The sequence below is a fragment of the Mesoplodon mirus genome, assembly GCF_964341445.2.
Source record: "Mesoplodon mirus genome assembly, chromosome: 4".
In the NCBI taxonomy this organism is placed as follows: domain Eukaryota; kingdom Metazoa; phylum Chordata; class Mammalia; order Artiodactyla; family Ziphiidae; genus Mesoplodon; species Mesoplodon mirus.
In genome coordinates this window covers 37081559-37291791 of record NC_138979.1, presented here as the reverse complement: position 1 = coordinate 37291791, position 210233 = coordinate 37081559, and the positions used below count along the sequence as shown (strand labels likewise).

General features: G+C 42.3%; 3 protein-coding genes across 11 annotated transcripts; 1 reads left to right on the top strand and 2 right to left on the bottom strand.

Annotated features, from left to right (window-relative positions):
* Positions 1–16793: 16793 nt before the first annotated feature.
* On the bottom strand, positions 16794–120054 carry IQGAP1 (IQ motif containing GTPase activating protein 1). Its single transcript, XM_082616833.1, has 38 exons — positions 119899–120054; positions 117992–118091; positions 85311–85467; positions 83767–83844; positions 78932–79008; positions 72454–72521; positions 71230–71343; positions 70488–70666; positions 69666–69750; positions 65165–65328; positions 64262–64346; positions 63282–63445; positions 62905–63065; positions 61205–61329; positions 59076–59239; positions 51583–51673; positions 51244–51411; positions 50396–50538; positions 44820–44990; positions 44027–44110; positions 43852–43923; positions 43686–43755; positions 43096–43304; positions 42228–42383; positions 41828–41991; positions 40953–41177; positions 36984–37124; positions 36807–36891; positions 35441–35673; positions 34503–34635; positions 33382–33484; positions 32531–32666; positions 32047–32134; positions 28832–29044; positions 27335–27501; positions 25292–25414; positions 21291–21399; positions 16794–19119 (listed from the first exon to the last, which is right to left on the bottom strand). The coding sequence occupies exons 1-38, from the start codon at positions 119951–119953 to the stop codon at positions 19006–19008; spliced, it is 4974 nt and encodes a 1657-aa protein (XP_082472959.1). The 5' UTR covers positions 119954–120054; the 3' UTR covers positions 16794–19005.
* Positions 120055–121278: 1224 nt separating this feature from the next.
* On the bottom strand, positions 121279–146665 carry ZNF774 (zinc finger protein 774). 4 transcript variants are annotated; one of them, XR_014293656.1, is made up of 4 exons: positions 144003–146665; positions 141426–141532; positions 138734–140954; positions 121279–121338 (listed from the first exon to the last, which is right to left on the bottom strand). XR_014293656.1 is itself a non-coding variant. In XM_082616829.1 (4 exons), exons 2-4 carry the CDS (start codon positions 144107–144109, stop codon positions 139714–139716), a joined length of 1455 nt encoding a protein of 484 aa, XP_082472955.1. In that variant the 5' UTR covers positions 144110–144115; positions 144210–146665; the 3' UTR covers positions 137106–139713. The 4 variants fall into 4 exon arrangements, 3 of the variants coding, with proteins under 3 accessions (XP_082472955.1, XP_082472956.1, XP_082472957.1); XM_082616829.1 differs by lacking the exon at positions 121279–121338 and having other exon boundaries at positions 137106–140954; positions 144003–144115; positions 144210–146665; XM_082616830.1 differs by lacking the exon at positions 121279–121338 and having other exon boundaries at positions 137106–140954; positions 144003–144115; positions 145867–146665.
* A 27989-nt stretch (positions 146666–174654) lies between these two features.
* Positions 174655–205330, top strand: ZSCAN2 (zinc finger and SCAN domain containing 2). 6 transcript variants are annotated; one of them, XR_014293709.1, is made up of 4 exons: positions 174655–174747; positions 176772–177285; positions 192342–194506; positions 205253–205330. XR_014293709.1 is itself a non-coding variant. In XM_082617269.1 (3 exons), the coding sequence occupies exons 2-3, from the start codon at positions 176880–176882 to the stop codon at positions 193781–193783; spliced, it is 1848 nt and encodes a 615-aa protein (XP_082473395.1). In that variant the 5' UTR covers positions 174655–174747; positions 176776–176879; the 3' UTR covers positions 193784–195073. The 6 variants fall into 6 exon arrangements, 5 of the variants coding, with proteins under 5 accessions (XP_082473395.1, XP_082473394.1, XP_082473398.1 ...); XM_082617269.1 differs by lacking the exon at positions 205253–205330 and having other exon boundaries at positions 176776–177285; positions 192342–195073; XM_082617268.1 differs by lacking the exon at positions 205253–205330 and having other exon boundaries at positions 192342–195073.
* Positions 205331–210233: the final 4903 nt, after the last annotated feature.

Below are 210233 nucleotides of genomic sequence, written 5' to 3'. Positions count from 1 at the left end.
GATTAAATGTATCAAAACATTTTGCTTCAGTTACTTGGTATTTATTAAAGAAATAGAAAATTAGACAGAAGTAAAACCCGACCCTTATTCTTTCTCCTTCCTCCCTAGAGATTGTCACCGGGCTCAAGTTGGTACGTATCACTCACATTCATGTTTTTACACTTTTACTACATACGATGTATGGCTCCACCAACTGCATATGAAATACCAAATTTGGCTTTAAACTTTACAAGAACAACATCATGCTGAATAACCTTTTGCAACCTTTTTCATTTACTATTGTTTTTGAAATTCATTTGCATTGATTCATTTGTTTTAATTACTATGTAGTATTGTAGTTTTCATATGTCTCATAGATTTTTTTTTAGAAAATTTAATGAGAACATATCTCTATTAGCTAGAGGTTAGCTTGTTTTATTAAGTATAATTGGATTTATTTCTTCTGTTTTGTTTTGTGCCGTCTACCATGCTTTTTCTTTATATTTTATTTTCTGCTTTCCTGTTACATTGGGTTCAGTTTCAGAGAACAGAATTCATTCTAGATAGTTTAAGTATAAAAGGGTATAGGGTATAAAATGGCTTAAGGACTTGTTTGGAGGGCTGAGGAAGCAGACTCCAGGTTGAACGGTTCAGAAATGACCTTGAGAGACATGCTGCAGAACCAGGCCACCAAAAGAGCCACTGCCTCTTCTAAAATCTGGAAGCCACCTACTGAATTGGAGAGCTGTCACTACACTTGCCACCTCCTGAACCATATGAGAAGAAGCCACTGTAGAAAAATCTGACAGTCCTCACCAATAGAAACAGCACATACACAGACTCAGCTTCACTTCCACCTTACAAATCCAATAAGAGAGAAAATTGGCTTGGAAGTGCCAAAATTGCATCCAGAATTCTAGCTGCAATAACATCTAGGAAATGTAGCCTTTCAGCTTCTGAAATATAGGAAGGCACAGGAGGACACTGGAATGGGTGTTGAGCTAAATCCTCCATTTTCATCCACCAATTCACCAATGCAAGGATCTATCATATCGAATTCTATTGCACTGAATGACTGTTTTTTATTTCCATGTTTCCGTTATCTAATTTGGAAGATAGTCATCCTACTTCTATTCTTATTATGGTTAATCTAATCTTTTTCTATTTAATTTTTTAATCAAATAAATACATGTGGATTTTTTAAACAATTGTTTTACAAGGCATACAATTTTAAAAAGAAGTAATGCCCAATCCCACTCTAATAAGTTTTTACTGCTGTTTTGTGATTATTTTTCAGTTTTAGATGTTGACTATTCATTTTCTATTATGGGAAAGGATGCTTTGGCTCTTTTGTGCCCCCCAACAAAAATATGATTTTCCCTGTTCCCATTCTTTCAATGTAGTTATATGATAATTCTTGGTAAGTCAATATTAAGTGTTTACACAGTGTACTATAGTTCCATTTTTATACAACTTTTCTGAGTTCAAAACTGCCTTTGTTTTTTATTTGCTTAGATTTCTCTCAACTCATTAGAAATGTTTTCCCAAACTCTGATTTATACTATTTGGATTTTCAGCCCTGTCCTTCCCCTCTTCTGGTGCCTCTGGTCTTCTTTCTAAAAAGTTCCCAGAACTGTGAAAGACATTACTGAACCCATGAATGATCAGTTGTGGGGGGAATTTCTCTTCTAGAGCACTTTGCCTTCCTCCTCCATCCTGGACTGGTTGCTCTCCAGGCCTGCTGCACTGCTATCTGCTGGCTGACCTTAACATCATCCTGAGGGTTCCCTTCATCTCCTGTCTTCTGACCTCTGCCTCCTGTGTCCCAAGTTGTCCTCTTGCTCCATGTACTGCTTCATGTTAGTGGAGGACATTCTCCAATAGTTTCCTGAGAAAGAAAGAATACATAAAAGATAAAATCCTTGAGAATTTGTGTGTATGCAGATGTTTTTATTTTTCCCTCAGACTTAATTGATATTTTGGCTAAGAATAGTCTTCTTCATCGGAAATCCCTTTCATTTAGTTCTTTGAATGCATTGCTTCACTGTTTTCTCACGTCCAGTGTTGCTATTGGGAAGGCCACTCACATTCTGCTTCCCTTTCCTTTGTAGATGACCTGGTTTTTTTGGGGTTTTTTTTTTTTTGAGGGCTGTTATTGTTTATTTATTTTCATTCCCCCCGCCCCCCATACTCTGAAGCCTTCGTGTTCTGATATTTTATGATGCTGTGTCTTGGTGTGGGGATTTTGTTGTTTGTTGTTCATTGCACTGGCATTAGGTATGTGTATGGAACCTGGACACTCATGCCCTTTAGTTCTGGGAAATTGTCTTATCTTTTTGATAATTTTCTTCTCTTTATTTTCTTTATGTTCTTTCTTTCTGGAAATTCTGTTGGTCAGTTAATGGATCTCCTAGATTGCTCTTCTAATTTTCTCATCTTTTCTCTCCTATTTTCTATTTCTGTCTTTTGTTGTTCTATTTCCTGATAAATTTTCTCAACTTTGTCTTTCAACCCTTCTGTTAAACTTTTATTTCTGTTAGTGTATTTTTAATTTCTGAATGCTCTTTCCTGATTTCTGAAATTTTTAAAAATAGCATCCTGTACTCATTTCATGGGTGTGCTATTAATTATAGGTTATTTCTGTTTTTACATTTTCTTCTACTCCTTATATTGTCTGTCTCTGTTTTGTCTGAGTTTATTTTTCAGTTTGTTTATTTTGGTCTCCATCTAGAGGCTTTCCTCAAACCTCTGGTGATCCTGACTCCATTCATAATTAAGACAGAGACACTAAATATGTATAGATTCCTTGTTTCTGGAAATTAAAATGTTTTAACATAAGTATTTTATATATTCTGTAGCAGACATTGCTGATTATCTCCCAATATTCATTCTTCCCTCCTTCCTTTATTAAAAGAAATACTGGGGCTTCCCTGGTGGCGCAGTGGTTGAGAGTCCGCCTGCCGATGCAGGGGACACGGGTTCGTGCCCCGGTCTGGGAAGATCCCACACGCCGCGGAGCGGCTGGGCCCGTGAGCCATGGCTGATGAGCCTGCGCGTCCGGAGCCTGTGCTTTGCAACGGGAGAGGCCACAACAATGAGAGGCCCACATACCGCAAAAAAACAACAAAAAAAGAAATACTGAGCTTTAGCTGGGTGCTTCACTGCCCAGCTAAAGTCAGCTAAAGACTACATTTCCCATTCTCCCTTGCAACTAGGTGTGGTCATGTGACTGTGTTCCACCCAACAGATGTTAGCAGAAGAAATATAGGCAACTTTGGGATCATGCCCTTAAATGTAAAGGAGAAGGGCCTTTTTCCTCTTCTTCTCACTGGCTGGAATATGGATGTGGTAACTAGATCAAGAGCAGCTATCTTAGACCATTAGATGAAAACTATGTGTTGAGAATGACAGAACGATGGTAGCAAAGGCACCTGGGTTCCCAGCCCTGGGGAACCACAATGTTAGCTCTAAACTGCTTCTAGACTATAACATCACTGAGAGATAACCATTGGTTTTGTTTAAAGCCCTGTTATTTTGGCCTTTGTTACAGCAACCAAACCAGTACCTGTTATACTTAAATAGAAAAAATTTTGAAAACATATCAAGATATGGTTAACAACAGTTTTCTTTGGGGATGTAGGGACTACTGGGAAACTTACCTTCCACTTTACACATTTCTAAATTATATGCAATTCTAAAGACAAGTATGTATTACTAGTAAAATCAGAAAAAAGAAAGATGGTACAAATATCAATTATTTTTATTTTTTAAAATTTATTTATCTATTTATTTTTGGCTGCGTTGGGTTGCTGCACACGGGCTTCTTCTAGATGCGGCAAGCGGGGGCCACTCTTTATTGCAGTGCGCGGGCTTCTCACTGTGGTGGCTTCTCTTGTTGCGGAGCATGGGCTCCAGGCGTGTGGGCTTCAGTAGTTGTGGCATGTGAGCTCAGAAGTTGTGGCTTGCAGGCTCTAGAGCACAGGCTCAGCAGCTGTGGTGCACGGGCTTGGTTGCTCCGTGGCATGTGGGATCTTCCCAGACCAGGGCATGAACCCATGTCCCCTGCATTGGCAGGCGGATTCTTAACCACTTCACCGCGAGGGAAGTCCCAGGGGAGTTTTTAAAATTTGTTTTGTTTTGTTTTTTCTCTAGGGCAGGTCAGTTTCTCCCGCCTAAATAATCTTCCAGTTGACTATCCAGGAGTATAAATAAACTGCTGGCATTCTGAGAGTCATGTGGGGAACAAAAAGAGCTAAGGGTCTCACTATTTGATGTGTTAACTTGCTGTTACTCTATTTTCAGACAGCACCTCACTCTAGCTTTTTCTTTGCCTCACCCTGAGTCCAGAACATCTCTGGCTCTGCTTCCCCAGAGTTAACCTCCTGTCTACACTCCTGGCAGAAAGGAGTCATCAGGTTGCTTTGAGCAGTTGGGGAGGGGATCTGGGTGTCTAACTGCTCCTCATATACACTTTTGACCAACATTTGTATTTTCAGCTCTATCCCTCCCCTCTTCTGGTGCCTCTAGTCCTCTTTCTGTAGCCCTTTGGTGTAAATCATCTTGCTTCTTATTAGCTTTTCCCCTTTCCCCTGGTTCTCAGGCACTTTGGTTTCAGCTTTTTATGTTCTGCTTTGTCAATTACCATTGGTCCATGGGATGGGGGGAGGGGGGCATGGCTAGGCCTACTACAGGAAAGCCCCTAGCTGGACAAAACTTAAAAGTTATATGTAGAAGTGCTGGGAGGGTTAAAAAAAATAGTTAAAAGTAAAGGCACAGGCAAGGAGAGATCGCATAAGTTGGACACACTAAGAATTTCAGGACCATGAACCTAGACCCAGCATCAGGACCCAAGTGACCTGGCTTGCAGAGTGGCAAAATTATTTCCCTATGTGCTACCGTGACCTAAGTTGTTTCCAAGCACTGATATGGCTGCTCTGGCAGGAGTAGAATTTAAAACTGGGAGCTTTATATTGAAGCTCCTCAGGCCTGTTGACCATTGCTACTGCCATCTGAGCATCCCCTAAGAGGAATAGAAGGGAAACTGGGAATCCACACTCACTGAGATGTATAATTTGTCTAAGTCAGGGGTTGGTAAACTTTTTGCTGTAAAGGGCCAGATAGTAAACATTTTAGGTTTTGCATGTTATCTGGTCTTGTCCCCTTGTAACTACTCACCTTTGCCATTGTATCATGAAAGCAGCCATAGACAACACATAAATAAATGGACATGGCTGAATTCTAATAAAACTTTATTTACAACAGCAGACAGTGGGACAGATTTGGCCCACTGACTATAGTTTTCTGACCCCTTGTTGTCTAAGTTCTTATACCTCTTCATTTTTCATAGAGATCGTAGGACTTCCCTGGTTGCGCAGTGGTTAAGAATCCGCCTGCTGGGCTTCCCTGGTGGCACAGTGGTTGAGAGTCCGCCTGCCGATGCAGGGGACACAGGTTCGTGCCCCGGTCCGGGAAGATCCCACATGCCGCAGAGCGGCTGGGCCCGTGAGCCATGGCCGCTGAGCCTGTGCATCCAGAGCCTATGCTCCGCAACGGGAGAGGCCACAACAGTTAGAGGCCTGCATACGGCAAAAAAAAAAAAGAATCCGCCTGCCAATGCAGGGGACACAGTTTCGATCCCTGGTCTGGGAAGATCCCACATGCCATGGAGCAACTAAGTCTGTGCCACAACTACTGAGCCCACACACCACAACTACTGAAGCCCATGCGCCCTAGGTCCCGCGTGCCGCAACTACTGAGCCTGCGTGCTGCAACTACTGAAGTCCGTGCTTGTAGAGCCCATGCTCCGCAACAAGAGAAACCACTGCAATGAGAAGGCCGCGCACCGCAACAAACAGTAGCCCCCGCTCACCGCAACTAGGGAAAGCCTGTGTGCAGCAACAAAGACCCAACGCAACCAAAAAATAGAATAAAATAAAATAATAAAGATTGTAAGAGAATTGCTCGTTATCTGTGAGTATCAGTTATTTTCAGGTCAAACTCAGAACTTAGAGTTGGTTTTTTTTGGTCTTCTGGTCTGTTTTGTTGCTGTTGCTCTTAGCTTAATTTCTGTTCCTTTGTAGATAATCTGTTACCTCTCCTTGGTTACTTTGCAGTTTTGTAACAATATGTCAAGATATGGATTTTTTGTTTTGTTTATCTTGTTTGGAACTCAGTATATTTCAATCTGAATACCTATATCGTTTAGAATTAGATTTAGCTGTAACAGAAAACCTCCCAAAAAGTAACCTTAAACAATATGAAAATTTATTTCTCTCTTGTGTAAAAGTCAAGGTACTATCCTGTTGCTCTGCCATTCACACACTCACCTTCATGATACAAGATGGTAGTATCTCCACGCTAAGCAGCAATACACAGGAGGGTGAAAAGAAAGGGAGAAGGGCACGTGCATTCTGTATCTTTAAGGAAGGTTCTCGTAAGCTGCTACATGAACTTCCTTCTATATCCATTCCGTTGAACAGAACTTAGTTACATGGCCATACCTAGATACAAGGTAGACGTGTCCAACTAAAAATCAGGATTCTATTATGATGGAACAGTGGTTCTCAAACTTTAGCATTCATCAGAATCACTGGGGAGCTTCTTAAAACACAGATTGCTGAGCACCTTCTGAGGCTCAAATTCTTCTGAGCTCAGAAACCTCTGAGTTTCTGACTCAGTATGTCTTGGATGGTGGGGAGAATTTGCATTTATTTAATATAAATTTATTTATTTTTGGCTGCATTGGGTTTTCGTTGCTGCACGCAGGCTTTCTCTAGTTGCAGCAAGCGGGGGCTACCCTTTGTTGCGGTGTGTGAGCTTCTCACTCTGGTGGCTTCTCTTGTTGCAGAGCACAGGCTCTAGGCGCATGGGCTTCAGTAGTTGCAGCATGTGGGCTCAGTAGTTGTGGCTCACGGGCTCTAGAGCACAGGCTCAGTAGTTGTGGCACACGGGCTTAGTTGCTCCACGGCATGTGGGATCTTCCTGGGCCAGGGATCGAACCCGTGTCCCCTGCATGGGCAGGTGGATTCTCAACCACTGCGCCACCAGGGAAGCCCAGAATTTGCATTTTTAACAAGTTCTCAGGTGATGCTGATGCTGCCTGCTCTGGGACCTCACTTTGAGGACCATAACTTTTAGATGTCAGGAGAAAAGATACTGAAGAACAACTGGAAGACCTTGCTACATGTCTTCCAAGTGTTCCAGAAATTTTTCTAAAATCTCTTTAAATATTGCTTCTTCTCCATATTTGTTCTTTCCCCGTAGAAGTTCAGTTAGATGCATATTAAACATTTCTATTCTATCCTTCATGTCTTTTTACCTCCCTTTTATATTTTTCTACTCTTTTTGTGTGTGTGTGTGCTATATTCTAGGTAATTTCATCAGATCTATCTTTCACTTTACTAACTTCTCTTTTCAGCCATGTCTAATCTGCTGTTTAACCTGTCCATTGAGTTTTTTCTTCCTCAAGAACTGTTTTCCCATCTACAAACTCCATTTAGTTCTTTTTCAAATCTGCCTACTCTTTACTCAGAGTCCTGTTTCTAATCTTTTTATTCCTTCTTTTATGCCTTTAGTTATACTAATTTTATATTTCCTTTCAGCATGTAGTTCTATTATTATTTCAAGTTTGGGGAGCTCTAATCCTGTTTGTTGTATTTGCTGGCTCTTGTTTATGATGGTTTCCTAATGTTTTTAACTATGCTTTCATCTTTAAGAAGGTTCACTTATCTTACCCCATGGGGATCCTGGGTAGTGGAAATATGACTCAAATATTGTTTTGTTTTGTTCCATGAGCTGCATGGGAATCAATTACTAGACCTGAGAATTTTATTACATAGAGACCATAAATTCAGCCCCTAAACCCATGTAGGGCCAAGTTTTTGGCTTTTCAAGGGGCTTCCCACCCCCACTCCCCCAGAGCCCAGCCAGAGATAGTCAAGCTTCCTTATTAACTTTACCTGTGGTAGAGTTTACCCTTTCAGGCTGGGATTTTACCCTACTTACAAACTAGTACATTAACCTGTTACTACTTCATGGATGCTGGCAGGAGGCATGAGATGCCTGGGTCAGAGAAACTGCACAGCAAACAGCATGAGCATCATTTTTGTGTCTATTTCTCTTGCCCACCAAGTCCCACAGGGGTGATGCAGAAGGGCCCAGATGGACGCCTACACATGCAGTGGCTTCTGTCACAAGAGAGGAACCAACCTGCTCTTTGATTCAGAAGAAGGCATTGCCTCATCCCTCAAAGCTGCTTGCTGCAAACACAACCCTGAGAAATGCTCCAGTAAAGAATGATCAGAGCTTTGTATTTGTGGCATTACCAGCCAGAATGTCCAGGAATGCTCAGGGACCATAGAAGATCAAAATCACATAAGGTGATTTTTATATGGGTGGTTTATGGGTCAAACCTTAGGAAATGCTGCCATTAAGAATGAAATCACAGAGTGAATCAAAGAATTACTATGGGCTATGGTTTTCAAATGGAAAGTAATCGACTTCTTGGTATGGCAAACCCTCCCTCCACTCTTCTTTCGCAGAGACCAGAAAGGCAGATGCCACTTCCAGGGCTCCCTCACAGATGGGCCTGGCCACATGACCAGCTTGGTTATTGAGACTTAAGGAAAAGCCAATTGGAAAGCTTCCCAGAAAACTTTGGTTTTCAGATAAAAGGGACATATTTAGCTGTAGCTAGCCCCTTTCTCCTTTATACTTTGAAAACAGACATGCTGCCTGGAGCTATGGAGCTTTCTTGCAACCATGAAAAGAGAAAGCATAAAAATAAATTCAGTATTCAGAAAGATAGAAAACAACCTGATCAGTGTTCGTATTGTGAGTAGCTAAACAAACACTTACAACTGTTTTCTTCTAGACTTATGTGAAACAAAGATAACCCTATTTGTTTAAATCACTGGAAGTCTGTTTTCCATTTCTTGCAGCCAATTCCTGATGCTTCGGTAAAGATCCTCATTTCTTTTTTTCCTTTTTCTTTTTTTAACTTTTAATGTTTTCATAATTTCAGATTCACAGAAAAGTTGCAGATATGTAAAGAAGTCCCATATACTCTTTACCCAGATTCCCAAATATTAACATTTTACTGCACTTGCTTTATTATTTCTCTCTCTATATATATATGTTCATTTTTTCTAAACCATTTGAGAGTAAGTTGATATGATGCCCCTTTATCCCTAAATATTTCAGTGTTTATTTCATAAAAACAAGGGTATTCTCTTACATAACCACAGTATAATTACCAAATCAGGAAATAAGCTTTGATATAGCACTGTTATCTAATCTGCAGATATTATTTAAAAATTTTGCAAACTGTCCCAATATAATATTATGGCAAAAGAAAATCTAGGATCACTCCCAATATTCAGTTGTCATGTCTCTTTAATATCCTTTAATCTGGAACAGTTGTTCAGTTTTTGTATGTCTTTCATGACTTTGAAAAGTTTTGAAGTGACAGGCCAGTTATTTTGTGGAATTTCCCTTAATTAGGGTTTGTCTTGTGTGTCCTCATGATTAGTTTCCCATTATGCATTTTTGGTAGGAATAGCACAGGAGCAATGTTGCATTCATAGTTTATCAGTCAGGAGGCACATGATGTCAACTTGTCCTATTACTGATGTTAAGTTTGGATCATTTAGTTAAGATGCTCTCTGCCAGGTTTCTCCACTGTAAAGTTTCTATTTTTTCCATTAGTAGTCAATACAACTCTTGAAGAGAGACAGTCTGAGACCGCATAAATATTTTGTTACTCAATAAACTTGCACCCAACTAGTTTTAGCACTCATTAATGATTCTTGCCTTTTCCCCATTTATTTGTTTATATTAGAATGGGCTCATGAATTCTTATTTTATCCAATTAGGTTATAATCCATTACTATTACTATTTTTATATTTAAATTATCCCAGCTTTAACCTTTAAGCTGGCTTCTGTGTCCTTTTAATATGCCCCCATCCATTTTTTAGTATTTTTTTCTTTTGGGGCACAAGATATTCTGGCCATCTTGTACTTTTTCTTCCCAGCCCCAGATCCAGACACTTCTCCAAGCAGTCCTGGTTTCTTTTAGTGGAAAAGGGTGTTTGGGCACTGGTTCTTTTTATTTTTGGAAGATAGTCTTTCTGAGTTGGCTTTTTATGAGAGGAATTATCCTTTAATTTCTGTTACATCATCCTTTCAGTGGTGTGCCTTTTCAACCCCTACCTCCAGATTTCCCCTCACCATCCAGATCTCAGTGCCTCTGTACCTATAGGAACTGGGAATGTGTTTCTCCAGGGGCAAAGGCCAGTGGCTGTGAGCAATATAGTGAGTTTAGCAAGCATACATTTTTACATAACCATATCAAATTATTTTCTAGAAAATGGGGCAAATTTTAGAATAAATAACTGCAATTTAAGGCCAAAAGTGTTTCACAAATAATTTCACCAAACTCATATTGTTGAATGGGATCCAAAACTCTTTAGCAAAGGTGATATACAAATACATATTTTTGATTTTTTGTTTCCTAAGTAATATTTAACAGTTACTGAGAGCTTAAAGTCAGGTTCTAGTCTAGCCTCCTCTTTCTCCAGCATTTCACAGAGTGTGTTCCATGGAACATGAGTGTCAGAGATGGCTAAGAGGAGCTTCTTGAAAAGTAGGAGGGGTGGGACATAGTCAAATACATTTGGGGAAAGCTAGGCTACACAAAGTTAAGCTGGTCTCTTGACTGTGGGATTTCTCAAAGCTTTTTTATTTTTATTTATTTTTATTTTTAAAATTTTGGCTGCTCTGGGTCTTCATTGTGGCGTGAGGGCTCTTCGTTGCAACGCGTGGGCTTCTCCAGTTGCGGCGGGCGGGCTCCAGAGCGCAGGAGCTCAGTAGTTGTGGTGTGTGGGCTTAGTTGCCCCGTGACATGTGGGATCTTAGTTTCCTGACCAGGGATCGAACCCACATTCCCTGCATTGGAAGGTGGATTCTTAACCACCGGACCACCAGGGAAGTCCCCTCAAAGCTTTTTAATACACTCATGTGTGTTCTGACTTCTAAGTAGCATGGTGGGATACAGCATTTCCCAAACTTTCTTGATCATAGAATATTTCCTATAGAGCACTAGCTGGCCCAGTGTTCCACAAGGTTCCACTCTTCCAACATCCAGTAAATCAACTCTGCTTCCTAAATATCTCTAGAATTTACCTACCTCTTTTCATCCTAACAACCACCATCCAATTCAGGCCACCAAATCTCTAACTGAGACCTTAATTGGTCCACTTGTGTATCAGTCAGGGTCCCAGCTGGAAACAGATGGCACGCTGAAACTGGTAATTTGAAGAAAAGTTAATAAAGAAACAGGGATGTTTTATGTTTTATGGATAATGCAGTACCTCCCGGGCCTAGTTACAGCAGGAATCATTAGCACTCTGGGCCTGAAGGGAATTGGGGAGGGATTGCTTACTGCAATAGGGAGAAGGTGCTTATTTGGAGAGAGCAGCCTGATAGGAGCTCTGGCCTTTGGTAGGGAGAGGCAGCCAATTCACAGTGACCTGGAGGAATAAATCTTAACCTCACCTTATTTTAGACCTTTATTTTCCTTGTGGTTCCTGTCATTGGCCAAACCCAACCAGAAGCTGGAGGGAGACAGTGATGCAGTCCATGAGGCCAGCTTCCCAGGGCACACAGAGAGTGGAAGGTAGACGGTGGATCTGGGGGGACAAACAGGAGATAGCTAGCACAACCTGTCTTGAGTTTTGACTCCTTATCGCCATCCAGCTCCACATTTCTAAGGCCCAAATCTGATATTTCTTGCTCTTCTTAAAGTCCACCAATTGCTCCCTATTATTCTTGGAATAAAATCAGTAGTTTAGCACCAGCTCATGAGAGCCACTGGTTAGCATCTTTTCCCAACTCTACATTCAGTGACCAATGGCGTCAAGCTTGAAATCAGCTATGGGGAGGTATTTACACCATGGAATTGGCAAATGCTACTAATCATTATTTTTTTCTTTCATAGAGCTGCATATTTTAAGATAAAAGTCTTTTATTAAAAGAAAATAGTTAATTCAGGAAATGTTCTTAAAAAACTAAACTATCTCCATTGAAAACACTCAGAAACAATGACCAACCTAATAGTGATGAGGGCTCCTAGCACCCAGACTATATTCTCTAAATACCCTTTCCCACTAAAAGTAACAAGGGCTCCTTGGAGAAATAGCTGATTCTGGGGTGACGGGGGTGGGAGGAGTTGGGGAGTTGGGACTGACACACATATACTATTGATACTATGTATAAAACAGACAACTAATGAAAACATACTGTACAGCACAGGGAAGTCTACTTAATGCACTGTGGTGACCTAAATGGGAAGGAAATCCAAAACAGAGGGGGTGTATGTATATGTATAGCTAATTCATTTTGCTATATAGCAGAAAGTAACACAACATTGTAAAGCAACTGTACTCCAGTAAAAGTTAATTAAAAAAAAAAGAATTCTGGGGTGAGAAAAGTAACAAGACGTGGCTGGAACACTGGGGTCATGACAAAAGAACTCAAGAGTCACCACTGAAGGTACTTCTACTGGCCCAAGAGGGGACAATTTGAGCATGTAAAAAAATTTTAAAATATATGTATATCTGCCATGAGTGGATTGAAAGACATCAAATATATCAAAAATCTAGGGCTTCCCTGCTGGCGCAGTGGCTGAGAGTCCACCTACCAATGCTTGAACATAGGTTCGAGCCCTGGTCCAGGAAGATCCCACATGCCATGGAGCAACTAAGCCCATGCGCCACAACTACTGAGCCTGCGCTCTGGAGCCCGTGAGCCACAACTACTGAAGCCTGCATGCCTAGAGCCTGCACACCGCAACAAGAGAAGCCACCACAGTGAGAAACCCGTGCACTGCAACGAAGAGTAGCCCCACTCGCAGCCAAAAATAAATAAATAAATAAATAAATAAATTTTTACTTAAAAAAATCTAGGAGCCATGTGATTGAAAGAAACAAAACCTCATTGATCAACTTTAGAAGATGTTAGGGAACAGTCTTATTCTGAAAACTGGTAAATAAAGGGAGAGAAACAGCATTCATCATCTTTCCTGTATAGTCTTCAAGGTAACCAAATAATTGATGACAGGACATTCTTTTTAGAAAAATTCTGATAAATGAAGAAGGAATGATAGAATATCACCATTTTGCAACCCTTAATGAAATAAAAAATCTGGTCAGTCATTATCAGTGGCTGCCGAATCCATGTGATATATGATGAAAAGCTCATGGGAAACTTTATAACAAATGGGTCAAGCTGACATTTGAACCTAATGATCAGACTTTACATCTCAAAAAGATAAATCCCTGATGTGCTATAATAGGAATTCTGAAATATTTTTGCCAAAAGGTTGAAACTGAGTCTGAGCCACAACAATGTAATAAGAAACACCAGAATATAGAAATTCTATAGGATTAATATCAAATACAAGACTTAAAAAAAAGAAAGAATTCATAGATCAAGGGATTTAAGAGACCTATCAACTAATAGATGTAATGTGGGGATCTTGTTTGGCACCTGACTCCCATATATGAAATGTTTAAGCAATTGTTAAGATGTCTGCGGAAATATAAACACTGACTGCATATTCGATATTTCAAATTTATTTTTTAGGTGTGATAATGGTTTGGGGATTTTTTTTTTTTTAAGTGTTAAGAGTGTGATTTCTCACCCTTGGTACTACTGATATTTTGGACTAGATAGTTTTCTGTTGATGGGGCTGTTCTCTACATTGTAAGACATGCATTAGCAGGAACCCTCGCCTCTACCCACTAGATGCCAGTAGCACCCCCTTAGTAAGGACAGCAAAAAATATCTCCAAATATTGCCAAATGTCTCATGGGGGGGACAATTGCTCCCTATTGAGAAACTCTGTTAGAGATACATACCAAAGTATTTGGTATGTATACATACCAAAGTGATTGAAATGATACTGTATCTGATTTGTCAAAATAACCCAAGGGAATGTGGGTGACTGTAGAGATATGAGTTTGACCCTGTATTGGTAATTGTAGAGGCTAGACAGTGGACACGTGGGAGTTCATTACACCATTCCTTCTGTTTGTACTTTAGACGTTTTCTGTAATAAAATTTAAAAAATTGTAGTGCCAAAGGAGTATTAAAATATTTCTATTTTCCCAAAGCATCATTAGCATATTAAGTTAAATAAGTTGTCTCTAAGTCAGAAGGTTTATGAGTATAGTTCATAGTCATTTAATGTCTTAGTAAAGCCCCTGGCCTACTTCCTAAGTCCCAAGTCCTGAAGAAGTGGATGATCTAAAGACTGGATAATAAACTCTTTTCCAAACTAAGTAACTTTTTTTTTTTTTGGCTTTCAACAAAACTAGAGGACCTAATCATGCTAATCATGTGATAACTTTTTATTATAATTCATTGAGATTTGGGAGCTATAACTAAGGAGTCCTAAGAAATGGGTGACATTATCACAAAACACCTTCCATTCCGTATACTTATTATGACAGCAAAGGTTCTCAAAGCTTACATTTATAAAAGTGAAAAATAGGAAGAGAATTGGTCATGAGCCCTATCTCATTATAGCAAGTAATAATACTTATCCATAAGTTTTTTAAACCTTCACTTTAAGAACTTTATTAAGAAATGCATTTCAAATGTCTTAGAATTCTTTGTCAAGATAATATATAAGATTACTTTGATCAAAAATGCATTAACAATAATTATGATGCAAAGTATTTTTCTGGATTGAGTTAACAGCCTTATGGTCACAGGAAATAAAACATTTAAATTTTTATTACACATAATGACAGGATGGTCAAAAGACTTAATACCGCAAAAAAAAAAAAAAAAAAAAGACAAGCTTAAAAATATTACATTGGAATAAAATTCTGAGGTAATTTTTTTTTTTTTTTTTTGCGGTACTAGGGCTTCTCACTGCTGTGGCCTCCAGCTGCGGAGCACAGGCTCTGGACGTGCAGGCTCAGCGGCCATGGCTCACAGGCCTAGCCGCTCCGCGGCACGTGGGATCTTCCCGGACCGGGGCACGAACCCGTGTCCCCTGCATCGGCAGGCGGACTCTCAACCACTGCGGCACCAGGGAAGCCCTAGACACATGAGTTTTAAAGAGAAAAAAGATGTCAAGTTTCCAACTGACGAAGTGCTTTGTTCATGCGCCTTTTAAAATAGGGGGTTCCATTGCAGTGTTCTACTGAGGAGTTTCTCCTTCTCATACACAGTGGGGTGCTATCTGCAATTAATAATAATAACACACAGTATTAAAAAATAAAATAGGGGGTTCCATTGGATACCTTTAAGAGTGAGGTAATTTTTACCTGGAAATTCACAATATGTTGGCAATTACACACTATACAATTTAAACAAAAAATTTGGATGCCTAATTTAAAATGTGTGGAGGGGTGTAGTCTTCTCAGATTCTCTTCGGTTTACACAGGTTTACACGGTGTCTGCAGCACTGCTGAGGCGCCCCAGCTCCTTTCTGCGAGGCCTCACGGTGGCCACTCTCTCCGAGCATCACCCCAGGTGCTATCCACCTTCCTCCTCTTATTTTCCTCTTGTCCTGGTCTCCTTACTTAACATCGTTATACTTGATAAGCAACTTCCTAACTCCCTCGATTTCTTTGCAGGACAATGTAGAGCATGTTGTTAACGTGTATTTCAGGTTTCAGTAACACACGTACTCGATGGCATCTCCCCATTTCGGAATGAGGAAACAGGCTCCGAAGGGGTAACTTCCAGAAGGGCCCACTGCCAGGAAAGCCCAGGTTCTTACCACGTCACTCTTCCTCAGAGGCCTGTGGGATCACCAGCCACCCACACAAACCATCACCTCCAATTTTGCACTTATGTTTACTTTAGAATTATTCCGTTTCCCCCCTTGTTTCATATTGTCACTGATTTTCCAATATAGCCTGGCCACAATTTAAAAACACAACAGGATGGGACTTCCCTGGTGGCGCAGTGGTTAAGAATCCACCTCCCAATGCAGGGGACATGGGTTTGATCCCTGGTCCAGGAAGATCCCACATGCCGCGGAGCAACTAAGCCCACGCACCACAACTACTGAGCCTGCACTCTACAGCCCTCGAGCCACAACTACGGAAGCCCGTGCACCTGGAGCCCGTGCTCCGCAACAAGAGAAGCCCCTGCTCGCTGCAACTAGAGAAAGTCCATGCGTAGCAACGAAGACCCAACGCAGCCAAAAAAATAAAAACAAAACAAGGACTCAACAGGATGCTTCCATATGAATTTGTATGTTAAGTAAGGGTGCCCCCCGGGGCCGTACTTAAAAGGAAACCATTCTTCCTCCCTTTTGCTGCTGTTTACTTTTTCCATATCCAACTTCCCCTAGTCTTTTCTGGTGGCTTGTATGTAACATAGAAGTCCCCTGAGGGACACACTATGACCTAGGGTGTTACTGTCATAAAACAACATTTAATGCTGCTGTAATTTGGAACTTCCAGCCGTTAGCTGACATTGAAGTGCCCACCAATAATGATTAAAAACAATTTTGGATTAAAAAAAAAAGAACTAAGTGACATTATGTTAGTTCTCCACCTCCCCAACCCCCGCCCCAGTTCTTTTTATGTGGAGGCTACTTCAAGCATTTTACATTTAAAAAGGCTAAACTCACGAGTTAAAAATTGCTTTGAGATAGCTGACCTGCGTTTGTTCGTTCAAAAAGACTATGAAGGGGTTGTTTTTGTTGTGGTTTTCAATTATTAAATCTCACTCTAGTTAACACTGTTTTGCAGGAACTGCTAACAATGACACTGAGAAAAAGAAACACAAAAACGAACAAATGCCCTTTTATTTCATACAAAGATACAAAGGCAATTGTGTGCAGCAACAATCTGATGGGCAGTCCAAATTCTTGAGGGAGGAAATTCATGGTAAATGTCACGACGGCTGGTTGAAGAGAACGTCAAAGAAGGAGAGAGTTGAGACAGAGACTGCTATAGCTAATAAATTAAAATTAATAAGAGCTACAAGGTTTCAGTGCCATGACTTGAGCTCATCTGGGCATCCTCAACGCTGGTAACACGGTTAATTCTACACAGTTACCATCAAAATTCTTGAAGTGTATTTTGTGCTATTTTGCATTAGAAGTTGTGTCAAGGGAAGTATATCCTTACAAATAACTGAAACATATTTTGTTAAAGGAGTTGTGAACTTTGCTCATTGTCTGTCATCGATGTGGCCTTTGGGGCATGACATGCATTTGGGATGAGAACCATCTTTTAAGGTAAAAGGGTTGACAGTTTGGTTGGTCCCAGTTTTTGAGACAATGCTACTTATATAATATCTTCTTTTAATCTGAGGAAAATATTTACTAAAAAATTGTTTTGAAAATACAACAAAAAACAAGGTCAAGGTAGTGGAGACTCTTTCCGTGGCACTCCACACCTCACCTCTTCAGCTGCCTGTGGGCTGCCTGGAGTGTGTAGACTCCTACAACTATTACATTTGCACCCGTGGACCTGACTGAGTAAACAGTCTATCATGAAAACCACATTTCCAACACTTACATTTGTAATTGGGACACATCACATGATTTGTTATTAATGAAACAGTTTATTGGCTTTAAATATACATCAGTAAATTTTTAAATGTTAGTTTATGTTTTACGATAAAAGAATACTGAACCAAAACATCAGAGAAAATAGAGGCTCAGTAGCATGATTTCAATATATTTTCCTGAATAAAAAGATTTTTTTAAAAGCATATGACTTAATCTAAGAATGAAAGCTTCTTAAGTTCAATGTTTAGAATTGGATTGTTTGTGACTAAATTAAAAAACTGGAGTTTATGAAATAAAGGCACAGTGTGGGCAGCAAGAGAAAAGAAAAAGAAATAGGGAAAAATAGATTTTAATATCAAGTATAACATCAGTTGGCTGGTTTTGTTTGTTTTTGTTTCTGTCTATTTAAGGCAAGATTATCTCTCTGCAACCCTGCAGATAAATCCTAGTGTTTTAGCTATAAGAAAGTTTTAAGAGTTCAGATATACAGATAAGCCAATTAAAAAAACCCTTTTCTTACAGTATTCTAAAGGCTTTTGAAGCATTATATAAATCTTTAAAATTCCTATTACCCACATTTTAAGAAATAAATCTACACTTTAATAAGACACTCTTAAGATATAAAACAGTTTTGAAAACAATTACATTCTACGCTAGGGCTTACCCATTCCTTTGCCACAGGAACAGAGTGGACTGTCTGCCTGAATCTAGTCAATCTCTGCACCAACACAAATAAGCAGGCGCTCAGACCATTCCGAATTTACCTAAATAGCTTAATTTTATCAGTGGGCCTCTCCCATCCACTGAGGAGAGAGTTACACTAACAGAACTGCCCAAATTTAATGTGAAACTTAAAAAAAAATATCCCCCTCTTTCTAGAAATGCTTCCTTTGAACATAGAACAGTGACTTCTTTTAGCTCCCACCCATAAAGGAAAACAGAATGGAAGAGAACCGATGACTCCCCGTACCCTTCCATTCTACTGATGTAACAGAAATATAAGGAACTTTACTTTTAAATGACAACCTAATAACTATGGTTAACCTGACATTTTAATTATGTGTCTTATATGTATGTATGTTATTGGTGCTAATGGCTTCCACTTCTAAATAACAAGAATTCAAATCCCACCATCCCTATTGCTACTGGAAACAAACATGAAAGCTTACAATATAGTAATGCAACCTCTAAGACTGTAACAACATGAGAGATTTAGGGGAGTTCCCACTCTTTCTTAAGGGACAGAAGAAAATGCAGGAATAAGAAGGGTCAGACTAAGCCTGAAATACAATTTCCCTATGAACAAGGGGCAAAAAATGTCCCATTGAGCAAGAGGGGTTAAACGCGTGGCACTGGGGGTGTATCAGATTGAGGCAATGGTGTGGGCTGGGTGTTTGCTTCCTATGAGTAAAGGAGCACCCCTAGAAAGGTAGCCGAGAGGCACTTCTTTCTTCATCCTTCTGGGCTGGCAGCAAATGATCAATTACTTCCCGTAGAACTTTTTGTTGAGAAGGAAGATCAGGAGGTTGACATTTACCTTCGCTCTATCAAATAATTTCATGACTGCGACACCTTCATACTGTAGTTGCAGCAGGTCCTGTTCAAAAAAACATTCTGACAGTTAATCACGTCTGTGGAACAAGAAAAGGAAGGACACAATGTAGGGAGGGATCCAGAAGGAATGAGGCACGCCTTGTGCGCCAGGTATGAACTGGGGTGAGAAACAAGTCCCCAACTATGGAATTGCCTGCCTGCAGCCTAGTTCATCTAAGTGATGTGTCACCTGGAGAAGGTGATGGCATTTTAATCCATGATGAAATATACTAACAATTGAAAACAAGATAAGGCCAGTAATGTCTCAACACTATCTACTAGAGTCTTAATTTCTATTTCAAATGACAAAGCTTTTATACCCTGAACGCAAGGGGAAAGAGAGGACTAAATGTTTTTTACGTGTTTACTATGTGTTCCACAATGTGGAAGCACGTTAGATAGTGTCTTTTTAAGTCCTGTCAAAAATCCTACCAGGTATGATTATCTCAAATTTAAAGATGAGGCTTCTGAGGCTCAGAGATGTTAAATGACCTGCCCGACAGTACAGAGCTGGATGTGGTGAATCTGGATCTGACTGCAAAGCCCCTGCTTTCCCCACTACCCTCCACTGTCCAGAACAAATTGAGGAAATCTGAGTGGTTGCACCCCTAAACTTTGGAAGAGTGGTGATGAGAAAGCAAGAGTCAAAGGGCTTGAAGGGATCCCAAAAGTTCAACCAATTCATCTTTCGGAAAAATCCTAGCAGCTCTATGAGGACGAGGACCCTGGTGCATCACCTGCACCTCACATAATACCTTGCACCTGGCCGTCATTCTGCACTTAATGAATTTGTGCATGGAGGAATACACTACCTGAGGCAGACTGGGCGGCCTACGTGAACTTGGTGAAACTGAGGGAATAATAGGATCTTTTCTGTGTAAGGACTTGAGTTAGCTATGTGCGTCACAAAATCATTTCACATCTGTACAGTTAACGTGTTTTGAGGGTCTACTGGTCACTGAGAAGGAAACAAAGAAATACTACCTGTCCTTAAGGAGTCTGCAGTTTGGAAGTTAAGAGGAAAATAAGTCAATGCCTGTGGTGAACAGGGGTTGTCTCTACAGGCTATGGAAGTGAAGGAGAAAAAAACTGTGGCTTTGCTGGTGGGGCAAGCTTTAGGGGTTGTAACAACGTGAAAGTCCTCATTAAATGATGGAAGTATAAGGGGTGGGGAGGGAGAGCCCCCATTTAAGGGAGATCAATGTGTGCAAGAGCCCAAATGCACGTTCAGAGAAAGGCCCCTGCCCAGCTTCATGGAGAGCAGCCCTCTGTGGGTACCAACGATGAAGCACTGTGTTCATAAAACTAACAGAGGCTGGACATTACCTAGGAATCCTTCTGATGCCCTGACATTTTTCAATGCAAAAAAAGAGAGAGAGATTTCAAAATAAAAATTAGGGATAGTTATGTTACAAAATGATTCACTGCAGAATTCTTTTTGAATTTGAAATGGGATTCGGGGGAATTGCCTGGTGGTCCAGTGCTTAAGACTCCGCGCTTTAACTGCCAAGGGCCTGGGTTTGATCCCTGGCTGGGGAACTAAGATCCCACAAGCCATGTGGCATGGCAAGAAAAAAAATATTATATTGCATAATAGTTTCAGATTGGAAATCCAGGTCCATCATTTCTTTTTTCATTCTGATGTAGCTCACACTGTTGTTTGTTCTGTGATCCCTATTTATTAAGTCAGATTCCAGTAAAAAGTTGTTTTCTCTTAAAAAAAAATCCTCAAAATATATATAAATAAATAAAATGGGATTCAGTTTACAAAGATGCAATTTACACACATCTTGTCAGAAGTACACCTTTAAGCCCCTATATCAAACCAAAATGAGAGGGAAAAAATAGATATAAGATTTCAAGCTACTGAGAAGGTTTATAATTTTGTACTGTCAAGATATGTACCTAAGCATTTTGTTCAAGTCCAAGGTATAAGCTCAATTTAGTGGCGACCTTAAGTGTAAACTTCAGATATGCTTTCTAAAGATTTACACATCTGCAAAAGCTTTCCAACCTGTACCGCCCAAATCAGACACATAAAACTCCTCAGCTCACTCACTGCTGACTCTGGGCAGCTTTCCCCACATGGGTCTCCTTTTCATCCATTCTCCTACCTTGACAAGAACACAACTACCTCACACCCAGGGCTTTCGGTTTTACCTGGTACAAACCCACCTGATAATGTAACATAAACGTCTCCATCTGAACTCCCATGAATTTGGCTTTCACTTCAAAGTCTCCAACTTCTTCTGTTGGACTGATTTCAAAGATAACATTTTTAAACCTGTTGAAACACAACATCGTAAGGGTATGATTTTCATGTTCTCATGTAAAAATATTCTGTGAAATGCAGAAAGGAGATGAATAAAGTCTTCAAGAGTGAAAAGGCATACAAAATAAAGGTGCAAAGTACTTCTGCAGGTGAAGCAGCCTGGGATTGCTACTCTAAGCACCATCTGCTTTGGGATCTGGAGAGAAGGGTGGCAGCCTCTCCTGGCAGCACTTGCTTTCTACTGGAAGAGGAACCATTGAGGAAGGCCACACATGGCCTCTGAAGGGTTGATGTCAGAAATCCTGTTGGCCTTCCATGTGGCCACTGCTGAAACCTAATGATAAAAGGAGAATCAAGAGGAAATTGGGGGCTTCCCTGGTGGTGCAGTGGTTAAGAATCCGCTTGCAGGGGACATGGGTTCGAGCCCTGGTCCGGGAAGAAATCACGTGTCGCGGAGCAACTAAGCCCGTGCGCCACAACTACTGAGCCTGCGTGCCACAACTACTGAAGCCCACTCACCTAGAGCCCGTGCTCCACAACGAGAAGCCACTGCAATGAGAAGCCCGCGCACCGCAATGAAGAGTAGCCCTGCTCGCCACAACTAGAGAAAGCCCGCGCGCACAGCAACAAAGACCCAATGCAGCCCCCACCCCCAACCCAAAAATTAAATAAATAAATAAGAGAGAACTAATTATGTTCTGCAAGTAAAATGTTTAAAAAAAATAAAGAGGAAATTGGGCTAGAAGGAGGAGGAAAAGATACATGTTTGAATCCATGCGTGTCTGAGGACTGGAAGAGGTAAGTAAACAAAAGGTAGGGGGGTGGGGGGGTGGAGTGGGGATGGTCAGAATGAAAAGAACCAAGAGAGGAGGTTTTCTGAAAGGAGTAGGTGCTACAGATATAAACATACTGAGTACCACCAAATATAAACTGCTATTACTGAAAATATTTAGGGTATCATTCACTCTGGACACCTTACATCCCCAGAAGTTTTAATGCACCAGAAGATGGGAGTATGTTGTTCCCCAGGTGATCAAAGTGTGTCACCCCAGATTTCCAGAACTCAACTACAGAGCAAACTGATATATTGTGAACAGAGCTGAGAACCATGAAGGATGCAAGAGGGCCACTAAGAAGCTAATTAAGAGGTTACAAAATCCATGTACTAAAACACATGCATTTTACTCAATAGGAGACCCTTTATAAAGATGTTTATTTTATGTGATAAATAATTTTACTTAACTGGTTTGGTTTGTCATCTGTTTCCTAAGCCCATGGTAGCAAATTAAAAAGAAGAGTCAAATAACAGTAGGCACTTGAACAGTAGTGGCAGATAATGACAAAAAAGAAGGGAGGAGATAATAAATTATAAAACAGATTTGAAAAATGGCATAAAGTGGTCAACTAAAAAAAAACCCCAAAAGACCAAGGTTCCCAATTGAAAAAATGATCAGAGAAAACATAGATAATAAGCCCTGTTTAAACACACACACACAGGGACTTCCCTGGTGGTCCAGTGGTAAAGAATCCACCTTCCAATGAAGCAGGTTCGATCCCTGGTCAGGGAACTAAGATCTCACATGCTGCAGGGCAACCAAGCCCACATGCCGCAAACTACAGAGCCCACGCGCTCTAGAGCCCCTGCGCCACAACTAGGGAAAGAAAACCCGCATGCCACCACTAGAGACAAGCCCCCACACCGCAACTAGAAAGAAGCCCTCGCGCCGCAACGAAAGATCCCGCGTGCCCCAACTAAGACCCAACACAGCCAAAAATAAATAAATATTAGAAAACAAATAGGGCTTCCCTGGTGGCGCAGTGGTTGAGAGTCCGCCTGCCGATGCAGGGGACACGGGTTCGTGCCCCCGTCTGGGAGGATCCCACATGCCGTGGAGCGGCTGGGCCCGTGCGCCATGAGCCTGCGCGTCCGGAGCCTGTGCTCCGCAACGGGAGAGGCCACAACGGTTAATAGGCTCGCGTACCGCAAAAATAAATAAATAAATAAATAAAATAAACACACACTAAAAAACTCAACCAGAATTCTAAAAAGTGCAAAATTTTAAAATGCTACCTTTTAATCTATTAATTCAAAAATATCAAAAACTGTTTTATTACTCAATGATGGCAAAGAAGTAGTGAGGTAAGTAAGCACTTTTATACACATTTTAGATACTGCTAGAAAATACTTTGCAATATATATGAATTAAAATTTTTTTTCAACTGCTATGGAAAACAGTATGGCAGTTCCTAAAAAATTAAAAATAGAATTATCATATGATCCAGCAATCCCACTTCTGGGTATACATCAGAAAGAATTGAAAGCAGGGTCTCAAAGAGGTACTTATACTTCCATGTTCATTGTAACATTATTCATGATAGCAGAAAGTGGAAGGAACCCAAATGTCCATCAATGGATGAATGAATAAGCAAAATGTAGTACATGTACACAGTGGAAAACTATTCAGCCTTGAAAAGGAAGGAAATCTGTCACAGGTCACAACATGCATGAACCCTGAGGACATCATGCTAAGTGAAGGAAGCCAGACACAAAAAGACAAGTATTATATGATCCCACTTATATAAGGCACCTAGGGAGTCAAATTCATAGAAACAGAGAGGAGAATGTTGGTTGCCTGGGGCTGGGGGGAAGGGGAATGGGGAGTTGTTATTTAATGGGTATAGTTTCAGTTTTGTAAGATGAAAAGGTTCTGGATTGCACAACAATGTGAATATACTTAACACTACTGAACTGTACACTTAAAAAATAGTTAAGATGGTAAATTTTATGTTTTGTGTTTTTTACAATAAAAAAATATTTTTATACTCTGATCAAAAATTACATTTTTAGGCATCTATCATACAAAAAAAAATAATAATCTGAGGTAGAATCAAAGATTTACATATAAAGGTGTTATCACATGTGTAATAATGTAAAAAGTAAAATCAACTTAAAATGTTCTACAATAGGTAAATGGCTAAATTAAAACTACAATATGGAATATTATGTAGTCATTAAAAAGGATACTTTCAAACTGTGAAAAATGCTCACAATGTTATGAGGAAAAAGCTGGATACATGACTATAAACAGTATCATCCCAATTTATGTTAAAAAAAAAGTAGGAAGGTAAGTAAGTAATCATAGATAATCTTTATGTGAATAGAGGCACAGAAGAAAATATACTAAAATGATTTCAGTGGCTATCTTTGGCTTGTTGGATTATAGGTGCTTTTTCTTTTTCTTTATGTTTACCACATTTTCAAAGTTCAACAGTGAATACATATTATTTTAGAATCAGAAAAATATAAAAGTTTTTTTAAGCAAAATTAAAAAAATTTAAACAGACACAGTAACAGAAAGCTCAGCTGCCTGAGATCACAGGGTTGACTGAGCAGGTACTCAATAAAATGCTTCTTAATGGCAGCTGGGCCAGGACCTGAGGGAGGATGGTCAGTCAGGTCAGGTCCATCAACCACATGTAAAGCAAGCTGGTGCTTCCCAGAAAAGAAGATGAGGGTAAGCCCCTGGTTCATGCCTCAAGTGGAATAAAGTACACTCCTCTTCTTGTTATTCTTTATTTATCCTTGGTTTGGGCACAGAAAAAAAAAAATGGAAGGAATGGCTTCCTGCTTTAAAGAGGAAAAGTAGGATGTCCTGAGACAAATGTTCCACAAACAAGGAAAAGAAATACATCCCTTCTATGACAGGCAAATTAACTCTGAGTATTAGGCCAAATTCTGCACATAATTAATTAATTACTTATTTTAATTAATCAATTATAAACACACATAAAATATAAAAATGATTATCCAGATAAGAGAAATAAAGTCAATAAGATAAAGATATGACAAATGCAGAAATAAAAAAATCAATATATAAAACAAAGTTAAAAAGCAAATACTCACTGATTCACTTGCAGGTCCTCAATTTCCAGAAGAACTCCTTTTTCATGTAGTCTTGCTGCCGTGTATTTTAGAGAAATCTTTTTGCTTTTCTTTCCTTTCATTTCCCTAGGCTTTTTGGAGACCCTGTAAAAATCACATTATGTCACTTTCTATAGGTAACTATCTACTATGTATCTTTGTTGGTAACTCAAGGATATGAGGTCAGAAAACAAATCTCCCATACACAAGCATAAGTAACAAATCAATTCTAAAATGGCAAATAAATGCTAGGATTCGCCTAAGCAATATCTCTGCAAAACAGGGAAACATTACTAAATTGCTTTTGTCTTTGATTTAAATTATACATTTGAGAACACACGATGAATTTGACAGTGTCTGAATCCTTCTATGTCCCTCTCAGAACCTAAGCACCTAAAGTAAGTGTGAGGGCTTCTAACGCCAGCCTGAGGGAACTGTACTGAATCTCAAGGGAGTCGCTCTAAGCCCCTTGGCTGTGCAGAGAAAAAATAAAAATATTTTAGAATACGAAATTTTTAAAAGCATTTAAGCCAGCATAGCAATTACAGAGGAATGGGAGCAAGGAAAAAGAAACAGATGTCAGAAGGCTGTTGGGATAATCAAGGCGAGAAATGGTAAGAAGAGTAAGCAAGGGAAGAATACAGATGAATGAGAATGGTATCTGGGACTCTCAAGGGAAGGGTCTCAAGAACTGGGGCAGAAAAGCTGGTAGTTGTGTAAAAGGTAATAATCCCTATAGCTGGCAACTGAAATATCTATCAGAATCACAACTGCACAAAAATCTTAACCCAGCAATTACATTTCTAGAAATTTATCTTCAAAAACATGCCTACATTTGCAAAATGACGTATGTACAAGAGGTTATTTGGGGCAGAACTTTTTATAATAACTGGAAACAATGTAAATGTCTATTAATGGAGAATTGATTAAGCATAGTTATATTTATCTGTACAATGGAATACCATGCAGCCATTAAAAAAGAAATGAGAACCTAGCTCTGTCTGCTTAGAAGGCCTGAAACAAAAATGATTCTGTGGCACTGAGCATAACCAGTGCCTAAATTTTGGTTTCTAAATACCGTTCTTTATTAAAAGGAACCAGGGATGCTTGGAGAAATAGCTAATTCCAAGCCCAGGGAGGGAAAAGTACAAATTGAACCAGAAACATCTTGTGCCACAAAGTCAAGAAGTGCTCAAAGAATGATGGGGACATTTCAAAAGGACACAGGCACCAACTCTGCAAGCTGGGTTAGGTGGACCTGATTTTCACCACTTCACAACAGCCCTGCCTCACTCCATGAAGCCTTCAAGGAGGGAGAGGAAAAGCACAGACAGAAGAGTAAGCAAGCTACAGAGAGGGGAAGCTGATGTGGCAAAATGTTAAGTACAGGTGAATCTAGGTGAAAGGTATATGGGTGTTTATTGTTCTATTCACTGAACCTTTCTGGGGTTTGAAAATTCTCAAAATGAAAAGTCTGGAGTAAATAATAAACTAACCCTTCTAATAAGCAGAACCTGTGCTTAATCACTTCACCTCACTGGATTTTCAATTTCCCTCCCTATAAAATGGTCAGGCTGAATGGTTTGTGGCCAGCAACAAGGAGGCTGCATCAGATCTTCCTTGGCAGCTGTAAAAAAATCATGGTCTGGGAGCCTGTGTCCAGGAGGTGTAGAGGCCAGGGAATCTAATTGACTATGATGTTCCTTAAGTGATTTTTGAGGCACAACCTGGTTTGGGGGCCACTAAATGATCCCTTTCCAAGATTCTTTAATTTCTAGGGCCAAGAAGATATTTTGGAACACAGGATGCTTAGAAATAGGCATCCTTGAAATCCTCCACACATTATTTATTTACATCATACCATAACAAATGGAACTAGGAAATTACACAAACGATTAGAAGAAAAATAAAGGACTATTGCAATAAATAGATCCAGTGTGTTGTAAGTAAAATTCTCCTATGTCACTTCAGTTGTCTCTACTTTTTTTTCCCCTGACATTGATTCTTCAAAAAAAAAATACTCACTTGCCCTTGCTGGCTAAGTTATCCAAGCAGGTTTTGATGTAGCTTTTATAATAGTCCACCTGCTCTCCATAGAAGGTGGCCTTAGAGTTCAGAGCAGCGTACGTCTGCTGCAGTTTCACCAATTCAGCCTTTCTCCTCTGTCGGTATCTCCGCTGATTCCGAATATCCTGAGACATAATTATTAAAATTACAAAAATAATATCATGTGCTTCTTGAATCATTAACACTAGAACCCAGCAGCACTTAACTTTGCCTTGCTTGACCACACATTTTTAATAGACAGCAATTCTTTTTTTCTTACTCATCTCGAAAATTTTTTAAGATTTTTGCCCATATATCTGGAGAAAACCATAATTCAAAAAGACACGTGCACCCCAATGTTCACTGCAGCACCATCTACAATAGACAGGACATGGAAGCAACCCAGATGTCCATCAACAGAGGAATGGATAAAAAAGATGTGGCACATATATACAATGGAACACCACTCACCCATAAAAAAGAACGAAATGATGCCACCTGAAGCAACATGGATGGACTTAAGAGACCATCATACTAAGTGAAGTAAGTCAGACATAGAAAGGCAAACATCATATGATATTGCTTATATGTGGAATCTAAAAATGTTAGCAATTTTATGTTCAAAAATTAACAAAGAAATTCAGATCTCATCAATTTTTTCCCCTTTTCTATTTAATGAGGCAGGGAAATGTGTTTCTTTTACAGACCTCCACATTCTCATAATCGACTTGCAAGCTGGTTTAAACCTCTTAAATATGTTGTCAGGAGAGGGAGAAAAAGATAACTTTAATATAACAATTACCAAGCTTGCAGTTGTGCATGGTGTGATTTTAGGGCGACAGCAGAGGATGCCTAAAGTTCTCAGCCTGCGCCAGAGCCCCTTACTTGAGAAGATTCACACAAATCAAGGATTTGATGATCAACTTGATGTCAATTTATATTTCACAGTAATCATTAAAAAGATCTGGAGGAATTCTTTAAGGCCAAAGACAAACTGAGACATAGGAAGCTCTAATTAAGGTTTTCTCCCTATTAATTTAGGCCATGGAATAAGCCATCAAAGGGCAGGCTAGGACCTCATGTTGGAAGAGTCAGAAACGATTCCCCAGAGGACAGGACTCTAATTTCCTCTCCTGAAGGTATGTTGAACTGAAGGTATGTTGTCACCGGAACAGCTATTGTCTCCTCACAAGCCTCTGAGACAGCTTTTTTTTTTTTTTTTTTTTTTTTTTTGCTGTACGCGGGCCTCTCACTGTTGTGGCCTCTCCCGTTGCGGAGCACAGGCTCCGGACGCACAGGCTCAGCGGCCATGGCTCACGGGCCCAGCCGCTCCGCGGCATATGGGATCCTCCCAGACCGGGGCACGAACCCGTATCCCCTGCATCGGCAGGCGGACTCTCAACCACTGCGCCACCAGGGAGGCCCTGAGACAGCTTTAAACGTGGCCAGGCCATCACTGTCCCCCAAATGCTGTACCCTGGCAATGTCGTTGATCAGTTCCTGGTATCTGTTCTTTGGGTCCACGGTGCCAAGCTCTGTTAGCTTCTTCAAGCCTGACTGGATCTTCTCCTTCTTCTCCTGAAGAGTGAGGTTGCTGTCTTCCTTTGCAGATTTTGACTTTTTCATCTTGTCAGGAGTTTTGGCGTCACGGATAGCACGTCTCTGCATGGCCCTCTGGTGTTCTGCTTCCTATGGTAAGAAAAAGAAGTTCGTGGCAAGGTCTCCACACTGAACCACACTTGAATTTATAAAGCTCTCAAACTCTATCCTGGGGGACTTCCCTGGTGGCACAGTGGTTAAGACGCCACGCTCCCAATGCTGGGGGTCTGGGTTCGATCCCTGGTCAGGGAACTAGACCCCACAGTGCATGCCGCAACTAGGAGTTCACATGCCACAACTGTCTGACTCCAGTTTATGCATGCAGCAAAGGAGCCTGAGAGCCACAACTAAGGAGCCCGCCTGCCACAACTAAGACCCGACGCATGCAAGCAATAAATAAATAAATATTTAAAACAAACAAACAACTCTATTCCGGAAATAGAGGGGAACAAACTTACCCCCACCCCCGACAACTGACAAAGAAACTGCATGAAGCAGAGGCAGCTCTCTTTTCATCTAGAAGAAAAACATCTATGAAGTCAGATGTTGGCTTCTTAGGGCTTCTTTCCTGGACAGGAGATTGGACTCCACTGGGTACAAAACCCCTCATTTTTTCCCTATCACACTGGGGACATGGAAATCATTTAATTTTATTTGAAACCCGGCTTGATGAACGTTATAACCACACCAGTGCAACACCAGTGGTCAGTAAATTCTTGCTAATCCTTTTTGCTACCTCGTCCCAGCTGAATCACACTCAAGCCTTCCCTCTGCTTTCAAACATGCTGCAAACTCCAGTAAAGAGACCCTTCTCATATCTGCTCTCTCTCCTAGTCACAAACCAACATTTGTCTGTTATGTTCCCACCCAACAAATGATCCACACTTGCTGTTGCATTCTTTCAGCACTTTCCTCGCAGTCTGGCTTCTCTCACCACCAATTCTCGCTACCATTCCGCCCATCCCCAATCCAGTGCCTTTTCTTAGTTGTTGCCTTGATCATCTTCTCCACACTTTTTCCTTTCCCTAAGCATGGGCTGGTACCTCCAAGTGGCCCATGGTCATTTCTTTGTAAGTGTTCTCTCTCAAAACTTCAATGATCAGCTCTATGCTGATAGATCCCAGCATATGGCTAAGGCTCTGGTACCATATTTTGAACTGTTTGTACTGGGGATGTTTACATTTGGAAAGGTTTGTAGTTCAGACTTGTAATTTTTCCCGAACTGGAGCAATTCCTTTCCCAATATTCCGTTTCTTCTAATGTCAAAACTACTCTTCAGGGGCTTCCCTGGTGGCGCAGTGGTTGAGAATCTGCCTGCTAATGCAGGGGACACGGGTTCGAGCCCTGGTCTGGGAAGATCCCACATGCCGCAGAGCAACTGGGCCCGTGAGCCACAACTACTGAGCCTGCGCGTCTGGAGCCTGTGCTCCGCAAAAAGAGGGGCCGCGATAGTGAGAGGCCTGCGCACCGCGATGAAGAGTGGCCCCCGCTTGCCACAACTGGAGAAAGCCCTCGCACAGAAACGAAGACCCAACACAGCAAAAATAAATAAATAAATCAATAAACTCCTACCCCCAACATCTTAAAAAAAAAAAAAAAAAACTACTCTTCATCAGATAACGCAAAGAGCATAAACTGGAGTCAGACAGAACCTGATTCAAGTTTGGTTCTGCCACTACAAGTGAATGATCTTGGGTGTTATTTAACCTCTAGGGGTCTTAGTTTTGTCATCTGTGAAAGGAGGATGAAAAGACTCACCTCATAGGGATAGTGCAAGGATTACAGGAAAGAACACAGGTGAAAGCACCTAACTAATAGCAGATTCTCAGTAAAGACCAGTTCCTTCTTCCCTACTTCAAACTTCCTTCCAAGTTAAACCAGTTGCAGTTACTGGTTATGCCTCTTTTCCTGCCCCTCACACATATCTAATGAGTATTTAGTCATAGCATCTAAAAGCTGACAATTCATTTAAAACTGGTTTTCAAATAGTCCTCCGTGCAGCCTTAAGGGTTTCCCAGGGATGCCACGAGTTCTGGAGGGTGGGCTTCCAAGGGCCCATCCCCGGTGCTGCCAGAGTAGCTCTAATTTTACCTCTTTTATATGTTGGGCTTCCAAATACATTGTTACTTAATGAAAAGGATTCCCATGCTCAAAAATTTGAAAACGAATGACTTGACTTACTTTTCTCATTTTATAAACATGAAACAGAAGCCTTAAACGTGACCCATCCGTCCCTCCCCACTGCCGTGCCACCCCTCACCCAATTGGACCTGGAACCCTATCACACACATAGATGACTCAACTACCATCTGCTCTGACAGCACTGCAAAATTAATCAATATCAAATGGTCCCAAAGGTTACAAAGGCCCTTTACTCCTATCTCTCTGGTGCCAAATTCCTAAGTTTGGGGTTCTACATAATTTGTCTTCATGTTTAATTTCTCACTACTCACCCTCACCCACACCTTCATTCCACATATGTAGGTCTGCTCACATCATGCTCTGCCCTCCCTTGTGCCTCTGTTCATGGGGACTCCCTGGTCTAGAACATCCCTCTTGTCGTACATGCATGTTCTTTGTAAGCTTGGTTCAAGTCCCATACCTCCCTGATGCTTTGCTCCTCACTGGCCTCTTGCTTTAATTTCTAGCATTTTTAGGGCCAAAACCACAGTGAATTTTCAATGGTTTTCTAACTGTTTCAGGGGCATATGTCACACATCTCCGACTAAGTTCACAAACTTAGGAGCCACATTCTATTCTTTTCTCCTATCTACCAAGGCACTTAACAAAATTCTAACTATATAGTATTCAATAAATTACCGGGCAGACTCGCTGATTCTGCCTCAGGTTAAATTAAAGCACACACACAGACTGCACGTAAGTGCCAGTGAGCTTTGTGCCCTAGAAACAACCACCTCTGGATTTAGGAACCAACAACTTTCTCAATAAGCCCTAAACGCTACCGCATCCAGGCCCACCTTCCAGTGACCACCTCTCGCCACCTATGTCCCATCTCCTCAGCCCTGTCACGTGCCTATCACAGGAGCACCTATGCATCTTACTGTGGTATATGGTAAACCCCCAAACTTTACCTGTTCACTGGTGGCTGGTGTTTCTAGGATTTCAGTCAAGGTATCTCCCGGCTGGAACCGGATGACATCCACAATCAAATGTTTTGTGCTAAAAGGAGGTGTGGGAAGCATTTAAACGTTAGCAGGTGTTCTACTTCCTTTGAATGGACCTCAACAGGAGCACAACAAACACTACCTCACAGAGTCCCACTGGGCGGCCCTAATGCAGGGTATGCTAAGCCCCAGGCTTACTTACACAGCTATGACAGAGTGGGTACCAAGGTTAGGATTTCCAAGCTACACATTCATTTTAGCATCCTATTAGCAAATAAGGCAAGTAAGCTCTGTGTCAAGTAAAATACATGAGGTGACTGGAAATGTATGAGGCTTAAATGGCTGAGATGATCATTTTAAGGATGAACAAGAGGACTCACTCACCGAGTCCAAGGGACAGAAGGGATCACTGGGTTACACTTACTCCATTCCTCCTCCTTCCAACACTCACTTCAGTAAGATGGTCCGAGCGTCCATTTCTGCATTCTCATCTCCAGGCACATCAAACTTGTTGGTCAGTGTGAGAGACACTTCTGTCTTAGCGAGTGCCTCCTTATTTGGGTCATTTAAACTGCCAGAGCCTTCTCCTAAAGTTTTGGGAGGGTAGAAAGAATCAATACCGTAAACAGAGGAGACACTGGAGAGCAGATAATAATTCAAGTAAAAGATAATGCAAGTTTAAGAAGGTAGTTGAATAAGCCTATATGTACACTGTGGTGAGGACACCTTTTACTGAGAAATAAAATATTATGCCAAATGATAAAGGCAAAGGATACATAATAAAATAACTTCACAAATGTTTGAGAAATCATTTCAACCCTGTAACATTTCTCTCTCAAAATACTCTGTTCAGGGACTTCCCTGGTGGCACAGTGGTTGACATTCCATGCTCCCAACGCAGGGGGCCCAGGTTCGATCCCTGGTCAGGGAACTAGATCCCACATGCATGCTGCAACTGAGAATTCGCATACCATAACTGAGGAGCCCGCCTGCCACAACTGAGGAGCCTGCCTGCCACAAATAAGACCCAGTGCAACCAAATAAATAAATAAATATAAAAAAAATACTCTGTTCATTTCCTTTATAGGACTTATAAATTTCTAGTTACATAATTATATGTATCTATGCATTTAAAATGATCTCTTCCACTGGACTTCAGTTCCTAACAGATAGGGATCACATCTGTTTTCTTCCCTGATGTGTATTCAGAGCTTGAACAGTGTGGAAACAGAGGAGGTGACAATTATAGCACTGCGGCCAAGCTCCCCTCTCAGCTTCTGGGCAGTTAAGTTGGAACTTTACCTATTAGGGACTCGATGGTGGGCACATCGCCAAGGTCATCCAGCAGCTCATGGATTGGATCATTGTGCTCCGGGGCAATGGCATCCTGGTGATCTAACAGGAGCTGCATCCAACATCCAGGGATCAATTCCATTTACACCCTCAACCCACTAGCCCCCATCCCCATCCACAATGCCTAACAACACAAAAGAGGTTAGATAACAAAACTCCTATATTCAAAGAACTGAAAAACCAATCCTCAACAAACTAACCCAAATAAACAATATGATATATAAAGCAACACACTGGCCCGTGATGAATGACATAGGTTACGACATATGAAGAGGAAATACTGGTACTCTCTCAACCTTACAGATATAAAGGATTTAAGTGTACCCTATATAAGAGAGAACAAGGAAACTCACAGACTTCAATATCCAAGTCATCAATATTCCCTATAACCAGTTCAAATGACTCACATTCATACTTTTACTTAAAGTTTCCAATATATAATATCTTTTAATTCAGAAAAAAGTGCATCAGATCAACATTATCGTTATTTTAGGGGTATTCGGCAAAGCCTTAAGAAGCTATTACCCCAGGTGACGGCGTCAGAAATGACAATCCCTGAAATTCATTTTATTTCCTTACTTCCTGTTCTATATGCCCCCAAGGGGGAAAGGAATGAATTATAAAAAATTGGGGGGGGGGAAGGAGTACCCAAGGGAAAATCACTCAAAGGTGACACAGAGGAAAAAGTTGGTATTCTAGATCATGTTAGAAAAGTAAGACAGAGGGCCAGGGTAAAAAGAAGGACCAGTAAAAACAGTATTTTATCAAGTCACTATATCAGGGGTCACAACAGAGATTCTGAAGCCCAGCCATGGGGATTCTGATTCAGCTGGTCTGTGGTGGGGTTCAGGAAACTTCATTTTTAATAACCAGCCCAGATGATTCTGATGCAGGTGGCCTGGGGATCACTTCAAGAAAGTTAATAATAATAAGCAAAGGAAGATAAACAAAAAGGCAGATGTGATGTCAGTAAGATCAAACTGAGATCTCTGGCTTCCAGAGATAGCAGGCAGCAGCCGGAGAAGGCAAGACAGAGCAATGAAATTAAATCATTAAAGAAAAATACTTACAGTGTGGGTGTTGATGATTTCACCAATGGAAATGTAGATCACAGGTTTGGTGAGGGTCACTAAATCAGAGTACTCATCCACATTAAATTTATCCTGAAGCTCTGGGACATCACAAGCAGTTTGGAAAAACCGTCTGAAAATAAACACAGGAGCCAGGCCCCAACAAGTGACACATGTGTGAGAAGTTGACGAAGGACATCCCACAAATCTCTGGGGCAGTGAGTTCAAACAGAAGCCAGTCAAGACAGTTAATTGTAGAGAAATTGCCACACGTTCGTTGTGCTTGACAGCCTCGGGACGTTGGTTCTCTTTCCACTTTGTTTTAGTTCTACCCACAAGAACTGCTCAACCATAATTTAAAACAGTTCTCAAACACCTGTGTTGTTAGCAGAACCAACTTTCTAAGACAACTGTCCCGAACTTGAACTCGCAACTGAATGTTTAATTTACAAATATTAAAAGCACTCTCCAGGGCTTCCCTGGTGGCGCAGTGGTTGAGAGTCTGCCTGCTGATGCAGGGGACACGGGTTCGTGCCTCGGTCCGGGAGGATCCCACATGCCGCGGAGCGGCTGGGCCCGTGAGCCATGGCCGCTGAGCCTGTGCGTCCGGAGCCTGTGCTCCCCAGCGGGAGAGGCCACAACAGTGAGAGGCCCGCATACCGCCAAAAAAAAAAGCACTCTCCAATTCTTTTCTGGTTACAAAGTAACATGTACCTAACATAGACCATTGTTTTTATGTTAAGTACAGTCTATTTCATAAGAATACATTTTAATAGCTCAAACATCCTCTCCATCATCCCCTGGAGCTCTGAGCACATGAGATGTATACAACACTGCAGTCCAGGGAATGCTGGGTGTGGTATTTAATCTTGTCTTTACTTTCAGAGTTAGAAACACGCCCACAGAATCTGTCAAGTACCTTGTCCCTTTCCCCTTACCTGAATTTCTGGTAGGACTGGGAAAGATACTCGTTAATGATGCTTAAGTGAGCATTATCTCCCAGAAACATCTTATTGGAAGCTGCATGCTGAAGCATCTTTGCAATGGAGCCAAGATTTCGGCGCTGGTCTGTGGTAAGCTGGCCTCCTGCTGACAGGTCGATGATGTCAAAGGCATCAGGAGCAACAATGGCTGGATTCATGTATCGATAGTAAAGCAAGTTACCAATAATCTGGGAACAGAGGAAAAAGAAATGGGTGTTAAAAACCATTCCACCAAGTAAGCCATAAATGACTTTGCTAGCAAAGAAAACCAGAAAATGTGGTCCTGTGAGAAAAAATTAACCAACACACACACACAAACACACACACACACACACACACACACACACTTACTTTCTCTCAAGGCCTGAAACTAAAATGACCAAACATCCCTTGGCTGGATGCAGAAAAAAAGAAAATGAGAACAGAATTGAAAATCACGACAATGAAAGAACAGATTCAGAAGGTAAAAATGACAGACTTAAAGTCTGTTATTGAGCATTTTAGGGCATCCTTTGTTCACATACCATGGCAGCAAATAAGGCTGCTGTCAATCACATGCACTTTTCATTTTCAGGTTGATGGGCTTTCATTTTAAGAAGCTAATGAACATAGCTAAAATAAATCCTTAAACACGACCTAATTAGCAGAGCATAACCTGTCCAACCCCCATCATCCTCATGCTGCAGACTTCAAAGGTGCACAAGTTCATGCCTCTGAAATTAAAGTCACTCAACACACATCTCTTCCACAGAAGATTTCAAGGACAGTCACAGCATTTCCCCTAGAGTTTCATTCAGAAAAAAATAAAATTAATTCACCTGAACAGAAAGTCTAGAATCGAGGCCTCACTGTAGGAAAGCACAGAACTAGGAGAGAAGAAAAAAGCGTTCAGATTAAAAAAAAAAAAGAAGAAGAAGGAAAAAAAAAGGGAGGGAGCATAGCTGAGTAAGAAAGAGTTATCAGCAACAGCCTTAGTGGAAACAACTGTGCTTGCTACCATTCACCTGGCCACCAGCAGAGGGAGCAATTCTTCAGCGAAAAGATAGGACTCAAAGAAATGTATCTCAAGACAGGAAAATCCATCTTCTCTACTTGTTTGAGGTCTGTGTGCCATTCAAACAACACAGGAACTATATAGGAACTAAAAGAGGTATCATTTACTATTTAAAAACACTTTCAAAATCTCACAGTCAACGGCGAGCTACTGACAAAATCTAGCTTAAGGTCCTTAATGAAAGTCTAAGGTCAGGCCTAGTCTTAGAACTTTTTCCTCAAAGGGCTATTATTGGTAGGGCAAGAATGTGCCAGCTTTCAGTCTTACCTTCAGCAGCTCATCTTCACCAGCATCAGGGAACTTCTCATGTAAAGAGTCCTTCAGCACTTTGGCAATGAAGCGCATCCCGTAACTGTGGGGTGGACAAAACGTAGTGAGAAGGGCCAGGGAGCAGAAGGCCACTAATTCTGGGCTCGACAGAGGGTCACAGCTGACAGCACTCACGGGATTTTGTCCACAGAGCTGATGATGGCTGACAGGAACTTGTCCGTCACGGCCCGCATGTTCCTGATGGAGTTGTCTAACCGTGTCCTGACTTCTTCATGAGCCAGAGCCTGCTCTGGGGTCACATCATAGGGTAGTTTGCTGGGAAAGCAGAAATTATCCCCATGTATGTTAGACCAACAGCCAGGAACAGCCTGAGGCGAGACTGTGTCTCTCATAAACAGAAAGACCCAGAGAGAGTAGGTAATTTTGTTGTGCTCATAGAGCTGGTAAATGGTGGGGCCAGAATTGGGGCTCAGGTTTTCAACTGTGAATTGGGTGCCTTGAACTATGTGCCAGGCACTTGGGATAAAAGGTATTGGAGACATGAAAGCTTCTTGAGTCTCTCATAGTCTGGTGGAAGAGACACACAAAGAAGTATCTGTAAACACACTGCACTACAAAGAAGAAGCTGACCAGAAGTGCTACAGTGCCGCAAAGAGGCTTCTATTCAGACTGGAGGAATCAAGGAAGACTTCCATAAGGAAGGGACATATGAACTCAGGAAAAAGGGAGAAGAAAGGTCTTCTGGGAAGGAAGATCAAATGCAAAGAAAGGGAAGAGGAAGGAGAAATGAGGGTGGAAGAGTAAACAGGAGCCAGATCATGGAGGGCCCAGTATATGATGCTAAGAAGTCTGGACTTTCCTAGAAGCCATGGAGAGCCATTAAGAGACAGATCTGAATTTTGAGGAGGATTGCTGTGATCCACCATGAGAAATGAACTAAAGATGGACAGTCACAGATGAAAGAGCTAGAAGACTAGTGCTACAGCCTGATCAAGAAATGATGAGAGCATGGGACTTCCCTGATGGTCAGGTGGTTAGGACTCTGTGCTTACACTGCAGGGGGCGTGGGTTCGATCCCTGGTTGGGGAACTAGGATCTTGCATGCCACGCGGCATGGCCCAAAAAAAAAAAAAACGATGAGGGCATGAACGAGGATGAAAGCAGTGGGGACCAAGGAGACAGAACTGAGAGATATCAAGGAGACACAATCAATGGGACATGGTGACCCTTTAGGTACTGGTGAGGGAGCTGACAGTTACATATAGGAACTGAAGCCAGAGGAGCTGACGAGATCATTCAGGAGAAGGCCCTGAGTCAGAAGGAACTGACAAGAGAATAGTAGATGTGCTAGAACACTGGGCCTAGGCTTAATCAGGAAGGAAACAAGGACAGGAGGGAGCTGAAAGACAAAAATGAATTGCAGGAGTCCCAGTGTGGTACTTTCAATGAGGTCAAAAAGCAGTAATGATTATCTTGGTGGCCTAAATCCAATCACAAGCGTCCTAATAAGAGAGAGGCGGGGCTTCCCTGGTGGCGCAGTGGTTGGGAGTCCGCCTGCCGACGCAGGGGACACGGGTTCGTGCCCCAGTCCAGGAAGATCCCACATGCCGCGGAGTGGCTGGGCCTGTGAACAATGGCCACTGAGCCTGCGCGTCCCAAGCCTGTGCTCCGCAACGGGAGAGGCCACAACAGTGTGAGGCCCGTGTACCGCAAAAAAAAAAAAAAAAGAGAGAGGCGGAGGGAGATTTGGTGCACACAGAAGAGGAGGCAATGTGGCGACGGGGGAGGGCAGGCAGAGACTGGAGTGATACAGCCACAAGGCCAGGAATGCCAACAGCCACCAGAAGCTGAAGAGGCAGGGAATGGATTTTCCACTAGAGCCTCTGGAGGGAGCACAGCCCTGCTGACACCCTGATTCCACCCCTTTAATACCAATTTCGGATTTCTGGCCTCCAAAACTGTGAGAAAATAAATTTCTGTTGTTTTAAGTCATCAAGTTTGTGGTAATTCATCACAGGAGCAATAGGAAACTAATACAAGCAAATAAGGACACAACTCCATTTGTCGTATGGTGGCTGAATTACAAACACTGGTAGACTAAGAACACAAGGATTCAGCAAAAATTAACAAAAGCATTCTGTCTGAAACAATTGGCTGTATTGAATTTATAAGGGCATTTATATTTTGTAAGTTATGTACTTTACATCTTTTATATCAGTAAAATATAACTGTATACGTATACGACATTTAAAAAAAGGTAGCAATGAGCAAAGAGAATGAAAGTGTTAAACTAAATGGGTGTAGTCAGAGAACAGAATATTAAATTTCTAAGATTTTAGAGGTGAACACTGCCAAGAGGGACAACGTCCCAGTTTGCTATGAGTTTCGTGGCCGAAGCTCAAGGATCCGTGATGCTTACATGCTGCATGGGCTCCCACCACATACCACTACACCTCCCAGTTATCCATATTAAAAAAAAAGTGTTAAAATCAATTTCCATTTTATGAAAAGCAAAATAAGACACGTTTCTGATAGGCACCTACAAGAAAAAATCTTGAAATACCTACTGGAATTTTGATCTAAAAATGACCGACTCATGGACCGGCAGAGGAAATATCTTAGTACCCTTGAGCCTATGTCCGTGGGGCTCTCATCTAGGGATGCCCTGAGCTTCAGTCAAACCTTCCCAGTCAACTACTGCAGTTGGCTGACCATATTGCAGGATTTGGGCCTGGTGCAGGTCAAAACAAAAATGGATTTTCCATCACACCCAGCAATGATCTGACTCTTGGGTGACAGGCTGACACAAAGCAGAGAACCAAATCAGGGTTGGTTCCCACACGATTCCCAATATGGGATAAGCCCTTTGTAGGAGTGAGCAGAATGTTCTGTTCTCTATCCAGGGTAATGTCCCCCTTTGCCTGGTGTCCAGGTACGTGGAAAGCAGCATTATTCAACATGTAGACCATTCTACCAATCAGTCCAAGACAGGATAAGGAGCTTGAGCCAGAATGTAATCAACTTCAGAATGGATACTTCCTTCATTGAGAAAGTCTTGCTACGGAAAAAAATGTCAGCTGAACTAAACAGTGTGTTTAGCGACACTGATGATCTACAGTTACTGGCCCACAGATCAAACTCTGAGTAGTAATCATATGGAGAGCTACTCCTCTTAAGCTCCAGAGAACTTCATGTATGATCTAACCCTACTCTACACCAAAAAGGAAAAAACCTTCATAGACTAAACTGCTCAGATCTCTATTCCTCACCCACCTGCCCTCACCCAAGCTGGATAAAAATATTTTAAACATTTTGGCTCTCTGAACTGAATTTTCCCAGCATTTCCCATATTCTACTGACACATTTTTCCTTTGGATGTGTTAACGCTGGTGGTGAGAACTACCGCCCCGGCACAGAACTCTCCTGGATTACGTTAATTTAGTTAGTCCAACTCTCAGTATTCCAGGGCAGCTCATCATTTGCCCACACCAGCTCCTCTTCCCTTTAATGAAACACAGTGATCTCACTCAGATCTGTGCGAGTCTTCCCATCCAACTGCATCTCTGCTGATGCCCAGTGTCCTTCCAGGTCCTAGACTCTCGCAAGCTCCTTCCACCTGACAGCATTCAGACATGAAGACTCTGCACCTAGCTCTTAGCAAGGCTGGCCCCACTGTACCCTTCAGGCCTCCACCATGTGACGGTTCACCTTCTCAGGGAGGCTCTCCCTAACCCCTCTAAGTTAGCTCCCTCTTAAATTCTCCATTACAGTTCCCTACAAAACATCACGAAACTCCCCTCAGTTTGCAACTTTATTTCTATGTACCTGTGTGTCATCTCTCCCACACAATAAACTATGAACAGAGGGCAGGGAGCATGTCTTCTTCATTCATTATTGTATGTCTCATTTGTTATCGTATTATTGTAGGTGTATCTAACACAGTGTCTGGCACTTAGTAAGTACTCAATAAATATTTGCTAAATAAGTGAATAAATTACCAGGTCAACTACTTAAAGAAGGGGTTTCTAAAGAAAACCTATTTAAGCAATCACTAATTTATAAATCAAAGAAATGTTAACTGCTTAAAAAAGAGAGAGAGAAAATAATAAAAACATGAAAGAAAAGGTGTTGTGGTTATCATACCTTGCCTCTCCTGTCTGAGACTCCATCTGATTAACCCAAGATTTGTAAATATCCACAGGGTCAGTTTTGATATTGAGAGATTTGTCATCCATAATCTCCTTAACCACCGGGGCCAAGATCTGTCTCAGCGCATTCTGGCCCCTGGCCCCACGGTTGAAACTTACAACCATCTTAATAACTGTAGGATTTCCTGTCACGATTTCTTGAATCTGATCTACTTTTGACCTATAAAACAAAAAATACAAATTCAATTCAAACTAATCACAAATCTACCAACCTAAAGATCCTTCCTACTTAAAGATCCCATCTCCTAAAAACAGAAATATGATAGTTGGAAGGAAAGGGTTACATGCTCTTTCTCTAGAAACACTCCCCAACACTCATCTGAATACCGGACCTTCCTGCTGTTGTTGCAAACTCAATCATAGGAACGTGATCAGGTCCTTTGTTAGCTAAAGATGTGAAATCTTCATGTTTAGACCAGCTTTTAAAAAATTCTATCTTAATACAGAATATTCCTAAAACTAATTTGGCAAATCTCTATCACCTCCCCAGAAACAGCGACATTTTATATTAGTGTTTATTATATTAGCTTATAATTAGCATATTAGTTTATATTGTGTATATATTATTAGTTCATATTGGTGTACAGTATATATATAATTAATATATAATTAATTTGTATTTTTAGTATAATTAGTCTGTGTGAGTGCATAATCTCTATTATTATAAAAGGTAAATGCTTCTTTTAGAGTAAGTATTTCACACATGTCACAGTATTGAGAAAAGGCACAGGCAGGCCTGAATCTCAAACTATGAGCACCTATGACAGTGGGGAGGGGTCCCATGTATGCCCTGCAGAAATCTGTCCGTACTTGATTTCCTCCTGCAGTGCTGTCTTAAAGAGCCGCAGGAGCAGGTACTCCTCTCGCTGGTTGGATGCGTAGTTGTAGAGTGTGAAGATTACAGAGTCCATGAACTTGGTGGACTTGTTCTGGGGCATCTGAAAAATCAGCTTCGCCAGATAGGTGGGGTTGGTCTGAAACGAAAGCAAGGGATAAGTAATTTCTAGATGACATGAAGGCTGGCACAAATATTCAAGATTTTTCAGCTTGAAGGATTAGAAAGTACCTGAGTAATAAAGAAAAACAAGACAGCCCTTTGCTCATCTCTCAGTGGAAACCAGAAGGACTTCCACAGAGATCTATGCATAAGGTTTTCTTGAGAAAAGTAAATTAACTAAATTTTACAATACTAATTCCAGGAGCCACTCACCTGCAGTAAATAAAACAGGTGTTGATATGCTTCCAACTTCTCTCTCTTCTCCTTGCTCAAAGCCTTGAGACCTCCCTTCTGTTTATTTAACATCATCATATCAGACAACTGTTCCTTATTTTTTTTGGTAAGTTTTTTACTGTGGGAAACCACATCCTGTAAACAAACACATATACATAAACCAAAAAGCTTTCAAAGATGAAACTCTGGGCATTACGGAAAGGTCTTTTAGCACCTAAAAACTTTCATGAAGGTCTACTGCACTGGCAGATCCCTTAAATATTTTAGAATCACTACACTGTACCTTATTTTCAGTACATCAATCAAATCTATTCCTACTTCCATCTTCCTATAAAGAACCTCATCTATAAAAATGTCCATTGATTCAGGAAACCAACTTCTAGGAATCTATCTTACAAAGTCTTAAACACAATAAAAGCTACATATACATTGAAACATTAACTGCAGTGTTATTCCATAATAATAAAAGTTGAAAATGTCAAATAGTCTAGAGAAAAAGAGGTAACTCAGATTCTTTCCTGATAAATTATTACACTGCCACTAAAAATAATATTTATGATGACTTTTCATATGGAAAATATCTTATCCTCTATATTAAATAAAAATGTAGGATATAAAATGATTGTTAGGGTGGTAGAATTATGGGATGATTTTTATCTACTTTTCTCTATTTAAAATTTTGTGATTAAATCACTTGATTTCTTATTTAACTTAAAAAAAAAAAATGTATGGCGTTCGCTGAGAAGAAAGCCAGCCTCCTACCCCCTCCCTGCAAGTCACCTAGAGAGAGACAGGGGTACCAAGCAGGACAATGTACCCCAAGGCCCTTACTGGCACTGGACCATACCTGTAGTGTAATTTTATTTTTCACTAGCAGTCCAATTTTGATATCCATGAGATTGAGGTCATTCTCCAGCTGCTGGTTAGAACGGATGAGGGTAATGACCTCTTCCCTCATCTTCATAAGATCAAGCTCCTCCTGAAAATCCTGGTCACTTTGGTCGAGCAGGTGGACAAATTTTCGGACCACAACCATAGGGGGATCCTCAGCATTGACTGACAGAAAGAAAGCATGTGTCAGACGAAGAATGGAACCGTCAATAAAAGTTCTGTGTCTTGGAAGACATCAGCACTGTCTTAAAAAAAAAAAAAGCTCTATTCACACGTAAGATATTTGTTTATTTTTGAGATGTGCAAAGACAACCACCAAGTGCAGTCTTCCCGGTCATGCTACTGCTATGTTGTTACGAGGAAGGCGAATACAGCAAGCAACAAGACATCAAGTCACAGGTGAGCAATGGGGCTTACGTCACAAGCAGCACCCCACCCCCCAAGCCTTGCCTGCAGGACAAGAAAAGAGATCCATGGAGAATACTCAGAACCTGACGGCTCTCAACCACTGCCTCAACTGTCCTCTGCTGAGCCACAGTTACTCACTGAGAGTCTTGTAGTCATCACGAGCTTTGTTTGCCCGAATAAAAGCCTGGATTTTGATAATGTCATTTATCTAAGGAACAAAAAAAGAGAAATTCCTTTGTTCTTCTGTCCACAACAATCACAGCAAAACTAACTCTACCGGTCCTTGTCACCCAAGGGTACTCACATGGTCTCGGAAATACTGTAGGCGATCTCTGTAGCGCTTTCTAGCTTGATGCATCCTTGCCAGGGACTGAATCTGTGGAAAAGGAAAAGGGGGTCCTGGAAATTAGAAGAGCCCTTCATCTCAACACATATCATGCTCACTCCCCACATCGAGAAACCCTGCCTGGGCTACACACCTTTATAACTTCATCTTTATGGGAGCGCAGGTAAGCTAAGCGGTCCTGATACGCCTTCTTCTGCTTGTATCCTCGCCACTGCGACTGAAACCATCAAACATTACATGTGACACATTATTTCCCAAGGGTCAGAGGAAGTTAAAAGATTTTGTCTTGAGATACCATCCAAGTGCAACTCATGATGCAGCTTTAAAAAGGATCACGTCCACCAGTGACAGGGGAAGGGGGGCCTGGGCTGTACCTCCACCAGGAGAGCACACCGGCTAACTTGCACCTCCCTGATGTGAGCACAGCACTTCACACCTTAAAGTGCATCTGCACAGATGCTCTCATAGGCTCCATACAACAAATCAGGTGAGGAAGGTAAGATAAATATTAGTATCCCCATTTATAGATGAGGACACAAACTTAGAGAAGAGGTTTACCACTACCTGGCAGTGCTGGAGCCATAATTCCTAACCCAGAATTCTTTCTGTGACATTGTGCTTCCCTGTCATTGAAGCAAAATCGCAGTTGCTTCTCTCAATATTCAAATCTGACACAAAGGAACAGTCTTAGAAGACAATGAGGTGCCCAAGAAGAACTGCCACTGAGCTGGATAACTCACCACACTAAACAGCAATGAGCACACATTGATTCCAATGGTAGGAGAGGAAGTGCTTGTCAGAAGAAGGACAAGACTAAGAGGTCAGAAGATGGAGGACACACTCAGACATTCGATCGTAGGAGCTGACTGTTTATTACCCCTGCTCTAGAAGCCCACTTGCTGTCTGTATAATAGGCTCTGAAATACCTGAATGCAGGTGATGGCAGGGATTTGTTTCTTCAGGAAATTCATTCTGGATCGGAATTCCTGCCGAACTAAGTATCCCCTGCAGCAAGCCTGCAGCTTGGTGATCAAGCCTTCGTTGGCCAGCCAAAGCTGTTCTCGGTTATACGCGGCAGTCACCCCAGAGATGGAACTCTGAAAAAGCAATGGTCACGTGAGAAGACAAACATAGGTGAGAATGGACACAAATTTTTACACAGTATCACACAAACTAATGCTCAAGGCTTTCCAAGGCTATACTAGATCTTTAGCCAAGACATGGGAATGCAGACTTCAGATCTATTTTTCAAGGCCAAGTTGTCCTCATACCCCCCAAAAAGTCATAAACAAAAACTTCACCTTCTTTTACCTCATATGTTATTACCTTTACTCACCTACCTAACACTAGCTGTGCCAGGAACTGTGCTTGCTGATCTGGGGTCATTGCGGACAAGAAGACAGAGTGACAGGTGACAACACCAAGGCCCAGATGCCCTGGAATGACACAGAGGAGGGCCCTGCAGGGGAGTGGACAGACTACAAATCGTCTTGAGAAGTAGCCCAGAGTGTCTGAAATGTTACTACAAGCACTGGAGAACCAGCAAACTTTCAAACGGGAATAAAGCCATCAGATTTATTTTTAGAAAAGCGGCACCGTTAGCAGAGTAGCTGACAGATTAGCCTGAGTGGGTGAATTAGGATGCTGTTATCGTATAATCCAAGTGGGAGAAGTCCTGGCGTGAATGAGGGCAGGAGTGGTGAGAATGGTTACTGAGAACACCTGGTTACCCACCTAATATCCATGGTATATGGATATACCATATATGACCCTGTCCTTGGTATCAGAGTCTTGATTTTTTTTTTTTCCTGGGCAACAGTGTGTACAGTTAAAGACTGCACTAAATTCTGGAAAGCACTGATCTAGGTTACATATTAGAATAATCCAAAAAATAGAGGAGGTGGAGTATAAGGTCTGCAAGGAACTGGGAGACAATAAAATCAAGAGACAAGATAAATGATAAGTTTGGGAAAAGGGACTTTTCTTTTGGGAAAAGAAAATGATGAAGGATTCAGTGAAAATACAGATTCACTGAAAGGGAGGAAAGTGGAGAGTGGGAGAACCAATTTGATGGTCACTGTTTTTTGTTTTGTTTTGTTTTCAGGGAGGTAGGAGGTTAGGTAACGTGCTGAAGTGAGGTAACATCACTCCTCTGTTTAAAATTCTTAGGTCCAGGAGCCTGACTTCAGACTATACTACAAAGCTACAGTAATCAAGACAGTATGGTACTGGCACAAAAACAGAAATATAGATCAATGGAACAGGAGAGAAAGCCCAGAGACAAACCCACGCACATAGGGTCACCTTATCTTTGATAAAGGAGGCAAGAATATACAGTGGAGAAAAGACAGCCTCTTCAATAAGTGGTGCTGGGAAAACTGGACAGCTACATGTAAAAGTATGAAAGTAGAACACTCCCTAACACCATACACAAAAATAAACTCTAAATAGATTAAAGACCTAAATGTGAGGCCAGACACTATAAAACTCTTACAGGAAAACATAGGCAGAACACTCTATGACATAAATCACAGCAAGATCCTTTTTGACCCACCTCCTAGAGAAATGGAAATAAAAACAAAAATAAACACATGGGACCTAATGAAACTTAAAAGCTTTTGCACAGCAAAGGAAACCATAAACAAGACGAAAAGACAACCCTCAGAATGGGAGAAAATATTTGCAAATGAAGAAACTGACAAAGGATTAATCTCCAAAATTTACAAGCAGCTCATGCAGCTCAATAACAAAAAAACAAACAACCCAATCCAAAAATGGGCAGAAGACCTAAACAGACATTTCTCCAAAGAAGATATACAGATTGCCAACAAACACATGAAAGAATGCTCAACATCATTAATCATTAGAGAAATGCAAATGAAAACTACAATGAGATATCATCTCACACCAGTCAGAATGGTCATCATCAAAAAATCTAGAAACAATAAATGCTGGAGAGGGTATGGAGAAAAGGGAACACTCTTGCACTGTTGGTGGGAATGTAAATTGATACAGCCACTAGGAGGTTCCTTAAAAAACTAAAAATAGAACTACCATACGACCCAGCAATTCCACTACTGGGCATATACCCTGAGAAAACCATAATTCAAAAAGAGTCATGTACCAAAATGTTCATTGCAGCTCTATTTACAATAGCCAGGACATGGAAGCAACCTAAGTATCCATCAACAGATGAATGGATAAAGAAGATGTGGGGGCCTCCCTGGTGGCGCAAGTGGTTGAGAGTCCGCCTGCCGATGCAGGGGATACGGGTTCGTGCCCCGGTCTGGGAGGATCCCATATGCCGCGGAGCGGCTGGGCCCGTGAGCCATGGCCGCTGGGCCTGCGCATCCGGAGCCTGTGCTCCGCAACGGGGGAGGCCACAACAGTGAGAGGCCCGCATACCGCAAAAAGAAAAAAAAAAAAAAAAAAAAAAAAAGAAGATGTGGCACGGGCTTCCCTGGTGGAGCAGTGGTTGAGAGTTCGCCTGCCGATGCAGGGGACACGGGTTTGTGCCCGGGTCCGGGAAGATCCCACATGCCGCGGAGCGGCTGGGCCCGTGAGCCATGGCTGCTGAGCCTGCGCATCCGGAGCCTGTGCTCTGCAACGGGAGAGGCCACAACAGTGACAGGCCCGCATACCGCAAAAGAATAAAAAAAGAAGACGTGGCACATATATACAATGGAATATTACTCAGCCATAAAAAGAAATGAAATTGAGTTATCTGTAGTGAGGTGGATGGACCTAGAGTCTGTCATACAGAGTGAAGTAAGTCAGAAAGAGAAAAACAAATACTGTATGCTAACACGTATATATGGAATCTAAGACACACACACACACACACACACGAAAAAAGAGGTCATGAAGAACCTACGGGTAAGACGGGAATAAAGACACAGACCTACTAGAGCGTGGACTTGAGGATATGGGGAGGGGAAAGGGTAAGCTGTGACAAAGTGAGAGAGTGGCATGGACATATATACACTACCAAACGTAAAATAGATAGCTAGTGGGAAGTAGCCCCATAGCACAGGGAGATCAGCTAGGTGGTTTGTGACCACCTAGAGGGGTGGGATAGGGAGGGTGGGAGGGAGGGAGACGCAAGAGGGAAGAGATATGGGAACATACGTATATGTATAACTGATTCACTTTGTTATAAAGCAGGAACTAACACACCATTGTAAAGCAATTATACTCCAATAAAGATGCTAAAAAAAAAAATTCTTAGGTCCAGGGCTTCCCTGGTGGCGCAGTGGTTAAGAATCCGCCTGCCAATGCAGGGGACACGGGTTCGAGCCCTAGTCCAGGAAGATCCCACATGCTGTTGGAGCAACTAAGCCCGTGCATCACAACTACCGAGCCTGTGCTCTAGAGCTCGTGAGCCACAACTACTGAGCCCACGTGCCTAGAGCCCATGCTCCACAAGAGAAGCCACCGCACAGCAACGAAGAGTAGCCCCCACTCACCGCAACTAGAAAAAGCCTGCGCACAGCAATGAGGAGCCAATGTAGCCAAAAATAAATAAAATAAATTTAAAAAAAAATCTTAGGTCCATACACAAAACATTAAGAAGGAGTGTCTCTGTGGAGGTTAGTAAGATTCTCAAAGGTGTACATGACCCAAAAAGAGTTAAAAATCACTCTGCTGGAAGATCACCCTGGCTTCCTTCACATGGCCCGTCAGGTCCTTGCCTCTCTTCTCTGCCTCCTCCACTTCGTATGCCAGTCAAAGGACCACTCGTCCTCCCTGAAATGGCCCATGTTCCTCCAGTCCTTGATGTCCTTCCCCACTCTGTCCTTTCTGTCAAGAATAGACTTCCCTGTTTCTCATCTGCTAAAATGTTATCTATGCTGTCTTTCTCCAGGATAGAATTAACTGCTTCCTTAACATTTCCTCTATTTTACTGTTATTAGAGCATCTATTTCTCTCTGTCTTACATTGCAGTACTCAGTTCTGTGCCTGCTGTTTTTACCACAATATTGTTAAAAACTGGAAAGTAGAGACTCTGATACATCTTTATAGCCCCTCAACGCCCAACAGAGAGAGTTCAATGAGCTTAGTTAAATTTAATCACCTGTGAAACCATTAGCAGTGAAGATGAAACACGGGGAAGGTACGAGACTATAATTTCCCTCAGAGGAGAACTTTAATAAACACAAGATAGAAACTCATTCCTCTGATAGGTGAGTTCTGAAGAAAGGGACTATTTCAGCTTTTACATACGTGAACATTCCATTTTTTTCTACACAGGATTTGGGAATAACTGCCCAATGGAAGTAGATAACCTTTTAAAAGTCCTTTACTGTCCCTTCTCTCTAGGAATCTTTGTGCGTATTAATCATGTGTCTAATCATGACCCACAGGAGCTTACTGAACAACGTCCCTCAATATATTTCCCTCTCCTTTCATGTACATTAGACAACTCTAGTTTGATAACCACGAGCTTAGCACCAGGTAACGCTGGAAGTGCTCAACAGCCCGTCAAGGACAAAGTAAGTGGTCATTACATACAAGGACTGCAAACTTAGTACCTCACCTTAAAAACTAACAGTGGGCATAAGGTAAGTACACACACGACTGAAACAAATCCAAGTTGGTTAAATTCTAAATGAATACAAAGACTATGGGGGGGTGGCTTGAAATGAAGATGGAGAGGGGAAGGAAAAGGAATTTTAATAAGAGTTGTAGAGGAGGTGACACTTTGAGATGGGTGTGCCTGGAAGGATAAAATTTGACACATGTAGATGGCAGGGGAGGGACATCTCACAACAGCAGGAACTTTGTTTCGTTCATGACTATATCTCCAGTGTCATTCATGACTATACCTCCAATAAGCAAAGACATGGGATAGGAAAGAAGCACTTTAAAAGCTGCTATAAGAAAAAATGCTAACTTTATGTGAAAGTGCAGGTTATATTCTAACACAGTACAGTTGGAATCTGTGGAATAGTCAGAAAAGAGATTAAAAATGTACACCGGGGGCCTCCCTGGTGGCGCAGTGGTTGAGAGTCCGCCTGCCAATGCAGGGGATACGGGTTCGTGCCCCGGTCTGGGAGGATCCCATATGCCGCGGAGCGGCTGGGCCCGTGAGCCATGGCCGCTGGGCCTGCGCATCCGGAGCCTGTGCTCCGCAACGGGAGAGGCCACAACAGTGAGAGGCCCGCATACCGCGAAAAAAAAAAAAAAAAAATGTACACCGGGAAAGATTAAGAGTAGTTGCATTTAATGAGAAGTCACAGCAACTTCTTTTGTTCTTTGCTGGATCATCCAGTTTTCTTTAAAAAGCACACAATTCATCTGACTTAAGTCTATAATCCAGATGTTTTACTAATTTAGGCCTTAAGCACTCTGACTGGAAAAATTACTCCAAAGTAGTTTGTTATGTAGCCTTAATTTTAGTCTAGGGCTTCTGACCATGTGCCCTGTTCCTCCTTAGTAATATTACCTCTAAAATACAGGTACTTTCTCTCAGCTTCTTCTTTTGTGAAGAAATGAGACCTACCTGGATCTCCTCCCGAGAAAGCTGCATAGAATTCTGCACAAAGTCTGGGGGTTCATCCCATCCTCCTTCCAGCGTCTCCAGATTGTGGTAATAATAATAGCCACCTTTCACCCAGTGCTTCACCCACTTGCTGTTATAATCTCCTGGCAGAAAATAAAGGAAAGATGAAAGAAACCCAGAGCCACACTCCCCACATTCACATGTCTGATACCACAGGATTGTTCTGGTAAGGGTTAACAAACTGAATGAAGACCATTCCAAAACCTGTCTCTGGGTCTATGAGAGTAAAGAACGATCCTAAGTCCCTCTTAAATTATGACTTTGTAATGTCTCATTTAGCTCATTCATATCCACAGTATAAAAAGAAAACCCCTATGAAGTCCAAATGGTGAAATCAACCTTGACTGCCTCTGTTCCTTCCGAAGCCTATACCTAAGTAAGACCTTATGTGTCAGAAAACTATTCTGATAAAAGACTTGCAGCCGTTCAGCCTCTCTAGTTAATTTTTTTAAAAGGGCCATGAAACGGGATGAAAAATCTTATCTTTATTCCCCTCTTTTTGCAGATAAACTACTTTTAAATATCTACAGGCTTAGGTGATCAGAACTACTAACACCCTATGAAAGATAAACGTTTTCAGAAAACTGACCTTTTTAATAACATAGCCACCCTCAAGGGGAAGAAAAAGAATATTTTCAAAAATAGGAATATTATCTCCTTGGGTCTTTAAAATAAGCCTAATACTTCTGAAGTACCTTTTCCTATAGCTTGTCCCTTTGCTCTACATCTGCCCTGTGATATTTTCAAGTTCTTACTTTCAGGGCACATATTTATTTACCCAAACTCACCTGCTGTCAGTTTTTTCTTCTTGGCTTCAGCAAGGTCACTCTGGTAAGTTTCACCACATTCGGGGATGACGCCATATAAGCCGACATCAGGGGAACGAAGGGCACTCAGTGTTTTTCCAACATCGCCATTCTCCACTGCTTCATTAATGGCAAAGATTCCTAAGGCAACTATCCCAGAAGAGAACTGTTACTGGAATAGTTTAGAAGGTGTCTAGATTCACCTACTAGCAAACTGTTCCCCCTACATCTTTCTATCTTGGTCAAGCTGAGTTCTAAGATACGGAGCACCTCGCCACCCCCACTTTCCACCAGAGTAGAAATAAAATGACTGATACATACACCTCTGTGCTTCTTGGGTGTCTTTGTTGGACTGCCATATTCCACCTTGAATTTCATCCAACCATAACACAGCTGACTCATCCTGGGTTTCCTACAAACCATTAAAAGCAAAACAATACTTGAGTCATCAAATCAGGGTACATGTCATGATGGCGGCTTCTGAGACTCAATTAGAGATAGAGGAAGAAGTTTCCAACATACAAGACACATGGAATAGTCAACTGGAAGAAGCCAGGCACCAAAAAACCGGTAAAGGGTTACAAGAGAAATATCACAGATGTAGGTGATGGATATAAGAAGATGGATTCAAGTTGTTCAGGAGGACAAGAGCTGCTAGAAGGGGCAAAAGGTCCCAACTGGGAAGGGGCCCAGGGACTTAAATACTGTGACAAGCATCATGACAAGAAGTACTTTTTAGAAAGCCTCCTTTGCCAACAATATTCAGAGGGAGTTACTATTCTCTAGGACTACTGCTTTTAGGACTATCAAGACGTTATCACATGGGAAGCCAGGAGTCACTATAGGCAATTTAATCTTACCACCAGCTTATATTCTAAAACTTGAAAGTTATATCAGTTGTTGGAAACTTAAGAACACATTTTCACACAGAAACATAATAAATGGTGATTAGTTTTCTCAGCATGGCCAACAAAAGCCTCTCTAGTCCATAGTGTAGTTTGAGCTGAATACTAGGGACAGAGGTGAAACAGAAGTGGAGTCTTTTTCTCCTTCTAGACAAGGCACCTCAGGTTTTAAAGTGTCCAGGTTGAGAGTCATGTCTGAGGCAATCTTGACAGACCCAACAAAAGTATCTGTTCCTGAGGCTTGAGCTAATAGCAACTGGGATAAATAGTAGCTCAAAAATCCATCGAGACTGCTTGATGTAAATATAATTTGCCAAGGCACCAATGAGGCGGCTGGGATCAGTAACTATAACTGTGTTGCCAGGTGAGGCAGGGTCTGGGCTGTGGGGCAAAATGGAAAGTTTCACTGCCTTCTGCAGGCCCAGCAGTTGAAGTGCAAAACCTTAGAGGAGGCTTGGTTTTCCTCCTGCATTACTAGGGAGAGATACACAATATTTCACTCAGCAGAGCCAAGCAGTCACAAATCCCTGCAATTTATAAAGCGCCTTGGTGACAGGGTAAGGCCAAAGGAAGGCATCTGAAATCGAAAGATTTCTCTCTAATTCAGAGTTTTAGAAAGATCATTTAACTTACAACCATAAGAGGCACCATCCCAATTTAAGAAGCTCATAGTCTTGGGAAAGGAAAAGAGTAACCCGATAAATAGAATGCAAGAACAAGTCACCTAATAGCTGCAGAACTTAGCACTTTCCTACCACTGGTCAGCTTCTGTTACTGAAAATAGAAAATGGCCACACACAATTCCCTAGAGTCATACGAATAAATACTGGCAATGCTAAGCAATAGTTTCAATACGAAACAATACAATGAGTCAGCAACAACTTAAACTGAGAAGTCATAAGCTAGACGGCTGAACGTGCAGTCTCCAAGAGAAGTGGCATAAAGACCCTTGCACCCCCAAAGCAAGTATTTCCACAGAACCAGGCCACTTCTGGCTCAGTTTTAGGCTAACGCATGCGTCAGCTGGCTCTGAGCAGAGTCTACTGTAAGCAAAGCTTGGGGGCTTGGCACAACCTTCCTTGCATCCAGAGAAAGGCGCAGCTTATCATGATTTCTGACCATTCAGAGTTCCATCTTCTCTGCCTCGGGCAGACTAAAGCAGAAGGATTAAAACAAACACGTCCATACATAATTCCCCCTAAAAAACAAGGTACAGAGCTGTGGGGTGAGAGGAGGAAAAAAAAAAAAACACAATGGAGCAGTGTCTCAGGTACATCAGGGGAAAATGATATATAGAAATACCCCTCACCAGACTGAAGGAGGCAAGATCAGTGACATACACCAACTCATCACAGTGTGAGGAAAGAACAGGCTCTCTCTGCTCCAATTAGATCGAATAAGATGACAAAACCCAACATCCTCCTGTTAAAGTTTGCTCTAAAGATTAACTCAAATCACTCAGTAGAGAGTTAAAACCCTGAACGAGATATTGTGGAGAATACTGAGATAAAATAGATTTAATGCGAAAATGCTATATAAAGTATATGCAAATAACATCCCCGAACAACTCTGACTGACACTTAGAAGCACACTGACTGCATTTTAGAAGAGGTAAAGAGATAGGGACCAGAGATAAGAACCAAATGAGTGGGCAATGACTGGAGGTAAAAGAGGTGGAGAAGCCACAAGATACGGAGAAAAGAAAGGGAAAAGAGATGAAAGAATGGTTACCGTACATATATGTGTGTATATATTCGGAAACCACAAACACACACACTTGCAAAGGGCACTTCTCACCCCTTAAAACCTCCTTAAAAGTCTCTCCTATTATATGTGGCATGGATACATGTGTCATGATTGATAAAATATCACACATATGTATTGATAATATATACGTAACATATTATAGATACATATATGTGTAACATAAATGTAATGTTTTATCTCTCATCACATATGTAAACTATGCTATATATACATATAAACCACTCCATACCTACCATAGACACATGTAAACACACATACATGAATCTATACAACATATATATCAACACAAGCACTGATCAATCAGAGTGGAGCAGAGATCTCATGGTCCTTTGCTGGTTTAGGTGTTAATCCTCTAGTTGCTCATAGCGGAAGTTCAGGGAAAGAGCTAGAACTGGGGGTGGAACACATTTGGGAGGCCTGGGACAGGAGCAATGTACTGAAAAAAAGTATTCGATATTCTAACAACTGGTACAGCCATGTCAGTGCACACCAGCTGATTTTTAGCTACATGCACGTATGCCTGTCTGTGTACACTAAGACTGTGGGGTGCGGGAGGAGAAGCCAGACTTAAAAATCATTCATATTTGTAATTATAAAATGAGTTCCTTGAGAGTTCCTGATATCTGTGTCTTGGCATTCAAATAACACTACAGAGTGACCAGTAATCTACTTTTAGCAAGTATTCCAAAGGCACTAAATTTAAATGAAGAGAGAACTGACAATGGTGAAAACAGTAGAGGAAGGACCTCTGAATATCCCCTCCTACATAAAAGCAACAAAAACACCGACAAAAGTCATCAGAATCAACTTTTTCAAAACTATTGAAATGAACTAAAGGCTTGCAGCAATCAGTTTATTCAAGAACAGTTGACTCTCAGTAAGAACAGTGAGGCCTATGGCACTTAAACTGCCCTATTCCCATTTGTGCTCTGCCCACCCCCCTCCGCCCCTACCCCATACACACCTACCTCCTTCAAAGCCCTATCTATTCCCACAGAACTGTCATTAGTTGACATGTTAGGTAGTTCCCTGGAAGACCACAGCTAGGCTGTCTTTATTTGACCTGACTTAGAGCTTGCCCAGCGCAAACAGCCTTTTCCCCAGGGGTATTTGTCCAAAACAGAGGTAATTGCTTCACACCACAGATGCCTGGGGCAGTGGGTAAAAACTGAGGCAAATAATAGGTTAACCAAAAAGCTGAAAAGGAAAAGCTAGAGAATGAGATGTTCACAGAGAGCTTTGAAAAGCTCTGACAAATTCCTGGGATGGGAATCTAGAAAGTCATAGTGCATTATGGGCTATGCACATGCTCAGAAGAGATCTGATAAGGCTGTAAGCTCTGACCTCTGGCTGACCCTGAGGCTCTGGGCAAGCATGAAGTGAAGGGTAAAGCAAAATTGTAAACTGCCTGGCTGAGAGTCAAGGGCATGCCCCAACACACACAAAGGCCCTCAGCAAAGGCTGGGAGCTTTAGGTTCTAGGCATTTAAGGAAATTTCTGACTAATCATTAGCTGATCACTAGCTAACCAAGCAGAGACTTCAGTGGACACACAAGACAAAGAATACAGACTTGAAAGAATTGAAAATCACCAAACAAACAACAACAGAAACAAACAGGGACAACCATAAACCCTGAGGAGGGGGTAGAATCTGATTTCCAAAGTTGACCCATTATTATTAAAATGTCCAGCTTTCAACCAAAAATTACAAGACATGCAAAGAAACAAGAAAGCATGGTCCAAACAGGAAAAAAACCAGACAACAGAAACTGTCCAAACTGAACTTAGCAGACAAAGACTTAAATCAGCTATCTTAAGTATGTTCAAAGAACTAAAGGAAACCATATCTAAAGAACTAAAGGAAAGTATGAGAACAATGTCTCACCAAATAGAGAATATACATTTTTTAAAAAAGAACCAGATTAAATTATGGAGTTGAAAAATACAATAACTGAAATGAAAAATTCACTAGAGGGATTCAGCAGATTTGAGTAAAGAGAAGATATATGCATAATGGAATTCCCTAAAGGCAAAGAGAAAGAGGCAGTTTTTACTTGAAGAAAATCTGAACAGACCTATAACAAATATAGAGATAGAATCAGTAATCAAAACATATCCCACAAAAACAAAACCAAAAATTCAGGACCATATGGCTTCACTGGTGAATTCTATCAAATGTTTAAAGAACTAATATCAATCCTCTACAAATTCTTCTAAAACATAAAAGAGGAAGGAACACTTCCCAATTCATTCATTCTATGATACCAAAACCAGACAGAAAGATATTTCAAGAAAAACAGATCAAATTTAAATTAAGATCTTTCGTTTGCTAAATTTGGAACTCAGATGATTATTTATTTATTTATTTATTTTTTTTGTGGTACGCGGGCCTCTCACTGCTGTGGCCTCTCCCGTTGTGGAGCACAGGCTCCGGATGCATAGGCTCAGCGGCCATGGCTCACAGGCCTAGCTGCTCCGCAGCATGTGGGATCTTCCCGGACCGGGGCACGAACCCGTGTCCCCTGCATCGGCAGGCGGACTCTCAACCACTGTGCCACCAGGGAAGCCCTCAGACGATTATTTTTAAAACTACTCCCAAGAGGAACTTAAAAGCTGAGCTGAGGCTTAAAAAAAAGACAATTACACCTAAAGTATAGTCTACCCATCTGAGCACGGCAGTGTTAAGCACATTTTCCTCTAACTCTCCCCTTCCTCTGCCTTTGATGAACTCTGAAAATTTATTCCACAGCAAAAGGAAATGCTTCAAACTCTAGTCACATCCTCTAATAAAAGTTTAACTCCTATGACCCGAACAAAAGGAGCAGTAAGGCCCATCACATGAGTGAGAGCTGGTACAAATTATATCCTCAATCTACTTTCCTTTTTTAGACATGGACTCAGACCTAGCTTATTCTTTCAAAGCCCATTCCTCTGTCAGTTGGATCGGATATAAGACTCCTTTTGGACTAATAAGGCAGCAAAAAATAACACTACCACCACTGGCCTAAACAGAATCATTGCAGCCAGGCCCCAGGTTAGAGATTCTGAATTAGCAGAAATAGAATTAAAGCTTAGGAATCTGTATTTTTAAAATGACTTTTCCAGCGTTCTAGTCATCAGTCAAGTTTGGGAAGCTCTGATCCAGTAAACTGATATCAAAGACAGACCTCTATTTACAGCTTCCCTACAGCCAACCGCTTCTCGCTTGAGTAAGTAAAATCAGTTAATGCCTTTGTCTAGATTTCCTCACTACAAAATGGGGGTTGTGATTCAACCTTCACCACAGGATCAACTGACATGCAGAGCAATGACCCTCTTAAAAGGAATCTGGTACTTGATACACTTATATGTTTAGGACACAGTAATGGCAACTACTCTCATGACAATGGAATCAAAGGAGATCTATCAACATTATATTATCCACAGCTCCTCCCCCCACAACCCAAACTTCTAGAGCCCACAGGGCTGTCGGTGTACAATAGCTCCCTTAACACAAAAGCCCTGATCTGTTTTACTACTTTTGGCTTCCCAGAAGGAATGTGACCCCCTGAATTAAGAATTTCTTTTAGGGCTTCCCTGGTGGCGCAGTGGTTGAGAGTCCGCCTGCTGATGCAGGGGACACAGGTTCGTGCCCAGGTCTGGGAAGATCCCACATGCCGCGGAGCGGCTGGGCCTGTGAGCCATGGCCACTGAGCCTGCGCGTCCGGAGCCTGTGCTCTGCAACGGGAGAGGCCACAACGGTGAGAGGCCCGCGTACCGCCAAAAAGAATTTCTTTTAGCTCTTCTGCTTGCTGCAAGAACCTCACCATAGGGATCTTCTAAGTCAGAAAAGAAAGCTGTGGTCCTCCTTATCCAATTGTTGTTAGTTAGGAAGAACTTAAAAGGAGATGAATCACAATTCCGAAAAACAGATGGTCATTATGCTTTCATCACAGAACAAATATCTGTGGGCCTACTAAACACATGGCAACTTCCTATTCAGCAAGAGGACTAAAAAAGGAGTAAATCTCGTCCACTTCCTCAACAAACTAGCTGAGAGGCAAGACAAACTTTTTAAAAGATGGGTTTGTATTACAATTACTTTGGAGAACAGATTCATAGCAGCATTATCCCCAATAGCCACAAAGTGGAAACATGACCATCAACTCATGAATAGATAAATAAAATGTGGTACAGCCATACAATGGAATATTATTCAACAATAAAAATAAAATACTAATACGTACTACAGCTTGGATAAACCAAGCTAAGAGAAAGAAGCCAGTCACAAAGGACCACACATTGTATGATTCCATTCATACAAAATGTCCAGAATAGACAAATCCATAGACAGAAAGTAGACTGATGGTTACCTAGGACTGGAGAGATTGAGAGAAATGAGGAGTGACTACCTACAGGTATCAGGTATCTTTTGGGGGTGATGAAAATGTTCTAAAATTGATTGTGGTGATGGTTGCACAATTCTGTGAATAGATGAAAAACCACTGAATTGTACACTTCAAAACAGTGAGCTGTATGGTATGTGAATTATATCTCAATAAAGCCATTATTTAAATTTTAAAAAAAGAAACTTTATGGCATTACCTACTAAAGCTTAACATATGTATTCCCTATGACCCACAAATTCCACTTCCAAATGTATACCTAATAGAAATGCATACATATATTTACCAAAAGACATGTGCTAGAATAAATCAGGATAGTGGTTACCACTGTGCTGGGGGGCGGGGAGTGGGGAGGTGAATAAGGATGTAAGGGGATATAAGGGGGTTTCTGTTAATGCTTTTTATAATCCAAGCACCAATTACATAGGTATGCTCACTTCTGAACATTTATACAACCGTATACTTAAATAATTGACACATTTTTCTGGATCTTATATTTCAATAGAGAATTTCTTTAAAGAGACATAAGAGATGTGTCTATAACCATAACAACAAAGGACAACAAAAAAACCAAATGTGTAAAATAGCATAAGCTTCTGGAGGGCAGAGTCTATGACTCTTACATCGTGTGTCCCTCCAGTGCTCTGAATCTAAGGGTGCCCAGGAAATAGTCATTGAGAGAACACCCCTACCTCTATCTCCGTTCTAGGAGGGATGAAGTTCTCGGAACAAAAAGGAACAATTTAGTGCCACTCACCTGGGCTTTCTCTCTCTTTGCTCTGATCAGTGTGTCTTGGTAATGTTGGGCCACTTCTGCAAGGACCCCCTCGAGTTTAGCTGCAGGAATCTGCAGGGCCTGCAGAGTCTTTTGGGCATCACCTTCATCCAGGGCTTCATTAATTAAACCAATGGCTAAAATCCCTAAATATGAATGGACAAAAGGTTATTTTTTAGATTAAGAAATTATATAAATAAAACAGTCTTTAAACATGGTAAGTGACCATAAATCCTCTATCCAAGAGTTACCATGATTCAAACTACAATTTGTCATCCATAATATTAAGCAGCATTTAAATCTTTTTCCTTTAAATTTAGTGGGTTTTTTTTCATCTAAGTAAACTTATATCCATATTCCTATTGAAATCTCAAGTCCTTCTGTTTTATTTTTACTTGCTCTAACTTAAGAGTGATGAGGATTTTGATGAAACTGGCTTTATAAAGGATAGCTTTCAAGTATACTCCAATGTGTGATCAAAACCATTCTTGATTCACAAAAAGTCAAGAGTTCAAGGGATCTTAAAAGTCACCTAGTGGGACTTTCCTGGTGGCGCAGTGGTTAAGAATCCGCCTGCCAATGCAGGGGACACGGGTTCAAACCCTGGTCCAGGAAGATCCCACATGCCGCAGAGCAATTAAGCCCCTGCGCCACAACTACTGAGCCCGTGCGCCACAAATACTGAAGCCCATGCCCCTAGAGCCCACGCTCTGCAATAAGAGAAGCCACTGCAGTGAGAAGCCCACGCACCACAACGAAGAGTAGGCCCCGCTCGCTGCAACTAGAGAAAGCCCGCACACAGCAACGAAGACCCAACACAGCCAAAAAAAGAAATAAATTAAAAAAAAAAGTCACCTAGTTCAACATTTTTATAGAAAAAAAAAGATGAGCCTTAGGAATCTCCTCTCCAACACAACACAGCAAACAAGTAAGAGACGGAGAATCAAAGCTCAGGGCCTCCTACTCCAAGGCAAGGCTCTTCCCACTAAATCACTGAATATTTCTCATAGGAAACACTAATTAAAACTAGAAATAGTCACTCCTCAGGTATCTCAGCCAGCTGGACTACTTTTGTAAAGACTCTGTTGTATAATAAAAAATTTGGCTGGTCTTTGTCCCTGGTTTCTGGAAAGGAGGCTCTAAACCCTTGGAATTTCCCAAGTGATAGGAGTATCTTCATTATCCATAGTGGACCCCTAGGACCACACCTGAGTTTATGCCAACCAGGTGACTGCTGGTGGGCCCCTAGAAACTTTTGGGATAGGGGCTGGTCACGCTGGAAAGACCAACTATGTGATTAGAAGATTGGGGCTTTGAGCCATGTGATCTCAGAATATCAGCCCAGGTATTCCAGGGAGGAGAAGCAGACTGGAAATTGAATTCAATTACTTGGCCAATAGCTGGCCATAATTCAATCCATTATTTGTATGGAACGAAGCCCCACTAAAACCTCTGGATATCCAAAGCTCAGGTGAGCTCCCCTGGTTGTGATACTCATCAATGGGCTGGGAGGGCAACACACCCTGAAGATACAGAGGCTTTGAATTTGGGACCCTACCAGACATTGCCCTCCTGGTCTCTTCTTTTGACTCATCCTGATTTGTATTCTTTACAATAAAACTATAACCATAAGTATAGTGCTTTCCTGAGTTCTGTGAGTCATTCTAGCCAATTATTTAACCTGAGGGGATAGAGGGGACCCCTGAATATATAGCCAGTTTTTCAGAAGTGTGGTGACCTGGGAACTCCAGAGATTAAGGCTGGTGTCTGAAGTGAGAGGAGTCTTGGGGAGGACTGTGCCCTCAATCTGTGCAATATGACCTAACTCCAGGTAGTCAGTGTCAGAACCACTTCTTATAATAGCATTTAAAAATAACAGATCATGTTCAATTCACCTCCTGAAAATTTTAGTTCTTATTACATACTTATCTAATTATAGCAGTTGCCTGGTGTTTCGAAAACAATATACAACTGTAGCTTTTTGAGATAGATAGATTTTTTTTTTCCAATTTCCAAAAATCCTCCCAGGAGTAGTGTTTAGAACCAGCTCATGGAATCACATTATCTGTAACTGTGACATTATCTGGGGGGACGGGAAGTAGATTACTCACTCTCGTGTTCCTCCTGCACCACAAGATTCACGTGGTCCACACAAGCTTGGATGTCATTCCACGTAATAAATTCATTATTCTCTGCATGTGCTTGAGCTTTCAGTTTCATCAGCTCATCAAGATACCTGTCCCATTCCCCCAACAAAAGAGACAATGAAGTGCAACATAAGGGACCTTCAGGATTATTTTGGTTGACAGGAATGAGAAGACATGGGGGCAAAGGATCCAAGGAACAGAGATAGCTAAGGAACCCCAACAGCTTGATGTATTCTAGAGGTCAGCTTTGGGACCGAGAAGTTACCTTGAGCAAAGTGTAAAAATGCAAGGATATCACTTATTCTTAACGGCCTATTTATATTACATATTCTAAATTCCAAGTAAGACCAACTCTGGAATCAGAGGCAGCAGCTCAAGCAATCCCTCTAAAGACAAGGAAACAAGGCCATACACCAGCTAACAAGCACAGAAGGAATGACAGATCAACAAATCACCATTCAGCAACTCTTACTGAAAGTATATGGATTTAGGCAAGGATTAAGTTAAAAATATTAGATGAATGGTTAATGGGGAACTGGACATGATGCTGCAAAAGGTACAAAAAAAGATTATATTCTGGGGCTTCCCTGGTGGTGCAGTTGTTGAGAATCTGCCTGCCAATGCAGGAGTCATGTGTTCGAGCCCTGGTCCGGGAAGATCCCACATGCCGCGGAGCAACTAAGCCTGTGTGCCACAACTACTGAGCCTGCGCTCTAGAGCCTGTGAGCCACAGCTACTGAAGCCCGCAGGCCTAGAGCCCACGCTCTGCAACAAGAGATACCACCTCAAAGAGAAGCCTGTGCACTGCAACGAAGAGTAGCCCCCTCTTGCCACAACTAGAGAAAAGCCCACGAGCAGCAACGAAGACCCGAGGCAGCCAAAAAAAAAAAAAAAAAAAAGTTACATTAAAAAAATATATATTATGTTCTGGTGATAAGGGAGAAAAATAAATATGCAATGGAGGGATGAATGACTCCCTAATCCAAGGATCAATCTTAGTATCTCTAATGGTGGGGACAAGCAGATTTTATATGCCTCTTGATATGAGAAAATATGAAACACACGTCACCAAAAATATTTAATTGAATCTTGACAAGTCTTTAGACCTAATTTACAATTTACAGGAATAAACCAAATATTAGGAAGCAACCAGAACTGAAGACGGGACATCTTATAGGACAACTGGCCCCATCTCTTTAATAAGTCAGTGTCATAAAGAAAGGGACAATGCTAAATTAAAAGATACCAAAGGGACACAATAATCAGATGTTAACATGTGGTCCTGGATTGGATCCTGGTTTGAACAAACCAGCTGAAAAAACAAACAGTTTTGGAACAAGAAGTACGAAAATGGACTAGGTTTAGAAAGTATTAAAGAAGTACTGTTGATTTTTCAGGGTATAAGAGTGTTATTTTGGCTATATAATATCCTCATTGTTTTAAATAAGCATACTTATAAATTTAGGAGTGGAATGTTATGATATCTGTAATTTACTACAAAACCTTCAGCATAGTAAAGAATAAAATGTATCGAAATAGAAAAAAAAAAAAAAAGACGATCACACTGAAGTCACAAGGCCTGTAGAGAAAATAAGAGTGTTGGCACACGAAAGACAGAGGTGACAGCTACCTAATGGATTCAACCCAGCACTCTGGGCACCCACCTCTGGCAGTTTTCGTCTTCAATATTGGTAAGGCCTGTAACTGAACTGCTCAACTGTTTCCACACTGTATTCATGTCTCCGGATTCCAGCGCCCTGTTGATTAGGGCCACCGATGACAACATCTCCACTGCAACAGAGAGCTCAGGATGGGTGAGGCTATGCTGTACAGAAAGTGAAGGGGGAAAGAGTAAGGAAAGACATTCTGGAATACAAAGGGAGGTCAGAAGTTTAATAAAACCATAACGAGTCTAAGTTTCCAGTAAAACAAACAAACAAACAAAAACCCTCTACCTAACTACACCAAGAAGTGGATATTAAATTTTAAATTCACGTCCGCTCTGTTTTGCTCACAAACAGCACAGGTTCAGTTAACTCACCTCAGGACTCTGTTGCTGCAGGGTAGCCAGTTCCTTCTGATAAAGATCGGCAGCAAATGGAAACACCTGGGGCAGCTGGGCTTCGGGATTCATTAGCTCCATAACAGTCTTCTCGGCAACACCCTTCTGGATTGCAGCATTGATCGCTGCCACTGCTGCCAGTCCTGGGTAGAAAACAAGGAGGTCACAAAGGCAGCTGGCTTTGAGAGGCCCGAGGGGAAGCAGATGCCAATTTTCACAGAAGAAAGTTATATTCTGTGGATAAGCTATTAGCCATGACGTTTGAAGTACAACTTTCATCTTTAGAAAACAGCCTCCTTTGTATGAGGGTGAATTGCATGGTATGTGAACTATATCTCAATAAATCTGTCTTTAAAAAGCAGCCTCCTCTTCTCCTCACCCCTTTTTTCTTTCCACTCCAAATCATCCTGCCTGCCACCACTACGCTCTACCTAAAACATCCTTCTCCTACAGGGGAGAGCCTGGCAAAGTACTAGCTTATTAAGCTGCCATTCAAAGCTTTCCACAATCTTCCCAAGCCTTTATCTTACACAACTCAGCCTAAAACATCTACAAAAATTTTATTCTAGCCACTGTTCCTTAATACATCTTTCACCTTCTGTCCCTCTGCTCACACTTCCTCTTCCCCTGTTGCCCATATTAGGAACACCGTTCTCTCCCGTCTCTCACCATCCAAATCTTGCCAATCAATCCCTAGTCCTGTCTCCTCCAGATGCTTCCCTAACCAACCACGTAAGCACGAGCTTACTAGCCAAAGTGAGCCTACGCTGACTCCGGTTCTACTTTTAAAACTGGAGGAACCCTTCTGCCACCAAAGGTACCTGGTAGTTGACTGCAGCTAGTAGCCTTGGGGTGGGGTGAGGAGTGACAGAATCTAACCTCAGGTCCCTCAACGACACAAAGCCACTTTCCTCCCCTACTCAGGATCTCAGTGGACACGCAGCTGAGAGGACTCTTACTTCTCTGATACTGCTGGGCAGCAGTGTTTGCGGCATCCACTCCAGACTGTAGCTCCTCCTTCTGCAGGGCCTCAGCCTGACCACCCTGAGAAAAGCAAAGAACACTTAGGTAAAGGTGACTCCTGCCTAGGCCTCCGGGCCTTGTAGTTCTCATATCTCAACAGCAGTCACTAGGGACAGAGAGCCACAGGCATAAGAGACAGCTTCAGGCTACACACAGCCAAAGTGGCAGCCTGAGCGAGAGCCGAATGCCCTTGTCAAATCTCGGGTAGAGTGACTCTCCTGATATAAGCACATTAAAAAAAAATATTTTGTAAAGAGCATCAAAATGTTCTGAGATAAAATGTTTGTAGAATCATTAGCACATTAATGCTGCTTTCTCTGGCCAATGCTGAGGATTTGTAAAATGTATACTTGTCCTTATTTAGAAAAAGAAAAAAAAAGAAATTCCCTCATATTTGTTCTAAAAAAAGAAAACCATAAAGTACAATCCCACACAGTCCACTCTTACCGCACATTAAGTACTTTCCCAGTGTTGGCCAGAGGAAAATCATCAGGTATGGTTTTTTAAAAGTGGAAATTCCTGAAGTAAGAATATAAAATTTCAGGTTCTCCCCAATGGCTTTTAGTTGGGGATTTAAGGGACTTCAAGTGAAGGGGTGGTCAGATTCACCTACCGGGATGGGCAATGTTTATTTTAAAAGAGGATTTACAACTCTAAAAGCAAAAGAGAGCTGAAGACAATGTGTACTTTACCTGAGGATATTAAACAGCTTAATTCATCTGCAGGAGAAAAAGTTATATTAGGGGGAAAAAAAGGCCCCATATATACCTTGACACAACAGCATGGGATGCAAAAGGATGTATATAAACTCTTGCAGGTGCAACTCAGGGTACTTTTACCTCTCTCTTCTGCTGTCTATCACTGAGGAGCTGCTTGAGGTACCAGTCACTATTCTGCTGCTGCAGTCCTCGAAGGCCCAGCGCTGGTGACTGCAGAATCTTGAACAAGGCCAGTGCAGATCCCTGCTCCAAAGCCAGGTCTATATTCGTTAACGCAGCAAACACTGAGGAGGAAAAGAGGCAAACACTTAAGAAAAAACTATGTTAACATTATAGCCTAGAATATTTTTTCCTTCCTAAAAACCAATCCCAGTTCCAGATCAGGGAAATATAATTAGATAGCTTTTATTCTGGAGTATCACAGAAGCATTAGACTTTGGGGTTGGAAGAGAACCTTAAAGTCATCACGTCCAGGGGTTCCCAGGTTGTTCAGATTTAACAGATTCCTGGACCACACCCCAGGCTTACTTAAAAGCTTCTAGATGCAGAGAGCTTGGCACCAATATGGGCAGCAATATAAGAGGCACCAATAACACATGCCTAAATTCCCTCTAAAATGCCAAGTCATTATCCAGACTAAACTACAATACAGGAGAAGGTATCCCGCACAGCAATTTACTACACCTCTGGATAATTCTGTTTAAAAAAATTGCTAAAGCTCCCACCCTAGAGTTGATACTTGAATACATCCAACCCCCTTCCCTGTGACTGTCTACTCCTGACTAAAGAACTTTAGTTCCTCCAACCATTTCTTATACAGCATCATTCTGAATCCCTTCATTATCCTGGTGTCTCCTGAATGTACTCCGCCTAAAGCAGTGCCTAGACATCAAGGCTGGTCTGACTGCATGGAGCGGAAGGGGCTCTCTACACCGCCTCAATATTCTCTACTTCTAGTCACAGAACCTGACGTCACACAAGGGCTTTACTATCCGACAGTAAAAATGCAGATTTTCCTTCATCTGGAAATGATAACAAAGATACCCTCCTCATAAGATTAAATGAAATCATATACCTGAAAGTACTTTTACATTGTAAAATAAATAAGGTATTATTAAGTTGAAAGTCAAAATATCGTATTTTCTGATTTCAGAAATGACAGCCACTGGAAAATCATAATTATTGTATTATTTTCAGCTTTCCTATTTTAGAAGAGAATATAGAGTCCTCCCTCCCATGTCCCACCCAGGAATGACCATCTGATTTTTACCACCAAAGTAGTAAAAAAAAAAAAAAGTCAATAATAAAATACTAAAAATCAAAATATTGGGGGCATAGCAGTACTTATCAATTTTAACTGTTTTCATTAGTAAAGAAACAAAAAGAAAATTAATGTAAGCTCTTATAAAGAAACAAAACAGTGCAAGAGAAAACAAAGTCTCAAACTAGAACTAAAAAATAACACCAAGAGGTGAAAGGATGAAAAGGTTAGATTCCTATGAGACAGTTTCCTTCTTCCCAACATTCCCCTGCAATTCAGCTCGCTGATCACCACACGGAGGAGGTGAGCAGCTCCTTGAATCATGGCTGCAGGTCTATGTGGCCATTAGCCAACTAAACAAGCATTTTTCAACAACACAGACCAGGCACCTGCTGCAAACACAGCCATGAACAAAGCAGACAGGTTATCTCCATCCTCAGGGAGCTTCTGTAGTAGTGGGGGACAGAAAACAAAAGCAATATAGGTAACAACCAGGTTTCCTCAACGTATGCAATGCAGAATCTCAGACTATCCATCTGCAAAGGCATCTAGTCAATTATGCTTTTACTAGAAATGTAAACTTACTACTTAAATATGTAAATATTTAAATGAACATTTACTAATACTATAAAGTTTACAACATTATTTAAACACTTTCTCTCACTATGCTTTAATTACCTAACTCTAATTTTCCTTATCCTACTTAACAAAAAATAAAAACTTTTTCTCATTTTTAATTATCTGGCCTGCAGCTTTCTTCTGGGGCAGCGTGAATGGCTTCTCAAGCCCTAGGGAAAGAATCTTATCTATTATTACATTAAGATGATTCCCGGGACCTAAAGTCCCTCTATCTTCCTACCATACAACTTTCCCTTGTCTCAGACTTTCTCTACTATTAGGAAAAGCTTGTCCCCCTACGGGGAATTCTGCCTTATCCTCACCTTCTTACCTACCCTAAGAATCCCAGTGAAGGTTCAGATACAAACCTCGAGGAAAAGTCACCATTCTTTTCTTTATTCTATGACTGTACTTCACACACCTTTGGTTGTCTTGAAATTACTCACTGTATTGTTCTAACCAAGTTGCCCTGAAATGATACATTTGACTATTTACCTTCCTCACTATACTGAAAGCTGTTTGAGGGAATTTTTACTATTTTGCTCCTCTGACCACGTGAGAACAATATGCATGGAACACTTTAGAAATATATACATATGTTTCTCTCCTTATAAGTTTATAACGGACTCTAATATAATTAGCCAGGTAGAGCTATAAGGCTATAAAATCCCAGACAACATGGTAGAGAAAAAATCCCTTAGCAAATAAGAGTATTTTACACGGTGTATGCAGCAGGAAATGTGCTGGACTTTCTTCTCACACAGAGAACTAACTACAAGGGCATTCTGGTTTATACTTGCTGACGTAAGTAGTATTCATACAGATACAGCACAACAAATCACCCATACGTGAATGGAACTATTACTCTGTTCAGAAAGCTATTATCCTAAATGAGCCAGAATGGAACAGAATACAAAGACTCCTGGTCAGGATTTAGAACTCCCTATCATACGGAGTTGGTAAAATCTTATAAATTCTCTCCAGTTATTCAGAGTATTAGTTCAAGTGAGAAATTAGGATCTCCAAAGGAACAAAGAGGACACTGATTACTATTACCATTATTATTATCTTGATCAAGATAAGATCAAGTCTGGTTGAATCAAGCAAGGTTTTTTAGTTCTTTTGGTGAGTCTAACCCTATGCTAGGAATTATGAGGATTTGAAAAGAAGCAGAACTCAGAAGTAAACTCTACTTTAAGTTTATAAATATGTCAGAAACAAAAAGCAAGCAATTAAGACAATATATAATTAAAAACAATTTTGTGTGGTTTAGCATATAAATGCTGTAGGAGATTTGAAAGGCAAGTATATTGTGAGCTAGGATGAGCACTGAGGTGAGAACTGAGCTGAATCTTGAATGATGGGTATAATTTGGATTAAGTAAGAGATGAGGCATGAGGGCATTACAATGGCGAGATTACATGATTAACAAAAGTGATAATAATATTGTTTACTGAGTGCTTACTAAATACCAGGCAATTTACATACATCATCTCATCATTCGTATAATGATTCTATGCCACACGTACCCAATTCCCACAGCTATTAATACAAGGGCAAGAGATCACATCCCAGTTCTGAACAACTCCAGAGCCATTTTTCATGAGTCATGAAATAAACACGATGAATATGGGAGACAATTAGGCACATGAGTTTCTATAGAGAGTGATATGCATAAAATACTACATAAAGAACTCCACCAGGCTAGGGATCTGCCTTTTGTCTGGCAAGTAATAAGGAACTAATGCAGGTTCTTTTGAAGAAGAGTAACAAAATGAAAATGACACTTTCAAGAAATTAGTTTTTCAAAAGTGTGTAACATACACAAAAATCAATATGAACAGTACAATCTCATTTTTGATTAAATATATGTTTTGAAGGATATGTTAAAAATATCAAGAGTGGTTATCCTAGGTGATGGGGTCTAATTTTTTGTTTCTTGTTTATTTCTGGATAACTTGTATTACTCTTTAAAGGAAAAACAAAACTATATAGGAAAATAGGGACTTCCCTGGTAGTGCAGTGATTAAGAATCTGCCTACCAATGCAGGGGACACGGGTTCGATCCCTGGTCCGGGAAGATCCCACATGCTGCGGAGCAACTAAGCCTGTGCACCGCAACTACTGAGCCTGCGCTCTAGAGCCTGCGAGCCACAACTAGTGAGCCCGCACGCCACAACTACTGAAGCTCGCGCACTCTAGGGCCTGCATGCCGCAACTACTAAGCCCGTGTGCTGCAACTACTGAAGCCCATATGCCTAGAGCCCATGCTCTGCAATAAGAGAAGCCACCGCAATGAGAAGCCCATGCACTGCAACAAAGAGTAGCCCTGCTCACTGCAACTATAGAAAGCCCATGCGCAGCAACGAAGACCCAACACAGCCAAAAATAAATTGTTTTTTTAAATTTAAAAATAAATAAATAAAAACAGGAAAATGAAATCCCTATTCAGATTTAAGTGGCTAACACAGGGTGAAAGAGTGAAACTGTAGCCAAAAAATCCAGTCTGTAAGTTACAATAGATGAGTAGACGGAGGAGTGGGGGCCTGTCTGAGGACAATGGTAGCCCAAAGAGAAGATGTATGAACACAAAAGACAGTAAATCAGCAACAGTTCCTAAGCAAACCCATGAATATCTGAAATAAACAAACTTAAACCATGCCATAGGTCCAAGAAGAGATCAACAGCTGCCACATTATTTTGTAACATTCATTTAGGTGCCTGATGTGGGGACATACTTACTGTTGACTTTATTTATATTGCCTTGAATTTCAGCTTGAGTGAGCAGCTCCTCATAAACGTCCCTTTCTCTCTCAGAGCTTTCTGTCTGAAGATGAGTAAGAAAGTGTAACTAAATTAGCTCAGGTCTCTAAGAAGACCACAGAAATATATTTGTGCTCCTCCCCCACCATTACAGAACCAACAGCAAGTAAGGGTGTGGCTTAAAATCCTTAATAAAGAACAGAGCAGAATGCTACACAACTGTAACTAAACACAAAACTAAACATAACTAAACATAAAAAGCAGATCCACTTGTAAATAACAAGCCCAGGGGTTCTTCCAGAGTCAGGCAAGAGAAGGAAGCACTGGTGAACCCTGCCCTGCTCACTTGTGAGTCTGCATCCTTGCCTCAGACCTGAGCAGAACAGGTACATCCAGGGACTAGATCACAGAACCTGTCACTGGTTTGCACAAAACTCAAGAAGGAAGTAGAAGTAAAATAGAATCTAATACCAAAAGACTACATACTGGGTAACTCCATTTCATTTATATAGAATTTTAAAAAAATAAACTAAAGTGATCGAAAACAGATTGGTAGTTGCTGGGGTCAGGGGCGGGGAGTATGAGGAGGTACAGACTGACTGCGAAGGGGAGACGTGGGAACTTTTGGGGTGGTTACACATCCATATACATTTGTCAAAACCCATCAAACTGTACACTTTAAACAGTTGAATTTTATTATATGTAAATTAATACCTCGATAAAACTGATTTTTAAAACGGAGTCATATCAAACAGTGAAAGAATATAAATCAGTTAGAAAGAACAAATGTTCCATTTTTACCCTGTTTTTAGCATTTGTCATTTTGTCCTGCTTGGCCTGGTAAAGTACATCCTGGTAAGTGGAAGCCAAGGGCTCTTCAAGGTTCACAAGCATGGCATTGGGATTTTTCAAAGCTGCAAACGTGTCAGCTGGAATTCTATGGTCAATAGCTTCATTAATGGCAATAACGGCAGCATGTACTAAAAAGAAAAAAATTCAAAACATAGAACACTGAGGTTATACAAAGTAAAGGATATACGTTACACATTCAAACACTGCAACCCCCATCACAGAAAGAGGCTCCTTTTCATAGATGGAGGGGTTAGAGGACTCCCCAGGTCTTTAAGCCCAGTCTTTTTCCTCTGATGCACAAACCCACAGCTCTGCCTGTGATCCATGTCTGGAATGCTGAATCTGAAATCTTAACAGGGAAATATTCATAAGAGACTCTGAAAGGAGCCTTTGAGCATTTGTTATGGAAATGTTCACCTTAATCATCACGTAAACACCATCAGAAAATAAGAAACTCCAAAAGGCACCGAAATGTAGAATTCACTTTCTAGTGCTTTTATTTTAATCAAAGTCACTCACTTATTTCCAAATAATGATAGCATAGATAACTGTATAGCAGTGTTTAAATCTATATCTACTGACCTAAACTTGCTAGCAAAATTCCTAATGTCTAAGACCATCATTATAGTATTAATCATTAAAAGTAGTAGCAACAACCCCATTTGAACCCACAAAATTTCTCTCTTCTTACATGCGGCTTCATCCACTGACAGTTCATTAGCCAGAATGCCCCCGATCTTGCTAAAGGCAGGCATCTGGATCCCATACTTCTCCAGTTCAATCTTCATGTTGTTGATTTCTTCTTCTACAGGGAAAAATTAAGACCCAAACAAGCGAGTTAAGCACCTTTCCATAACATAGAAAAGGAAACAGATTCCTCAACTACAAAATGTATTGGATAAAATGACATCTACCTCTTAGGATTGTTAGAAGGATTTAAATAAGATAATATATGGAAAGCACTTAACATGATACCCGGTACATAACATGCACTCAATAGACACAGTATTATTAGTATTATCAAGAGCATCAGAAATAACTATAACATGAGACTGGCTCTATAGAAATTAGTTCTCCCAAACTGCTACTTATGGCATTCCCTATAATGAACTTACGAATGGAGCAGCTTTAAAGGCAGCTTGAACAAGAAGTGAATCACAAGCCAGTTATCTGTCTTTACAATCCAAATCACTAGCTACTATTACACAATTTCGTTTCTAAGGCAGAAAGCCAAATGATAAACAAAACAACATGTAAGGTTTTGCCCTTGCCCCAAGTCTGGGGAAAAACTTCCCTGGAAGGAAAAATATCACAGATAAAAAGTTTTATTTACAATTTTTAAAACTCCCTGGCCTACAAAATAATCACCGGTTCAAAAGATTTGAATCTATCTTACCCCTAACCAATATTACCATTGTTCTTTTTCTCCCCAAGCCCCCATCTCTTCAAGCATCTGACTATAGCAAACACCCACCCGAATAAGCTAAAGTTTTAAAATTAGTAAATTGTCATCTTTGTATCATCTCGCTCCCCTTCCTTTGCCTACAACTGGTGCTCACTGGAAGGGAAGGGGCAAGACTGTTATAAAGATTTTTCACTGTACATGAACCTTTAATGTTACATGTTAATATTATATTATTTTTTACATACTATATGTTATTATTCTTTCTAATTTACACATAAGAAAACTGAGAATTATCAATCATACCCATGTCATAACTGAGAGAACAGAGCTTGAAATTCCAAGTTTAGTGGAAGAAGAGGAGAAGCAGGAGAAGCAGGTTACTCATGCTTTTTTAAAATCTCTGTTGGCACAGTGTTTTTAAAGCTGTATGTCTTTAAGATTTGCACTGTTGACTCTCCAGGCTATTTCCACATAAATCAAGCACTTCCTGCCAAGTTTGTAACTTCTTACCTGTGAAGTCAACCTTTCCATATAGGTCTTGAATCTGAGGAGCCAGGCCTAGTTTGAACAGGTACAAACTAGAAGACATAATATGCAAAAGAGTCAGGCCTCCCAGATGAACCTCCCTGCTGCTCTAAGTTCAAAGGGGAAAATCAGCATAAAGAACAGAAACACTCTGAACACAGAGACTCCCAGTACTCTACCATATTCCACTTTGCAGTTACAACACCTTACCTCAGAGCCTTTTTTTAGTTTTACATAACAAAGGAGGTCCTTAAAAAGTCACATAATGTAATGCAAAAAGCACTGGACTGGGGATCAGCAGATGCAAGTTTAAGTCCCAAATCCAATGTGTGATTAGATGTTAATATAAATGTTAACATAATGAATGTAAGTGAAGTCTCTTCACTGTTTACCTTCCTGTGATCAATAAGTTTTAAGTAACAAGACATTTTAGAAAAGTCTCATAAAAATGATTCAGACAGCAAATCTTACTTAAGCTGAATTCATATTACTGATGGAAAAGTTTAATTCAGGTACTTTAAGAGTTTTAAATAAAGTATATATTATAGGGCCTCCCTGGTGGCGCAGTGGTTGAGAGTCCGCCTGCCGATGCAGGGGATACGGGTTCGTGCCCCGGTCTGGGAGGATCCCATATGCCGCGGAGCGGCTGGGCCCGTGAGCCATGGCCGTTGGGCCTGCGCATCCGGAGCCTGTGCTCCGCAACGGGGGAGGCCGCAGCAGTGAGAGGCCCGCATACCGCAAAAAAAAAAAAAAAAAAAAAAAAGTATATATTATAAATCTTTACTCTTTAAATAAAAATCTCCTACACTCTAAGCTCCATGAAGGTAGGGACAATGAAAGTCTTATTTACCAATGCCTACCCAGAGCCTGGCATATATTAATAAATATTAATCAATATTTCACAGATGGATGGAAGTCCGTAAACATGAGTTAGATTAACTGGATTCTAAGGCTCTAGCAGGTCAGAATCAATAAATTAGAAGAGATCAGAAAGGGGACTTCCCTGGTGGCGCGGTGGTTAAGAATCCGCCTGCCAATGCAGGAGACACGGGTTCGAGCCCTGGTCCGGGAAGATCCCACATGCCATGAAGCAACTAAGCCTTTGCATCACAACTACTGAGCCTGCGTTCTAGAGCCCGCGAGGCACAACTACTAAGCCCGCGTGCCACAACTACTGAAACCCACATGCCTAGAGCCCGTGCTCCGCAACAAGAGAAGCCACTGCAATGAGAAGCCCGCGCACTGCAATGAAGAGTAGTCCTGGCTCAATGCAATTAGAGAAAGCCCGAGCACAGCAACGAAGATGCAACAGAGACCCAATGCAGCCATAAATAAATAAATAAATCAATTATTTATTTATTTATTTATTTAAAAAAAGAAAAAGAAGAAGAAATCAGAAGGGCACTCCACAGGGATTAATGTGAGCAAGACATTGACAGCCTATCAATAAGGGAGGAAATAAAAAAATACCTAAGAAATAAATAACAGAAACTCAATAGAGCAGTCTACAGTTTTGGCAGATAACCTATAATTAGGTTATCCAAATACAAATATGTATTATCCAAATATTATCCAAATACAAATATGTATCATGCATATTACATTCACAGAACTGATCAGAACCCAAACTGCATATAATAAACCCAAATGCATAATCTAAAAAAAAAAAATCAAGTGTTCTAAAAATACATTAGAATATATACATCCACAATAACTAATCACTTTCTCAGATAAGTGCAAATATAAATCATATGTATATGATTAAGGGCTTTTCTTTAGAATAAAATGCTCAAGATGGAAATACATGAAGCTCCTCTCTGCAAAGATTTTACATCTATTCAATAAAGTTTCCAAAGCCAAACAGTTAATAACTTTCTATACACGTTTTACCTTATATACTTTCCCCACACAACGTTCCATCTGCATTCTAAATTATTAGAAATATTTTTCTCCAGAAATTTCTTCCTGTTTTATTCCTACTTTAAAACAAGAAAGTGTCTGCCACACTTTAACAAAAGCTTGGGCATGTCACTTTCACAGGCCCCAAAACAGTGAGTTAGCTTTTAATGTCTTTCAACAGTAAATTAAAGGTGTTACAATGATATCACTAGCTTCTACAAAAAGTAGAGGAGTGGTAAGCAGAAAGCAGATAGGCATCATCTCTCTTTTATCTCATTTTAATTATTAGGAATATTTTAAGGATATGCTGGAGTTTTAAATGGAATCATAATGGCCACTTGGATCCTCTTATCCAGCAGCCAAAGTATTTAACCTCACAGCTAAAACTTAAAACTCCTAACAATAAACACCACTTTCAATCTTTGTTCCTAGTCTCCTATGTCTGCTTACAAATAAGCTGTTAGGTACCTATAATAGTCAGCCTGTAATTGAGCTCAGATTTCTTTTTCTTTCTTTTTTTTTTTTTTCTATCTAAGATATACTTTATAGCAATGAGGAAAAGGAGGTTGTGTTAGCCTATCTGGATTCCAATTATTGTTACTGATTGTAGAGTAACCTATGAAAGAAATCACTATGCTAACCTCAAAGATTACTAATAAATATCCTTAAACACAGCAGTTGATTAGGAAACAGAATCTAGTACAGGCCCACGTCCCTTACCTAAATTCTTTGGGCCAAATATTAACTTAGGATTTCTCAGATATTATTAAAGTTTTACAGTGTAAACAGCATTATAAAACACCCCCAACAACACTTGGGGAAGCACCCCTCACCAAATACATTACTTTTCTGCAGAGAGACATATGAATAATCATATTAAGTAGATAAACATTCTAAGTAATCTCAATTAATACTGATCAGATCTTGCCAACAAAGGAGTTTGAACTAAACCAAAACTCATTTTTCAGATCTTTCAGCATGTTTTTTTTGAATTTAGGATAAAGGATTATGGGCCAATTTAATCCCCAAATCAGTTCTTAGAAAGATAAAGCATCAGAGGAAATGGAAAGGAAGTATACAAATATATTTGAAATAATGGAGAATAAGGGTCTGATCTGAGAGTGGAATGTAATCTACAAGAGTAATTTAGTCTGACTAAAGTAAAGTCACTATCTCTGGAATAATGCCAGTCAAGACTGAGGGAGAATAAAAAAAGATGGCAGGAAGGGAGAAAACAAGGAGATAATGCTTCTCTATCACTGTTGATCCAAAAGGGAAACAGTGCCTCACCCAATACAGGTAAGTGAAGTGAGGAACCTGCCTTGAACACTGTTGTGTAAAGGTAAAGAAGAGGCTCAAGCAGTTACCAACACTTCCTACATACCCTTCAGGAAAAACACTGTAAGGGAGAAAAGAAATCATAAATCACCAACCAGAACACACTGCTGTGTATATACTTTCTAAGCACGAACTACATACTGAACAGAAAGGGAAACAGTAGCAGGCTTCCTCCCTTTCTCATTCTGACTCCAACATTAGAAAGGCACAGTTAATTCTTCAATCTCTCTTCAGAGAATTTGAGGGCCTGGGACTCAGGTTACATTGCAGAGAGTAGTGGCTACAGAACTAGCAGAGAGGAATTATGCCAGCTTAGCTGCTGTGCCTGCCAAGTTCAGATATCCACTGTAGGTACAGCCTTCACAAGGTTATCAACATAGACAGACTTCACAGAACACTAAGCCAATCACAATACTCAGAATTAAGCTGATTTGGGCTCAGACATATGCACCTGAAATGGCTACATTCTGAAAATTCTCCAATATATCACCTATTCCTAAACAATTTTTTAAAATTCTCATTTTATCATTGTTTGTCCAATGTTATGCTATGTACCTTGGAGGGGGAAAAAGAGTAAGGCATGACTTCTGTCCCTAAGATGTTAATAAATGTAACAGGGAGAAAAGATATGAAAGAAGCAATATATAACAAACAAACAACAAAACAAAACACATACACACACACACAAAACTAAACCAAAAAAAAAAAAAAAAGAACCCCAGAGGTTTAGAAAAAGGAATGAGCTGAGGTCATTTGAGAAACTTCACCAAGAATGTGGGAACTGAGCTAAAACTTGATTGGATAAGCAGAGACAAACATGAAGAGCCCTTTGATAAAGACAAAGTACCATTTCCTTTTTCATTTATAGGACAGAAAGTACCCCCTTGAGCTGGGGGAGGGAGAGGGAGATTTGTTATAATGTATAATTTTGACACACATTTATTGTGATTATATGCTAGGCATCTAAGTGTTGATACTACAGACACATGGATAAAGAACAATGGAAATACTTCTTGTCTCTAAGGAATCCACAGGAAAGCAAGGTATAAGAACAAACAGTAACCAGAGTACAATGTAACGAGCAGTATGCTTGGAGTAAGAGGAGTGTTATAAAATGCTAAAGGAGCACAAAGATGGTAAGTAGCCAATTCTGCCCGAGAGGGAAAAAGTAAGAGAACATATTAATGGTAGCATTCTGAGGTGGCACCTGGAGAAGAGCATACGTTAAACCAAGGAGAAAAGGCATTTCAGGGCTTCCCTGGTGGCGCAGTGGTTAAGAATCCGCCTGCCAATGCAGGGGACACGGGTTCGAGCCCTGGTCCACGAAGATCCCACATGCCGCAGAGCAGCTGAGCCCGTGCACCACAACTACTGAGCCTGCGCTCTAGAGCCTGCATGCCACAACTACTGAAGCCCAAGCACCTAGAGCCCGTGCTCCGCAACGAGAAGCCACCGCAACGAGAAGCCTGCGCACCGCAACGAAGAGTAGCCCCCGCCCGCCACAACTAGAGAAAGCCCGTGCACAGCAACGAAAACCCAACGCAGCCAAAAATCAATCAATCAATTAATTAATTAATTAATTTTTAAAAAAGGCATTTCAGGCACAGGAAACAGCAAAACCAAAGGCAAGAGTACATAGCCTGTTTGTTGAAAATACTAGAACATAGGTACACAGGAGAGAATGGCTGGAGGTGAGGCTAGAAAGGAAGCATCAAAATATTTTATGAAGCCTCTGATACTATTAGGGCTGTTTTGGAAAGGTAGCTCTGACAGCACCATGGCAGATGGATCAGAAGGGAGAGAACCTGGTGAGGGAACCCTCTAAGGAGGTTAATGAATTCCTTAGTCCACACAAGAGATCTATTAGTCCTCAGTTATATTCTCTCTTTTATGGGTTTCACACTGATTCCAGTGATACCAAGGATCTGGCAAACATTTGATCCAGAAACTGGAGACAATCGGCTTCTTGTGGGTCAATATTATACATACATTCATACATATAATTAACATTTATTAAGTACACATACAGGATACTATATAAGAAGAGCAGCCCAAGAAAAAAATCTCATCCTCATGTCCCTTCTCATACTTACTTCTATCATCTTCTGCTTCAGGCCTACGGCCATCAAGTAAATTTGCACCACTCTGAAATACTATACTACCAGCACCTACACCTCTCCCATCCCATCCTTCATCCAGACGTATCACCTCTTCCCTCCAGTTTAGTACTTCGTTCATTCTAAGAGCTGAGGACCTGAAATTAAGTCATCTTCCAAATTTACTACGAAGCTGTGATAAAAATTATACCTTGTTTCAGTTCCTATTTATTATATTTGCATTGACAAAAAAATTATTTAATGAACAAATGACTTGTCAAGGTCCTAGATAACTTAATAAATTATCAATCAACCATTTGATATTTGCTGGTATTATATGAAGATGTTGCCAAAATTTAACTGTACTACCAAAGAGTATCAAGACACAGTGTATTTAGTAAATCAGTTTATCAGCTTGAAACAAAGTGAGAAACAATAGAAGTTTTCAAATGTATGTAGTTTTTATAATTTTTAAGAGACTTTAATTTAAAAGAAAGGGACTACATCTCAAGAGAAATGCATAGTTCACTGAAACACTAGATCAATAATGAAAGATATTATGTTTTTAGAGCAAAATTTTTTGTTATTATAGGAATAAATAAATCCTTTCTCCCTAGAAAAACACAGCTGTTTCTCACCATTTTGTTAAGATCATAGTGCTCTATTCTATTTGAAAATTCTGAAGCAAATGCAAAAACTTTTTCATCATACCCTGGACAACAAGCTACACACTCAATTCAGATGTGACTCCTAAACTGCTTTTTTTTTTTTTAAATTGAGATATGACTGACATATTATATTAGTTTCAGGTGTACAGCATAATGATATGATCACCATAGTAAGTCCAGTTAACTTCCATCACCACACATAGTTACAAATTATTTTTCTTGTGATGAGAACTTTTAAGATCTACTCTCTTAGCCACTTTCAAATACATAATACAGTATCATTAACTGTAGTCACCATGCTGGTACATTACATCCCCAGGACTTATCTATTTCATAACTGAAAGTTTGTACCTTTTGACCACCTTCACCCATTTCGCCTACTCCCACATCCCCGCCTCTGGCAACTACCAATCTATTCTCTGTATCTATATACTGCTTATTCTACCAAGAAAATCTGATTACCTAAGTGCATGGATACAGTAGATACATCTTGGCATGTTCTTTCGATCATAGATGTCTGTAGTTTCCGGATAAAAAATCTAAAGAGAAATAAAAGAAGCAGTGTAAGGCATCCATCCACTAGAGTTCATTTAATCATTCACCAATCATGAATAATACAAGTAAAACTTTGGACAATTAGAAAACATTGTCAGCATTCGGCAAATAACCTCATTAGGGTGAACAGACATTTCATTATAAGTAATGTAAGGAACAAAATGCTACAATACACAGTGAAAAGCACTACTTGGAAAAGACTTACTTGGGTCAACCCACTGAATTTTACTAAGTATGTGAGAGTGAGTTACTTACTGCAGACACAGACATGGGCAAACAAAACTCAAGTTCCAGTCCAGCTTAAATCAGTGGCAAGTGTATGAGGCTCTGAAGGATTGCAATCTTCTTAGTTGCTATCTAGCAGGCCTAGATTGAGTAATAATAGCTCAACAATGAACATTTACTAAGTGCTTCAGTATGTGTAAAATCACTACATTTAGACATTGAAAAAACTACAAAATATTAAAATGTGTTATAATGCTTGGGGGAAGTAGAAAGATACACAGATAAAGTAGGTAGAATAGAGGATGTATATGGGAATGAGAGAGATGGAGAGTTTTCCTTGGTAGCATGTACCACAATTAATCAACTATGTGTGTTGAAATTATCTGTTTGACTCCTCCAAGCCACATGAAGGCAAGGACTAGGTCTATGTTGTTCACTGCTGTATCTTCAATGCTAAGCCCAGAGTCAAGGTCATGGAGGGAGCTCTCTATGTTTGATGAATTAACAAATGAGGTAGGATAGGAACAGAGTAGGTTTAGATGGAGAATAACCTTGAATTTCAAGACCTTTTCTCATGGTAATATGGTACCATACAACTCAATCTGTAATTTAGAGGAAAAAAGGGATAACAGTGGATTAGAGAAGTGAGACTGGATTATGAAGCGATTAGAGGAATCTGGATGAGCAATAAAAGGCAGTGAGAAGAGTACCACAGCCCTTTGTATCTAACTCTATTATAGCACTAACACATTGTGTTTAATTACTTGTTTTTATGCTTGTTTTCCCCCACAATACCTATTGCTCCCGATGAGGAAGAACTGTGCACCCCCAAGAGAAATGGGGGTCTTTTTAGATAATTTTTCAAACTTCCCATGCTCATTTCCTAAGATTGAAATGTCTTCTCCTGAATGGTGAAAATCATGGTCAAAGTCAGTCACCCTCCGAAAAACAGTACAGAATACATTTTAGAAAGTAATAGAAAGAAAATAAGGTTGGGAGGGAGGATAGAGGCAGATTATGAGGACCTTGAAAGTCAGACAAGTTTGAACTCGATATTCAGGCTTTAGAGAAGTCCTAGCTTTGGAGCCAAGGCTAAAAACAGCCTCAGGAAGATCTGACTGGAGACAAGACACAGGATACACTGAATAGTGAAGAGATTGAAGCTGAGAAAGCAGGCTGGGAGGTTGTTTCAACAGATAAAAGAGACATTGCAAATAACTGAGGAAGGCTTGGGGAATGACTGCATTTAGGAGTCCAAGGTAAATCTAAGGTTTTGAGACTGGATGACTGGGAACATGATGACATGGTACCATTTATGCAGAGGAGAGGAGATTCACTTGGGGGAAAAGGTAGGTTTAGTTTTACATATGAGAAACTCTAGGAGATAGAAAGCTATCCAAGGGGAAATGTCCAGCAGCCAATTGAAGAAACTGTGTTTATCTTATAGCAAAGAGTCTTCAAAACAACTGAAACCATGAGAATGAGAGAATGTAGCTAAAATAAGAATTGCATCTTAAGGAATGCCCACCACTAGGATATAGAAGGCAGAATAATTGAAGAAAACAGAGGACTATTAGGCAGATTAAAAACAATTTTAAAAATCAAACAACAAACTGTTTCATGTAGGAGTTGGCCAAGAGCACGAATTATAATAGTCAAATGGATAAAAACCAAAAAATTATCATATTAAGTCTCTGTAATTTGTATGTACCATATAAAGAGATTAGGGAAGATATCCCAATAAACACTACTATTGTCAATTATCAATCACATGTTATATTATGAGCAAAAACACATTTTTAGGCTAAGTATCTTTAGTCTACATTACTCAGAAGTCTTCTGGACTTAAATCATATAGAGCAGACATTTCAAGGGTAATAGCCATAATAATCCTATTGTTCCTGACAGCCTCAACAGTTTGTTGAGACTGTGGTCCAGGACAATGCACTACTGTTAGTAAACAAAAAAGGTAATAAAATTAAATTATTAAAAAGGCATTTTGTAGTAACAGTACTATTAGCAATAGCAAATATTAACAAAGCTCTTAGTACCATTCAAAAGAGGTTAAATTGTTATTGCCCATTGGGCATACTATATAAAAAACAGGAACAGGAAGTTACAGGTGCATAGAAAGGCCAAGTAGCTGTAAGAACATGACGTATTGCATTTCCTGACATTTGTGGGGCTTAATTCTCAAACATACCAGTGCAAGGAAGAGAACTTCAGCACTTTGCTCTGAATAAAAGAGGACACAAGCTAGTCTTCTGCAAAGACTTAGCTCTGAATTTACTCAGTTCAACAGGTATGTATGCAACAGTGAGCTGAGCACTCTGCTAAATGCCAAGTGTTCATTTCCAAGTGGTTTCAGCGACTTTCTGATACTCCACATCTCATTTCTTTTTAATCTTTCTTTGGTTACAGAAATTTAGACTCCACAGAAACGTATAAAGAAAATAAAAACCACCCTTTAACCCCATCACACAGAAATGAAAACTATTTCTCCCTGCAGATTTTTCCCAAGAATACTCACTTTATTTTTAGACAAAAATAGTGATCTCATCTTAGCCAGAACACAAGCTCTTATAATCGTAGCCTGTTTTTTTTTTTTTTTAACACATCACGGTTATATATATAGAGATTGACATCATCCTTTTCAATGGCAGCACTAGTATTTGACTGGCTGTAACACAATTAATACCCTGAGTAAAGGAATATGTGGTTTGCTATCATTTTTTTCTATCATATACAATGCTGAAAAATCCTTACATATACATTTTTTGTGCTTGTCTAATTTTTTCTTTCTTTTTTTGAGCCGGTGGGGTGGGAGTGGGGATAAATTCCTAGAAGTAGAATTCTTAGGTCAGAGGACAGGGAAAAGCTGTCCATGCCTCTAACAGTGACACTTGTATCAGGGCCTCTACGGATTCAAGGTAGGACTAGGTAGCTAGATGTATGATCAGGCCACCCAAGATGGCTATTCTCCTGCTCTCTGTACATCTCCTGCTCAACCAGTCCCTGCTTCACCTATACCCTACTCATATGGCTGACATTTCCTCTTAATTATACAGCCTAATCAGTAAATGTTAGTGATCTTTAGATCAGAATGGCTCCACTATGATAGTTTATCAAAGGGAAGAACTCTGCCCAAGGGGCTATGAGGGACATGCCCCTCTGCTGCTTTCCCTGGTAACTAACTGATGAGCCAAACTGACGTCAATTCCCCCATAACTGGTAAACTCCTCCTCCCCCTCATCCCCACCCCCAGTAGCAAAGACTGCTGCCGTGTTCTGCCTACTGCCTGCTGTCCACGGTAGGGTGTCACTCCAGAGCCTTGATTCGGACAGCTGAGATCCCCTATCTAATAAACCAGTGATGTCTCTGTTGCTGTCTCTGGGCTCTTCCCTCATTCTCAAGGCAACTACAAGGCTTGCAGGCCTGCAAGGTGCAGCCCAACACTTGAGATGGCAATTTCACTAAGAGAAGCACTAAATAAACTCTTGAGCAAAATACTCAAGGATGCACACTCCCATATCAAAACTACAGCTATCATTCCAAACTCATTAAATTGTATACATTAAATATGTATGGTTTTTCTGTAATCAATTACACCTCAATAAAGCTGTCAAAAAAACAAAAACAAAAAACAAACCTACGGCCACCTCCAAAACCAGATAAAAGAAGTAAATCTCATTATACTGCCTCTACAATTTGAAATATAAAATAAACCCTTCATATTACCTACAAATTTGGTTATTCTGAAGCTGGAAGATGACATTTCTAAAATATTTCCTTATGTTTCCTAAAGTCAAACTTGAATGTAGCAACTTTGTGAATAAATAAAATCCACTGAACTGCACACTTTAAAATGGTGAATTTCATGTGTGAATTTGTTTGTTTTTTTGGGGGGGTCACATTGCTCAGCTTGCAGGATCTTAGTTCCCCAACCAGGGATTGAACCCAGGCCCTGGCAGTGAAAGTGCTGAGTCCTAACCACTGGACCACCAGGGAATTCCCTCATGGTATGTTAATTTTTTTTTTTTTTTTTTTGCAGTACGCGGGCCTCTCACTGCCGTGGCCTCTCCCGTTGAGGAGCACAGGCTCCGGACGTGCAGGCTCAGCGGCCATGGCTCACGGGCCCAGCCGCTCCGTAGCACGTGGGATCTTCCCGGACCGGGGCATGAACCCGTATCCCCTGCATCGGCAGGCAGACTCTCAACCACTGCGCCACCAGGGAAGCCCTGAATTTTAATGTTTATAATTTGGTGTAGTAAAGGTAAATGACATCTTAGGGAATTTCTCTAGGGTGAGGTGAAGCAGGGATGAGAAATATAAAAGAAAAAGAACAAAGCTATTTCCTAAAACAAACTGAAGTGACCCTTTAGTATTAAAATATAGATAGATAGATAGATATATCTATATATATATATATCGCCAAAGAATCAATTGAGAATAATTTTACAGGTAGAATGAGAACTGTTATGCCAAACAGCCAGAACTATGAATATCACATAAATTACCTTAGGCAATCCAATCTCGTCCATGGCATTCAACCACTGAATCACATTATCAGTGTGTCTAAAGTGGAGGCCAGTTGCCTAGAACAAATAAAAGACCATTAGGCACGGTTTGGCAATATTGAAGCAAATACTAAATAAATACTCTTTGTATCAATAAAAGTTTCCCTGTAAGACTTTACATGGTCCCCTTAAACTTAAGGTCTGTCTGTATCATTACACATTCTAATCCCCAAAAGCCAAATCCACATCTCAGCTCTTCTCAGTTAAGAACCATCTGGAGAATCTTCCTGTGTACAGTGTGCTCAGCAGAACATGGTCTTTGGAATTCAATTATGTTGGATTCAATTCCTGACTTGGTTATCTATTGGTGACACTGGGCAAGTCACTTCACCCTGCTGATTCTGAGTTTCCCCAACTTTAACACCTACTTTGTGTTTGTTGGAAAGATTAACTGAGAAAATGTACATAAAGCACTCAGTGTGTTGTCCGGCAAGTAGAAGATACTCCCAAAATGAGGTATTTTCATACTACACATATAAACACCCCCCTCTTAACCTCTATACCTGTTGTTTTCTAGGAAGGTTTACCCTCAAGATGGTTAGAGGTGTAGGCTATTGTCTTTACTGTTGCTGGAGACTGCTCTGTCTGCCTGTTCTGCACACATTTTTTAGAGTCAGCAGAACAGCTCAGGAGGTGTCTTCAGAATAACCACTTATTTAAAACTCAGAATATAAGTCTTTGCTTTTTGATGAAGAAAAGTTTCTATTTGGGATGTTAATTTTGGCTTAAGACCTATAATTTCCTTGTTTTCCTTTTAATTTAAATATTAAAAAGCCAAACAAACAAAAAAACCAACTCTTTTGATTCTGTCTTCATCCTTAACTCATTCTGAGCTCTTGCCAATTCTTACAGTTGACCCCTCTTACATATTTGCTCTTGGTTTTGCAATCTTCCACTATCTTCTATACTCATCCTTTTTTCAGATAAGAGCTCTTAGGAAAGCTCCCCACAGAAACTCTGTGAGCAACGGGAATTTGGTCCTTGTCAACATCCCAACTTAATTAAAGCAGTCTTCTTTTTGAGGGTCATGGGCCACAAGAATCAATCACTTATCTCAATTTTCTGAAATCGGATCACTGTCCCATTTTACCTTAAACTTTAATATCATGGGGTGATTTTCTTCCCCCAAAGTTGCTATTGCTTTCAATTTGCCAACAAATCTCAGAGCTTGGTTAAAATTAGATTTAAAGTAGTAATTCCCCTAGTTACTTCCTCTATCTTCTAAGAAATAAAAAATTCATCAAGGACCATGAAAATTTCTAGATACAAATTATTCATTAGAATTGCGCCAGAAATACGGACAGCTTAAGTTCTTTTACTACTGTATCTTGACTTTGCACTAAATTTTCTCCACTCTGCCAGGTATTTTATTTTGTTGGAACACACTTACATATATTTCTCAGTAACTCTTTCACAGGATAAAGTATGCTAAACTTCTCTCTCAAGTTTACAGAAATTTAAGCACCAAGCAAGGACGGACTCACCTTGTATCTGGTCTGCTCTCGATCATAGATCTTCTTCAGTGACACCACTTTAGGGGAGAAGAAGTTTCCTAGTTTGGCAAGATAGACCCCATTCCGAAGCCCCTCTTCCAGTTCTGTGGTGGGAGGCAGGTCTTCCCCCAGGCATGCTTCCATCCACCTGCACAGAAGGAAGGAGGACATGAGAAAAGAGAGGAAAGGTGTGAACCGCTCCCCTCTTCAGAAATTTCAAGCTTAATTTCCACTCTCCTTGGAAAAGTTTAAGTTGAACATAAGCAATAGTGTTTGAAGACTCAATTTCACACACATCCTTGTTCTGGCCCAGTCAGATCTCAGAGGCAGGGAACTTAGGAAAATTCCCAAGTATAAACGCCACCCCCTTCTCCACCCTACTTTCCTCTCCTGCAGCAAGAGAACTAGCTGGCTCCCCAGGTCCTAAATGCCCCATGAGTCTCAGCCCAGACTGTCTCCCTTACTCCTTCAGTTGCGCCTTAAGAATTCCTAAGAAAAACCTTTTGTAACTGAAGCCACCATCTCTCAACTGTTCAGAAACTTACATTTGCAGCTGAGGATCTCTTCTGGTTTGAGAATTCAGCATCCATAGTGAATTTCTAGGTTCAGATTTTAAAGTTGTTTTGGGGTTACCAAAATAGTCAATCATCTCACCTAAAATACTTAAGGAAACTCCAATGGAAGCAGTAAAAGTGAATTCTTATGTGTTTTTTTAGAGGGGAAAGGAAGTTGTAACGGAAAACTATATTGTCCCCCTCCGACACCTCTCACAAGATTTCAGGGAACCCAAGATAAAACAAAGCCAAGTTTATTTGCATATATTTTCTACCAACAGAAATGTAGTTAACTAAAAAAGTCATTTAGGGCAATGGTTTTAAACTTTTTTTTGAATCACAGAATCCTTTGACTATCTAAGGAAAGCTACAGATCCTTCCCCCCAAAAATGTATACATAATTAAATTTAATACATAATTTCAGGGATTTCATTGACCCCGGTTTGAAAACCCCTAACTTATAAGTATGCTACTCAAATTTTACAAGGCTACTGTATCCCCAAATTCTTTACCATTCTTTACGGGGGTTGGGGGGGACCACTAGATGATGCCTCATCTGTTTCCCTAGTAATAAATCTTTGGAAAGCCAAATGGGGAAAGAAAAAATCCAAAGATACAGCAAACTGAAGTAAAAGCTAGATTTACTGCCAAATGGGACAACATAAGAATGAAACATTTATAATGTTAATTGACACCTAAAGTTTAAATTAAAAGACAAATAAAACTGGAAGCCACATTTAAATATGCCATATTTTATACACACACACACCCATGAAAATTTATAAGAAAATTCTAACGTACCAATAGAAAAATAGACCAAATAATATATAAATGTATTTATAATCCCATTTATGTGTGTTTCTATATAATTCTTTTTTTTTTTTTTTTTTTTTTTTTTTGTGGTACGCGGGCCTCTCACTGCTGCGGCCTCTCCCGTTGCGGAGCACAGGCTCCGGACGCGCAGGCTCAGCGGCCGTGGCTCACGGGCCCAGCCGCTCCACGGCATGTGGGATCTTCCCCGACCGGGGCACGAACCTGTGTCCCCTGCATTGGCAGGCGGACTCTCAACCACTGCGCCACCAGGGAAGCCCTCTATATAATTCTTTACGTTAATAAAATTGCCTGAAAAGATATACAATAGAACTTGAATTTACATACTTTTAAAATTATTAGTTTTATAATTCAGAATAAAATTTCTTGTATTAATTCTATCTTTTCAAACTGAGATTACCACTCAGAATCTTTAAAAAATAATGAGGGTATTCCCTGGAGGCCCAGTGGTTAGGACTCAGTGCTTTCACTGCCAGGGCCAGGTTCAATCTGTGGTCGGGAGCTAAGATTCTCACCAAAAAAAAAAAAAAAGGAAAAGCAACAATGTTCCTGTTTTTCTCAAGTTCTATAGAATAGTTAACTCAACCTCACTTTCAAATCTATTCTACTTCTAAAGCAGCTAGCATACTGTCTGACACATAGTAGATACTTAAATAAATACTAGCTGGATAGATGAATGGGCCAGAGAATTTTCTGGTTATTTCCTACACCCAATGATATTAAGTTTTCTCTTCTGGCTTTTCTTTTAGGTAGTAGAACTGAAATGTCATAAGGGGAAAAAGAAGAAAGGAATGAATTTTCCAGAAGAGTTACCATAGTAACTAAATTAGATATCAATTTGTAGCTGCTACAAAATCCAAACTATGCTTCTCCAAGAGCCTAAGACCATAGGGCAATGTGGAAAAGAACACAGGTCAATGGTATGGAAAATAGTTGTAGTCTAAGGACACATCTCATATAATCGTCCATCCAGTATTTTACTGCTAAAAAGAATACAGCAAACAGCTCCTGGCAATCTCTGCTCTCAGGGGACAGTCTAACTTATGTTCTCATTAACAGGGACAAACCTAGAATAAATCTTAAGCCCAAAACAGCCCTTTACCACATAATAGTATGAAGAAAAAGTTACTTATTTTCCTCTCAAAATGGAGAAGACTGTGGATAAACAACACAGTAGTGCTTTTGGCTTGAATCAGAGCCAGCTACCAGGGCTGTTTAGGTTCTCCTCTCCTCTGAGATCACTGGATTAAAATCAGAGTAAAAGGAGAGACCACAGCCACACCTCCCACAATCTTTTACCTTCATCTTCTCTTGTCTAACTGCTATAAAACAGTCCTGACTGATGACAAGACTCACAAGCTTTCTATAGCAGAGTAGAATACCCTAAATATCACACAAGTGTCAGGCCTGAAGAAAAGCTACCTGTGATCTGGTGAAAAGGAATAAGCAGAGAGCGAGAGCTAGAGGAAACAAGCAAAGCACAGAAGTGTCTCTAAACAACCCCCGCAAGCCCAGAACTGCCCTCCAGTTCCCTGTGTGGCTCACCCTCCATTCTAAGCTCTGCTCCACAGCAGAGAATCACCTGGTTTGTTTATAAGAATAAAGTTAGTTAAATTAGGACCAAACTGCTTTGAAAAATTAACAGCATTAAGTAGGGTGCTATATTACTAGATTCTTAATCTTAGCATCAGTTTGGATTCTACTATAATTCTGAGAAGATGCAACAAATTCTCCTGTTCTCTACAGCCCATCTGAGATTCCCCCTCCGCCACAAACTCACAGCATCACAAAATGTGAAAGCAAGGAACTGAATGCACTTCTAGGGCAAATCCCTTTGGGGTTTTCCCCCCAATATAACACATATCCATTAAAGAAAATTACAAAACATTTCTCAACATTTTATGAACATTTTTCATGTTACTATACAGTTTCTCAAGACTTTGAGTTACATTAAAATTCTACCAAATGCTAATCATTCACCTATGTTAGACATTTATAGCATTTCTAAATGTTTTCAACCATTAAATAATTCTGCAAGAACGTCTTTGTACACAATGTTCTTCCGTATTTAGAATTAATTCCTTTGGAAACTCCAAAACAAAAAATGTTATTGCTCAAAAGCTTACCCAAAGGCTGTACCTATTTGTACAACTCTCTCATTTTACAAATAAGAGTAAGGCCTATCAAAGGTTACCTGCTAGCTAGTGACAAAGGTGTGATAAAAGGACCCTGATTCCTAATTTAGAATCCTTCTCACTAAACCACTATTGCTCTTACCACATCACCCCAAAAGCCTAACAGAGCTGAGCTCCACAGGGCTGTCTAAACAGGACAAAGTTTCAGATATCCCATGCAGGAAAAAGGCTGGTATCTCTCCAAGTTCTTAATAGGGTTTTAAATATTTCAGTTTAACTGCAAGACCACCAGTAATTCTCAACTCAGACACAAAGCTTCCTTATCAAACTTAAGCATTTAAATTAACTTTATAAATACATTTAAGAATAAATCTATGCATTGATTCTTATCTTACACTGGGCACAAAAATCCACTCAAAATGGATTAAAGACTTGAATGCAAGACTTGAAACCATAAACTCCTTTAAGAAAACACAGGGGGTAAGCTCCTTGACATCAGTCTTGGAGATGACTTTTTTGGATTTGACACCTAAAGCAAAGGCATCAAAAGCAAAAATAAACAAGGACGATTATATCAAACTAAAAAAGCCTCTGCACAGCAAAGGAAACCACCAACAAAATGAAAAGGCAACCTATGGAACGGTAGAAAATATCTGCAAATCATATATCTGATAAGGGGTTAAATCCAAAATATACGGAGAACTCATGCGACTCAATGGCAAAAAAACCCCTAACAATCCAATTTTTAAATGGACAGAGGAACTGAATAGTTTTCCAAAGAAGACATACAAACGGCCAACAGGTACCTGAAAAGATACTCAACATCATTAAATCATCAGGGAAATGAAAATCAAAACCACAATGAGCTATCACCTCACACCTGTTAGAATGGCTACTATCAAAAAGACAAGAGAGAGAAAGTGTTGGTGAGGATGTGGAGAAAGGGGAACCCCTGTGCACTACTGGTGGTGTAGACAAAGAATGTCCTCTGCCAGTTCAGTAAACAAAGAACGTTGAGGCCATCAAGCCATCAGCCACTGCAGCGGCCCCTGACGGTGCACCCTAAGGGGAATTCAGGATGGAGAAAAACAGGTTGCCTGCCACCAAGCCACGAACCTCTACATCCAGCTTCAACGGTATACCCTGAGGGGATTCACGAGAGAGAAAAAAAGGACACTGGCTCTACATAAGGTGCATATCAAAGGAATAATTTCAATAAGCCCAGACTCTTGCATCTTCCCGTAAGTAGAAAAGCACTTAATTCATTAACTTGAGATGTCTGGGTTTTTTGTTTTGTTTTTTAATTTATTTATTTATTTATTTTTGGGTGTGTTGGGTCTTCGTTTCTGTGCGAGGGCTTTCTCTAGCTGCGGTGAGCGGGGGCCACTCTTCATCGCGGTGCGCGGGCCTCCCACTGTCGCGGCCTCTCTTGTTGCAGAGCACAGGCTCCAGACGCGCAGGCTCAGTAGTTGTGGCTCACGGGCCTAGTTGCTCCGCGGCATGTGGGATCTTCCCAGACCAGGGCTCGAACCCATGTCCCCTGCATTGGCAGGCAGATTCTCAACCACTGCGCCACCAGGGAAGCCCTGTTTTGTTTTGTTTTGTTTTGTTTTGTTTTAATAGCAGTAATCTTATGATGTTCTGACTACCTGGTTTGGGTTTTGTTTTTTGTTTTTTTCCTTCAAAAAAACTTATTTATCCTGGCTCCTCCCTTACCTCTTTGGAACAGTCCTTCAGAGCTATCTGAGAGGCTGTCTCCTGGGCTTTAAGTCCTCATTAAGTCTGCCGAATAAAACGTAATTCTCACCTTTTAGGTTGTACATTTTTTTTCAGCCAACAGTGGGAATATAAATTGGTGTAGCCACTATAGAGGCAATATGGAGGTTTTCAAAAAATTAAAAATAGAACTGCCATATCATCCAGCAATCCCACTTCTGGGTATACAGACATCCCTGGGTATCAACAGGGGATTGGTTCCAGGACCCACGTAGATAGGTACCAAAATCCAAGGATGCTCAAATCCTGTACATAAAATGTCATTGTATTTGCATACAACCTAAGCACATTCTCCTGTATACTTTAAATCATCTGTACGTTACTAGAATACATAATACAATGTAAATGTTTCGTAAATAGTTGTCAATATAATGTAAATGTTACGTAAATAATTGCTGCCAAGCAGCAAATTCAAGTTTTCCTTTTTGGAACTTTCTGGAATTATTTTTTCCCTGAATATTTTCAATCCACAGTTGATTGACTCCACAGATGCTGAACCTGCAGATATGGAGGGATAACTGTATAGCCCAAAGAAATGAAAACAGGATATCGAATATAAATCTGCACTCTCATGTCCACCGCAGCATTATTCACAATAGCCAAGATATGGAAACACTAAGTACCCAGGAATGGACGAATGGATAAAGAGGTTGTGGTATATGTCTACAAAGAAATATTACTCAGCCATGAGAAAGAAGGAAATCCTGCCATTTGTGACAACATGGATGGACACTGAGGGCATTATGATAAGTGAAATAAACCAGACAAAGAAAACCAAGTACTGTATGGTATCACTTAAATGTGGACTCTTAAAAAAAAAGTCAAACTTTAGTGCTTGCCAGGAGGTAGTGTGTGGAGAAAATAGGGAGAGGTTGGTAAAAGGATACAAACTTTCAGCTTTAAGATGAATAAGGTCTGAGGATCTAACATAAACCAGACTACAGGTGATAACACTATATTGTATAATTAAAATATATTAAGAGAGTAGAACTTAAATGTCTTCACCAAAAAAAAAAAAAAAAGGATAAACACGTGAGGTGATGGATATGTTAACTACATCCTTTCACAATGTATACATATATCAAATCACCACAATGTACTTATTTTAAATATCCTATAATTTTACATGCTATTTATACCTCAGTAAAGCAGAAATTTAACAAATAAATCAATCTATGCACAAAAGAAAAGTCACTGGTCAACACAATTCTCATGTTTAAAACTGTCTTAATAGTCACAGAACTTCACAGTTGGAAGGCTCCTTAAAGCTCTTCCAGTCTACCCCAACTCCTGCACTCCCCTCTCACCTTCCACTCCCTCCCCCACTTTAATGCCTGAATGCTTCCAAAACATCTTGGCCAAATCATGATGTAAGCTGACCCTGAACACTGATGCTGACATGGAAATCACACATTCAAGTTAACCCATTTCATCTCAGGATTCTAGTAGCCAAAAAGTTTTTATTAAGCCAGCAGTTAGCTCCCCATTGACACCCTAAGCTGCCTTCTGGAGCAAGGCAACATATGGAATTAAAATATAATGTGACCAGTACTGGCCAGGGACTTTTGAAGATGTGGATTTATATCCTGTCCCTGTTACTTGTCAAGACAGCAAGTCACTTACCCAGTTTCTTCATTCGTTAAAAGGGAATAACAATATTTTCCAAATAAGGCTGTTGTTGAGGATTAAATAAGATTACACGTAAAATACAGTGCTTAGCACAGTGCTTGGCTGGGTATTTAGAAAATATTTGTGCTTTTCCTCCTTTCCCCTCATATGATGAGTCACATGCTGACACTTTTGTCAGTAAAATGATTCCAGTTCCTTCAAGAACTCCTCATGAAAAGAGAAGAACAGCACCTACCTCAGAGGACAATTGTGAGGATCAAAAGAGATAACACGCATAAAGAGTTAAGAACGGTGCCTGGAATAGAGTAAGCGCTCAGAGCATTAGCTGGTGTCACTACTAGTGTCAGACATGACTCCCTGCCCCTCGCATCTTTCTCATTCATCTCTGAACACTATGCTCCAGGTGTGGCCTGACTGGCCTGAAATGGAACCGGAATATCACTCCTTCATTCTGAACACTCCAAGACCACAGACAAAGCCTCAATTAAATTATTTTACAACACTTTTCCACTCAACAGAGATTCTTAGTATTTTTTTCCCCAAACATGCAGCTGCTACACCCGATCTCTACAGCTCCATATTAGAACCATTATTTGCACTCATCTCTACTACGTTTCTTCATGTTTGATTCAGCCCATTGTCCCGAATGTCAACACCTTTTGGGATCCTAATTCTGTTACCCAAAATACCAACTTCTCTTCCAGCTTCACATCATGCACAAATACTAATGGGTTTTAAAGAATGATGAGGAGGAGTTCACCAAATGGCCAAGGCAGAGAAGGCCTCTAAGCAGAAGAAATACCACGTACAAAGGCAGGGAGGGCTGAGAAAAAATGGTGGGTTACGGAGTAGTTCAGCACTGCCATTGCTAGAAGGGAAAGCAGGAGATGAAGATGAAAAAAAGGAGCAGGCTGGATGGTGCAAGGCCTGTCTGTCATGCCTGTCAGAAAGGAAAGAAACCTTTTCTTCTGTCATGAGAGATGCTGAAGAATTTTAAGTGGGAGGTGATCTGATCAGATCTCTTTCAGAAAATCACTTTGGCAACAATGTGGGGTTTTAAAATTTTTCTTCAAGTACAAATGTTTTAACAAAGAAGTCACTTAAAAAAAAAAAGTTCGGAGAATATTATACCAAGTGGTGACACCAGCACACCCAATCTGTGATCAGGTCTCTCAGCCACGACCACAGATAGAACTCAGCGACAAAACTCTTATATGAAGGAAACGGAGAATAGAGTTGTTAGTCCTTCCTACCACAAAAAGGGATTAAACTTTGAACATTTTTTCCTCCTCAAGTTTAACCCTAGAACTGCTTTAACAAATCTAGCTCAAATGAAAATTACTAAAAGAGAAAAAAAATTTTAAGTGACATCTTATCTGAAACACAACTATTAAACAGGAAAACAGTAATATCTAAATGGTTCATTTTCTATAAATAACGCCAAAAAAAAATCTCTAACACCACCTGGCAGATATTAAGTTAAATACTTTACATGCATTATTTCACTTGATCCTTGCAAAAACCCCATAAGGTAAGTAGTATTACTATTCTTATTTTACTGATATAAGAAAACTATGAGCTCCTCAAAGTAAAGTAACTTGTCCAAGATTACCCATCTAGTAAGTGGCTGAGCTCACACTTGAACCCAAGATGGTGTGATTCTAAAGTGCAAACTGAGGTGCTACATTCCAGCAATTTATTCAAAAATAATAAAAGCTACTACCCTCCTTAATACTCACTAATAAAAGCTCAAGTTCTGGAGCTGGGCCTCCTGAAGCACCCTAAACCACAGTGCATGACCTCATTAACAACACTCTACCAAGGACCAAGAGAGAGGCCTATAAAATATTAAACATTGAAGTTGACACAATTAGTGTGAAAAGTGCTTATATAAAAGTCTACCTTTAATATAATTGCATAATAATTCTTATAAATAGTCCTGATATAGCTTTCATATCTAGCGTATTTTGATAAAGCTTTGTTTTATTCACATTTTAAATCAATTTTCCAAAAAAAATCTACTCTGACAGCTAAATATCCATTTAGGAAACATTTCTAACACTTATCAGTGGCATAAAATGCGCTAACTACCTGGAAATCACCCTCTGGGAACAGAGATGCTTAAACTACTAGCTACAATAGTAGATGATATTTGAACTAGGCTTTTAGGATACATTGTATTCAAAAGGTGAAAATGGGAAATAAAGACATTTAAGACAAAGGAGAACAGCATAAAAAAGAGGGCAAAAAGGCATGGAAACAAATGGCATATTTAGGGAATGACAAATCATTGTGGTAGAGGAGTGGGAGATGTACCTGGAACAATAGAATTTTAATCTGCAGGCAAGGGGAACCACAAAAGTTTTTTGTTTGTTTGTTTTCTTTTCTTTTCTTTTTCTTTTTTTTTCCACAAAAGTTTTTGAATAGAAGAGTAGCTTGGTCAGATCTGACACTTAGTATGGTAACTAGGACAACAGCACGGAAGATAGATTCAACAGAGAAATATTAGGCAACTGCTTCAGGAATCCAGGTGAGAGATAATAAGGTCTCCAACTAGGGCAATGGCAGAAACAGAAAGAAAAATGATGAGTAATTTCAAAGGAAGAACTGACCCCATTTGACAATCTGTTAGATGGCTGGGAGTGGGGGTTAGAAGGGCACTGAGGAAGATGAGGTTTAACAGACAATTGGAAAAGAAAAGAAAAACAAAGTTAGCTCCTGACCTCACATTTTGCTACTGACTTTAAACATCAAGTGGATTAGAGGTTTCAAAACATAAAAGAATGAAAGGAGGAAAAAAATATAAATGAATGGTTGTATAATCTTGAAATGAGAAAGGCCTTTCCAAACAAGACTGTGAGGCAGAAATCATTTTGAAAAGGGGGAAATAAACTGTCTATATAAAAGCAGTTAAACTTCTACAAGGAAATGAAAAAAAAATTTTTGAAAGATAAGCTGGAGGGAAAATTTGCAACCTATAACAAGGAGCTAATAATCTCTCATAATCTTCATTTTTTAAATTTTTTTAAAATTTTTTGGCTGCATGGCATGCGGATCTCAGTTCCCCGACCAGGCACTGAACTTGTGCCCCACCCCTCCTGCACTGGAAGCGTGGAGTCCTAACTACTGAACTGCCAGGGAAGTGCCCTCTCCCATAATCTTTATTTATTTATTTTTTAAAATAAAGCTTTATTTATTTATTTATGGCAGCGTTGGGTCTTTGTTGCTGTGCGCGGGCTTTCTCTAGTTGTGGCAAGCGGGGGCTACTCTTCCTTGCGGTGCGTGGGCTTCTCATTGTGGTGGCTTCTCTTGTTGTGGAGCACGGGCTCTAGGCGTGCAGGCTTCAGTATTTGTGGCACCTGGGCCCAGTAGTTGTGGCTCGCGGGCTTAGATGCTCTGCGGCATGTGGGATCTTCCCGGACCAGGGCTCGAACCCATGTCGCCTGCATTAGCAGGCGGATTCTTAACCACTGCACCACCAGGGAAGCCCTCCCATAATCTTTAGATGCATATATATATTTTTTAATGCTTAAAATAAATGACAAATATTTCCCTAGGAAAATGCACTAGAAACATAAACAGGCAATTCACAAAAGAATATAAGTAGCCAGCAATTATGGGAAAAAAACTTAATCTCACTACTAATCAAAGGAATGCAAATTAAAGTAACAATAACACCATTTTCAGCTAGCAGACTGGCAAAGATAAAAAAGAATGATCGTAGCTTATTATTGTCCAGTATGTGGGGAAACTCAACGTTCTCACACTGTTCCACAAGAAAATCTGGCAACACATACCATCTATAGGAAACTTACAAAAACTTCAATAAAAGGAAAAAGGTTGTTTTATTTTTAAAAGATGATTTGGTGACTTGTGGCATGGATGGCTAAATAAAAGATTATGCCATTAAACAAGGCTGGGAACACAAGGAGAAGCAGGCCAGAATGATAAGTCCATGCCTGAAATATGTTCAGCTTAAAAGGTCAATGATACATTTGGGTAGAGACATCCTACCAGTTGTTGGAAATACAAGTCTGAAAAACTCAGGAGAGAGACCAGGTTTGACCAGGGACCCAGATTTGAAAAGTGGCACCAGGACTTTCCTAGTGGCGCAGTGGTTAAGAATCCACCTGCCAATGCAGGGGACATGGGTTCAATCCCTGGGCCGGGAAGATCCCACATGCCACGGAGCAACTAAGCCCGGGCACCACAACTACTGAGCCCGCCAGCCACCACAACTACTGAGCCCACCAGCCACAACTACTGAAGCCCGCATGCTCTAGAGCCCATGTGCCACAAATGTTGAGCCCGCGTGCTGCAACTACTGAAGCCCGCATGCCTAGAGCCCGTGCTCCGCAACAAGAGAAGCCACCGCAATGAGAAGCCTGCGCACTGCAATGAAAAGTAGCCTCCTGCTTGCCGCAACTCGAGAAAGCCCACACGCAGCAACGAAGACCCAATGCAGCCAAAAAAAAAAGAGAGAAGAAAGAGAAGTGGCACCACAGGAGTGGACGAGCTCCCCAGAGAAAGGCTGTAGAGACAAATTTTAAAGTTCAAGGACTGTGCCTTGGAAAAACACCAACATTTAAGAGGCGAATATTACAGAGAAAGAACAGTTACTATGGTAAAATGAGAACTATGAGAGAATCACGTGATGGCAAGCAAGGAAGAAAAAAAATTTCAGGAAGCTGGGAGAGGTCACCAACTTCAAATGCTGCAGAGAGATGGGTGGCAAAGAGAAAAGGATATGGCAAATAAGGAAGAAGGTCATCTGGGACCCCAATAGGGGGGAGTCTCAGTGGAGTGATGAGGCAGGAGGATCAGATTATTATAACTAGAGAACTCACTAAAGGTAGGGAACTAGAGACAGAAAATGTAGAGTTCTTTTTCAAGAAGTCTAAGAAGGGAAGAAGAGAGATGGGGGGATAAAGAAAGGGTTAGTCTGAAGTGGCGGCACGTCTCTGTCTCTTTTTTTAAATAACTGAAGAATAGGCACATATTTGTGCCCTGCAAGAAAAGAATAAGAAAGAGGGACTAAAGACACAAGAAATAAAGGAATAAAAAAGAAGGTTCTGAAGAACACAGTGGGCAGTTATCTATGGAAAGGAACATACCCACTTCTTCCTTGAGAAAGAAGGAAGGAAATAAGAATGAGCAAGAATGACATATCTAACTAACCTCTCTTGAGCTTCAGTTTCCTGTCTGTAAAACAGGATTAGGAACAGCACCTACTCTCATAAGATTGTTGTGAAGACTGAGCTAACGTATACAAGCACTAGTAGGCTCTAAATAATGGTAGCAACGTGTTTGTGTACGCGTGGGGGACAGCTAGATCCCAGAAGTAAACCTACTTCTAGAGCCTGACACCCAGTAACTTGCGTAATACCTGTCTACTTTGTCTTATTGATATCATTTGTCAAAGAGAGCATATACTTGGCCCTATCCATTCCACCACTCAGCAAGACAAAGATATGACTATTCAGAGAACTCTAGTGTGGTAAGCCTTAAAACAAGCCCAGACCAAGAGCATATGGAGAAAAGAATCAGGGTGGGAATCTGAATTAGGGGTCTGTGAAACCAGTTGAACAAGTCCTGCAGACCACATGACTTCAGTGGTTTCCCGGCTCTGTGCAATACAGAAGGGGAACATACCAATGCCGGAACTGACTACTCCAAACCACTGAGATTCAGTTCCTCCAGGAGCAGCTCCGCTGGCACCACACCCAGTTTGCAGAGCAAACGCCGGCCCCCCCACCCCCGCCTGCCGAATGTCAGCATTACTCACTGCTAAAAACCTCCCAAGTTGGGCCATCCTTCCTTGTAAATAGGATTTTACTAAGTCGCTAACACATTTGAGTACCATCTAGGCACTGGAAACAGCCTAGTAATTTCAATACAGTGTGGCAAAAACAAGTCTTGAGAAAAAAGAATGTTTATTATTCAATAAAGCATTCCTCACCATACGAAGAGGGAGGGGAATGAGAACTGGTTTCCCAGAGAAAATGACATTTATGCCTTGAAAGACGTGTGTGTGTGTGTGTGTGTGTGTGTGTGCGCGCGTCTGCGCGCATGGGGGAGAACACGTCAAGCTAAAGGAAGAGAATGTACAGACCTTTTGAAGGATTTGAAACAGGAAGGAAATGATTAGATCTGATTTAAAAGATCACTCCAAGCACAACGGATTAGGAGGGGGGACTATTAAGGGGTGCAGAACTACTAAAGAAAGTACAGCAGTAACCCAGGCAAGAAATGACAAAGGCTAGTCTTCCAAGCCATACAAGCAAAATGAGAAATCTTGATAGTATCTGTTTTAACAGAAACTTCTGAGTATGAATTAAACCAATCTGAACAGCGATAGGAATAGTGAGAAACAGAAGGGATTTTTTTTTCTTCGTCTTAAGTTAACTTAGTTAACCTCTGTGTTTCTTGATACCTAAAACAGACCTGTCCCTGAACAAATCACTTCACTCTGCTGAACTGGACAAGGTATGTCAAGTTTACTTGCCAATATTAAATGTCTAATTGTTATCATATTTCAAAAGGGTCCCTCATCTTACTAGAGCGGTAGAAACTAGACTATGGTGATGGTTGCACCACTTGGTAAATTTACTAAAAATTGTTGACTTATACACTGAAAATCAGAGAATTTTATGGTATGTAAACGGTACCTCAATGAAATTTAAAAAGAAAAAAAAAAAGTCCCTGAGTGAATAGGATTAACTTACTTTCAGACCAAGTATTCAGAAGCAGAGCCTAGTGAAACATTACTGTGTTCAACCTACACACCCACCCACCTCTACTTTACCATATATCATGAAGCATGAAAGACCTTTTAACACTAAATAGAAAAAAAAAAGACTTCAAAGTGAGCTCAAGTCTCAGCCTAGTCACTGCTGGTTGTGAGCAGCTCTTGAGAAAAAAAAAAAAACAGGTGAGAGTCCTCTACTTGGTGGAAGACAGGCACATATTTCTTTGCAAAAAACCAGTTCTCTGAGTCACTGCCTACTGCAGCAGCTGTCAGAGCCCAGGGGAACAAGGAGGCTGTAGAGCGAAAACGTGCCAAAAAGTTAATTTTCAGATCTAGTCGTTAGTGAGAACATATCAGGAACCCGTGTCCCCTGAACTGGCAGGCCAATTCTTAACCACTGTGCCACCAGGGAAGTCCCTCCTCTAGACTTTCTTACAGCACTTTGTATCTCTTTACCTCTTAATGTTATTTAAGGACATAAGGGTGGAATCCTTTTCTGATTTCTATTTGAAGCATGGTGCTCAATAAATAACTGCTGAGGGCTTCCCTGGTGGCGCAGTGGTTGACAGTCCGCCTGCCGATGCAGGGGACACGGGTTTGTGCCCCGGTCCGGGAAGATCCCACATGCCGCGGAGCGGCTGGGCCCGTGAGCCATGGCCGCTGAGCCTGCGCATCCGGAGACTGTGCTCTGCAACGGGAGAGGCCGCAGCGGTGAGGGGCCCGCGTACCGCAAAAAAAAAACAAAAAACAAAAAAACTGCTGAATGACACAAACCGTCCTTTCTCTCTTGCTTGAGGACCACAGTCCTGGTCTCAATTACAGCCAAATAATAAAAGAAAAAGAAATTACCCTAAACTCTCATCGCCATCAATACTGAAATTCTCTTAACCACCACAGCTCCCACATTCCACACAACTTTTCACAAATTCAGCGGAACGATATTCCTGAGCATCTACTTTGTGAAAAGCACTGTGGAAGGAGCTGCTGTTGGACACCAACAAGTAGAAAAAGACGGTCTCACTAAAGAGACTGTCTAAAGAAGCACAAAAGAGTAAGACAAACATACATACAGTTATGCTGTCCCTTCTCTGCCATACAATTTCAGACTATACTGCAAAACTCAGCCATAAAATAATCTCTCCCTTAGATAAATTTTCACACATTAACTGTTTGCATCATTTCCTTGGCAATCTATATTGCCTTGTGACATTAGTTAGATCTTTCATCCTTCGATGTTGAGTAACTTTTCAAAAGGTTATACCCTGACTGTCCAATTAATCCATAAGTCCCCTAAGGGCAGGACTGGGTTATACTTTCACATCTTCTCCAGTTCTACCAGAGGGTCCTGAACAATGGAGGAGTTCAAAAAATTTTGACCTGTTTTTATTGTATTGGAGGTGTTTTTCCCGAATTTTTTAGCCATGTCAGAAAAAAAAAAGAGCAATGGAATATTATCAAGTCATTCAAAATAAAAATACCTTTTAATAAGAAGAAATGAAAATAAAAACTATTTTAAGTAACTTGAGAAAGCACTTAGGTTAGAACATAATCTTCCATTAACCGTTATACAGTCTATGCTTGAAAATCTGCAACATGGGTTTTCTCAAAGCAAGTTTTTGGGCAATTTTTTTGGAAACCTCTTATTGCTATAACGTTCTTCCTCATATTAAGCAGATTTCCATTGCCTAGTTCTGTTCCTCTGGTACCACATATGATAAATTGAACCCCTTTACCATTTTTCAGGAATTTAAAAATAATATCAGCAAAATATTAACAGTTGAATAAATTCCTATACTGGATGAGAGGTTGATCTTCTGAGATTCTATGATTCTATATTCTCTCTAAATTTTTTTAATTTTTATTTATTTATTTATTTTAATTTATTTTATTTTGCGTTGGGTTTTCGTTGCTGCGCACAGGCTTTCTCCCTTGAGGTGAGCGGGGGCTACTCTTCTTTGCTGCGTGGAGGCTTCTCTTTGTGGTGGCTTCTCTTGTTGCGGAGCACGGGCTCTAGGAGCATGGGCTTCAGTAGTTGTGGCTCGTGGGCTAAGTAGTTGTGGCTCGTGGGCTCTAGAGCGCAGACTCAGTACTTGTGGTGCACGGGCTTAGTTGCTCTGTGGCACATGGGATCTTCCCAGACCAGGGATCAAACCCATGTCCCCTGCATTGGCAGGCGGGTTCTTAACCACTGTGCCACCAGGGAAGTCTCAATATATTCTAAATCTTGTTTCCATATTAAATGATCTGTTCAATAATTCCTCATACATCATAATCTCTAGACCCTTTTTAATCCTGGACATGCTCATCCAACATGCTCTAGTCCTGGAGCAACAACCAAGTCTCAACTAGTGGACCAACACCCACTGCCTGGAGTGGTTCCTCAGGTAAGGATTCCGATCTATCAGCAGTGCCTGCCATGGGTGTGAAGGAAGCCCACCACGTATCTATCATCCCTGCTCTAGACTAGCAAGGTCCCTCCAGAACTGAAAACCAACTTCAGGTAGCCTCTGATCAGTACAGAGGACAATGGAACCATTGTTTCCTTTGCTGCATATACCACATTTCTATTAGTGAGTTAATAAACATCTCAGATTTGTTTCATTTTGTTTTTTTCCCCACTAATCCTGTCCCTACTACAACGCTACTTGTCTCTCTATCCTGCATTTAAACACTCCATTTTTTGAACCTCAATGCAGGATGACACATTTCTCACTATTAAATTTCATCATTAGATTCAAGGTATTTTGAAAGCAAAATCTTTCATGCAGTGTATTAACCATCCCAGCAACACAACTGAAGATTTGATCAACATACCACTGACGCATGCATAAGTCCCAACACAAATGTTTTACTTGTAACATGACCTACTGAGCTTTCTTTGAATTAAAGATCTAGCAACTCCTTTTTCTGAGCTAAAATGTATGTAACATAAATTCACCATTTTTAACCTTTTTAAAGTAAGCAATTCAGTGGGTTTTAGTATATTCACAATGTTGTGCAACCACCATGACTATCTAATTCCAGAAAATTGTCACCACCCAAAAAGGAATCCTTTGCCCATTAATCAGTTACTCACCATTTAGCAGCCCTTTTTGAAGATGATTTATTCAACTGGCTACAAATCTTAATTACATTACAGTCTAGTCCACATTTATCCAATCTGTCTGTGAAAGTATCACAAGACATACTTTCAAATGCCTTACTGAAATCTAGACATTACTGTTTCTCTGATTCACCAATCTGGTGACCCTGTCCAAAAGGCAATGATGTTACTGTGACAGGGCCTTTCTCAGGGAGTCCTGGTTGACTCTCAAGCATCCCTTCGTTTCTCACCATAAGCCATCTATTTGACAAAATACACGCTATGGAATTTTGCCAGAAATGAGTTCACTAGACTAGAATTTGTGATATCTTCTCCTTTTTAATAACTAGTACATTTTCAATCCTCCATTTTTTAAAAAAAAACACACTCTTGTTCTTCACAATGTCTTAAAGATCACTGGCGACAGTTCAGCAATTACACCTACCCAATTAATACAATAATGGCTTTAATTTAAGCTCTATCAACCAAGAACATGAGAACTTAATGGAGAAAGGAAAGAAACTACAGATAAAACATAAAACAGTTAATTTAAGAACTGACCATGAACAAGTCTCAAATTTTTAGCTGAAACAGTCCCACAGATTCAATATTCTGAGAGAGCTCCCAAACAAGTATACCCTGGAACACTAGTCCTAAGAAAGACAACCTGTGAGGAAAGAGTCTGATAGTAAACTAGGTTGGAGAAATATTGTTTACACTATCCTCTCCCTTGGAGATTCAGAATTTACAGCCCATGATAGTCTAGACAGTCCACCAGCTAAATAATCTATTTAACTTGGTTTAATCCAGTATTTCTGAAACAAATTTGACCACCAAAACCTTTCCTCCTTAATGAGAGGAAATTAATAGAATATGCCTCAAAAGTGGTTAAGAATCCACCTGCCAATGCAGGGGACATGGGTTTGAGCCCTGGTCTGGGAAGATCCCACATGCCATGGAGCAACTAAGCCCATGCGTCACAACTACTGAGCCTGCACCCTAGAGCCTGCGAGCCACAACTACTGAAGCCCATGCACCTAGAGCCCATGGTCCGCAACAAGAGAAGCCACGCGATGAGAAGCCTGCACAATGCAAGGAAGAGTAGCCTCTGTTCACCGCAACTAGAGAAAGCCCGTGTGCAGCAATGAAAACCCAATGCAGCCAAAAATAAATAAATAAATTTATTTTTTAAAAAAATAGTGATACAGAAGTCAGCTACACAGTTTTCAAAAGTTCTTCAAAACTATACTCTCCTTTAACACAAAGAATAAATTATTTTAGTTTGACAAGTCTATTCATCTCTTCACAGTATATATGTCAAAGTTGTTCATCCAAAACCTGTTTTCTCAATGCCAACTTCATTACACTATTAATCTTTTAAACATAATACAACTTGTTTGAAAGCAATCTGGGGACTTCCTTGGTGGTCCAGTGGGTAAGACTCCATACTCCCAATGCAGGGGGCCTGGGCTGGATCCCTGGTCAGGGAACTACATCCCGCATGCATGCCGCAACTGAGTCTGCATGCTGCAACTAAGAAGCCCACATGCCGCAACTAAAAAAAAAAAAAAAGAGATCCTGCATGCCTCAACGGAGATCCCGTGTGGTGCCACAGCTAAGGCCCAGGGCAGCCAAAAAAGGAAGGGAAGGAAGGGAAGGAAGGGAAGGAAGGGAAGGAAGGGAAGGAAGGGAGGAAGGGAGGGAGGAAGGAAGGAAGGAAGGAAGGGAGGAAGGGAGGGAGGGAGGGAGGAGGAAAGAACTCTGTTAACTTCTAGCTAATTTTTCTAAAAGGATATTTAAGCCATATGTTTCGAAAATCTCAGAAGTTGAAGCTGCCTTGTTCTGAAAAAAAAAAAATTAAAAATTAAATCTCAGTTCATAGACCAGAGAGTTTGGCAAATTCCAGAGCACATTTCATAAGAGAGCCATTGCTGGTGCTCAATATTTAAGATACTATCCAAACACCAACTAGAGAAAAAAAAATAAAGCAGGATTTCTACCTCACTCTTCACACCAAAATAAATTCCAAATGGATCAAAGGGTCAAATGTTAAAATTCTTTACAACCTAAAAATACTAGAAGAAAGCCTGGGGGAATGTTTTTGTATAATCTCAGTATAGGACTCTCTAAAAATGATACAAAGACCGAAAGCTAAAAATAAAAGGAATAGAGACATAGATGTAGAGAAAGGACATGTGGACATAGGTGGGGAAGGGGAGGGTGGGATGAATTGGGAGATTAGGTTTGACATAAATACACTACCATGTGTAAAACAGATAGCTAGTGAGAACCTGCTGTACAGCACAGGGAGCTCAGCTTGGTGCTCTGTGACAACTTAGATAGGTGGGATGGGGGGGAGGGAGGGAGGTCCGAGAGAGGGGATATAGGTATACGTATAGCTGATTCACTTCATTGTACAGCAGAAACTAACACAACATTGTAAAGCAGTTATACTCCAATAAATAAATAAATAAATAAAAATAAAAGATTAGTAAAATCAGATATGTTTTAAAATTCTAAATTATTTTAAACTCCTTAAAATCAAAAGACAAGTTGGAATAATTATTTACTACACATAAATCCAAAGGATCAATCTCCTCAGTACAAAAAGAGCTCTTACATCAGTAAGACCAATACCACAACAGGGAATGAGCAAAGGATTCTGCCAAAACAGTTGACAGAAAAGGAAATACAAATGGCTTTTAAACATATGTAAAGATGCTTGGCTTCACTCAGAGTAAGATAATATGAAAATGAAACTACAATTAAAATACCATTTTCACCTATGAAATTCATAAATATGAAAAAAAAAACTTATGATACTCTAGGTCAGTGAAATCATAGGGAAAGCAGCCCTCTCATGTATCATTGATGTACATATAAACTGGTACAACCTCCAAAGAGAGCAAACTGACAATATTTATCAAAACTAAATGCAGATATTCCCATTAACTTAGAAATTCTACTTTTAGAAATTTATCCTACAATACTCACAAGTGCAAGATGACAGACATACAAAGTTGCTGACTACAACATTACTGATAAGAGAAAAAGCTGGGGGGGAAACATCCACTGATGGGTTAAACCCATACACTGAAAAACCATGCAACTGTGAAAGAAAAACAATGAAGCACTATAACATATTCACGTGGAATATGTTACAAGATGCAAAGCAGAATGCACAGTGCTATCACTTCTATACGAGGAAACAAAAGGGATTTGTATTTAGATGCACAGACTCTGGAAGGATATACAATCATAACAGTGGTTCCATCTGGGAAGATCTGGGTGGCTGGGAAACAGGACTAGGGAGACTTTTTTCTTTTTCTTTTCTTTTTTTTTTTTTACTGAATATCCTAGCAGAGCCTCTGAATTAAGTGTCATATCCATATATTACCTATTTTTAAATGATTAAGAAAAAGTTTTAAAAGTTGAGACCAAATCCACCTAAAACACATTTTTGTGGGTAATTCTCAAGTTTTTAAAGGAAAACCCCCAAAGTCAAGCCATTGTCTAGCACTACCTCTTCAAACTAGCAATGATTAAAAAGCACTGTCCAAAGTAATGACATAGTAATATGTCTTCAGGGCAGAAAAACATTTTGTTGTAATAGTCATGTAAGTGGTAAGTAACTTTTGTCTCCTTTTAGCTGTTTTAAAGGTCATCTGAGATGTATGTTATTTGTAATAAAATGACCTGCTATACCACAAGACTTTTTCTATTAAAAAATTTTTTTTTCCAGCCACGCCGTTCAGCTTGCGGGATCTTAGTTCCCTGATCAGGGATTAAGCCCAAATCCTCAGCAGTGAAAGCTTGGGGTCCTAACAACTGGACCACCAAGGAATTCCCTTAAATTTTATTTTTATATCATTTTTCTATTTTTAATGATCATAGGTATTTTTCCTTTTCAATTTTTCCTTTTCTAATTTTGCCTCATTCCCTCTTTTTACACTTCAGTTCCTCTGCTTCAATTTTAAAGGAAGACTAATTAATCCTATTCAAGAAAATATTCTTAGTTTTTTATGTTGCTGATTAATGACCCCTAGCAACTGGCTGATACTTTCTACCTTATGGATAAATACCTATCACAACAATAGTATTTCCTTCTACTACAAAAGTCTCCCAATTTTTCTTAAAGCCAGAGTTCTCTCAGTCCGCAGACATCTGCCCCAACAGAAGCCAAGCCCTGGGCTGGCAGCTGCCTCTCCAATGCTCCTTCTGCTTTTTGTTATGATTTCCAATGAGTCAACAGGAAGGTATTCAGAATAAGGAAGAAATAAAGGCCTTGAGGCAGGCCTTTCCTCCACCCACAACACCAAAAAATACAATTCTTGCCAAACAATCCAAGGCAATTTCCAATGCCACTCCTGTCTGCATGAGGTCACTACTGAAAAAACAAGCAATTGGGAAGAAGGAATGCCTTTCTAAGCTGAATCAAAAATAGGTGCCAGAAAGAAGAAAACCAACCAGGCACTCTCTAGTCTCCCCAGAGTCACTGTATGTAACCATATAACCTCTACTGCATCCATTTCCAACTCCAGGAGGCCTCTTAGTGAGCAGGAGTTAGGTCAAAAAAGTTAAATATACACATTTTTCACAGACCAGTTATGTTCCTAGACACCTATAAAAATCACTTAGATTTTATGTTTACTCTATTTCTTGTAAGCATTCATGCCCAAATTCTTCATCAATCAGTTAACTGTTACTTATTTATGTCTATCACTATCTTTAGCTCTGCAGTGAATAAGAAAAAGTGTAAGACAGAGTCCAACAATTTGTTAGACACAAAAATACATGAGACATGGGACTTCCCTGGTGGCACAGTGGTTGGGACTCCGCACTCCCAATGCAGGGTGCCCAGGTTTGATCCCTGGCCAGGGAACTAGATCCCACATGCCTCAACTAAGGGTTTGCATGCCGCAACTAAAGGAGCCCGCGTGCCGCAACTAAGACCCAGTGCGACCAAATAAATAATAAATAAATATTTTTTAAAAAATACATGAGACAAATCAGAGAACTGCCCTCATATAGGCAGAGTGGCAGGTAAAAGAGACTGCAATTAAAAGCAGGAAACAGCTCACATTCCCTCACCCACTCGACAGCTAGGCAATTGTTTAATGTCTGGGAACTAGGTGACTTAATTTTGGACTTAAATGCTGTCCCTTTAGTGCCTGTAGAGGTTGACAGCAGTAGTGATGGTGTCACACAGACCTGGGCTTGAATTCCACAGTTACATGACCTTGAAACACGTGACACTAACTCCTTTTCTTCCTTCTTTAAAATAAAAATAATGCCTATCTCACCATAATGTTGTATATAAAGTACATCATCGTTCTGTTTAATTACTGGAAGATACTGTTGCTGCAGTTATTATTTTTAGAAGCTCAGGTAGTGCTGCAGTGACAGACTGATCCAGGGAAGAGCAAAGGCTTTGGAGTCTTTGCCAAGCCTGAAATCTGGATCTATCACTTAAGAGATGGGCGAGTCAACCTCTCTGAGCTTTGCTTTCTTTTCTGTTAAATGTAGATAAGGATAAGCACCGCATGGGACTTCAAGAATAGCTAATTAGACAATGCATATGAAGTGCTTAGCACAGTGCCCAGCACATGATAAGTGCTCAATAAATGTTACTGATGATGATGATGATGATGAAGGAGAAGAGAGGGGAAGGACACTGACCTTGGGTCAGACAGGTGATATTGTATACCATGATGTCCTTGCAAATCGCAGGGTTGGTTTTTGGTTTTGGGGGTTTGGTTTTGTTTTGTTTTGCTTCCTCTTAGCTGGTGTAAAGGTATTTGAAGTATTGAGGTTTATACAATAAAATACCTTATTGAAAAATAATTCTTCCCAACGTACAATTATAAGAAAAAAATTTTTTAAACATTCAAACTTAAGCAAGTAGACTTTCTCTTCAACATAAACCATTAACCAGATCTTTCATTTATATGTTTAAGATTTTTAGATTCACACACTGTCAAAGCACAGGGATCAATGAGATTACCAGAAGCTCTGTCAAAAGAAAAATCAAACAGCAGTCCTGATTTGATCAGGTAGGCAATGGGACCTCTGCATTCATGTGGCACTTCACTCAGCTTGCTCAAAGATATGGTCTCTAGGCAACCAAGTCCCAAATTAAACAAACAACACCAGTCATATGAATCACTTCCGGATGGTCTCACTTTGCCTACTAGCACTTTCTTACATAAATACTTCCTGTGAAAGGGTTTATTTAGCAGCCACAATTGGAAACAACCCTGAGTCCATCAAATACCACATGGCTTAAAAATGTTCAAAACAGGTCCTGCTACCAAAAGGTATCCCCACTGCTAAACTGTGAAACTGAAGGAATTATACAGAAATCAGAGACAGATCATCATGCAAAGCCAGAAAAATCACATTCCTAGAACAATGCCAACTTAGGCCCTCAAATATATTTTTACTGGTTTTTCAATTAGGAACATCAAAATATATAAACAATTGTTGCTTTGACATTTAAGACTAGAAGAAATATATGCTAGATTAGGTCAAACTAATGGTCCACTTAGCCCACCCAGACTTTCCTAACCTTGACTGGTGGACAATCCAGTTAACACAGATTTCCTATGGTGACATCCACTCCAAGACTTAATGAAAATAAGGGGAATTGGTAAAGTAAACAACTCTCTTGGCTACAAGCTCCTTTTTTCCACCTGAAAAGGATCCTATATGTGTCACACTATTCTTCATGAGCTAATCAGAAACCGTTTGATCTATTAACAAGAACAGAGAGGGAAAAGGAGTTAATAGTCCAAACTGAAAATTGCAATAGGACAAAGCAATTACCATTAACAGAACCAAAGAGGAAAATCAAGTTAATCAAACAGAAGATATATATGTAGGACACATATCTAGAAAGCTGACTTAAACGAAATGAAGATCAGCCATAAAACACTGTGCAGGTCTTCCCTGGTGGCGCAGTGGTTGAGAGTCCGCCTGCCGATGCAGGGGACGCGGGTTCGTGGATCCCACATGCTGCGGAGCGGCTGGGCCCGTGAGCCATCGCCGCTGAGCCTGCGCATCCAGAGCCTGTGCTCCACAACGGGAGAGGCCACAACAGTGAGAGGCCCGCGTACCGCAAAAAAATTAAAAAACACTGTGCAGATCTAACCTACCAACAGGCACCCCCAAGACAGAACTACTGAATTAGAACCAATTATTAAAGATATAACAATTTCCTAGAGCTAAAATAAACAAACAAAAAAGATATGTCTAAAAATAAATAAAAGTCAAGCAGTATTAATAATCCCTTAAAAAAAAAGATACAAGTCAAGAAGAGTCTTCACAGTACAGGCTAAATTACTAAGCCGGTATCAACTCTAATATGTAACATGGGGAAACTTTAAGAAATAAGAATTTTTACAAGTTTCAAATTGTGAAAAAGTATTATAAAAATGTTACTTTTCCTGGAAGTAAAAATCAAGCTAGTTTCAAATGTTGTTTCTCATTAATAAGTACAAGAAAATGAAGTCACACATTTCTTCAAGAAAAATGAAGGGAATTCCCCGGTGGGCCAGTGCTTAGGACTCTAAGCTTTAAGAGTGCTTTAAGTGCTTTCATTGCCGTGGGACCAGGTTCAATCCCTGGTCCGGGAACTAAGATCCCACAGGCTTCGTGGTACAGCACTCCCTACCCCGCCACCCAAAAAGAAATACAGTTCACCATAAAAGAATAAAAAGTCTAGAAACAGAACTTTATGTAATTTAATATTTGACATACTAGATGTCAGTTGCTAACAGGTAGTAAAAGATTATTTTTAAGTAATATCAGAATAATTTAGAAACACCATGAAATTTAAAGACTTAGATGTTTAAAAAATTAAATAACTATATCATAGGAAAGTTAACAGAATATAAAACTTCAAATTTTAGCAAGGCCTTACAGAAATTAAACTATCTAAATAGAAGAAATTACCAAGAGAAAGATTAACACTTAAACTGCATAAAATTTAAAACTTCCATACAGTGAAAGAATAAAATGGAAAATCAAGAGAAAATGTTTGTAGCAATACCACAGGTTGACACCCGTATTATAAGAGAGCTCACAAAAGTCAACATCATGACCCTAGAAGACAGACAAACGTCATCAACAACTTGCATAAAATAAAGATGGTAAAGAAATATATGGGAAAATGTTTACTCTTTCCAGAAATCAAAGCAATACAACTTTTGGAATAAGCCTAAATAAATTATGGACATTATGTATCCATTGAAAATAGTAATTAAGATGACAATACAGCAATTTAAAAATCTAAATTCGTGATCATCGTTATCTAAAAATTATATACTCAGTTTTTCCTTTTTCTTAATCCATTCCTTTTTTATTATAAAATTCATGATCATCGTAAAAAGCATTTTAAATATACGGAAAAGCATTAAGTAAAAAGGAAAAGTCTTCTCATACCCTCCAATCCCTAGAGGTATCCTCTGTTTCTGGTGTTTCCCTTCAGACAACAGCTTAAATATGAAGTGAAAAAACTAAGAGCTACCAACATTTAGAACCTTGAAAATGCCCAGAAAATTCCCCAGAAAAGTTTATGAATGCCTCTTCATCTTCATATTAAATCTGCTTTTGCCCCAAGGACCAGGATAACGAATACATTTATCAAGTGCCTACTGTATTTCAGACACTGTGCCAGGCACTTAGCCCTCACAGCGACTCCCTAAGATGCACAGTATCTCCATTCTGTAAACTACAAGCTTAGGCTCTACTCCCTAAGGTTAAGTAACTTGCAAAACCAGAATCAGAACTTACACCTGCCAAAACTGAAAGTCCTCGTTCTTTTCACTTTGCGTATCTCAACAGTCAAGATTTTCAATGACGTTTTATTCAGGCTTTTAAAATTTGTTTGACTTCATTATAAGTGTTATGAGATTACAGTAATACGACTTTTCTTAGTTATCACAGCAGCTACTAACTAGTTGACTGCCTAATATATACCAGAAACTGCCCACCTTTCTCAACTGTAAATTTTGCTAAGTGTCTCAGCTACACTGTAGAGTCGCTTTTCCTGGCTGCTAGGAACACATCCCCCCATTTGTAACATTGTAATAATGTGAAAAAGCACTCTTGGTTTGAATCACTTTTAAAGACAACCCACTTCTTACCAGAGTCTGTCCAAGGCAGTTGCACTAAGTTTCACAAAAAAGAGATTTTCTATTATTCAACATAGTTTTGGAAGTCCTAGCCACAGCAATCAAAGAAGAAAAAGAAATACAAGGAACACAATTGGAAAAGAAGAAGCAAAACTGTCACTGTTTGCAGATGACATGATACTATACATACAGAATCCTAAAGATGCCACCAGAAAACTACTAGAGCTAATCAATGAATTTGGTAAAGTTGCAGGATACAAAATTAATGCACAGAAATCTCTTGCATTCCTATACACTAATGATGAAAAATCTGAAAGAAAAATTAAGGAAACACTCCCATTTGCCATTGCAACAAAAAGAATAAAATACCTAGGAATAAACCTACCTAGGGAGACAAAAGACCTGTATGCAGAAAACTATAAGACACTGATGAAAGAAATTAAAGATGATACCAACAGATGGAGAGATATGCCATGTTCCTGGAAGAATCAATATTGTGAAAATGACTATACTACCCAAAGCAATCTACAGATTCAATGCAATCCATATCAAATTACCAATGGCATTTTTTACAGTACTAGAACAAAATATCTTAAAATTTGTATGGAGACACAAAAGACCCTGAATAGCCAAAGCAGTCTTGAGGGAAAAAAACAGAGCTGGAGGAATCAGACTCTGACTTCAGACTATACTACAAAGCTACAGTAATCAAGACAATATGGTACTGGCACAAAAACAGAAATATAGATCAATGGAACAAGATAGAAAGCCCAGATACAAACCCACACACCTATGGTCAACTAATCTATGACAAAGGAGGCAAAGATATACAATGGAGAAAAGACGGTCTCTTCAATAAGTGGTGCTGCGAAAACTGGACAGCTACATGTAAAAGAATGAAATTAGAACACTCCCTAACACCATGCACAAAAATAAACTCAAAATGGATTAGAGACCTAAATGTAAGACCAGACACCAGAAAACTCTTAGAGGAAAACATAGGCAGAACACTCTGACATAAATCACAGCAAGATCTTTTTTGATCCACTTCTTAGAGTAATGGAAATAAAAACAAAAATAAACAAATGGAACCTAATGAAACTTAAAACCTTTTGCACAGCAAAGGAAACCATAAACAAGACAAAAAGACAACCCTCAGAATGGGAGAAAATATTTGCAAACGAATCAACAGACAAAGGATTAATCTCCAAAATATATAAACAGCTCATGCAGCTCAATATTAAAAAAACAAACAACCCAATCGAAAAATGGGCAGAAGACCTAAATAGACATTTCTCCAAAGAAGACATACAGATGGCCGAAAAGCACATGAAAAGCTGCTCAACATCACTAATTATTAGATAGATGTAAATCAATGAGGTATACAACGAGGTATCACCTCACACCAGTTAGAATGGGCATCATCAGAAAATCTACAAACAACAAATGCTGGAGAGGGTGTGGAGAAAAGGGAAACCTCTTGCATTGTTGGTGGGAATGTAAATTGATACAGCCACTATGGAGAACAGTATGGAGGTTCCTTAAAAAACTAAAAATAGAACTACAATACGACCCAGCAATCCCACTACTGGGCATATACCCAGAGAAAACCATAATTCAAAAAGACACATGCACCCCAATGTTCATTGCAGCACTATTTACAATAGCCATGAAGCAACCTAAATGCCCATCGACAGATGAATGGATAAAGATAAATGGATAAAGAAGATGTGGTACAGATATACAATGGAATATACCTCAACCATAAGAAGGAACAAAATTCGGTCATTTGTAGAGACGTGGCTGGATCTAGAGACTGTCATACAGAGTGAAGTAAGTCAGAAAGAGAAAAACAAATATCGTATATTAATGCATATATGTGGAACCCAGAAAAATGGTACAGATGAACCCGTTTGCAGGACAGAAATTGAGACACAGATGTAGAGAACAAACGTATGGACACCAAGGGGGGAAAGCGGCAGGGGGTGGTGGTGGTGGTGGTGTGATGAATTGGGAGATTGGGATTGACATGTATACACTGATGTGTATAAAATGGATGACTATAAGAACCTGCTGTTTAAAAAAATAAAATAAACTTCAAAAATTTAAAAAAAAGAGATTTTCATCTATGTCACCATTTTAAGAGTTAAGAATAAATCCCACCCCATACCTCTCCTTGATAATCATAAATACATGAATGTATCCAGCTTGTAGTCCCAAAGTACCATTAAAAAGCTACGTTTTTTGTGGCCCCTTAATCATACTGGGTCTCATGAAGCGATTAGTTTTTTCATCTGCAAAAGGAAAGCTTGGGTCAATCTAAAAATGATTCTCCTCGATATCTTACTGATATTCCTTCATTTGAGAATTCTAGAAGCTAGTGGGCAAGCTTCTAGTTAAACGTCTTTAATTTCTCTTTTCATGATCACAGTGTGCCAGCCTAATATATCCAGATGTTACTGGAATTCTGATTCCACTTAGAGGAGAGGAGATCTGATGAGCCCATCCTGGAAAATGTTCGATGCCAACAACAAAGGCATACGCACAAAAGAGAATTTGTTCTCAAGAGCTGATTTCTTTCCAAGATACTTTTTCAATTCCCCTAAATTACAGAAGGTAAAGTGCCTCTACTTAGTGTTAAGCTCTTGTTAACATCACATGGTTTTTGACAGTCTCCAGCCAGCCACAGCCTTCACTTTCCACCCCTTGTGGGGGGAGGGGTGTGCCCTGCTCTGTGAGCTGGGGTATGGACACTGAGCAGGAGGAAGGTGGCCCATGACAGGCTCACAAGGACATACCAGCAAGCCTCTGAAAGAAGGATTCCTAAATTGTTAAACTCGGGGAGTGCTGGAATTAACCTTCCTCCTGTGACCTTTAACCTAACTCAATTTTCTCCCATTTCTAGGACTACTCATACATTCTCCTCCTCTGCAGACTGCCCTCTTCTGCCCTGCCTGTTATGTTCTCTTCTTGGTTCTTTTCACCTGAACCTTCTAATCTTTCTTTTTTTCTTTTCTCTCTTTCTCTCTTTATTTATTTATTTATTTATTTATTTATTTTCGGCTGTGTTGGTTCTTTGTTGCTGCTCCTGGGCTTTCTCTAGTTGCAGCAAGCAGGGGCTACTCTTCATTGCAGTGCGCGGGCCTCTCACTGCAGTGGCTTCTCTTGTTGGGGAGCACGGGCTCTAGATGCGCGGGCTTCAGTAGTTGTGGCTTGCGGGCTCTAGAGCACAGGCTCAGTAGTTGTGGTGCATGGGCTCAGTTGTTCCACAGCATGTGGGATCTTCCCGGACCAGGGCTCGAACCCGTGTCCTCTGCACTGGCAGGAGGATTCTTAACCACTGCACCACCAGGGAAGTCCCTGATCTATTACTTCTTCCTGTCCAAGACCTGAGCACCTACCATATCTCACATATTTAAACCTCACCTCTCTCAATTGAGTGAAAATGCTATTTACCTCTACTATACAACTGCTCCTTAGCAAAAACAAACGTAAAGTCCAATCAGAACAGGCAAAAGGATAAAACTAAACCCACATTTAAGCATAAATACATAATTTAAGATGTCTTGCTTTATAAAGTCCTTGGTCTGCTCTGCAGCCCTTAGCATAAAACCCTGAATCCTTAGATGATATTTCATTAGACCAATAACTTAATTTCCATATTTAAACTACTCTCCAAACAATAAAGAAAAGCAGAATCTCTATATTTTCTATTTCGCAAGCATTCCCAAAGTGCATACTTTTATAGAATCACTCCTAAATTTTCCCGCTTAACCTCTTAGGGAAACAGAAATTCACAACACGTTCTCATTTCTCTACATACACTCTAACTTATACTCCCTGTCTGCACACATTTATATGCTCTCCCTCTCTACACACTCTCCTTTCTTCCCACAAAAGAGCTGTTACAGGTACAGGAGAAAATGGAGTGCCCTAGGATACACAATGGGGCCACTGTGCTATAAGGTGGAGCTTTTAGTGGGAGGAGTAGCAGTATTATAAATAGAACTAAAGAGGGGAACCTTTTCTCCCTTGGATCTCTGCGATCTTTCTTCCTGGCCTTGGAGTGGGTGTAAATTCCAGACCTTGGGACTCCTCCAACTTGGGAGGGGTGGAGGTTATGAAGGAAACAGGATGGGGCCAATCCAAAAAGGCAAAATGGACTTGTGCTAGAGGGTAAAGAGGGGCCTCAGTAGCACACAAGGTACAACCCAGCTCACCAGGGTAGAAGACACAACTGGGAGCTGAAGTTGCAGCTAATAAGGAAGAGCATGTGATTTGTCTGCGGTGCACCTTGAACACTTTTTAGGGGTGGCAGCAGCCACATCAGGTGGCCAGGAGGGACCCCGGTCTTCTTTTTTCAGTATGACATTCCCGGGCTTCTTTTCCTAGCCCTCTCTAGTTGTAAAGTCTAAATAGGTGCTTCCAAAGTTGATTTTCTAATCAAAGCTTTAAACAAAAACAAACAAAAAAATCACTGCATCCAGATTTTATATGATTGCCTCCATAAAATAAACCAGGCACATTTCCTCGATGTGAGGCCAAAGCGCGGAGTGTAGTAGGACAATATGCCGCTACTATGCTCTCCCTTATAACCAAAAGCATGGAAAATAAAGACTATCACAAATGTCTCACTGCCTTAGTCTCTTCCTAAGTATGCACAAGCACCCAACTAAAAACCGTCCCAGGGGATCATGGTCCCTGGATGGATTTTAAAGGAAATGGGATATTCTTCTATTCTGGGGAAAAAACACCTGACAGAAAAGAATACGCTCTGGAGTAGACGGAAATGAAGTGCTCTTGTAGTGCAGTGCTTGAAGAAGGAAATGTGATAAAGGACATCATCCTATCCAGGCTATCATAACCTGGCATAAGGTAGAGTTCTAAAATGCTTTCAGTCTCATTTCTCTACTCGGGGGGACCATCAGAACCGCTAGAAGCATTTAAAATATACAGGTATCTGGCCCTTCCAGCCTAGATCTACTGAACCAGAATCTCTGTGGTAAGGCCCAGATAGCCTTTTTTTTTTTTTTTTAAAGTTCCCCAGATGATTCTAACGTACACACCTGGTTAAAAACCATCGTATAAAATGCTGAAAACTATTCTTCAATCAAGAAAACTACAAGTAGACCGTGGACACTCAGGCCTCAGTTTCCTCACTGAAATGAGATGGTTGAACTAGATTAATAGTGGAACTGGGGAATTCCCTGGCGGTCCACTGGTTAGGACTCTGTGCTTTCACTGCCGAGGGCATGGGCTTGATCTCTGGTCATGGAACTAAGATCCCACAAGCCGCGTGGAGTGGCCAAATTAAAAATAATCATAATCATAATAATAACAGTGAAACTGCATTAGTGGTAGCAAGGGGATGTTAGCCAAGATACCCTCTTTAAAAAAGGGAATTTTACTGCAGAAACCCAATACTAAAAGCAGGAAAGCTTTTGACAGGGGAAGGAAGGTAGGTTGAAGCCCTTTTCTCTCACCCCTAGGTCAGCCCAACAAAGACACCAAGACTTCACAGAGCCCAAGATGGTCTCTCACACCAGCTACAGCTTTTAAACTGTTTACCTTCCAAAACTAGATCTAGTCCATAATTTAAGTAGCAGACGATTTAATATTTTTGTTCACGGGATCCTTACAAACTTTGTATGAGAAACATCCCCCTTTCTACTAACACATTCACCTCCTTCGGTCTAAGCTTCCACTTAGAAAAACAAGTGTTATTACCATTCTCTCCCCCTAAATCATCACTAATCCCCTCACAAACCTCTCCCAGTCTAATGGAAGGGCTTTAAGCTCAGAAAAGAAGCCCGGATTCAAGAAGATGCACCAAATGCATGTTAGTGGTAGCCCCAGGAATGGAAAGGAGAATGGGACCAGGGAGGTGCACAAAGGGGACTCCAACTGTGTCTTTTGAGAGAAAAGGGAAAAAATCGGAAGGGCTAACATTTGCTAGTTTGGAATACATGGATGTTTATTGTATTGTTCTCTGGACTTTCCTGTAGCGTTTAAGATTTTCAAAACTAAAAAGACAAAACAAGACAAAAAACACTCTTGTTTATTAGCACCATTTGAAACATCCTTGATTTTCATTAGACTTTAACCACAAAATCTCTCATTATCCCTTGCTGGCCTTTTCCACCAAAGCTCACTTATAGGATACATGATCTGTAATTACATCTATCTACCCTGGGACTTTGCAAAACAACACAAGCACCAGAACAAAAGCAATGAACAGCTGATAGCAAATCGACACTCTAAGAATAAGACCACAAGGTCTTGGAGCATCTGAAAAATGAAAACAGCAGTTGTACATTCACTTCACAAAGAATGCAGAGGACGCTGCCTTTGGTAAACAGACTTTGAATATTGCCGAATGGATGGATCCATACCCAGAGCACTACCAAGAGGAGAATGGACCCAATTCATATATAAATCAAAACCAGTGAAGAACCGGTGAAACATTAAGGCCAAAAACTTCAAACCTTAAAATTGCTTTTCTTCACTATAGCTGGTTGTGCCCAAAACATGCACCATAAGCATAAAACTGAACAACACAAATCTGGAAATTTTTCAGTATGCGTAGGTGCCCATCAGACTGTTTCATGATGAACTGCCATCAAGGCTACTTGCTCCCATGAAAAAAATATCCTACCTGTACTTACTTATTCCTTCAAACTACCTGCCTCTCACAGTCACACCTACAACATACTCAGAGATCTTTATCTTTGTTGACACCAGATCAGCTCCCTTCTCCCAATCTTCTCTCCAGCCAACCTTTACCTCTTTGCTTCTTCCAAATGACAAAGGTACTCATAAGCCACATTCTGACGTCTCCTTTCATCCATCTCCTCTGCAGTAAGTCTCTCATTATCCAGGACCGCTAAAACATGAAAGAAAGAATGTAAGCACAGGAATCTGTACCCTTCCTGAGCGATAAAAGAATGCCATAGCATCAAATTCCTGCTAGTCACCTAGAGAGTCACGGTAACATGTGGACAGCTGGCGGTACTATCAATACAATGACTTTCCTAAGACAGGAACCATGGGGTTTCAACTATATTCATCCTAATCTTTGTTTAAAAGTACAATACTATGAACATGTACTAAATTTCAGTGTGACTTGAAAAATACTGACTTGAGATTCTGGTCCAAATTTGTGCTGGTCTATCTGCCAGACTCTCTCTAAATCCAGAGCTGTTCATAGTCTTTTTTTCCCCACGCTTTTATGAATCGCTAAAGCCAGCAGTCATTGAGAACTAAGTGGCAGTAATTGTACTACGCATTTTACATGCATTCTTTCATGGAAGTCCCACAACAATCCTGTGATTATCACTCCTGTTTTACAAATGAGGAAGCTGAGGCTGGTTGACCTTTGCCCCACGGCTAATAAATAAATGGTGGAGTCTGGATTCAAACCCAGGCAGTCTGTCTCAAGAGCCTATAAGATTAACTTCAAAGCAATCTGCTTCCTTTAGTGGGTACCCAGGATATGGAATAAGTTCCTAACTCCTGGAGTTGGCATTCAATGCCTTTCCCAATTTAGCCCCAACTACTTTTGGTAACTCTTCTCCCTCTCCCTCCTCCCCCTCCCACCACTGTGCACTCCACACCACTCAGCTCCCAACACACACACAGTGCTCTTCTACTCTTCAATACCTTAGTTCCTGCTCTTCTCTCCACGTCCTGTCTCTTGCCCCACCCTACCCTGTCAAACTACACAGCATCCTGCAAGGCTCTGATCAAAGGTCCTATCTGTGTTCCTACTGCCTTTCCCAAGCCCCTCCTCCTCACCCACATTACTGTTTAAGCCGAGTTAGTTCACATGGCATCTTTATTTCTATCCCTCCTTATTATCATTAGATAATACACCTGCCCGCCTCTCTGATTAAAACGTTCTTTGAAAGCGGACCTGCTCTTACTAATCTTTAATGTCACAAACGTGACACAATACCTCGCATGTAACTGTTGAGTGAAATTATCCTAAAACATAACATTATTCGCAAGAATATAAAATAAAATGGAAAACCTCAAGACTCTAAAGGACTCTCCTTTGGCCAGTGGTAACTATCCCGCCTGCAGTTCAGTGATGTCCCAGGACAGGGACAGAAAATGAGGTTCGGAAAATGAGGAAGTCAGAGGTTTGGGTTTTTTTGTTTGTTTGTTTGTTTTTTCACTTTTGAGATCCTGACGAGGGAACTAAGACCGAGAAAGCTGAAGTGACTTGTCCAGGGCCGCACCTCTCAGCTAGCCTGGGGCCGGGGAGGTCTGGACCCTGGGTCTACCTCGCAGGCAGCACTCGGGCAGCACCTTCCCAGGAAGCCCGAGCAGAGCCCGCGTCTCGGGTCTCCGGTCCCCGGGACACGCCCTGCACCGTCCTCCTGCCACCTCACCCTAGGCCGTCTCCCCAATCTCGGTCGAGCTGGGAGTCGGGAGGCGCTGGATGGGGCCCTCCAGCCGCCGCGCCCGGGACAAGGCGGGGAGGCCGCCTGGGTTCTCCCCGCCGCCTCGGAGACAGAGAGGGCGCGGGCTGCGGGCCTCAGCGCCCGCCAAATCGCCGCACCGGCTCTTCCGGGTCCGCGCGGCCCACAGCCGCCCTGCCCCACCCGCCCGGCGAGCCCCCGGGAAAACGGCGCCTCAGAGGCAGCGAGACCGCCCCGAGACCCCAGCGCCGCGGAGCCCACACTCACAGCCATAGTGTGGCCGAGCCACACCCAGTCCGTCAACCTCGTCCGCTGCGGACATGGCGGCCGAGCCCGGGTCTCAGCTCAGGAAGCCGCAAAACCTTGGAAGCGCGGGCGGCGGCTGCTACAGCTCCTGCAGACTGCTCGAGCTGCCCCGGTCCCTGTGGCTCCGCCCCGCGCCGCAGGCCCCACCCTCAGACCCCACCCCAGCGGCCTCGCCCTGCCGCGCCGACCTAAGCGGACGGAAGGAGGCGGGGCCTGGGCCTCCCGACCCCGCCCCTAGCCCCGCCCTGCGCCCGCAACGCCCTCAGGAGGCGGAAGAAGGAAGGCGGAGCCGGCCCGCCAGTTGTACTCGCTGTCAGCGCCGCCCGACGGCGAGACCCGCCCCGGTCCTGGATCCTTTCCCTAGCCGGCGGCCGTCCCATCCGCACCTCTTGCGAAAGACCGCCAGTGTCCGTAGCTTGAAATAAAAAACGTGGGCACTTTACCTTCCCCTGCCTGCCTAGCCAAACTCTTCTGCACCAAAGGGCTCAAGGAAGGCCTCTTTTGAAGTGGCCCAGTGTGTTCTTGGGGACACATGCAGGACCCAAACTCCCGTAAGGGGCCGCACAGCCTGGCAGTCTGGACTCAGCCTTCTCCCAGATCCGCCAGCAGTCGCCAGAGTTGAACTGCTTAACCCCTCTAGCATTTGAGAAGTGGATATGCTAAAGCAGGAGAATTGTGTTTGTCCAAACTTCCTTCCCTTAGATTCCTTGCCACTATTCTTTGCAAGTTCTTCTTTTTAGAGGACTCTTTGCCCCTTTTAGGGATGCGTCTTCCCCTTGCAACTTGTGGCCTGCCCTTAAAATATTGGTACTCAATGGAATTCTGTCCTCAGCCGTCTTTTGTTTTTTCTTTGCCCACTCTTTCTGAATAACTTTATCCACACTCACCTTAAACTGCTGAAGAGCCCTAAATATATATCTCAGACCAGACTTTCTAGAAGCCCCAACTCATTATTTTCAGCCGTGTAATGGACATTTTAAACCTGTGAATTCCGCAGACACATTAAAGTTAACGTGTCGAACACTGACCCTGTTCCCGTTTTTATGTAGTGCTCAGTTCGCAGTTGGGACACACTAGGCTCCTTGCCTCATGGCCTACATGCAATCGGTATTATTACTGAAGTGTCTAGCTTTTGTGTCTGTCTCCACTGTGATTACATCATCTCCGTTCTCCCTTCTGCCAACCAAATCCCCACAGTCACCCACATGTTCTTTCTAAAGTGCAAATACGGTCGTGTTCTTCCTTTTCAAAGTCTTTTCCTAATATTTCCTTCAGGATATGGTCCACATTCCTTACCATGCCAAATAAGCCACTTCACAACCTGACTCCAGGCTGTTTGCTCTAGCAATTTTCAGTTTATCCATTCTTCCTTCAAAATAGTAAAGTGAAATACTTGAAAACCTGTAAAAAAAAAAACACCCCCATTAAAAAATGGTCAAAGATTTAATTTGTTACAAATTCAGAAATTAGTTCTTTCTTAAGCTTTTAAGTTTCGCTTGCAAATTTTATTATTCTATTTATAAGTCTAGCATATTTTACCAATCACTTTGCAGAAACTTAGAATAACTTTTGGTCCCATTCACAAAGTTAGTTAATTCAACATCTTCCAACATTTAAAATTGTCTATAAACTTAATCTATTAGATTTTCTTTTTAATTTCTTCAGTTGTTTAGCCTGGAATCTTCTCAAAGCTTAGTAATCCTTATAAATCAAATATACTTACAAATATAATGAATTTAAAGTTTTCTTAGATGACCCAGTTCCATGTGTAAGCAGTAAAATTTCAACTCAAAACCTTAAGTCTAAAACTAACTCAATTATACATTTAAAATAAGAGTTATGGGCTTCCCTGGTGGCGCAGTGGTTGAGAGTCCGCCTGCCGATGCAGGGGACACGGGTTCGTGCCCCGGTCCGGGAAGATCCCACATGTCGCGGAGCGGCTGGGCTCGTGAGCCATGGCCGCTGAGCCTGCGCGTCCGGAGCCTGTGCTCCGCAACGGGAGAGGCCACAACAGTGAGAGGCCCACATACCGCAAAAAAATAAATAAATAAAAAATAAGAGTTATAAGACCATCACTCTAATAAGCCAAATTTTCTTAAACATTGCAAGTGCCTAAAAAGTGAAATATGCACATATTTCTTCTAAACCCCAACATATTAATCACATAGTTTTTACCCCCATTAAAGTCTTTTTGTGTTTAATTCTAAAGCTTCTGAGTTGAAAGACACAGAACTGCTAAGAAAGACAGTTTCAGCCTAATTAATTAAGATTACTTTTGATCAGACATTTTTTTGTTTGTTTGTGTCATTCCCCCACCACCACTCTACACTGAGCGGCCTGTGGGATCTCAGTTCCCTGACCAGTGAGAGTGCTGAGTCCTAACCGCTGGACCGCCAGCAAATTCCCTGATCAGAGGTTTTCTACCTAACATAAGTTCTGGAGCTACAGACTTTCAGAGCCATTCTTCTCACTATGCCAACTGATATTTTGAGTCCCTTTTAAAATTCTGTTATAGACTTTAAAACTCATTACCTCATCCTCTGACTACTCTTAGAAATCTGCAAATACTACCCAGTTTACCTTTTGATTTTGTTTTATATTTCTTGGCTTTTAAGATATATACATATTTTTATTTTAATTCTAAAGACATTTGTAATGGATGAAATTCAAATGTGTAAATGCATTTCCTCTCTAATCATAAAGGTTATGAAACTAATGGGCTCTTGCATTCTTTCTTATTCCTAGAACCATACAATTCTAACAGGTATTTAAACTAATATCCCATTGAGTTTCAGATATCTCAAATAGCTTTATCTGATTGTCACAAGTTAAGTCATTCTTCTTAACTGTAATAACTGAAATGTACTGAGGCTTTACTGGACTCTGTGTTTTGGATTTATTTTCCAATCTGAGCCTTATAATAATCCAACAAAGAACTATTATTATCTCCAATTTACAGATGAGAAAATGGAGAACTACATAATTCAACTGAAGCCACACAGCAGGAGGCAGAGCTGGAACTCAAACCCAGGCGTGTCTAATGACAAAACCCACATGCCTGGTCAATAAATACAAGTTTCATAGAAATTCACATTAAGGTCATAACTGACATCAGAGTAGCAATGTTTTCTTTTGTTCTTTTAATTGATACTATTGGCAAAGGGGTGAAAAAGCAACCTTTCTCATGCACTGCTGGTTTGGCTGTAAACTGGTATAACCTTTCTGAAGTCCAACTTTGTGTTATGCAGCCATCCTTCAAACAACAAATTTTACTTCTTGGAATATATCGTAAAGAAGTTATTTTTTAGTGTGCAAAAATTAGTGATGAAGATGCTCTTTGGAAATATCTTAAATGCCTGCCACTGGATTGTTTTTCTTTGTTTCTTTGTTTTTTACTCAGTGATGGCAACTCCACACAATGGAATTCTATACAGCCATAAAAGTCATGATTTATGGTTCTGGTCAGGCTTGAATGGCTACAAGGAATAGAGACCCACTTTTCTTTTCTTTTCTTTTTTTTTTTTTTTTTTTTTGCTGCCCTGCACGGCATGGGGGATCTTAGTTCCCCCACCAGGGAACAAACCTGTGCCCCCTATAGTGGAAGCACGGACTCCTAACCACTGGATAGCCAGGGAATTCCAGAGACGCACTTTTTTACCTCTAGAGGAAAATAGGCTGGAAGGGAGGTACTTATAATAAAGCTATATATGGACTAGAACTGGAGCAAGAGAAAACAGAACTAACAGAAGCCTGAAGGCATGGCTCTGTCCCTCTGGGCCTCTCGGCTTCTCCACAGGTCTACTCTACCCTCCTCTCTTTGACAACCAGCTTCCTCCATTCTAATATTTTGTGCTCCCTCATAACTCTGGCTTCTATTTGATGGAAGGCCATGGCATCCTTACACTATCACCTCCATTGAGGATATCAGTTGCCCAATTTCATAATCCAGGGGCATCTGATTGGATTAGCTCATCTCTCCACCCGATGAGTATGTCTCTGACCACCTACAGGTGGGCTGTCCTTGGATCAGATGCCAATCCTTTAGTTCAGTTAGCTGGGGTCAGGGAATCAGCCAGTTAAGAATAGCAAACTGTGAGCTGGCATTATTTCCTTCAATGGGAGACTGGGTAGGCAAACAATGATCAGTATTTTTAATATGATGGTTAAGTGAAAATAACATTATGAACTAATAAATATATTATGATACCACTTTTGCTTTAAAAATATAGATAGATAAATATAGATGTACATATAAATAGAAAAAAGGCTTGAAGCACATACACCAGTATAGTAACAGTGGTTTCTCCAAATGGGGAATTACAACGGATTTGTGGCTTTGTGTATGGGATTTGTTTATTTGCTTCTTTATATTTACCAAATTTTCTAAATGAGCTACTCAAAATATTATTTTGTCAGTAAGTATATATATATGAATAAAGTTAGTGAATACAAAATGAATAAATAAACAAAAATTAAATGGCAAAATAATGAACTAATGGGTTGCTTTGGAGATAGAATTCATTCATGACCTCAAGGAATTTACAGATTCATGGGAGTGGAGCAATATTAACAGAATAGCTTCAGATAAGCACCATAATAGAGATTTCTCTTGGCCTGGGACAACTTTTAGCCTCTTATCTGCCTGGGAAACTCCTACTCAACTTCCCAGACTCAACTCAAATGTCACCTCCTCCCCAAGCAAAATTAACCACTTCCTCATTTATTTCCCATAACACTTAGAAAGCATATGTCTTCCAAAAAAATGTCCCATTTCACATTTTTAATACTTCTGAAATCAGGACAGTCTTACAACCAGTATTAAAAGAAACTAGCCAGGGCTTGCCTGGTGGCGCAGTGGTTGAGAGTCCGCCTGCCGATGCAGGGGACAAGGGTTCATTCCCCAGTCTGGGAGGATCCCACATGCCGCGGAGTGGCTGGGCCCGTGAGCCATGGCCGCTGAGCCTGCGCGTCCGGAGCCTGTGCTCTGCAGTGGGAGAGGCCACGGCAGTGAGAGGCCCGCGTACCGAAAAAAAAAAACAAAAAAACAAAAAAACACAAAAAACTAGCCAGCTGCCAGGTAGAGAAGTAGACGGGAAAGTACCGTAATTGTCATTGTAGATGTGTTAATTTAACTAATTTCTCAGAAAAGATCAGAGAATTTTCAGAGCTGGAATCGATGACAGATTCATGCTTTAGGAATGGCTAAGTGGATCCAAATAGAGTTAGACTCTTCACAGAAAGCTTGGCTCCAACTTCGATTTAGAGAAGAGGCTAGTAAGTAATCCCAGTGATAAATGTACACTACTGTCAATCAAGTTTTAAAAAACATATACATTTGATAAGATATTCTCAATGTCCCAAAAAGCTGTTGGAATTTGATGGTGTACCCCACAATCAAAAGTATCTTCAATTCCAGAAAGTGTGTACCTTTATATGGCTCTATTATAGCACTTAACTCACAGAATTACAATTAGTTATTTACCTGTCAATCTTCCCAGAGAGATCATTAACTTCTCAAAGACAGAAATTTGGGTAAATAAACCCCGTGTGAATAGTTAACAAATGTAGCATCCTTACTGTTGGAGTTTTAAGATTTGCTTTTTATATGGTTCATATAGAAAATCTCCAGAAGGATGGATTCCTTAGGACAGATGGCAACACTTTGGACTGCTTTGGTTCTTTGTCTTGTATGAATACATATAGGGTTTTGGATACATATAGCCTCTTTTATAAGAGGCTGGAAAATCTGAGGTTATAGCTTCTCAACACTCTTAAAGATAAAATGTTAAGGAATTAATTTGAGGGATAGCTTTTCAGGAGGTTGTAGCTATGCTGGGGTAGGCAGAATTTTAATATGATGCCCAAGATTCCATCCTTGGTTATCCATTCAAACACTAATCTAGGTACTGTTTTGAAGGGCTCTTGCTGATGTAATTAAGGTTACTAATCAGCTGATCTTAAGGTAGGGAGATTATCCAGGTAATCACATGAGCCCTTTAAAAGCAGAGTTTCTTTAGGTGGTAGCAGAAGAAGTCAAAGAGGCTCAAAGCACAGGAAGGATTTGATGGGCAATTGCCAGTTTTAAAGATGGAAGGGGCCACATGGAAAGGACCTGAGAGCAGCCTTGGAGAGCTGAGAGTGACCCCTGACCAACAGCCAGCAAGGAAACAAGGACTTCAGATCTACAAATGCAAGGAACTTTGATTCTGTCAACAACTTAAATGAGCTTGGGAGCAGATTCTTCCCCAGATCCTCAAGATAACAGCCCAGTTCAGAGAACATTTTTACTTTGGTCTTATAAGACTTGAGCAAAAAATCCAGTCAAGCTTGCTCAGACTTCAATAGAAAACTAATACATATGTCCTAGGACATTTGGGTGTATGGAGAGGGGAATAAGGTTGTTCAAAGGTAGTATTGCCAAATATGCTGATGATAAAATTTTGCTTTAAAAGAACTATGAGGGCTTCCCTGGTGGCGCAGTGGTTGAGAGTCCGCCTGCCAATGCAGGGGACACGGGTTTGTGCCCTGATCCGGGAGGATCCCACGTGCCACGGAGCGGCTGGGCCCGTGAGCCATGGTCCCTGAGCCTGAGCATCCGGAGCCTGTGCTCCACAGCGGGAGAGGCCACAACGGTGAGAGGCCCGCGTACCGCAAAAAAAAAAAAAAAGAAAAAAGAATTATGAGCTAGTTGGGCACCCTGCTCCTCTCTGACAAGTCTGTCTCCATATATTCAATGAGTCTTTTGAGCAGAAGTAGCCAGTAATAAAGCGAGTACTCCATTTGACCTATGCAATCTCTGATCTCATTTCTCTGTATTCCTACAGACTGAACAACTTGGGTAAGTAAACTAAGGCTAGCACCAGAACAAAGGGGATAACACATAGCAAATTATAGAATACCATGAAGTGGGTCTCTATTGAAAGCCAGTTTTCATCTTCATTAAACCTTGTATTATCTATCACTGTTTAACTCTCCTTTGTCTCTTCATTGGAAGAAAATCTAGTTTGCCTTGTATTTCAGGTATTTAGATATCCTGGACCTTGTGTCTGAGCTTACCTCCTGCCAGGTATTTTGACTTTTGACACTTCTTCAACCTCACGGTTTTTCAGAAAGGAGCAAAATTTTTTAACTATGTGTTTATAATTGCAACCATTTACTAACTATTTACCATGTTCTAGAACAGGCTAGGTGCTTTTTATTGTCTCATTTAATCTTTACAATAATCCTATGAGAGAGATATAGTTACTCTCATTTTATAACAAAATATAACAAAAAGGTTATTTGCCCAAGGTCATAAGATTCAGAATTGGGAATCAAGCCTAGGTCTTTCTTTCTGGTTCTAAAATCTCTGGCGAATCACCATTCAACACCAGCTCACAGTTTTTAGACAGCATATCAATGAGAAGGTGTTCATACACTTCTTGCACATGCCTAATTGCCTCTGGAAACCTTTCAACAAACATTTCTGAACACCCAGGTCCTGGTCTAGGGACAGCTGACAACAACAGGCTCAGAAGTTGCAGGAGGAAGCCAGGAAGTCAGCCTAGAATTGGCATTGGCTTCCGGGCTGGGGTTAAAATAAGCCACAAGACATTACTGCGGTCTCAAGGCTATAGACAAAGGACAATACAAGGACCTATCAAGAGATATATTAGGATCCATGAGCTCAGGAGGTAGCCAGATCAAGGTATGGAGAAAAGAGAGATAAATGGGGCAAAGAATACGAGACTCTTCCATGGGACTGGATACTGAGACAAGCCTGCATGAGCAGGGTTCCCTCATGGCAAGCCTCTTACACATCCACAAGGATGACCATGAGTTACTAGTAACAATAGCTAAACTTGTAATGAGTGCCCTCCAGGTCCACTTCTAAATGTTTGATATGCACTACCTTTTTGATCTTCACAACTGGCCTGTGAGTCAGAAACTACAGTTGACCCTTGAACAGCATGGGTTTGAACTGCACAAGTCCACTTATATGCAGATATTTTTCAATAGTAAATACTATAGAACTACATGGTTGGTGGTTGGTTGAATCCTTGGACGCTGAGGAACTGCAGATACTGAGGGCTGACTATACATTACATGAAGATTAATCTAGGAGTTGTTAAAGGGTCAACTATAGTAGAATTCTCCAATTTAAGGATGAGGAAACTGAGACTCAGAAAGGTTAACTAATTTTCCAAAGATTACACACCTAATTAGTGACATAGGCAGGATTCGAAATGCGTTTGACCCAAAACCCATATATACTATATATAAAATAGATAACTAATAAGAACCTACTGTACAGCACAGGTAACTCTACTCAATACTCTGTAATGACCTATAAGGGAAAAGAATCTAAAAAAGAGTGGATATATGCAGATGTGTACTGATTCACTTTGCTGTACAGCAGAAACTAACACAACATTGTAAATCAACTATATTCCAATAAAAATTAAAAAAAAACCCATGTATATGAACACTATTGTGTGCTGATATGCCAATCCTTGTTCATGGTAGGGGCTACCTAGTGAGCTGAGTTGAAAGATTTGTGAGGCCCCATTTGCCAAGAACATGATGCCCAGACATGGCAAAGCACTCCCAAGGAACTTTTAGACATCAAGACAGATTAGGGAGTACAGATCAGAGAACAGTTGGTTTTTACTAGGTGATATAAGATTTCCTAGAAGAGGTGTCATGTAAGCAAGGCTTCCAGGGAAGGCCAGTGGAAAGGATGAGAAAGCACAAGTTGGGGAAACAATGTAAACAAAGTCAGGAAATTGTGAAAATGTATGGTGTATGGTGCATGTGCATGTGTGTATGTGGCCTGCTTACTTCCTAACTCACTTCACTGCAGCCTCCTCAAAGAGCTAAAGCCACATGATGCTTCAAAAAGTCCAAGTGGGGACTTCCCCAGCAGTGCAGTGGTTAAGATGTCGCCTTCCAATGCAGGGGGTGTGGGTTCGATCCCTGGTCAGGGAGCTAAGATCCCACATACCTCGTGGCCAAAAAACCAAAAATAAAACAGAAGCAATATTGTAACAAATTCAACAAAGACTTTAAAAATGGTCCACATCAAAAAATCTTAAAAAAAAAAAAAGTTCAAGTGGAACCTCTTTGGAAAGACACCCCATCCTTGCAGAGGGTATGACTTTCTCTTTCCTTGGGTACCACGGATTTTTGGTTGGGGAATGGGTAGACCCTTTTGGTGAGAGGGATTATAAATACCCTCTTCCTTTGTCACTCCTCATTCCCTTTGATTGGTATTCAGATGGCAGAATGCTCACCTCCTTTGTGGAATTCCACTTTCCTATGGGTTCCTCCAGAAGTGGAGTATGGAAAAATCTTCCTGGGCCTCTCATAAGATTACAGGCAAACTGGGGACATTTCTACTACCATTTTTATTTCCAGAATAGGGCAATGTAGAATACTGTGAGACTCCAAATATATGTAAACTATCACCAAAAAAAAAATGGGAGAGACACACATATGTAGCCATGTTTCTCCCTAAGACAACAGTCAGTTAACTGACCCATGTCCAGACTGGTAGGAAAATGGCCAAGTTGGAACTGCCTCCTCACAATACAGAGATGGGCTTTCCAAATCATAAGTACCAATCACATTGTTCAGTTCAGGAATCACTGGCAACATCCCATGAATCAGAGTGTCTTATGTGGCAGAATTCATGCGTGAAGCTTAAAGAAAGTTTAATTTCAAGATCGTGCCTTGTATTCATCTACTCATTCCTATACTAATTGCTCTAAGTGACGTCTCCTCCAGGAAGTCTTCCTTGACTCTCAAGATAGCCCTTCTGTGGCTCCCATATTCTTCTTTGTATTGAAAATATGTATCTGTTATGTCTGTCTCCTTCAACTACTCTATGTGCTCCTTGAGAGAACTGTCATGTTTATATCTGTATCCCTAGCACCTTGGACTGAGCCTGGATGTAATAGGTAAATAATAAGTGTTTACTGAATTAAAATGAATCAGTTGGGAAAATACAATGTGGGTTGGGCATGTATTCATATATTCTGTTTGTGATATGCCTCTGACTCTGAAGAGGTAGGACGGGCTGCATCCAGGCCTAGACTCTAGGCTAAGGTGCTGAAGTTAAGTGCTTTGGGTTTTCTTCAGTTGAACCCAAGCCACCTAGATAAAGAAATGTACTCTTAGTACACAAATGACAGATTCAGGGCAAAATCCCTGCTCATTAATAAAAGCAAGCTTCTAACTTCAGGATCCCTAGATTTTCTCTTATAATCTGATGGGCAGCTAAAACAGGTGGGATCAACCTGCCATCCTGACTGCAAGGAGAGAAGCCAAACATTTGAGTACTGGGACCTCATTGTGGACAAAGAACCCAGTATCTGGGGCAGAAGGCAGGGTCATACCAGGAGAAGAGTCAGGAAAGGAAAGTTGTTGCCAGAGCCCACGTAAGGGTCTTAAATTCTATACTAAGGAGATTCAACTCTCCCCTATAGACAATAGGAAACTAAGATTTTATAAGCTGGGAAGGAGTATGATTTGATTCAACAAAGATTTATGAAATGTTGTACTTAGGTACTAATGTGGTCATGAAGTTGAGTTAAACATAGTCTCTGCCCTTTAGACAAGTATACAAATGAGAGTACAAGATGGAATAAAAAGTGGGTGAAACCCAAGATATGGAAAGGGTTATAGAGATCCAAAGGAGAACCCATCTGCTTGATGGAAGAGATGTGGAAATATTTCCTGGAGAGGGAATGTTTTAAAGGGGATTTAAAGAATGGGTACTTTATGAACATAGAATTCACTCAACAGCCAATAAACCTGTAAAAGTTGTTCAACTTCCCTACTAATCAGGGAAATGCACGTTAAAACCACAATGAAATGTTATTTCATACCCATCAGATTGCAAAAATTCAAAAGTCTGACAAAACTAAGGATTGACAAGAAAGAATAGTAACGGAAATATTTATATACTTCTGGTGAGAATGGAAATTAGTACAACCACTTTGGAGAATAATTTGGCAATATCTAGCTAAAGATGCACTCACCCTGTGACTTCAGAATTTCACTTCTAGGTATGTATACCCAGAGAAACTCCTACACATGTATGCAAGGAGACATACCAAAATACACAGAAATACCTGTGACAGCAAAAACCAGAAATGACCTAATAGCTATCATCAGGAAAACAGATGAATTGTGCTGTGATTATACACTGAATATTAAAGCAAGGAAATTAAGTATGTGGACCAACATGAATTAAGTATATGTACCAACACAAACGTAATATTTGGGGTGGTACAGGATACTTACCTTGATACTCATTCATAAACCATATAAACAAGTTTATGCAAAACAATATTATACATTGCTTAGGGATCTATATCAATATCTCCATACAAATATATACAGAGACACAGAGAGCATAAATAAATATAAAGGCATAAGAGTGAGAGATACCAAATTCAGGAGAGTGACATATGGGTTATAGTGAAAGAAGGGCTATATTTGGGGAGGGGTTCACAGGAAACTTTAGTGTATTGGTGTAAACTTTAAGTATAAAATCGTCTTTCTTTCTCTCCTTCTTTTTTGAAATTTCTTAAGCTGCGTGGTAGGTACATGGTTGCTCTTGCTCTACTCTTTATACCTTTTGTATATCTTTTTTTTTCTGGCCACACCACATGGCATGTGGGAACCTAATTCCCCGACCAGGGATTGAACCCTGGCCCATGAGAGTGAAAGTGCTGAGTCCTAACCACTGGACCACCAGGGAATTCCCCCTTTTGTATATCTTACATATTGAATTAAAAAAAAAATAAGTGAATACTTGTTTAGTCTGAAGAATTGAGGCAGAAAGTCATTCTAGAGAGAAGAAGGTTCTGGAGAGGGCAGGCTACATTCAGGGAACAAAGTGTCACCATTCTGTTTGGCAGAATAAAGGGTATTTTATGGAATAAGCACAGCAACTTGCATTTATACTTATATAACATCCTGCAGCGTATAAATCATTTTCACATACACCAGCTCATTTAATTATCAACTTGAAGAAAAGTATTCTCATTTTATAGATGGGGAAACAGGCTCAGAAAGGTTATGTGATATGTTTGTGAATATCTTTGTTAGAGAAAAAGTTTAAAAGGATGTACAATAAACAGTAGTGATTATCTCTGGAAGGTGGGGTAATAGGTGATTTTACCTTTCTTGTTTGCTTAATTATATTTTCTGATATTTCTAAAATGAACATGTGTAATTTATGAAGTAAAAAAGTAATAAAGCAGGGAGGGGAAGGGAAGGGAGCAGGAAAAAAAGTAACTTCCTCAAATAGTGGAGTTCTTTGATTCTGCTCCTATACCCTAAATACAAGAATGACAAACAACAGAAGAAATAAAGAAGCTAACACAGGAAAAAACGTTCAACTTCACTGATAAAGAAATGTACATTAAAACAAGATGTAAGAATCTATTAAATTAGCAAAAATGTTTTTTGAGGATGAGGGTGTGGTGAGACTGGTAGTCATTTATTGCTGGTAGTATTGTAAATTGGTACAATTCACTCGGAAGACGATTTGGCAGCAAGCAACGAGAGCTGTAAAATGTTCACACCCTGTGGAAATAATCTAAAATGTGGAAACATTTTTTTCTGAGAGGAAAAAAAAGGATGTTCACAAGAGCATTATTAATATAGCAGGGCATCCTCCATTCAGACAGGCGGTACGAGTTTGGCTGTTTATAGGAGGGTGGGCTTGTAATCTTCTGAACGGTCGTTTGCACTAATTGATATACATACAGGGAGGGTTTGTTTTTTAGCTGAAGGAAAAGTGAGAAATTGTGAGTGTGTGATTGAGAAAAAATGGAGGAGATTGGCCTGGTGTCTGTTTAGACCCAGGCATTTTGGATGGTCTTTTTTTTTTTTTCTCTTCTTTCTTAGTGTAACTCAACTCTATGAGGTTTAAGTGGAGAAGGTCAGGGACTTCCCTGGTGGTCCAGTGGTTAAGACTCTGCACTCCCAATGCAGGGGGTCCAGGTTCAATCCCTGGTCAGGAAACTAGATCCCACATGCTGCAACTAAAGATCTCACAAGGCCACATGTGGCAATTAAGACCCGGTGCAGCCAAATAAATAAATAAATATTTTTAAAAGAAAGAAAAGTGGAAAAGGTCAGTCTCTGGAAGACTATTCTGTTTTCCTATTTGCTTTTTTCTTGTGAAATATCTTGTAAATAAAAAGTATATAAATAATGCATATTAAAGAATTATAATAAAAAGAAACTCTGTGTGCTCAGCACCCAGCTTAAGAAATAGAAACTTAGCACCCTTCTTCCCCATTCCAGTTAACCTCTACCCTGAATTTTATATTAATAAATCATTTTTTCATTGCAGTTTGTGTGTCCTTATTACTTGAGCAATATAGTATTTGGTTTTGCCTGTTTTAGTCTTCGTTGTATTTTGACATTTACTGTATGTATTTTCTGTGTCTTATTTTTTGTGCTTAATATTGAGTTATTGAGGTTTATCTGTGTTAATGCTTATAACTGTAGCTTGTTCATTTCTCCTGATGTATTCAACATTTCCACTGTGTGAATGTACCAAATTTGCTGGAGGTGGGGCCACTAAATCTGCATTTTAAACAAGCACCCCTGAGTAGGACTAATGCAGGTAGTTTTGAGAAATATTCTTAGAGGATAAGTCCAAGCTGCTACTTTTTATTCTTCTAGCTCTCTACCTCTATCTTTTAATTTCATTTAAACTGCTTGTCTCTGCTTTTCCAAAAATATTTTCCCATCTTTCTTCACCTAGGTAATTCTTATTCAAGTTTCCTCATTAAACTATAAACTCCTCCAAGACAAAGATTATCATCATTATCATTGTTGTCATTGACATTTATAGAGCAGATACAATGTACCAGGTAATATGCAAAGAGTTTTCTATGTATCATTTCATTAATCCTCATCCAACCCCGTAAAGAATGTACTGAGCTTATCCCCATTTTACAGATAAGGAAGTAAGTGTCAAAGAGAGTAAGTAACTTGCCCAAGTATAACAGCTTTTTAAACTGTGGACCTCTTTCACTGTTTTGTCTTTGTACTTCCAGTGTCTGGTGTAGGACTTTGTACATAGCACTCAATAAATGTTTTTCGAGCTGAACTGAAGGGAAAAATCAAAGAGAAGAGGTGGAAAACCATCCCTTTAGTTCAGATACTGGAGTGAGGATGGAAAAGAGGAGCTAGGAACGAGATTTGGGATGCCAGATTATCACAGAGTTGAAATCCGGGGAGTGAGGTTGTGGGAAGGAATGAGGAAAAGACAAGGCATTTCCATTTTTTTACTTTGGGGGCTTCTGTATTTTTTGGAAATTTTTACAGAAAGCACGTGGTGCTTCTACAATTAAGGGGGTGGGGGCAGTGTGGAGGCAGAAGCTACGTGACTTGGTACCAGCAAAATACAGGAAACAGGGGGAAAGCGAAATCTAAGCCAGAGGCACGCTGGAGGTGGGAAGCGTGATTAAAAGAGCCTAGACATGACAGCCCTGAGAATATAATATATATTAATATTAATGGAAGTTTGACAAAAAGGGGAGGGAAGGAATGTGACACTAGGGTTTAGGAAGAATTCTTTTGAGGTAGAAAGGTTTACTGATCTTGCCTTTTTGTTCTGTATCTCCCAGTGCCTGACACAGTGCTTGGTGATAACATTCATTTACTGGAGACTCACTATGGGCCAGACACTAAGCTCTTTATGTCATGGATTGAAGCAATGTCTTTAATTGTTCTCTCTTGAATATGACTTACACATGGCTGCCACATCAAACTTCCTCAAATGCTGACCATGCTTCTCCTCTACTGGAAAACCATCAGTGACAGACACTCCATTCCCCAGAGAATAATATCCAAACTCAGTTTGGCAACTAAGGGCCTTCTTGGTGTGACCCTCCCTCACCTGTCCCGCTTTGTCTCACACTGCTGCTTTTCTAGCACGAGTTCCTTGCCTGTGAGCATGCCTTCATTAATTCATCCAATGAACATTTACTGAGCACCTACTACATAGCAGGCCAGGGAAAGAATGGCAAATAGGAGAAATGGCTCCCTCCCCCCCATGAAGTTTACCAAAACAAATAAATAAACAAGAAAAGATCAGGAAGGTGTAAGGCCTTTGATGAAAATAAAAGAGGATAATGTGATAGAGAGTGGCTGTTGGGGAAGAGGACTAATTTAGATGGATAGTCAGGGAAAGCCTCTGTTAGGAGGTAAGTTTTATGCTGAAACCTGGTTGACAAATAGAAGCCTAAGCAAAGATCTGGACAAGGAACATTCTGGGCAGAGGGAACAGTTAATACCAAGGCTCTGAGGTGTGCATGACCTTGCTGTGATCAAGGAACAGAGAGAACGCAAGTGAGTGAGAGGGAAGGTGATATCAGAAGAGGCTGGAGGGTGTGTCAAACTGAGGGGGGCGCCTTGTAGGCCTGGATAAAGTCTCAGGCCTTTATCCGAAAAGCAATGGGAAGCTGCCAGTTTTAAGCATATGGGTGATATGATTAGATTTAGGATTTTAAATCTAATTCTGGCTTCTGTGAGAAGAAATCAGAGCAAAAATCTGGGAGGGGCTTCCCTAGTGGTCCAGTGGTTAAGTTTCCACGCATCCACTGCAGTTCGATCCCTGGTCAGGGAAGTTCTGCATGCAGCCAGGTGTGGTCAAAAATAAATACATAAAAATAAACATATAAAATCAAATCAAATCTGCAACGTCAGTTGGGAGGCCTCTGCAGAAATTCAGACAAGAGATGGTGGTCCCCTGGGACTAGAGCTTGGTGGTGGAGATGGGATGGCTGACAGATAGGGTTGAGAGGAATCTGGGAGGTAAAGCTGATAGGGCTTGGTGATGATGTGGATTCTGAAGTGAGGGAGAGAGGAGGTGTGGAGAATGTGCAAGAAGCCCAGTCATAGGGTAGAAACAAAGGGAACTATGAAAAGTCAGTCATCTTGACTCTTGCCAATACCATTTAAGTATTCCCTGCTCATGGCTGGGGGGCGTGGGGTAGGGGGCAGGTAGCAGAACCGCAAAGCAAGTCATGCATTGCCCCTCAAGAGCTCATATCTTATAAGGTAGACACATCTGTACAATATGAGAAACAGGGTGAAAGAAAAAGACCATTTATGTTATAAGCCAGTGAGCTGTCTGTTAACTACTACTAGGAAGTCGGCATAGGAGGGGCCGGAGCCTGGGGAGGGCTGAGGAGTGAGAGAGAGAGAGGGAGCCAGACTATCAACGATCTGCTTTTATCCCCTCAGAGCTTGAAGGTGCCCATGTGGAAGCGCTTGCTCTCAATGTGGACGATCCTAGGGTCTGTGAGAGCCCCAAATTTGTAAAGTGTTAGAGACAAAGATGTTTTTTCTGATTTCTCAGATAGGCTGAAGCCTAGAGTGATCAACTGACCTGTCCAAAACCAGTTGGCTAGTAAATAACCTCACCAAAGCCAGAGGCTGGCTCTTCAGACCCTTGGTTCTGTGCTGCTTCCACACCCTGCCTCCTAAATCTAGAGTTGCTCACAGACCATGAGCACACATCACATTCCTAGCTGGGGTGAGGGTTATGCCTGCTTGTGCTAATAATGCAGCTTTTGTGTCCCTCCATGTCCTCTAACTGACTCCTTCTTGCAGGACACTCTTCTAGGACATTTCACATTAATCCAGTGCCAGATTCTCAGAATGTCCGAACTCTCTCATTCCCTGTTGTACCCCCGCCCCAGGCTGAAACACTTCCTCCCCTGGAGAGATGGTACCCCTAGATTTCACATGAACTACCTGTACCTCTGCCTGCCAGCTTTTTTCCTTATCTTCTGATCTGATTGTTATACATTATTGCTGTTATTATTTAACATACTGATCATATTTGATTTAGAACAATGCTTGGGTAGATAAGATAAATGAAGATGGTATACTCTCGTATTACCATGAAAGGGATGTAGAACCATTCCCAGCTAATGGGAATGTAATTTCCTCTCCTGTTTTCAGCTGTTGTGCTGTTCCTATACAAACTGTACCTCAGGGAAACCGAATAGTTGATTAGGGGTAGTTCTCTTTACAGAAGTATTTCAGCTAATAAATGAAGAAGGAGTGACAGATTTAAAATATCATCATTTGGCAAACTGAAGTGAAATCAGGGCTTTTCGATGGTTGCTAACATCACAAGAAAAGAGACAGAAAAACAAAAACAAAACACCAGGTACCTCTTGATAGAAGTTACGTAAGATCACTATGGAGTATTCTTGCCCCCCCTCCCACATCTGAACCTGATCATGTTTACAGATCCAACTACCAATATTAGGAAAGCAGAGGACAGAGGAGCATGTTAAAGGACCCCCATAGGATGGAATTAGCCAAATACAGACCTGTGGGAGACAGTTAAAGGACAAGGTTTTTTTTCAACAAATGAAATACAAGAAAACGAGAGAGAGAGAAGAGGGAGGATTTTGTAAGCAATATATCAACCAATTGAATGTAGAGACCTTATTTGGTTTCTAAAAAATAAAAACAGGGAATTCCCTGGCGGTCCAGTGGTTAGGACTCGGCACTTTCACTGCAGTGGCCCAGGTTCAATTCCTGGTCGGGGAACTGAGATCCCGCAAGCCATGCGGCAAGGCCAAAAAATAAATAAGTAAGTAAGTAAGTAAGTAAATAAATAAATAAATAAAACACAAGATAATTAGGGAAACGTGAACATTGACTGGAGTATTTGATGATTACAAAATCACTGTTCATTTTTGGTAGGAGCAATAATAGTACTGTGTCTACATTTTGTAGAAGAGCTACCTTTTAAAGCAGTGGTTCTCAACCTTGAGTATGCATTATAATCACCTGGAGGGCTTATTAAGACACATATTGCTGGACCCCACCCCTAGAGTTTCCAGTTCAGTAGGTCTGGGGTGGGGACTTAGAATTTGCATTTCTAACAAGTTCCCAGGTGATGATAATGCTACTGGTCTGGGCTCACATTTTAAGAATTTACAGCTCTGGATTAACCAGATTTTTTTTTTCTGATAATTACCTATTAAAGAAAGCGTTTAGGTTATCAGCTGAGTTCTATCCCCCCATGAGTTACAGCACTTAGGTGGCACTCCATATAATGGAAGAGAACTAGTGTTCCAAGGCTGATGTATTAATTTAGTCTGTATTGACACAGGAAAGCTTGAAAGAAAACACCTTCAGTCCCCCACTCTTCTCTCCGGAGTATTCAACACCCAACTCCCTCCTTAACCACTTACATCTGCCATGAGGATCCAGGACCCCAGCACAGGACCCTATAAAGCTCTCGGGAACTTAGGCTACATCCTTCCATCATTTCCAAATTCAGAGTGGTTTGATGGATATAATATGGGTCCTTCAGGCCTGTGGTGTCTCAGAGACACTCTAACAAATCCCAGAGCTGGTCTGTTCCATGTTGTTGAAGAGGAGACCTGCAGAGAGATCCTGGCTCTTCCGTTAGCTCATCACGTGACCCGTAATGAGTCACATAATGAGTTGAGCATTTGAAGGCCTTAGGTTTTCAATAGGTAAAAAAAGAAGTCCCTCAATATGAGAGAAAGTGGGACACCTTCGGAAATATTAGCCACAGCTCTTTGGAAGAAAAGACACTGGCAACAATACTGTAACATTAAACTTTACAGGTATTACACTTTAGTTTAACAAAAAAGTGCTTGTGTGTGTGTGCATGTGTGTGTATATGTATCAGATCTTCACATTACCTTGTGAGGTAAGTAAGGTAGGGCCTGAGAGAATGGGAAAGTCGGGCCAAATTAGGTGTCAAGGGGCCAAGACACAAACACCTCACCTTCTCAACGAAGTCGCTGTGCCTTCGAACACACTGCCTTCCCTCCATATCTTCAATTAAATAGAGGACTATGCTAGTGCATAAAATGAATGACCCTAAAAGGATCAGAGACTTGCGTTAACTTAAAACTAAAGGGCCAGTGACCCAGCAAATTACAAAACAAGGGTTACATCCTTCAGCTAAATGCCAGGAAGTATCCCTGCAATATCATTTAACATTCTCAGCAACTTTGCTTCCACAATTTTACAGTCCTCATCCAGGTTCCTCTGGGCTGTTCATCACGGGATATTTTCTATGCCTCAGATGGCAGCAAACCTCCAGGGGGAGTACCTCATACACTGCTGTACAAAGAGCTTCTAAAATTCTTCTAGTCTCCCAGTCACAAAAGACTGCAGACATCCTCTACGATAATTCTGCCTTGTCATGGCAGTGAGACATCTGGTGACTGCATAGCACTGGATGAGGAGAGTGTTTTCTGTTTTATTAAATCCATGTGTTCACACCCCGAATCTTCTAGTTCCAGTCTAATTTCTTGCAAGTTCTGGGCTTGTGGGGCTGCAATAATAAATTCCTTATTGAGTAATAAGGCTGATAAAAGCAACCAACCCTGTACTTAGTGTCTTTTAAAGGCCAGGCATTGTATCAAGGGCTTTGTATAAGATCTCAAATATGAATCATTAATGATGAGAATGTGACTACATTTATCTCACTTCTCTTTTAGTAACAAGGCATCAAGCATTAAACTCACATTTTTCTGTCTAAGAGTCAGTCAAAAACACTGAAGGAATGCCTTTTGTGTTTAGAACATTATTTGGACCCTGTAGGTTTGTCCTCACCATTAAAGCACGGAAAAAGAGAAACAGATCAGGGCCCGACTTGAGCCGCCAACACCCAGTTTCAGGTTTTCTCTATTTGGAGCGCTTAAAGATAATAGCAATGGAAATTTGGAAGGGAGGAGAAGAACCATTAAAGACTATTTCCTAGATCAAATGGGTGTTCTGATGGCATAAAAGGTGTGCCTTCTGTCGGAAGCTCTTGTCACATTTACTACAGTGAAACGGTTTTTCTCCTGTATGTGTTCTCTGGTGTGTGAGAAAATGGGAACGCTGATTGAAGGTTTTGCCACACTCAGGACAGCGATAGGGTCTGTCTCCTAAGTGGATTCGTTGATGGGTAATGAAGTGGGAGCTCTGATTGAAGCTCTTCCCACACTCGCCACATTTATAGGGTCTTTCTCCTGTGTGGATCCGTTGGTGCTTGATGAGGGCAGAGCTGTCGGCAAATCCTTTCCCACAGCTGTCACACTGAAAAGGCCTCTCACCTGTGTGTGTCCTCTGGTGCGTGACCAGATGCGAGCTCTGACTGAAACTTTTGTAGCAGTAAGGACAACTGAACGGCCTTTCTCCTGAGTGAGTGCTCATGTGAGCCACAAAATGGGAACTATCTCTAAAGCCCTTCCCACACTCCGGGCACTTAAAGGGCCGTTCTCCTGTGTGGGTTCGCTGGTGCTTAATTAAATCCGAGCTCTGGCTGAAACTCTCCCCACAGTCATTACACCTGTAAGGCTTCACTCCCGTGTGGGTCCTCTGGTGGGTGATGAAATTGGAGCTGCGACTAAAGCTTTTATGACACTCGAGGCATGTGTAGGGCTTCTCTCCTGTGTGGGTTCTTTGGTGCATTATGAGGTGTGGTTTCCGTCCAAAAGTCTTCCCACACTCTGGGCACTCATGGGGTCTCTCACCTGTGTGGGTTCTCTGATGTTTGATGAGGGTTGAGCTGTCGCTGAATTTTTTCTCACATCCATGGCATTGGTAGGGTTTCTCCCCTGTGTGTGTTCTGCGGTGGGTGACAAGGTCTGAACTCTGTTTGAAGCCTTTCCCACACTCCATGCATTTATAAGGCCTCTCACCAGTATGGGTTCTTAGGTGTCTTATGAGATAGGAACTCTGGTTAAAGCTTTTTCCACATTCTGCACACACCGGCTTCTTTCCTATATATCCTTCCAGCAGCTTGTTTAATTCCTTCTCCTGTGAAAAGGGCTCCTGCTCGCCCTCTCCTAGAAGGGTTCCATGCTGCCCTTCTAATTCAAGACCCCTAGCCCAGTTTCCTCCCCAACGAGGAGTATGAGAAATATCTTTCTTGGCCCTTTCTGAGGATGTTCCACATTGTTCTGCTGTTTCAGAAATGTCCTGATTGAGTTTTACCACCTGATTCTTAAAATCTGAAAAATTAACAGAAGTAACAGAGAATAAAGTTATCACTTATCAGGAAAGATCATCAGAAAGCAGCAAGAAAGATTAAAATTAGTGTTTTTGCAACAGACCACATTTAGTTTGACTACTCTCGTTTTCACTTTGTGAAAAGTTTATTGAAGATCATCGAGCTTACAGAAAACATGAATTCTTAAGCCCTTTTTATTTTAAGATGGTAGGTGAATCTTGAGGGGACCTTCATATCAAGAGTATACCACATATTGTCAAAATTGGGCAACTCCTTTCAAAGATGTTAGAGTCTAGACAAAAGTGAAATGTTTACTTAAAATGAAGACTTTATCTGGTCAATGACTGATTGCCCAGGAAGTCAAATTTAACCTTCTAATAGTAAGACCAAAAGTCTAGGGCAGCATTCCAGACTCCTCATTTAAACAAGGGCTGAAATGCTAGATTTCTGCCCACCGGGTAACACATCTCACCTGTGTGACTTTCCCTCAGGATCTTCCTCGCCTCAAAATTTTGGAGTGGTAAGACCCATGGCTCTTCCTTCTGCTCTAGCTGGGAGATTGCACTTGGTCTAGAAATCCTGTAAGGAAGGTGAACACAGGATGTTAATGTAAGCCATCATACAAGGCCTGAGCAAAATGCAATCCCCCCTTCTTCCCTAGGTGGAGGAGAACACCTCAGGAAACTCTAATGTGTGTTTAAGTCTCATTAAAAGGGCAGCCATGATGAAGTGATAAAAAAGGGTGCTCTCCCCAAGAGGCTGAGAAAAAGCTCTTTTCCTCCCATTGAAAAAAACAATCAGACTTGGGTGATAGAAACTCTAGAATAAGCACAATAACTCATCTCTCAAGGCACAAGGCTAAACCCATGTGGAGATATAATTTTATCAAAACAAAGCTGCCATGACCTCCCCCTTAGAAAGAATCAAGGAAGTTAACTATAACTATAATGTTTACTTTTTATTTATTTATTTATTTATTTATTTATTTTTTGCTGCGTTGGGTCTTTTTTGCTGTGTGCAGGCTTTCTCTAGCTGTGGTGCACAGGCTTCTCATTGTGGTAGCTTCTCTTGTTGTGGAGCACGGGCTCTAGGCATGTGGGCTTCAGTAGTTGTGGCTCGTGGGCTCTAGAGCACAGGCTCAGTAGTTGTGGCGCACGGGCTTAGTTGCTCCGCCGCATGTGGGATCCTCCCAGACTGGGGCATGAACCTGTGTCCCCTGCATTGGCAGGCGGATTCTTAACCACTGCGCCACCAGGTAAGCCCCATGTTTACTTTTTAAATTTTCCCAGAAGGGCAGCAGTCGGTATTGCCATGAGAAAAAGAAAAACACTTGTAAGAAAAAAACAAAACAAAAACAAAAAAATGGACAAAGAACATGAATAGGCAATTCAGAAAAGAAAAAAATACAAGCAGCTTATAAATATATGGAGAACTTTTAACCTCAACATTAACCAAAGAAATTCAAATTAAAACAATGATACACTTAGGCAATATAGTGTAGAGGTAAAGAGTGCAAACTCAAGAGTCATATTGCCTGAATTTGAATCCTAACTCTGCCTCTTACTAGCTGTGTAACCTCAGGAAATTACTTAAACTCTCTGTGTCTCAGTGTCTTCATTTATAAATTAGGGATAATGATAAAACCCACCATACAGAGTTGTCATGAGGATTAAGTGATTAAGTCCTCAGTAAACGTTAGCTATCACTATTATTTTACCCAGACTCTTAGATTATGATACCTACCATGACAGAATATGAAGAAATGGACACTTTCATACAATGCTAACAGAAATAAATAGCTTGATTCAATCTTTTTGGAAGGCATTTTGCAAAAACACCAAATACCTTAGAAATCTATTCTCAAACCCAGCAATTCTAATTCTGGGAATCCTAAGGAAACGAAAAAAAAGCAAAACCAAAAAAAAAAAAAGAAAAAGAAAGAAAGTTGTGCAAAAGATATATTAGCTAATTATTAACTAATTACACTTCAATAAACAATACTTTCAAAAAGACAATTAGCTAAGAGATCATCATCACAATATAGGTGAAAATTTGAAATAACCTAAATGTCCCTCAACGAAGAAATAATTACATTTGATTGAGCCATATGAAATTGTCAGTTTATAGGTAAAAAGTGGTCAAAAAATGGTCACATATATGGTTCAATTTAATGTAATTGCTGTATTCCATAAAGCAAAATACTAAGTGGTTATTTTAAGTAATGTACAGATATTTATTGTTGTCAAAATATATTCACAATACAATGTGTAAGAAAGTAAGATTTACAACAGAATATTCAGTATGATCCCAATTTTTTTCTTTTCTTTTCTTTTTTTTAATTGTATATATGCTTAGGAAAATGGCTGGAAGGATCGTAACTCTTCAGCAGTGGGATGGATGACTTTTGTTTTCATTTTGCTTGCCTTTTTTTTCTGAGTACGTATCATTTGCATATTAGATATGAAGTAAAGCAGGGAGAAGGCATTGCCATGGTATTTTTTTCCCCCTTTTTTTGTTTTTTTTTTGGCCACACGGTGCAGCGTGCAGGATCTTAGTTCCCTGACCAGGGATTGAACCGGCGCCCCCTGCAGTGGGAGTGTGGAGTCTTATCCACTGGACGGCCAGGGAAGTCCTGCCACAGTATTTTAGAAAGAGCACTGGAGGGTTTTTTTTTGTTTGTTTGTTTGTTTGTTTGTTTGTTTGTTTTTAAGTGACAGGAAAAAAAGCATGGGGAGAGCTCTCCCTTTTCCACGAAGACCTGGGTTGAACTCTCACCTCTGCCACTTAACTTTGAGTCTCAGGGTCCTGAGCTGGAAGAGGGGGATGAAAATACATCAAAGAGTTATGGTGAGATATCAGTAAGACAATAAATATGAAATAAATTTGCAAACTACTAAGTGCCATAAAAATGGAAGTCATTCTTTTTCTGCCAGGGAGGTAACAATTACTCTCACAGAGATCTGAAGCTCTAAGAGACCAACAACCCTAGAGACCACTCAGATCTGGGCCCTCTCAAAATATCTAAGATAAAGGAGAGTAGCATCCTTACCCTTTGAGAGCCCATTCTTCTAACTGTGCTGGGTGGTATCCCTGAAGAGGACTCTCTAAGCAGTGTCCAGGTAATCCACTCATCCCTGAAGTCCCCAGCCACATCATCAGTTCCTATAGCAAGAGACCTCAGTATGCATTAAGAGCTCTTTAGATATTCTCACCATTGTCTCAAAACCAAAAGACAGCCACTATGGCCCCAACATACCTAAACAAAACCCCGCTGACTGGAATAGCTCTGAGGTAAATGCTGTCAACCACAGAAGGGATGCTTTTCTTATTCTGTTTTAACATAATCTTTCCTTTGGCCAACTTTCTCATCACAAAATGAGGCCTGGGCCTCCCAAACACATCTGCAGAACACTCAGTCTTTTGGAGACATTAACTTTTTGAGGAACAAATTGTCCATGATGGACAAGATAAACAGAGGAGAGAGTGCACAGGTATAACCCGATTTCTGGAAAGCTTTGGATTCTCTCCAACTACATTTTCCTCAGCTAGGTAGGAAATTGCAGACTTCATTAGACTCATATTAGTTATGAGAATAGCTGACTTTTCCTGGCTTGTAGATTTAGTGTCAACTTCAAGGGACAAACTATGCAGAAGCCCAAAAGGAACTGCCCTAGGTATCATTCTATTTCAAGGTTTAATGCAGTCAGAAATGGGACTTAAAAAGACAGGGATTTTAAAAAACAACATGGATAAGCTGTAAAATTAAGTGAAATTCAATGGCGATAAGCACAAAACAAAATGCTTGGGGGCTAAAAACAATCATTAACACATTAATAAAATTAACATCACTATCATGAAAAATTTATTTCGGGGGAGATGGTCAGGTTACTGGATGGATCAGTAATTAATACTCTGTTAGGCATTAGGAGTCACAAAGTAATATAGGATAATGTTTGTTTTTGTTTGTTTGTTTTCCCCCTTAAAGAGTTTCCACTAAAAACAAATATAGTCAGCCAGCTGATTGAACAGATGAACCTTCTACAAAGAATTCTGCATTTCAGTGGAGGATGGATCAGACCGGGGTGAGGAACTTTTACTCTTTCACATCTTTTTTTTTTTTTTTGCGATACGCGGGCCTCTCACTGTTGTGGCCTCTCCCGCTGCGGACACGCAGGCTGCGGGCCCAGCCGCTCCGCGGCATGTGGGATCTTCCCAGACCGGGGCACGAACCCATGTTCCCTGCATCGGCAGGCGGACTTGCAACCACTGCGCCACCAGGGAAGCCCTCTTTCACATCTTTTGTCTCACCAATCAGAGCACCTGTGCACTACTAGAATACACACACTTTTCCTGGAAACATTTATGCATTTACACATATTGCTATTGGTCACTTATAAAGTACTGCGTTTTTAGGAGCCTAAAAGCCGTGGGAATACATTTCATCTCTCTGGTTTAAAACCTTAACAAACAAAAATAATGTCATTAGGAAGTGAAAACTGTAATGAGTTTTGAGCATACATTTTATTTCTCCATTCATTACAAAACCCAACAGCAGGGCCCACCTGCAGGAGACAGCGGGATGGAGAGTTCTTAGCCAAGGTTAGAGAAACCCTGTTTCCCACCCGGTCTCCTGCCCCCCGTACAGGAGACCTCAAAGGCCCTAGACCGTTGAGGTGCTGTGACTAAGTGCCATTGTGAGAAGCACTAGTTTGTTCACCGGGTTTATTAATAGGAACATGACCTCACGGGTAGGGCCGACACCCATTCTCCTCCCTCGCGGTGCTGTAGGCCCTAATCTAGGTGCAGCGGTCAAAGGGTCGCAAAGCTAAACTGAAACCAGAGGACCACCACCGAGGAGCAAAAAAATTAAGAGGATGAGCTATCCCGACACTGGCAGAGAAAAGCGCAGCTACCTCTCCCCACTCCTCAGCAAGACCCGCGGGCTCGGACAGGCGAGCGCGGGGACCCGGCAGAGACAACGTCGGGCCGGCGGGCAAGCCCCATCCACGCCCCTCGGCAGAGCCCGGGCTGCAGCCGCAGTCTCCTTCCCCGGATCACTCACCGCCCCGGGGCCCAGACCGGGATGGAGCACGAAGTGAGAGTCCTCCACCGCCGAGCCGCACCCGGCCCGCAACGCCGTGGCAGTCCCACCCAGAACCCGACTGGGATTCGTGACAGTGCTGTGGGGACACAGGTGGGACTCTGGACAAGACAGCGAGCAGCCGGAAAATGCCGCCCCCGTCCTCTTGCCATTGGCTTCTCAGTTTCTGGGACAAGAAGTCTCCCCCGTCCATAGGCTGATAGAGCTTTCAATCACCGCAGAGCCTTTTGGGAAATGTAGTCCTGAGCAAGACCTCAAAGGACTGGGAGTCCCGGGACGCCCAGTTCCGAGCGGTGACAAGGGCTAAACCCAGTTCACCCGAGCTACCCGACCGCTGGAACCGCCTCTTCAGAGCTGAGAAGAGGATCCAAAGACTGTACACCCAAAGATGGATCTGCAGATGCGAACCTCCGGGCCTCACCTGACTAGCGCCGAGCAGCCTTTACCAACCACAGCATCTCCCGCGCTCTGGCACCTTCCAGAGCGTGGAGCAGCTCAGCGCTATAACCTTGCGGTGCAGCCGCCTCTGCTGGGTCCCCCGCCTTACCCCGGGACGGCCAGAGCCGCGCCCAAGTTCCAGGCCAATTCAGACTGGGCATAACAAACCCCAATCAGGAGCCGTTAGTGGAAAACAGACGTTCTGCTTCCTTCTATTAGCAGCACAGTTCCCAGGCATATCCCTTTTCCATTATAGCCAAAGGAGGCCTGCGAGGGCGTCAAGTATTCTAGGAAATGTGGTGTTGGGTTCCAAACTGCGGAGACTCCTGGATCTTACGCGAGAGCCAGTGTTGGCTCTCTTTGCAGGGGGGCCGGGGGGGAACCTAAAAAATAATAAAAGCCTTTCCTCACAATGAAAAAAACATACCTGTCTACTCTTGATTCACTCCAACTGAAAAAAGGAAAGTACATTTTGCAATGAACTGTAAAAAGCTTAGAATTACCAGCCAATGGGCTAATGCAGAAGACTCCTTTGATGCTAATTCAACCATTCCTTCAACAAACATGTATGGTGCATCTTCTAACAAATATTCACTGGGACTGTTCTGTACTCAAGACTGTTCTGGGCACTGTGGTTACCCACAGGAATCACACGTGATCCTTGCTTTCATGAAGCTCACAGTCCAATAGGGGAGATAAACCATAAAAGGCACTAAATACGAAGTAATATTTTGCCTTTTCTTCTTTTTTTTATATAACCAGTGGTGTTTCAGTTAGTACTTGCTGTATAATTGTAGTCATCTGCGAGATAACCACAATCGCGGTTTAGGGAATTCTGTCCACTATAAACAAATGTCTGGTCTTGCTTTGCAGGAACAGCAAGGAACATCCAGGAAACCTAGAGGTTTCCAGGCCTCATGTGACTGGAACATAGTTCAGGCCCTAGAGAATCAAAGGCATCTCTAGGCCTCTCAGGAGTCTTTCTGGTATTCTGCCATCCCGGGAGATTCTGTAGTTCTTCAATCAATCAGCAGGGAGTGTGGAGGGAAGATGAATGAAGAATCACAGAATCTGGCTGATGCCTATCACCTGCCCCTTCTCTCTCTCTCTGTCTCTGTCTCTGTCTCTCTCTCTCTCTCTCTCTGGCTTATTTCTTTTGCCCCAGTCTCTTATTCACCATTATCAGGTGTGTGGGGAGAAGGTGGAAAGGGTGGGCAGGGGGGCAGAGAAGCTTGGTCTCCACAAGGAAGTCAGTAGAGAAAACAAGACCATGTACCTCAGGTGGCCACTTGGAGAGAGGACCATAAGCTGTTGGGATTTGGGTGCTTAAAAGTGTGGCAGAGAGGAACTTCCCTAGTGGTCCATTGGGTAAGACTCCAAGTTCCCAATACAGGGGGCCTGGGTTCGATGCTTGGTTAGGGAACTAGATTCCGTATGCATGCGTGCCACAGCTGGGAGTCCGCATGCCACAACTAAGAAGTCTGTGTACCGCAACTATGACCGGCCGCAGCCAAAATAAATAAATAAATATTAAAAAAAAAAAAAAAAGAATGTGGCAGAGAGGAGGAAGTGGGGGAGGGGAGCGAAACTGTGAAAGGACCTCTTGGAGAATGAAAAGAGAAAGATTTTTGGCAGGTGCTATAACTGAAATTTTTATGAGAGGGAGTATATTCGTTATCTATTGTTGCATAACAAATTACCCCCAAACTTAGTAGTTTAAAACAACAAACATTTATTATCTACAGTTTCTGTGAGTCAGCTTAGCTGAGTGTCTCTAACTGAGGGTCTCTCATGAGGTTACAGTCTAGATGTCAGTTGGGGCTGCAGTTATCTGAAGGCCCTACTGGGGCTGGACCTGCTTCCAAGGTCACTCATATGGCTGTTTCCTCACGCAGGCCTGTCTTCATAAAAGGGCAGCTGGTTTCCCCAGAGTGAGTGATCTACGAGAGATAGGAACCTAATCTTGGAAGGGGTACGCCACCCCTTCTGCCATATGCTCTTGGTCACACAGACCAACCCTGGTACAGTGTGGGAGAGGACTACACAAGGACATGAACACTAGGAAGCAAGGGTCATTGTGGCTGGCTCTCACAGGTCTAAAGCAGATTTTAGGACATTTTCCTTGTGACATAATGTCAAACTCCTGGGACACCTCTTTAAGGAAACTTATAGTAGAGATCTATATGTATGGGGAACTTGTTGTTGGGGGGAGTCACAATGCATACATTATGAGCCAAATGTACAAAAAATTAAAAAATATCTCTATAATTGAACTTAGATTTCTCAGGAGATTCTCTTTACTGGGCAGTTCCTCAGCTTACCAGTTAACAGTCTCTTCTGGGTTAAAAAAAAAAAGTCTACTTTTGGGTAAATCTTAGTCAATTTGAAATTCATATTCCCTCTGAGAGCTGTCTCCTCCAAAGGTCTTCCCTCCACTCACTCCCTTCCCAAGATGTTATTTAGGTGCAAGGAGAAAGGACCCTGGTTCTCCAGCTGATCTTCTCCACCAGCTCCTGCTCACTCCACTTGAGGTGCAGCTCACGCCTTACCAGATCTCTGCTCTGGCCTCTGTACTGGTCACATCCCCTCCTTCCCCATTCAAGCCTGGTGGTCTTTTTTCTCTGGTGCCTTCTTCGTCTGCTACCCAGAAGCCTTGGATCACATGGTGACGCTTTGGGAAGCTTCCTAGCTCCGGCTTCAGCTGCTTCCATCCCCCTCACTGGGAGCTCTTAGGGACTTCTGGAACCCTTCATGCTACATAGCATCAAAGAAGCCTTGGGTACTACCTCTAACTCTCTTTCTGCTCAGTTCAGCTGTGGCTGCCATTTCCACCCTGCTGTAACTGCCTCATGTTGACTCAGGGATGCTTTATGGGTCAGTTTCCTTTAATAGTTCAAAAAAAATAAATAGGCTGTACTTTCCATTATTTCAGTTTCCCTTTCAACCTCTCTGGGGTTCTTATCATCACTGCCCATCCCCCTTCACTGATGATAAATTTCCTGGCCTACTTTTAATGGCTGCTTGGAAGTACATTTATAGGGAACAGCACTTGACCACTGTGGCTTAGCCAAATCAGGTGTTATTTTCCTCATGTATCAAGAAGTGTAGGACTTCCCTGGTGGTGCAGTGGTTAAGAATCCACTTGCCAATGCAGGGGACACGGGTTCGTGCCCTGGTCCAGGAAGATCCCACATGCCACGGAGCAACTAAGCCCGTGCACCACAACTACTGAGCCTGTGCTCTACAGCCCGCGAGCCACAACTACTGAGCCCATGTGCCACAACTACTGAAGCCTGAGCATCTAGAGCCCATGCTCTGCCTCAAAAGAAGCCACCGCAATGAGAAGCCCATGCACCACAACAAAGAGTAGCCCCCGCTCGCCGCAACTAGAGAAAGCCCATGTACAGCAACGAAGACCCAACGCAGCCATAAAAAATAAATAAATAAATAAATGTATTAAAAAAAAAAAAAAAGTGTAGGGCTGGACTTCCCTGGCAGTCCAGTGGTTAAGACTCCGTGCTTCCAGTGCAGGGGATGCCAATTCATCCCTGGTCAGGGAAGTTCCACATGCCCCGAGGTGTGGCCTAAATAAATAAATAAATAAACCAAAAACCAAAAAACAAGAAGAAGTGTAGCGCTGGTGCAGTGACTCTGAGATGATATCAAGGATCTAGGTGTCCTCTCTTCCTGCTCTGCCAACCTTAGTGTGTAGCTCTTGTCCTCATGGTCACTTCCAGTTGTCATGTTTGCATTCCAGAATAGAATACTATTCTGCCATTAAATTCTATTATCATTGAAATTATGTTGTAGAACATGGAAAAATGAAAATATTTTTATGAGTCGCAAAACAGTTACTGAAATATAATCCCATTTGTATGTAGTGAGTATCTGTCATTTGTCTACCAGCACACTATCCTTCTACGGGCAATAGCACCCGACCTTTCTTTAGAAAACAGCACCCAGTGGTTCAGATGGGAACTGCCATCTGATTATGTGACCTTCCCCCTGTCACAGGGTCTGGATTAGAGGTGGCACTTGACCAACACTGAGGCAATCACAGAACTGGACCAACTTGCCCATGACAATTTGTCAGGGAGTATGTGAGTAACCCAAGCTGAGCCTGTCAGGGACCTTCCCTGGGGACTTTTTAAGATAGAACCAAAAGAAAAAGACCTTTTCCTTCTTGGAAGTGAAAATGGGAAGATGTGAAGCTGCAGGCTACTGGCAGCCTTGCTTCCCACAAGCCGAACTTCAGTCTGAGAGAATTAGGTGAACGCAGAGAGAGGGAAGCAAAGAGCAGAAGCCAGGAGGCAGCCCTGAGAATATTTGAGTCTTTGGTCACTGAGGCCAGAAATAACCCTGACTTTTCTTAGGTTTGTTTTATGAGTCAATAAATATTCTTTTCTTGACTAAGCCAGTTTGAATGATACAGTTCAGGCACTCGAAATTTTAAAATTCCCCACTAATGCACCATTTCTATTAAAAAACATATCCAAGCATCTGTACGCACATACACACAGACACACACACGTGTATACACATAAACATAGAAATACTTTTTGCTTATCTGTATTTTAAATATTCCTCAGTGAACACATTTTTTAATGCCATATTTTAGAATGACCCATTTAAACTTAGTGAAAAAGGTTCAGATAACTCACATAAAAGGGAATAAAGTTAGAAACAAAATGAGAAACTTAAATTATTAACTTTGTTAATAATAAAGAATAGTAAAAAAATTTTAAGCCCTTTTAAGCCGAATCACTTCCAGGATAATTAACCAATTCAAATCCTTGGTAGAGATTCAAAACAAAGCATCTAATGCCTAGGTCTACATGATAAAAAGGATCAGGCATGGATTATCATCAATTGGTGTAATAATGGGGTAGTTCTCTTAAGAACCCGCTCTTTTACTGAAGATAGACTTCAGCATGTCCTCATTTAGAGGGAAGCTTGAGATTTCTAGAGGGCCTCCCCACCACACCTCCTGCCAAGATCTGGGAACCAACTTCATTTCCTGTCTCTGGTAACCCTACATCCCATATAAAAGACTTTTCTGTGTACTGTGAACCATCTGAGGAGGGCTTTGTGACCCTCAGAGGCTAATTTTTGCAAGACAGAAATTCTCTACTTAAAAATGTATGTTGAAATCACATATTCCATCATCATGGGGAGTTTCTTATTTCTTCTAACAAAACACTTTATTTTTATGAGTATATAAGTAATATGCATTCATTCATTTTTGAAAAACTAGAAATATAGATAATTAGAAAGAAGAGAGACATCCTATCACCCACTAAAAAACTACTGTTGATATTTTACTGCATGTCAGTGTGTGTGTGTGTGTGTGTGTGTGTGTGTGTGTGTGAGATAGAAAATTTTAGCTGGGCAGAAGCTAGAGCTCAGATATCTCAGGCGGGAAGAGGAGACTCCTCCCTTTCTTTCCCTACTCCATTTCTTATTAAGTGTGTGGGCATCTGGTATCTTTTCCTTTTTTATTTGAAGGAGGAGAGAGGAGTTTTTTGATGCAGAGGTGCCTGGGGAGGAGGAGAAGAGAGGAAGACAATTTAGGGAATAGCGAGGTGTCTGCCTTATTTCTTCTGCCACCCCATGACAGTAGACCGAGAAACAGAAAACCATGTTCCACAGAGGCTGACCTTGACCTTGGCCACTGGCAGTGCTCTTCAGGGCACAGGAGAAGCCATGCAATCCAGACCTGGAGTAAGGACGGTCCTCTCCTAACCCGTGGGCGATGGTAATGCTGCCTGGTGGAGCAGCTCTCTGATTCAGGGCTGTCGCAGACAGGCCAGGGGTGAGGAGGACATGGGATGCGCAAAACAAGTGAAATAGTGCCACTTCTGGGGATTCTGAGAAAAAAAAGGAAGAATTTTCCGGGTGAGGGTGGGGAAGGACACTGAGGTCTTGCAGTCAAGGAGATGGGATTTAGAGCAATGTTTTCAAACTTGAACAGGCATATGAATAACCTGGGGAGCGAGGTTTTTTTTTTTTCATTTTTAAACACCTTTTATTATTTTGGTCATTTTTCCTTCAATGACATTAACAACAGCACTCTATTTATGGGGGAACTTTTACTTTACATTCCCTTACATGGAGGATACAAAATAAATCCCAAAGGTTTCTAAGTCGTACTACTTGGGGAACAATAAATATCAGATGGCATTTCTTTCTAATATAATGATTTAAGCAGCATTTTCTTTTCCTATCCTGTGGGAACAAAAGGAAGCAATATATGATTTTTTTTAAAGGTTGCAGGCAATGTGCTACATTTGGCGTCATTTTTAACACTTTTTGGAGATAAAATTTATGTAACATAATATTCAAAAAATTTAAGTGTACAACTCAGTGGTTTTTAGTATATTCACAATGTTGAGCAACTATCACCACCACCTAATTCCAAAATATTTCCATCACCCCAAAAAGAAACCCCTTACCGATCAGCAGGGACTTCCAGTGCCTCCTTTCTCTCATTCCTTAAGCAAACACTAATCTACTTTCTGTCTTATGGATTTCCCTATCCTGGACATTTCATATGAATGGAATCATACGATCTGTGGCCTTTTGTGTCTGGCTTCCTTCACTTAGCATAAGATTTTCAAGGCTTATCCACATCACAGCATGTATCAGTACTTCACTCCTTTCTATGGCTGAATAATATTCCATGGTATGGATATACCATATTTTGTTTATTTGTGGGAGCTTGCATTTTATTTTATTTATTTTAATTGATTAATTTGTTTATTTTGGCTGCACTGGGTCTTTGCTGCAGCACGCGGGTTTCTCTAGTTGCAGCGTCTGGACTTTGCTAGTTGCGGTGCGCCAGCTTAGTTGCGGTATGTGGGATCTTAGTTACCCGGTCAGGGATCAAACCTGGGCTCCCATCAGTGGAAGCGTGGAGTCCTAAGCACTGGACCACCAGGGAAGTCCCTGTGAGCTTGCATTATTTTAAATACATATTTGGATTCAGCAGGTCCAGATTGGGGCCTGAGATTCTGCATTTCTAGCAATCTCCTGGGTGTTGTCCAATACTGCTGGTTCAAGGACCGCATGTTGAGTAGTGAGGATTTAGTCTCTAAAGACTACACTTTAGAGCATCACAATTTGGGATATTAATATAAACACACACCTGAAACATAATGGTTAAACACACTCATACACACTTAAAAAAAAAAAAAGAGTGGGGCTTCCCTGGTGGCGTGGTGGTTGAGAGTCCACCTGCCGATGCAGGGGACATGGGTTTGTGCCCCGGTCCGGGAAGATCCCACATGCCGCGGAGCGGCTGGGCCCGTGAGCCATGGTCGCTGAGCCTGCGCGTCCGGAGCCTGTAGCTCCGCAACGGGAGAGGCCACAACAGTGAGAGGCCTGCGTACCGCAAAAAATAAAAAAAACTAAAAGAGTGGAATCATGATGTCACACTTCTTTTGTCAAGGCTAATGAAGTATTTATTAATCTTTAGCATGGAATTCTGTCTTCATTAAAGCCATTACTCACCATGAACACATGAAAGAACTTTTGTTTCACAGCTCGGACTTGACCTAAGCAAACATTTTCAGGCACGGATACCTATAAACAATGAATGGTCATATTAACCATAAGGACAGTTTATTATTGACCATGGAAATTCGAGATCCCTGATTTATGAATTTGCTAATTGCTCTTCCCTGTTAAGGGTCTTTCCCATAGAAGGTGGGAATGCCTCTTTTGTGAGAACATTTCTGGGCCCAGGGTATCAAGAGACGCATTGATACACATCAGCCTAAAGATATTAATGTATTTCATCTAACCTGCCACTTATGTACTACCAAGAAAGGGAACAAAACTGCTAGTTACACTCTGACATGCTGTCAATTGTAAAATGCATCCTGATTTCAATGATGCTAAAAGTTTATAAATGTACATCCCAGGGTCAGTGAAATATGGCAACGTTCCCATCTGTACCAGAGTCAGTTTATGTGCCGTTACAAGTCCTGCACTTGCCTTGCTTTCTGGCCAGAACACTAGCAATGAATGACTTGCTCTGTGGCGGCTGCTCCATGTTCCTCATGTGACATGAGGGCATGAAACAACAATGCCAGGCCTCATACCATCATCTATGCTTCTATCCTCTGCCATGTGGGTTCCCTATTGCTGCTGATGTAAGAGACCCAGTGGACCACCTCAAAATCCATGGATGCACACTGACTCACCTGCAGAGTGGCACTGGCCACAGAGCCTGACCCTGCTGTCTTGGGTTCTAGCTTTCTCTGTGGCTGCCCGAGTAGCGCTGCTCCACTCATAAGAGAGGAGGAGTTGACACAATGAGGGGCAAACTTTGACCAGTGGGAGACGGCAGCCTATCGATCAATTTATCCCTCCTCCTTCCCCTCCTCCACAGGGTGCCCCCCCACAGAATGCTCAGAGTTGCAGAAGCTTTATCTGGCTTCTCAAAGATGCCCTGTGGGGCTTCCCTGGTGGCGTAGTGGTTGAGAGTCCGCCTGCCGATGCAGGGGACGCGGGTTCATGTCCTGGTCCGGGAAGATCCCACATGCCGCGGAGCGGCTGGGCCTGTGAGCCATGGCCGCTGGGCCTGCGCGCCCAGAGCCTGTGCTCCGCAACGGGAGAGGCCACAACAGTGAGAGGCCCGCATACCGCAAAAGAAAAAGAAAAAAAAAAATAATAGCTCCGTTGACCCAGTATTTCTACATCTAGGAATTTATCCTACAGACACACTTATGAATGTGCACAAAGATGTGTATACAAGATAATATTATATTGTTTGCCATAATGTTTAAATTAACCAAAGACTAGAAACAACCCCAATGTCAATCAGTAGGAGACTGGCTAAAGGAATTATAAATCCCCATACCAGGGAATACTATGTAATCGTTAAAAATAACGAGGTAGATCTAAATGTTCTGGTGTGGAATGCCTTCCAAGATAGAGTATTACATGAAAAAAAAATGTTATCAGCAGAACAGAATGTGTAGTCTACTAACATTTATATTTTAAAAAGGATCAGTTGGGACTTCCCTGGCGGCCCAGTGGTTAAGACTCCATGCTCCCAATGCAGGGGGCCCAGGTTCAATCCCTGGTTAGGGAACTAGATCCCACATGCATGCCACAACTAAGAGTTTGCATGCCACAACTAAGACCCGGTGCAACCAAATAAATAAATTAAATAAATATCTTTTTTTAAATAAAAAAAAGATCAGTATACATATTCCTATAATTCACAGACTATATCTGGAAGGATACACAAGAAACTGTTAAGAGTGGTTACTTCTGGGGAGGAGACCTGTGTCCTGAGGGATAGAGGTGGGAGTGAGATTTACTTTTCTCCATTTATTGTATTTCTACTTTTTAATCATGTGTATGATTACCTAATTGCCTACTTTATTGAGTTCTCACTAAGTGCTTATCTCACTCTATGAGGTGGGAAATATTATTATTCTCATTTTACAAGGAAGAAACTGAGGTGTAAGAGATAAAATGACTTGCCCAGTGTCACACAGCTATAGCAGCTGAGCCAGGATTCAAAACCAAATCTAACTCCAAGACCTAGGGGGCACAACTCATCCTGATTTGCTTAGAATTTTCCCAGTTTGAGGAGTGAATATTCCCCATCCTGGAAAACTCTTAAAAACTATCCTGGTTTTAAAACTGAAAGCCCAAATTTTGGGGAAACCGGGAGAGATGGTCCCCTTACCAGAATCCCAGATCTTGGCTACTTCGCTCTGCTATCTCCCTGATGAACTAACATGTTCTATCAGATCCAGCATTTACAGGGCCTATAAACATGTAACTTGTAGCTGCACCTGTGGAGGCTTTTTGAGGCCCCTCCCCAGGTCACACCCTCCATCTCTGAGACACGCCCTCCCTGCTGCAGTGGGGCCCGCCTGGGAGCCAGTTATGCGCCAGGGGATCGCACTTTTCCCTTGACAGGTGGTTGAACGGGGAGAGGATGTTTGGTCCAGCTCAAGAACTCACTGGCCACAGTCGAATTCTCTCTCCCAGAAATACGACTTACCAGACTCCTACTCGAGGGTGCAAGAGGCCACAAAAACCCCAGGCATGAGCTGAAGAAGCAGGCTTACCAAGCAGAAGAATGAATCAAGTGTCAGAAAGTAGCAGATTCAGGAGGCCAAGGAGGCTGGCTCTGGGGCCAGGCCACATGCCTTTTAGCATTTACTTCTAGTCCCCTGCGGGCCTGGTTTCATTGCTGCCGCCGGATGCCACCAGATTGCTCCTTCCTACCAAATCCTCCTTTGGTCTAGAGCTGTTGTTTTGTTTGTTTGTTCTTGGTCACCCGGCATGTGGGATCTTAATTCCCCGACCAGAGTTGGAACCGCACCCCACTGCATTGGAAGCGCAGAGTCTTAACCACTGGACCGCAGGGAAGTCCGGGTCCAGAACTATTTTGAGTGGGTTTATATTGCTTGAAAACAAACATTCTCTAAATAAGTAAAACAATGGTAACTTAAAAAGCAAGTTAGAGGCACTTCCCTGGTGGTCCAGTGGTTAAGACTCTGGGCTTCCAGTGTGGGGGGGTGCAGGTCCCATCCCTGGTTGGGGAACTACATGCCACATGCCGTGTGGTGCAGCCAGAAACTGAAAAAAAAAAAAAAGAAGGAAGTTAGAAATACAGATACAATCTTTGCTGTCTAAGGCAGAGGGCACTAATACTGCCCAACTTCAGGGGCCACAGGAATAATACTCAGCCCTTTAATTCATAGGGCATTTTTCCCTTTTAAAGTAGATAATATATAACTATACTTTCATGGCCAAGGTCTCAAACAATACAGAACAGATGAAGACCCACCCCCTGCCTTCAACAACGCTATTCTTTTCCTCTACCCTGAGGTAACCACTGTGAATGGTCTGGTGGATGTGTATCTTTTCAGATTTTTTTTCTGTTTATATCTGTACTTTTCTCATACATACTACCCCACACTGGGGAATACAATCTGGCAGCTTGTAGGCCAAATGTAGCCTATAATGGGTTTTGTTTGACTCACATAGAATTTTTTTTAATTTGAAATAAGTTGTCAACATTTTAAATTGGGATATTTCATGAAAATCCTTTTTTTTTTTTTAAGATTTATTTCTATTTATTTGTTTAGGCTGGGCCGAGTCTTACTTGTGGCATGCAGCCTTCTTAGTTGCGGCATGTGAACTCTTGGTTGTGGCATGCATGCGGGATCTAGTTCCCTGACCAGGGATTGAACCCAGGCCCCCTGCATTGGGAGCAAGGAGTCCTACTCACTGGACCACCAGGGAAGTCCCATGAACATCTTAAAAACCTGGAAGATAAGGCATCACACTTCTTCTGCCTGGAAACAATTGATTATCAGTGAGCAGTGGGCTGCCCCCTGCAGGTGGGATGAGCTCTCCTCTTCCCCAGTCCCCACTCTTCCCAGATGTCTTCCCCTCGCCCACCTCATCATTTTACGTTACCTGCATGGCCCTTATAAGCATTTGCTTTTTCCACCTTTATACATATTGTTCTGAAACTCTCTTTTTTTCACTTAAAAACATACCATGGACATCCTGCTATGCAAATACATACTGATCTATCTTATGCTTTTTTCAAAAAAAATTTTTTTTGGCTGAGCCAGTGCAGCATGCAGGATCTTAGTTTCCCCACCAAGGATGGAACCTGCACCCCCTGCAGTGGAAGTATGGAGTCCTAACCACTGGACTGCCAGGGAAGTCCCTATCTTATTCTTTTTAATAGGTACAGCCCATCCTCATTATCTACGGATTCTGTATTTGTAAATTTGCCAACTCTTGAAAATTTATTTGTGACTCCAAAATCAATACTCATAGCACTTATGGGGTCATTTGCAGACACGTGCAGAGCTGCAAAAAATTTGAGTCGTTTGACGAGCGTATTCCCAGCTAAGGTTGAACAAGGCCATGCTCTGCCTTCCAGCTTCAGCTCTCGTACTGCAAACGAGTGTCCTTTGTGTGGTCTATTTAATGCCAGGTTTGTGTGTGTGTGTGTGTGTGCTTTTTGTTGTTGATTTCACTTTTCAAATGTCCCCCAAGCGTAGTGCTGTAATGCTATGTAGTGTTCCTAGGATCAAGAAGGCTGGGATGTGCCTTATGGAGAAAATATGTGGGTTAGATAAGCTCCCTTCAGGCATGAGTCAGAGTGTCCTTGGCTGTGAGGTCTATGTTAATGAATCAACAATACCTTACACCTAGAAAAAGGAAGAGGAATTTGGCCAATCTGTACATGAGTCTGCTCCAAGTGCTAAAGTAGCATTTATAGTGTGTGATGAAGCTATGGAAAAGATAGACAAGTAGTTAAATTTATAGATTCATGAGATGACAAGCAATACAATAACATAATTGACAGCATTGTTGTGAAGCTTGAAAGACAAAGAAATTTATAGTCACGTTGAATCAGGAAAGTGTTAAATCCTTTCAGCAAATGATGGCTGGTTGAAACATTTCAAAGGCAATAGGGCATGAAAAATGTTAAATTCACAGGCAAGGCTAGTTCTGCAGATCAGGAGGCTATGGAAGAATTTTTTAAAAACCTGCTAAATGTTATAGAGCAAAAATGTTATGTGGAAGAGCAGGTTTACAATGCTGATGAAAATGGCTTGTTTTACAAGGACGTTGGCAAATGAGCCCGTATAACTCAAATAGCCTCCAAAGCTCTGCCTCTAAATCATTGAAAGACTATGCAATCAATTATTTGTAAGAAATATATATTTAATAAGGTGTCTTTAAATAGAAACACACATAAAACAAGGTTATATGTTGATTGGTTGATGAAAATGTTGTGACTAGAGGCTCCAAGGAACCTAACCCTGTATTTCTGCTAGGAGAGATTGTTCTATATTTGCTAATTCAGTGTTTGCAGTGGCTTTATAGAACATAATGACTGTTGTTAAGAAACAAAATTTGACTGAGTAAATCTTTTTTTTTTTAATTTATTAAATTTATTTATTTTTGGCTGCGTTGGGTCTTCCTTGCTGCGCTTTCTCTAGTTGCGGCGAGCGGGGGCTACTCTTCGTTGTGGTGCGCGGGCTTCTCCTTGCGTTGGCTTCTCTTGTTGTGGAGCACGGGCTCTAGGCACACGGGCTTCAGCTCTGTAGTTGTGGCTCGTGGGCTCTAGATTGCAGGCTTTGTAGTTGTGGCGCATGGGCTTCCTTGCTCCGCGGCGTGTGGGAACTTTCCAGACCAGGGCTTGAACCCTTGTCCCCTGCATTGGCAGGCAGATTCTTAACCACTGCACCACCAAGAAAGCCCTGACTGAGTAAATTTAAAAATCAAATTGGCTTTATTCAATGATGGATGAATCAAGCAGCATCCCATCTAGCAAACAGAAAGGAGCTCCAAAGAGCTGCTGAAAAAGAAAAGTTGTTATAGACAAAAGGGGGTAGTGACAAGGAAAAAAGTGGATGACCTTATCTTTCTGGGGGATGGAAGGGGTCTACCAGGAGATTACCACACTACTGTTGACCAGGAAATTCCAAGAATTAATTAAATTCTTAAGACTGACCGGTTAAGATGACATTTCCATGGGAGATTGAAATTGCAGTTAGGTTTGGTACTAAGTTTTGGCTTGGTGACTTGGGCTTAGCACAAATAACTCCATTTTGGGTCTCTTTTTTAATACTGTAAATAGTGAGAATCGACTGTACTTAGAATTAAACAATATGCCTCTATCATAATCAAAGTAGTCACTCCACTATTGAACAATATTTAGGTGGATTCCAGTTTTTTTTATATTACATCCTGTTTGTACATGTCTCTATATGCATGAATATTTTCCTATGATACCGAGAAGTCCAAAGCTGATTTGAAGGGTTCTGCCCATTTAAAATATTGATAGATACTGCTAAATCATATTCCAAAGGCTTGCTCAATTTATACTTCTACCAACTGTCTATGAAAGTGCTTTTTGGGAGTTCCTTGGTGGCCCAGTGGTTAGGGCTTGGTGCTTTCATTGTTGTGTCCCGGGGTTCAATCCCTGGTCGGGAACTAAGATCCCGCAAGCCATGCGGTGTGGCCAAAAAAAAAAAGTGCTTGTTTTTCTGGATCTTCATCAGACTGGGTATTACCAACATTTTTTTGGCCAATATTATTTTCATATAATGATATTTCATTTTAATGTGTATATTTGGATTATTGGTGAATTTGCATATCTTTTCATATGCTTAGTGACAAATTCATAAGGTTTTGCTTGAAAAATGTAATAGCTGGATTCTCATATAATATCCTGACATTACAGACATTATAATAAACCTACATATTTATTGAACCATACACCTCACCTTACCCAGGGCTGACATGATCTTGCATTGGTCTTAAGGAAACTCCAAGTTTGGCGCGAGCAGTGGCTTACTGATGTCATCAAAGACCTAGGTTCTTTCTATTTTTCTGCTCTGCCATCTCAGGCTGGCTTCCCCTTTTGCCACAACATGGCTGCAACAGTTTCAGACATCACATCAGCTATAGAAAAGTCCATAGACAGAATGGGACCATCTCTCCAGAGTATGGAAACTGTTCCCAGGAGCCCCCATGCCGATTACCTTTCTCATCTCACAGGTCAGAATTGGGTCACTGTTCACCCCTTAAACCAGTCACTAGAAAGGAAAATAGGACCACCACGATTAGCTTAGAGTCTTCAAATAGGCCAGGCCCTTGCACTTACAGTCTTCTGCCTGGAATGCTCTTCCTTTAGATATCAGCAAGGCATGGTCCCTTTCCTCCTTCCAGTCTTTTCCTACTTCTCACCTTATCAGCAAGGCCTTTTTTGACCATCTTGTTCACAATTACACCCTCCATTTCTCTTCTCTGTTTTAGTTTATTCTAACATACCATGTGCTTTACTTATTTTTTAAAATTTATTGTCCATCTCTTTCAACCAGAATGTAAGCTCGATGAGGGTAAGGATTTTGCTATTTTATTCATTGCTGAATCATTGGCACATCCTGGCACATATAAATAATACTCAATAAATATTTGTTTTGCAAATAGGTTCATCTGTACCATTTTTCTATATGCGTTAAAATGAAATATTTGTTTTTCTCTTTCTGACTTACTTCACTCTGTATGACAGTCTCTAGATCCAACCACGTCTCTACAAATGACCCAATTTTGTTCCTTTTTATGGCTGAGTAATATTCCACTGTATATATGCACCACATCTTCTTTATCCATTCACCTGTCAATGGGCATTTAGGTTGCTTTCATGACCTGGTTATTGTAAGTAGGGCTGCTATGACTATTAGGGTGCATGTGTCTTTTTGAATTATGGTTTTCTCAGGGTATATACCCAGTAGTGGGATTGCTGGGTCCACAGACATAGAAAACAAATGTACGGACACCAAGGGGAGAAAGGGGGAGTGGGATGAATTGGGAGACTGGGATTGATATATATACACTAATATGATAAAATAGATAACTAATGAGAACCTGCTGTATAGCACAAGGAACTCTGCTTAATGCTCTGTGGTGACCTAAATGGGAAGGAAATCCAAAAAAGAGGGGATATATGTATACATAGAGCTGATTCACTTCGCTGTACAGCAGAAACTAACACAACATTGTAAAGCAACTATACCCAATTTAAAAAAAAAGGAAAAAAGCCTAGAAAAAGATAAATAAAAAATATTTGTTGAATGAGAGTAATCCATCTGAATGAATTCCTCCTGAATCCATCTCTCAATGAATGCTAAACTCAGGTGAGGGAAAGAGGGGAGTCGTTTACTGACCTCCCCCAAACTCCAGCAATAGTTACATATCAGCAGGACGGCTACACGGCCTCTCCATCGTCACCCACCAATCTTTGCCCGCCCCCCCCGCACTGCCATCTAGATTTGGGGTTGCAGCTGCTCCATGGCTGGTGGCACAAGTCAGCTGAAGCACAGCTCCGGATGCTGGTTGTGCTGCCCCAACATTCCCCTCAAATTCACCTCAGGTGGCCTCGTCCTGCAGTGGCTTGAAGCAGAATTTTGGTTCCCAGCCAGAGATTGAAGTCAGGCCACGGCAGTGAGAGTGCTAAATCCTAGCCGCTAGACCACCAGGGACCAGTGGCCAGTGACAAAGCCCTGGCCCATCAGCTGTGTAGAAATGAATTTCCACATAGAGACAGAAAGTAGTGAAACAAGTAAAGTGTTTATCAGAAGGAAAAAGAGTATGTGTGGATAGACACATGGGTGGGCTCAGAGAGAGAGGCGTGCCCTCATGGTAGTTTGAATCACTTATGGGGGCATTTCTTCCAGGTTTCCTTTGGCCAATCATCTTGCTTTGCCTGATTCTGAGTCCATATTTGATTTATCTCAGGGTCCTCCCATGTGTGCATGCATCTCTTAGCCAAGATGGATTCTAGTGAAGAGGCCTATGTGTAGGTTGACATCACTTACTATGGGGTGGTGCCACCTCCCTTTTGACCTCCAAGGAACCTTTCTGTGCATGTGTAGTTGGGAAGGTCTCCTTGACCTCGAGAATGAAAAATATGTGTTCTTTTATCTCTTATCTGGGCAGGGGTCATCTCCTCTCTCGCTCCTCTTTTTTTTGAGTATCTGTCCACAGGGGAGAAACTCCAGCTGCTCAGCATGGGGACCATCTATCTCCTGCCTCAAAATGACCACACCACGCATGGGTGCCACACCTTAGCTGAGAACCTCTGCTGTGGCCTCTCTGCGGCCTTCGCTGATGGCTTTGGGACCTGGCCAGCCGGCTCCTCTCATCCCAGTGTCTTGCCCTCATCCTCAGTGACCTCAGATGCATGTTGATTACATTTCCACCACCTGTGCTCATGGTCCCTTGGCCTCCACTGCTCCAGCGACTTCTACCTCCATCTACTCAACCTCCAAAGGCCTGGCCACATCGCAACCTGCTTCCACTTCAGGACCTCACCTCCCTTCTCCTTATTCCATCTCTCCCCCACCCTTATGATAACTGGGACCTCTTTTGCTTCCTTGCTTATTGTTCCCTTGCTGCGTCTTACTCAGTCTAGACTCTGTGGTTGGCTTTTTAATCATGTTCTTGCTAGTGCCCTGGAATTCCTGTTTTTCAACATTCTAATTCACCCACATGCAGGGGGTTTCCGGCCTTTACTTGTGCAGCTCTCAGTCTGGCAGAAGTGGCCTCCACACTGCCTAGCCAGAGGGGCTTGTCTTCCCACCCCGGTTCCATGTCACTCTTTTTCCTCCTGTTGTGCTGGGTTCTGCCATCTGACTTGCCTGTGGAGTGGGACAGAGATGGGGAAGACAAGGGAGGGACATAAACATCTGGGCCTAGTGCCCTGGGCTGTCCGCCTGGGGGGTGTGGGGGGAGAATCTTCTCTCTCCTTCCTCCTTGAGGCCCATCTGATTCCCTTACATAAAAACTCTCGCATCATTAGGGAAATCGCTTAATTTCACAAATGTTTTGAGTCAACTGGGAGCTCATTACTAGATATGAATGAAAATAGTGCTTGCCCTCCAGGAACTCCCCAACGGCTCACTGGAGTTTTAAGCCCTTGAGAAGAGGCTGGGGTGAGAAACAAAACAAAAACAAAAAAACAGAAAGACTACAGTGTATGGACTTCACCTTGTTTTACTGGAAATTTGGAAATGTACATGAATACATTTCTTTATGTTTTCTAAGCACAAGAAGGAATTCTAGCTTTTGGTGATTATTCATAGTTATGAACTGTTAAGTCTTGTCCTAGCCTTTTTATTTTATTTTATTTTATTTATTTATTTTTTGGCTGCGCGGCATGTGGGATCCTAGTTCCCTGACCAGGGATGGAACCCACACCCCCTCCAGTGGAAGTGTGAAGTCTTAACCACTGGACCACCAAGGAAGTACCTGTCCTAGCATTTTTAAAACTCAGTTTGACCTTGAAAATAAACTGTCTCCAGAATGAATCCAGGCCATAACCTATTAACCCATGCCTTGAATATGGGTGATGTTTAAAGATAATTTTTTAAAGAGGATGGGCTTCCCTGGTGGCGCAGTGGTTGAGAGTCCGCCTGCCGATTCAGAGGACACGGGTTTGTGCCCCGGTCCGGGAAGATCCCACATGCCGCGGAGCGGTTGGGCCCGTGAGCCATGGCCGCTGAGCCTGCACGTCCGGAGCCTGTGCTCCACAACGGGAGAGGCCACAACAGTGAGAGGCCCGCGTACAGCAAAAAAAAAAAAAAAAAAAAAAAAAAAAAGAGGATATAACCATGACTCTCATGCAGATATAAAATGAACACGTCAAGGATTTTAATTTAACTCATTAATTAATCAGGGAACCAGTAAGATGTTATAACTGGTTCACAGGAGAATTCAAAGAACTACACACACACAGAAACATGTAAGCAGAAAAGGAATGCTAAAATGAATTTATAAATAGATGCAAATGTATATCTATCCACAGGGCAACAACCAATTGTCTTCTACCAGACACAACTAATTTGCATTTCTATGGACAAGAATAATTTATATTAACAGAGGTTTTCTACAACTTGCAGAGTTACAAAATAGATCAAAGACAAAAAAGCAGAGATAAGAAGGGTACCCTAGATGAGGCAGCCAGTAACTCTAAAATTTTATTTTTTATTTTTTTGGTTCATTTCAGTCTTTCACTTTTTCCTAACAGTGACCACTGGAGGAGAAGACCAAGAAATCTGAATAAATAAAACTCAAAGATGGGGCTTCCCTGGTGGCGCAGTGGTTGAGAGTCCGCCTGCCGAAGCAGAGGATACGGGTTCGAGCCCTGGTCTGGGAGGATCCCACATGCCGCGGAGCGGCTAGGCCCGTGAGCCATGGCCGTTGAGCCTGCGCATCCGGAGCCTGTGCTCCGCAACGGGAGAGACCACAACAGTGAGAGGCCCGCGTACCGCAAAAAAAAAAAAAAAAAAAAAAAAAAAAAAATCAAAGACATGTACATCAAGGCATATATACTTGTTGAAACTCTTTGTCAAGCAGCATCTTTATTTTTTTAATTAGATATCGGATCTGTGCCTTTCACTGTATATAAATTTTATCTCAGTTGAAAATATTTTTTTTTTTTTTTTTTTTTCTTTTTGCGGTATGCGGGCCTCTCACTGTTGTGGCCTCTCCCGTTGCGGAGCACAGGCTCCGGATGCGCAGGCCCAGCGGCCATGGCTCACGGGCCCAGCCGCTCCGCGGCATATGGGATCCTCCCAGACCGGGGCACGAACCCGTATCCCCTGCATCGGCAGGCGGACTCTCAACCACTGCGCCACCAGGGAGGCCCGAAAATATTTTTTTAATCTTAAAAAATTACAAATTGCAAAAACTTGTGGACATTAAAAATATTGTTAATAAAATTAAAAATTAAGCAATACACTGAGACTGGTGGGGCCTGAAACGGCTGGAACTAAGAATGAAGCCTTGGGAGCTGGTAAAAAAACTCCTGAGGGAGTGGAATCCCGTAACAGGCCTGTCTGAAGGACTGGCCTGCAGGGTCACCTTGGTGGGAACCTGCACGGGCATCGGAGAGCGACACCTTGTGGTGGTGAGGAGCAAGTGCAGAAACAGCCACCGTCCAGAGCTTGGGACGTCTGGGCTTTTCTCCCACTAGTGTTAGCTTCCACAGGACTCCTTTGTGGGTTACATAAACCCCAAGGCCCTGGGCAGTCCAAGAGAAGGGGAAACTCCAAGAAGGGGGTAATGGGCTAATTCAGTAGTTAAAGGCTAGAGCTAGTTTTAGTTTCATTCACTTTGGAAAATGTTTAAAGACATCCCGATTGGCCACATTCATATGCATAGAAAAAAGAATGAAAGGAAATCCACTACAATGGTAACAGGTTATATTTGGGTGGAGATTATATATCATTTTTATTACCTTTTTAAAGATTTCTGTATCTTCCAAAATTTCAACAATAATTATATATCACTTTGCTTTTTTGTTTTGACAGAAATATTTATTTTTCTCATAGAGGGTGAACAATGGTATGCTACTGTAATTTTTTAATTTTAAAAAAATATATTTATTTATTTATTTGGCTGCACTGAGCCTTAGTTGCGGCATCTTAGGGATCTTTTTTTTTTTTCAGTACGCGGGCCTCTCACTGTTGTGCCCTCTCCCGCTGCAGAGCACAGGCTCTGGACGCGCAGGCCCAGCGGCCGTGGCTCACGGGCCCAGCCGCTCCGTGGCATGTGGGATCTTCCCGGACCGGGGCATGAACCTGTGTCCCCTGCATCGGCAGGCAGACTCTCAACCACTGCGCCACCAGAGAAGCCCCATGCTAGGGATCTTTTAGTTGTGGCATGTGGGATCTAATTCCCCGACCAGGGATCAAACCCAGGCCCCCTGCATTGAGAGCGCGGGGCCTTAACCACTGGACCACCAAGGAAGTCCCTAAATTTTTAATTTTTTCTTTTTGAAGACTTAATTTTCTAGAACAGTTTTAAGTTCACAGCAAAATTAAAAGGAAGGTGCAAAGATTTCCTGTATATGCCCTGCCCTCACACATGCATAGCCTCCCCCATTATCAACATCCCCCAACAAAGTGGTACATTTGCTACACTTGCTGAACCTACACTGACATATCATAATCACCCAAAGTCCATAATTTACCTTAAGGTTCACTCATGGTGTTGTACATCCTATGAGTTTGGATGTGTCCATCATTATAGTATCACACAGAGTATTTTCTTTTTTCTTTTTTTTTTCTTTTCTTTTTTCTTTTCAACACAAACTTTCTTTATTTAGGAAGTAGATGGAATTGTTACATTGCTGCTAGGATAGAATAAGATGCTTTTGGCCTCAAGTTGCAGAAAATATAACTAGCAGTGACTTTACAAAATAGATGCTTATCTCATATAACAGAATTCTAGAGGTAGTAAGTTTCCAGACGAGTCCAGCGACTCTGTGATGTCAAGTTCTTTCTCTCCTAATCCATCATCTGTGTTGACTTCTCACCTTCAAGCTTTCCTCCTTCACATGCCAAACGGCTACTGTAGCCTTGGGCATCCTATGACCTCACAGGACCACTTTCAAAGCAGGAAGCTATGAAGACAAGCGACAAGAGAGCTTTTCTTTTTTTTTTTTTTTTTTTTTTTTTTTTCCCGTACGCGGGCCTCTCACCGTTGCGGCCTCTCCCGTTGCGGAGCACAGGCTCCGGATGCGCAGGCTCAGCGGCCATGGCCCACGGGCCCAGCCGCTCCGCGGCATATGGGATCCTCCCAGACCGGGGCACGAACGCGTATCCCCTGCATCGGCAGGCGGACCCTCAACCACTGCGCCACCAGGGAGGCCCGAGAGCTTTTCTTATTTGTCTCTCTCTTTACCATTTGTCAGGCAGCATCTTTATTCTTTTTATTAGTTATCTATTTTATACATACTAGTGTATATATGTCTATCCCAATCTCCCAATTCATCCCACCACCACTCCCCCATTCCTCGATTTCCCCTGCTTGGTGTCCATACGTTTGTTCTCTACATCTCACACAGAGTATTTTCACAGCCCTAAAAATCTTCTGTGCTCCATCTATTCATTCCTCCCTGCCCTCCCTGCCCTAACTCCTGTCAACCACTCATCTGTTTATTGTCTCCATAGTTTTGCCTTTTCCAGAGTGCCATATAGTTGGAATAATACAGTATGGAGTCTTTTCAAATTGGCTTCTTTCACTTAGTAGTACACATTTAAGGTTCCTTCACTGTCAACACTGCTGTGTATTATCACACATTTTCATGACTTGATAGCTCATTTCTTTTTAGCACTGAATGATATCCCATTGTCTGGATGTGCCACAGTTTATCCATTCACCTACTGAAAGACATTTTGGTTGCTTCCAAGTTTGGGCAATTATGAATAAAGTTACTTAAACATCTGTGTGCAGGTTTTTATGTGGACCTAAGTTTTCAACTCCTTCGGGTAAATACCAAGGAGTGTGATCGATGGATCATATGGTAAGACTATGTTTAGTTTTACAAGAAACCACCCAACTATCTTCCAAAGTAGCTGTACTATTTTGTATTCCCACCAGCAATGAATGAGAGTTTCTGTTGCTCCACATCCTCATAATTACTTTTATTTTAATACAAAAAGTTTTAAGAAGAAATAACACAAAATTCCTCAACATTATTTTTAATGAAAAAAATAAATAAATGCACACACATGGTAAAATGTCAAACATTAGGAAACTATAAAATTAAAAGTAAAAAAGTCTCCCTCCTGTTTTCTAGTAACTCTTGATAGAGCTACTCACCATTCACACTTCCTTGTGTATGCAACAAGAAAAATTTCTGCATGTATAGTAAATGTTTCTTTCCTTTACATTTTTTCATAAAATGTATCATATTATGTGCACAGCATTTTGCACCTTGATTTTTTCACCCACCTGGAGATCCTTCTATGTTAGCATATAGAGATCAATCTCATTTTTTAAAAGGCAATAGAATTCCAAGGAAAGATATTCCAAACATTATTTATCTAGGCCTCTGTCTATAAACATTAAAATTATTTCAAACTTTGTTATAAATATTCAGTAATAAACATTCTTGTATATATCTTGACATATTTTTATTATTATATCCATGGGATATATTCCTAGCAATAGAATTGTTGGTTCTCCTTCCAAAATGACTGTACCAATTTATACTACCACCAACAGTAGGAGAGTGAATTATTTTCCTTGCTGTCAACACTACTGTGTATTATCACACTTAAAATTTTTTGCCAATAGCATAGGAGAAAAATGGCATCTATATTTGTTTTGATTTGCATTTAAAAAATTATTAGTGGGGTTGAGCGTGCTCTCTCCCTCTCTCTCTCTCTCCCTCTTTCTCTGTGACCTGTTTATTCTTATCCTTATCCTTTACCCATTTTCCTATTGAGCTCTTGGTCTTTTTCGTACTCATTTGTATAAACTCATAGTAAATTAGAAATTAACCCTTGGTTTGTCACATGCGTTACAAATATTTCCCCCACTTTGTCATTTCTTTCTGACTTCATTTATGGCCTACTATGCCTTGCAGATGTTTTTATTTTTTTTTAAGCAAATTTATTTATTTTTGACTGCACTGGGTCTTCGCTGCTGCGCGTGGGGGCTACTCTTCGTTGCGGTGCATAGGCTTCTCATTGCCGTGGCTTCTCTTGTTGCAGAGCACGGGCTCTAGGCACGCGGGCTTCAGTATCTGTGGCACGTGGGCTCAGTAGTTGTGGCTTGGGGGCTCTAGAGTGCAGGCTCAGTAGTTGTGATGCACAGGCTTAGTTGCTCCACAGCATGTGGGATCTTCCCGGACCAGGGCTCGAACCCGTGTCCCTTGCATTGGCAGGAGGATTCTTAACCCCTGTGCCACCAGGGAAGTCCTTCACAGGTGTTCTTAATTTTGTGTTTTCAAATTTATTTTTCTTCCTGATTCTGAGTGCATTAGTTTTATAATTTACAAAAATTCAAGTTGGTTGTGTGTGTGTGTGTGTGTGTGTGTGTGTGTGTGTAAAGCATATCAAACACACAGTAGTAAAAGTCCATTAGGGGAAAGTTTATGGCACCAAACCATTCTCTGGGGATTTCTCTACGTCCCAGGCCATGTGGCTCAGTAAATATCATAGTCGGTGGCTTCAATAATTTTGTAAAGAAGTATCTAGGAGCAGCAATCTGATTTGACAAGCCAGTTAGACTCTGAATCCTCTTTTGGGTTCCAAGTGCATTGGAAGCTTTTACTAAAGGTCTCCAAAAAAATTTTTTTTTCTCTTTCCAATGGTCAACTAAGTATTTTAGTGATAATTTTCTTCCTATGAACTAGCCTAGGGATACACTAGTGTGTGTAGTGTGTGATGTGTGTATAGTATGTGGCGTGGTATGTGTGTGTGTGCACGAACATGCAGGTATTTAATTTTTTTCCTTTTTTCTTCCTGTTTTTTGTAATTAGTCTTTACCTGTAATAGCTTGGGGGACACTGAAGATTATGGAGCTAGATTTCCTCTAAAACATCCCTCAAGCCACCCCTGATGCCACCTGGGCCTCTGTGTCCCGGCAAGCACCACCCCACACTGAGGCCACCTTCTGAGTCATTATGTCCAGCCCAGAGCACACTTGTGTCTCCCCAGAAATATCCTTGAATAGAGTAGTTCAGAATAGGGCATGGGAATGGGCCGGAGGTTGTAAATCCATTTTCCTTCTTGGCACCAACGGGCTAGAGGAGCCCAGGCCAGCACAAGACAGCTGAGAAAGAGAAAAGTTGGCATCCGCCGAGGGGCAACACGAGGTCCAAAGGGCCTCCCTCTGCCACACTAAATACAAACCATTCATAAAAAACAGGAAAAGATACTGGTCTTGTGGGTAAAAAAATTCCATTCTAAAAAAGAAAAAATCCTTCTCTAGCTCTTCTTTTTACACAGGTATGTGTCATGTGATACTTAATTTCACAATTGTTAAGTAACACTTCCTTGGACCGAATTTCACCTTTCTCTCTTTAAAATAAACATTTCCCTGATCCCATTCTCTAGTTTCTCTTCCTGTCTGGGTATTCCTATGATGAAGCCCCTCTTTAGCCCTTTCTTTTTCTTTAGGCTGGTCTTACAGCATCCTACAACACTGTCCCTTTAAATGATCTTTTCCTAATCACACTTAGTGGCCGGGCTCTGTGGCCACTAAGCAACAATGAGACAACTCGCAAAAATGAGACACACCTTTTGCACAACCAGAGCAGTCTCCCTTCTTACTCTGTCACAGAGGACAGATTAAGCAATGATGGGGGTCTTGGGTAGGGGGAGTTACTTCCTGCATCCTCAAGGCCCAAAGGCCCCTCTGCCTCACGTGCTCAGGTGTCATTGGCCTTGGTTTTTTTTTATTATAAATTTATTTATTTATTTATCTTTGGTTGCATTGGGTCTTCGTTGCTGTGTGGGCTTTCTCTAGTGGTGAAGGGCTTTCCCTAGTTCCAGCAAGCGTGGGCTACTCTGCTGTGGTGCACGGGCTTCTCATTGCAGTGGCTTCTCTTTGTTGCGGAGCACGGGCTCTAGGCATGTGGGCTTCAGTAGCTGTGGCATGTGGGTTCAGTAGTTGTGGCTCCCAGACTCTAGGGCACAGGCTCAGCCGTTGTGGTGCATGGGCTTAGTTGCTCCGCGGCATGTGGGATCTTCCCGGACCAGGGATCAAACCCGTGTCCCCTGCAATGGCAGGTGGATTCTTAACCGCTGCGCTACCAGGGAAGTCCCCATTGGCCCCGATTTTAACTAGGTGCTACAGAAAGCAGGATTGCCCGTCCCCATCTTTTTCACCTCCATCAACTTGAGATGAGTTGGGAGCTCCCAAAAGGCCTTAGGGCAAGCATTCCTTGGGGTGAGTTTCCTTCTCACTCAACATCTAAAGACAAGTAGCGACACATGTAGTTTCTGCCTGTCCAGTTTTTCCTAGAGGCCTTCAGTTTCCAGATTGGGGAACTCACCTTTGTGTGGGGGTAACAGTAAGGAAATCTAGGAGCCAGATCCAATCCCCTCTCCTCTGGTGGATCCAGGGAGTGAGCATGTGATTTAGACTCAGCCAACCAAATACTCTTTCCCTGGTCTGGAACCTTGAGAAGAAGGCAGGCAAACAGAGATGGCTGTAGCATCACTACGGCTCATGGGGTGGGCAGACTGGGCTGTTTGTGCTAAGAGATTGTTGCTGTGGTTTGGGGGGCCTTACTCTCCTTTTCTTGGTCCCTAACTATTTTCAAGCCTGATACTTCACCTCCCATTTACTCTGTAAGTTCCCTGATATTCTTTCAATTAAGTCCTTTTTAAGTTAGCCAGAGCTGTCCTTTGAAGCTTTTAATCAAGAGTGCTCACTAGTAGAACGGAGCCTCTGTCATCCTTGTGGTTTGGTGGATGGAGAAAGGAATCACTTGGAGGACCAACCCTACTCGCTGAACTGGGCTGTGTTTCCGGGCTTGCTTGCTGCCCCAGGCTGGTCTTAGGGCACTGGCTTGGGTACCAGAACCATTATGCCAGGAATTTGGTCTTAAATGTGACTTGCTCTCTATCTAAATGTAAGGAATTTCACACTGGCCAGGACCAACTTCTCAGAGAATCAGGCACAGGACACAGATGGTTGGGTCCAGGATTCTCCTGTGACAAGATGGTGCCAGTTTCTTGTGGTCATGAGTTGGCTTGGGATAGAAGTAGAGAAAAATGAACCCTTAGGCTGCTGGGAAGTTTCAGCTGTATCCCACCCTCTAACCACCCACTCCAAGCAAACAAATATTTTCCCTTTTGTGTAAATTTCCATTCCTCATGAGGATGAAAAAGTGGAGAAACAAACTTTGTTAATATAAGATCATGTCCAAGAATTATCATCCTCAATCATTTTGGAGATCTTGCTTTCTAGGAATGCTGACCACTGGAGAGGTGGTGGCTGGAAATTCTGCATCCGGGCACTCAGTGCAGACTTCTTAGGCCAGCCTGGAGGTGGGGCTGTCTGCATGTGGTCACTTTGGGCTAATAAATTAAGATGCTACCATACCAGGGATGTAGCATTCAACAGCTGAACCTCACTTTGCATTTTTATACTTACAGAGGTTAATTACTGAAAAATGGGTAAAATTCAAATAATCTTTAGAGTTGTGGACAGAACTTTCTAAGAGTGACACAAAACTCAGAAGCTATAAAGAGACAAGACTGACAAATCTGACGCCATAAACATGTCAAATTTCTATATTTAAAAAAAACAGCGGGCTTCCCTGGTGGCGCAGTGGTTGAGAATCTGCCTGCTAATGCAGGGGACATGGGTTTGAGCCCTGGTCTGGGAAGATCCCGCATGCCGTGGAGCAACTAGGCCCATGAGCCACAGCTACTGAGCCTGTGCGTCTGGAGCCTGTGCTCCGCAACAAGAGAGGCTGCGATAGTGAGAGGCCCGCGCACCGCGATGAAGAGTGGCCCCCGCTTGCCACAACTAGAGAAAGCCCTTGCACAGAAATGAAGACCCAACACAGCCAAAAATAAATAAATAAATAAATAAATAAATAAATAAATAAATAAATAAAAGCCAAGCATTTGAAGCCCTTTAAAAAAAATTTAAAAAAACAGCAAAAAGCAAACAGCAAAGTGAGAAAACTAGCAGCAACTTCTGTGACAAACAAAGGAATCATTTTCTTAATATACTAAGAGCTTTTATAAGTCAATTCAATTTAAAAGAAGAGAAGGAGATAGGAATAGTCAGTTAATAGAAAATGAGATTAAAATCACCAATAATCATGAAACATTTCTCAAACATTCATGAAATGAAAATTAAATTTTCATGAAAATGAAATTTAAATGAAAATTAAAACAAATGTAGTCTTTTAATTGTGCATGCCCCCAATAATTGCTCTGTACAAAAATACACCACTGTTCTGTCACAGGCCATTAAGAGTGTCTTTCTCTCTTTTCTTATATTTCTCCCTTGGGTTTCCAGGCAGTTACTCACCTGCTGTCATGGGGCAGCCATTTCTTTAAAAGCGCCAACCGTGGGAACCCCGCAGTAGAGGCCTATCTCCCACTCTCACCTCCCAGTGTCGACACTGACAATAAGTAACACTGGGTAAGTATTGGTACTGAAATGGAGACTTCGAGCATGTGTGCTAGGGGCGGTGTCCCTGCGAGGGAGGTGGTGATGGGGTTCCATGCAGGAGGAGATAGACGAAAGAATGGGAGTTCTGCTGCAGAAGAGGCGGGACAGGGCTTTCCTCCAGACCCTGAAACACCACGTGCGAAAACAAAGGGGTGTGCAAAAGCCAGGTGCAAGTGTGGCTCTGCAAGCTGTGGGAGAGGCGCCGAGCTCGGCGGGAAGGGACTTCTCCCGCGCGGATTCCTTTCCTGCTCAGGGACTACTTTCGGCCGTCGAGGGGCCTGGCAAAATTACTTGCCTCACAGTTCACGGCTGAAAAGGGAGCTTCCATTCAACTTTCCCTTTTCATAGAGAACTATATGGAGGTCCCAGGTCACAGCTCTGGCCCACACTGGGGTCCTGACTGCCAGTCGGCAGATTTTCCTTCCTCTGGCCCTCTCGCACTGCGCAGGCTATCAACCCCAAACTCTGCTCCCTGCCCCGCGGTCGGGGTCTGCTCGATGGACTACATCTCCCACAATGCCTTTGGCCCAGGCTCCCTCCCTCCGCCCGGCTGGGTCCGTACCCGCCAATAGGAAAGCAGAGTTTCCAGGTGCAGTTCTCGGTGGCCAATGAGCGCGGCGGAGGGCGGGCCTCTCCCGTCCATTGTTCTCGGTGCCCCTCGGGCTTGAGCCACCTTGACTCCGGAGGTGCCGGGCAGTGCCCGGGGGCGCTTTTGCGCGCGGAGCGACCGCGGGATTGGCATCTGGTCTCTGGAGAGGTGAGCCCAGAGAGCCAGAGCTGGAGCCGCGCGAGCCGGGAGAGTAGCCCGAGGCAAGGGGATAACGGGCCTGGAGCCAGTGCGGGCAGCCCTGTTGGGGGAGGGGCGTAGGGGGCTCTGTCCCCGTCCCGCGGGCCCCCGTTCTCCCGGTTTAGGCGCCTGGTTGGCTCAGCGACCGGACATGGACTCTTCTCCCTAGCGGTGAGCTCCGTGTACATCCAACCAGGGGCGCAGTGTTTAGACTGGAAGGTACAGTGGACGACATCCCGAGCAGCTCATTTTACAGATGGGGAAACTGAGCTTCAGAGGGGGCGTGGCTTGCTCCAGGTGAGACAGCAAATTAACTGACTAGGAACGGTTTTCCCGGGCTCCCAGTTAAGAGTTGTGTTATACCTGTGTTTCTTTTAGCCATTTGGTGAATACATATTGAGAGCTTCGGTGTTTCCACTAGCTTTTCTTTTTTGTTCTTTTTAAAAAAAGTTTTTCCTTCCCAATTTTTTTTGTGTGTGGGGGTTATCTGAGTCTACGATGTAGTGATGATTTTTAAAAATAACTTTTCATTGTCTTGTAGTCTTTATTTTAAATAATTTGTAGTTTCACTGCTCTCAACATTTTGTAGAATTTCTGTCCAGGGTTTTTTTTTTTTCCTTGTGTATGTGTTCATTTTTAAAAGGAATTGGGGTCATACTGTGTCTATGGTTTTTCTGCCTTGCTGGTTTTGTTTTTATCCATTAATTTTCATATTATGAGGATTATTTTAAATAATTAATGATTAATAATTATTGTCAGCATAATTTTAAAATTTAAAAAAATACATAGAGCAGAGTGCACAAATCTTAAATTTCATATGTATGTTCTTATGCAACCATTGTCAAATCAAGATATAGAACAATTCCAGCTCCACTGAGCCCCTTCTCAGTAACGGTCCCTCAAAAGGTAGCCATTAATACATTAGCATAGTTTTTTTTTTTAATTTTTATTTATTTGTTTATTTAATTTATTTATTTTCGGCTGCGTTGGGTCTTTGCTGCTGTGCGCGGGCTTTCTCTAGTTGCTGCGAGCGGGCTTCTCATTGCGGTGGCATCTCTTGTTGGGGAGCATGGGCTCTAGGCACGTGGGCTTAAGTAGTTGTGGCACACGGGCTCAGTAGTTGTGGCTCTCAGGCTCTAGAGCGCAGGCTCAGTAGCTGTGGCGCACGGGCTTAGTTGCTCCGTGGCATATGGGCTCTTCCCGGACCGGGCTTGAACCCGTGTCTCCTGCATTGGCAGGAGGATTCTTAACCAGGGAAGTCCCACGTTAGCATAGTTTTTAATACATTTTACTGTATGAATGTGCCATAATTAACCATTCTCCTGCTGCTGGATTTTTAAGGTGTCAAGTGTTTTTTTTGCAATTAGAAACAATGCTATGATTGTGAGTCCTTGCAAATAAATTTCTCTTTACAAAGATGGTTATTTTAAAAAATAAATTCCCGAGGGGCCAAGGCTGGACCTAAGAGTACAAACATTTTAAAACTTCATATTTTAAAATATGGTAATAATGCAGTTGAGGTATTTCCTTCCTTCCAGTGAGCGTCAAAGTGTGTTGACATCTGATCCTTTGCAAATCCTTGAGAGGTCCCCTTCAGATAAGAAGGATAGGTGTTATTATCTCTACTTATTAGGTGGTCAGTGAGGTTGTGTGACTGAGTTGTATGTTAGGTCAGGGTCACTCTGCAGCAAGTCTGAACTGACTTAGGGCAGGATAACTCAGTCCTGGGTTCTTGCGAGGACTTTGAATTTCTGATACTCATGCTTTGGTCTTTTGGAAAGAAAAATACTCATTTTTTGTGCTTGTGATTCTTCTTAACTTCTCTTGCCATAGAGTTGTTTTCAGGAATAAGCCATTTTTCCTTTAAGAGGGACAGGAAACTTCTGTTGATTTGCGGATGTAAGAATCATTTGGTGGCCTGACCTGGGCTGCTGTGAGTTAGATTGTTTTAGGACAGTTTACTTATTGATTCTAGTTCTCTTTCTCATTCTTAGCCAGACTCCTTGTTGAAATTTGAGGAGGGTGCTGTCTTCTCAGAGAGCCTGGCTGGAGAAGACTGAAGGTCAAGGTTAGAAGCCTGAGTGATTCCCCCCAGAACGTGGATGATGGCCTCGGAGGTGCCGAGAGTAACCACTCCCCTGAGCCCCTTAGTCCGTGTCTCTCAAGAGGAAGATGACCAGGAGGAGGAGGTCGCCACCATGATCCTGGAAGACGACTCCTGGGTACAGGAAGCTGTGCTGCAGGAGGATGGCCCTGAGTCGGAGCCCTTTCCCCAGAGCTCCGGCAAGGGCAGCCCCCATGAAGAGGTGGCCGGAGGGCCACAGGGTGCCCTTGGCCGTCTTCGAGAGCTCTGCCGGCGCTGGCTGAGGCCAGAGGTGCACACTAAGGAGCAAATGCTGACCATGCTGCCAAGGGAAATTCAGGCCTGGCTGCAAGAGCATCGGCCCGAGAGCAGCGAGGAGGCGGTGGCCCTGGTGGAAGATTTGACCCAGACCCTTCAGGACAGTGGTGAGATGCAGAACCTCGTAGGGAGAGGGTGGGAGCAGCCCTCTGAGATGGAAGAGTGTGGTGTTTGCAGAGGAGGAGAAGGTGGTATCCAGGACTGAGTTCGGGTCAGCCCCATCCCTCTGCTCTGTCTGCAGGTGATCAGCACATTGTCACCCCGAAATGCCCTGGTTGTGTGCAGTGACAGTTCCAGAATTTCAGTATAAGAGGGGCTTAGAGGACCATTCTCAGAGCTAAATTTATGTAGTTAGCACAGTTTTTTTGTGTGTAGTTGGAGCGGTTGGGAAGCTGATGGAGGTTATGGGGTGAGGGGCTGAAGACCCCCATAAACCACCCCTTGGCACTTTCACCCGGTTGTGCAGTAAACTTCCAAATATTTAAGTTCCAGCAATTAGAAAAACCAAATCCTGTTTTAAAAAAGTGATTATTTTTGTGAAATCAAGGTGAATGACGAGTAAGCCAGCTAATAACTGGGGACTTATCTGTGGTATAAAGTCATCCCAGGCTCTTAAAAGAGTAATTCCAAACCTGAGCTTTTTGCAACAGTTAATATATTTGTCTCTTGTGTTATTAATGCGTTGTGGGACCCACGCACGCCATTCAACCACTCTGCCTCCATTCTGGTCTTCAGTTGTAAACTGGACTGCCTTGATTACCAGATATTTACTTCAGATCTAGCTGTGCCCCTAGGACTGTTTCAGGACCCCCGGGAACCAATGGCTACCTTTGTGAGCATGTTCAGGGAACGGAGTGGGGAGAGGAGAGGAGAGGTCAGAGAAGGCTTCACAGAGGATGTGACACTTGAGCAGGAGTTGAGCTGGAGGGGGGTTTGGAAAGGCGCTGGGCAGGGGGAGGGTGTGGCCTCCCAGTGGAGCTGAGGCTCAGAACGGTGGACCCATGTGGGATCGTTCGGATGACCATAAGGAAGGCTGGCTGATTGGCGTGGAAAGTGTGTTTTTAGGAAGGAGTAGGAAGTAGGGTCTTGGGGAAGAGTGGGTGAGGCTTAGACCAAATGTCTTTGACCTCAGCAAATTCTAAACTAGGGCCCCAGGGGCATGGGAGGAAGCTGAGCTTAGCAACAGGATGCAGGTTTGATTACAGGAGGGAGAGGCCGGAGGGAGGAGAGCAGCCAGGAAGCCGTCTGGATGCTAGATGGGCAGTGATAGGGGTGGGTCCAAGGTGGGGACTGCAGGGGAAGAGGAGGAGACTGGACGCATGTGAGAAAGAACTAATAGTAACCCTAGCCAGCATTGATGGATCCTTTTTGTGGGCCAGCCAGTGTGCCTAGCATCTGATATGCAAAACTCACGTAAACTCTCAGAGAACCTGGCTGGAGAAGACTGAAGGTCAAGGTTAGAAGCCTGAGTGATTCCCCCCAAGAACGTGGATGATGGCCTCGGAGGTGCTGAGAGGAGCCACTCCCCTGATCCCCTTAGTCCAGGTCCCTCAAGAGGAAGATGACCAGGAGGAGGAGGTCGCCACCATGATCCTGGAAGACGACTCCTGGGTGCAGGAAGCCGTGCTGCAGCTTGGAGACAAGCAGAATTATCATCACCGGGGAAGATAAGTGACTCCCTTAAGATCGCGCAGCTAGTACGAGGCTGAACCAGGATGCCAGCTCAGGGGTCTGAGGACGTGGCTCATGTTCTTAAGCATTTCGTCACATCTGATGCAAAGTCATAGTTGCTGGTGGGATGTTGGAAAGAGGGGCTGCAGATGAGGACTAAGACAAAGGTGACTAACTCAGAGGCATCTAGTCTAGAGGATTCAGAAGGCTGGAAAGGGAGGGTGGTTTGGGGACAGAGTTGTAACAATGCCCAGGGACTTGGGAGATGTGAGTATAAAGCTGTCCTTTGGAGAAGAGGGTGGTCATGGAGGGCCACCTGTGAGCCCAGGCCTTCACTGAGCACCTTACATGTCCATCTCGCTGATAATCCCATGAGGTGGGTGGAACTGTCATTTTACAGATGAGGAAATGGAAGTTCAGCAAGGTCAAGCTCTTCCTTGAGGTCACACAGCTGGTTAGTGGTGGAGCCAGCATTCAAACTCCAGTCTGTTTGCTTCCACGTGTGTTTGGTAGATCCCAGGTTTTATTTGAAGCAAAATACTTGATTTTCTTTGGCCCTGAAAAATAGCTTTTAATTTTACTCTTCCTACTTAAAAAAGCAAAAGCCTCTCATCCTATTTAAAAACCTTGTTTACTATGTAACAAGTTTGTGATGAACCTCAGGCTCTTCAGTGAGATGCTAAAGAGAGGCCAAAGAGGTGGAAGGCTGAGGAGAAACCTCTGGGGTTACTGTTCAGTTGGTGAAGTCACAAAGCAGGGTGTCAAGTCTCATCAGGTGTCTCTGAGGCAATGACAGGTTCCCACTGTGACAGTCCTCCCCACCTGGCTTGCTGGAGGGGCTTTGTGCCTTTCATCTTTCACGGGACATCCCGGATGGGGAATGTCTCAGACTGAGTGGGCTTGTCAGTGGTCTCATTTCTTCCATTGAGATCATCTTGGTTGGTTTTCATTTGTCTAACACATGCTCCTGACCTGCCTTATGATTACTCAGAGGAACCTCTGCAGTGATCTCCATCCCTTCTCAAACATTTACTCAACATAAGACCACTTGACCTCTAGACTGTTTGTCCAGCTCGGGACCTTTGGTCACATTTACCCAGCACATTTTCAAGGCCTGGTTAGACAGTGGTTGTTTAATATTTGACTAGCAGGCACCTCTAGGTGTTCACAGTTAAAATATCTTAAAATTCCAGTTGAGATTGGACCTATATTAATAGTTTAAGTGGTAAAGCTCATCTCTCTTTGTGTTTCCCAAGGGCATTTTGATCCCCATACCCAGCCCTATTTCAGGCTCTTGGTATTTCACCTGAACTCTCGCAGCAGCCTCCAAAGGGAACCTGCCTTCAGCCTCTTTCCCCTGCATTGCTCCACTACTCCCTGAGTGATCGGGCACTCTCCTGCTTAGAAATCTTCTTGAGTTCCCCAGTGTCTCCAAATCAACCATGACCTCTTTGTTCTGCTTGCAGCCCGTGGCCCTGTGTGACCTGGCCCAGGTGCCCATGGCTGGTCCTCCTCTGACCCCCTTGCCACAGCTCTTGCTTCATTCAGACCAGATCTTGCTGTTTCTTGAACATAATCTGTCCTTGCTGGCATTCACCTGTGCTCCTGAGTTTTGACTTGGAGTGGCCTTGTCCATCTCTGTGTGATAAAATCCTGGTCTTCCTTTGAGTGCACACCTTTGGAAACCTGCTCCATAAAGCTGTCCTTACTTCCAGCCCCTGTTTCCTGTCCCCAGTTCCACCCGCCTGACAGCATCTCTGATCACCTCTGCTAGAAGTCATCTCCCCCAGAACATTTGGATTCTCCTCCTCTTTTGGCTTTGTATCATATTCCGTCTTGTATGAATACTCATCTTATTTCTTCTAGGAACCTATAGAATCCCCAAAGTCAAGGAACCTATCTTTTTCTTAACCTTTTTCTTTTTTTTTTTTTAAGCTCTCACAGTACCCAGCACAGTGCCCTATACATAGTGGGGACCCAGTTAAGTATTGTTGGGATGAGGAAATGAATCCTTCCAGCCTCCCTGCAGGTGTGGAGAAGCTCACCTGCTGGGTCCATGAAGGAGGCAGATAGCTGCTTCCTTCCAGGCTTATCTGCCTCTCCTTGAGAAAGCCAAGCTAAGTTTTGTTTTAAAACAAAATGGGGTCGGGACTTCCCTGGCGGTTCAGTGGTCGGGACTTCACCTTCCAGTGCAGGGAGTGCAGGTTCAATCCCTGATTGGGGAGCTAAGATCCCACATGCCTTGTGGCCAAAAAACCAAAACATAAAACAGGAGCGATACTGTAACAAATTCAAAGACTTTAAAAATGGTCCACATCAAAAATATCTTAAAAAATAAAAAAATAAGGTCAAGCCCCAAGTTGGCAGAACGTAGCCAGGGATATTTCCAAATCTAGAAAGGGAGACTAGGTAGGACTGCAACTTAGACCTGGGAGAATTCTCAGGCCGGTAGGCAAGTCAAGCAGCTTAGTCCAGCAAGAGAGCATCTACTCTTAGGTTTTCGTTCTTGGAAGCTCTGTATTAATCCTTTGTTTATATTCAGCAAACTCAGTGATTAATCCTTTGTTTATATTCAGCAAACTCAGTGAATATTATCATATTTATGCTGTTAACAAAGATGTTTATAAACATAGAGAACATGTTTCTGAGTATGGAGGTGAGTGCTATTGCCGTTTCTCAAATTCCAAAGGCTCAAGGATATCTCCCTTCATGGCCTGAGAATAAACTAGTAGGTGGCCTTTTTCACCTTTTGTTATCCAGCCAAACTGGTAGAAGTAGTCCATGGGACTGGCAGCATTTACTTGAAGGGACAAGCTTTGGATTTGGAAACCTAAGGTATGGTGAATCCACACCCCAGGGAGGACATTTGCCTGGAGGTCTCTTGCACCGGGGAGCTGGTATTGGATGTGGCCACCAGCGCGCAAATGCCAGAGAAAATGAAACTATTGTGGGCTGGACGTGGAAGCCGCAGTAGGGCATCACTGGTCCTGTGGAGACCATCCATCCAGTGATGTGCTCTTTCTTTTTATTTTTTAAAAATTTATTTATTTATTTATTTTTGGCTGCATTGGTTCTTCGTTGCTGTGTATGGACTTTCCCTAGTTGCGGCGAGCAGGGGCTACTCTTCGTTGCGGTGCATGAGCTCTAGGCGTGCAGGCTTCAGTAGGTGTGGCTCGCGGGCTCTAGAGCTCAGGCTCAGTAATTGTGGCACACGGGCTTAGTTGCTCCGCGGCATGTGGGATCTTCCCGGACCAGGGCTCGAACCTGTGTCCCCTGCGTTGGCAGGCAGATTCTTAACCACTGTGCCACCGGGGAAGTCTTGCACTCTTTCTTTTTAGATGAGATTGGCCTACATGGTTCATGCCTGGCAGCTGTGTTTTTAGCCTGTTTCACAGGCTGTTGAAAGACCATTTACGAAAAGCACTAGTTACCTGTGTTGCTGGTTACAAATTACTGATGTAAAACCCAATACACTTCCATTTTTTTTCTGGTGACTTGGAGAATGAGCACCCCAATTTTCCAGGGCAATCTTGAGTATAAAATATTTGTCCTTGTAAAGCATCAAAATGTCTCAAATTCCAATAGCTGGCAGCCAAACCCTCCCTCTCAGAATGTCTCACATCGGTCTGTAAGAGGCCTGGGCTCTGGGGCCAGAAGTCATTTCTCAAATTGTATGGCCTAATTTTCGGTTCAGAAAGTATAGTCACTAGAGTTGAGACAGCTTATCCTTGAACTGTTCTCTAATTGCTCTACCCACCCTCATCTCACTTTCTGTATGAAGTAAGCGGAAAAATACCTTTAGAGCCCGGAGACCAGTGAACTCATGCCGCAGCGGCCTCCCCAAGATAACCCCAGACCGGTGTGGTTGCAGCATCAGGCTGAAAGGGGAAATGCTCCTCTCCTAACAGATTCTTTTTTGTTTTTTGGCCGAATAGTGCTACTTGCAGGATCTTAGTTCCCCGACCAGGGATCGAACCCAAGCCCCCTGCAGTGGAAACTCGGAGTCTTAAGCACTGGACCGCCAGGGAGGTCCCTAACAGATTCATTTCATCTCATAGAAGCCCCACCACCCGAAAAAGAAACTGCTGCCATCAGAGGGGAGCAAAGGGGAAAGTATGGGGCTCAAAATTGATAGATTCGTGACATATAAATCCTCTGACCATTAGTGTGGGGTCCCTGTGCCATCAGCATCATCTGGAAGTGTGTTAAAAATGAAATCCCCGGGCCTCCCTTCAGACTTACTGAACCGGAAACTCTGGCGGCGGCGTCCAGCACGTGGGTTTAACAAGCCCTCCAGGTGATCCTGATTCAGCCACCAGTTTGAGAACCACTGTGCTAGACCTCTGGTTCTCAGACTTCTCATTGGGGTCCTGGAACCCACTCCAGGCATTCTGATTTTCTGATTTAGTTGGCATGGGGTATGGCCCAGGCAAGGGAGTTTTGAAAGCTTCCCAGGTGGTTCTAAGATGCAGTGAAGTTTAAAAACCACTGCTCTAGAGCCTTGTTACTCAGAATGTGGTCCATGCACCAAAAACATAGGTGTCACCTGGGAGCTTGCTAGAAAGGCATACCTCAGTCTCAGCCCAGCCCCACTGAAGCAGAATCTGCATTTAGCAAGATCTCCAGGTGATTTCATATGCACTATGAAGTTCGAGAAGCACTCCTCTAGACTAGTCAGGATGGAGATTATCAACTTCAAACCTACTCTTGTCCAACAGGTGAGCTGAGAGTCACAGCTGACCTCTCCAGCCATCTTCAGCATCACACCTGACTTTTGGTGGGCACAGGCAGCAGCTTACCTATTTTGAGCTTGCTGGCCCAGCACCAGCTCCATTGGTGACAGCAAATGAACAAATACTTTCATTTTTATTAATAAGGGGAGTGAAAAGTGGTGCAGGGTTGTAAAGGTATATGTCTTTTTAAAGCCACAATTCTCAGTTTTAAGACAAAAACACTTGCAATTCACTTAAATATTTGAAGTGTATACCATACAGAACTCTCAGAGAGATGTAACATTATAACTGTAACTGTTTGGCAATCATTCATTTAAACCAGTAACAGCTCCTTGCTGTTTTTACCAGCGCTTTGTCTTTCAGGCAGTCAGAGTTCAGGGGGAACAACAGTCCCAGTCACTCAGGCGCTATCAGGTTCCTGTCAGTCTTGCCAGGGCAGCGCCCCGATAAGGAGAGCCCCACTTGGGCATCAGCTGTATCAGGATTACAGACCCACTTCTGCATTTTAGACCAGTGGCTCTGACCATGGTTTTGAGACACAGCAGTATGTCACAATCAGGGGGAAGGGACCTTACAAGAATTCCGAGCTTAACACACATTAAAGCACCGAAGTTTGTAACCAGTTATCTCATTGTTATAGATAAATTACAGCAAATTCAGGCTTATCCCCATATTGACAGCAATTTTTCTGACACTTATTCTGGTACGCTTTCTAGCATGGGAGAGAAAGCAGAGGCCTCTGGCCAGGCAGGAGGACACACGTGGCCCTGTGCATTCAATGGGAATGTGCTGTGCATGTGAGTCTACAGCCCATGTCAAGGGCAGGAAAATACAAGATCCATTGATTTAGACCGAGCTGCAACTGTCTAGTAACCAATAAGGGCCCTATGGCAATTCAGGAATCGTTCAGTGGATGGACCGTTCAGTGGATGGCGTTTGGACAGTGGTCTGACCCTTTTGAAAAAACTAAAACTGGATCTCTACTTCACAAGATATACAGAAATCAATTCCAGATGAGTTATAGATCTATACTGTAAAAGATCTGGAATCAGCTATAGGAGAGTATTTTTGTAATCTTGCAGTGGGGTGGGACTTCTTAAACAAGACAGAAATCGTCAAAGCTAAATTGAACTCATGGAAACAGAAAAAGTCTTTTATATTAAAAAGATACTGTGGGGACTTCCCTGGTGGCACAGTGGTTAAGAATCACCTGCCAATGCAGGGGACACGGGTTCGAGCCCTGGTCCGGGAAGATCCCACATGCCGCGGAGCAGCTAATCCCGTGCGCCACAACTACTGAGCCTGTGCTCTAGAGCCCGTGAGCCACAACTAATGAGACTGCATGCTACAGCTACTGAAGCCTGCATGCCTAGAGCCCATGCTCCACAACAAGAGAAGCCACCACAATGAGAAGCTCGAACACCACAATGAAGAGTAACCCCTGCTCCCCGCAACTAGAGAAAGCATGTGTGCAGCAACAAAGACCCAACCCAGCCATAAATAAATAAATAAATAAATAAATAAATAAATAAATAAATAAGATACTATGAACAAAGTTCAAAGACAATGCACAGACGAGGAGGAAATATCTGCAACAAAGTCTGCAGTGTAGCAGATAAGAGTCAAAATCTTGCTCTGTAAGAGCATCTACAATTCATAAGAAACTGTCAACCCAGTAGAATAGAAGGTAAAAGATATGATCCGGCAATTTAAAAATGAATAAAAACATTATATCCATATGAAAAGATGTTCAACCTTACAAATTACCAGGGAAATACCCATTAAAGCAAGATACTATTCTTTTGCCTGTTAGGCCATCAGAAATTGAATAGTGTTTCTAAGAAATCTCTGCCTTTTTGAGCATTAACTTCATCTTTTAAAATTAATTCCAGAATTTTTCTAGTAAGTAATGTATCAACTATTTTAAATTTGGTAAGAGTACATAAAATGATATATAAGAGCCATAAATTCTTTTTTCTTGTTATGGTGGTAAAATATATAACATAAAATTACCATTTTAACCATTTCTAGGTGTACAGTTCAGTGGCATTAAGTACGTTCACATTGTTGTGCAGCCATCACCACCATCCATCTCCAGAACTTTTTCCTCTTCCCAAACTGAAACTCTATACCCATTAACAGTAACTCCGGGTTTCCCTGGTGGCACAGTGGTTAAGAATCCGCCTGCCAATGCAGGGGACACGGGTTCCATTCCTGGTCCAGGAAGATCCTACATGCCGCAGAGCAGCTAAGCCCGTACGCCACAATTGCTGAAGCCCGCGTGCCTAGAGCCCGTGCTCCACGACAAGAGAAGCCACCGCAATGAGAAGCCCACGCACCGCAACAAAGAGCCCCTGCTCACTGCAACTAGAGAAAGCCCGTGCGCAGCAACGAAGACCCAACGCAGCCAAAAATAAATAACTAAATAACTAAATAAAATCTATTTAAAAAAACCCCACTAACTCCCCTTCTGTCCCCACAACCCCTGGCAACCACCATTCTGCTTTCTGTCTCTATGAATTTGCTCTAGTAGTTTCAGGGGAGATCAAAACATTTAGAAAATGAGACCCCTTCTTTCCTATTTCCTTAATGCCTGACTCATCTCTGAGTTTTCTCTACTGGAGATCTGGCCATCCAACCGCTTGCTCACAAGCCTGCTTCCTCAGAAGCCTGCCTCCCTGTATCCAGTCTCATCCACAAAATATGCTCATTTTGAAATAGCAAACACTCTTTCTACTGGTGAAGTTCCTTTTTAAAGAAAATTCCCAGCTCTTACCATCTCATCCCGTCTCTACTCATTAACATGTCGATGAAGTTATTCCCCTTTTATCTGACCACATCAGCTTCTGAGTTTTCATTTTCTTAATTGACCACCAACAAAAAAAGAGAATTGCCTGCAGTTGAATGTACTCTATACTCTTGATTTCACCAGTGTCACCTTTTCTTGAGGAGGAGCTTGGGAGGAACCAGGATCCCTCATCCTTCCCAGCTCAGTGATTTTTTTTTCCCATTTGGAGGCCCTTGTTAAGTCAGATTGCCCGAAGGGTGCTCTTTTCTGTCCTTTAGAAAGGCTCCCGTGCCTCTGTGTTATCAGAGATCAACCTTAAAAGAACTCTCAACCTTCCTTTGTCCTTCCCTGGAGTATAACAGTCTTGAATCTTTGTCTACGTAAAGGAGGATAGGACTGGTCCTTAAGCAGCAGACAGTGGGGGGTGGTTATTGGGTCTGGATTCTGCTCAGATGGGCCTCTGCAGTGAGGTGACAGAGGAAGATAATCACACAAATTAAGCATCATGTTTAAAGGCTCCCAGATTATAAAGGAATTCTCATTGTCTAATAGTTCAGTACTAATTTTTTTCCCTTTAAATCTTTGATCTATTTGAGATTTGTCCTAGTATGGGTCCAACTGAAATTTTTCTATTTGACTTAACTGGTTGTTCCCAGCATTATGAATGCTGGTGTCTTTTGGATGTGGTGTCTTTTCTCCATGGATTTGAGAGGCTACCCTTATATTCAACGTATGTTAGATTCCCATGGTCATAGAGATTATTTTTTTCTGTTCCACGAGATGATTTTTTTCTGTTCCACTGGTCTGTCTATTCATGAGCCACCTGAATTAAATTCTGAATTCACATGTATTAAATTCTGAATTCACATGTCTGTTCAGTCTATTTCTGGAGGTTTGGTTTTGTTTCATTGGTCTGATTGTCTATTAATGTTTGAATTACAGTAAGTCCCCTACGTACAAACAAGTTCTGTTCCGAGAGCATGTTCGTAAGTCCAGTTTGTTCATTAAGTCCAACAAAGTTAGCCTAGGTACCCAACTAACACAATCGGCTATGTGGTATTGTACTGTAACAGGTGTATAATACTTTTCACACAAATAATACATAACAAACAAGTAAACACAAAAAATAAAACATTTTTAATTTTAAAGTACAGTACCTTGAAAAGTACAGTAGTATAGTACAACAGCTGGCATCCAGGGGCACGTTCATGTCTTTGAAAGTTCATAATTTGAAGGTTTGTATGTAGGGGACTTACTGTATTGAGATTTTATGTTTTAACATTTGACAGAGATAGTTGCTCCCCACCTTACTCCCCTCATTTCAGTCATTAATCTTATCTACAATAATGTTTATTTTTGTACTGTTAAAGACTCTTATACTTCAGTTACATGATTTGCCAGTTTTAAATGATAAACTTTGAACTCCCAGGTATACAGATGAGGCAGTTAATGAATATATCCTATATCCCAGTTTCTTCCTCACAACCCCAATTTTGGTTAGCATGTCATTTCTACATGGCTATGTAACATTTACATTCTCTTTTTTCACTCTAATCGCCACAGTAGTTTTAGACGTTGTTCTAAAGTTAAATGTATCTGTTCAGCCCCAGTCCTTTTGCTCTAGCATTGCCTTTGTCTCGTGGTTGACCGAAATTCATCTCCCAATAGTTTCCTCAAGGAGGGTCATAGGAACAATATTCTGCGAACTTGTGTATATTCAGAGCTGTTGGCCTGTAAACTTTATGCTTGAAGGACAGTTTTGTTGAACGTAAAATCCTTGACATCCGTTTTCTTTTCTTGCATGTCTTATAGCTCTTGCTGTACGATCTGCAGGGATTGAATGTTACCGGAGAGAAATTTGAGACTGGTTGATTTTCTTGCCCCATATAAGTGATTTGATCTTTTTACCTTGTTGTCTCCTGTCTCATTAGTAACCACCCTGGGGTAGTTTTCCTTGGCACACAGTGTACCTGTCAAGGGTTCCTCTATCTTTTTTTTTTTTTTAATGTATTTACGTATTTAATTTTTTGACCACGGGGCACATGGGATCTTAGTTCCCTGACCAGAGATCGAACCTGCGCCCCCTGTGTTGGAAGTGCAGAGTCTTAACCACTGGACTGCCAGGGAAGTCCCATCAAGGGTTCTTCTATCTTTATAGATTACACTTGAAGGATTTGTTCTATTCCTTTGGCTTAGTTTCCTTTTTTGAGAACTATAGTTATATATTTATTGATTCTCCTTTTATCTCACTTTGGTTTCTGTCATTCTCTTTAATCTTTTTTTGAACTTTATTTTTTTTTATACAGCAGGTTCTTATTAGTTATCTATTTCATACATATCAGTGTATACATGTCAATCCCAATCGCCCAATTCATCCCACCACCACCACCCCGCCCCGCTTTCCCCCCTTGGTCTTTAATCTTTCTAACTTCTTTCTATGTTTCCATCTCACTTCAATTCTCCCTTTCCCTTCCTGTGCTTTCCAAGGTGCCTATTTTCCTTTGTGTTCCTCCCCGTTTTGTCTTCATTTCTCTGGATTTTTTTCCCTTCTTCCCAGCTCACATTTCCTCTATTCCTGTTGTCTCTTCTCAACTTCTACTTTGTGGTCTTCCTTCACAGAGGCAGTTGCTTCACTTAACATTTTTTAGGGATGAAAAATGGTCATTTTTCTCAATAACAATAATTCCCGTGATTCACTTGGAAAAGTCAAGGCTCTCTCCACTGCTTTACAGAAACAGAAAGCTTCCTGCACACACAGCTCATCTGTGTGATTCTGTATAATTGTAGCCTCACCTCCCTTGCTTCTCCGGATCAAAGAAGCCAGCCCTGCTCACCCCAGTTCCCAATGTACCGATGCACTTGAGGGTGAGTCCCTGACCCTCAGGAAGTGATTTTCTGCCTGAGCTTTTTGAGACACTGCCCCCAAGAGCGCCCCCCTCCTACTTTCCATGCTTGTTCTCGTCACTTTTTCCCTCCTTGGCTTCTGCCCAGTCTCTGCTGTTTTTGGAAGCCCTTACATGTATTTTGTTGTCTGCAAATTAATCTCCCTCCTGATCTCACTGAAAACGAAGTCTGAGTTTTTGTTTTCCCTGTTGCTTCTGAGCTCAGCCTGGAACATACCAGTTCTGATTTTAGGGCAATGAAAAACCTTATTAACTACTGTCCCTATTCGGAAGAGAACAACTACTAAGGTCATCACAAAAGGGTTTTGGGTCATGTTAGCTTGAAGAAAATGAATCAGGGCCTCAGCCTGGAGGTTCTTATAGAAGAGATAATAGCAGAGCTCTGTGATAGAAACTTGCAAAAGAACAGTCTTGCAGGATGTTGAGGAAGCACAGAATTTCTGGCCCTAGCCAGGTGGGAGCTTGCATGGTGCCCCTCATTCCTGTATCCATCCCCTGGAGATCTGGGGGAGGGGGGCCAGAGGGCAATTATAGGAGTCCACAGATTACCAGCAGCATATATGTCAGTGTGAGCATGAAATGTAATTATATGCTTAATTGCAAGTTTAAGTAGATCTTATTTTGACTAAAGACATGAGTGGAACCAAGGTTCAACCTGAGATATGCAGGCCACATTGTATCATGTTCATATATGGAAATTTACATTAACTTATAGAGACTAATAATCACTGAATTGAGCATCTAACCTTAAACAGTTTATCAGCATTAACAATGGAAATGTCACTAGGACTTTGTGTAATTATTTTGCTAATTGTCTTCCTTGCTATGAATGGAACTACTTTCTTATGAGGTCTAATGTGTGATGTTAGGTCTTAGTAATAATCAGGCTATCACCTTTATCAATAAAAGCATTGACTGACTTCTGTATACTCTATAGAATTTTTAAAAAGGGTGAAGATACCTTACAGAAATAGAGCACAAAGAAATTATAGTAAAGAAGAAAATATTGGGAAGGAAAAAATGAAATGAAAGAACACAAATTGCATGCTGTGAAAACATCCAGTGTTCCTGCCCTGAGCTTCTGGCTCCAAGCTTCCAAGCAGGCAAGGCAAAGAGGGAGCCACAGTCAGGGGCATGAGGCAGACACAGATCACTCAGAAGAGCAGCAGCTCCTTTTGATATTTCCATCAGAGAGAAATTTCCTCCTCTGGCTGATCAAGAGGATATTGTGTGGTATAAACAATGTCATCAACAACTTCCTGGCAGCATTAATGTTCCTGACAGCTGCTGACTTAAAAAAGTGCACAATGTGAGAGTTGAGGGTTAAGTTTTATTTGGGAGAAAATGAGAACTATAGCTCGGGAGACAGCATCTCAGGTAGCTCTGAGAAACTGCTCCAGACGTAATGGGGGAGGTCAGTATAGATGTGATTTTGGTGAAGGGGGAGTATATTGCAATCAAGCACATATTTTTTTGCAGAAGGTTTTTGCTAGTCTCGTGAAGTTTACTGCTAGTCCCAAGGAGCAGACGTCACCATGAAGGAATTGAGTGCTTTTCTAGGTACGAGGAGATGCAAGAATTGGGCTCATAAAATGGTCTCCTGAAAATATTAACTATCTGAAGACCTGTTCTGCCAGTTTTTCCCAGAGCACGGAGGGCCTCATTTCTGCTCTCCACCCTGAACTCCTTTCAGGGGGAGTTGAAAGTCAGCAGCTGCAGCAGCATGTGATTTAGTCCTTGTAGAGGTGGATGGCAAGTGCCAATTTGTAGCTGACACAGCCATTAATTTTTTTATTTTTTACTTTTTAAAATATTGATTAACAATGTCATGTTAGTTGATAGAAGTTCATTTCTTTTTAATTTTTTACTTTTTGGCTGTGCTGCACGGTATGCGGGATCTTAGTTCCCCGACCAGGGATCGAACCTGTGCCCCCTGCAGTGGCAGCACGGATGCTTAAGCACTGGACCACCAGGGAAGTCTGTGATTAATTTCTAATGACCCTTCTTAGAGTGTTCATCAGTGTCAGCCAGAGCCATTAAACCAACACGCAGTTCAGTGAACACAGTTCTGCCGGTGTCAGAGCAGTGTGATCCAGGCCCACAGCTCTGCTGGCTTGATCCTGGGACAGACTTTAGAGTCTATCATTTAAGGAAGGGAATGCATGTTCTTCCAGCAGTCCTCCCTCATGATTTGTTTCACCCAAACGTTTGCTAAGTATTGGGCAGTAGTTTGGCAAGTTTCTGGAAGGTAGATATTTTGTATTACCAATGGGAGATCTATCTGTAGACTCTCACTGCAGGTAAATTTGAGGGCTCTTTTTTTTTTTTTTTTTTTTTGGCTGCGTAGCATGTGGGATCTTAGTTCCCTGACCAGGGATCAAACCCGTGCCCCTATAGTGGAAGTGCAGAGTCCTAACCACTGGAGCACCAGGGAAGTCCCCAAATTTGAGGGCTCTTTTAACTGCCCACTTACTTGGTTCCAGTCATGTGTATAGACACCTAGAGTCCTTGTTGCTGGTGCCCTGTCATCTTGTCTCTGTCTTACTTAAATGTCAACTAATAAGATTATAATCATCAGACATTTTAATGCACAGAATTATTATATAAGCTCCATTTGAAAGGATACTGAGCTTTAGGGGAATATCTGTGGTACCAATAAGAAACTCATTCATTCATTCATCAAATTTAATAGAGCACCTACTAAGCATCGAGCACTATGGTGAGTATTGGGGACTGTGTACCCTGTTGCTTTCCTTTGATCAGGAATTTGAAAATTCCCACCTGATCTCATTTCCCAGTGGAGAAACAGGTAGAGACCTGGAACCCACATCTTTAAGACTTAGAAATTCTGGGTGATCACCATAAAGATATGAGACCTGGCAACTGGATAACCAGTTAGAAGGAAATAAACCTGTTTTGTTTTGTTTTTTTTTTTTAAGTTTTGAGTGTTCTCTAGCCTTTTTATTTTCACTCAAAGTTTAATTCATTTTAAATTTCCCCTTTGGTTTTCTTTTCTCATCATTACAGGAAATTGAGTACAAATTGTACAATTTTCTTCATTGTTTCAGATTTTGAGATCCAGAGTGAAAATGGGGAGAACTCTAACCAAGACATATTTGAGGATGTTGAATCACATGAAATGTTCTCCGAAATGCCTGAGGGGGAAGGCATTCCACAATCTGACTGGGAAAGTGACTTGGAGAGAGACTGCAGCTCCCGGGGGCCCCGGGGAAACACCCCGGGGGAGGACCATGGGGAGGTGCCACCCCAGGGCAGGGAAGTTGGACAGCTCATAGGCCTTCAGGGCACCTACCTGGGTGAGAAGCCCTATGAGTGTCCCCAGTGTGGGAAAACCTTCAGCCGGAAATCCCACCTCATCACACACGAGCGGACCCACACAGGAGAGAAATACTACAAATGTGACGAGTGTGGAAAAAGCTTTAGTGATGGTTCCAACTTCAGTAGACACCAAACTACTCACACCGGGGAGAAACCTTATAAGTGCAGGGACTGTGGGAAAAGCTTCAGCCGGAGTGCAAACCTCATAACCCACCAGAGGATCCACACGGGAGAGAAACCCTTCCAGTGCGCCGAGTGCGGCAAGAGTTTCAGCAGGAGCCCCAACCTCATCGCCCATCAGCGGACTCACACGGGGGAGAAACCGTACTCGTGCCCCGAGTGCGGCAAGAGCTTCGGCAACCGGTCCAGCCTGAACACGCATCAGGGGATCCACACGGGAGAGAAGCCCTACGAATGTAAAGAATGCGGCGAAAGCTTTAGTTACAACTCCAACCTCATCAGGCACCAGAGGATCCACACAGGAGAGAAGCCATACAAGTGCCCTGACTGCGGACAGAGGTTCAGCCAGAGCTCGGCCCTCATCACCCACCGGAGAACTCACACGGGAGAAAAACCTTATCAGTGCAGTGAGTGCGGGAAGAGCTTCAGCCGCAGCTCCAACCTGGCCACTCACCGGAGGACCCACCTGGTGGAGAAGCCCTACAAGTGCGGGGAGTGCGGGAAGAGCTTCAGCCAGAGCTCCAGCCTGATTGCACACCAGGGGATGCACACGGGCGAGAAGCCCTACGAGTGCCTGACATGTGGGGAGAGCTTCAGCTGGAGCTCCAACCTCATCAAGCACCAGAGGATCCACACGGGTGAGAAGCCCTACAAATGCAGTGAGTGTGGGAAAGGCTTCAGCCAGCGCTCCCAGCTGGTGGTGCACCAGAGGACCCACACGGGTGAGAAGCCCTACAAATGCCTCATGTGCGGCAAGAGCTTCAGCCGGGGCTCCATCCTGGTCATGCATCAGAGAGCCCATCTGGGAGACAAGCCATACAGGTGTCCCGAGTGCGGGAAAGGCTTTAGCTGGAATTCAGTCCTCATCATACACCAGCGAATCCACACTGGGGAGAAGCCCTACAAATGCCCCGAGTGTGGCAAAGGCTTCAGCAACAGCTCCAATTTTATCACACATCAGAGAACTCACATGAAGGAGAAACTTTACTGAAGGGGCAGAGAGGGAAGGTGAGGGACTGGCCCAGGAGGGCACTTGCCACTCTGCCCCCAGACAGGGATGTGTCTGTAGAAGAGCCATTCTTCCTAAAGGCTTGTTGGGGATCTTTGCCAGAGTCTTACCCCTGCTCACCCTCATTTCTAGGATCCCATCGTCTTAGTGGTTAGAGTCAAACCCCGAGAACAGAGCGTAGGAATGGAAGGTCGGAAAGCTGGGGCTTTTTCTGTCACGTTTCTCGACTTGATTGGGTCCTTCTCTCTTGATCCTCTGTGCCCCAGTTTCCTCTTTGGTAGAACAGGGGGGATATTTCTCTGTGTGGAACGGAAGACAGCATGGCCCACATTTTAGAGAAATACCAGAAACCTGTTGGTGTTGTCTGGTCGTTCTGCTGCCAGTTGTTGGGCTAAGGTGCCTTCACCCGAGCTGCTGGCATCCCAGGACCCCTGCCATTGCAGAACTGGCCCTTCCTGCCTTTGTGTCCTGGGGTTTGATTTTGGGTCAAGGTGGAGGGGCTTCTCCAATTGTGAGTCATCCGCATGAAGCTAAAGCCCTTTTCTCGTTCTAGAAAGTGTCAGGAACACCGAAACACGAGGGAGTCTGGCCCAGAAGCAGTGTCCCAGTACCTTTCCATTGATAGGAGTTGCCCAGGGCCTGCCAGGGAAGGCATAAACGGAGGAGATGTATGTGTTTGCTCTTGTCTCTGCTTACTGTCCTGGGGTAAGTCGGCTGTGGTTCGGCGGGGACACGTTTATTCTTGCAGGGTTTCAGTTTTTGAGCGTGAGGTGAAGTCAGAGCCGCCAGCTGCCTCCCCCTGGTGGATGGTATTTCTGTCTTGTTCAGGGTGAAATAGTCCTGCACTCTGCAGGGTCACCTTGTGTCTTTACCCCCCAGATACATGGCCCCGTAATCATCACTCTGTGCACTTGTCGTTTTTATCTTATATATGCAGATCTAGAATTCTGTCTGGTAGCTTTTGTATACAAAGAACGTTATTTTTAAGGAAGTGTTGATTTTGAGGACACATCACCTGTACTCTGGAGAGATTTGGGCTTGAATCAAGAGTTGTCCTACAGATGTTGCCCTTGATCTTGGGATGCTACCAGGGCTTTGTTCTTGGGTCCATGAGCTGTGAAACAGTAAAGACAGGATGATAGCAGGTGAAGGGGTTTGTTAGGAGGGAAGAGGAGGGTAAATAGGCTTTTCTCTCCTACACATAGGGCCTGCCCTCAGAACACACCTTGGTTCTTACAGGGTGGATGCTCCAAATTGCCTAATAAACTTGAGTCCCACTCTTTTCCTGAGTCTGTCTTTTCACATGTGTTAAAAACCCGAACTTGACAAACCCATATCTCACTTCCCCACCCCACCCACCTCCTGCCCCAGGCTGGAAGTGTTCCAAGACCTTTAGGGGGAAAGAAGTCACTTGCTTCAAAGAGCACACCTTTGGGTGAACCTAGTCCTGTGTGCTTGACCAGTGCACCCACCTCTCCACTGCTCTTTGCTAACTCTGCATCCAGTCTGTCAACCAACACTTGGAGCGGCAGCTTTGGCTAAGGTGCCAGATGATTCCCAATGGTCTCCTTGGGAGGAGAATCAACTAAGTTAGACACAAGGAAGCTCTGGGCAGTAGCAGTTGTTACACCAAACCACGTAGGCTGTGAAATCCCCGTCACCGATTCCATTCCTTCACTTACAGGGCAAACATTTACTGAGGGCGTGTGTACCATCACCATGCTAGGTGCTGGAGAAAGGTTGTGAACAAGAAGTTCCGTTACCCGTCATCATGCCGCTTTACTAGGAGAAAGATTTCCATCTGTCTGGGAAGATACAAGAGCTGCCCTGCCTGTAAGGGAGAGTGGACAGGAGGGTTTCCTAGGTGGCATTCAGTTCTAGAATTTGGGTTGTAGAAGATGGTGGTTCTTCTCTTTCCCTTAAGCTCAACTTGAGAAAAGAATTGATATTAAGGTTTTTAAACCTTTCTAACTAAATTTCTTTTTTTATTCCTCCCTACCTGGTATAAACACAAAATGTCCTGGAAAGAAAGGAAACCAGATTAGCTGAAATTGCAGAATTAGACTGGAACCAGGTTGGGGAAATGACAAATGGTGGTTCTAGAAAGGTTGAGAGCCCATTGCTTCCTGTCCTTCTTGCACCTAGAGGGGGTCTGCAGAGGCAAGGAGGGGTCTTCATGCTGGATGTGTCGGATGGAAGGACACAGCCTTCTTCCCCTAAAAAAAAACGTCAAGAAGCCCCAGCCCCCCGGAAGATCTGCCTCTGCCACATCTTTGTTCACAACTCAATTACACCTGTGTCTCTATAACAAAGACTATTTCCCCTTCAAGGTACATATATTTAGGGACCGAGTTTTTGTTACCAGTTTGTTTCTAAGTTCATGGGAACAGCCTTGGGACCATTAAAAACCTACAGTAAATGGTTTTTTTAAAGGCATCTGCTTTACCCTCAGCGTGGCCCCCAGGCCCACCTCAGCAAGTCTTTCACGTAAGTGAAAGCAAGTGACTTTGGTCACTTCCCTCTCCCAGGCCCCGCAGTGGCCGCCCTGTACCCATTGGCCCTCAGACCCACGCCAGCCCCCAGGCTCTGCTCACCTCTGAGAACCTTGAACCTGCCAAGTGTGGCCTCCCTCAGTGTCCCAACCAGCAAACTTCTGTGTATCAAACCCTGTCACTTCCTTGCCTCCGGGCTCAGCCGAGATGTGTGCTTTTGGTTTAATAGTCATCTATCTCCACCTGTCACTTGCCGCCACCTCCCTCCAGGACTCAGGACCTTGCTCATCTGCTATTTCCTCTCTCGATTTCCAGTCTATCCCTCTCTACTGGCTTCGTCCTGCAACTTACTCACCTCCTGCCCTTGTTCCTAGAGCCTCAAACTTGCATGTTCATAACTCAAGTCCCCCACCTGCCTCCCTTGATCAGGGTGCTGGTTCCACAGGTGTATTTCCTCGTTGTGAGTAGCACTGCCATCCACTCGGTGTCACCCAACCCAAAAACCTAGGAGTCGTCCAAGACTCTTCTTCCCTCGAATCCCTTAGACCCGTTTGGAAACCAAGCCCTTCTCAACTTTTCCCAGCCCCGACCCCCCTGGCCTAGTTCAGACCCCTTACCGACACTGCAAAAGCCCCCTTCCTGGTGCCCCAAGTTCCCTCTGGCCCTGCTTCCCACTACTCCATCCTCTGTGTTGTAGCCAGAGTGAGCGTCCTTCCACAGCAAAGAACTGAGCCTGTCACTACCTAGCTTAAACCCTCCGGGGCTCCCCCATCCCCCTAAGGAGGCCACAGGCCTTGGAGGGCAGATGAGGTCTTCCTGATGGGGGCCTCTGTGGAACCTCACGTTCATACCTGGCCTTGCCCTCGTCACCACACCTCTATGCCCTTGACCATCCTCGCCCCCTGGCAGCTCCCCTCAATGTGCCCTGCTGGGCCTCGTCTCTCTGCTCACTCTGCTCCCTCTTCTGGATTGCTGGGCTGCCCTCTCTGCCCAGGGCACACCTGCGCATCTTTGAAGACTCAGCCTGGGTACCACCCCCTTCGTGAGGTCTTCCCTGCACTTGCCTGGCAGACGTGACCCTGCCCACCACACCCCTGAGCTCTCCAATTTCGGTGCCTGTGACTCTCATTGCATTGACCTGTTACATGATTCTGCCCTGTCCCTCTTCGAGTTTTTATGCTCACACCCCTACTGAGGTTCCAAACTCTCTCCAGCACTCAGAGCAGGGCCTGGCATGTGATAGGAAGTCAATAAATATTTGCCAATTGGGTTCTCTCCATACAGTTGTATGTAAATGCAAGAGGCGGATGGAGCCCAAAATTCTGACCTGGAAAATGCGTTAAGTTTCCTACACTTCCCTTTGGTAAGATGATTAAGTTAGTTTTAACTTCAGTGACCTTTCACCTCAGTTAATTTATTGGTATCAGTGAATGGAGACACAGCGAAAGACATTTATAAAAACCAACCCACCAACCAGAATCCTAACGAAAAAGCTTTTATTTTCAAAATGTCACAGATCATCAAAAGTCATTGAAAAACATGCATCCCCTTTCTTATAGCTCAATCCGTAGTACACCATCTATTTCTCTTCTCTCTGGGCAAGCAGTGAAGCTTGGAGACTTTATCTTACTGTCACCCTTTTAATCCCAGGGTATTCGTATAACTATATCCTGAGACAGTTCTTCTTGTTTTAACTTTTTGTTGAAACATAACACACAGTGACTTCCCTGGCGGTTCAGTGGATAAGACTCCACACTTCCAATGCATGGGGTGCGGGTTCAATCCCTGGTCAGGGAACTAAGATTCCACAAGCTGCCCGGCACAGCCAAAAAAAAAAAAGAAGAAGGGAAATATAACACATAGATAAGTGTACAGCTCATATAATTTTTACAAACTGTATACACCTGTGTAACCAGCACCCTGGTCAAGAAACAACTTAGCAGCACCCCAAAGTCCCCCCGTCAGGTCCCCTCTGGGTCAGTAATTTGTCTCCTCCTGACCCTGTTCTGAAGTTTGCAGTGGGGCAGGTGGAGTGTTGGGAGCTGAACTGACCTGGCTCTAGACACACTTGTGCCACTAGCCACACACCCTCACTTTTAATAGAGATTTTACATTTTGAGGCAGGTCATCATGAGACTTCCTCTTGTTTTTCATGGAATTTTATTTCCTTTTGGGTTGCATTTCTGGTTTACAATAAGCCATAGTAGCTTAGTGTAACACAATTTATGGAAGGGTTACTCTGCACAGGCACTGTGCTAAGCTCTTTCCATGTGGGTCTCAATCCTGACAACAACCCTATGAGGTAGGTAAGTATCCCTACTTTACAGATGAGGAAGTGGAGACTCAGAGGAGAGGTTCAGCAGGTACCTTGCCCTGCACCTGTAGCTTAACCACTCAACTCCTGAAGTCAATAACCCCGCTGCATTATTACAGCCACGAGAAACACCTAACGAACAAATGGAGAGAATAACAAAACATTAAAATAAGAACAGCATATTGGCTACTCCCCTAGTATCAAGATGATCCACAACTGTAACTGGTCCTTCCTTGCACGTGACTGGTGGTCGCCCTCCCCAACCCTTTATCCCTGATGGGGAGTCCTGTCTCATAACCAGGGAGCTGTGCAGGGGCCCAGTGTGCTGGGCTTGCCCTTCCCACAGTCTCTCACAGACAGACCTGGAGTTTTTCAAATGCAGGGCCATTTTAACCTCCCTGCTGCCTGGCCCTGTTAAGCTATTTCAAATCTCTGGACAGAATATTAGAGTCTTTTTCCTTTCTCTCACCCTCTTGACTTGATAAAATAGCCCGTGGCCACAGAGGAAGTGAAAGTGGAATCGCACGGATGATGCTCAGATTGTGAGACAGAAGGTTGCAGAGCCTGGTGGAGAGTAGGGGCTGTGGTTAATTCCCTTTGTCGCTCCACCCAGCCACTGGTGCAACTGAGCCCTTGCCTCTGGCATCAGCAGAGGCTGTGGCTCCTGGGCCTACCTGCCCCTCACTCCCTCGCCCCTGCTCACTCTTCCCAGTGTCCCAACTCTGTGAATTTTCCATCCATTCAAAGGCCCACGGCAGCTATAGAAGAACGGCTGCTGGGAGGAGGAAGGCCTGGCTCCAAGGAAACACTTTGCCCAGGCTCCTCACAGCTCACAGGCCTTGGCAGGCACAGTGTCTCTGCCGTTTGTTTACACTGTCGGTGTCAGGGCAGGAGGCCTGCCAGGATGCCTCAGGGGGTGGCACATCTTGGCAGATTTACCACTCACGAGTTCCAGTCCCTAGGTTTCGTGGTGCAGGCACCCAGAGATGACCAGACACTGGGTGGGAGGCTCCTGGTAACTAAATTTCCAAGAGACCAATATTCCAGAAGCCCAATTATTATTCATTTACATTGGGGATCTCCAATCCCAAGCCACTTTCAGAGCACCCCTTGTTCCTGGTCTACAGTGACTGAAAACTGAAATGGTGGCTTTGTGATCAGACGGTGGCTGGTGAGCACGGATTGAAAGAAAGGAGTCATGTGACGCACCCCCCTCGGGTGATGAATGCTGCACTTCAAAATCCCCTTCTTGGGGCTTCCCTGGTGGCGCAGTGGTTGAGAGTCTGTCCCCCGATGCAGGCGACACGGGTTCGTGCCCCGGTCCGGGAGGATCCCACATGCCGCGGAGCGGCTGGGCCTGTGAGCCATGGCCGCTGAGCCTGCACGTCCGGAGCCTGTGCTCCGCAGCGGGAGAGGCCACAACAGTGAGAGGCCCGCGTACTGAAAAAAAAAAAAATCCCCTTCTCTTCCCTGCCCACCCCCCAGCGCTGTCGGCTCCGTCCCCAAGATTGCCTCGTTAACTTTTTTTTTAATTAATTAATTTATTTTGGGCCGCGTTGGGTCTTCGTTGTTGTGCGCAGGCTTTCTCCAGTTGCGGCGAGTGTGCGCTGCTCTTCGTTGCGGTGTGCGGGCTTCTCATTGTGGTGGCTTCTCTTGTTGTGGAGCACGGGCTCTAGGCACGCAGGCTTCAGTAGTTGTGGCATGCAGGCTCACTAATTGTGGCTCGTGGGCTCTAGAGCACAGGCTCAGTAGCTGTGGCTCACGGGCTCAGTTGCTCCGTGGCATGTGGGATCGTCCCAGACCAGCGCTCAAACCCGTGTCCCCTGCATTGGCAGGCGGATTCTTAACCACTGCGCCCCAGGGAAGCCCTCGTTAACACTTTCTTCCAGGTTTCCCTGATGAACACGCCCCCTTCCACAGACAGGTTAGTGTCACTGGTTAAGTTGGAGTTAAGTGGACGATCCAGTGGGCTTAGGAGACAGTGGTCTCCACTCAGTACACCTGGCTGTAATTAGTTGAATTCTTAGAGGACACGCTTATTTCTTTCATCTCAAAATCCTTGTCTCCTTACACACTGCTTGTAAATCCCTCTGTGCCATGTTTTTCAAAACATATCAGTGGTCTAGAAACCACCCTCTTGCTGAAGAGTTTCAGCACTATTGTCACTTGCCTCTCTCAGCTGTCCCATGTGATGCTGCCTTTCTGCGTCACTAGCTCCTGCCTGTCTCCCTCCTGTTCCTGTCCTGAGATCTGTGGCGCAGCAGACGGGGTATTGGGAGCCAAAGAGACCTGACAGGCCTGGTTCTAGACACACCTGTGCCCCTAACTAGCAGCATGACTAGGGCAAATCACTTCTGGAGATCTCGTTTTTCCTCACCTGCTCAGCTGATGCCCGTGCTTGCACTTCCCGTTCCAGAAGGCTGCTCGAAATCACTCAGTGTGGCGGTGAACGTTGAAATCCTACTGTCTGTGGTAATATTAATAACTCAGATCGAATGGAACCTGCTTTCACCAAAGAATAGACCTTTCTAGGTTTCTGAGACCAACTGTCCTCTGAGGGACCAGAAAGCTTTAGCTGGGAAAATATCTCATCTGTGTAGACTCTTCGGGGGGCCTCTAGTCCCAGTCCTTGGGGAGTGTGGCTCGCAGCTCAAGGGCACATATGCAAGTCTTCTCGTTTGGAGGATTGGATGTGGTGTTGATGGGGAAGGTGATAGGAGCTAGGTTTCGGATGACCCTTTCCAGGTTTGATTTTGCTTCCAGTGAAAGTTCCATTGGCTCAGGAGATCCCTGAGTTAAGGGAATGGCGCATGGAATACTTGGATTAGTCATTTTCCCTTTTTGTAACAGTGGAACCACCTTTTCAAGTGAAATCTTGCAACAATAGAAAACATGTAAAAGCAGAGATGCTCTGGTGACTGGATGGTGAGAACCCAAAGCGCTCTCCCAGGCTGGGTTTTTGCCCCACCTCACTGGTACCTGAGGCAGCTCTCTGGAACTTCTGGGCTAGGCTGGTTTGAAAGCTAGCTGTGTGTGCATCCTGAAAGTGCTGGCCTGAGTTTTCCACATTAGCCCTCTTGGAACTAAAATCAAGAGGCTAGAAGGAATCTCCATGGCCCAGACTTGTAACTGGATTTAGGACTCTACAGAGAGCCTCCCTTGTTGTTCTGTTCTTCCCTTGCCCCAGCGCAGGCTGCCCCTCCTGGGGGGAATTGTAGCTTCACCCACCTTCTGTTGAATTTTAGATCTTTTATCTGTTAAATAGGGAGTGAGACCTAACTAGGCAAAATTTGTTGTCAGAAGCAAACCAGATAAAATATGCAAAAGTGAAGTATAGTTTCCTGCCCCCTTTCCCTGAGGGTGCGCCTTCTTTCCTCCTGGGCTCTCCCAGCTGCTCTCCAGTATCTCCTTCCAGTCTTTTCCTTTAAAGCACCTCCATTTAGCACTTATCACACTGCATTGGAGTTGTTCACCATTTCATTTTAGAAAATGCATCCTCTGCCAAGTGCAGAGTAGGGGCTGCACTAAGAGGAGGAAGTGTTTCGCTTGTCCCAAAGTATCTGCTCTACAATTGATTGTTAAATGAATAAGCGTCAATGATATTCATCTTGAATCACCCAGGACCGTGCACGCAGGAAATGAGGAAGTGTGTGTGTGTTAGGCAAGGGGGAGGATAGTGGTGAAGCATTACCACAGTGGGCAACTATGCCAGAAAAGTACTTTAAGAGGCAAAACATCTGAACTGGAGTTTCAGCGCCACTCTAAGAGAGACCTGGGGTCCAAGCTGCCTGGGTTTAGTCACCTGTATAATAGGATTAAATACGGATTAACAGGGATAAACACCCGCTTTCAACAGTAAGGGAAAACGCTTTGGAAAGGGCCTCTCTTTCAGTGGTCCCCGGGCGGAATAAGGCGAGAAGACGCCACCTCCCCAAATTATCACTGGGGTGGGAGAAGCGAGGCAGGACTACCCTCTCCACGTGCGACGATTATAGTTGCGGCTCCGCACCCCCAAATCCGGCGTGTAGGAAAGTCCCACCCGTCGTCAATGATTCATCTGAAACAAATGGGCGCCTAAGACATCCGCATAAATTACTGGTTAATCCTGCTGTCAGTCTGCAGGCCCTGGTGTAGGCCTAAGGGAAATGTAGTCCGGCCAAGCCCCAGTCTTTCTGGGGCTTGCATTTCCGCTTCCGGTGTTTATGGCTGTCCGAAGGTCTGGACTAGGTGTCTGGTCTCGGGGTGGGAGTGTCGTGTGGGGACTTACTTTGCGTGCCCACAGAGAAGGTACCGCGGAGTCGGGGCCCTCCAGTGGTCGCAGGGCCTCGGCGGACGGGAGCGGCTCTTATCTCGGGCCTGGGCCCGCGCGGGCTGGGCGTGACCGGGCGGAGACGCCGGGTCCCGCGTCCCGCGTCCCGCGTCCCCGCGAGCAGACCCTGGGGCAGGATGCGCCCCTCATGCTGGTGGCGTCCTCCTTCTCTCTGCCCACCTGGCCCGGCGGGGATGACCCTGTCCCCAGGGCCCGCGTTTACACCATAAAGCTTCTAGAGAAGGTCGCCCGCGGGGCAGAGTAGCCTTCCAGTGTAGGTCACGCTCTGCGGGCCAGTCACCCGGTCCACCGCCACCGGGCTGAGCCACTGCCCGTTTCCTGCCAGCTTTGTGACCTTGGGCAAGTTCCTGGGGGTCTCTGAGCCGTGACTGCCTCAGCTTTGAGGGAGTTGAAGCCTGACTATCTCTTAACTTTCGTTCCAACTGTAACATCCTGTGAGTCTGTGATCTTATTATCCTTGCTGTTATATCTTGTAACCTTAACCAGGGTAAATCTCCCTGTTTGGGAGAGAGTTATGATGCCAAGACTGAGGAATCCAGAGAGGACCCGCCCAAATCTGAGAACCCACCCAGAGGCGAGGACAGTTGAGGGTTGGAGCGGTTGAATCTCTGAAGCTTAGAGCGGGCTCCACTCAGGCTCTGCTCTCCAAGGTGCTGCTACCTTGTGTGCAGTCTGGCTCTTGTACTGCGTGTACTTAGCAACACTCTGAAGACCAGTGGCTTGGGAGAATGAGCAATTTATTGTCTCCATTATCTCCATCAGCTCATCCTCATTCTTCTGTATGGATCATTGGCCTTTTCTTGGGGTTCAGGAAATCGCTCTGCAAACACAGCTTCACGTTCCTCTGCTTTCCAACCAGACCACCAGCCCTTGACCCCTACTGTCAGACTTCTGGAGCTGCCTCCCCAGTGACAGAGGGCCAGACTCCATGGGCATCAGGACATGGGGAGGGAGGAACAGGAAGGTTTTTCTTCACCTCAATCCCACTGGGCTAACCCTTGTGATTTTCACTAGAATTCACTCTAATGTATGTCTCTGGCTCTAGAATTTCAAGTTCTACTTAGACTCCTATCTAAAGGTGGCTTCCCAGTGAAGTAAAGGAAGAGGTTTGAACTTCAGAGCACAGCTGCAGGGTTCTTCTCTGATCTGAACAATGGCTGTAGCTGTGGTTGAACAGCAGACTTCTCAAGTACAAGAAGAGCTCCAAACAGTGAAGCTGGAAGAAGATTCCCACTGGGAGCAGGAAATTTTCTTTCAAGGGAGCATCCCTGGACCAGAGACCTCCTGCCAGCACTTTTGGTACTTCCACTATCAAGAAGCATCAGGATCCCGGGAGGCAGTCATCCAACTCCAGAAGCTCTGTCATCAGTGGCTGAGACCGGAGAAGTGTATGAAAGAGCAGATCCTGGAGTTGCTAGTCCTGAAACAGTTCCTGTCTGTCCTTCCCCAGGAGATCCAGGTCTGGGTTAGACAAAAACATCCAGAGAGTGGAGAGGAGGCAGTGGCTCTGGTGGAAGACTTGCAAAAGAACCTGGAAGGCTGGGGCTGCAGGGGAGATATGGAAACTTAGTTCTGAGTAGTTAAAATAGACGAATGTGAGAGACAGAGCCACCTTGGGTTCCCAGCAGTATGGGTGATGTGTACACTTTGCTGTTGGTGTCAGCAGGGAATTTGCTTATTCCCTGGGCCTGGTAGCTGCAACTTTCCTTCCATTTTCAGACTGACTTTTCAGAGGACGCGCAACATGGGTTGCTCTGAGTGTTGGTCCCCACCAGTAAATAAGAGAATTCTTTAAAATAGTTTGAGCACCACTCTGATCCAGGAGGAGCGGATACAACCTATTTTCTCTTTGGAGAACAGCTCTCATTCAGCAGCAGCCAGCCTGAAGCAAGGGGTTTCACTGGTCTTTATTGACATTATTGAACCTTTAGGTCCTGTTGCAAAATAGCTGCCTTGTTGCTTGCTCTCTCTGTATTGTTAGTTTTGCCTAGAGGTTGACAGGAGCAGCCTTGGGAGAGCTGGGTGGGCAGATTGCAGTGGGCCTGGGTTCCAGATCTTATCTCCACAGCATCTCCCACACATCCACACTCCTTACTGCCCCTGCAGTGATTTGCATAAGACTGAGTTCCCCCTTTGCTTCTTTATGTCTGGGGATGATTAAGTTTTAGTGCCTACAGAATCCTGACCATTTCCAGTCCTTGAACAGGGACAGGAGGTGCTGTCAGAGGAGAAGGAACCCTCAGGATCGGTACTAGGTCCCCTAAACATCCATCTGAAGCAAGCAAGCACAGACAGAATCCATGTATCTATTCCAGGCAGTGGTGAAGAGCTCACAGCCAGAACCAGAAGACCAAATGAACCACAGCCCCAAAGTAAAACTTGGATCCTTCCACGAGAGTGGTAAGCAGCTGCAGTGTAGGGAGGGAGAAGGGACCCTCTGTGGGGAGGGCACGAAACCCTCCCTGAGTGCAGGAAGTAGGGTAGAGGGTACAGCTCCTTTCCCTGGGAGGATGTGGCATATAAACTGAGGTTGACCACATGAATCTGTGGGGTCCTCAACAGGCACCTCCAAAGGGAAGAAGAACCTTGGTCGGCATGTTTTGTAAAACTACACAGCAGAGCTGGTGACACCTCTCCTTATGTGAGTGAGACCTTACTGGTCCCAGGAGGTAAGGTGTGGGTACCAGTTTTAGGCCTGGGTGGTAGGAAAGGCACAAGGTAGGGCTAAACTAGAGTGCAGTCATTCTCAAAACAAGTATGTGTCCCCAGACCAATTCAGATGATTCACATGTGTTACCAAAACTGAAGAAGAAAAGCATAAAACGCTGACAGTCAGTAATGTGGATGGATATGGAAGGGAAATCTGGAACTCTCCTTTGAGAAATGTGTTGTTTTGCTTTTTCACCAGTCCTTCTTTGATGGGACAAAGCAGACACTAAGAGAAGGAGGAAGACTCTTCTGTTTACAAACCAGTTGGGCTGGTCCCTGGGGTGGGGCCAAGAAGCATTCCCTCTAATGGCTCCTTTCTCTCCCCCCAGGCCTGCCTGATCCTCAGGCCCTGGCTCTTTCTCCGGAGCACAGCTGTGACCAGGGGGCCATGAGCGGCTCCCAGGTGGGCCAGACATTCCTCTTACTCAGGTCACCTTCTACTACTGAGTGGGGCCCTTTGCACCAATTCTCTTACCTATTGGAAATTCCATAGGAATTTTACCCAGCGGGCAGGCCCAGTAACTTTATAGATTAGGCTCCAAAATTTCATCAGCTTGAAAAATGTTGCCCAAATCTCCTTCCTTGTGTAAGGCAGCACCACAGCTGAGGTAGTGAGGGGTTGTATTAAGTCATTCTTTTCCTTGACTCTAAGATTGCTTGTTTGTGTTAAAAGTAATGGTTATTTCCTTCTTTCGGTATCTGGATCTCGTCCTCATGGTATGCAGGATTGTGTAGTGGGAGAAAAACAAAAGCTTCAGATTCAGACAGTCCTGAGTTCAAATCCCAGCTCTGCTGCATACTAACGGGAATTTTGAGGAAATGTGAAGTTTCCAGTGCAGTGCTTGGTGTTCAGTAAATGGTAGCTTAGTTCTTCCTTTGCTTTCTCTCCTCCCTGTCCCACTCATTGCATTTATTTATTTATTTTAATTAATTAATTAATTTTGGGCATGTGGGATCTTCCCAGACCAGGGCTTGAACCCATGTCCCCTGCATTGGCAGGTGGATTCTTAACCACTGCGCCACAGGGAAGCCCGCCCTTGGACTTTTTTTTTTTTTTTTTGCGGTACGCGGGCCTCTCACTGCTGTGGCCTCTCCCGTTGCTGAGCACAGGCTCCGGATGCGCAGGCTCAGCAGCCATGGCTCACGGGCCCGGCAGCTCCGTGGCATGTGGGATCTTCCCGGACCGGGGCACGAACCCGTGTTCACTGCATCGGCAGGCGGACTCTCAACCACTGCGCCACCAGGGAAGCCCCCCCTCCCTTGGACTTAAAAAAAAAAATTAATATCTCCCCTCCCTGGCATATAAAGTGGTTGGGATTACTAGATTCACCCAACCATTATGTCTTCTTCTTGTCTCCCTGCAAACAGCCTTTTCAACCCACAGACCCTGTGTGAGCTCCCACGTGGAGCAGGAGGAAAAGCCACAGAGCCCAGGTCTTCAGCACTCCAGAGGGAAGGAGAGTGTGAGACTCCCTGGCGGGTTGGGGCAGAGTCAGGCCTGGCCATGTGCCCATCTTGAGAAAAGCCAAGATGGGGGATGAGCTGGAGTGGCAGGGCCTGGAGGATGAGAAGGTGGCAGGGATGCACTGGGGCTATGAGGAAACCAAGATTTTCCTGGAAATTCGCAGTGAGTCCTGGATTCATGAGAAGTTCCGTACGTGCCATCGGAACCGCCAGGTGTACCAGATTGTGGCTGAGCGGCTGCGGGAACAGGGCTTCCTGCGGACCCTGGAGCAGTGTCGCTACCGGTTCAAAAACCTCTAGACTAACTACCGCAAAGCCAGGAGCACCCACACTCCAGGCACCTGCCCCTTCTACGATGAGATGGATGCCCTGGTGAGTCCCTGGACCCTGGCCAACACCTTTGATGCCTTTGAGGTGGCAGGAGGCGTTCTGTGGACTAGAGGGGACTCCATAGAGAACCAGAAGGTAGTGACAGGATGGTAATGAGGTGACAGAGGAGCCCCAATAGGAGCTCGGGAGCCTCGGCCCCCAGGCTTTGAGGGGGTATCCCAATGGTAAGCTCTCTTCCCCGAAGTGCACTTCAGAACAGTGGGAGAGAGGAAGCCCCACGGGAAGATTAGGAACCTTGAATCAGGAGACATGCTTATCGTCTGTCACTCTGCTATCACTAGTCTGTATCTGAATGGCCTTGTCAGGAGGAAAATTGTTGATTTCTATAGCGGAACACTGTTTGCAGCTTACCTTTAAATACTGATAGAAACCAATAGTCCAGGGTGACTCAGGAAGATGATTTTGAGGGTTTTGCTCTGCTCGACAGCAAAGGGATCTCCCTGCCTGCTTTTAGTAACAATATTAGAGAACCAGGAGAGTTACTTAAAGTTTCAGTTGTTTGTTTCCACCTAAAGTGCCCCATAGATATGAACTCTGCATATATTATATATAACAGTCTGCCACTTTAAAGACTTGTTTGTTCCCGGGTGCCTTGGTTAAACACCCAGCCCCCACTTTCTTATCTGCAAAATGGACACAGTGATGGTATCTACCTCCCTGGGTTGTTACATTGTTTGCATTCAGCAAATGTTAGTTCTCATTGTCATCATTGTTATAATTATTGTTAAAATACATAAGCACATTGCCCTGTATGCTGAACTTAAGGGGGAAAATTTCCTAAGTCATTAACTTTTTCTTCTGAAAGCTAGACCTTTCTGAGACGTGCTTCCATTCTCATCCCACCTACCACTTCCAGATATGAGAACAGAAGGCAAATTACATAAGAACCCCATGTCCCTTCTTGGTTTTCCTTGGGCAGGACCTCCAGTTCCCCTGTCAGATGGGGTCTCAAGTCTGGAGGGAAGTGAAGAACTTTGGAAGGACAGTCTCCAGGATTTCAAGGAAATTCAGAAAACTTCCTGTGCAGGTGGGAAATGAGTGAAAGCTAGTATCTTACCAACAAAGAAGTCAGACCTGGAATTCTGAACATGGACGAGCCAGCACTGGGCAAGGGCGGGAGAGGAACCCAGGCAGTTGATCTTCCCTGGTTATTGTTCTGTGGTGCTGAAACCACAGGAGTTGTGAGAAGAACAGAAAAGAAAGCCTGGTCTCTTTAGTTACCTTGGAATATGTAGCTATAAACAAAGTATTAGTGTTTATGATTTCTCTCTTAAATTTCTATCTGAATTATAATTTTAATTAACTATCACTTAACCAGGTTAGTAGAAAAAGGGAACATGGATGACCCCAAATTAAAACTACAGTCAACCTTAGATTATTGGAGGGGTGAATTTCTCATGATTAAGATGAGCTCCCTTCCGTGGTGGGGCTCAGTCATTTTGTTGGAATTTCAGGCGATCTGATAAATAGAACTGTTCTTCTCCTGCTCAGGTTCTAGACCGACTGAGAGAGACATGAGGAAGACATTGAGATCAAAATGGCAGCTTTCTAAATGGTGGAGCTCTTGAGGGTGTGGCTTAGCTGTGGGGTCACACAGAGCCCCAGAACTGAGCCACAGGCAGCACTGGACAACCACCGCCTTGCCCTGCAGGGATAGAGCCTTCACTGCTGATCTTCTGAGCCACGTACACCAACTGCTTGTTAACCAAGGAAGTCTTTCCTCCCACCTGTAAGGAAGGGGATGGAGAATGGCCAGGAGAGTTATTCTAAGGCGCGTCCCTCTACCTAGAAGGCAGTATCAGGAAGAGAAAGGTGGCTTTTTAGTACCGATTGCCAGTTCGTAGGTGATGGGAGGATGGGGGAGCTGAGCTTGGGGACAGAGCCTCTGAGGAGCGGGGAGCCACTCTGACTGAAGAGGAAGAAGTGCGCCTGGACCTGCCACCAGCCTTTCTCCACATGACCTTCCTGCTTAGAAGCTGGGGGAGTGAGTGAGGCCTGGATGTCTGCTGGTCTTGACGATGGTTCAGCCATATTCCAGCTTATTTGTTCCTGGTTAATGGAAAATTGATTAAGGTCTGTCACCACCAATAACTTGTTTTTAAGTGACCAGTAAGGACCTCTTTCACATTGTTTCCATTCTTCTGAATCAGAAAATAGGTAACCTTTGCAGTTTCATTTCATTCTTTCAGATCTTGAAACAAGGAGAGAGAATGAAGAGGATTCAAGCCAGGACATTTCAGAGGCAGTAAAACTACCTGGGGTGTTATTAGGAAGATCCAACATGGATGTTTCCCAATACCTCAACTGGAGGAAAGATTGGGAAAGTGAATATGGGGCAGAGAAGCAGTGGGAAATATCCTTAGAAGATGGACAAGAGTCGCTTTCTCCTCCAGAAAGAGACTTAGGTAAATTCATAGGTCCTCAGGGAACCTATTTTGGAGAAAAAACCAATATATGCTGTGAATGTGGAAAACATTTCAGCCTGAGCTCACACTTAGCTGTCCACGGATTAGCCCACACTGAAGAAAAGAAACCGTATAAATGTGGCCAATGTGGGAAAAGCTTTAGCCAAAGCTCATATCTGGTTTGCCACCAGAGAATCCACACGGTGGGGAAGCCCTACAAATGCCCCAAGTGTGGGAGAGGCTTCAGTGATCATTCTGACCTCAGCACACACCAGAGAATCCACACAGGAGAAAAGCCCTATAAATGTGGGGAGTGCCGCACAGGCTT

Excerpts from the sequence above, each read along its gene's own strand:
- ZSCAN2 (XM_082617269.1), top strand. The coding sequence starts at position 176,880 with ATGATGGCCTCGGAGGTGCCGAGAGTAACCACTCCCCTGAGCCCCTTA. Across the intron at positions 177,286-192,341 it reads CCAGACCCTTCAGGACAGTG|ATTTTGAGATCCAGAGTGAA; the intron begins GTGAGATGCAGA and ends TCATTGTTTCAG.
- IQGAP1 (XM_082616833.1), bottom strand. The coding sequence starts at position 119,953 with ATGTCCGCAGCGGACGAGGTTGACGGACTGGGTGTGGCTCGGCCACAC. Across the intron at positions 61,330-62,904 it reads GAAGACGAAAACTGCCAGAG|GTATCTTGATGAGCTGATGA; the intron begins GTGGGTGCCCAG and ends GGAATGGGACAG. Across the intron at positions 51,412-51,582 it reads CACCCAAGAAGCACAGAGGT|TTGCCTTAGGAATCTTTGCC; the intron begins GTATGTATCAGT and ends CTTCTGGGATAG.
- ZNF774 (XM_082616829.1), bottom strand. The coding sequence starts at position 144,109 with ATGATGTGGCTGGGGACTTCAGGGATGAGTGGATTACCTGGACACTGC. Across the intron at positions 141,533-144,002 it reads GAAGAATGGGCTCTCAAAGG|GATTTCTAGACCAAGTGCAA; the intron begins GTAAGGATGCTA and ends CCTTCCTTACAG. Across the intron at positions 140,955-141,425 it reads CCTGAGGGAAAGTCACACAG|ATTTTAAGAATCAGGTGGTA; the intron begins GTGAGATGTGTT and ends TTAATTTTTCAG.